The sequence below is a fragment of the Callithrix jacchus genome, chromosome 3 (assembly GCF_049354715.1).
Source record: "Callithrix jacchus isolate 240 chromosome 3, calJac240_pri, whole genome shotgun sequence".
Taxonomy (NCBI): Eukaryota; Metazoa; Chordata; class Mammalia; order Primates; family Cebidae; genus Callithrix; species Callithrix jacchus.
In genome coordinates this window covers 123,073,323-123,329,753 of record NC_133504.1, presented here as the reverse complement: position 1 = coordinate 123,329,753, position 256,431 = coordinate 123,073,323, and the positions used below count along the sequence as shown (strand labels likewise).

Genomic DNA, 256,431 nt, shown 5'->3' with positions numbered 1-256,431 from the left:
TATTAATGAAAAATCACTGCTTAAAAGCTGCATTCAAGTAATTTTATTTTACAATCTAATTATTCTGAGGGAGACAGTTTTTTTTTTTTTTTTTTCCTGCCTACTTTCTTGCATCTTCCTCTTCAGTCTAGGGGATCCACTTTTTATATGTATACCTCAATATGTTTGACTCAATCTCTTATAAATGGCAGCTTAACATATGTTAATAAACCTCAAAAGTAATTGTCTCTGTGACATTATACCTGTTAGTTTCTGTTCACCATGATGATCTTTTTCTTTGATCATACTGAAACATACTTCAAAGATAAACTTCTGATTTAAAAAAAATTCTGGGCCTTTGTGCCGGCTCTAGTTGTAGGCTAAGTGAGCAAGCACCTATATGTTCCTAGACATCTCTTTTTAATGTGCTTGCCGCAGTGGCTTCATCTCTTCCTACCTGGCCCCAGATTCTTATCACGGTAGACATTCCTCTAGGTGGGACAACAGAGCTGGAATATTATGTACAATTGGTTATGGAATCTGTTCAGTCTGTTTAGTTTGGATCTGTGTCACTCAATGGCTGAACCCCAAACTACTTAGCTCTCTGAACCTTAGTTTCCTCATTGATAAAATGTGATGGTAATGATTTTCACAGGTTTTTATGATTCCCAATAATATATATCGCCAAAGAGGGGAAACAAAGCTGGCATATTAGAAACTGTTCAGTGAATTGTAGTTGGTAGTAGCAGCAGCAGTAGCAGTAGTATTGGCAGATCTGGGTGTCTCACAACGTGGCTGGTCTCAACCACCCGGCCTCAAGTAATCCTTCCTCCTCAGCCTCCCAATATGCTGGTATTACAGGCATGAGCCACCACTTTCCACTGATAGTTGTTATGTCATTATAAAATTTTACATGGTACATAGCGAGAACCAGTAGGAACAAACATCCTTACTAACTCTGTCTTACTAATAGCTGAGATAGAGAGAAAGAAATGCACAGAGCAACACTCTGCTGGGAAAGTAACACTGAGCTAAAATTCCATGGATTTGCGTACAATTTTTGCCTCTTCATATACCCTTAGACCTCTCTAACCACCTTCTCCATCCTTATTATTTCTCCTTCTCTTTCAATTCTCTTTAGAGACCACAATAGTATCTAACCCAGGATAAAAAAAAAAATGTGTTGAATATAAACAAAGTACTGTGATTTGAAGGCCTAAATAAATGAGCTACCTAGTTTCCCAAAATGCAAAGAAATAAATTCATCTATTAAGTCAAAAAATGAATGTGGTAGTGGTAGTGTTGTTGTTGTTGTTGTTGTTGTTGTTGAGACGAAGTCTCTTTCTGTGCCCGGGCTGAAGTACAGTGGTACAATCTCTGCTCACTGCAACCTCCACCTCCTGGGTTCAAGCGATTGTCCTGCTTCAGCCTCCCAAGTAGCTGGGATTTACAGATGTGCATCACCACCCCCAGCTATTTTTGTATTTTTAGTAAAGACGGGTTTTCACCATGTTGGCCAGGCTGATCTTGAACTCCAGACCTCAGGTGATCGATTCAACTAGGTCTCCCAAAGTGCTGGGATTACAGGTGTAATCCCATGCCTGGCCAAAAAACAAATGTTTCATGAGTTTACAACAAAGTAACAAGGCTTTACATGATCATTCTCCCTCCTTCCCCCAACTTCTTGGTTAGGAGAAATGGTGACAGGAGGGAGTAAGAAATGAGGAGCAGCAAAGCTGGAGAAGAGAAGGGGCTTAAACTTAAAATAATTCTTCTTCAAAAAAGTCTTTCACAGGTGTAGAATGATATCTTAAAGGAGTAAAAAAGAAAAAGGTAAAATCTACCTTTTATATCATCTTAGTTTCTCATCCTCCCTTTGTCTTAAGGTGACATCAATATACCTGTTATTAACCTCAAAATAATTTAATGGTCCTTATGATTCCCCCAAACAATTCAATTATATCTTTAGTCTAACAGTCCTTGGAATTTAAGCTTTTTTCAGAGATAACTAGATGTTTTCCTTTAATGATACATTTAAATTGCTTTCATATTTCTCATAGTGTAATTTTTTTTGAAATATTTACTTAGCCCTGTAATATATACCTGCCATCTGTCTATAAATACAGCATTCTTAAAATGCTAAAACTGATGTAAGCTCTTCAGAAATGACTTAGCAGAAAATAAGATAACATGTTTACAGAATATTCTGAAATTATGGTCCTTTGCCTTTAAAGTATATTGAAAGTTCTTATTATTGTCCCTGTTAATCTCTATAAGATACTTTAAATAATTTTGTCCCCAGCACTACCACCTACTAATAGTCCACATAACTAGTTAGTTTTGAGTTCCAAGGGGTATAATCCACAAATGCAAAGAAGTTTAAGCCATAACAAATAAAACCAGCATTACTCTCTAAATTTACTATGTTTAGGCTTTCAAGAGATAAGAAAAAGTAGTATCTATTTAATTTAATAAGAATTAATCATCTACATTTGTACAATACTTTCCCATATATTAACCATTTGAATTTAAAGTAACTGCTGAGATAGGCAGACAGTATTGTATTCCCATCTTAATGCAAGGAAATAGATGTCCATATAGTCAAGTAATTGGTCCAACTTTCAAAGTAACTCCTAGAACCAAGGTCTAAAGCCAGCAAGGCTTAATAATGAGAGTGTCTTAGTTGGCTCAAGCTACCATAACAAAATACTATAGACTGGGTGGCATAAACAACAAAAATTTATTTTCTCACAGTTCTGGAAGCTGGGCAGTAAAAGATCAGGTGATTCAGTCCTGGTGAGGGCTCTTTTCCTGGCTTGCAGATGGCCACCTTCTCACTGTACGCTCAAATGGCCTTTTTTCACCATGTTAAGAGAGATAGGGAGGTCTCACTCTTTCTCTTTCTATTCTTATAAGGCCACCAATCCTAACAGATTAGGATTTCATTATTATGACCCCATTTAACCTTAATTACCTCCTAAAAGTCCTATCTCCAAGTCACACTAGGGGTTAGGATGTCAGTGTATGAATTTTGAGGGAATACAAACACTCAGTTCATAACATAGAGTTTGGGTTTGGGAATTAGACAGGTCTAGCTCAGCTGCTTTTTTCTTTCTAATAAGGCTTTTTATGTTTAAAATATTTAGATTTAAAGAAAAATTCCTAAAATATTACAGAGAGTTTTAGTACATCTTGCATCTAGTCTCTCCTATTGTTAACAGCTTACCTTACTATGGTTCATCTGCTACAACTAAACAGCAAACATTAGGGCATTGCTGTTAACTAAAGTCCATATTTTATTTACATTTTTTAGACTTCGTCTAATTTCTTTTTCTGTTCCAGTGTGTCACTCTGGATGCCACGTTATCTTTAGTTGACTTTGGCTCTGACAGTTTTTCCAGACTTTGTTTTTGCTGACCTTGCAAGTTTTGAAGAGTACTCATCAGGTATATTAGAGCATGTTCTTCAATTGTTGCTTTTTTGATGTCTTTCTCACGGTTAGGGTTTTCTGGTTTGGGGAAAGAAGACCATAACGATAAAATATCATTTCTGCTGATTTTATGACGGGTGAATGATGTCAACATGACTTACCGATTCTTGATATTGACCGTGGTCACCTGGCCGAGTTCATTTTGTCAGGTTTCTCCATAGTAAGTTATTATTTACCTCCTCTCACTCCCCATACTGTATTCTGGAGGGAAATCACTATGTCCATCCCATACTTACTGGTGGAAAGTTACGCTTTACCTCTCTGAGGGAGGAGTATCGACATAAATTATTTAGCATTTTGCCAAGGAGATTTTTCTATTCTCTTATGTTTATTGATTTATTTATTCAGTCATCCCTTTATACTGGTATGAATTCACGGATTTATTTTATATTTTCTCTATAATCCAGAACAACCTGGATCTCTGTTACCAGCTGCTGAATGAATGTTTTAATAGAGTACAAGTTATTTTTCCTTTGCTCTACACTGCAGTCATTTATGGAATACAGGTTACATTGAAGGAAAACATGCAACTGGATCTATTGTATTTGTTAAAGTAAGCTAAGACAGGAAATAGGCTCTGGTAAAGATTTTATTACAACAAAACACAAATTGACAAATGGGACCTAATTAAACTAAAGTGCTTCTGTACAACAAAAGAAACTACCAACAGAGTAACAAGACAAACTACAAAATGGGAGAAAACATTTGCAACCTATGTATGTGACAATTATCTGATGTATAGAATATATAAGGAACTTAAATTAACAAGCAAAACACCAACAACCCATTATAAAGTGGGTAAAGAACATGAACAGACACTTCTCAAGAGAAGACTTACAAGCACCCAACGAGCATGTAAAAAGATACTCAATGTCACTAGTAATTAGAGAAATGCAAATCAAAACCACAATGAGATACCATCTTACACCAGCCATAATTGCTATTATTAAAAGGTCAGAAAATAACAGATGCCAGCAAGGTTTCAGAGAAAAGGAACTCTTATACACTGCTGGTGGGAATGTAAATTAGTTCAGCCATTGTGGAAAGCAGTTGGAGATTTCTCAAAGAACTCAAAAGGGAACTACCACTCAACCCAGCAATCCCATTACTGAATGTATACCCAAAAGAATATGAATCATTCTACTATAAAGACACATGCATATGTATGTTCACTGCAGCACTATTCACAATAGAAAAGACCTGGAATCAACCTAAATGCCCATCAGTGGTAGACTGGACAAAGAAAATGTGCTACATATACACCATGGAATACCACATGGCCATAAAAAAAGAATGAGATTGTGTCCTTTGCAGCAACATGATGGAGCTGGAAGTCAATAACCTAAGCAAACTAACACAGGAAGAGAAAAACAAATCCTGCAGTTTGTCACTTATAAGTGGGAGCTAAACATTTAGTACACTTGGACACAAAGAAGGGAACAACAGACATCAGGGCCTAATTGAGAGTGGAAGGTGGGACGAGGGTGAGGATCAAGCAACTACATATTGGAAACTATGATTACTACCAATCAAATAATCTGTACCCCAAATCCCCATGACACGCAGTTTACCTATATAAAAATCCTCCATATGTATTCCTGAACCTAAAATAAAAGTTTTAAAATTTTAATAAAAAATTAAGCTAAAATAGGATTACAAATAAATTTCAAAATTTAATGCCTTAAAAAACATTTATTACTTTTTTATGTAACTGTTTAAGGCAGGGATAACAGGAGCTACAGAGCCATTTAAAGACCCAGAGTGAAAAAGCCTATACCATCTTCACGTTTGTCTCCCAGTAAAATGTTTCCATTTTTTAAATGGAGGGCAGAGCACGTACTGAAAAATTGCATGAGCCAGGCTTTAAAGTAGAAGATACCTTGTACAGTCACATTCCATTGACTAAAACTCAGTCACACAGCCATAATTTCTCAGGGAGGCTGGAAAATATAGTCTAGTTGTTCTAGGAGAAAAGGGAGAATGTATTTTCATGGACACTCAGTCTGCCACAACTAGTAAATGAAATGAAAAGAACAAGTGTGTGAATACATATTTGCAGAATAATATCATTGACATGGTTTTTAAAATGTCATCTACTACCAGAGATAAGGATGCTGTTGCTAATGTTGGTTCTAGGCTGAAATTTTAGTCACATAACGTGTAGGGGAGATGCTTCGGAGACTGTAAAGTTGTAAACAAGTGTGAAGTGTTACAATTATTTCTCATTTTAGCTCCATGCATTGAAAAAAATACATATTAAAAACATGTTAGACGCAACAATCATAACTAACTAAGAATTTGTTCTTTCTATTTGATGCTTTATCGTCATTGCCATCACAATGTATATCTCTCCATGTTGTCAGGCAGCAATTGCAATAACATTATTACTGCTAGAGCATACTCTCAAATGCTTAGAAGAAAATCCTGTAGACCAAAATGGAACACCCCTTTAAGTAATGTTATATCACCAACACCTTTAAAAGGATAAAAAATATATTGTGTGAAAAAACAAAAATAGTAACAACTCAAAGTTAAAAGTGGTTAGAAAAAGTAAGACTTGGAATTTAACATTCTTAGAAAATATTTGACAATATATTTGCCTATTCGTTTCTTTTTATGCATACATATTACTAATATATAAGAATCTATGTATAAACTAAGACATTTCTTTCAATTAGGATAAAAGTAAAAATCCAAGTAATAAGAAAGTATTGGTCATTGTTTAACTTTTTAATAAAAAATTTATTTCCTTAACATACATGAAGTAATACTATATTATATAAACAATAGTTTATATGAGACAAAGTGTGACATTTGGTGCTCAAAATTATAAACTCCTTGACATTCTCTAGTCGGGGCTGCCACTCTTGGCAGAGCAGGCTGATGCCTCAGCTATGTTATTTCAAGGGCAAAACAAGCTGTGGCCCAAAATATATGCTCAAATGCCCTTTTTAGGTTGCTAAAATTCTCACTAAAATTTCTTCCTCCCTTGAGTACATTTCCTAGAGAAGCTCATAAAAAATGTAAAGTTGTTATCCAAGAGAGCTAACTCATTAAGACATTAACATCCTTTAAATAGTAGAGGAACTAATTTAGTAGAAGAGATAGGCAGTCACTTAGTGAGATATGACAGGTAATTTCTGACTGCTGCAAAACATATCATTAAAGACTACAGGCTGGGATATCAGACTCAAAGCTGGGTCAGCTTGCCATGGGCAAATGTGCTGAATAGGAAGAAGGGGAAGATGACAGCAAAAGGCAAAGGAGGGAAAGCCAAGACAATTTCTGTTTACCCTCCATTTTGTTTATGGTCCACTTTGGCCTTCGTTACAGTATTTCTTCCTGTTCCTCTATTCTTGTAGAAAGATCTGTAGAATTTCATTAGAAATACAAATCTAGATGATATAACGCTGGCCTGTGGACCTGGGTAAAAGTGAACCTCAGGAAAGCAACCCTTGCCTTTCCTTTCTGCCTCATATTTATGAATAAAATCTGATTAGCAGACAATTTTGCTTATATCTTCTACTAAATAATTTTACAAAGCACCTCTATCCAAATAATACACAAAAATCTATTTCTATATTTTCTTTTTTAATTTTCATCATAATCCTGTGAAATGTTATTTCTCCCATCTTAAAGATGAAAAACTAAGGCTAAAGTAAGTGAAATTATTTGCTTAAGGATATATAAAGAGTATGTGATATAACTTGGTCTCACTCTCAGATCCTATAATTTAGAACTGTAGAATTATCTAACACAAGACCAGCCTTCTCTCTTGGCATATTAAGCTGTGCAGGTAAAATAAAATTGTAGGGGAGGTATTACAAGTAATCACATACATTCAACGACCAGTTCTGCATTCTGGAAGGAGGTGACATACATCGTGACAAGGGACTCATTCAGGCCTATAAATGATATGCTTTTCTTGCTCAACTGAGCCTGAGTGCAGGAGGTCCACATTGGTGGTATGGCCTCCCACCACTGCAATCATGACAGAAAAATATTTAACCTCCTCAGAAATCCTAGACCAACTTTACAGACTACAGCAAAAAGGGTAGGACTCTATAAAATTGGATGCATGTGGGCTTGGGATGTTCTAAATCAAGGCAACTGAAATCTAGAGAACCTATAAGAATAATTGTGATAACTGATTCTTCTTCCATTAAGAACCAAAATTTCTGAAAAACCTATAAAAAATTAGAAAGTTTATTACACATCCCAGCTTCTAGATTCATTATCAAGAAAAAGAAGAGTACTCTGAACACATAGATGCTGAAATAAAACACTAAATGTCACCAAACTGTTTGTCTGAATTGTCAGAACAATTAGCTCATCCTTTCATTATTCCATTTGGTAAATATTTCTGGAGAACCTACAGTGAGCCAAGCAGAGTGACACTAAAGAATCTCATTCCTGCCCTTGTGCCTTTCCTCTAGGTCACATCCTGATCCTGTCCCCTGGATTTTATCAGATTTCGAGAAGAGGTAAGAAGATGAAGCCCAAGGACAAGAGAGCCATGTTCCCTAGATACAAGGCAAAGTTAGCCTGTTCTGTCTGCCTCATTTTTCCCATATCATAATCTGGTCATGTAATGCCTCGGAGCCTTCTCCAAGCAAATATGCAGTGCTATGAAGAAAACATTGCCCTATTTGCTCCTCCAGACATTGCCCTATTGGCTCCTCCTCCTAGCACAGTGGCCCAATTGTGGATCTCTGAGGATTCCATTACGTCCTTGACTGATGTTAACATTCCTCCTTTGCAATGAAATAAGAAAGAATGCACAGAGCACCCCCTAGAGAGTAATGGAAATGACCAACAATTGATTCATGAAGATTATAATAAATCCCATGAGAAAACAAAATAACCAGAAGGAACTTTTAGAAAATACTACTTTGTATGTGCTAATATCATAAGAAAAGTAAGTTAAAAAGTTAAACAAGGAGGACAGTATAAAGTAATCTTGAAATTTAAATTTTAAGTAAGGACACAATCTTGGTTCAAAACTTAGCATTGTTCTTTGGCAGCTATGTGACCTTGAACAAGTTACTTCGCTTTTTCAAACCCAAATTTTCACAGCACCAAACTGAAAATTATACCAGATCTACTCATAGCATTCTTGTAAGATTCAAATGGAAAATTAAAGCCTTGTAGCATGGTGCCTGGTACATAACAGACATTCAATATTCATTATTATAATGATACTTAAGATAGCCTCAAAGTTATCCCAAGATTTGGTACAATTGTAGCAATCATTGGAAGAGTATATTAGAAAGAAGCAGTCTTGTTAGAAGATGCAGAGAATTACAGCTGTATGAGACTAACAAGTGCTGAAAGCAGACCTATGAGGCATGATGGAAATATCAGGGTGAAGACAAAAAAACGGGCTGGTAGGGGTAAGGGGGGCTAGAAATCAAAACTAACACTGTTGTGAAAATATCTTGCAAATTACTGGCCAGATAAAAAATATATTTCTAGCCCTTATAATGGCAAAATTGTTAGAAAGAAAGTATTTTCTTCCTTTTGCCCCATTTCAGCTCATCAAGTAATATACTGAATATCTACCTTGCACCAGGCTTTATGTTAGGAAGTGCTGTTATTACTCAAATGAAAACATCATATATGATGGCCCTCTGCTATAGACACACTTATTCTGGACAAGCTGGATGCTTCTGCCTACGTAGCTATGCTATAGAAGGTCACCTTAACAGGTGGGGGAGGAATTTCTTCCGTTAAGAGTACATGAGTGCCTTATTCCTCACTAGAATAATAACAACAATGAACACTTACTCTGTACCAGGCACTGTTCTACGCACTTGAAGTACATTAATTTTTTTAAATGTTTGCCACATATATTATGAATTATGTACCATTGTTATTCTCATTTCACCATTGAGAAACTAAAACAGAAGTCGAATAATTTGCCCAAGATCACGTGGGTAAAATGTGGCAGAGCTTTGCTGTATGTGCTACATGCGTGCAAGTTCTGAACCCTGAGCATACACTTCAGATCCAATGACAAATCCAATAGTAAATCACTGACTCTGACTTTGAAGAGCTCAAATAATAGCGGGGGGGGTGTGGTGAGGTCAGTCCTCTGACCACCTGCCGGAAGTCACATTTGGGAACAACAGTGTATCTAACGATTTCTTCACTTTCCTTCCTGAAAAATCATGTCACTTCAAAATATAAAGGACGAGATGGGACAAATATTGCTTTGGTTGTAATTCTAACTCACAGGAGGAATTGCTTGTATAGTTAAGGTGAAATAAATCACAGAAGAAAAATGGCTACGCAACCCTAGAATCAGTGATGGTCACATAGCGGAAAGCTGGAGTCCACTCTGCAGCCTCAGTTGAAAGAAGGAAGGCATGTCAGGGAAAAACAGGCATGTTAAATTAATAGGGCACATGAAGATAAAAGAGGTTAAAAGTGCTCAAGAAAACATGATTCTAGTTATGTAACTATCAACAATTTCAGTTAGAGACTGTCACAGACCTCCAAAAATAGCATCGAAAGGGGTGAAGTATGTGAAAATGATTCAGGACCACAGAAAGGTTGCCCTAATTATGTTCATAATAAAAACATCGTAGAAGACCTCGCCCTACTGTTCTGTGCCAATGGCACAACATACATGAATCACATACATTTTTAAATTTTTCATGCGTACTATGATTTCACTTTTTCTACTAAGGAGAACAAAAGGGGCATGAAAAAAAAACACCTGAAGTAGTATGAAAACTCAAGATGAGTGTAGAGATTTTAAAATTGTTCTCAACTCCCTTAATTTAAGTATTTTTTATTCCTATGGATCATATTCCGAAGACACTCAGGGAGGAGGGTGCTGGTGAGAAGCTCTCAGTAATCTATGTGAAATCAGTTCCAAAAGACTAAAGATAAGAAAACGTATTTTTAGTAAACCCAAAAGGGAAGACATGTATCTTATAAATGATAGGTTGCTAAACTTAACCAGACTGGCGTGGGTTCTTTCCTCCGTTTCACAAGTAACAGCTCTTTCTGGGTTGTTCAGCCTTAAGCAGAGAGGACACGGGCAAGGACAGAGGGAAAGTGGCTTGCATGACAGATGTCCTCAAATATTTGAAGAGCTGTCTCGTGGAAAATGAATTACATTCATACTGCTGAGTCCCAGTGGTCACAACAAGGAACTAACGTTTAGAGGCAGATGAGTTTGGATGCAATATAAGAAAGTCTGTCTAAAATTTTAATAAGAGAACAGACTCCCTCGGGAAATAATAAGTTCCCTGACTCTGGAAGTGCACATGCTGTGTACTGCAAAGGAAATTCAAATAATTTCATCTTCCTCTTAAAATGGACATTTGGAGGTTCCAAGACTACAGGACCTCAAACAGTCTTTTCAGCCCTAAAATGCTAATGCATGTCAAGATTTATTCCTTCAGTGTAGTTTTAAACTGACCAAATGGTCATTAAAAAATGATATCTGCTTAAATATGCCATGAAACCAGCCACTGGAAAAATAGTTTTGGGGACTGGGGGAATGGATGATGAGAAATTACTTAGTGGCTATAATGTACATTATTCAGGTGATGGATATACTAAAATCCCAGACTTCACCAGCACACAGTATAAACATGTGACAAAATTGCACTTGAACAACTTAAACTTATACAAATTTTAAAAATAAAGCAAAATAATAATTTTTGAAATTAGTTAACATACAAACAGCTGAGAATTTCCTATTTCTAGACTATTCTCTAATTGCAACTTTATTTAACACTAGTAGTTTTGATTTATGGTTTGTAATATTCATATGCTCATCTGCTCCTAGGGAAATATAAAATAAATTATAAGGTGTTTTTATTACAAATTGTGGTGTATTGGTCTCATGAAGTTCACAATTTAACAATTTCTGCATTCTGTGCCCTATCAACAATTACAATCTAATATCAATTATTAAAGAGCTTACATGTGGATCACATTAAACTTTTATGCAGTCCATCAACATCTTTAAGCCATCTAGAATATATATTTAAATGTGTGGCTGAGGGCACAACATGGAGATCTGACACCATCATATGAACATAATACTGCATTTAAGCAGAGTAAATATTCCCATGAACAAAGATATCTAAAGGAAGGATTCTTTCTACAATAGCTTCAGTCGATGCCCTAAGATGAAGGATGGGATTTTAAATGTAGTCTATCCTGAAAAGCTGTTATTGAGAGAGACTTCCAGCTGTGAGGACAAGTGACATTTATAAATCTTAATAACTTCTATCTGCATATTCCTTTTTTCTTAATAAATTCTAACTGCTATATCCCTTGTCAAAATGGTAAATGTGGCAGGAAACATACCAGTGACTAAATAACCCTAATTCTCTCCCTTTGAATACTTGTAATTTGAGTTTTAAAGTTTTTATTCTGTACCTTTCATTCACTTCACATCTTCTTCATCCTCAATAAGACTTGGAAGCAGTCATCTCTATTGCTGTCTTTGGCCTTTGTTGTATAAATAGACAAATAGCTTTTATAACCAGAGTTATAAAAGCATTAGAACCAGAATCAAGGTCTTTTATGACTGAATCCAATATATAATCTAGTTCACTATAATCTTCTCCCACCTTGGGCTGACAAATTCATTAATAAAACTCTTCAAGTCAATCCAGACTTGCAAATTGTCATTGCCTAACATCTCAAGTATAAGAAAAAAAAAAAAAGCCTTTCTTTAGAAATTTACTTAGCAGAAGACAGTGTGATAAAGAAATTAAATCATTTATTATAAAAAAAATCTTCCCTCAACTCAACTCTCTCAATTTTTATACTTCCATCATTTCTCTCAGTTTAAGGGTATTATTTACACCACAGTTATTTTCAACTATCTCCTTGATTAACATCTAAAATACTTGCCCTTATGAATGCCAACAATAAATGTCTCTCTCACGGTTTTTCAGAGGAACTGTTTCCAAAAGCCCTTCTGTCCAGGGAAGAGATTCAAGCTGTCTGCACCATCTTAATGCTTAGAAAAATGTCCTTAATGCTTAGAAAAATCCCTGACATGTAACATGTTTAATGCACATTTATCTGATAAAACAATGAATAAGCAACTTAATGAACATGTTGCCATTCTCCTGAATACCCTTCAATATCTCCCCACTGCCAAATTAAGTCCAGACTTCTTAGCCAGGTACATCTAATGATCCAGCCCCTGCCCATCCCTTGGCCCTGATCTTTAGTGCTGACTCACACACAGCGCACTCTCAAGACACACTGAACTATTTGAGCTACTTGAAACTTCCTGGCCATGCAGTCAAACATCTCCTGCCAACCTGAATGCTTGTGCTCTCTTGTCCTCCTGGTAAACACCTCCCACCTTTCAGAATGCCACCTCACCTGCGAAGCTTTTCTTGACGTTCCCATTCCTTGTAGAAGGTATTTCTCCCTCCTCTGTGCCCCTGGTATGTCCTGAAGAGACTAGAAGTATTGATCTCATTTGTTTCCATGCCTTTCTCCCTTAACCACATTGTGGACAACATGTGAGCAGAGAATTTACTCATATACCCTGCACTATGTTCAGTGCAAAATAGGCCTTATGGATCACAGATACTCAATCTATGTTGTTGAATAGTCATAGGAATGTCTGAAAGGTGTTGATTGGATATGCTGATTCTCATACTGCCTAATAACAGCAGAAAGTTTAGAAAGTTAAAGCTCCTCCAGGTCAAAGATTCTGCCTATGTGATTCAAGTGAACCCAAGACTAGTGATGATACTCTCAAGAAAGAAAACAGAGGTGAGGCAGAAAGAGACAGGGAGAGAAAGGTCAGGGATCTGGCTAAGAATACACAGAGCCCTGAGGTCTTCCGGTCCGTTGATGGGAACATGGAAATCGAAGGAGGGTCATATCTGGACCAGTGAGATCTCTGGATATTTCCTGAATTACATTAACTTCAGGGAGTCTCTCTTGACTCATTCCAGCAGAGGTGTGGAAGCCAGGGAAGGGCGATCACGCATGAGAGGATGATTCCAAAAGCTTCCAATATTGCATGCTAGATAAAATATTGAAGCTGCAGCAAGTAGAGAAACCAAAGAGAAAATAAAAAGAAGAAGAAAAGAAAAAAAAATGATTACTGGGTTTGAGGTTGGGGGTGGAGGGAGGATTTTTATACTAGAACTGTCCTTGCAATGCTCTGGTTGTCAGTAGCCCAAATTTCAGACCACTTCCTTTCACTGGGAACAGTTGCTGAGTACAAGTCCCATAAGGCATTTTCTATCAGTCCCCTTTTAGCATGGCTTTCAAGTGTCCTCTTTTATTTTTCTGCTGATCATAAACTAAACTCTTGGCTCAGGCACTTTTCCTTGTTTTGTTATCTCTTCCTTGGGCCAGGGTCATATAACATGCTGACTAAGGTTAATTACTTCATTAATTCTCTTACTTTCCTGATGTGCAGTATTACTTTTATCACCTTCTGTTCAAAAATGAGTTGAATTCATTACTGGGATTTTGTGTGTGAAGGTCGGTTAAACTTCAAATTGTATGCCAAGGAACAAGGAATAAGAAAAGCCCATATTACTACTGCTGAGAAATTTCTCCCAAATTGATCCAGTTGTACCCTCAGTTTATCTTGCCAGACCTGTTATAACGTACCCAGCACAGCTCTGCTTCCTCTGCCCAGACTCTTGCAGCAAAATACACATCTGGAGCAAGGGGGTCCAAAAGAGGCCTCTGTCCTCTCGTCCCATGGTACCTCCTTCACACCCAAATACATTCAATTAAATTACCCAACAGTCAGAGGAAGGCACCCACTATGTGCCAGTATATTGCAAGTCTCTGGGCATCTTGTATTAAATAAGACTAACCTCTGCTCTCAGAAAGACATTGTAATTAAAGAACAGAAAAGTAAATCAAATGTTTTCATAAGGTCTGACAAATAGAATGATAGTAATAACAAGAAGTAGAGTCTCTAAAATTTTTTGGAATTTTTACTACATACTAGCCAGGCATTATGTTTTATGTATTAACTCAAGCCCTGATTTGAACCCAGATAATCTTACTCATATCCCGGGCATTTAAATTAGACTGAGTGACCCAGGGCCACATTCCTTAACTCTACCCTAGATTGGCATATCTGTCTGGCAATCTCTGCTCCTGACTTGTTGGCAATCACTTCTGTGGCACACAAAGTACTCACTGTGCCACACACAAAGCCTGCCTAAAACATTCACAGTTGAAGGGGAGTAGAGACATGTAAAGATGTAATACTAAAATGGTGCACATTGCCCATAAAGAAAAGCATAAATAAGGCACAAAAGAGGCAGAGGGCAGGGAGTAGGCATGTATCTGTGATCAGGATCATGGAGGATATCACAAGGAAGGAGTTTGCCTAACCACAAGCAGGAAGGACTTCTGGGAAGATATTCAGGGTAGATATAATCCCTTGTCACTTTTTATAAAATTCAACTTTTATTTTAGATTCAGAGGTACATGTACAGGTTTGTTATCTGGGCATATTGCATCCTAATTACTTTTCTTTAGACAATTGTCTTCTCTTTCAAAACCATCCTCAAAATTTTCCTCAAGAAGTCTCCCCTTAATCTGTACGATGGTTAATTTTACATGTCAATTTGACTGGGACACAGGGTGCCCAAATTTGGTTCAACATTACTCTGAGTGTGCCTATGAGGGTGTTTCCGGATGAGATTAATATTGGAATTAATAGACTGATTAAAGCACACTGACCTCCCCAGTGTTGGTGAGCCTCCCCAATCCCCAATCCGTTGGAAGCATGAATAGAAGAAAAAGTGGGGTGAGGAAGAAATTTCTCTTTCTCCTGTACTGTTTTTGAACTGAGACATTGCACTGGAACCTACATCATTGATTCTCCTGGTTCTCAGGCCTGCAGACTCAGACTGGACCTGCAACAGTGGCTTTCCTAGGTTTCCAGCTTGCAGAAGACAGACTGTGGTATTCCTCAGCCTTCATAATTATGTGAACAAATTCCTTGTAATAAAGCTCTCTGTCTCTCTCTCTCTCTACACACACACACACACACACACACTACTAGCCATACCTGAAATACATTGTGGTTTTTGTTCCAGACACTGCAATAAAGCTAAATCACAATAAAACAAGTCACACTTTTTTTTAGTTTCCATGTGAATATGAAAGTTATGTTTATGCCGTATTGCATACACTATTAACTATTCAGTAGAATTATGTCTTTTTTCATGTTCTTTATTTTATTTTATCTTACTTTAAGTTCTGGGATACATGTGCAAAATGTGCAGGTTTGTTACAAAGGTATATATGTGCCATGGTAGTTTGCTGCACCTGTCAACCCATCATCTAGGTTTTAAATCCTGAATGCATTAGGTATTAGTCCTAATGCTCCCTCCCCTTGCCCCTGAACCCCTGACAGGCCCCAGTGTGTGTGATGTGCTCTTCCCTGTGTCCATGTGTTCTCATTGTTCAACTCCCACTTATGAGTGAGAACATTCGGTGTTTGGTTTTCTGTTCCTGTGTTAGTTTGCTGAGAATGATGGCTTCCAGCTTCATCCATGTCCCTGCAAAGGACATGAATTTGTCCTTTTTTATGGCCACATAGTATTCAATGGTATATATGTGCCACATTTTCTTTATCCAGTCTATCATTGATGGGCATTTGGGTTGGTTCCAAGTCTTTGCTGTTGTAAATAGTGCTGCAATAAACATACATGTGCATGTGTCTTTATAGCAGAATGATTATAATCCTTTGGGTGTATTCCCAGTAATGGGATTGCTGGGTCGATTGGTATTTCTGGTTCTAGATCCTTAAGGAATTGCCACACTGCCTTCCACAGTGATTGAACTAATTTACACTCCCACCAACAGTGTAAAAGTGTTCCTATTTCTTCACAGCCTCCCCAGCATCTGTTTTCTTCCTGACTCTTACAAATGTACATACCTTCATTTAAAAATACTTCATTGCTGGCCGGGCACGGTGGCTCAAGCCTGTAATCCCAGCACTTTGGGAGGCCGAGGCGGGTGGATCACGGTCAAGAGATTGAGACCATCCAGGTCAACATGGTGAAACCCTGTCTCTACTAAAAATACAAAACATTAGCTGGGCAAAGTGGCGCGTGCCTGTAATCCCAGCTACTCAGGAGGCTGAGGCAGGAGAATTGCCTGAGCCCAGGAGGCGGAGGTTGCGGTGAGCCGAGATTGCGCCATTGCACTCCAGTCTGGGTAACAAGAGCGAAACTCTGTCTCAAAAAAAAAAAAAAAAAAAAAAAAAAACTTCATTGCTTAACAATGCTAGCCATCATTTAAGCCTGCAGGGAGATGTAAATTGTTTTGCAGGTAAAGGGCCTTGCTTTGATGTTGATCATGCGGTGGTTGCCGAAGATTGCAGTATCTGTGGCAATTCCTAAAATAACACAATGAAGTTTGTCACATCAATTGACTTTTCCTTTCATAAAAAATTTTCTATAGAGTGTGATAATGTTTAATAACATTTTACTCATAGTAGGACTTCTTTTAAAATTGGAGACAGTCCTCTCAAACCCTGCTGCTGCTGCTGCTTTATCAACTAAGTTTACATAATGTTCTAAACCCATTGTTGTCATTTCAACAATTTCCACTGCATCTTCACCAAGAGTAGATTTAATCATAAGAAATCACTTTCTCTCCTCCTCCATAAGAAGCAACTCCTCAAGTACAATCATGAGGTTGCAGAAGTTTAGTCACATCTTCAGGGTCCACTTTTAATTTCTAGTCTTTTTGCTATTTCCACCATATCCGCAGTTACTTCCTTCACAGAAGTCTTGAAGCCCTCAATGTCATCCAAAAGGATTAGAATCAACTTTATCCAAACTCCTCTTGATGTCAATAGTTTGACCTCCTCCCATGAATCACAAATGTTCTTAATGGTACATAGAGTGATGAATCCTTTCCAGAAAGTTTTCAAATTATTTTGCTCAGATCCATCAGAGGATTCACTATCTAGGGAGCCATAGTCTTACATATAATGTATATAGAGAGAGAGCTATAGAGAGAGAGAGCTATATATATTATAGATCTATATAGCTATATATATATATATATATAGCCTGTGTGTGTGTGTCTGTGTTTATCCTCCAACTTGTTCTATTTCTTTGGAGCATCCTCACTAATACAATGTTATTTTGATCACTGTTTTTTTCTCTATGTCCTCAGCATACTATGTTTTTTATTAGTAGATCACCAATGCAGATGCTAAGAAACAGATGTGTCTCCATAGCAGCATGGCAAATCTTCAGAGGGAGAAATCACATAACTCAATACTCTACCTTTGCTACTCCAGTAGCCACTCAGTAGATGTGGGTGACTTACGGACTAGACTAGGATCTTTCAGCATCAAGCAGCAACAGAAAAGAGTCTCCTTCTTGTGTGTTCATGTGCCCTTCTGGTATCATCAGTGAGATCTGGATGTTATAGGTAAGTTGCTGTCAAATTCCTGCCAGCAGATGGTTATAGAATGACCAGACTCTACCGGTTTAGGTATTAAGGACATAGACAGAAGGTTCTTCTCTCTAGAACAGCATCTTCAGGTCTGGATGACCACTGAGTCACACTCTGGTCCCAAGGGCAGCAGAGAAATTCTGAGTGCACTAGAAATGTTTGGCCTCCACCATGGTCCTGAGATGGCCCAGAGGACTTGACTGTTTGATAGGGAGAATCTATGCCCTTACAGACTATAAACTCTGTGAAAAAGCAGGCTGAGCCTCACTCAGTTTTAAATGCTTGTTGTTAGAACGCCCAAGTTCCATGCTCTGTCTACACTAACCTCTAGGCACCTCTAATTTAATCATCAACTGAGAAGAATTAAAGAAGGCTTTCATTAAAGTGATATCTATAGAGTGAACACTGCTGAATAGGAAGTCTTCTGTGTTAGTGGAAAGTTTTCATCTTAGAATGTATTTAAGACTTGTATTTGTTTATTTCACACATTTATTTGAGTGTTTGTGTGTGTGTGTGTGTGTGTGTGTGTGTACTGAAGATTCAAATCAGATGTGAATACAGCATTAAAAAAAAAGACAAGGTCACTACTTCATTGAAGGGTGAGGGAGTGTGATGGTTTATACTATCAACTTGATTGGATTGAAGGATGCAAAGGGTGATCCTGCCGTGTCTGTGAGAGCATTGCCAAAGGAGATTAACATTTGAGTCAGTAGGCTGGAAAAAGCAAACCCACCCTTAATCTGGGTGAGCACAATCTAATCAGCTGCCAGTGCAGCCAGAGTAAAAAACAGACAGAAGACTGTGAAAAGACTAGACTAGCTTAGCCTCCCAGCCTACATCTTTCTCCCGCTCTTGATACTTTCTGCCCTTGAACATCAGACTCCAAGTTCTTCAGCTTTGGGACTCACACTGGCGTCCTTGCTCCTCAGCTTGCAGACGGCCTATTGTGGGACCTTGTGATCATGTGAGTCAGTACTCCTTAATAAAATCCTCTTTAAAAAACATCTAACCTATTAGTTTTGTCCCTCTAGAAAGCACTGACTAGTACAGAGAGACACACAATGAACTTGAATTAATGCAATCTTAGACCATGTTAAGTGCCCTGAAGGTACTAAAGCAGCACTGGGGTGTAGAAACTGAAATTAGGTTATGGGGTGAGGGGGGCTAGACATTTAGGAAAAGTGCTCAGGGAAGGCCTTTCTTTTTTTTTTTTTTTAATTTTTTATTGGATTTTAGGTTTTGGGGTACATGAGCAGAGCATGCAAGACAGTTGCATAGGTACACACATGGCAGTGTGCTTTGCTTTTCTTCTCCCCTTCACCCATATTTGGCATTTCTCCCCAGGCTATCCATCCCCACCTCCCCCTCCCACTGGCCCTCCCCTTTTCCCCCCAATAGACCCCAGTGTTTAGTACTCCCCTTTCTGTGTCCATGTGTTCTCATTTTTCATCACCCACCTATGAGTGAGAATATGCGGTGTTTCATTTTCTGTTCTTGTGTCAGTTTGCTGAGGATGATGTTCTCCAGATTCATCCATGTCCCTACAAACGACACAAACTTATCATTTCTGATTGCTGCATAATATTCCATGGTGTATATGTGCCACATTTTTCCAATCCAGTCTATTATCAATGGGAATTTGGGTTGATTCCAGGTCTTTGCTATTGTAAACAGTGCTGCAATGAACATTCGTGTACATGTGTCCTTATAGTAGAACGATTTATAGTCTTTTGGATATATACCCAGTAATGGGATTGCTGCGTCAAATGGAATTTCTATTTCTAAGGCCTTGAGGAATCGCCACACTGTTTTCCACAATGGTGGAACTAATTTACACTCCCACCAACAGTGTAGAAGTGTTCCTTTTTCGCCACATCCTCTCCAGCATCTGTTGTCTCCAGATTTTTTAATGATCGCCATTCTAACTGGCGTGAGATGGTATCTCAATGTGGTTTTGATTTGCATCTCTCTGATGACCAGTGACGATGAGCATTTTTTCATATGATTGTTGGCCTCATATATGTCTTCTTTCGTAAAGTATCTGTTCATATCCTTTGCCCACTTTTGAATGGGCTTGTTTGTTTTTTTCCTGTAAATCTGCTTGAGTTCTTTGTAAATTCTGGATATCAGCCCTTTGTCAGATGGGTAGACTGCGAAAATTTTTTCCCATTCTGTTGGTTGCCGATCCACTCTAGTGACTGTTTCTTTTGCCATGCAGAAGCTGTGGAGTTTCATTAGGTCTCATTTGTCTATTTTGGCTTTTGTTGCCAGTGCTTTTGGTGTTTTGTTCATGAAGTCCTGGCCTACTCCTATGTCCTGGATAGTTTTGCCTAGATTTCCTTCTAGGGTTTTTATGGTGCCAGGTCTTATGTTTAAGTCTTTAATCCATCTGGAGTTAATTTTAGTGTAAGGTGTCAGGAAGGGGTCCAGTTTCTGCTTTCTGCACATGGCTAGCCAGTTTTCCCAACACCATTTGTTAAACAGGGAATCCTTTCCCCATTGCTTGTTTTTGTCAGGTTTATCAAAGATTGTATAGTTGTATGTATGTTGTGTTGCCTCCGGTGCCTCTGTTTTGTTCCATTGGTCTATATCTCTGTTTTGGTACCAGTACCATGCTGTTTTGATTACTGTAGCCTTGTAGTATAGTTTGAAATCTGGTAGTGTGATGCCCCCCACTGTGTTCTTTTTGCTTAGAATTGACTTGGCTATGCGGGCTCTCTTTTGGTTCCATATGAAGTTCATGGTGGTTTTTTCCAGTTCTGTGAAGAAAGTCAATGGTAGCTTGATGGGGATAGCGTTGATTCTGTAAATTACTTTGGGCAGTATAGCCATTTTCACGATATTAATTCTTCCTAACCATGAACATGGAATGTTTCTCCATCTGTTTCTGTCCTCTCTGATTTCATTGAGCAGTGGTTTGTAGTTCTCCTTGAAGAGGTCTCTTACGTTCCTTGTGAGTTGTATTCCAAGGTATTTTATTCTTTTTGTAGCAATTGCAAATGGCAGTTCGTTCTTGATTTGGCTTTCTTTAAGTCTGTTATTGGTGTAGACGAATGCTTGTGATTCTTGCACATTGATTTTATATCCTGAGACTTTGCTGAAGTTGCTTGTCAGTTTCAGGAGTTTTTGGGCTGAGGCAATGGGGTCTTCTAGGTATACTATCATGTCGTCTGCAAATAGAGACAATTTGGCTTCCACCTTTCCTATTTGAATACCCTTTATTTCTTTTTCTTGCCTGATTGCTCTGGCTAGAACTTCCAGTACTATATTGAATAGGAGTGGTGAAAGAGAGCATCCTTGTCTAGTGCCAGATTTCAAAGGGAATGCTTCCAGTTTTTGCCCATTCAGTATGATATTGGCTGTTGGTTTGTCATAAATAGCTTTTATTACTTTGAGATACGTTCCATCGATACCGAGTTTATTGAGGGTTTTTAGCATAAAGGGCTGTTGAATTTTGTCAAATGCCTTCTCTGCATCAATTGAGATAATCATGTGGTTTTAGTTTTTGGTTCTGTTTATGTGGTGAATTACATTTATAGACTTGCGTATGTTGAACCAGCCTTGCATCCCCGGGATGAATCCTACTTGATCATGATGGATAAGTTTTTTGATTTGCTGTTGCAATCGGCTTGCCAATATTTTATTGAAGATTTTTGCATCTATGTTCATCATGGATATTGGCCTGAAGTTTTCTTTTCTCGTTGGGTCTCTGCCGGGTTTTGGTATCAGGATGATGTTGGTCTCATAAAATGATTTGGGAAGGATTCCCTCTTTTTGGATTGTTTGAAATAGTTTTAGAAGGAATGGTACCAGCTCCTCCTTGTGTGTCTGGTAGAATTCGGCTGTGACCCCGTCTGGAGCTGGGCTTTTTTTGTGTGGTAGGCTCTTAATTGCTGCCTCAACTTCAGACCTTGTTATTGGTCTATTCATAGTTTCAGCTTCCTCCTGGTTTAGGCTTGGGAGGACACAGGAGTCCAGGAATTTATCCATTTCTTCCAGGTATACTAGTTTATGCGCATAGAGTTGTTTGTAATATTCTCTGATGATGGTCTGAATTTCTGTGGAATCTGTGGTGATTTCCCCTTTATCATTTTTTATTGCATCTATTTGGTTGTTCTCTCTTTTATTTTTAATCAATCAGGCTAGTGGTCTATTTTGTTGATCTTTTCAAAAAACCAGCGCTTGGATTTATTGATTTTTTTGAAGGGTTTTTCGTGTCTCAATCTCCTTCAGTTCAGCTCTGATCTTAGATATTTCTTGTCTTCTGCTGGGTTTTGAGTTTTTTTGATCTTGCTCCTCTAGCTCTTTCAATTTTGATGATAGGGTGTCAATTTTGGATCTCTCCATTCTCCTCATATGGGCACTTATTGCTATATACTTTCCTCTAGAGACTGCTTTAAATGTGTCCCAGAGGTTCTGGCACGTTGTGTCTTCTTTCTCATTGGTTTTGAAGAACTTCTTTATTTCTGCCTTCATTTCGTTGTTTACCCAGTCAACATTCACGAGCCAGTTGTTCAGTTTCCATGAAGCTGTGCGGTTCTGGGTTGGTTTCTGAATTCTGAGTTCTAACTTGATTGCACTATGGTCTGAGAGGCTGTTTGTTATGATTTCAGTTGTTTTGCATTTGTTGAGCAGTGCTTTACTTCCAATTATGTGGTCAATTTTAGAGTAGGTGTGATGTGGTGCTGAGAAGAATGTGTATTCTGTGGATTTGGGGTGGAGAGTTCTGTAAATGTCTATCAGGTTTGCTTGCTCCAGGTCTGAGTTCAAGCCCTGGATATCCTTGTTGATTTTCTGTCTGGTTGATCTGTCTAGTATTGACAGTGGAGTGTTAAAGTCTCCCACTATTATTGTGTGGGAGTCTAAGTCCTTTTGTAAGTCGTTAAGAACTTGCCTTATGTATCTGGGTGCTCCTGCATTGGGTCCATATATGTTTAGGATCGTTAGCTCTTCTTGTTGTATCAATCCTTTTACCATTATGTAATGGCCTTCTTTGTCTCTTTTGATCTTTGTTGCTTTAAAGTCTATTTTATCAGAGATGAGAATTGCAACTCCTGCCTTTTTTTGCTTTCCGTTTGCTTGGTAAATCTTCCTCCATCCCTTTATTTTGAGCCTTTGTGTATCCTTGCATGTGAGATGGGTTTCCTGGATACAGCACACTGATGGGTTTTGGATTTTTATCCAATTTGCCAGTCTGTGTCTTTTGATTGGTGCATTTAGTCCATTTACATTTAGGGTTAATATTGTTATGTGTGAATTTGATACTGCCATTTTGATGCTAAGTGGCTGTTTTGCCTGTTAGTTGTTGTAGATTCTTCATTATGTTGATGCTCTTTAGCATTCAGTGTGATTTTGGAATGGCTGGTACTGGTTGATCCTTTCTATGTCTAGTGCCTCCATTAGGAGCTCTTGTAAAGCAGCCTGGTGGTGACAAAATCTCTGAGTACTTGCTTGTTCGCAAAGGATTTTATTTTTCCTTCACTTCTGAAGCTCAGTTTGGCTGGATATGAAATTCTGGGTTGAAAGTTCTTTTCTTTAAGAATGTTGAATATTGGCCCCCACTCTCTTCTGGCTTGTAGTGTTTCTGCCGAGAGATCTGCTGTGAGTCTGATGGGCTTCCCTTTGTGGGTGACCCGACCTTTCTCTCTGGCTGCCCTTAGTATTCTCTCCTTTATTTCAACCCTGTTGAATCTGACGATTATGTGCCTTGGGGTTGCTCTTCTTGTGGAATATCTTTGTGGTGTTCTCTGTATTTCCTGCAATTGAGTGTTGGCCTGTCTTGCTAGGTGGGGGAAGTTTTCCTGGATGATGTCCTGAAGAGTATTTTCCAGCTTGGATTCATTCTCTTCGTCCTCTTCTGGTACTCCTATCAAACGTAGGTTAGGTCTTTTCACATAGTCCCACATTTCTTGGAGACTTTGTTCATTCCTTTTTGCGCTTTTTTCTCTAATCTTGGTTTCTCGTTTTATTTCATTGAGTTGGTCTTCGACTTCAGATATTCTTTCTTCTGCTTGGTCGATTCGGCTATTGAAACTTGTGCATGCTTCGCGAAGTTCTCGTATTGTGTTTTTCAGCTCCTTTAAGTCATTCATATTCCTCTCTAAGTTATCCATTCTTGTTATCATTTCCTCGAATCTTTTTTCAAATCTTTTTTCAAGGTTCTTAGTTTCTTTGCATTGATTTAATACATGATCTTTTAGCTCACAAAAGTTTCTCATTATCCATCTTCTGAAGTCTAATTCCGTCATTTCGTCACAGTCATTCTCCGTCCAGCTTTGTTCCCTTGTTGGGGAGGAGTTTTGGTCCTTTCTAGGAGGCGAGGTGTTCTGATTTCGGGTGTTTTCCTCCTTTCTGCGCTGGTTTCTTCCCATCTTTGTGGATTTGTCCGCTGGTTGTCTGCGTAGTTGCTGGCTTTTCGATTGGGTCTCTGAGTGGACACCCAGAATGTTGATGATGAAGTATTTCTGTTGCTTGGTTTTCCTTCTACCAGTCTAGCCCCTTCGCTGTACGACTGCTGAGGTTCGCTCCAGACCCTGCTTGTCTGGGGTGCACCTCTAGCTGCTGTGGCACAGCGAGGGATGCTACCAGTTTCTTTTTCTGCTATCTTTGTCCCAGGATGATGCCTGCCTAATGTCAGTCTTTTGGATATAGAGGGGTCAGGGAGCTGCTTGAGGAGACAGTTTGTACTTTATAGGGGCTTAATTGCTGAGCTGTGAGCTCTGTTGTTCATTCAGGGCTTTTAGGCTGCTATGTTTGATTCTTCTGCAACAGAGCTCATTAAAAAAAACCCTTTTTTTTCCTCAAATGCTCTGTGTTGAGGGGTTTGGGCTTTATTTTTGGATGTCCGTTGAGGTCCTGCCCAGCTAGGACGCAGACTAGCCACTGTTTGCCTGCCGAGGCTCCGCCCTGCTGTCGTGAGGCTTGCCCTGGCTCCGCCGTTCTGCTGTGTTCTCCGCAACGCCCTGCTGCGGAGTCTCTCTGTTGTAGCGGGTTGCCTCGGCGACGGCAGGCTGCGTCAGCAGTGGGCGTGTATCTCAGTAGGGATGGGTTGCCTCGGCAACGGCTGGCTGCGTCAGCAATGGGCATGTATCTCAGCTGGGGCGGGTTGCCTCGGTAATGGTGGACGCCCCTCCCCCACAGAGCGTCTCGGGCCATCTGCACGGGGCTTGTTTGAAATCGCGGTTTTGTTCGTCCCACTAGGCCACCCCTAACACTCTGTCCCTGGGCTGGCCCACTGTCCACGTCTAGCTCAGTCTCAAGTCCAGCCCTCTCACGTCTCCGATTGCTGGTTCAACAGGGCACCCAGACAAGCACCACCCCGGCTGCCGGTTTCGCCAGGCGGAGGTTCTGCCTGGCGTCCCGTGTCTTCACTTGGGAATTTCCCTGTTCCATGGGCAACAAAGATCAGTCTGGAAATGCAGCTCAGACTCACCTCTCCGCGGACACAATGCGAGCTCCAATCCTGGGTTGTTCACACAGCGCCATCTTGAGTCCGACCTCCCCAGGGAAGGACTTTCTGAGAAGCTGAAATTGTCACCAATAAACTGAGTTCTTTCTCTACTTTGTATCAGTTGCAAAGAAAGAACACCCTATTGGGAAAAAAGACAAGCAGTTCACTCCTGGCCAGTGGTGGAGAAGGAGAAAGCACCTGCTCTCACCTCCTTCCCAGCTGTGGGAAGCTAGAGAATTTTAAGGAGCTTGATGTGTGGTGAGGAGGCATGTAAACACAGGCAGTGAGAAACTCCAGAAGCACAGGTGCAGATCACAAGCCTTCCCCTTCATACAATGTATGTTCAGAAAGGTGACGATTTTCTTTACGGGTGTGTATTTTAACATTATGATGATATGTTAATGATCTAAAGGTAACAAGGGGTCCCCAGTTCTGGTTTGCACCTGTTTCACACTGGCATTGTCTTCTTCTGGTAATAGCTGAAGTGTGCTGAAGCTCCTGTGGCCTCTTGGGCCATCTAGAGTTAAGCAAGCATACCTATAGATAAGGGACTAGAAAAAAAAATGCTTAAGAAAAAATAATGAGCTTTCTCAGCTACTTACTGTTTAAGAAAATAATGAAATTTCTTAGGTATATCTCCAGGGCTGCCCTGGTAACCAAATCTGGAATATAAACTATGAGACAATCTAAGAGAAGGCTATCTCTGGCAGAGGAAACAGCAATTGCAAAGGCCATGGGATGAACATGGGCTTGGTGAGTTTTAGGAACAATAAGAATGCCAGCGTGGCAGGAGCACAGTGAGTAAGGGGGAGAATGACAGGAGATGGGGTCAGAAAATAACCAGGGGTCAAGTCACATAAAACCGCTTAAGACATAGGAAGGACTCTGGGTTTTCTTCAAAGTTTGATAGGAATCCGTTGGAGGAGAGAAATCATGTGAGCATCTAATTTATGTTTTTACAAGATGGCTCTGACTTTTGAATGTGCCAGAAAGGGCAAAGGTGGACTGAGGAGGCAAGTCAGAGGTGGCCACACAGTCCAGGTGAGACGTGAGGGTGGGTCTTGCCTACAGTTAGTGAGACATTATTATGTAATGAGATTTTGATATATTTTGAAAGTAAAGCTCACAAGCCTTGTTGATGGTTTAGTGATGGGGTGCAGCAGAGAGAAGCTGACTTCTAGAAAGGGGTGGATATACTGTGCAGTGAAACTAAAGAAGCTCAAACTTCAGGCCACTCACTTGAAAGGACACTTTTCAAGCATTCAGAGGGATGCTGGCAATTTTGTACTTTTAATTTCATAACTTTTATTTTTTTAAAAAAAAGGACCTCTAAGTCTTCAAGCCCTACAAAACCTAAATCCTCCTTAGTTCCATTTTTTCAGCCTGACTAATCAAATTAAAAGGATAGCACTAACAGTGAAAAAGTTGCTCAAACTAGATCTGCAGCATACAACTTCCAGAGCCACACTCACCAAATATAGCCACTGCACCAATCCGGAGCATCTCATGAAATGCAGTTATAAAGCTACTTTATTTTTGATTTGTCCCTCACAGTCCTTGCTTTTGTTTGTTTTCTCTTGTTCTTGTTGTTCCTGGATGATAATTCAAAAACTGTTTTATATTCCTATAAATCTCTTAAAATAATTTTAAATCTGATAATTACTTAAAGTTACAAAGCAGAAGTTCAGTTCAACCAGGATATCTGATCCTCATTCAAAGGTGCAGCTTCTCCCTTCTGTAGCCAGGTCTTCCTGCCAGAGGCAAGGTTGAAGCTAGGGAGGGAGAGTGTTGCTGGCTCCTCCCTTCCTCTCACATTCTCCTTCCACAGCCAGCTAGCTGCTCTTACTGATGCCTCTAGCTTTGCAAATAGAGGTGTGTGGGGGGTTGGGGGGAGTGAAAGGGAGAAAATAGAAGGAAAACATCAAAGTTCTTAGCTGACTGGCCTGATCATAAGCTGAACTAAAGCATTCAGAGCCTGGCATATCATTGGAGCTGGCTTTTCCTCTGTTGGGCACATTCACTGATTGTTCAGAAAACTTCCAACACTAGGATGGTCTCCATGAAGTTTTCTTAATTTTAGGGGGTGCATCTCTATTTCACCTAGTCACCAAGATCTTGGAATTTGACCCTATCCTCAGCATTTTTTTTTTAATTCTGAGGCCTGTTTGGTCATCCAGGGGGTCTTCCAGACCTAAACCGCTAGTCCAGCAATTTTACTGCATGTGGTGCACATCTGGAGCAAAGGAAACGTGGGCATCTTTTAAAGCAACCCTGTTTTTGCAGGCCAATTCTAGAACACTGATCCATCAGCTCATCCATCAGCAGCTAGACTTTTGCTCACTATATTTTCAGGCAGAGTCCCCAAATAGTTAACTGTGAACCACTGAAACTACCAGTGACTCATAATAATCTCCATAAACTCTCAGTGATCTCTTTAGAGCAACTATGTTCATCTGTCCAGGCTGCTATAACAAAATACCATAAACTGGGTGACACAAAACAGGGTGAGGGCCTGTTTCCGCACAGAGGGACCTCTCACTCTAACTTCATATGGCAGAAAGGCAAGAGGTCTCTCTTGGGTCTCTTTGATAAGGGCACTGATCCTATCATAAGGGTGACTTTAATCACCTCCCCAAAGCCCCACTTCCCATACCATCATCTTGGGGGCTAGAACTTTAACGTATGAATTTGGGAGAACATAAACATTCATTCCAGTGCAGTACCTCTATCATTGAGATGAAAGGAAAAACTCAATCTACCCTTCTTCTTTAGAGAAAGCTAGGACTCACAACACATAAACAATTCTCTCCGAAAGTGCTTTCTTCCCTCAAATCCTCTTTTCCCTGGCCATAGATCAACTAGTTCTCAGCCACCTACATTTTTCAAATTCAATCAGTGTTCTCTTTCACAAGTCATTTAATTATCTGATACTTCTATTTCAATATCCTGTTATGCAGTCATTACATAGCTGGATCCAGCTTTAATGAAAGCTGAGTTTGGCCTTAATAAACAGATAAGAGTGACTGTAGTTACCTTATCCAAACATCACAGATTCAGAACTTATATTGGTATTTTTGCTAAATACTTCATTATATCTTACTTACATTCATTGCTCTCCCATGCTCATGAGCTTAATAAATTTCTGCAACTTGTAATTCTTCAAACTCAAAATTAGATAAGATCATGTCAATGAGGATATTCAACCAGACCCCCAGATGGCAAGCTGGCTCCTCCTGTGAAGACACAGTGGGAGAGTAAACTTCTGTTTCACCGAGATTATCTGAGCTTACTGTGGAATACTTTAGTGCTACTTGATTTCTCATCAGTCAAAACACAAGGAGATAAACACAAGAAAATATATTAGGAGGCAGGTAAAAGAATATCTGTGTTCTTATTTATCCTCTAAGCAACTCATTCTCAAAGTTCATTGTGCATATGAACCTCCTGGGGAATTTGCTTAAGATGCATATCCCTAGACCCTGATCTCAGAGCCTCTGCTTCAGTAGGTCTCAGATGGGGCCTAAGAATAATGGTGAGAAGAACCCAAGTGAGGCTAATGCAGGTGTTTGATTCTCAGATTACACTAGGAGAGACTCCCATGCACTCTCATATCTACTTTCCTAGGTAGTAATTGTAAACATACAATCACATTGTGCAGCAGAATCATCCTGTTACATTTGCTCTGGTCCAGGAATGCTGTTCCTTGCATTCTAACTGTCGCCACGCTGGAGTCACACCACTAGGGTGACAACGTAAGTATGCTTCCGCAACTCCCTGCTTTGTTTTTTTCCTCTTGTTTCTGTTGTTTTCCTAAACTTTTTCCTCACATTATTTTATCTCATTTTTCCCCATTTCAGTTTCTGAAGCAGAATGCTGACTTTGGGACTACAGCTGTTAAGAAGACAGTATAGGGATTTCCTTTCATCTTTAACTGCCTTTGGTGCCTACTGATGTTCTAAAGACCCAAGCCATTGCCCAGACCTCTGATTTTTAGTATTAAAGGCCTTTTAAAAAAACATCTGGACTGATAAAACCATACTTCTCTTGACCAATTGACTGAGAGGATTTCACATCCTTAGGAATCTTAACCTGAAGTAAGGCAGGGGAAAAAGTCAAGAGGGGTCAAAGTTTTAAAAAGCAGCGGTTATACCCTCTTAATGAATCTGACCGGGTTTAGCTAAAAAATAACTTACATTCTGATTTGTCCATTAAAGTAAATTGGCTGACATTTGCCCTGTGAGTTAAAGAAATTTTGAGTCTGAATATCTGCAGTTCCAAAAGTGAGCTTCCCATGACTGCTGATGTAGAGCTAGCTCTCACTGCCACCTTTGTTATTATGCTCCAAATCCTACTCTCACATCTGCCTTTTTTTTAACTTTGAAATTCTAAGACAAATGTTCATCCATCATTTTGTATATAGGTACATTTCATTTTTACTCATTCCTTCAAGGTATCTCCTCTTCACCATTTTCTTTCCATTATTTCTACCTTTGTTTCATACCCACCCTTTTTGAATTCACACACACACACACACACACACTGGTGCCCCTAACAGAATCCTCTTCAGCCTCTGCCCTCCAGAGATTAAGCCTGATGTCTCTGCACAGGCAGCAGTAATCACAGGAGCCAGCATGACCTCACAGAGTCATGTGGGAAGCCACCAGAAGCAGCAGGAGTGGACCAATTGTTAACATTTGTGAAAAACCAGGAAGTGCTAACGGGAATCCAGGGAGATGAAAAGGAAGAACTGCAGGAACATTAAGGATTGAATTTAAGGGTTCTGTAGTGATAGAACAGGTTCCAGCCAGCTGGACTTAACAATTCATAGGCCCAGGACAAAAGTAAAACTGGAGGCCAATACGTCATATGTCTAAATTATAGACCTCAAGCCAAAATGTTGTCAAATAAAACATGTTCTATCTTCTTATCTCAGTAAATATGCATTCATAACAACAAAATAAAAAATTTGTGTGAAGCTATGTATTGTATCTTACTGAGGATGACTGAATTTAATTGTTTTTGCACAAATGTGGGTGTTCTGTAGATGGTGGCTCAGTCTTAGTGGGTCAGTGATACATGATTGGGTAATAAAAACATAATTTACATATTATTAATATGTGCTCTCTAAAATTATTTGTACTTATTTGCCTTGTTTCAGCAAAATCATTATGTTGTTATAGTCAAGATTATCTACACAATTTGGGTTCCGTTGATTGCAACCATCTGAAAGTGTTATGGAGTAAAAGGTGCTCTAACGCTAATGCATTAGAAGTCAATACTATCACATCAGGTTTTTGAGAAAATAAAAGCTTTATATTGAAAGTCAGCTCTCAAAGAGACAGGAGTCAAGCTCAAATCTGTCTCCCTCTGCTGGCTTCAAGGCAGTATTTTTATTAGAAAAGGTTAGGGTTGGATTCTGACATTAGTAGGTAATTGGTGGATAAAAAGAAGTATGGAAAGCCCTTGAGCATGCACAGTTATCACTTGATGTTACTTCATGGGTTTCATGTGCAAATATGAGGGTAGTTAGTATAAAACATGTGGTGGAAATTCAGGCTGTGACGTCGGCAAGCTCCTTCTGCCCAAACTCCAGGTGGCCACCTTGGTTCAATTGCAGCAGGTTCTTTTATTTCACAAGTGGAGGGAGTTTTCGGCATTTCAGCAAGTTGTTTCTTTTCTTATTTACCATCCTGCAAACTCAATAATTTCTGTTAGTCATTGATTTCTTTGATTCTTTGAGGCATGTTTTCAAAAGTTTAAAAAATAAAGCATAATTGTCTTTTCAGTGGAAACAATGTGCCTCTCTAATAGTTCTGGCAAAAGGCCAGGGTGTGAGGCTTACTGACCTGACATGGGCCAGATGGTTACCCTTGAACCTACTACCTTTATGGCTGAAGGATGGAACACTCTGATTTAATGGTCCTGTATCATCTCACAAGCACAGAGTCAAGAAGAAGGTGTGCTCCCTCCCTATCTCCTTCCCTCTCCCTCTCCCGCTTTCATCCTCCCTCCACCCCCACGCCCTGCAACACACACCCCACAGACTTGTGGGTAGATACTTAGAATGAAAAATTGCTTTTTTTTCTTCCAATTTACACCTAATGGTAGCAGAGGAAAAGCACATTTTCTGAAATGAGATGTCTTTGAAGTTTTTCTTTTTAATTATATTTGTGGTAACACTTTGAAATGGGACATGTAATCATAGTAAATAGCTAAAGAAAACCTTGTTTTCTATTTATATATAGTTCAAAAACATGTAAAAGTAAAAGTATAAGATTTTAGTAAACATACTTAAATGGTAAAACCGATAAAGCAAAGCAAGGGGAATTTTTTAAAACACAAAAGAGAGAACAAAGGAGGGACTGGATCAGAAAGCGCACAGAGGAAGTGTCAAAAATGGTGTCGATATTCCATTTTCTAAACCAGGTTTATGGGTACTCATTTTATTTTTATTCTTTCTGTTTTATATATGTTATTATACAAATATCATTGCATGTACATTTAATTTTAATTTTTTTAATTTAAGGAAAAGAAAATTTAACAAGTTTAATTTGAGAATTTTGTAACTAGGAGTTACAGAGTTTAAAAGCAGTGTGGTTTGGCTAGAATATCATATAATTTGCAGGAGCTATTTGAGAGGCCCAGTACTCTGCCTTTTCTTTACCTTTTCCCTTCTATTTAGCTGCTAGAACCTGCCCAATTCCACTAATAAAGCCGTAACTGAGTTAGACAGTCACACCTTCACCTTCTATCCAGTGTTCTCCTCACCACCCATGGCAACAGGACTGCTTATGAAATATTCATCAAAAGCCCACACTAAATACAGCACAACTCCAGAATCTATGGCACTGTGCAGTTGCTTTGGATTTAGAAAGAAGAAACAAGAAAGTTTGAAGTGCATTCTCTTCTGTCAGCATTTTTCCACCCCCTGTGAGCTTTGGGTGTGATGTGTAAAACAGATGCTCTAAAATCTCAGGTGCTTCATCTGAGATGAGACCCTGTGTTACGGACGAAATATTTGTAACACCCAAAATTCACATGTTGAAGCACTGTCCCCCAGTGTGATGACAGTTGGAGATAGGGCCTTTGCAATATAATTAGGTTCGGATGAGGCCGTGACAGTGGGTCCTCCATGATGGCATTAGTGCCCCCATAAGAAGAATCATCAGAGAGCTTGCTTGTGCATTCTCTCTCTCTCTCTATTTCTCTCTCCACATGCACCAAGAAACGGCCATGTGAGCACATGGAAAAAAAAGATGAAAGGCGACTGACTATAGGTTAAGAAGAGTACCCTCACCGGAAACTGAATTCTGGTGGAGCTTGATCTTAAACTTTCCTGCCTCCAGAACCATAAGAAAATAAACTTCTGTTGTTAAAGCCACCCAATCTATGGTATTTTGTTATGGCAGCTTGAGCTGACCTGACTAATATAATGATTAGTCATATACTAATATGCTAAAATATTAATATAATGACAAACTTTGTGCTAGTATAATGACTAATGATAATGAAGTCATTTTCATTAGTTACACAGAAAGGGGATGTGTCTCCACAGATTTGATAGTCATGAACATACACAGATCCCTCCTAAAAAAAGAAAAAGTTGGGTTTTTTGGCTAGGTGCAGTGATTCACATCTGTAATCCCAGCACTTTGGGAGGCTGAGGTGGGTAGATCACCTGAGGTCAGGAGTTCGAGACCAGCCTGGCCAATGTGGTCAAATTCCATCTCTACTAAAAATACAAAAGTTAGCCAGGCATGGTGGCCTGTGCCTGAAGTCCCAGCTATTCTGGAAGCTGAGGCAAGAGAATCTCTTGAACCCGGGAGGTTGCAGTGAGCTGAGATTGTGCCACTGCACTCCAACCTGGGTGACAGAGTGAGACTCCATTTCAGAAAAAAAGCTGGTTTTAAATGATACATTTTGGCTATCATTTTTGTTTCATTCCACATATGGCCAATCTTACTTGGAGTAAAATGAGGCAGTTTTGTGCACAGCCAGATTTCAGTGAGTTCGACCTCCCCGTAAGAACTCATGGAGGACTCTGAAGCTGTGCAAATCCTGCTTCTGCCACTTTCCAGCTGTGTTGATTTATCTTCTCTGAGACAGAGATTTCTCATCTGTAGAAATGAAATACAATTCTCACCTTGGAGGCTAAGGGAAGGCACCCTTACATAGGTAATCTGTGTAAAGCATTGAGAACAGTGCCAGACATACAATCAGCATGTAAAACATGGAAGCTCTTATCTCTGCAGGGCTTTTCTAGCCAGCAGTATACAGTTCATCTCAAATCACCAGTGTCTAGCCATCTTCAGCACAAAGGAAGTACTCAAAAAATGTTTGTGGGTTGGATAAATGAATGAATGGAAACAGGAGACATAGTAATTTCTTAGGCAAATTATACCGTTTTCAATGTCCTCTAGGCAAAGACCACCAAGAACACACCTGTAACTGAACAAATTGGATTTCTTATCTCCGTGACCAGGAGGGATGTACACCATGGGGAACAGTGGGGCATCTCAGTAAGAATGCCAGAAATAACTTATTATAGAATTCAAGTTTTGGGTTAGGAGACTTTGGAGAAAAGACTTAAGAAAGTGGGGATTTTATCTGGATTGGGTGTTTTCAGAAAGTGGGTATAAATCTATGATTTTCTTTCTCAATAAACCTTTATCTATAGAGAGGGAAGAATAGTGAGGCTAATACTGTAATTAGTGAAAAAGCAACCATTGCTTGTATTAGGAAGGATAGAGGGACATGAAACTCAGTAGACATACTGTTTAGTCACTAGAAAGGAATATCAGTTTGGGTTCTCCAGGCAGCAGACACCGAGACAGATTTAGAACTGCAAGAGGTTCATTGGGAAGCCAGCAAAGGGAAAGAATACCCTTGAAACACACAGCTCAAAGAAGCAGGAATGATGCTTACCAATCCTCTGTGATAAGAAAGGGAGGAAAAAGCAGGACTGGACTGGGGCAGCCTTAGGCTGTGATGCAGGTCTGACAGGGCTCTGCCAACCCAGTGAGTCACTCAGAACCATTGGGCAGAAGCAACCTGGCCCTATGGACCTCATTCTGCCAATGCTTTCACGATTGACTGGAAAAACCTTGGCCTGAGCTGAAAAGCTTTGGTGGATCCTCAGGGTGCTGCAACTGGAGGCTGTCAACTAACTGCCCTCGCTGCAGTTGGAAGCAAAATATTTCATGAAAGGAGATCCAAGTGGGCCAGCCCTCAGCTGCCTCAGAAGGTGTATTCGGCAAGGAGTAGGAGCTCTTCCTTAGGATCTGCTGCAGCGAAGGGGAAGTGTCTCCAGGTAATTCCCTTTAGTCCTGGGTTCGTGTGCATCAAGCAGCATTCAGATGGCTCTCTTTGTTTAGTAGGTGCCCCTAATAGAAAAGAAGTAATCATGAAAGTCAATTCAAAGAATAAAGTCTCTAGGGAAAGAGATTGCTCATTGAAATGAACAAACAGATCATCCTGGCAGTAGGCTACTGGGTCACTTCCTGATTATATGGCTGATGACACCCATTCACAGTGAGGTTAACTCACTTGCCTAAAATCACAGAATCATGGAACTAGGAAGGAACTAAGATTCATGCTACCTACTCAAGAAACGTTGGCACACAATAGCTCTATCACCTCTACATAACCAAATAAAAATTGTTTCTAACCATGAAAAGCTAAATGTTTGTTTTGGATGCTGTTAATCATATCACAGCTTACCAACCTATGAAATCCCTACAGAAACAGTCTGTTAAGTACTACACACCCATAACACACCTTGCATTATACCAGGCATTTTTAATGACTTTGGATTTTCCGTCCTTTAGTGTTGCTGCAACTGAAACAGATTCACGGATGTTAAGATAAAATTCTGTGCTCCTAAGTGGAATATTGGCATCTTACACATTTTAGTGTTTGCCTCTACTTTGAGATTATGACCACAGGTCATGTATATTTTATAGAAAAATTCCATAAAGTATACAGTGAACAGATAGAAAAACATTGAACTTTTAAATCAGTTATTATTACCTTAAATGAGTCTCCTTAAGAATTTGTAAACAGTTCACTGTGAGTCTATATTTATCAAACTCCGTAGTCAGACAAGAGAGAGACAATCTCCATTTAAAGGAGATGGTACCTCTACTGTTACCTTGAGTCCTCCTTGCTCACTCCCAACCTCACATTAAAATCAAATCATTTTGCCATATTGACAAAATCAATAGACAGTTATCTAAATGTTGTCTAAAAAAGGTGCATAGAAATCCCATTTGGCAAGAGATGTCCCAAGTTTTAATACACTGTAGTTAGAGTCATTCAGCCTCGTAAGCTCATTCCTATATTTCTGGCCATTTTCCAGATCACCTACTTTATTCTTTTATTCTGTAGACCTATGTATTCCAGGTCTACTGAAGAAGGGGGAACAGTTTGGCATTTTCTCTCCTCCACTCTTCTTCAATTGCAACCTGTGTCTTTTTGCTATCTCATCAGAATAATGCATTATTACTTGGGCACTTATTTGTGAAATATCTGTCTCTCCACAAGACTATTACTTCTTTGAGGGCAGGGGCTGCCTCTTCCTTGTTTTCTATTGTATTTCAGAGCCTGGTGCTCATAGGGTTTTGATAAATACAGTTTTCTTCCTTCAGACTCAGGTACACACAATTGTATCAGTCATTTCTCTCAGCTTATCATACACAATCAATACTGGCCCATGCAGGTCTTTCTTTAGTGTATCTCCCTCAGATTTCCCACTAGATTAGTTTATTCCCACTCACATTTCCCCCATATCCACTTGCATTCTTCTCACTACTGGCAAGACATCAACTTTGGTTTCTTTTGAATGTAATCTGCTACTTGACATCATTGGAAATTATCAGTATTTTATTTTATTTTTTGAGATGAAGTCTCGCTCTGTCACCCAGGCTGGAGTGCAATGGTGCATTCTTGGCTCACTGCAACCTCTGCTTCCCAGGTTCAAGCGATTCTCTTGCCTCAGCCTCCTGAGTAGCTGGGATTATAGGCACACACCACCATACCCAGCTAATTTTTGTATTTTTAGTAGAGATGGTATTTCACCACGTTGGTAAGACTGTTCTCAATCTCTTGACCTCATGATCTGCCAGCCTCATCCTCCCAAATTGTTGGGATTACAGGCATGAGCCACCATGCCCAGCCAGATATTATCAATATTTTCTCATTCTCTAACTAAGCAATGGTTACTTAGACTGATATGTATACTTGAAGATTATGTGTTGTTGTTTTATATGTGTAATCATTTTTAATATAATTTTATTCACATGCAACATACATACTGAAAAGCATGCAAATCACAGATATACAGCTCAGTGAAATCTCCAAAAATGAGCACAGGCATATCAGTATCTGTGGGAGGAGCACCACCAGCTCCTCCCAGAGGCCCTCTGTGCCTCCTTCCAGACACCTACTTCTCAAACAAGAGTAACCACAATCCTGATCGTTAACACCATCGATTCAGCTAACCTGGTTTTGGACCTTTTTTATTGACTCATGTAGTGCATACTCTCTTAGGTCTGGCTTCTTTCTTTCACATGATATTTGTGAGATTCCTCTCACTATTGTCTGTACTGATATTTTATTTATTCTCATAGCTTTATTATATTCTATTATATAAATATAAATAATTTATTTTTATATGCTATAATTGAAAATATATATTGTCTTCAGCTATCATGTATAGTGTCTATATGAACATTCTTGAATAAAGCTTTTGGTGACCCTGGGTACACATTTTTGCCATTTACTTACCTATGAGTGGAATTATAGATCTGTCTGATGTGGTTTCTTTTTGGAATATACACCCCGATGTGGGATTGCTTGCTTAGAGAGTATTTTCACAGACCTGTACTAGATTGGTATCCAGAGTGAATGTACCAGTTGTCACTCCCAGCACTGTGCATGGGGCCTGCACATCCTACACACCTGTGCTAGTACTTTTTGTTTACTAACCTTCTAATTCTTGACAAAATGGTGAGTGGCAAGTGATATCTCTTTGTCATTTAGTTAGCATTTTCTTGGTTAATAGTTAGGTGAAGCTTTTTTGGCGGGGAAGGAGAACTTAAGTATTTACCAGCCATTTGGTTTTCGACTTCATGAACTGCCTCTTCATGTCTTCTGCCATTTTTCTTTTGATTGTCTTTCCCTCATGTTGATTTGTGTAAGTGTATTACATATACTAACTATTAATCATTTGTTAGTATTGGAAACATTCCCTTCCAAATATAAACTGTCTATGGGGGCCCTGCATTATACACACAAAAATATTTAATTTGGCTTTAATTTAGGTCTTATTTAAGAATACTTAACCAGTCATTAGATTAATAAAAGCTTTGCAGTTTTATGTTTCATAATTAAATCTTAAATCCATTTTTTAGTGTTGTGTAAGGAATCCAACTTTATTTCTCTCCATATAGTGAACTAATTTTTCCTGATATGTAGTACTGTCTCTGACATGTAATAAATATCCAAATAAATGTAAATCTGTTCCTGGACTCTCTATTCCTGCACTAGTACCACAGTGATTATAAAATATAACTAGAAGTGTGAATTTCTACTCTTTGATTTTTCTTAACTATTTGTAAACTTTTACTCACCCATATAAATTTTAGAAATCGGTCAGCTTTCTTTCAAACAGATCCTACTAGTACTGTTATCATAATTGTATGGAATTTATAGATTAATGTTGGGCAAATTGACATATTTATAGTATAAATTATCTAATGCATTAATATGGTCCTTCTCTACATTATATTTTCTAAGGTCTATCTAAAGACATTTTAAAATAGTTTGTTAAACTGTTATAGTACCTACTGTTATACACAGGAGTAAATAAAATGTTTTATAGGAAAGATACAAACATAAATTTATTACATTGTCAACCTTTATCTTGTAAACAGTACACAGGGATTGTGCTTGTTTATGGTTTAGAGAACATAAAAATAGTGGGGAAAAAACATGGACTAGAAAGTTATGAAGTCAGGCAGACAAGGAGTCGAATTCCAGACTCTTTACTCACAGGCTGTGAAATGTTGAGCAAATTATTTAATCTCTTGTGCCTGAATTTGCTAACCTCCCAAATAGAAACAATATCCATGCATAAGTGACATGATGTATAAAATGCCTGCTGCAAGGTAAGTGTACAGTAAATGTAGTTTTCCTTCCCTTTTCTTGAATTTTCTCCTAGGAATCAGTCCTATGCAAATGCTTTAACTCTGTCATTCCCCAGTACCTTTGATAAAGGTAGACTTAGTTTCAACACCCCGACACCCATCTCCACAGTCAGCTCTCTCACTCCCAGGATGACAAAACAACATTCATTTCATCTCACAAGAAACGGAAGATAGAATTCTCCCCTTCCTTATGTATTTATTTCATTCAACTACTAAATCATCAGACCCTGAACACAGATGACTATGATTTTAGCCAGGAATGTATCACTGAAGTACAGATACAAAGTGCCCTTCTTCTCCATCCTATACATAAATCTCTGTGTATGCCCTATTTTTAGTCGTTCATGTAATTGCATTTGATATTTCACATACATTTGAGTAGCCTTCTAGCTATCTTTACTACTTTGCCCTGTTTAATTCCAGCATGTATTTTTCCAGTTGCCAATTGTATATTCACGTTAGTTTACACATTGTTTTCTTTCTCCTTCTCTAGACCATAAGCTCATGAAAACAGGAAGTCTAATTGTTTCATTCATCAATGCATGCCCAGGACCTGAACCCTGCACAAAGCATATGCTCAATAAATACATGTTGAATGAATGAATGAGTTTTTTGATTAATTGAATGTCTAGTCTGAGAGGCAATTTATTATCAACTAAAGAATTTTCCTTATTTGAAGATTTTAAATATTGATATACATTGTTTCTGCATATCTGCATTACTAAGTCAGACCCTTTGATTTTTTAAGGTAGTTAGAGATTTTCAATGATGAAACTACACAAGAAAACACTAGCTATCACAGCTTCAATAGAAACTAATTCTTCTCTTTCCATACCATTTTTTTCATAAAGGAGCTATAACTGTAAAGTATAATTTTATACACAGAGTACATACTTTGTAATTTTTATAAAACACACCAATTAAATTATTATTAAAATTTAGACGCTAAAGCTGAGATTGTTGCAAGGCAGTAACAGCAGAGTGTAAAGAGAAGAAAACCAGACTTTTAGTGATTAATGAGATACCAAGGAAACTTATAATTCTATGAAAAGTAACTGAGATGGGGTACATGGGTCATGTTCAGCCTTGCACAACATTAGTACAAATACTAGAAAATTCCCACCACATTTTTATAACACATATACACACACAAGCTCCTTCATTAGAGTTCACATGGTTGTTACATATAAATAGCAAGGGACCAGATTTTTAGGGATCTGAATTGGTACAGCTTGTATTTGAAGGCTTGTAAATGCCAGGTTACAGGGTCTGCTGTGAGGAAATACAGTGTTCCCCCTGGGAATCCCTAAATTCTCACACCCTCTGAGTTATGGAGGTCACCATAGCAACATCTGTGTACCTCACTGCTGCAGTGCGGATAGGCCACAGCTGCTAGGCTTTACCAGGGATCCATCACACCCTGTCTGGCTCCAACTAAGTCACAGTCTTTTTCCAAACTTTCTGAGAATCTATGAGCCCTTGAACTCATCCCAGGAGAAATAATTAAAGTCACGCTCACTTGTGTAGCATATGGGACAGCAGTATGTCATTAGCTATTTTATGGTTCTAGAGTGATAGTCATTGCAGAAGGCAGCTGACTGCACCTGAGAGGTGTGGTCCCTGAGTGACCACAGAGTGGCCAAGAGGGAAATGCACTCATCAGTGAATTAACTTGGACTGAATTATCTCGGCCAAGGAGACTGGACAATGCTTCATGATTCCAGGTCACTAACCACACTTTTAGTTTGGGTGATAGGCCTTTTCTGATCGCTGTGCCTTAAATTAAGAAATTCAGGCTATTACTAATCTACCTGGGAAATTCCTCTGGGATTGTCAAGTTATGAAAATGTCTGAACACTATAAATATATCCAAGTGGAGAAAATGAGTCCATGTATGCTTCTTACAGTCTGCCAGATCTAATCTGTCACATGATCTGTCATCACTGAAAAGATGGATATTAGAATAATTTTTATTTCACAGGTACTAGAAGTGATATGCTAAGTATCAGACCTAATATACCCCAAAGCCTAATTTTTTAGGACCCCCTACTTGGATATGTTGAAAATCCACTCTCCCTTTCAGTACATATGTTCTGGTTGTGTACTGTTCAGGTGTTATGTTCAGGCATGCCACATCTATGCACTGTTCAGGCATTATGTTCAGGTATGCCATGTCTATTCACATCATGGACACATAATAACATTTGAGAGCATGTGGGCCAAGATAGAGATTTAACATAATAACCAAATCCTGTATCAGCAGGTATATTAGTCAGGGTTCTCTAGAGGGACAGAACTAATAAGCTAGATAGCTATATAAAGGGGAGTTTATTAAGGAGTGTTAAACTCACATCATCACAAGGTCCCACAATAGGCTGTCTGCAAGCTGAGGAGCAAGGAAGACAGTCCAAGCCCCAAAGCTCAAGAACTTGAAGTCTGATGTTCAAGGGCAGGAAGCATCCAGCATGGGAGAAAGATGTAGGCTGGTAGGATAAGCCAGTCTAGGCTTGTCACGTTCTTCTGCCTGCTTTTATCCTAGCCATGCTGACAGCTGATTAGGTTGTGTCATATAGACATACCCATGATCAATACTTTGTATCCTTCAATCCAATCAAGTTGACACTCAGTATTAACCAACACAGCAGGCAAGTAATTCTTATACATAAAACCACACTCACACATGTGATCATGGACATATCTGGGGAATGTGCATGCATACACTCTGTAGCACACACATATGTGTATGACTGTGCCTTATTATGAGCTCACTCTGGGTGTTCCCTGAAGTTACATTTCTTGCTCACTACTATTAGCGTCCTCATTCCTACCCAACACCATGCTAACCTGCCCCAGTCATCTCACTGGTGCTACAGAAAAAGTGTGCAAGTTTCTGGTGTCCAGGATGTGGCAGGCTGTTTTAATACTGCTCCTCATGTTCAATCCATCAGTGAGTACTGCTGGTGTTACCTCTGGCCTTGTTCAGTTTCTCATCTAGATAACCACAATTTCTCCAGATCACATTTTGGTAATTCTTACAATATTTCTAACTTCATCCCCTATATCTGCTATAGTGATCTATACAATCAGTGATCTTTGATATTACAATTATAATTGTTTTGGGGAGCCATGAATCATGCTCATATAAGACAGCAAACTTAACAGTAAATGTTGTAGATGTTCTGACTGCTCTATCAGCCAGCTCTCTCTCCATCTTCAGAGGTCCCTATTGCCTGGCACACAATAACACTGAAATTAGGTCAATTAATAACTCTAGAGTGTCTTTTAAGTGTTCGAGTGAAAGGAGGAGTCACATGTTTTGCTATAAATCAATGACTAGAAATGATTAAACTTAGTGAGAAAAACATATCGAAGTCAAGGTAAGCTGAAAACTATGCCACTTGCAACAAATAGGTAAGTTATGAATGCAAAGGAAAAGTTTTTGATAAAAGTAAAAGGCCATTTCAGTGAAGACGTGAATGATAAGAAAGTAAAAATGCCTTATTGCTGATGAAGAGAAAGTTTGAGTGGTCTGAATAGAATATCAAACCAGCCACAACATCGCCTTAAGCAAAAGCCTAATCCAGACCAAAGATAACTCTTAAATTCTGTGAAGACTGAGACGGAGGAAGATGAAGAAAAGTTGTAAGCTGGCAGAGATTGGCTCATAAGGTTTAAGAAAAGAAGCCATCTCCATAACATAATAGTGCAAGGTAAAGCAGAAAGTGCTCATGTAGAAGCTGTTGCAAGTTGCCCAGAAAATCCAGCTAAAATAACAGATGAAGATGACTACACTAAAAGATTTTCTTTTTTCCTTTTTCTTTTTTAAACTTTCCTTTTAGGTTGAGGCATACATTGGCAGGTTTGTTATATAGGGAAACTCCTGTCATTGGGGCTGGTTGTACAGATTATTTTGTCACTGAAGCATTAAGCCTAGTACCCAGGTGCTATTTTTTCTGATTATTTTCCTCTTCCCACACTCCACCCTCAAGTAGGTCCCACTGTTTCTTGTTCCCCTCTTTGTGTCCCCGTGTTCTCCTCATTTGGCTCTCAGTTATAAGTGAGAACATGTGGTATTTGGTTTTCTATTTCTGTGTTAGGTTGCTAGGGATAATGGCCTCCAACTCCATCCATGCTCCCTCAAAGGATGTGATATTATTCTTTTTTTATGGCTGCATAATATTTCATGTTGTATATATACCATATCTTCTTTATCCAATCTGGCACTGATTGACACTTAGGTTGATTTTGTGTGTTTGCAATTGTAAATAGTGCTTCAGTAAACATATATGTGAATGTATATGGTAAAATGATTTATATTCCTTTGGGTATATACCCAGTAATAAGATCACTGGGTCAGATAATAATTCTGTTTTTAGCTCTTTGAAGAATTGCCACACTGCTTTTCACAATTTTGAACTAATTTACACTCCCACCAACAGTGTATAAGCATTCCATTTCTCCACAATCTTGCCAGTATCTGTTACTTTTTGACCTTTTAATAATATCCACTCTAATTGGTGTGAGATGGTATCTCATTATGGTTTTGATTTGCATTTCTCTAATGATCAGTGATATTGAGCTTTTTTTCATATGCTTGTTTCATACATGTATGTATTCTTTTGAAAAACGTCTGTTTATGTCCTTTGCCCACTTTTTAATGGGCTTGTTTGTTTTTTTCTTATAAATTTCTTTAAGGTCCTTATAGACTCCGGATATTAGACCTTTGTCATATGGATAGATTGCAAAAATTTCTCCCATTCTGTAGGTTGTCTGCTCACTCTGATGATAGCTTTTTTTTTATATGCAGAAGCTCTTTAGTTTAATTAGATCCCATTTGTCAATATTTGCTTTTGTTGAGATTGCTATTCATGTTTTCATCATGAAATATTTGCCCATGCCTATGTCCTGAATGGTACTGCCTATACTACCTTTGTCAGACACATAGTTTGCAAATATCTTTTTCCATTCTGTAGGCTGTCTGTTTACTCTGTTGATAGTTTCTTTTGCTGTGCAGAAACTCTTAAGTTTATTTAGATCTGATTTGTTGATTTTTTCTCTTGTTGAAATTGCTTTTGGCATCTTTGACATGAAATCTTTGCCAGTTCCTATATCCAGAATGGTACTCCCTAGGTGTTTTTCCAGGATTTTAATAGTTTTTGGGTTTTACACTTAAGTCTTTAATCTAACTTGAACTTATTTTTATATATGGTGTAAAGAAGGGGTCCAGTTTTAATTTTTTGCATATGGCTAGCCAGTTATCCTAGCACCATTTATTGAATAGAGACTTATTTCCCTATTGCTTGTATTTGTCAGCTTTGTCGAAGATCAAATGGTTGTGGGTGAGCAGCTTTACTTCTGGACTCTCTATTCTGTTCCATTGGTCTATGTGTCCATTTTTGTACCTGTACCATGCAAAACAAAAGATTTTCAGTGTAGACAAAACAACCTTGTATTGGAAGAAGATGTCATCTAGGACTTTCATAGTTAAAGAGAACAAGTCAAGGCTGACTCTCTTAGGGGATAATGCAACTAGTGACTTTAAAGTTAAAGCCAATACTCATTTACTATTATGAAAATTTTAGGGCCCTTAAGAATTATGCTAAATCTATTGTGTCTGTGCTTGATAAATGGAACGAAAAAGCCTGGATGACTGCTTGTCTGTTTACAACATGTTTACTGAATATTTTAAGCCTACTATTGAGACCTATTACTCAGAAAAAGAATCATTTAAAAATATTAAAAGCTCTGACAGAGACGTACAATAAGATTCATGTTGTTTTTTCACCTGTGAACATGGCATTCATTCTGCACCCCATGGATCCAGGAGTGATTTTGACTTTTAAGTCTTGTTATTTAAGAAACACGTTTTGGAAGGCCATAGCTGCCATAAATAGTGATTCCTGTGATGGATATTAGTGAAGTAAATTGAAAATCTTCTGGAAAGGATTCACAATTCAGGATCCATTCAGAACATTTGTGATTCATGGAACTAAGTCAAAATATCAATATTAACAAGAGTTTGTAAGAAGTTGATTTCAATCCTCACAGATGACTTGGAGGAGTTCAAGACTTCAGTAGAGGAAATAACTATAGATGTGGTGGAATAGCAAGAGAATCGAGTTAGAAGTGGAGCCTAAATATGTGAGTGAATTGCTACAATGCCATAATCAAACTCGAGTGAGGAGTTGCTTCTTATGGATGAACAAATAAAGTGATTTCTTGATACGAAATTTACTCCTAGTGAAGACACTGTGAACATTGTTGAAATAACAACAAATAACTTAGAATATTACCTAAACTTAGTTGATAAAGCAGTGGCAGAGTTTGAAAAGATTGACTCCAGTTTTGAAAGAAGTCCTAGTACAGATAAAATGTTAGGAAACAGCATTTCATGCTAAGAGAGAAATCTTTCATTTAAAAGGTCAATTGATGTAGTAAACGTTAGTGTTGTGATATTTTAAGAAATTGCATAATTAATGCAGTAAACTTTAGTGTTGTGTTATTTTAAGAAATTTCCATCCCAGCCTTCAACAACTACCGCCCTGATCAGTCAGCAGCCATGAACTTTGACCTAAGGCACTCTACCAGCAAAAAAATTACAACTTTCTGAAGGCTCATATAATCATTAGCATGTTTTAGCAATAAAGTGTTTTTAAATTAAGGTATGTACATTGTTTTCTAAGGCAAAATGCTCTTGCACACTTAACAGACTACACTATAGTTCTCCTTGGAGAACTACAAACCACTGCTCAAGGAAATAAGAGAGGATACAAAAAGATGGAAAAGCATTCCAAGCTCATGGTTAGGAAGAATTAATATTGTGAAAATGGCCATAATGCCCAAAGTAATTTATAGATTCAATACTATCCCCATCAAGCTACCACTGACTGTCTTCACAGAACTGGAAAAAAGCCACTTTAAACTTTATATGGAACCAAAAGAGAGCCCACATAGCCAAGACAATCCTAAGCAAAAAGAACAAAGCAGGAGGCATCACACGATCTGACTTCAAATTATACTACAAGGCTACACTAATCAAAACAGCATGGTACCAGTACCAAAAAAGAGATCTAGACCAGTGGAACAGAACAGACACCTCGGAAGCAACACCACACATGTACAACCATCTGATCTTTGACAAACCTGACAAAAACAAGCAATGGGGAAAGGATTCCTTGTTTAATAAATGGTGTTGGGAAAACTGGCTAGCCATGTGCAGAAAGCTAAAACTGGACTCCTTCCTTACACTTTACACTAAAATTATCTCCAAATGAATTAAAGATGTAAACATAAGACCTAACACCATAAAAATCCTAGAAGAAAACCTAGGCAATACCATTCAGGACATAGGCATAGGCAAGGACTTCATGACTAAAACACCAAAAGCTTCAGCAACAAAAGCCAAAACAGACAAATGGGATCTAATTAAACTTGAGTTTCTTCACAGCAAAAGAAATGATCATTAGAGTGAACTGGCAATCAACAGAATGGGGAAAAATTTTTGCAATCTACCCATCTGACAAAGGGCTAACATCCAGAATCATCAAGAACTAAAGCAGACTTACAAGAAAAACAAACAAACAAACCCATTCAAATGTGGGTGAAGGATATGAGCAGACACTTTTCAAAAGAAGACATATATGAGGTCAACAAACATATTAAAAAATGTTCATCATCACTGGTCATTAGAGAAAGAAATGCAGATCAAAACCACGTTAAGATATCATCTCACACCAGTTAGAATGGTGATCACTAAAAAATCTGGAGACAACAGATGTTGGAGAGAATGTGGAGAAATAGGAACACTTTTAGGCTGTTGGTGGGTGAGTAAATTAATTCAACCATTGTGGAAGACAGTGTGGTGATTCCTCAAGGACCTAGAAATAGAAATTCCATTTGACTCAGCAATCCCATTACTGGGTATATACCCAAAGGATTATAAGTTGTTCTATTATAAAGATACATGCACACATATGATCAATGTGGCATTGTTTACAATAGCAAAGACCCAGAACCAACCCAAATGCCCATCAATTGATAGACTGGACAAAGAAAATGTGGCACATATACACCATGGAATATTATGCAGCCATAAAAAACTATGAGTTTGTGTCCTTTGTAGGGACATGGATGAATCTAGAAACCATCATTCTTAGCAAACTGACACAAGAACAGAAAACCAAACACCACCTGTTCTCACTCATAGGCGAGTATTGAACAATTAGAGAGGGGAATATCACACACTGGTGCCTGTTGGGATATGGGGGGCTAGGGGAGGGACAGTGGGAGGTGGGGAGGTTGGGGAGGGATAACACTGGGAGAATGCCTGATGTAGGTGACAGGGGAATGGAGACAGCAAACCACCTTGCCATGTGTGTACCTATGCAACAATTGTACAAGATCTGTACATGTACCCCAAAACTTAAAGAACAATTTAAAAAATAGACTACACTATAATGTAAACACAAATTTTATTTGCATTGGGGACAAACAATTCATGTGACTTGCTTTTTACCATATTTGCTTGATTGTGATGGTCAGGAACCTAACCCTCTATGTCTGCCAGGAAAACCTGTAATCACAAAGTACCTAGTGATAACTCTATGTAATTACTGTGTGTACCTAACAGTGTCCAGTGCACAGAAGTGTTCAAAAACTAGGTGACAGTATTACAGCACCTGAAAAATATTAGTTGTACTTCAATGACCATAGTGTTAAATACTATGTCAGAACAATTTTCTCAGTTACTCCTCATTGACAAATTAAAAAGTTGGACATCTTCCATCAAGGCACTGAAGTTGCATCACTAGGGAGGGGAGCATCACACACTGGGGTCTGTTGTGGGGGGCCAAGAGAGGGACAGCAGGGGGGTGGGGAGGTCCGGGAGGGATAACATGGGGAGAAATGTCAGATATAGGTGACTGAGGGGATAGAGGCAGCAAACCACATTGCCATGTGTGTACCTATGCAACAATCCTGCATGATCTGCACATGTACCCCAGAACGTAAAGTACAATAATATATGTATACATAGACACACACAGATATATATATATATATGGGGGGGAGTTACATCAGCTTCAAAAAAATTAGTATTCATCACTGAATTGCATTCCCTAAAAAAATAATACAGGCCTTTATTCAAGTGACCTTTTGACTATATTACTCTCATTTAGAATTCAATTCTCTCCTCTGTAAAAAGGAGGAAATTACTACCTCACAGCATTTTATGAGGATCAAATGAGATGTTTGTTGGCAACATGCAAATGTAAGATTTACTGTTGTGATTGCTGATTCACTTCAGAGTGCACACTCACTGTGTGCTTTTGAAAAGGTACTCTTTGCACAAGCTATGAAGTGATGTGTTTGGAAACCTCCAAAAAATAGATTAAGCCAGAATTCTGGGCTCCCCTTCTGACTTCCTGGCATCTGTAAAATGGGGACAATTTATTCGAATGTCCCATTTATAAAGTTCTGGGATGGTTTAATAAAAGGACACTGTGTGGTGGTATAAAGACAACTTTACTTTGATCCTAGGGACAACTTGGAATTGGAGACATTACTAAATCTGAATTGGTTGCATAGTGCAAAAAACTATGCTAATGGTGGAATCCCCAACATTTCTTCCGTGTGTTACTTACTCAGGTGTACATTCATAAAAATTTGCTACATATATAATTTAATAGGATAAATAGTAAGGTCATTATGAATAATTCAGAAGTCAAATAATCATAAATTCTTTGGGATTGGAATTTTATAATATGTTTTTGTATTTTTTTATTTTTTATTTTGTTTTTGAAAGAAATTGGAAGCATTTCTTGCTTTTAGCACATCTTATGAATGAAAATACAGCCAATAAAATTTGAGTTTCAAATAAACAACAAATAATTATTTGGCTTTTATAGCGAGTTGATCACTGATTTTTGCTTTAATCCAAAGAAATAGTTCTCTAATAGTTGTATTTGGGAAATACAAATGACTCATATTTTAAGGGAACAACAAACTTACACTTTCTACATAGACTTTTTATTAATATAGCCTGCAACTGGAAGAAACTGAATGTTTTAAATATGGGAGTCATATAATCAGAACTTCACTTTAGGACACCAGTCCTGGCACAAAGTGCATACAACAGATAAGGATAAGCAAATCCATTTAAGATTTTCTTGTTCAGAGAAAGAGAGGTCTGAAACCCAAGCAATAGAAATAGAAATAGAAAATAAAGAAAACAGCGTGTGAGAGATGTTGTGGGTGATACGTCTACATGGCCAAGTATTAATTAAATGAGAAGAAAGAGAAAATTAAATGTGAAATGTAACTCAAGAGTTCTAAGAAGAATATGTCTCACTTGAGAAAAATAGGGAAAATCAGAGGAAAGGCTGATTTTGATGAAAAAAATCATATCTTCAGATCTTGCAAAATTTAAAATGTCTTACTAATTGAGCATATCTAAAGCTAAAGGCATCTAAGTCTAGATGTGAATTTAGATGCATGAAAGTGACCTTCCAGTAAAAGTAGAAAACGGACGCACTTGAGCACATGTGCATGTACGCACACACAGAGCTTTAAACATAAAAAAAATTACATACTCTTCCTGGCATAACAAGTTTTGACTGTAATTTTATCAATTCAATTAATCTTCTTTCCAAGAAAAGCAATCATAGTATTGCTTCATTTGTTTAATCCAACCAATATTTATTAAAAGCATTGACTTGAGTCCTGCAATGTCCCACATGCTGAAAATACAAAGGTTGACACAGACAGCCCTCTGCCCTCTAAAAGGCACACTAAAGACAAGAGCAATACCTAAATATACTATATCCTATCAAGGGGAGATAAGTTTCAGAAAGAAAGATATTACTGGGTTTCTGGGAATCTATCTCAGAGGGAAGTCAAGGAAGGGCTTTCTGATTAGATAATATTTGAACAAGAACCTAGACATAATGAGAGAGAGAGAGAGAGAGAGAGATCTGGGAGAAAGAGGACCAGGAAGAATAAATAGCAGCAGCAAAGTCCCTGAGGCCAATGGGGTAGAAAGTACTATTTATTCACTACTCTCCCCTCTGTCCCTGTTCATGGCTCACTCTGGGCAGAGTTATATCCCCACCAGCTTTAGGCTCAGGTGTGTGTCTTGCTTTGAGCTCAGTGGTATGGGAGTGAATATGATAAAATCACATATGTCTAGAAGACTTGAATATTCTTGTGTGGTTTAGCCTTCCCTCCAGTGCTCCTGCCCTGCTATCAGAAGAGCATGCCCTGGGAGGTTGCTGTTCCCAGAAACACATGGACCCATCTGACTCTGACATAAACCAGAGATATCTCAACCAACATAAAAGCCATGAGCAAGAAAAAGGTTTTTGTTTTAAGCCCCTGAGAATTGGGGTGGTGAGGTGGTGTTACATGCAGAAACATGACAGATACAATGGAAATGAGCTCGAATATTTATGGAATGAAAAAAGACCTGCATGGCTAGAGCGGAGAACATAGCAGGAAGAATGCATGGATAAAAAGTTGGCAAAAAATAACAATGGACTTTAGAGGCCACTAGAAAGGGTTCAAGTTTGAAATGTCCTCTAAGTGTGATAGAGGAGACTGCAAATCTTATGCTTTAAAAAGAACTTCTGGATGCTGCAAGAATAGAGTTAGAAGGAACAAGAAAGGGAGGTGTTTCAAATTGTCTAGGCAAGAGATGATGAGAATTAGACCCAGAATGTAGCAGTGGAGAAAAGAAGTGATTGTATCTGACAAATATTTGAAGATTGAGATGGCAGGACTGGCTAGGTTTTGGAGGTGGGATTGCAAGTCAAGAGGCATCAAGATGTCCAGAGATCCCTACAGTCTGGGCCTGAGTAATTTCCTGGTATTTTTCCAACACTGCTACATGCTCTATAGGAGACAAGCGAAACATAAGACATGGTTCCCATGAACTGAAACCTTGTAAAATAACCCATGAATTTTAAATTAAAATAGTCTTTGGTTTGAACAAAATAAAATTCAAATCCTATATTAAATGCTGAAGATGTCAAACATGTCATGTAATCAATTTCATTATTTACATGTATACGTAGATTTGTGCACCTATATTCACACACACACACAATTGTAACTGCAATTTATATCTACCTTAAGGATTACATACACTGAGTCCTATGTGATCTGCTGGCAACTCTAATTTGAATTACAATGTTAATATCAGACACTAATGAAAAGGGATAAGAGAGAAAGACATTACATGGAATTCTTACGTAGGAGAAAAAAAGTACATATTTTAGGTTTTAAGTATGAATGTCTTAGAGAGACATCAGTTCAGAAGTAGCAGAGCTGGGTGAATGGAGCCAATCTGACTCTAGAGCAGTGCTACAGAAGCCAGGGATTGGGGGAGTGTGCACAGAGCTTTATGAAGTAAATGAGTCTTCGGCTTCTCCTTTAGTCACACTTAAACTGGTTTTCATTGGTACTGCTGCAGGTTATCTGCTTCTGGTTTTTTTTATCTTTCCATCCTTGTTTTAAACTCCTAGAGAAATTCCATATTCAAATTAACCTTTCTGAATGCTTAGCAAAATGTTAGACATGATTCATTCATTCATGCATGCATGTATGCAACAAATATTTATTGGGCTCCAGTGATGGATCAGACCCTATGCTAGGAGAAGAAGATACAAAGGATAACCTAAGGTCTTCACTTGTGAAAGGACAGGCTCTAGTAGAAAAGCCAGGCCAGGTGCAGTGGCTCACACCTGTAATCCCAGCACTTTGGGAGGCCAAGGCGGGTGGATCATGAGATAAAGAGATCGAGACCATCCAGGTCAACATGGTGAAACCCCATCTCTACTAAAAACACAAAAAATTAGCTGGGCATGGTGGCACGTGCCTGTAATCCCAGCTACTCAGGAGGCTGAGGCAGGAGAATTACCTGAACCCAGGAGATGGAGGTTGTGGTAAGCCGAGATCATGCTATTGCACTCCAGCCTGGGTAACAAGAGCAAAACTCCATCTCAAAAAAAAAAGGGGGCAGAAATACAAGTTCACCATTACAATGTGCTGGGATGACAGCTGTATACAAGTGAAGTGCTGTGTCTCACAGCAGGTGCTCAGAAAGATAAGGAGCGCTTTTGCTCTCTTTGACCAGGTACTAGAAGAGTGTATGGACATCCAAGGACTAACATTATAAAATTGCCATGCACTCTGTAGCTTAAAACAACAGAAATGTATCCTGTCAACACTTCAGGGCCAGAAGTATAGAATCAACATCTTGACAAGGCCACTTGCCCTCTGAATGCTCTAAAGGAGAATCCTTCCTTGCTTCTTCCAGCTTCTGGTGGCTCCTGGTGTTCTTTGGCTATGGAAGCATGACACCAATCTCTGCCTCTGTCTTCACAAGGCCCTCTTCTCTGTGTGTGTCTCTCTGTCCTCTTATTTTCTTATCAGTTGCTGGATGACCAGGCCCACCCTAAGTCCAGGATGATTTCTTCTTGAAATCCTAAACTAATTATACCTGCAAATAACCTATTTCGAAATAAAATCACGTTCCAGGTTCTGAAGTTCTTATTCTGAGAAAAATGAATGGTCTTCTTAGGAACAACTTGGGTAACAAGTGAGAAAAATTGAACACAAGCTAACCAAAGCCAAGAGGAAATATGGAACTCACATAAGCAAAAATGGCTGTTGCATATAGCAGGGGCTCAATACTGCCAAATCATTTCTTCTTATTTGTTGCTTATCTCTATGTCAGCTTTATTCTCTCTCCCCATAGACAACCTCTCCATAAGGCTGGAGACAAACTGATGATATGGTTTGACTGTGTCTCCACCCAAATCTCACCTTGAATTGTAATAATCCCCATGTGTCAAGGATAGGGCCAGGTGGAGATAACTGAGTCATGGGAATGGTTTCCCCATACTGTTCTTGCGTTAGTAAATAAGTCTCACAAGAGCTGTTGGTTTTATAAACAGGAGGAGCTCCCCTGCACAAGTTCTCTTGCCTGCCACCATGTAAGACATGACTTTGCAGCTCATTCACCTTCCACCATGATTGTGAGGCCTCCCCAGCCATGTAAAACTGAGTCAATTAAAATTCTTTCCATTATAAATTACCCCATCTTGAGTATGTCTTTATTAACAGTGTAAGAACAGACTAATACAGCCACTCAGCATCAGCACTCATGCCTTTCATCTACATGCTCAGAAGAGAAAGGGGCATGCTGCCCAGCTCCAGCACAAAAAAATCTCAGGGACAAACTGGCTGTGTTGGCTTTTCCTCCTAATAAACAGCTGTGCTATATCAATCTTTAAAAAGACAAAAAAAAAATGTTCTCCTTAGATGGCCAGAAAGGAATAGAAAGGGCTGTGCCTATTGCCAGTCTAAAGAGTCAAACAGAAATTTCATTACTTAGAATTCTTGATAAGTATTTGTAAGTTTTTAACTGTCATTCATCTAAAATAACAATTTAGAAATTTTTAAAGCATTGGGAAGAAAATAAAAGAAACAGTTAATTTAACTGATGGAAAAATATGACAGTCATCCATCTTAGAGAGAAGGGTAGAAGAGAACCTCTCTTTGGTAACTAAAGGTCACCGTGGGATTTTTATTTTGAACCTTTATGTAGGATGTGAATAGTATGAGAGTGAACAAACTTTTTCCTATAGAAAGTCAGATGTAAATAGATTAGGATTTGCAGCCGAAAAGAAGCAAAATTGGAGACACTATGCAGGTATTTATATAACCACCGTTTATATAGTTATTTAAAACCATAAAGAGGGAAAAAAAATCCTTAGCTCGCAGATTCTACAAAAGCAGGTGCCAGGTTGGGTTTGCTTTACAAGGCTACGGCTTGCCAACCCCCAGGTATAGGACATCAAGCAGCAAATCTTCAAAGTCTCCCATTCAGGCATAGTCTTAGTTTTCTTTAAACTCATATCCAAGTAGCATTAAAGATGATTAAGACTCTAGTAGCAGCCTTTTTTTTTTGAAGATGGAGTCTCTTTCTGTCACCCAGGCTGGAGTGCAGTGACACAATCTCAGCTCACTGTAACATTTGCCTCCTGGGTTCAAGAAATTCTCCTGACTCAACCTCCTGAGTAGCTGAGATTGCAAGTATCTGCCACCGAACCTGGCTAATTTTTATATTTTTACTAGAGACAGGGTTCCATCATTTTGGCCAGGCTGGTCTCAAACTCCTGACCTCAGGTGATCCACCCACCTCAGCCTCCCAAAGTGCTGAGATTACAAGTGTGAGCCACCACACCCAGCGTCTAGCTGTCATCTTAGTTCATTTTTTTTTTTATTTTACCTATAAGGAATCTAAGACTCAGGGATGTGAAGCAACCTGCCTGTGATCCTTGGACTCATCTAGAACAGAATCCATACAAGAACCCAGGTTCTAGCCTCTGGGTTCCAGGACTTTGTATTCTATACAAAGATGCCTCTTACAAGTTTATTTCTCTCAAATAACCCAAACCAATGTTCTCAAGTTTAAATACTCGATTGTCCCTGCCTCGGCTCAACTTGCTCACATGGTTGGTCTCAACTCAAAGATAATGAGAATAACAAGGCAAATGAACTAAACAACGTGACAGCTGTAGGAAGGGAGATGTCTCATTTGTGAAGTGTACTTTTTCAAGTCTGCAAGGTATTTAGTGTTACAGCTCAGGCTGTAACCAACCTCCCTACACCTTCATGCACGGTAGTGACAATACCATCAACAATGATGAATGACATTTTTGAACACTTACTCTGTGCCAAGCACTTTTGTTACATTTTATAAGCATTGATTTATTGTTTTAAGATTCCAAATAGAAAAAAATCATCTTAGACTTTCTTTTAAATACTTTCAGGAGACATATACAGCCTGAACATATTAATAATGCACATGGTATGACTCAATTTATTTGTCATTATTAAGGCTGGTTTTTAAAGCTTGTAATTTATGGCTCTGACATTACACTATAAATTAAAATAGGGTGGATGTCTAATATATCTCACAGGAATGACGTTCCACCCATGAAGCACAAATGCTCAAAGATGGAAAGCAGCCAGCATGACATGTAAAACCTTATGTATGATAACTTCTTGTATTCCTTGGCATGCAGCAAGTTTATTTCACAATAGACACCTCTGGCACCCTCTTCAGTAGGTGAATTGCTCTCATCTGTTGTGGATTTTCAAGGCATTTCATCAAATCCCACACGTGGCACCAGAGATACTTACACTGAAACCACCATGGGAACAGAAAATATTGCTAAATACATTTTGAAAATTCAACCTTGTTTGACAAGGTTGAATAAAAAGTTTATTTTGCACAATAAATACAGAGAAGTTCAGTTTAAAGTGTCTACATAAACAAAATTATTCTAATAACAGTAAAGTAAGCATTCATGGTTCTAACGTCAGATGCCTAACTGCCTTTTCTCCTGCCCTTCAGTCAATCCAGACTACTGGCAGGATCTGGCAAGATGGCTGAATAGGAACAGCTCCAGTCTGCAACTCCCAGCAAGACCAATACAGAAGGCCGGTGATTTCTGCATTTCCAACTGAGGTACCCAGTTCATCTCATTGGGACTGGTTAGGCAGTGGGTGTGGCCCATGGAAGGTGAGCAGAAGCAGGGTGGGGCATCCCCTCACCTGGGAAGTGCAAGGAGCAGGGAGCCTCCCTCTCCTAGCCATGGGAAGCTGTGACGGACTGTGCTGTCTGGCCCAGATTCTACACTTTTCCCACCAGTTTGGCAATCTGCAGACCAGGAGATTCCCTCGTGGGGCGGCTATTTGGGCAGACACCAAGCTAGCTGCAGGAGGTTTTCTTTGTTTGTTTTTTGTTGTTGTTGTTGTTTTTTCATATCCCAGTGGTACCTGGAACCCCAGCAAAATAAAACCTTCCATTCCCTTGGAAGGGGACTGAAGCCAGGTAGCCAAGTGATCTCACTCAGGAGGTCCCAGTCCCAAGGAGCCCAGAAAGCTAAGAAGCACTGGCTTGAAACTTTCACTGCCAGCACTGCAGTCTGAAGTCAACCTGGAATGATTGAGCTTGGTGGAGGAAGGGGCATCTGCCATTACTGAGGTTTGAGTTGGTGATTTTCGCCAACAGTGCTAAGGACCTGACAGAACTCAATACAGCGCAGCAAAGCAGCTGGGGCCAGACTGCCTCTCTAGATTCCTCTTCACTGGGCAGGCCATCTCTGAAAGAAAGGCAGCAGCCCCAGTCAGCAGTTTATAGATAAAATTCCCATCTCCCTGGGACAGAGTACCTGAGGAAAGGGTGGCTGTGACCACAGCTTCAGCAGATTTAAACATTCCTGCCTGCTGACTTTGAAGAGAGCAGTGGATCCTGACAAGGACTCCCAGCACTGTGTTCGAGTTCTCCTAAGGGACAGACTGCCTCCTCAAGTGGGTCCCTGACCCCTGTGCCTCCTGACTGGAAGAGACCTCACAACAGGGGTTGACAGACACCTCATACAGGAGAGCTCCAGCTGGCATCAGGTCAGCACCCTCTGGGACAAAGCTTCCAGAGGAAGGAGCAGGCAGTGATATTTGCTCTTCTGCAGCCTTTGTTGGTGATAGACAGACAAATAGGGTCTGGAGGGGACCTCCAGCAAACTGCAGCAGACCTACAGAAGAGTGGACTCACTGTTAGAAGAAAAATTAACAAACAGGAAGTAATAACATCACCAATAACAAAAAGGAACCCCATACAAAATCCCCATCCATAGGTCATCAGCTCCAAAGATCAAAGGTAGAGAAATCCAGGAAGATAAGGGGGAAAAAAGTGCAAAAATGGCTGAAAATTCCAAAACCAGAGTGCCTCTTCTCTTCCAAAAATTGCAACTCCTCTCTAGCAAAGGCACAAAACTGGATGGAGAATGAGATTAATGAATTGACAAAAGTAGGCTTCAGAAGGTGAGTAATAATAAACTCCTCTGAGCTAAAGGAGTACGTTCTAACTGAATGTAAGGAAGCTAAGAACCCTGACAAAAGATTACAGGAACTGCTAACTAGGATAACCAGTTTAGAGAAGAACATAAATGACCTGATGGATTTGAAAAACAAAGCATGAGAACTTTATGAAGCATACACAAGTATCAATAGCCAAATCGATCAAGCAGAAGAAAACATGTCAGACATTGTAGATTAACTTAATAAAATAAAGTGTGTAGATAAGATTAGAGAAAAAAGAATGAAAAGGAACAAACAAAGTATCCAAGAAATATGGGACTATGTGAAAAGACCAAACCTACGATTGACTGGGGACACTAAAAGGAACAGGGAGAATGGAACCAAGTTGGAAAATACTCTTCAGGATATTGTCCAGAAGGATTTCCCCAACCTAGCAAGATAAGCCAACATTCAAATTCAGGAAATACAGAGAACACCACTAAGATAATCCTTGAGAAGAGCAACCCAAGACACATAATCATCAGATTCTCCAAGGTTGAAATGAAGGAAGAAAATGTTAAGGGCAGCCAGAGAAAAAGGTCAGTTAATCTACAAAGGGAAGCCCATCAGACTAACAGTGGATCTCTCTGCAGAAACCCTATAAGCCAGAATAGAGTGGGGGCCAGTATTCAACATTCTTAAAGAAAAGAATTTTCAACCAAGAATTTCATATCCAGCCAAACTAAGTTTCATAAGTGAAGAAGAAATAAAATCCTTTACAGACATGCAAATGCTGAGGAATTTTGTCACCACCAGGCCTACCTTATAAGAGCTCTTGAAGGAAGCACTAAATATGGAAAGGAAAAACCAGTACCAGCCACTGCAAAAACATACCAAAATACAAAGACCAATGACACTATGAAGAAACTGCCTAATCAACTAATGTACAAAATAACCAGCTAGCATCACAATGACAGGATCAAATTCACACATAATAATATTAGCCTTAAATGTAAATGAGCTAAATGCCCTAATTAAAAGACACAGATTGGCAAATTGAATAAAGAGTCAGTGGTGTTGTGCTGTATTCAGGAGACCCACCTCACATGCACATAGGCTCAAAATAAACAGATGGAGAATATTTGCCAAGCAAATGGGAAGCCAAAAAAAGCAGGAGTTGCAATACTAGTCTCTAGTAAAACACACTTTAAACCAACAAAGATCAAAAGAGACAAAGAAGGGTGTTACATAATGGTAAAGAGATCAATGCAACACAAAGAGATAACTATCCTAAATATAAATGCACCCAATACAGGAGCACCCATATTCATAAAACAAGATCACTGAGACCTACAAAGAAACTTATATGCTCTCACACAATAGTAGTGGGAGACTTTAACATCTCATTGTCAATATTAGATCAATGAGACAGAAAATTAACAAAAATATTCAGGACTTGAACTCAGCTCTGAATCAGGTGGACCTAGCAGATATCTGCAGAACTCTCTATCCCAAATCAACAGAATATAGAATATACATTTTTCTCAGAACCACATAGCATTTATTCTAAAATTGACCACAAAATTGGAAGTAAAACATTCCTCAGCAAATGCAAAGAATGGAAATAATAATAAACAGCCTCTCAGACCACAATGCAATCAAATTAGAACTCAGGATTAGGAAACTCACTCAAAACAGCACAACTACATGAAACCTTAACAGTCTTCTTCTCAGTGACTCCTGGGTAAATAATGAAATTCAGGCAGAAATAACAGAGTTCTTTGAAACTAATGAGAACAAAGAGACAACATACCAGAAGCTCTGGGACAGAGCTAACACAGTGTTTAGAGGGAAATTTACAGCACTAAATGCCCACATCATAAAGTGGGTAAGATCTAAAATAGACACCATAACATCACAATTAAAAGAACTAGAAAAGCAAGACTAAACAAATTCCAAAGCTAGCAGAAGACAAGAAATAACTAAGATCAGAGCAGAATTGAAGGAGATAGAGACACAAAAAACCCTTCAAAAAATCAAAGAATCCAGGAGTTGGTTTTTTGAAAAGATTAACAAAATAGATAGGCTGCTAGCCAGACTAATAAAGAAGAAAAAGAATCAAATCAACACAATAAAAAATGATGAAATGAAGGGGATGTCACCACTGATCTCACGGAAATACAAACTACCATCAGAGAATAGTATAAACACCTCTATGCAAATAAACTAGAAAATCTAGAATAAATAAATAAATTCCAGGATACATACACTCTCCCAAGACTAAACAAGGTAGAAGTCAAATCCCTGATTAGACCAATCATAAGTTCTAAAATTGAGGCAGTAAGTAATATCCCACCAACCAAAAAAAGCCCAGGACAAGAGGGATTTAAAGCCGAAGTCTACCAAAGGTCCAAAGAAAAGCTAGTACCATTCCTCCTGAAATTATTTCAAGCAATAGAAAAGGAAGACCTCCACTCTAACTCTTTTTATGAGGCCAGCATCATCCTGATTCCAAAACCTGGCAGAGACACAACGAAAAAGAATATTTCAGGCCTATATCCCTGAGGAACACCTATGCAAAAAATCCTCAATAAAATACTGGCAAAGTGAATCCAGCAGCACATCAGAAAGCTTATCAACCACAATCGAGTTGGCTTTATCCCTGGGATGAAAGGCTGGTTCAACATACACAAATCAATAAACATAATCCATCACATAAAAAGAACCAATGACAAAAAACACATGATTATCTCAATAGATTCAGAAAAGGCCTTCAATAAAATTCAACACCCCTTCATGCTAAAACTCTCAATAAACTAGATATCAGTAGAACATATCTCAAAAAATAAGAGCTATGTATGACAAACCCACAGCCAACATCATTCTGAATGGGCAAAAGCTGGAAGCATTCCCTTGAATATCAATACAAGACAAGAATGCCCTCTCTCAGCACTCCTATTCAATATATTATTGAAAGTTTTGGCCAGACCAATCAGGCAAGAGAAAGAAATATAAGGTATTAAAATAAAAAGCAAGGAGGTCAGATTTCTCTGTTTGCAGACAACATATTGTATTTAGAAAACCCATTGTCTCGGCCCAAAAACTCCATAAGCTGATAAACAACTTCAGCAAAGTCTCAAGATACAAAATCAATGTGCAAAAATCACAAGGATTCCTATATACCAATAATAGACAAACAGAGAGCCAAATCATGATAGAACTCCCACTCACAATTGCTACAAAGAAAATAAAGTACCTAGGAATACAACTTACAAGAGATGTGAAGGACCTCTTCAAGGAGAACCATGGCTCAAAGAAATGAGAGGACACAAACAAATGGAAAAGTCCACGTTCTTGAATGGGAAAAACCAATATCATGAAAATGGCCATAATGCCCTAAGTAATATACAGATTAAATGCTATTCTCATCAAGCTACCATTGCTTTCTTCACAGAACTAGAAAAAACTACTTTAAATTTTATTTTTTAAAAGCCTGTATAGCCAAGACAATCCTAAGCAAAAACAAAACAAACAAAGAAACCAAAAAACAAAGCTGGAGGCCTCACAAAACCTGACTTCAAACTATACTACAAGGCTACAATAATCAAAACAGCATGGTACTGATACCAAAACAGATATATAGACCAATGGAACAGAACAGAGACGTCAGAAATAACACCAAACACCTACAACTATCTGTTCTTTGACAAACCTGACATAAATAAGGAATGGGGAAAGATTCCCTATTTTAAAAATGGTCCTAGAAAAACTGGCTAGCCATATGCAGAAAATTGAAACTGGACCCCTTCCTTACACATTATTCAAAAATTAACTCAAGATGGATTAAAGACTTAAATGTAAAACTTAAAGCCACAGAAACCCTAGAAGAAAACCTAGGCAATACCATTCAGGACATAGGCATGGGCAAAGACTTCATAACTAAAACACAAAAAGCAATGGCGATAAAAACCAAACTTGACAAATGGGATCTAATTAAACTAAAGAGCTTCAGTTCAGCAAAAGTAACTATTATCAGAGTGAATTAGCAGCCTTAAGAATGGTAGAAAATTTGTGCAATCTATCCATCTGACAAAGGTCTAATATCCAGAATCTACAAGTAACTTAAACAAATGTTCAAGAAAAAAACAAACAACCAGCCTGGTGTGGTGGCTCACACCTATAAGCTAAGCACTTTGAGGCCAAAGCAGGTGGGTCATGAGGTCAGGAGATTGATACCAGCCTGGCCAACATAGTGAAACACTGTCTCTACTAAAAATAGAAAACAAAATTAGCCGGGTGTGGTGGTGGGCACCTGTAATCCTAGCTACTTGGGAGGCTTAGGCAAGGAGAATTGCCTGAACCTGGGAAGTGAAGGTTATATTGAGCTGAGATCATGCCACTGCACTCCGGCCTGGTTGACTATAAAACTCTCCATCTCAAAAACAAAAATAAATAAATAAATAACAAATTAAAAACCCCCATCAAAAAGTAGGCAAAGAATATGAACAGACACTTCTCAAAAGAAGATACTTATGCAGACAACAAACATATGAAAAAATGCTCATCATCACTGGTCATTAGAGAAATGCAAATCAAAACCACAATGAGATACCATCTTATACCAGTTAGAATTGTGAGCATGGAAAAGTCTGGAAGCAACAGATGCTAGCAATGTTGCAGAGAAATAGGAACACTTTTACACAGTTGGTGGGAATGTAAATTAGTTCAGCCATGTGGAATACAGTGTGGCGATTCCTCAAGGATCTAGAACCAGAAATAACGTTTGACCCAGCAATCCCATTACCAGGTATATACCCAAAGAATTATTAATCATTCTACTATTCTACTATAAAGTCACATGCACACATGTTTATTGCAGCACTATTTACAATAGCAAAGACTTGAATCCAATACAAATGCCCATCAATGACAGACTAGATAATGAAAATGTGGCACATATACACCATGGAATACTATGCAGTCATAAAAACGTATGAGTTAATGTCCTTTGCAGGGACATGGATGAAGCTGGAGACCATCACCTTCAGCAAACTAACACAGGAACAAAAAACCTAACACCACATGTTCTCACTCATAAGTAGAAGCTGAACAATGAGAATACATGGACAGAGGGAGGGAAACATCACACACCAGGACCTGTTGGGGGTGGATGTAAAAGTAGGGAGAGCATAAGGACAAATACCTAATGCATACAGCGCTTAAAACCTGAATGATGAGTTGATAGGTGCAGCAAACCACCATGGCACATGTTACCTATGCGACAAAACTGCATGTTCAACACATGTATCCCAGAACTTAAAGTAAAATAAAAAATAAATAAAAATAAAAAATCCAAGCTATTTTCTCTTCTCCTTATGTCTTTATGTTTTCTAGTCTTTGTCTCTTCCCTCAAGGGCTTCAACACACTCCTCTCAGATGATGCTGGCTCACATTAGCAGTGTGAGTGATGGAAGCATATCTCCAAAGGATCATATGTCATTAGAAAAAGTTCCCCAGACTCGGAGAAGGGGAAGAATCATCTCAGAATCATCAGTCCACATCATTGATTCTCAACTCCGCCTGCAGAAGAGGATAATCTGGAGGACTGAAAAAAAATTAGTACCCAGTCCCAAATCCAGATCTATTGAATCGGAATCTTAAAGGTGATACAAGGGCATTGCTAGATTTTAAGAGCTTTGCCGGTGATTCAATCAGGTTTGAGAACCACTGACCTAAATTCTAAATTCTAACTTATCCCCTAAGACCTCAGCTCTCTTAAACCCCCATTAATAAATACTGCTCTACAGTATCTCCTCGGAAGTTCTGGGATCAGATGTGTTTCAGAATTTAGATTTTTATTTGTTATTTTTGGTGAGAGAGAGACAGAGAGAGAGAGAGAGAGTGAGAGAGAGAGAGAGAGAGAGAGTGTGTGTGTGTGTGTGTGTGTGTGTGTGTGTGTGTGTGTATTAAAATATGTAATACCCTCAGGAGAGTCTAGGGCACCAGGCTATAATCAAACATTAACATTCTGCAGTGAAACAAACATCTGTGCTAAATGCAATCAATTAAGACTATAAATAGCCTTATCTTAGTTGAGGTCAGTTTTTATTTCCAAATGAGTTAAGAAACATTTTTCCATTTCAGAGCTTTGGGATTTTGGAATTGTAGGTAATAAATTGCAGACGTGGACTAACAAAGTAGCTCCCTTACCCAAAATACATTTGTTTATCACAAAGGTGAAAAGGACTTACATCTGTTCCTTGACAAGCTTACAATCTAACTGAGGGGATAGGGTAACAGGTATGTAAACAGTCAATTATAATCAGGGAAATTTTTCTTAAAGCATGCTTGCTTAATATAATGGTTTTCCATCCTTGCTGAATGTACAAATCACCCAGGAACTTGCAAAAATATTAATGCCACAGCCACACCCCAGAGATAATTAAGTCAAATTTGGGAGCATAGGCACATTTAAGCATGAGTGGTAAATTGTAAAATAATCATGAAAAAAACACCATTAGAAGAAAGCAAGTAGATTCATGCTCTATTGCTTAATATAAGTCAATGTGGTTTTGAAATTTGAACTCTTTGGAGTTTGAACAGTTGGAAAAGAAACTCAAGATAGAGGAGAAGGCTATTGAGAGATATGGAACAAAGGCAAGACATAATAAAAAAAAGAGATATTTAGTTTTGCTTAAAAAAATAATAATGTGCTTTTCTTTTAAGCAGTGCTTTTCAGTCAGTTGGGAGATAGAAGATGGCGATGAAGAGCTTGAAGAAATTTCTTGGCTTATTCTCCTATATCACCCTCTATTTTCATGCCCCTATTGCCAACACCAACTGAAAACAACATTTCTATACCTTCTGCTATAATGTGGCAACTCATCATATGCCATTGTGTAACATCTCATTAATTTTTTATAGCTGTAATTTAGGTATTTAGCTATAAATTAGATTGTTGCATGTTTTCCTAACTAGATTGCTAGAGAGTAGTTTTTAAAATAATTTCCTGTATTTCTGCATAGTACTTACTACTATATCTTACATAACTTAGATGTTTAATAATATGATTTTATTTTATACCCAAACCATGGACCTCCACTGATGCTGACAAGACTGGAAACCAGATAAATCAAAGAAAGTAAGAAATACATGAATGGTTATTTTTTCATATCTCAAATTATGAATACTCACCCTTGACCTAAGCAATGGAGTGGGAAATATAACCCAAACGTGAACAGAAGTAGTATAAATCACTTAGCAATAAGAGAAAGCTAATTAATAGGTAGATGCATTTTTGAATGTTCATTCTGAATCCAGATGACCTAACTATTCAGTGGTTTCAAAGGTAATTGAATAAACAATCCCTAAAAAATGGAGAAGAAACTTTAAGTAACTAAGAGGACATCTTAATTAAACTAACTGCTAGCAAAAAGAAAACAGTCAGTATCAGTTCAGCAAACAAAACTGAGAACTAGGAGTACAGATTGATAGCAATGAAATGATACTTCAAAAGGATAATATAAGCAATACTGGCCTTTATCCTCTTTTCTAAATCACATGAAAGCACTTAGCATAGTGAGAAACATATTGGGCAACATTTAGGTGTGTGCACAGAAAGAAAAATCTATATGGTTGCACCACACTAGTAGCTGTAGGTCTCTCTGGAGAAAAGCCTAGAACTGGTCAAGGAGGACTATCTCAAGATTTAGTCAGACAAGTAGACTACTAGAGAAGGATTAAAGTATATATAGAAAATTTCTGCATGTATGTACATAAACAAACACATAAATGAATTTTTTTTCCAAGAATGTTACCTGGCAGTTGGGAATAAAAGATGGTGTAAGATGGGGAAACAGCAAAAACATGCTGGAGTCTACAGACACAACCAGAAGGAGAAACATAAAGGAAAGCAAATTCTGGGAAATGTAATTTAGCTTAATCCACATTATGAAGACAATACATTACAAAGCCACCACAGGGGCTTTAATTTATATTATTAAATAATCTTTGGAGGGAAAAGGCATTTTAAAAACTCAAAATGACTTTTTTTAGAGCTTTAAGAAATAAATCAAATCTAAATCATTAAACTATGTCATCTAAACAAAAAATCAATAATTTACTTTAAAGGCTATAATGACACTGATAACATTCATGCTAATGATTTATATAAATAATCAAAAACAAACAAAATATATACAATCTGGATGCTTTGAGAATATCTTAAGAATCAAATGAGTCTTCTCAGCTGAGGGATGGTGTAATAGTGGCATGCCCTTTACAGTGTCCAATATTCTTACACAGTCAAGGATGAGGTTCTGTGCATCTTGCACAGATGCAAAAGTTCTGAAATGTAACATCAAACATAATATATTTTTCCCCTTAATTCACCACAGAGAATTCTCAACATTCAGCAAACTGCTCATCACATTTCTGCAGGATTCCTTTTCTACTAATTCTATTCTTTTAAGTCTTAAACTTCTTAAAGTAAATAAAAGTGAAAAAATAGCAATTGTCCAAAAAGGAGAGACCCGATATTTCCCCCAGCCATTTTCTATTAAAAAATCAGCTTTTTGTGAAACTTGAAATAAAACATTGGCATATGTAAGAACCTTACTTAATTGTGACTTTGATAATATGATGTTGCTGTTGTTTTTATGCAACTCAAATAAATATTCAGACTACATTATGGTGGGGCAGCAGGAAACACAGCTCCAATAATGAAATGTTACTGTAGCCCTAGCAATCATAAGTTTCTTGTACATTGTCTAGCACTGACATACCAGCCCCAAGAACTTTGTAAATGAGGTTTTCTAAGCCATGGATCAACACACGTTGGCTCTTGCCAAGTTGCAAAATGTCAATCTAATTTTTTACGTTGAAGCCCATCTACCCTATGGCTGACAGCCAGTGAAGTCAGGCCATGGGCTCTCCATTCATGGAGCTTTAGCCTTGTAACAGGCAGTAAAGTGCTAAGCATTTTGTATACATTATTTAGCTTCACCTTCATAGCAGAGCAGTGAGGTAATTATTATCTCTGTTTTGCTAATGAAAAGAAGAGTTGAGTAACTTTTCCAAGATATGTCTGATTCCAAGCACAAGTGTAACTATTATATCATCCTAGATCCATCTGGCTCTGTTTATGATAACAGCCCAGAATCTTCCTTGCCTTAATAATAGCAGCCAATATTTATGGAGCACCAACCTGTAACAGATGCTGGGCTAAATGATTTATGCCATTTTAATCATTTAATCTTCTCAGTCTCCCTATGAGATGGAGACTACTATTATCAGCAAAAGGAAAAGGGAGTCTCAACAAGGTTCCTATAGTGAGAAATGGAGGAGGGATTTGAATCTTACAGTGAGAAGAGGAGGAAGGGTTTGAATTATGAGATTGGTTCAAATCTCAATACTGCCAACTGCTACATCTTTATTTCAATTAAAATAAAAGACCCCCCAGCTCATGCATTAACCTACTAGCTTCAATCTACTTTGGTTCTAGACTTGCTCTCATTATGTCAAATTGCTACTTTCAGCTCTCTCCAATTTTTGAGACTACTCTGACCTTTGATGTTATCAAATTTGGTTCTCTTGCTTGACTCTTTGCGCACTCGAAGCATTTTGGCTGACACTCAGCCTCCAAACTGAAAAGCCCTCCTGATGACCATGTGCAAGATATTCCACTTTAGCAACCAGTGACTCCAACTCCGGATCTGGTTCTTGCCCCCCTCATTAGAAGGATTAGGACTTGAGCCAGGCCAAACCTTCCTAGTGCCCTTAGCATCCCAGACCCCCACCAGGAAATGTCAAAGACAATATATGTCAAGTCAAAGCATCAATAATTTTATATTTGTGTTATTTTTTAAATGAAAATACCATTTTATGTCAGATAAATATATACTGCTTAGTATTAGAGATGCTGTTGCCATGTCAGAGCATCTGTCAGATCTAGATCTAGCCTTATGCCTATCCTGTATTTTGCTTCCAATACAACATTCCATGAAAACCTTATTTTGCACAGGTATATTACAGCAAAGATAACATAAAGTTTTCCCAATATTTAGGTGGTACTACATCTTGCAATTGATAAGGCCTATTTCATATTGAAAAGCACACACCTTTTAAGAAAGTACAGGCTACAATTGTTCACTTTCTAAAGATTTGATTTGTTTATTTAAATCAACTCGAAAGCTCTTTATTTAAAGCTTCTGAAAGAGTTTACATCTCATAAGGAATGCATTTGTATAGGATGAGTTTTTAACTCATTACATTGTGATAATATCACAAATTTGTTACAAGTTTACCACTCCAGACAACACACAGAAGCAATCTTAATGGGACTGCCTACACTAACCTAAAGAGGTATTTGTAAGTCTTCACTCTGCATCAGTGCACAAATCAAACCTGGGGGTTTCTACATGTAGCATTCTAAAACTTTTGGCTCACTTTTTTTTTTTTAAGCAGATTATCTCAATATAACAAGAACAGCCTAGAAAATGTATGTAATTTGATTTTACATACACATTGTAAATACATTTTAGGGAAACATTTTCAGAACTTCTCTCTTTCTAGAAGAGCAATTCATTACATTTTAAGGAGCATTAAAATTATTTTTTTTAAATAGATACAGAGTCTCTGTCTCCCAGGCTAGAGTGCAGTGGCATAATCATAGCTCCTGTAACCTTGAACTCCTGGGCTCAAGCAATCCTCCCACCTCAGCCGCCCAGGTAGCTGGGACTACAGGTGTGTGCCACCATGCCTGAAAGAGCACTAGAATTCTTAAGTATTGTGAACAATCTGGAAAATTCTGGGTTAAATTATTATTCCTTGACAGTAATATATGTAATTCAAACTTCTGGGAGAATGCCTTAACTCAATTGCTTGAAAGATTCCTGCCCAGAATCCTAGCAACCAACGTGGATCAGGGACCTCCTAGTCAGCTTTATTAACCCCACCAAAACAGTTTCCATTCTTGGGGCTTGGCTATCAAGAGTCTGAAGGGTAGTCGTGGGTGTAGTTATGGCCAACTAGTAGAATGGAAGGACTTGGAGCTTGAGTCAAATAATCTTGGGTTCAAATCCCTGTCACCTTTTAAACTTTGTTCCCTCTTTGTTCCTCACCATCTATAGCATGTACATAATAATAACACACACGCACATTTTAAATAAATGCATCTATTATACATCAAGCTCTTTCATAGATTATAATAATATAGCTGTGAAAAAGACCAGGTCCTGCGAGTTTACAGCCTAGCAAGGAGAAGACAGAAAATTAAAAAGGAAACTGAAAAGTTAATCCCAGTTTGTGCCTAGTACTCTGAAGATAATAAAGCCAGTTAATGCCTTAAAGCTGTGCTATCAGATATAGTTGCAGTAGTCACATTTTAAGTCCTCAATGGACACATGTGCCTAGATATAAAATTTTTCTATCATCACAGAAAGTTCTATTGGATAGCACTGTGAACTAGATAAGGAGAGGTTGGGGCAAGGGAATACTTTAAATGATATTTATGTATATAAACAGCTGTTCAATGCAGAAAACAATCTGTAGTCGGATCCAATATACTGGAACTATTATTATGTTATTATTATTATCTTATGAGTCTATGTACTTTTGCCTACTTTGTTCCTCAACTTACAAAGCCTGAGAATAAATCCATTTCATGTAACGTACTTGTTATTTCCAATTTATGGACTACTAATATCTAAAGTTCTAGATTAATAATTTAGGCTCAAACACTTATGGAAAGTTTTTGTTTCTGCATAGGTTTCTTGATCCAAAATAAAAGGAAATTATTTTCTTAAAATTTTGATGAATGGTAAATCTCAGAAAGCAGCCAAGTGCATTAGCCAGAAAGGATAGTGGGAGCAATTTCTTAAAGGTTGAAACTGTATTTGAAGTTAAAATAGGTAAAGCTTAACAAGGGTCTAAATTCAAAAAGCAAATTATTCTGTCCCTAATTTTCTGTAACTCTGACATTGATATACACCACATACTACATCTTAAAGATCTTTATGACAACCGCAGAACTGGTCGTATAGTCGCCCTAAGCTGTGTGTAAAGCAGTATTTCTGCGTTGAATCATATCTCCAAGTGCATGTTATTTTGAGAGTATGTTTTACTTAGATAAAATAAAGTAGCACCAATACAGAAAACAGTCTTTGAGGACTCACTGAATTCCTGAAACATGCCCAGTGAAGCATGCCAAAGAGAAAGAACTTCTCTATAAAGTTTGTAATACTCACTTTAATATAGTGTGCTATGTAAATTTATTTTTTCAAACAGGCTAATAGTCTGATTAATGTTTGAGTCCATTTCTATTTACACATTTGTTTAAGAAGCACACACAGGTTATGTATACCAGTCAGATTTCATTTTTATTTCTTTGAAAATGACTAAGCAGAAACATTAACAATGTTTGACCTAAGAATTTAGCAGAATTAATTCAGTGAAAGATCTCTATGGAGATATATTTCCAGATAAAGCTGGAGGATTAGTTGAATCTCTGTTTGTCAATCTAATAGTAATGCTGTTAATGCCTGTAAGTGTGAAAATCCTAAACTACTCTATAACAGACATTACAGTTTTGTTGACCAAATGGCTGAATGAAAAAAAAAAGCCAAACAGGTTAACCATCTAATTAGGAGAACTAAGAAGTGTTGACTGAGCCAGCAGGGAGCTCCAAAAATGATTTCCTCTTCTTGGAGCTACCACCTGGTACCCTTAGGGTAGACAGAAATGACATGCTAACCACGTATATGGAAATCGTGTCCAAATGTATTAAGTCAACAAATGTGAAACAGAAAGCTCTGTAGGAGGAACACCTTCTAGCTAGGTTTGGCTAGCCACACAGCTGCTCTTGGGACCCAAGGGCAGCTGCTCCTAGCTCCATTTAAAGAAACCTTTGAGATAGCCTTCAGTCTTCTCTTCGTGGGCTAATTACCCAGTGAAGCAAGCAAAGCAGTCTTTGTATACCTTTTCATTGTAGAAAGGAAAATCTCAAAGCTATGTCTTGAAAATACTTTAAGAAATGGACTGTGTCCAATTATAAAATAGAGCTCTGGTTACTGCACATCCTGCACAGTGATTTGAATTGCATCCTCTTTCACATCCCCACCAACAACTCTTGGAAGCAAAACATAAGACTTAGGACAAATTAATGACTCTAGGGTCATGCAACAAATAACATGCTTTTTGTCTCAGCCACAGCACTCATTAGCAAACCTGAAGTGGCAGCTGCATGATCCAGCTTCCCGGATTATTCCTGACCTAAGAACACTGAAGCAATTGTTCATGATATTTTGCACCAATATTCTGTAGGAGTTTTTTTTAAATAAAGTTCTAGGATAGATATCTTAAAAGATGTGTTACTTTGAAAAAAAGTTGGTACTAATATTCTACCATACAGGTAACCACATATATATAAAATATTTATGGTGGCGTTTCTTTCTGGTTCCAAAAATATCATATGTTCATGCCTCTGAAAGGAGGAAATACACAGAAAGCCAAAATGGAGATTGTGAAGTTTTACTTGCTTTTTAACTGTTTTTGTCACTTCATAATATATTATAAACATTTTCCCATGTCATTAAGTGTTTTTCTGAAGCGTAAGTGAAGAGTGGTACAGAACACTCCAATTTTAACAATTACTATTTTTGAATATTTGTGGTAGTTCCAAATTTGCTGTTATAAATAACACTTTGAGAAACATGCTTATACATAAATCTGTCTGCATATGTTTCTTTGAGATTATAAAAGTGGAAGCACTGGGTGAAAGTATTTTAAATATTTTTAAAGATTTTGGTAAGGGTGGTTAAGTTCGGACAGCCACTCTGTTTTATGAATATGAGAAAAGGAAAAATAAATAATCATGCCGTAGAGTATTTACTGGAAAGAGCTGAACACAAAATGGCCAAGCGTTTGCTTTCAGAGTGCTTCATTGCAAGGACAGTGATTGATCCTTCTTGACCAGCAGATGGCAGTCTAGAACACAGCAAACTGAACAGGACCTAGAGGGGAAGAGGAGTAATCCACTCTTACTTGGCCTTATATACTTAGCCATTGGTTTTCCCTTAGGCAACTAGGAAGATCGGGCCCATCATATAAACAAAAAAATATGTTATCAATCAGATCAAGCAAAGACAAAGACAATGGAGGAACAGATACCATTTATTGGACCTGGGGTTTAGAGCCACTAATCTGTTTTGCTTTATGTTTTCCTAAAATTCTCTTCACACATTAGTCTCACTGCTGATCTTTTTCTGAAGTAGGTTTTGGCTTCTCTGGAAGCAGCCAAACACTTTATGTGAGTCCCTGTACTGGCTCACTAGCTCACAATACGGCAAAGTCTGAGGTAAAATGAGATACTTTCATTAATGTCTTTGGGTTTTCCCGTTCAGCAGCTCAATAGGAAGTCACCAAGCAAAGAAGATTGGTTGCTTTGAGATACCCTCCCACACTGACCTTAGACAGTCATTATTATTTATTCTCACTTAAGTGGAAAGAATACTTCCTTGCCTCCTTTTCCCATCTCCAAAGAAAGGATACTCCAGACTCTAATGCATTTGAAGTTTCCAAAAATGTGGTACACCTGTTCTCAAAATGCTTGATATATGCCGAAAGCTTCACAATAACTAGCACAGTGGTGCCACAGCTGCACCAGCCAAATGCAGTTGGAGTCTCTATTCAGTTTACTGGTGCAACTACCTGAGCAAAGGATAGATAAAAAAGAAGTAACCACACAAGGGTGCTTAAACTTCTGTCACCAGCATGAAATTGAACTGAGACTTCAGTCTAGAATATGCAACTGTCAATTAAAAGGGCTGTTAAAAATATTAGTGTTCTTATCATAAAAACATCTATATGTATATGAAAAATATAAACAAAGAATGAGTAGTCTACTGAAGATAAGGATACTAAGATCTGTTGTTGAGTAATAACCCAGAAGGGGAGAGAACAGGTCACAGAGTATCCAAATCATGTCCTTTCAACAAGGAGTGAAGGTTTCCCCTGAAGAGAAGACCTAGGTAGCAATATGAGAGCTCTCTTTGAACACTGAATAACTAAAATGGAATTTGTCCCTCCCTCTGTAGTTCACAGAACTAGAATTAATGAGTGAAAGTCATATTGCATATACCCCCAGGGAGTACCTGTTTCCAATTCCCACAAAGGCATACTGTGGGCTAGTCAAGGCCATGTTCAAAAATTACCATGAGATCCAGTCAACAAGGGAAGGGTTGCCTGGAATGCAATGAGCTCATGAAAGTTTTTGAGCAGCCTGAATAATCATTTTGGCAAGAATATTCTAAAAAGGGCTCTTAACCTTTGGGGCTTAAGACTTTCATGGAGAAATATGATCCACGAAAGTTCTTACACCTCTAAGATTCTGTAATTCCCTAAAAACCATAAATAAATCAGGAATTGCAAAAATAAGCTAACACATTCAAAGAAAGGTTTTTTTTAAGTTTTATTTTAGAATCAAGGGATATATGTACAGGCTTGTCACCTCAGTATATTGCATGATGCTGAGGTTTGGATTACAAATAATCTCGCCACTCAGATACTGAGCATAGTATCCAACAGTTAGATTTTAATCCTTGTCCCCCTTCTTACCTTCCTCCTCTAGTAGTCCTTAGTTTCTATTGTCTGTGAGTAGCCAGTGGAATAGTTCCCACCTATAAGTGAGAACATGTGATATTTGGTATTCTGTTCCTGCATTAATTCTCTTAGGATAATGGCCTCCAGCTGCATCCATGTTGCTGCAAAGAACATGGTTTCATTTTTTTCATGACTGCACACATTTTCTTTATCCAATTCACTATTGACGGGCATGTACGTTGATTCTATGTCTTTGCTATTGTGAATAGTGCTGCAATGAACATGAAAGTAAATGTACCTTTTTGGTAGGAAAATTTGTTTTCTTTTGGATACATATCCAGTAATGAGATTACTGGGTAGTTCTGTTTTAAGTGTCTCTGAGAAGTTTCCAAACTACTTTCCACAGCAGCTGAACTAATTTAGATTTCCATCGACAGTATATACACATTTCCTTTTCTCCGCAGCCCCACTAGTGTCTAATGCTTTCTGACTTTGTCATAATAGCCATTCTGACTGATGTGAGATGATATCTCATTGTGGTTTTATTTGCATTTCTCTGATGATTAGTAATGTAAAACATTTCTTCATCTGTTTCTTGGCCACTTGTATGTCTACAGGGAAGATTTTTTTAAATAAAGTTTTAAAATGTCACTTGGGAGTCAGTAAGGAGAACATTATCATTACATTGGCTTAGGTTAAGATACCAGATTCTTGAATTCCTAATGTAAGACCAAATCTTAAGCCAATAGAGTTTCAGGAGTAAAGATGTTAGAGACCTGTGCAGCTTGAAGAAAAGAGTATCGATTGACTTTCTCAGAGGCTGGAATAGCCATGCTGAGGTCAAGTAGAATCAGGTTTTGGGGGTTGTTTTGTTTTGTTTTGTATTGAGACAGAGTTTTGCTCTTGTCACCCAGGCTGGAGTGCAATGGCATGATCTCGGCTCACTTCAACCTCCACCTCTCAAGTTCAAGTGATTCTCCTGCCTCAGCCTCCTGAATAGCTGGGACTACAGATATGCATCACCACACCTGGCTAATTTTTGTATTTTTAGTAGAAACAGAGTTTCACCATGTTGGCCAGCCTGGTCTCGTGCTCCTGACCTCAGGTAATCCACCCGCCTTGGCCTCTCAAACTGCTGGGATTACAGGCATGAGCCACCATGTCTGGCCAGAATCAGGTTTTAAGAGCCAAGAATGAAGAAGGATATCAAGCCACCTCTACAATGTGACTTGGGAACACTGGGAAATGCCATATACATTTTAACGACTTCTTTACATAACTGTTGATAACTGAATGTCAATAATTGAAGCTTTTAAAAAGATCTGCACTCTCTCCATTTTGAAACTTCCTTTGTCCACTTGCTTTTCATGATTGTCTGCTTTCCTAGATCTCTTACACTTGTGCTCTGTCTCTTTCCTAGGCTCCTATTTTGCTGGTCATTCCCTAAATGCTGGTATCCCACTAAGTTTCATCTTCTGCATGTGGTTCTTTCTTCTCACAAGCAACCCCTGGGTGAAAAACCAACAAACAAAAACTGCTCTTAGGTGTTACTAGCCTTTGAATGGTGGCAATTTCCCAACTCGAAATCTCCAGGCCAGACTGATGTAAACAAGCACCTGAAGGACAGCTCCACCATGGTGTCCCATGGGCCCTGCAAAAGTCAACATGTCCCTAAACAAAGGCAGAATATCTTTCCTTGCACTTCACTATCGCACCTGCTCATCTTTCTGTAGTGACCATTTCCATTAAGGACATTAGAATGCAACGAACCACTCAAGCCAAAAATCTAAACACCCTAATTTTCCTTCATCTTTCTCATATCCAATATCCAAGGACCAAGTTTCACGAATTCTAGTTTCTCTAAATTTTTCAGATTCATTTCTTCTGAATTTCATCTGCTGTATCCTCACAAGGTCTTTTCTCTGTGTGCTCACATCCTTTGTGTCTGTTTTTGTGTGCAAATTTCCTCTTCTTATAAGGACACTTGTCAGAGTGAATTTGGGTCCACCCTAACAGCCTTATTTTAACTTAGCCACCTCTTTAAATATAGTCACATTCCAAGGTACTGGGAGTTAGGGCTACTACAAATGAATTTTGCGACAACACAATTCAGCTCTTAACAACAAACTGCACACTTTCTCTCCAGTGGATAAAGGCTTTGCCAAAGAGGGCAGAGAGTAAGGATACAGAGGGCTTGGTCGGGGGAAGAGGGTGTCGTGGGGAAGAGTAGGAGAGGAACATCAACATAAAAAGGAATGAAAATTACCACACCTCAGTAAACACTACCTATCCCACAACCTTGCTAAAAAGAATATTCAAGAATACTTTCTGCTTTCAATTGTCAAAAAGAATATGAAGAGAAAATATCACAATCTCATGAGCAAATGAAACTGCAGAACATGAAACAGGCAGGAAAGCAGCTTCTCGCACACAGGCCAGAATGTTAACAGGGTGGCCCTAAGCCTGAGACACGAACAAAACACCATTAAAAAATACAAAAATATATACACTCTTAGCCAGTATCAACGTAACCCCAAGTTGCTTTGATAAAGTATGTCTGTTCAAATGAGTTAAGAGACACAAGAAATAATTTTTGCATACATTCAAAAAGAGAACCTAAATGTAATTTAGCATTTCAAGGGTATTCTTAATGCTTTTAAACTATTGGTATTCCAGACAGTAAACTAACCAAATATGCCAAGCCACTCAGGGGTTAACAAAAAACAAGACCTTTTTATTTATTAATCTTGAGTTACAAACACTACTCAGCTAATGGACAAATGCATGTCATTATTCCCAGTAACAGCAAATGCACATTGTTGCCTGACAGTGACTTATCAGTGCGCTTGTTTTCATCAATGTTTGCTAATAACTAAGCATTGACCATAGTGATAATACCAGCCAATATTTGAATATATTTTAACAGCTTACGGAGTATTGAACCTCCAGAGTGAGGCTCACCACAGATGAGTAGGACAGGTAGATCCTCTGGTTAAATGCACAGGCTAGCACATGATAAGAGTTTTAAAATACTCATATAATATTAAGATTCAGAAAGATCAAATGATTTTCCCAGAGTCACACAGCTGATAAATGGTGGAGTCGACACTTGAGCCTCATCTTTCAAATTTTAATTCAGTGCTTTTGCACTCCATTAAACAGGAATTCACATAGACACCCCTACAACTGTATACTAAGCTTTAAGATGCTGTGGACTCACAGATGTATGAGGTTCAGTCCCTACTCTAAATCCCTCAATCACATTAGAGTCTAAAGGAAGAGACAGACATATAAATAAGAAACTATAATAAAGTGTGAAGAAGCTTTGACATAAGCATAAGGAACACAAAAGAGGGTAGACATTTTTCTCCAAAGAATGGTGAAGGGGTGAGGAATGTCTCTATAAAAGAAGCACTTCAGATAATCATCAAATGATGGCAGAAGATATTTCTGCCCAAGGGGGCTATATTACCAAAGGCATAGATAAGTGAAAACGACTGTATATATTGAAAACACTGCAAATATTTTGATACAGCAAAAGCATGGCGTTATTGAAGATGGGAGAGACAACAAGAGATAAGGCCTAAGAGACAGGGGCTTGACTATGTGGAGCCTTTTTTGCAAACCAAAAGTTGGAAGCTATGTCCTGTTAATAGGAATTTTTTGAAGCATGGATATATATATGAATTGTTGGGCCTTGTGACATTAGTAATGTGAAAGATTGGAAGATGGATTTTATGGGTGTCAGAAAAGAGGTAGGGACATCAGTTTGGCCTATTTCTCTAGACCAGGGAAAAAAATCATATGAACCACAAGGAGCAAAGAAAATGCAGAAAATTCAACTATAAGAATTCTTCAAAACATGGTGATCATTCAGTGCAGTAATAAATGAACAGCATCTGAGATGATGTAGGATTCATTTTTACTAGTGTAGGGGAGAAGAAAAAAGAAGAAAGAAAGAAAAGAAAGGAAGGAAGGAAAGAAAGAAGAAAAGAAGGAAGGAGAAGAAAGGAAAGAAAAGGAAAAGAAAGAAAGAAAGGAGGGAGGGAGGGAGAAAGGAAGGAAAGAAGGAAAGAAGGAAGGAGAAGAAAGGAAAGAAAAGGAAAAGAAAGAAAGGAGGGAGGGAGGGAGAAAGGAAGGAAAGAAGGAAGGAGAAGAAAGGAAAGAAAAGGAAAAGAAAGAAAGAAAAGAGGGAGGGAGGGAGAAAGGAAGGAAAGAAGGAAGGAGAAGAAAGGAAAGAAAAGGAAAAGAAAGAAAGAAAGGGAGGGAGGGAGAAAGGAAGGAAAGAAGGAAGGAGAAGGGGAGGAAAAGAAAAAAAAGAGAGAGAAGGGGAGGGAGGGAGGGCAGAGAGATAAAGGAAAGGAGATAATAAATTTTGTTTTGAGTAAGCTGAATTTAAGATCCCTGTGGAATACCAGGAACCAGCATCCAGTGGGTAGTTTTGACATAGTAATCAGAACTCAGGGGAAAGAGTTGCATAGAGATTTGAGTTATGGTGAAAATAGGGAAGTAAATGTCCAGAGAGAATATGGAGAACAAACGGAGAAGGAAGCTAAAAACAACCCTCCAAGGAGAACACAACAGTCAAGTTACATGTAAAAGAACAGAAGCCAGTAAAGGAGAGAAAGAAGGAAAAATCAGAGAGAAGAAGAGCCAGGAGAGATACCTCTCAGGAGCCACAGTATTAGACATTTCCAGTGCCCCAATGAAGTCAAATAAGGTGGCAAGTGGGAAATAAAGAAGTTGGCTGAACTTGATGCTTTGGAAGTCACTGGAAATTACCACCACAGCAATTTATTTATTTATTTATTTCTCTTTATTTTTGCCCTAAAGCAATGAAATGCAGATCAACATCATGATTTTGTACATCTAGTCTCTAGAACTCTGGACAATAGACTTCTGTTGATTATATCACTCAGTCTGTGGTACTTTGTTCCAGCAGCTCTAGCAAAACACTCCAGAGCATCTAAAACCCCTAAAGTAAACTGCAACCTTTAAATGTTCTATTACATGAGAAAAATAAGCAACTATTTATTTAAACTAAACTACTGGTTGAATTTTCTTTCTTATAGTGGAATGCAATCTCAGCTAGATCTAAATAGGCACAAGAGATCTAAATAGGGGGAAAACTTGAGTTATTAAGGGGATGAAAACTGGGATGAAATGGTTGGGTCAAGAATTTCAATGAGGTCAAAGGCAAATATAGATTATGTTTAGAGGTTAGAGTAAAATAGAATTTAGAATTCCAGAGGTGGAGCAGTTGTATGCAATAACAAGGTAATAGGTGTGCCCATAGATATAGATTGCTGTCGTCAGATGATCAATACTGAAGTTAAGGATATCAGAAAACTCTAAAGCCAGGTTGGTAGATTAATAAAAGCCATGGGCCCTGACATCACACATGATGATGATAATGTGAAGAGATTATATGGAAAGACTGAGACTATAAAAAAAATCCAGGAGTGAGCTAACTTGAATGATACCAAAGAAGGGGATATAATCTGAAGGTAGAAGTATTATGAGAGAGAAGAATTTTGCTTGAAGGATGAAAATAATAGTGTAGAAGGAATCATAATGTCTGATGATTGATAGTGTTCCAACACCACTGCCATACTCCGTGTTAGATGAAATATGGGAAATAAAGGTCATTCATCTCAAGAAAGCTACCAGTAAAAGAATGGCCTTGAACTTGGATAATGCATACACCTTATCACCTGAATTATTCAAATAATTAATGCCAAAGAAAATTTAAGAGCATAAATTATATAAGTGAGTTTCAAATTTGAAAGGGATTTCGTGGGTATTCAGTTCAATCTCATACCACTGCAAGGGTACTTGTCCTCAAGTTTTCATCTCAAGTTGTAGGTATATCCCTGGCCCCAGAGTTTCTCTTGATTATGTAACTATGTTAAGTATGTTAGAGAATAGAATGAGAGAAAGAATGGTTGATGACACATTGTTCCAAGTATGTTAGTTCAGCAGATTATTTTTAAATACACCCAATTTATACTCCCATTTTTTTCCTTCAGACTCCAGTACAAAGGGACCTCTTTCTAAAGAAAGAGCTCTTGTAACTATAAATATCAACTGACAAATTGCTTACCGAATGCTTCAACAAATAGGTCACAATTCCAGAGCTAGTACTCCACAATTTTCAAAAGATAGTAATAAATGTCTGTTTACTATACATCATTTTACTCCTTAAACTTTAGAAATATTATCATCGGCATCCAGGAGATAAAGAAAAAAATTGCACCCTTAAAATGAGGCATGATTCCTTAATGTGCTGGATGTACTCCCTGACCTTTCAGAAATCTAACCAGACCTGGAGCTATAAACGGAATAACATCCCTTTGCATTGGGGAAAATTATTGACTTAGAACTAAGTGACTGAACAAAGTGCATTACTATCGTCCCCCCTTCCCCCTTCTCTCTCTTCCATTAGAAACAAGGAGAAAAAAACCTTAAAAGCAAAATGATCTGAAAAGTGCTCACTGCTGGGAGGAGAAGCTGCCCTGGATTTGGCAATTTGTCACCCTGACATTTACTGCCTGATGAATAGCAGCTCGCTAAATTTTGCAGAGAGCTAGACCGAGTGAGACAGACCTCTGGCTATTAGATGGAGAGCTCATAAACACTGATAATCATAGGGATTGGATTTTTTCAATAATAAAAATAAGATCCTGATTAAGTACATGCAAATTATGTGGTAGAGAGGCATACCTGAGGCTACAAACGCTTTTTGATAATTATTAAGTGAGAAAGGTTAAGTAAAAAAATTTCCAGAAACAACAAAATTTGAGTAGCCCTCTTGACTCTCCTTGAAGCACAGAGGGTTAATGTGATAAGGTAAATACATCTGTTCATATACATTATTCATTTTCTGCAAAAGGTACATTTTATTTTTCTGGAGTTAAAAAAATTAAATTACCCTAGAGGTGACTTTTTTTTAGAAATACATGGTTCTTAAATGAAGTAAAGTAGCTGAGACATACAAAGACATACAACTTTACTTTTCTAAATCTGGACTTATCAGCCCCAACTTTTACTGTAAATGGAAATGCTTAATTGTACCATTTCAAGATAACTTAGTTCTTGTGGTTACTTCTCTGGCTCTTTTGGTTAATTTCTCATCAGTTCAGGGTTTTGTTTCTCCCTTATTTTCAGACAGCATCTGGATTTGGGGGAAGCTACATAACATCCCAGCCCCAGTTGGTGGGTAAAGAGGGTGCATGGGGTCTGGCTGCCCTCCTCTGTCCTGCTAAAAAAAAAAAAAAAATTATTCTCACACTTGTTAAAATAGTAAGAAAGACTTTATTCAAGACTATTGCAATAGATGTTTGCAATAAAGGAGAAAGATGGGGCTCAACTCTGAATGTAGCAAAGACAAGTGGATACTGATAGCAAAGGGGCAGAGTGAAGGAGTCATTAGATAGAAAATTACTAAAAGGAGACATCAAGGGTAGGGCGATTCTTGCTAAGCTAACATAACAGGATTCTTACTGAAGTCGGTCCGAGGACTTACACAACATGGTGGGGGATAAAGAATTTGATCGGCTATCAAGGGTGGGGAGATGACTTAGCAGGATTCCTTGCTTACACTGAGCTAGGCAGACCAAAAACAGGATGGTACTACAGTCAAGGCCTAATCAAAAAGAGGGTTCAGAGGAGCTTGGCTACATTTGGTCAAGGAGGGAGTCTTCCTCTGTTTTTGCCAGTCTTCACGAGTCACAGTTCATCCAGATTAGCCTTGGGCCTCAGTCATTTTCCTCTTAGCACATGCCACTGAGGCCTTCAGCCCACCTGGTCCTCCCCTTCTCAGTCTACTCATTCTCCTTCGCTGTCTTTCTAATTCCATTGTTGAGGTCTTTCCTGACCAGCCACTTGTGCACTTCCCTTAGGGACTCAGGAACTCTAGTCTGCATTTCCATATAATATTGGGATGCCTTGAACATAACCCACCTAGGCAACTCTCACAGCTTCTGTGACTCTACCATGGGAAAGTCTTTGGGTTTATTTTCAAGACTAGCATTCTTTCTGAGTAATTTTGGAAAGCTAAAAGTTGTCCATTTTATTCAAAAATCCCCATAATTTACCAGGAGCTTCCACTCATCTAGACTAACAACAAAGAAAACAATCAATCCTAGTCTGCCAAGCTTTACCTCAGATTTGAAGAAACTACTGGGAAAACCCACACTGTAATTGAAGTAGAAAAAAAAAAGAACGAGGGAAAAAACCGTGAATGTTCTCTTCTGTAATTTTTTTTTCAATTGACAACATTGCCATCTAGAACTGGCAGACATTGCATTTATATAGAATTGTCCTGAATTAAACTTTGCTGCCTCTTTTTAACACATGGGGTAAGTAATGTTACTTGATTCTAAAACCAGAAAGTAGTTTTCTGAATATGATATTCTCTATGTATAATTTCGGTATATCCTCATCTGGTAAAGACAGACAAAACTCTCAAGTGGAAAGAGCACTTGTCAGGATATCAGGAGATGAGGGCTTTGTCTCAGTTCGGTCACTAACCAGGGTATGATCTTGACCAAATAATTTTACCTCTGTCAACCTTAGTTGCTCCATCCACCAAATGATAGAGATCTGAATACGTAAGCTTCTTTTCTGTTATGACACTTGACTACTTCATTGCCAGAAGCTGAGCTCCCAGCTTGAATATGCAACATGTCTGGACGTGTTTGGCTAACTACTGTGGCAGCCAGCCTGCTGGCCATTGCAGAATGACCCAGATGCTTCCTGAGAGAACTCATGCTTAAGGAAGAAGAAAACAGACTCCAGGAGCCTGACAGCAACAAAGCCTTAGTTGACAGAAAGATAGTTATTTTGAATGCATCACAGTGTTGATTATTTTTATTTGCCTCCTAACTCCTCCATGTCTAAGTTCAAGAAAGATCAAATTAATTAATAAAAACTGAAAGACTGGGTTCGCTAAACAATTTTTAAAAATATAGGGTCAAAATTGTTTTGTACACTAATGAAATAAGTTACAGATGACACAAACAGAAAAACATTCCAGGCTTATGAATCAGAACTAATATTGTAAAAATGACTGTTGTGCCTAAAGCAATCTAAAGTTCAATGCATTATCATTATCAAAATGTCAATGTTGTTTTTCACAGAATTAGAAAAAACAATCCTAAAATTCATATGGAACCAAAGAAGAGCCCAAATAGCCAAAGCAATTCCATGCAAAAAGAATAAAGCTGGAAGCATCACATTACCTGACTTAAAATTGTATTACAAGACTGTAGTAACCAAAACAGCATGGTACTGTTATAAAAATAGAAATAAATAAATAGCACAGAGTAGAGAACACAAAAATAAAGCCACATATTTATAGTCAACTGATCTTTGATAAAGTCAACAAAAAGATACATTAGGGAAAGGACACTCTTTTCAATAATTGGATAGCCACATGCAAAAGATTTAAATTGGACTCCTATCTCTCACAATATACACAAATCAACTCAAGATGAATTAACAACTTAAAACCCAAAACTATAAAAATACTACAAGAAAACCTAGTGAAAACTCTCCTGGACATTGATCTAGTCAAAGAACTTGTAACTAAGAGCTCAAAAGCATATACAACAACAGCAAAAATAGACAAATTAGACAAAACAAAAAGCTTATTCACAGCAAAATAATAATAATAATTAATGGAGTGAACCTATAACCTTCAGAATGAGAGAAAATATTTACAAGCTATTTATCTGATGAAGGACTAATATCCAGAATATACAAGGAATTCAAACAACTCCCCCCAAAAAGGAACCCACAAATAATTCTATTAAAAAATAGGCAAAGAGGCCGAGCATAGTGGCTCATGCCTGTAATCCCAGCACTTCAAAAGGCTGAGGTGGCAGGATTGCTCGAGCCCAGGAGAGTGAGTTGCTCGAGCCTGGGCAACATAGTGAGACCACCCTCCTCCCCACTGTCTCGGTAAAAAATAAAAAACCAGCTGGGCATGGTGGTGCACACTATAGTCCTAGCTTTCCAGGAGGCTATGGTGGGAGGATTATTTGAGCCTGGGAAGTCAAGGCTGCAATGAGCCATGATTGTGTCACTGTACTCCTATACTCCAGCCTGGGCAACAGAATGAGACTGTCTCAAAAAAAAAAAATGGGCAAAGAATGTGAATAGAAATTTTTTAAAAGAAGACATATAAATAGCCAACAGGTATATGAAAAAAATGCTCAACATCACTAATCATCACATAAATGCAAATTAAGTCACAATGGCTATTAATAAAAAGTCAAGAAACAAGAATCACTGATGAGAATGCAAAGAAAAGGGAACTCCTATATACTGTTGTTAGGGATGTAAATTAGTACAACCTCTACGGGAAACAGTATGGAGGCTTCTCAAAGAGCTAAAAATAGAACTACTATTTGATCTAGCAATCTCACAACTGGTTGTCTACCCAAAGGGAAAGAAATCAATATAATAAATGATTCTTGTACTCACATTTATCAAAGCACTATTAACAATAGCAAAGTCATGGATTCAACCTAAGTATTCATCAACAGATGACTGGATAAAGAAAATATGGTATGTATACACAATGGAATACTATTTGGCCATATAAAGAGTTAAATTATGTCTTTTGTAGCAACATAAATGGAACTGAAAGTCATTATTTTAAGTAAAACAAATTGTACAGAGAAAGTCAAATATCACATGTTCTCATAAGTGGGAGATAAAAAATGTATACACATAGACATAGAGAGTAGAAAGATAGGCAACAGAGACTTGAAAAGATGAGGGGATACCAAAAGGATGGATGATGAGAAACTATCTAATGGGTACAATGTACATTATTCAGGTGATAGATCCCCAAAAAGCCCTGACTTAACCATTATACAATCTATGCATATAACACGATTTAATTTGTACCCATAAATCTAGAATTTTTTTAAACAGTGTTTTGTGATACTTCTAACAAACTATGACACAAAAGGAGGGTGGGCATTTCTTCACTTTGCCTGGTCAGAGCAGAATCCTGGCATCAAAAGGCTCCTGTGTTTTTGCATTGGTAGTTGATGGAGGCCCACCGTTACACCCAGAGAAGTTGGAATGCCCAAAGAGCAACAGTTATACCAAGTAAGACAAGGCAATATCCAGTTAATGGCCACCAGAATTTGGCAGTATCTGGCCTGAGCACAGTAGTTTTATGAGATATTTCTGATAAAGAAATGAGAGTATGGTAGCTCCAATGGGATTGTCCTGTGTTCCAAGGGTTTTAGGGTGAAAAAGCATGAATATTTCCTGTGGATTATGCATGAGAAAGCTGGTATGAAGTTTCTAAGATTCTAAGAAAAACCTGAAGGTCCAAGGAGACCTCAGCAGAAAGAACCTAGGAACGTTCCACTGGGTACTTGAGGATAAAGGAAAGAGTCATAACAATCAGATTGAATCATTGCCATCCCTTGTGCCAAATGGACTTCAGGCAAAAGATCCTAGTACAAGAATCATTTAATTCTTCAACCTCTTCACTTGGTTTGGACATATTAAGTGTTGAATTGAAACTGCATTTTGGAACCATACAGGGTAACCAGAAATTTTATAGGCCTTGGTTTAAATGGATGGAGAAAAGCTACCCCATACAAATGTCAAAGCAGGCTTGATGAGGTGTACAGGAGGTAAAGTTGTTTTCTCCTCACACTCCATGAGTCCTGCCTGGCCAACATAATCATTACATATTCATGAAATCTTATATTTTCTTGATCATTTAATGAAGGTGTTTCCTGTGAGTTAAATGTTTCTGAAATCAGGACACACACCTCGCAATCAATACATACATTTAACGTTATGAAAGCAGTGTGAATTTTTTGTCTCTAAAAATTAGTTATTAAATTGATAGTGAGCCTTGGAATAAAAGAAATATGGTAATACAGAGAAGACACCAGTGTCCGTTAATACTCCATCCCCACCAATAAGTCAGAAATGCCATGGGCCACATTTGTATAATAAAACACAACAGCCTGATCAGGAAGCAGTGGTCTTTCAGCCCCTATGTGGCTACCACCACTTTTCTAAAATTCTAACAGCTGCATTAGCTGGCACACAGTCATGAGGCAAAATGACAAACTTGTGATTGGCCAAACTGTCCAGCAGAACAGACTTGAGAGCCTGGCAGATTCCCTAATCTGCATCCCTTATTTTGGAAGCATCGCTGTCAGGGAACCCAAATGTCAGCACCAGCCTCATGTCCCCAGACTCAGGGAACAGGGCAGGATGGAGTAGCAGAGAATGTCTGGGCCATGGAGGTTTCTTCAAACCAGAGGAATAGATTGTCAGTGACAGATGGCCAGAAAGCTAACTGAACAGATCAGCTTTATTAAATTGAGAGCAAAAAAAAAAAAATTAAAAATCATTTTATAGCTATTTAAACTCCTAAAGAAATTCTTTTTCTGGGTGAGGTAAACAGTGATGGCAAAGCATGATGTTTCATGCCCTTTTCCCCTGGGTGTGTGTGTCTCTCTCCAGTTTGACCAAGTATCTCTTTCCTCCTGGATTGAGCCTCTCTGAGAAATTGATGTGCTAGAAGCCAAGGCTTCATCCTCTCCATCTGCTGCACCCGGCCTATGTGCCTTTCTCTGACACTAGGCCTCAGAGACTTCCTTCCACCTTGACAAATTATGATATCTGTAACTTTGAATTCAGGCTGAAAGGATTGGGTCTCAGTCCTTTCTCTGCTGTAATTCCATCAGAACCCTTTGCAAATTTGCCAGTACCTTGCCCATAAAACTTCTATGTATCAGTGAATTTTGTGATAGCAGAGAAAATACTTTAAATGAGTTAAATTCATTTGGACTTTGCTTTACCCAGAAAGCATGTTTCTGGTAACCATTCTACTATTATACTTTTGGGGAAGGGTAGGGGGTGCATGCCACTAGGAAAATGAATCCAATATGATGTGAAGGAAATCCATCTAAGAATATGAATGAGGATGAGAAGCAGTGTAAGAGAAAGCCTCTTCAGACCTACCCCAGGAATTTCTGTGAAGAAGAATGAACAGAGGGGAAGAGAAGCAGGAGTCAGCCCAGCATGTCTTATGGAGCCCCTGTACTGTCCCAGCCAGAAAACCTAACTGCTAGAGAATATAAATTAGTAGGGGTGAAGGTTAAAGAATTTTTGTGCCATGTACTGTTTGAAATTCTGAAGGAGACCAAAGTGCAGTTTAGCCCCATGGTGATGGTAACATGACACCAACAAAGCACAGTGAAAATGATAGCACAGCATCTCATCATTAAAAAGATAAACTGACTAACCCAGCATGCCAAAGTGTTTGACTCTCATGTAGAAGAGAGGACCAAGACAAAACTCAGCAGCCCTGCTGCACAAAACCTGAGGGCCATGGCTGAATGGAGGTGCAACTCCACTGGCCGCAACCTCTCCATCCAAGAACCAGTCACCATAAATTTCTAACCTGAGTGCCCTGCACTGGCTAATTTATTTCATCCACCAAAGCTGCCATTTACAATGGAAGACTAATAAATCACACAAGACTAATTTCTTAATTTTTCCAACAGGAGACAGGGTAGTTAGTCTTCCTGGGCAGGGTTATCACAATATTAGTCTTCTGTGACTCTTTCTGCTCCCCATCAATGAGAAGAGTGAGGAAGGGAATGTGCAGGAAGAAGACTTATAGAAATCTGCAATTTGGGGGTTTGGGGAAAAGAAGCAAGTCAGGTTTTAAAGATCATTATGTGTTGAGGAACATATATTTAAGTCTTTTTTTTCTTTTTATTGCATTTTAGGTTTTGGGGTACATGTGCAGAACATGCAAGATAGTTGCATAGGTACACACATGGCAGTGTGTTTTGCTGCCTTCCTCCCCTTCACCCACATTTGGCATTTCTCCCCATGCTATCCCTCCCCAGCTCCCCCCACCTGGCTGCCCCTCCCCTGTTCCCCCCAATAGACCCAGTGTGTAGTACTCCCCTCCCTGTGTCCATGTGTTCTCATTTTTCATCACCCTCCTATGAGTGAGAATATGTGGTGTTTCATTTTCTGTTCTTGTGTCAGTTTGCTGAGAATGATGTTCTCCAGATTCATCCGTGTCCCTACAAACGACACGAACTCATCATTTGATTGCTGCATAATATTCCATGGTGTATATGTGCCACATTTTCCCAATCCAGTCTATCATCAATGGGCATTTGGGTTGGTTCCAGGTCTTTGCTATTGTAAACAGTGCTGCAATGAACATTCGTTTACATGTGTCCTTATAGTAGAATGATTTATAGTCCTTTGGATATATACCCAGTAATGGGATTGCTGGGTCAAATGGAATTTCTATTTCTAGGTCCTTGAGGAAGCGCCACACTGTCTTCCACAATGGTTGAACTAATTTACACTCCCACCAACAGTGTAGAAGTGTTCCTATTGCTCCACATCCTCTCCAGCATCTGTTGTCTCCAGATTTTTTAATGATCGCCATTCTAACTGGCGTGAGATGGTATCTCAATGTGGTTTTGATTTGCATCTCTCTAATGACCAGTGATGATGAGCATTTTTTCATATGTTTGTTGGCCTCATGTATGTCTTCTTTTGTAAAGTGTCTGTTCATATCCTTTGCCCATTTTTGAATGTGCTTGTTTGCTTTTTTCTTGTAAATCTGTTTGAGTTCTTTGTAAATTCTGGATATCAGCCCTTTGTCAGATGGGTAAACTGCAAAAATTTTTTCCCATTCTGTTGGTTGCCAATTCACTCTAGTGACTGTTTCTTTTGCCACGCAGAAGCTGTGGAGCTTGATTAGGTTCCATTTCTCTATTTTGGCTTTTGTTGCTAATGTTTCTGGTGTTTTGTTCATGAAGTCCTTGTCTACTACTATGTCCTGAATGGTTTTGCCTAGATTTTCTTCTAGGGTTTTTATGGTTCCAGGTCTTATGTTTAAGTCTTTAATCCATCTGGAGTTAATTTTAGTGTAAGGTGTCAGGAAGGGGTCCAGTTTCTGGTTTCTGCACATGGCTAGCCAGTTTTCCCAACACCATTTATTAAACAGGGATTCCTTTCCCCATTGCGTGTTTTTGTCATGTTTATCAAAAATTATATGGTTGTAGATATGCTATGTTGCCTCCAATGCCTCTGTTCTGTTCCATTGGTCTATATCTCTGTTTTGGTACCAGTACCATGCTGTTTTGATTACTGTACCCTTGTAGTATAGTTTGAAGTCCGGTAGTGTTATGCCTCCCGCTGTGTTCTTTTTGCTTAGAATTGACTTGGCTATGCGGACTCTCTTTTGGTTCCATATGAAGTTCAAGGTGTTTTTTTCCAGTTCTGTGAAGAAAGTCAATGGTGGCTTGATGAGGATAGCATTAATTCTATAAATTACTTTGGGCAGTATAGCCATTTTCATGATAATTGATTCTTCCTAACCATGAACATGGAGTGCTTCTCCATCTGTTTGTGTCCTCTCTTATTTAGTTGAGCTTTCATTGAGGTTTGTAGTTTTCCTTGAAGAGGTCCCTTATGTTTCTTTTAAGTTGTATTCCTAGGTATTTTATTCTCTTTGTAGCAATTGTGAATGGCAGTTTGTTCTTGATTTGGCTCTCTTTAAGTCTGTTATTAGTGTACAGGAATGCTTGTGATTTTTACACATTGATTTTATATCCTGGGACTTTGCTGAAGTTGCTTATCAGTTTCAGGAGTTTTGGGGCTGAGGCGATGGGGTCTTCTAGATATACTATCATGTCATCTGCAAATAGAGACAATTTGGATTTCTCCTTTCCTATTTGAATACCCTTTATTTCTTTTTCTTGCCTGATTGCTCTGGCTAGAACTTCCAGTACTATATTGAATAGGAGTAGTGAGAGAGGGCATCCTTGTCTAGTGCCAGATTTCAAAGGGAATGCTTCCAGTTTTTGCCCATTCAGTATGATATTGGCTGTTGGTTTGTCATAAATAGCTTTTATTATTTTGAGATACATTCAATCAATACCGAGTTTATTGAGGGTTTTTAGCATAAAGGGCTGTTGAATTTTGTCAAAGGCCTTCTCTGCATCAATTGAGATAATCATGTGGTTTTTGTTTTTGGTTCTGTTTATGTGGTGAATTAATTTTAAGACTTGCGTATGTTGAACCAGCCTTGCATCCTGGAATGAATCCTACTTGATCATGAAGGATAAGCTTTTTGATGTGCTGTTGCAATCAGCTTGCCAGTATTTTATTAAAGATTTTTGCATCTATGTTCATCATGGATATTGGCCTGAAGTTTTCTTTTCTTGTTGAGTCTCTGCCGGGTTTTGGTATCAGAATGATGTTGGTCTCATAAAATGAATTAGGAAGGATTCCCTCCTTTTTGATTATTTGGAATAGTTTCAGAAGGAATGGTACCAGCTCCTCTTTGTGTGTCTGGTAGAATTCGGCTGTGAACCCATCTGGACCCGGGCTTTTTTTGTGTGGTAGGCTCTTAATTGCTGCCTCAACTTCAGACCTTGTTATTGGTCTATTCATAGTTTCAGCTTCCTCCTGGTTTAGGCTTGGGAGGACACAAGTGTCCAGGAATTTATCCATTTCTTCCATGTTTACTAGTTTATGTGCATAGAGTTGTTTGTAATATTCTCTGATGATGGTTTGAATTTCTGTGGAATCTGTGATGATTTCCCCTTTATCGTTTTTTATTGCATCTATTTGGTTGTTCTCTCTTTTCTTTTTTATCAGTCTGGTGAGTGGTCTATTTTGTTGATCTTTTCAAAAAACCAGTTCTTGGATTTATTGATTTTTTGAAGGGTTTTTTGTGTCTCTATCTCCTTCAGTTCAGCTCTGATCTTAGTTATTTCTCGTCTTCTGCTAGGTTTTGAGTTTTTTTGATCTTCCTCCTCTAGCCCTTTCATTGACAATAGGGTGTCAATTTTAGATCTCTCCATTCTTCTCATATGAGCACTTATTGCTATATATTTTCCTCTAGAGACTGCTTTAAATGTGTCCCAGAGATTCTGGTATGTTCTGTCTTCATTCTCGTTGGTTTCAAAGAACTTCTTCATTTCTGCCTTCATTTCATTGTTTATCAAGTCAACCTTCAAGAGCCAGTTGTTCAGTTTCCATGAAGCTGTGCAGTTCTGAGTTAGTTTCTGAATTCTGAGTTCTAACTTGATTGCACTATGGTCTGAGAGACTGTTTGTTATTATGTCAGTTGTTTTGCATTTGCTGAGGAGTGCTTTACTTCCAATTATGTGGTCAATTTTAGAGTAGGTGTGATGTGGTGCCGAGAAGAATGTATATTCTGTGGATTTGGGGTGGAGAGTTCTGTAAATATCTGTCAGATTTGCTTGATCCATGTCTGAGTTCAAGCCCTGGATATCCCTGTTAATTTTCTGTCTGGTTGATCTGTCCAATATTGACAGTGGAGTGTTAAGGTCTCCCACCATTATTGTGTGGGAGTCTAAGTCTCTTTGTAAGTCATTAAGAACTTGCCTTATATATCTGGGTGCTTCTGTATTAGGTCCATATATATTTAGGATCGTTAGCTCTTCTTGTTGTATTGATCCTTTTACCATTATGTAATGTCCTTCTTTTTCTTTTGATCTTTGTTGCTTTAAAGTCTATTTTATCAGAGATGAGAATTGCAGCTCCTGTTTTTTTTGCTCTCCATTTTCAGGGTAGATCTTTCTCCATCCCTTTATTTTGAGCCGTTGTGTATCCTTGCCTGTGAGATGGGTTTCCTGGATACAGCACACCGATGGGTTTTGGCTTTTTATCCAATTTGCCAGTCTGTGTCTTTTGATTGGGGCATTTAGCCCATTTACATTTAGGGTTAATATTGTTATGTGTGAATTTGATACTGCCATTTTGATGCTAGCTGGCTGTTTTGCCCATTAGTTGATGCAGATTCTTCATTTTGTTGATGCTCTTTAGCATTTGGTATGTTTTTGGAATGGCTGAGACTGCTTGTTCCTTTCTATGTGTAGTGCCTCTTTCAGGAGCTCTTGTAAAGCAGGCCTGGTGGTGACAAAATCTCTGAGTACTTGTTTGTTTGCAAAGGATTTTATTTTTCCTTCACTTATGAAGCTCCGTTTGGCTGGATATAAAATTCTGGGTTGAAAGTCCTTTTTTTTAAGGATGTTGAATATTGGCCCCCACTCTCTTCTGGCTTGTAGAGTTTCTGCCGAGAGATCTGCTGTGAGTCTGATGGGCTTTCCTTTGTGGGTGACCTGACCTTTCTCTCTGGCTGCCCTTAGCATTTTCTCCTTCATTTCAACCCTAGTGAATCTGACGATTATGTGCCTTGGGGTTGCTCTTCTTCCAGAATATCTTTGTGATGTTCTCTGTATTTCCTGGACTTGAATATTGGCCTGCCTTGCTAGGTTGGGGAAAATTTCCTGGATAATATTCTGAAGAGCATTTTCCAGCTTGGATTCATTCTCTTCATCACACTGTGGTACACGTATCAAACGTAGATTAGGTCTCTTCACATATCCCATGTTTCTTGGAGACTTTGTTCATTCTTTTTTGCTCTATTTTCTCTAATTTTGGCTCTTGTTTTATTTCATTGAGTTGATCTTCGACTTCTGATATCCTTTCTTCTGCTTGGTCAATTCGGCTGTTGAAACTTGTGCATGCTTCGCGAAGTTCTCATGTTGTGTTTTTAAACTCCTTCAATTCATTCATATTCCTCTCCCACTTGTCCATTCTTGTTATCATTTTCTCAAATCTATTTTCAAGGTTCTTAGTTTCTTTGCATTGATTTAGAACATGTTCTTTTAGCTCACGGAAGTTTCTCATTACCCACCTTCTGATGTCTGATTCCGTCATTTCATCACACTCATTCTCCGTCCAGCTTTGTTCCCTTGCTGGTGAGGAGTTTTGGTCCTTTGTAGGAGGCGAGGTGTTCTGGTTTCAGGTGTTTTCCTCCTTTTTGTGCTGGTTTCTTCCCATCTTTGTGGATTTATCCACCTGTCATCTGAGTAGTTGCTGACTTTTCGATTGGGTCTCTGAGTGAACACCCAGATTGTTGATGATGAAGTATTTCTGTTTCTTTGTTTTCCTTCTAACAGTCTAGCCCCTCTGCTGTAAGACTGCTGAGGTCCACTCCAGGCCCTGCTTTTCTGGGGTATACCTGTAGCAGCTGCGGAACAGTGAGGGATGCTACCAGTTTCTTCTTCTGCTGTCTTTGTCCCAGACTGATGCCCGCCAAATTTCAGTCTGATCAGTCCTTTTTGAGGTGACTCTTTGGATATACGGAGGTCAGGGAGCTGCTTGAGGATACGGTCTGTACTTTATAGGAGCTCAAGTGCTGAGCTGTGAGCTCCATTGTTCAGTCTGGGCTGCTAGGCAGGTACATTTAAGTCTGCTGCAGCAGAACTCATAAAACCTCTTTTTCCCCTCAGATGCTCTGTCTTGGGGAGTTAGGGCTTTATTTATGAGTATCTGTTGCACTGTCCTGGCCAGCTAGGAGGCAGTCTTGTCACTATTTGCCTGCTGAGGCTCTGCCCTGCTGCCGTGGAGTCCGCCCTGTTGCCGTGGGCTCTGCCCTGCTGCTGTGGGCTCCGCCCTGTTGCCGTGGGCTCCGCCCTGCTGTCATGGGCTCTGCCTTGTTGCCGTGGGCTCTGCCTTCCTGCCGAGTGTAATTCCCTGTAGTCCTGTTTATATGGGTGTGGTTAGAACTGCTGTGGTGATGGTGGCCAGCCTCTGTATTGGCAGAATCTCTCTGTTATGGTGGGTTGCCTCCGCAAAAGCAGGCTGTGTCAGCAACGGGAGGGTACCTCAGTAGGGGTGGAATGCCTTGGTAATGGTGGACGCCCCTCCCCTGCTGAGCTGCACCATCACAGATTCAGCTGTGCCCACCGTGAAACTCTCAACCTCAAGCATTTTGAATTGCCGTTTTGTTTGTCCCTCGAGCTGGATCTGGGTCGCAGCCAAGTTGCCTCTGCACCGCATGGGATGCTATCTCCAAGGCCCGCAGGGAGAGAGCAGGTGAGTGCAAGCCCCCTCGTCGACTCCGAGTGCAATCTGGCATATTTAAGTCTTATCTCTCATTCCTTTTGATGCAAAATAGAAAAAATATAAAAGCTCTATTTTTATTTTGCACACCTGAATGGTAGAACAGAAAAAAAACCTTTAGAATTCCATTTTACATCTGTGGAGAAAAACAAAATGAGCTCTGCTTAACCAAAAATCTTATCACAACTAGATTGGTTATTATTATTATTATTAATTTGTTATTCATTTTCCCTGTCAAGGAATGGTCATTAGAATTTTAATTAACTGAGATGAAAAGTATAAGAGAAAGATCAGATCTGGGAAGAGAAAGAAAGATCATGAGAAAGATCAAGGTATTGAGTCCAGGGTTCACTCTTGTCACAATTTTATGCCTGCAATTCGTATGATGTTAGAACTGGAAACACTAATTAGTAAAATTATCTGCATAAAGACCATTGGTGAAACTATAGAACTGAATGAGATTGATCTCAAAGGAAAGGTAAAAAGACGATCTTGTGGTATACTTTGATTTCAAGGGCAAAAGGCTGAAGATTAATAAGAATGAGATTAGTCAGTGAGGTGACCACCCCAGGAGCTGTGGACACCAACAGAGAGCATAAAGATAACTCTACACTGAAACTTTTTATAGCTCATTTCCCATCTTTTTAGGATATAGAAGAGAGAATAAAGTTAGAGCATTTGCTGAAATTGAAGGATATAGTGTTGCTATTGACATTTGGAAGAGAAAAGTTTTACAAATACTATTATTTAATGGATGAGAATGAAAGAAATGCAAATCAGTGGGGAGGATGAAACTGAAGTTATAGCTGGAGCTATAGGATATTAAATGAGAATGATTCTTGCAGACTCCCCTAAAAAATACCAGGAAAATGTATTGGGCATAAATTAAGTTTATTAGACTTTCTTCAGTGACAAAGAAGAGCCCCTTGACTGAGTCTTAGTAGCATCCTGGAAGAAAGAAGTCAGAAGAGGATATGTAAAGGCTTTAAGATCCGACTGGGTTTAGGCAGGTCTTGCAAGGTTTTTAGGCAGGTCTTGCAAGGCAGGTCACTGGTTGGGACTATGGAGCATTATGATTCAGCAGCTTTAAAATAATGTGCACAGTAAGGCAGGGATCTCAAAGCAAATCTTGATAATTTAGCTGTCAGTTTAGTTGATTCAGAGTGTTATTTTGAGGAGTATTTCATGTGACAAGAAGCTAAGTTATTCTGTTCTTGTTCTCAGCACTATTTAACATGAGACAGGAAAACATACACTTATTGCTTAGCATAGGAATAGGAGATTGTTTTGGTTTCAGTTCTCATTTTAAATTTTCTCTGGGGATAGAAAGAAAGGAGCCAGAGGAAAAGGGAAATGGGGGGATTATCCAGCATTAATAATTGACAAGCTGTATAAGATAATGGTGAAAATGGGAACAGCCAAGCCAGATCCAGAGGACATAGCTGAAATAGTGGATCACAGGGGGGAAAGCAGGATGATAACAGGTTGTAGTTTCAGTGAAAGAAAAAATTTGAAAATATTAAATAATCAAAGATTAGGCTGAGAAAGGATAACAACATCTTAATATATAAAGTGAAAAATGATTTATTAAACTTTTTGCTAATTACAAATAATAGTTTCCCTTAATTATAACAATATTTATACAGTAAGCTAAAATAAAACATTCATCCTTTCTCCCAATTTTTTGACAGGTAAATTCATCCTCATACTTTAAATCCAGTTCAGATCTCATCTTGGGAAATTTTCCTGACTTTCTGAAGTACGTTCTTGGACTCCCACAGCACATAGCATGCTCTAAGATCTCCACAGTGATTCCCAGCACTGTATATAGTTCACACATGTTAGTGAGGGGAAAACTACATCACTATTTAAAACCAACACTGACTGCAGCCACTTCAGCCCCTAAGGAAGTATAAAATTTTCTCCATAGAGTAGAAAGCCATCTACTTAACAAAATTGGTTCCCAGTCCACTGTGGCTGTAAAAAGAGAGACCTCCAGAGTATGATTTGGAATGGTCTAGTGAAACAAAGAATAAAATTGTCTTGCATTCAAAATGAGCAAGAATTTAAGGGATTGGAAGCAGATCAAAGGGCAAATGTTAGGATACTTATAGAGGAAGCAAAGGATCAGACAACCTCCATGTATGGGAGCTCATTGGAGCAAAATTGGCCAGCTCCTGATAGTGGAATTGACCTCAGAAATTCTAAAAAGAGTAACACTCACACTTAACTGTTTTCCTTTTTTGCATCCTTTGTCATCATATCACCTGAAACCTTTAATAATGCATACTACAGGCTGGGAACAGTGGCTCATACCTATAATCCTAGCACTTTGGAAGGCCACGGTGGGTGGATCACGAGGTCAGGAGATTGAAACCATCCTAACCACTGTGGTGAAACCCCGTCTCTACTAAAATACAAAAAATTATCTGGGCATTGTAGTGTGCACCTGTAGTTCCAGCTACTCAGGAGGCTGAGGCAGGGGAATTGCTTGAACCCAAAGAGTGGAGGTTGCAGTGAGCTGAGATCAGCCACTGCATTCCAGCCTGGAGACAGAGCAAGACTCTGACTCAAAATAAAATAAAATAAAATAAAGTAAAAATAATGCACGCTACATGTACTAATGCCTTATGTTGTACATGAAATCAAGAAAAGGGTGCTGAATTCCACATATGGGCTGTGCATGGCATAGAAAACAGGATAGACATGGAAGGTGAAAAACAAGTAAAATCAATTGTAGAATGAGGTGACCATGGGACGATAAGCCCATAGAACCTGAAACAACAAAACCTTGCCAAGGCCCATGGGCTGTCTCTGGGATAAGCAATAAGTATTTGAACAATGTTTCTTAAATGTCCAAGGAAAGGAGATGTCAGGTGCCATCTGGTGTCCACCAGCTGACCTTGTGTTCTCCATTACTAGAGTGAGTCCTTGAGGGTAAGGAAATGTATCTTAAACATCATTGCACCCTCAGTGCATAGCAGAGTATATGACATATAGTAAATGGTCAATAAGAACTTGTTAAATAAATGATACAAATATTTAAAAATATATTTTTTATTAGGACAAGATGAGATACTATCTTGGTGGTATGAGAAAAGTATCAAAATGAAAAAGAAATGTGGAAGCAGGAGAGCAGTAAATTTCATATTCAAAGACCTATAATAGGAAAAGGGCTCATATATTTACATGTGATGTTCTGCTCTTGGAGAGTATGAATAATAAAACTGGAAGTGTAGCACTGCAGTTATTAAAGAGAGAAGGTAAAATATAGGGGAACATGAAGCCCTCATGAAAGATTATAGAGGTGTGCAAAGACTATTGAAAAAATAATGATCAGGCTGACAAGCTTAGCCTCAACATTACAGTGTTACTTAGGTGATAATTTCCTTTATAATCTCTGTGAGTAGACAGCAGCAACACTTATACAAAAAAGAAACCAGTGAATTAATCTATGACATTCTCAAAGCCCAGTTTCCTATTCCATGTTGGCAGTGAAAAAACCAAGACCTGAAAGGAAAGACCACTCCCCAGAATAAGGAGATTCTCTGCCAACATCCTTGAAATTATAAAGCCCTGTCAAAATTTTATTTTGTTACCAATCTCTCTGCTGAAAGAACCACACCTTCCCTACCCTTCCTATTTTTCTGAATAATAACCTTTTGGAATTTTTAGATGGCACTGGAGGCACTTTAGAAAGTTAAGAATCACTATATTTGCGGTAAATTGTGATTTTAAAATAATGTATAGCAACTTCAATTTCATACACCTAAGTCATTTTTCCAAAATGAGTGGAAAAAGTACCATTCTGATAGATCTAAAGCAATAAACTTGGCTTCAAAGAATTAGATTTACAGTCCACATTTATAATATTAAGGCACTCTTCCATACTGAAGCAGAAAAATGAAGATTATGGCAAGGTTTTTCTTTTTATAAAATCAAGGTAAGGGGACTAAATTCAATATGACAGAAAGTGTTGCCACAGGATTGGGGGGAGTGGCATGAAGATTACTTCAAGCCATAAAATTACTCCACATCAATATGTAACTTTGGTGCTATCATTCTTTCCATTATAGGGAGAAAAAGGCTAAATTTAAAATTCAGCAACTATTTATTGGGATTTTGTTTTTATTGCTAGGAGTTGACATAGCATACACAATACATAAAAGCCTGTCATACAGACTAGCTTATGATTAGGCCAGAATAATTATCATAATATTTAATGGGAAAATACAAATCTTTATTCTATTCTCCTAGAAAAATCAACAGTACTCCCACTTCTTTTTTTGAAAATAATTTATAATATTTGACACCAAATAAGTTTTGCAAAGTGCTTTTAAAACCTAGGTAAGAAGATTGTTCTCACATAGAAAGCACTGAATCTAAAAATAAAGACTCCATCTAGCCCATCAAGTCATTTTACAAAGCCAAAAAATTACTTATTTTCTTCTTCTTTATACTTTTCAGAAGATTTCTAAACAATTTTGGAAAAACAATTTTCCAAAATTGTTTTTCCTTTATTTTAAACAAAAAAACTTTTCCTCAGTATCCCCTCATAGTTATCTTTCATATCTGAAGCTGACTTTATATTTTACTACCTTTATAAGCACTGTTATATTCTAAGACAAAGCTAAGTAATAATGATTAGAAACAGTGGAAATAAACCACAACTACTGAAATGAGAACAAACAGAGGCAATTTATTTAGAGTTTGCTCTAGCAAGGAAGCCAGCCATCAATTGCATTTAGCAGAAATTCAAAACCGGACAAGGAAGTGGAAAAGTGAATAAATAAGAAGGCTTTTAATGGTGAATAAAAAAGAAGGCTTCAGGTATGATCTTATTGGAGACTCTTGCACTGGGAAGCTGGCAGAGGGATAACTAAAATAAGGACATTATATGTATGATATGCATCATATGGCTTAAAGAATATACAGTGTTTGGCTTTCTCTGGTTGCTCCTGAGTTGGAATTAGAAGCAAATATAGGTAAGTTAGAAATGATCAACTACATCCTGATCATTGCAGGACAGTTGCTGCAGAGCTGTGGCTTATCTTCCCAGGCTGTTTGCTGCAGAGATTGTGGGTCAGAGTTGTATTGTGATATATGGTCTGGCCACCATCTAATTGTATTGTAAGTTTCTCAGTCTTCATTTTTGGTCAGTATCTCACTTGTAAAAAATTGACTACTTCATAAAAGGCTAGATATTCAACCTTCATTTTCAGGGATTGTTCACCCACCTCCACAATCAACTGCATAGCAAGACTGTCTTGCCCGTTTTCTTCTACAACCAAGGCAATCATGTAAGGAGAGAACAGTTTTTATGGGCAGAATGAAATTGACTAATATAATAACTACTATGGCAGAATCAAAAATAATAGTCCCTGTAAGATGCACAGAGCCAGAAACTCAATCCAATTACCTAACCAAGGCCAAGAACAAATTTCACAGACCTGAGAACCAACCTTAGAGAAACAAGTAGCTTTTTTATTATGGTAATGTATGTATGGCTTGTATTACCCTGTGTGTTTCACTGATATAAGTAGGGTAAGGATTAACAATGGCACAGATGCTACCACTAGTAGCCAATAAGAAATCTAGAGCAATGTGATTGTCCATCACTACTCATGCCAATGAGTTGAGACTGGTCTGTATTTCATCTAAAGCAAAGGTGATATCATTAATAACTTCTGCCAGTGTTGATGATCAGTTTCTTACAGTCTTTTATGTCTGCATGATTCCCATGGGTGGGAACACTACTCTGATTGTTTGCATAAACAATGAGTCAATAATTTCCCTAGTTAGAAAACCTGAAATCAAAGGTGGCATTGTTTTGGAGCTTGTGTCTCAATCAGAATTTACAGTCTTGTTGATTTATAGAATCAGAGTCTCTGTACAAACAAGTCTCCAAATACTGTTCCTGAAGTTTATGATAGTCTGAGGCAAACAGGATCAAGCATCCTAAGCACAAAGCAAGTGGTATTCAGTTAGGGGCACAAGAAAAACCAGGAAAAAGGAGTCCTTTTGACATGAGGCCTTATGTTAATTGTATCACTCATTTGGGTCCCTTTTAGTCTCATAAAATGGCAAATATTTGGACAACTACCCTATGGCCCACAACCTATGAAGGTTGTTAATTTAATTTAAAATAGCCTAGACTTTATCAGGTTGTAATTAGTCATTTTTCTTGGAGGAAGGGATGCAGAAAAGTCATAGGTTGATATGTTTAGTTATCTGTCCATGGAGGTGTAGGTGGAAACACCATCAGCTAAAATTCTCTGATTTAACTGATGAAGCCAGAAATTATCCCAGAGGTTTTAATGTGGGGGTTCAGTGATTAATGGAATGCCTAGCAATCACTAACGATTGGGGGGGAGTGACAACTCTTTGGGATAAACCTAATAAATTAATTAAAATGATTAGATTCTGATCTGACAATTATCACTAAAAAAAGAAGAAAAAGTGAAAAGAGGCTATTATGAGTAGAAGATAATCAGAGATCTATAGAAAATGAGAAGAATGATTGTAAACAAGCGATGACAAAACAAGTTATTCTAGGGTTCTAGTTCAAGGTCTTGTTTGGAATCTGTCCACTATTGAGGTCATCGGCTTCTTCTGAAATTCTTAAGTCAACAGTCTTCTTCTGAAGATCAGCAGCTTCTAGAGGATCTCTGAAAATCCTCATTATTGAGATCCTCTGTTGGAGTAGACTTCTAATTGTGTGAAATTCTGGTTGCTGATTTAATTATGAAATATAAACCTGAAGATTGGCTCCCTGTAGTTTCACTGTTGTGGTTGTTGCTAACAATACCTGATAAAGTTCAGTACGTTCTGAGACCAGTATTTCTCTACTGCCTCTTCCAATAGAAACACACCTATTGATTGAAGGTCACAGAGAAACTTCAGGAAGTTGTAGGAAGGTGACCTTAACCTATTAACAATGGGATTAAATAGAGTGTATGAATTCCTTTCAATATTTTGCCATGTCTATGGGCCTTCTACTTACCAATTCACAAGGGGATAACATACGTGTCCCTAGGGGAGTCAGTCATATGCCCATAAGGGTCACTGAAAGTATTTTAGCCATGGGAGCTCCAGGATTTTTCTGAAAGGTTTGGTAATTTTAATTTACAGATGATATTGATTTTTTTGAGCCTTTCTAGAAGATCGTGGGTAGTAAAAGCAGTGTAGTTTCTGAGTAAGGGGTAAAGCCTTACTAATTATTTTATGACAGTTCTCATAAAATGTGTAGGTTGGTCATTTGACATAAACTTGGTATCTCCAAATTGAAAGCACTAGCAGTTTTTTAAAAACTGTAAGTGCTGTAACTTTTTGGCAATGAAATGCTGTTTCCCTTTATATTGAAAATAAACTTACAATGACAATATCGTATTGAATCCTAGAAAGCAGGAGAGCTGGATAAAATCCATCTGATGGTGTTCAAAGGGTCATTAACATTCTATTCCTGACCATGTCTCACCTTTAGAGCTTTCCCAGGGTTATGTTATTGACAGATGACAAATGACCTTCAGCTATCTTCTGAAAGTTTCCCAATTAATGTTGATTTCAGATGATAGTAACCAACTTGTTCATTTCAGGATGAGTAGTTTCATGGAGAAATTTACAGTATCTATTTGAATTTGTCTAATGCTACCAAACAGCTAATTCAAGAGCATCAGAGATCTGGTGAAAGGTATAACCATGTATTTTCCAGTCTTTCTTTTCCAAATCAGAAACTAAACACTGATATTTTATGATGATCTCTGTTTCCTCCAGAATATTCCTTTGATGGTTTATTTAATATTATAACCTTGGTTGAGATTGCCTGTTTGGCATAATAATCTTCTTGAGCATTTCCTTTAGCTTCTTTGTCACAGATCTCAACCTTTATGATAGCTACCTCTCTAGGAAACAGGAGTGCATTTCCAGTTCCTTAATTTGGTGTTCATTTTTGATGGAGGTTCTAGCAGTGGTGAGAAATCCTTTTTGTTTCCAAAGCATCCCAAAGTCATATACCACTTCAAAGATATACCTGTTCTCTGTATACATATTTACATACATGTTTACTCTCTAGTTTTTGACTAATTGACAGTTTCTAGAAAGTACAATAATGTCTGACGTCCAGTCAGATTTTACTTCAGGAGACTATATTTTAAAGGATAACTTAAATTAATAATAACATACCCTGTTCTATAACCTCCAGTTTTACTTTCAATTTTGAGGTAGAATCCATCAACAAATAATATTAGATCGGGGTTCTCAATGAAAGTGTCCAATAAGTATTAGTGAAGCACAGAAAGTTTCCTAACTGAGGTAACTGAGTTTCCTAACTTCTTCTGGTAGAGATAGTAGAGAAGCACAATTCAGGGTAATATAATAGTGAATTGTAATAGAGTGACAGTAACAAAATCTCAGTAAGTAAGAACGTCTGTATTGTCTGAGGAACCAAGTAGAAAACAAAGAACTAGTTCACCAGAAGCATCAACAAATTTGGCAGTTTGCAGCTATCGTCCTGAGATAAGAGGGCCTTTGCAACAAGGTCAGAACTGAGGCTGTTAAGTAATGGTTTTCATAGTTGACATGAAATTTAATTAAAGCCACAAGGGCTCATCTATTTTGTTTATGCACAAATAGACAAAGGAGTTTGTTGTTGTTGTTGTTTTTAAAAACAGGATCTTTTTCTGTCATCCAGGCTGGAATGGAGTGGCACAATCAAAGCTCACTGCAGCCTCAACCTCCCAGGCTCATGTGATCCTCCCACCTCATTCTCCCCAGTACCTGAGACTACAGATGTGCCACCATCACATCTCGCTAATTTCTTGTATTTTTAGTAGAGACAGGGTTTTGCCATGTTGCCTGGGCTGGTCTCAAACTTTCAGACTCAAGCAATCTACCTGCCTCAGCCTCACAAAGTGCCAGCATTACAGGTCTGAGCCACCACGCTCAGCAGACAAAGGAGATTTCTGTAGTTAGGAATGCTAATATGGGTTAATTTGCTCCCACCATCACCAAAAGATATGTTGAAACCTTAACCTCCGTACCTCAGAACATGACCTTACTTTGAAATACAGTGGTTACAGATGTAATTAATTAAATTAAAATTAGGTCATACTGGGAGACAGTGGGCCTTTGATACAAACTGACTAAAGCATATAACAAGACACAGAGATTTGAGTGATGCATCTACAAGCCTATGACTGCTGGGGGTTGTTAGAAAATACCAGAAATTAGGAATAAGCAAAGAAGGAGTCTCTTCTACAGGTTTCAGAGAGCACATAGTCTTGACGCCTGGATTTCACACTTCAAGCCTGCAGACAACAGGCTAAAACAGTAAGTTTCTGTTGTTTTAAGCCATCCAAAGTATTTCGTGGTACTTTTGTTATGGAAGTTTTAGGAAACTAATAAAAATGCCTAGGAAAGGAGGCTATTGAAGAGAGTTCTCAAGTTACAGAAGATCTGTTCCCATTTGGACTCCCAGAGAGAGCATCTCTTACCAAGGACTCAGTCACTTCACAAAGAAGTGTCAACATTTTAGAAAACCTTGGCACCCATTGTCTGCAATATCCAGTTGAACCTAGTAATCCTCCAATTTTCATTTTGTGAGAAATCTAAGATAAATTTGGATAGTCTTATCAGGAGAGGATGTTTTTCCATCCTCAGAGACAGCATGTCCTATGTGTTGTTACATAATAAAAGATACTGCACATTGTGCCTGAAGAATCTCATTTCCTTTCTTTTCTAAGTTACACGTTAAATACACAATTTTGTTCAAATCAAATATTCCCCTGAGTGGTCACTGAAGACTCAAAGGATCCTTGGTGAAGTTATACAATTTAGATATATGGTAGCATAAATAACAAGAGTACATGTAAGACACAGAAGTTTTCCTAAAAGAGCAAAGGATTTAACCTTAGACAACTCAGTAACAGCTAGCAACAGTCAGGCAAAAATGATGCTTAAGCACTTTGTGTCTCAGGTCTCCAACCGGATGTTGGTCCACATGTATTTTTAAGGTTCTTCGGAGAAACAGAACCAAAAGGATATACTATGTATAAATATGTATGTGGGGATTAGTATAGAAATTGGCTCACACAATTATGGAGGCTGAGAAGTCCTGTGATCTGCTATGTTTATGCTAGAGAACAGGAAAAGCGGTGGTGTAATTCAGACTGAGGCCAAAGGCCTGAGACCTGATGGGTGGAGGAAAGGAGCTGCTGGTATAAGCTGTGGAGTACAGGCCTGAGAACCACAAACTCCAATGTCTAGCAGCAGGAGAAGATGGATGGCCCAACTCAAGAAAGGAAAATTAATTCATCCTTCCTCCACCTTTTTGTTCTATTCAGTTCCCCAACGGATGGGACACTACCCAGCCTCATTGGTGAGTGAAATCTTTACTCAGTCTACCATTCAAATGCTAAATTATTCTAGCAACACCTTCACAGACACACTTAGAAATATTTTACCAGCTATCTGAACATCCCTTAGTCCATTTGACACATAAAATAAACCATCATACTACCTTTCAATGATGATCCAACAACTTACTTTCCCTCTTCTTCTCACTGGTAGGTGGAAAGCTAGAGAGAGAATGCTTTCTCTGAATCAAAGCCAAGTTCTCCAGACAGAAATCATGACAAAAGAAAGACTTTATCCAGCTTTATTGGAGACTTGCAGCATAGTGAATCCAAACAGAGGACAGTAAGGCTAACTGGAACAGTCAGCCTGGAGCACCTATGCCTATATTCTACTGTTTGATTCTCCCTCTTATGACAGACAACACTATTAGATAGCACAATACAAACAGGAAGCATAAAAAGAGCAAAAAGAGATAAAAAGAAACGACTTGGTTCTACCAAAGATGTCAAAGAGAAAACAGTAAAACAACTTGGCATAAAACTGAATAAATATGCAAGGAACACAATGCACAGGAATCAGAGTTCAGGTCTGTGCAGACATATAGTATCAGAATGGATTTGATAAGCCACGAGCAGCAAAGCACAGGGGTCTCTGTGGGTGCTGCACCTGGTCAGAGCCTTGGATCCACAGCATTAAGCAGTGCATACTGAATCTTAGCAGGATTTCAAGGAAAACACAAATAAACAGAGACTGGCCAGATGAGAACAAGCACAGAGTGTTTTTCAAAGCTTGCAATAGCAAACACGTGATGATCAGCATCATCACGTGTTTGGGACACACTCAGAGACAGAGGGGGAAATATGGGAGTTTTAAAAATAAAGAAATGGCTTCAGGTCTGATTTTTTTGGAGGTTGTTTGGATGGGGAAACTGTAGAAAGGATAACTAGACATGAGGCATTTTATGTGATTGGTTTTGGGGGCATATTGGCTTTCCTTGGTTGGTCCTGACTTGGAAACAGGGATGAAAAATAAGAGAAGCTGGCAGTGACTGATCAAGTCCTGACTGTTCTGGACTGGTTGCTGCAGAGGTTGTGGGTCAGGGTTCCCTTGTCATATATGATTTGGTCTTTGTTCCTTTATATATTCAGTGTCTCAAAGCTAAAGTATCTATTTTCTTGTATCATTCCCTGTCATTTCATCAAAACTATTGTAAAGTACCACAGATAAAAAAAATTCAAGCAATGAAGATGTCTTATTAAAATAGTTTAAGAGGGAATAAGATAGGATTTTTTTAAATTTAAAAAAAAACCTTCATCTTTGAGAGGTTCATTTCTAGTCGTTCCAATTAAAACTAGGTTGGTTGCCCTTTCAGACTATAAGATATCATGTTCATGTAACATGATATTTATTAAATCAAGTTCTTGATTGTTAAATTTCTTATTATGCTTGCCAAAATTCAGAGTAGCCACAGCACAAAGAAATTTAAGTATATATAATAAAACTTTATTTAACTTTGGAATATGTGATAATTTGAATAAGAAAAATACTGAAGTTTTTAAATCCACAAATAAATGTGTTGCTAAATAATTCATAATTTATACCAGTAAGTCAAAGTTCAAAATAAAATCATCATTTCTTTTCAAGTGAGCCATTAACCAGAATTTTTACTAATGCTGATCAGATCCCAACCTCACTAGTCTAAATAAAGAGGACTTATACATATGACATATTGTGCTTTAAGTAAAATACTGTGCCAATGTGAAAATCCATGTGATTTTTAATAATGGTGTAAGTACAGAAGTAGTTTCTATTGAGGTAGCTGAATCTTACTGCATTTAGTGTAAATCTAAGTCTCACAACTTGGTATGGCATTTTCCCTATAAAACTCTACACTATTCAACAATACAGATATTTCTTACTATAATTACTAACTAAAAACAGGGAAGTTAAGGGTTGTAGTTAGATTTGCATAAAAAATAGTTCCCAATATAATAAAATAAGAGTTGGACCCGGTTACCTCAAAGATCTCTTTGAAGCCCTGGGGTTTGATTGATCACTCACATTTAGGTAAATTTTATGTGCCAAGATCAGTGTTAATCGCTTTTAAAATGTAAACTCCTTTAATGTGATTCTAACAATAACAGTTATTTATTGAGAGCCTGCTATATGCTGAATCCACATAAACTTATTGCCTATTTAGTCCTCAAAATAATCTAGTAAATCGGGCATTATTATTTTCTTTTTATAAATAAGAAGTGGAATTCTAGAAATATTAAATACTTTGACTATAAGTTCATTCTCTTTCCATTTTACCGGTCTGTTCTTGCTCCCTCCTCTGGCAAGTCCAGGAAAGGAAGGAAGGGGACCATGGGGTTTTGGATGGTGGGCAGAACGCAGTGACCTGGGGCTGGGAGTCTTGTCTCCATGTTCTGGGATGAGACAAACCTTCCCAAGCCACAAGTGGGGAATCCAAAATCAAATCCAAAGCAATTACACCATGCGTTCGAGAGCCAAGAAGCTCAGGAGGAAGCTACATTGTCAAATCCCAGCAAAAGAAACTTAAGGTAGCCAAGCTAAAAACGTTATTTGACTTAAAAGCCCAGATTGTAAGGTCATGGAGTGCAGCAAAGGGACCCAGAGAAAACAAAAGTAACTCCAGAGCTGGCAAGTGAGCAGCTGCCCTGGTTCATATCAGCTCTTTCCGTTCCAGATAAGGAGGAATTAAATCAGACTGCATATGTATGGAGCACATAACAGAGGGGCAAGAGTACCAGTGGAACTTGATAAATAGTGGCCCTTGAAAATGGCAGGGTCAGGAAGCAGAACTGCTGAAAGAAAGAGCAAGGGCTTAGGAACTATATTATTTGTTCTCATGTTACTATAAAGAACTACCTGATACTGGGTAATAAATAAAGAAAAGAGGTTTGGTTGGCTCACAGTTCTGCAGGAAGCATGGCTGGGAAGGCCTCAGGAAACTTATAATCATGGGAGAAAGCAAAGTAGGTACATCCTATATGGCTAGATCAGGAGGAAGACAAAGAAGGGGGAGGTGCTACATACAATTAAACAACCAGGTCTCATGAGAACTCACTATCACAAGAACAGCAAGGGCGACGTCTGCCCCCACAATCCAATCACTTCTCACCAGGCCCCTCATCCAATACTGGGGATTACAATTCAACATGAGATTTGGGTGGGGACACATAGCCAAATCATATCAGGAACTTTCTGGGCTCTGTTACTCACTAGGTGAATGACTTTGGAAAAAGCCATTTAACTTTTCAAAGCCTTAGTTTCTTCATCTGTAAAATGGAAATAATAAAACCAAAAAAGCATTTTTAAGGCAAACAAAAATAGTAATATTGACTGAAAGTAGCTAGAGCAGAAGATGTCATCCTGTTACTGAGCCTCAGCCTATTCTTGATTCAAGCTGCATCAAAACAATGCTGTCTAAACAATCTTCTTTGCCAATTCTTTGGCAATTCAATGCAATGGGACCTGGAACATAATAGGAATATAATTTCTGGTAGCTGTTACAACTATTGTTTTTGTTGTAACAGAAGGGTCAGAAGGAAACAGAGGAGACCCCTCTGGTAAGTAGTTCTTACTCAGGCTGGTAGGAGGTATTCAACTGTTTTCTCCTCATTATCTAAACCTAATCCATATCTAATAACATTCATCTTGACTATCTTCTTAGAGACAAATCTTTCAGCTATTTTGTGCTTCCCTAGGTTGCAAAACTATAGTATAGTATTCAGCACAGATATTTACCAAATGGACTTGCTTCCCCTTTGGCTTCTATGCCTGTTTTGTGCATGAGGAAACCAATGCCCAAAAAGATAACAAGTCAATGAAGAGAGAGAAACAGAAGTCTCAAGAAGGAGTGTTTACGATTACTATATCTAATATACAGTCATATGAGGCTTCCAGATACTAGGTGAAATAAGGACTTCTGTGGTTTATTGTTTACTATTGTGTGTGTGTGTGTGTGTGTGTGTTTCTTCATGAGTTCCTATTAATGTACAATATGGTATTACAACATATTTTTGGCCCATAGTAATTTTTTTCTCAAAGAAATCTTTCCAGAAGAAGGAGGAAGAGAAAGGAGAGAAGGGGGAAGGGAAAATGATGGGAAGGGGGAAGAAAAAAGTAAGATTAACATAACCATTTGGCTTCTGATTTGGAGGTGCTTTTAGATGAAAAAATAATAGGAAAAAATACTTAAAACAGATACTGCAAGGGAATCAGAAATGCAACATTGCCACACCAATAAAAGACAGCTGCTAAAAGTCTGTTCATAATTAGCTGGCTTATTCCTAGCCTGACACAGCAATAGCATGGCTTACAGAAGAAAGACGCAGCTAATCAGGCCGAATCAGCTTGTCTCATTACCTTCACATTTCAGATAGTACTGAAACCAGCATCTGACTGGAAAGAGCCATTATGCCAAACAACTTTGAAACTGTTGGTGCTTTAATTTACTTGTTTACTAAAGAATGCTGTAAATGATTTTTAGCCACTATCTTCTTTTGGTTGCTGACTCACACATTTTCCCTAGTCGGAGGGCTTTTACACATGCTGCTCTTTCTGCTTAGACTTATCTGGCTCCCCGCATGTACTCCTACCCACTCAATTCTCAGCTCCTGTCTGGCTCATTCCTACTCAAAAGCCTAATTCACAGAAAGGCCTTTCTGAATCTCTGGGTTAAATGAGGTTCCTGTACTTCTCTTTTTACTCATATTTATAAAGGATATTTTGGGGTATCTATCATCTCATGACCCTTCCCCCATTCATTCCAATTAATCCATCCCCTACTCTATAAACAAAAGAGGATCCTGATCATTTTTCATTGCTGATAGTGCCCAGCACATAATAAACACTCAAATTTTTGTTCAATGAATAGATGGATAGACAAATAGATGGATATAGAGACAGACTGAAGGATCACACATGCATCTTGCTAAACATGCTCTATTAATCAGAGTAACACTAGCTTTGAAAACAAACTCCAAAATTTCAGTGGCTTAACACAACAGATGTTTGTTACTTGCTCATATAATTTACTGCAGGTTTTCTTAATTGGGGAGAGATGCTTTCTTCTACTTCTTACAAGCCTCAGCCTGGAAAGGACACAGATAGGCAACTTCTGTTCACATTCCCTTTAAAAGCACTAATCATTTGCTATATCTGGAGGCAAAGAGGAGGTGCTGAAAAACGGAGGCCTTTCCTGGACACCCTCCTTCCAGTGACAATACCATATGCGAAAATTAGAGTTCAAATTTTTACTGGGCAGCTAACATAAAACTGGCCACAAATATGTATGAGCCAATCCAGAACCCCCAGTTCCCTGATCTGTACATCACTTGTTAACTATGCAAACATCTACTTCATTTTGACTGTGAAATTACGGCCCTAATAAGACTTTTCTTGCACTGATTTCAATTACTAGAAGTCTACAAAGCTCTTCTTAAATTTCTTGAAGCTTTTATAGCTTTCTTACATTATTATATAGCTTTATTAAATAGTAGGTCAAAATTTTACATATAACAAAATGATCTAAGTATTTTTAATGTGGCCTTGACTGCCACAACTCTCTTCTAATCACCAAGCCCACCCTCATTTAATTATAAGCATTATAATCTAAGGTGGCATGACTGCATACTCAGAAATAGCTTTGAAACAGTATTTTTAAATATAAATAATTTAAAATAGAACAGTGCTGGGATTTAAACGATAGCTTCGTGGTTTTCTAAAATTAGCATCAAAGGGAAGAAATAATACAGGATCTCTAATTGATTTTAAGGAATTCTTGCCACATCTAAAGACAATAATTACTAGTTAATCTCTTTGGATGTTTTATAAGCACAGAATATTGTCTAAATAATTGCAAGCATATACCCAAATGACAGATGAAATAATAAGAAAAACATTTGCATGTAATAGTTAAAACAAATTTATTGAAGATCATGATCTTTACTTGGAAGTACTATAGAGAAAAGGATTCCTATTTTAATGTGAATGCCAGTAGAATCATATTTTGACAAGATAATACTCTTATGAGGGCACACTGGTTTAAGAAGTTGAACTTGTATTGGGGATGCTGATTCTGAGATGGTGACTACTATGTTGACTATTTCTGCTCTCGAGAATAATCAATATGCTCTGCTCCCATCTAACGGCTGTTGATGCAATGAAGAAACATTTATTTGTTTCACCACAGTGACCTCTTGCACCCTGATTACTTCAAGGGATAGATTTATTGTGCTCATCAGCACAGACGGGTTGACCTAATAATTTACGTGGCCTTATTTTCCTTCCAGACAAGTGACCTGTTACTAATTTAAGGATTAAGTGACGTGAGACTCAATTTTAGTAGAAAAGTTACACCGCTATAAGTTGGATTTCTACCATAAGCCCTGTCTAGGATGATAATAATATTAAAATTGGTTGCATATTGAGATTGAGTTTACAACACTACTAGCATCCAGTGATTACCCAAAGGATCTATCTTCATTAGCTTGAAGGCAACAGAGATATGCAAACAATTTCTATCCCAGGAAGCCTCTTTAGCTTTATCAGTTTCTTATTCGTCTAGTATTGGCATATGTTTTCTTTTGGGGAACTTTTTGGCCAAGGGGTGGCACTTAACACAAATTAGGCTAATCAGACTCATTTGCTCAAGACTTTTAATCTTATATGGATAACTGAAATGGATGAAGATAATTATTGAATATTCTGACAGGACTCATTAAAGAAAAAGTCCTTTCATTCCTGCTGTCCTTTTTCTGAAGAGTTGTGGTTCCTGAGGCTTTCCATTCTGAACTGTCAAATGAACTCTTTTTTTTTTTCTTAAATTAACTGGAGTCAGTTACTGTGGCTTGAAACTCAGGAATCTGGCAATATTCAAAGACAACATTTTCAGGATTAAACTGGATGTCATTTTTTCCAATTGAACAATTTTACCACATGGACAAATATGAAAGAAGGCCTGTCAAGTGTAAAGGATTTACAGACATTTTAAGTGCCAAAGAAGAGCCAAATTCAGGAGTCCTCCTCAGTGAGAATAAAGACATCCATGAGCAAAGCAGGGAAGTAAACTGCATGGATTAGGAGACTAAATCTTTACATTACGAAGTCCTTCAGATCATTGGAGTTCCATCAGTTTTGCAGATGAGAATCCAGTCATCACCTCAGTTAATATCGTTTAGTCATTACATATTTGAGGAAGTATCTCCAAAATGTCTTGGGATTTGGTATATGTGTTTGTGGTGGGTAAACATGTTTTCAAATCAGGAAGATTTAGAATTAAGTATAAAAGTATTTCAGAGAACCAAATCTATAAAAATGCAAAATAAAAATATTTTTTGTGATTGAGTCATCTCTTCAGATTTTGTAATTTATGTACTTCTATCGCTTCAAAAAATTTGACCTATTAATGGTTACTTATAATTCTATTTTAAAATACAAAAATCTATAATTTATATTGATGATTTTAAATAGAAAGATTTTAGTTTATACATTATATATTCTTAAAAACAAAAACTTCTCTGAATTCTTGAATAATTCAAATTTATTACATTTAAAGAAATTATTCAAGAATTCAGAGTTGTTTTGTTTTCAGTAAGGCTGACAACAGAAATAACTATAAAAAAGAAAAATATTAAACTTATAATATTACAGTTTTAGATGTCTTAAAATTTTGACTTGCTCTGTCTATGGGACTAAATATTATCTAAAAACTTTAAAAATTACTAAAATTTGACTAATAAATAGAATAAAATTTGTAAATAAACTGTAAAAATTTTAGCATTTATAACTCTAATAAATAGATTTCTTTTTTCCTCAAAAACAACCAAGAAAAAGGTCACATTGACAGAATTCAGAGTTTCTAAGCCTATTGTGTTAGCCATGTTAACAGTAGGTGTTTTCCTACAATGAAAATATATTATTAGATCTACTGGTTTTGTTTTGTTTTTCTCAGCCTCAAAGCTAAACTTTCCCTATGCTTTTCAAATACATACTTTGTCCTGAAAACACACACATAAAGGTATTAGAGCTTAAATTTATTTTTCTGAAGTAACTTGTCTTCATGGATTATTTAAACTCACAAAGGCAAGGAGAAGAAATAACATTAAATTAAAGAGTGTAATGTAAAGAATACTGAACTAGACATTGTTTGAGCTAAGTATAAGTTTCAATCCGAACATGGTTAACTACAATGTTGAACATATCACTTAACCCCTCTGTGAAATGAGAAATTAAACAATAAAATCTCTACAATTGATGTCACCCCAATATAAGGTGGCATCTAAGGTGCTTTAAAATGAATTTAGACTGAAGATATTAATATCTTAAATTGTGGTTAATCTGCCAAAAAAATTTTTTAAAAGAAAAAAACCATTATTCAGAAATGTAATTCACTTCAGAGGGCAGGGCTGGCTGGCCTTTTTACCTTTGTCAAGGACCTGACTTTAGATCTTTTCTTTTTTTATTATTACTATACTTTAAGTTCTGGGGTACATGTGCAGAATGTGCAGGTTTGTTACACAGGTACACACGCACTATGGTGGTTTGCTGCATCCATCCCCCCATCTCCTACATTAGGTATTTCTCTTAATGCTGTCACTCCTCTATCTCCCCACCCCCTGCTATACCTCGCCTATTCCTCCACCCAACAACAGGCCCTGGTATGTGATGTTCCCCTCCTGGTGTCCATGTGTTCTCATTTTTCAACACCCACTTATGAGTGAGAACATGTGGTGTTTGGTTTTCTGTTCTTGTGTAAGTTTGTTGAGAATGATGGTTTCCAGCTTTATCCTGTAAAGGACATGAACTCATCCTTTTTTATGGCTGCATAGTGTAAAAGCATTTCTATTTCTCCACATTCTCTCCAGCATCTGTTGTCTCCAGATTTTTTAATGATTGCCATTCTAACTGATGTGAGATGGCATCTCAATGTGGTTTTGATTTGCATTTCTCTAATGAGAAGCTTTTTAAAATATGTTTGTTGGCTGCATAAATGTCTTCTTTTGAGAAGTGTCTGTTCATATCCTTCACCCACTTTTTGATGGGGTTGTCTTTTTTTTGTAAATTTGTTTAAGTTCTTTGTAGATTCTGGATATTAGCCCTTTGTCAGATGGGTAGATTACAAAAATTTTTTCCCATTCTGTTGATTGCTGGTTCACTATAATGATAGTTATTTTTGCTGTGCAGAGGCTCGTTAGTTTAATTAGATCCCATTTGTCTATTTTGGCTTTTGTTGCCATTGCTTGTGGGGTTTTAGTCATAAAGTACTCGCGGATGCCTATGTCTTGAATGCTATTGCCTATGTTTTCTTCTAAGGTTTATATGGGGTTAGACCTTATGCTTAAATCTTTAATCTATCTTTCTTACACCTTAATTTTTGTATAAGGTGTAAGAAAGGGATCCAGTTTCAGCTTTCTGTATATGGCTAGCCAGTTTTCCCAACACCATTTATTAACTAGAGAATCCTTTCCCCATTGCTTTTTTTGTTAGGTTTGTCAAAGATCAGATGGTTGTAGATGTGTGGCATTATTTCTTAGGCTTCTGTTCAGTTCTATTGATCTATATCTCTGTTTTGGTACCAGTACCATGCTGTTTTGATTACTGTAGCCTTGTAGTACAGTTTGAAGTCAGGTAGCATGCCTCTAGCTTTTGTTTTGTTTCATTTTGTTTAGGATTGTCTTGACTATGCAAACTATTTTTGGTTCCATATGAAGTTTAAGATGTTGTTTTCTAATTCTGTGAAGAAAGTCAGTGGTAGCTTGAAGGGGATCGCATTGAATCTGTAAATTACTTTGGGAAGTATGGCCATTTTCATGATATTGATTCTTCCTAACCATGGGCATGGAATGTTTTTGCATCTATTTGTGTCCTCTCTAATTTCCTTGAGCAGTGATTTGTAGTTCTCCTTGAAGTGGTCCTTTACATCCCTTGTTAGTCGTATTCCTAGGTATTTATTATCTTTGTATTGGAAGTAAAAAAACTCTTTAGCAAATGCAAAAGAACAGAAATCATAACAAATAGTCTCTCAGACCACAGTGCAATCAAATTAGAACTCAAGATTAAGAAACTCACTTAGAACCACATAACTACATGGAAACTGAACAATCTGCTCCTGAATGACTACTAGATAAATCATGAAATGAAGACAGAAACAAAGATGTTCTTTGAAACCAATGAGAACAAAGACAGACACAACATACCAGAATCTCTGGGACACATTTAAAGCAATGTGTAGAGGGAAATTTATAGCACTAAATGCCCACAAGAGAAATGAGAAAAGATCTAAAATCGACACACTAACATTACAACTTAAAGAACTAGAGGAGCAAGATGAAACAAATTCAAAAGCTAGCAGAAGACAAGAAATAACTAAGATCAGAGAAGAACTGAAAGAGATAGAGACACAAAAAACCCTTCAAAGAATCAGTGAATCCAGGAGCTGGCTTTCTGAAAAGATCAACAAAATAGATAAATTTCTAGCCAGACTAATAAAGAAGAAAAGAGAGATAAATCAAATAGATGCAATGAAAAATGATAAAGGGGTTATCACCACTAATCCCACAGAAATACAAACTACCATCAGAGAATATTATAAACACTTCTATACAAATAAACCAGAAAATCTAGAAGAAATGGATAAATTATTGGACACTTACACCCTCCCAAGACTAAACCAAGAAGAAGTTAAATCCCTGAATAGACCAATAACAAGGTCTGAAATGGAGGCAGCAATTAATAACATACCAACCAAAAAAAGTTCAGGACGAGACAGGTTCACAGCTGAATTCTACCAGAGGTAAAAAGAGGAGCTGGTAACATTCCTTCTGAAACTATTCCAAACAATACAAAAAGAGAGAATCCTCCCTAACTCATTTTATGAGACCAGCATCACCCTGATTCCAAAACCTGGCACAGACAAAAAAAGCAACAGAAAAGAAAACTTCAGGCCAATATCCTTGATGAGCATGAAGGCGAAAATCCTCAATAAAATACTGGCAATCCAAATACAACAGCACATCAAAAGGCTTATCTACCATGGTCAAGTCAACTTCATCCCCAGGATGCAAGGCTGGTTAAACATACACAAATCAATAAAAGTAAGTCATCGCATAAACAGAACTAAAGACAAAAACTACATGATTATCTCAATAGATGAAGAAATCGCTATTGATAAAATTCAGCATTCCTTCATGTTAAAAACTCTCAATAAACTAGGTATTGAAAGAACATACCTCAAAATAATAAGAACCATTTATGAAAAACCCACAACCAGTATCATACTGAATGGGCAAAAGCTGGAAGCATTCCCCTTGAAAATCGGCACAAGACAAGGATGCCTTCTCTCACCACTCCTATTCAACATGGTATTGGAAGTTCTGGCCAGGGCAGTCAGGCAAGAAAAATAAATAAAGGTTATTTAATTAGGAAAAGAGGATGTCACATTGTCTCTATTTGCAGATGACGTGATTATATATTTAGAAGACCCCACTGTCTCAGCCCAAAATCTCTTTAATCTGATAAGCAACTTCAGCAAAGTCTCAGGATATGAAATCAATGTGCAAACATCACAAGCATTCCTATACACTGATAACACAAACAGAGAGCTAGATCATGAGTGAACTCCCATTCACAATTGCTACAAAGAGATTTTGGATCTTTTCTTGCAGCCACAATAGTAATGCAGAGTGAGAGCTTTGGTACAGGAGTCTTGGCAGAACAAACATTTAGAAAGTTTCTTTCTCTACTCGACCGAGTATTGGTTGAAAGAACTGCAGCTGAAACTGCAGCCAAGGGAAGCATGATGCTTCCAGAAAAAAAAGTCAAGGAAAAGTATTAAATACCACAGTAGTAGATTACATTGGTCTCTACAAGAAAGGGTGAAGAAATTCAAACAGCTACCATCTAAGTTAAAGACAAAGTTCTTTTCCCAGAATATGGAAGCACCAAAGTAGCTTTAGACAAGGATTATTTCTTATTTAGAGATGGTTTAGAGTTGGTAACATTCTTGGAAAGTATGCAAAATGAAACAAATCTATTGAAATAAATCTATTGAAGTGGCATCATCATGAAGCTGCCCATTCCACTAAAGTTCTGAAATGTTTCATTAGGCAAATAATTTCTATGTCTCTCTTTTATAATAAACTAATAATAGCTAAACTAAAAGAAACATGAATATAGTCCAGGAGGCTCACTTGAGCTTGAGATTAAACTCAGCCTGGGAAACATGGTAAGACCTCATCTTTACAAAAAAAATTGTTTTTAATTAGACAGTGTGGTGGCCCACATCTGTAGTCCCTACTACTTGAGAGGCTGAGAAAGGAGAATCTCTTGAGCCTGGAAGGTCACAATTGTAGTGAGCCATAATCATACCACTGCATTCCAGCCTGGGCAACAGAGTGAGACCCTGCCTCAAAATAATAATAATAATAATACATGTCAAGGGTTTTATTTACATCCTTGGTTAAATGAGGCAACCAGTGAGATATTACAAGTGCTTCAAAGAACACAAAATATCATACATTTATAGGCAGAGAAGAAATGCTGAAATAAACTTATAAATGGATGCAAAATTGGCAAAACTGGTCAATATCCACAGGGTGATAATTAATTGTACTCCACTGCGCAAAATTTGCATTACTATAGACTAAAGTAATTTGTATGACTCTGAATCTTCTACAGGTTTACAACTCCACAAAGTTGTAAAATAGTTTGGTCCAAAGGAAAAGTGTACACTGGCATGCCTTCAATTAAAGGACATTTAATGATTTCTTTCAATCATTCCAAAATCTTCCAGAGTTGAAATATAAATTGAATGCTCAGGAGAACTTTGTGGAGGATCAACAATGGTAGAAGGTAGAAATAAGGGTTAGTTATTTACATCTTTAACTATTATTCATTCTATTATTGAATCATTTAGAATATGATTCTCATTTAAGCAAGAAGATGGATATAAAAAGCTCTTCAAATACTTTATTTCTACAGAATTCCATAGCTCAGTAAATAATGCTCCAGAATTGATCCATCATGAATCTGGAAGTCATACTTGATTCTTGCCTCTCCCTCAACTGCACACGATGTCATTAATTAGTAGTCCTGTTGCTTTTATCCTTAAAATGTATCTCAAATCTGTTTTAGTCTCTCCATCTTGACTGCCACTGTCCTATTCCAACAAGCTTCAGCTTTTGTCGTAATGATTATCATTACCTTTCAAACGTATGGCAGAAAAATATCGTAAGCTAAAATATTTTTTAAGATATTGCTGTATTACTTTCTTATCCATTCAAACAAATTGATTCAGTTCTCACTGCTAGCTTGAAGGAGATGGGAAGGGAAGGAGGAGTTGTGGAAGAGCAAAATATCAGAAATTGCCTAGAAATCTTCCAGGCCTTTGTCTTTAAAGAGCTAATTCCTAAAGCTGGGAGAAGATTAGGGTATAAACAGCATATTTAGGCCAGAATCATGAAAGGAATATGATTTCCCCAAAACAAGAAATCTCTGATGTTAGAAGGATAGGTTGAATAGTGAGAACAGAGTTCTGGAGGTCTAAATGCAAAGGACCTACTTTCTAAGCATAGCCCCTATAGGAGTCAGAATACTTCAGTAATAAAATGACTATTTGGTGGGAATCTAGGCGACTTCACAAAGAATTCTATACTTGAATGCTAGCAGAGAGCCCCCGGATCTGAAAAGCCATGTTACAGAGAATAACTGATTCTCAGAAGTAACCTGGGTTTCAGAATGAACAGATGACTTGATAACCAAATGCTCTCACAGTCCAAATTTTAGCATTGCATCAGATTCTGCAGCTACGGCTTTTAAAAAATCCAGAAAGATAGCATTAACTTATAATGACGAAGGTTAAAGTTTTCCACCAGTGTAATGAGATGGGAAGCTTAAATTAGAAACTGAGTTAGAGAAAGTAAGTGAAAAAATAAAAGAAGGAAAAAATAAGACTAAAAAAATACAAGGGAATTTCACTTCTGTAAATATAGAGGCTTAGTTACTCTGAAAAACCATACCTACTCCTACAAAATATCTTTAAAGTGTAGGCTAAACTATTAGTTTTTATAAATATATAGCAACACTTGAAAACAAGGGAAATGTTTGGGGCTACCAAAAAGTGGGGAATAAAACTGTAATTAGAGTGCCCAGCAGTTGTTGAAGCGGTAGATGCCCTAGGTTTAATGGCCACATGAGATACAAAAGTTAAGGACTTACTTGGCTTCCATAAGTCAGAATAATGAAATTGAACTCCTTGCATAAAGTCGGAGCCTTTGAAAAGTAGCTACAGCTTAAATGAAAAGCTATGTTAGGAAAAAAATGTGACTGATGGTAAAGGAGACATAAAAGGTAATTTGTAAAAACCTCAGCTCAGCTCCAGAGTGAAAAGGAAATAAAACAAATCAGGAAAATAGTCTGCCTCATAAATCAAAATCATAGCTCTAATCTCACATGGATTAAGAGTTTGAATATACACTAACTAGCTCAAGAAACCCCAAACTAATAATTTGAAATTGTTACAGGATTGAACTAATCCAGTATATGTAGCAAAATCGAATGCAAATCTTTAAAGCATGGGTTGATAAACTGTGGCCAGCAGGCCAAATCTGTTTTTGTACAATCTGTTACTTCAGAATGGTTGGAAAAACTCAAGAGAATATTTAATGGCACCTGAGAATAATATGAAATTCAAATTTCAGATTCTATGACAAACATTTTACTGAAACAGAGCTACAGTCATTTCTTTGTTGCTTGTGGCTAATTTCGTACCACAACAGCAGTGTTAGTGTTGAATTGTTGTGATAGAGACTGTGGCATTTTCATGGCTTCACACTGATATTGGTGCACTACAAATCACAGTGAAGAATGCATAGGTTGGAAGCATTTTGAGTGTCACACATGTCGCCTGTTTTGTTTTGTGCTATTATAACAAAATACCAGACACTGCATAACTTATAATAAACATGAATTTATTGGCACATGTTTCTGGAGACAGGCCAAGATCAAGGGGCTGGCATCATGTGAAAGCCTTTTACTTGTGCCGTCTCATGGCTAAGGGCAAAGGAGGGCATGAGAGAGGGAAAGGGGTTGATCTTTCATATCAAACCCACTTTCATAATAATATTAATTTATTCACTTTACCTCCATGGCCTAATCATCTCTCATTAGACCCCACCTCCCAACACATTGTATTGTATGTGCTGAATGTGTCCTCCAAAGACCATGGAAACTACAAACCAAACTACTTGGAAACTCACTTTGGTTGAAGATTCATTTCAAACTTTTGGGAGAAAAATCTACTGAGCTTTTTTTTAAACTTTCAAGTTTTTCTGACTCAGGGAGTATTGTACATGAAAGATAGTGTGGCAATTATTTAGTCTGGTACCGTAGAGCAATGTTATATTCTTTTAACGTAGCAATGACAAATAAAATGTATAAAACACAATGCTTACTATTTATTTAGATAACAATAATCTACTTTCCATTCTATTTTAAAAATTGATCTGCAAAATCTACTTTTCTCTTTATTTTCTTGTTTGTTTTATTTGAGAGGATGGGTGTGTAATGACAATTAAAAAATAAGATAAAAATGCAGTGGTATGTGCTGACTGTGTCCTCCAAAGACCATGGTCTGAGGAAAATTTTGAAAATTCTGTAAAAGTCAGAAAAATTGAAAGTTTAAAAGAAATTATCTCAATAGATTTTTCTCACAAAAGTTTGAAATGAATCTTCAACCAAAGTAAGTTTCTAAGTAGTTTGGGTTGTAGTCAATCAAGAAGTCATTCACCAGGTGCAAATTCATTAAATTTTATTCAATTGCAGCAACAACAACAAAAATATCCAAAGAAAACAAATGTGTTTAGATCATTAATCTTTCTGTGAGAACAGTTGCTTAACGAGTCAAGGGTATTAGAAGTAAATTTAGGATAAATTAAGAAACAAGGAAAATAAATGTGAATGTTTTTCTTTGGTGCTTGATGAGTTGACAGTTGTTACCAAATACTATTCAGCTGTTGATATTTATTTGCTAATTTAATACTGACTTTGAAGTAAACAACTTGAATTCATAGCCTCTGTGAATGGTCTGAGTAAAACTTCAGGCAAGAATATTTTCAAAGTCAAGAAAACTCAAATTCAGTGTAATCTTAAGCGGAATCTACTGAAATGTGTAAAACTGATGGTAGTAAAAACGTTCAGAAAAAAAGACAGTTGGATAAATTCATAAACATTGTGAAACTATAAAGTGTTCAGAGGCAAGGGAAATTTATCAAAATGCTCACAGAGTAGCAGGAAGGGCAACAGTGTGGTTGGGCCTCAGGGACAACTGTAACCAGGGATTGGAATGCTACCAAGACTTCTCTCATTTCTTCTTCTCTCTGAGAGTTGGGTTTCTCTATCCTATTTTAGACTAGCTTTTTCTACATGCTTGATTCACCAAAATGCCAGAACCTCATAACTTTGTTCCCAGTGAGTGACTGTTAGTGACATTTTCTCATTCCAAGTTTAAAAATTCTAAGAAAGTATACTGAATATAGAATCAGGTGTCTACCCTATATCAATCACCATAGGGTAGGAGGCAGCTTCCTTAGGAAAATAGCTACCACCGTTGAAACTATTTGCTTAAAGCAGGGAAAAGAACACTTATCTGAAGGAAGGGATGCTCTAGACAGATAAAACAGTTAATGTCCTCTGCAATTTTCTAAGATATTTCTCTAAACCAGCAGTTTTCAAAGTGTGGTTCATAAACTCCTAGGAGTCTCCATGATCCTTTTAGATCTCTAAGGTCAAAATTATTTTCATAATATTACTAAGATGTTATTTATCTCTTTTTTTTTGCATTTTGATTTTTGCATTGATGCTACAAAGGCAATTGTGGGTAAAACTTCTAGTGCTTTAGTACAAATGTAGGCAGTGGCACCAAATTATATTAGTAGTCATTGTATTAGTCACTGCCATGCATGTCCTTATGAAGGTCCTTAATGAAGCAGCAAAAATTCTTAATTTTATGAAGTCTTGATGTTGAACATACATCTCTTTCATATAAATGAATGAAAAGTATGCATAAAACATTTTTGCTTAATACCAAAGTGGTTATTCCCAGGAAATGTACATGTGTGGTGACTTGAGTTGAAAGCTAAACTACCCACTTTTTTATGAAACACTACTTTCACCTGAAAACATTACTAACAGACAAATTATGGTTATTTCTACTTCAGTATTTGTGAGACATTTTCTCTATGAAGTTAGCAAGTCATGTCAAACAAAACAAGTATGAACAGGTGCAGTGACTCACACCTGTAACCCCAGCACTTTGGGAGGATGAGTCTAAAGGATTGCTTGAGCCAAGAATTCAAGACCAGCTTGGGTAGCACAGGAAGACACCGTCCCTACTAAAAATATATATAAATATTAGCTGTGCATGATGATGCACACCTGTAGTTCCAGCTACTCATGAGCTGTGATCATGCCACTGTACTCCATCCTGGATCCTGAGAGACAGAGCAAGACCTTGTCAAAAGAAAGAAAGAGAGAGAGAGAGAGAGAGGAAGAAAGGAAGGAAGGAAGGAAGGAAGGAAGGAAGGAAGGAAGGAAGGAAGGAAGGAAGGAAGGAAGGGAAGGAAAGAGAAAGGAAGAAAAGAAAGAAGAAAGGAAGGAAGGGAAGAAGAAAGGAAGGAAGAAAAAGAAGGGAAGGAGGGAGTAGGGAGGAAAGAAGGAAGAAAGAAAGGAAGGGAGGGAGGGAGGGAAATATTTGACATTATTTGGAACCAATAAGATTCAGGCTTTCAAGGGAATTTATTAGAATTCTGGGAAACTTGTATTTTTTACAAGTTTGACAGTTTCCAATAATTAAAGACTTTTCTGGTGATATAGGTGAAGATGTTAACAAATGTGACTTTTTGATACTGTATAATGAAATGTGTTAAAATTTGAATCATCTAACTTGGTGAATCAATAATTTCTATGTAACCAATGCATTTTGATATAAAATCATGCAGGGATAAAAGATACATTCAAGATATAAGATAGATCAATGGACTTTAACAGAATATGAAAATTACATTCAAATGCTTTTGGATTCTGTATTGCAACAAACTTTTACAAAACTACTGCTTGTTGAGTATTGATGTAGTATAAAAGAGGTCAGATCACAATTATCTGAAGAGGATCTTAAAATTCCTTCAACCTAAATAAACAGTTTGGTCAGGAGTCGGGTGGGGGGCAGGTTCTTAATAAGTGTTAAGAGTATAAAGGGGTCCTAAGACTAAAAAGGTTGAGAAATGCTACTCTAATTATGCATATTTAAATTTCTAGGGATAAGGAATATTGTCAGTGTCTTTGAGTAGTAAGGAATACAATTCTTCAAAATATTACAGTAATACTTGGCATAATTTTACTATTTTTATTTTTTATTTACTTTATTTGTTTTGAGACCGGTTCTCACTCTGTTGTCAAGGCTGGAGTACAGTAGTACTATCACAGGTCACTGCAGCCTCACCCTCCTGGGCTCAAGTGATTCTCTCATCTCAGCCTTCCTAGTAACTAGGACCACAGCATATATCACCACACCTTACTAATTTTTTTATGTTTTGTAGAGACACAGTCTCCTTATGTTGCCCAGGCTGATCTTGAACTCCTAGGCTCAAGTGATCCTCTCACCTTGGCCTCCCAAAGGGCTAAGATTACAGACATGAGCCACCATGCCCAGCCTGATTTTACTATTAATAACAATTTTTCAATATCATCATAATTATTTCTAACAAAAATAACTCTTAATATTTGTTAAGAGTCTACTCTGTCTAGGCTCAATTCCAAATAATTTCCATGCAGTTAACACAACAATGCTTTGATGTAATGTATTATTATCATCTCCATTTCACAAATGGTGAAACAGGGTTAGTGAGGGTAAGAAACTTGCCTCAGGTCATGCAATCAGTAAGTTTCAAGTTTTCAACTACTATACAGTACTGTCAGTCAAGAAAACCTCAGTATCACTGTTTCTTACATTTATAGAACATATTCAGAGCCACGGCAAAAGGTGGGTCCATGTTCCATAACTGCACTGTTCATTATGATAGCGAGTAGCCATGTTTGGCTTTTGAACACTCAAAACTGAGATGAATTCATGTCTGAGCTGCAATTTCCTGTAAGAGCAAAATATACACCAGAATTTGAAGGTTTGAAATTTTTTAAATGTAAAATACCTCAATATTTTTAACTTATTACCTGTCAAAATAATATTTTAGATATATTGAATTAAAGCATATTATTCAAATTAATATAAATTATTTTTACTTTTTAAAAGTGTGTCTAATACAAATTTTTTAATTTCTATGTGGCATGTAATCTATTTCTGTTGGATAGTACTGTATCAATTCAAGTTTTACACTAGTTTAAACGAAGGTTTCATTATGTGCATCACATCCAAGAAGCAGTTTCTTCTTTCCTGAAGTATTGTAAGGGCTGTAAACCAAAAGGCATTTGGGACAAGTTTTCATCAGTTTAGAAGTTTATTTTGCCAAGGTTAAGGACATGTCCATGATATAGCCTCAGGAGAGCCTGAGAACATGTGCCCAAAGCGGTTCAGGCCATGACTTTGTTTTGTAAGTTTTAGGGAGACATAAAACATCAATCGATACATGTAAGATGTACATTGGTTTGTTTCAGAAAAGCAGGACAACTCGAACTGGGAGCTTCCAGGTCATAGGTGAATTCAAAAATTTTCTAATTGGCAATTAGTTGAAAGAATTGATCAAAGACCTGGAATCAACAGAAGAGAGTGTCTGGGTTAAGATAAGGGGTTGTGGAGACCAAGATTCTTATTATGCAGATGAAGCCTCCAGGTAGCAGGCTTCAGAGAGAATAGATTATAAACGTCTCTTATCAGACTTAAAGAATCTGTTCTGTCAGTCTTGAGGTCTCCGTTTTAATGTTAATGATGATCAGCTGTGCCTGAATTCCAAAGAAAGGATTAATGAGGCATATGTAACCTCCACTTCCCATCATGGCCTGAACTAGATTTTCTGGTTAACTTTGGAATGCCCTTGGCCAAGAGGAAGGGTCCATTAGGTTGGTTGGGGAGTCTTAGAATTTTATTTCTTATTTAGAATACTTTATACTTAATTAAAATAAAAATTACTGACACATGGTTTATTGTCCTCAAGTACCTCATTCAGCCTCAAACAATGTTATTTAAATCAGGAAAATGATCATGTGTCATCATGCTCTTTTAATACTGTCTCATTCAACCAGATATTTCTTAACTGAGTTTCAAATTTACCCTTTTGCACATGTTGCACTACTTCAATATTTTTTGCTATTAAAATTAAAAATTGGAATTAAGAAGAGAAAAGCAAAGTAATGGAGAGAAGTGTGGCAGACCCAAAGAAAATATTTTGCAATGCAGCTTTAAGAAGTGAAATAAAGCCAAGACAAAATATATCCGAGTCTTGGGGCTGCTGCATTTTTGCCTTTGGGGAAAGAGGGTGAGGTGGGGAAGGGGCCGACAGAGATAGTATAGCGCTTTCCACTGCAGCTCAGTTGTAGCAAGAGAGTGATGACTAAAGGTAGAGCCCAAGACACATAGTTCTGTGTGTTGAGAAATAGCCACAGCAGGTATTGTTTTCTTCTTGTATTTTATTTACTTTTTATTTTTTATTTTTTTTGAGACAGAGTTTCGCACTTGTCACCCAGGCTGGAGTGCAATGGCATGATCTCAGCTCACTGCAACCTCCACCTCCAGGATTCAAGCGATTCTCCCACCTCAGTCTCCTGAGTACCTGAGATTACAGGCATGCGCCACAACACCCAGCTAATTTTTGTATTTTTAATAGAAATGGGGGTTTCACCATGATTGCCAGGCTGGTCTTGAACTCCTGACTTCAGGTGATCTGCCCCGCCTCGGCCTTCCAAAGTGCTGGGATTATAGGCATAAGCTACTGTGCCTGGCCATTTTCTCCTTGCATTTTAGACTCCCTAAGTTTTTTTGAATATACTCCAAAGCTTCTCCTCTAATAATGGCCGACATTTATTGGTACTTAGAACACACCAAGCCTCTCACATATATAATCCATTCAATCCTTCCAATAACGTCTGGAGGAAACTATCCTGTGCCTGCACCATTATTATATTTTGAAAGCACATAACTTGTCTGATTTCATAGGTTCACAGCTAGAGAGGAATTTTGCCTCATAATGAATTATACCTGAAGTCATACCCATATCTGATTTTATGATATTTCAATGAGAATTTGGATTTTAGATGCTGGAATGGGTAAAGCCTTTTGGGGCTGTTAGGGTGGATGGAGTTAATGTATTTTGCATGTGAGAGGACATGAAGTTTGAGGGGAGCAAAGGGTGAAATGTTATGAACTGACGGTATCCCTGAAAATTTATATGTTGAAGCCCTAACCCCCAATAGACTGTATTTGAACACAGGGCATTAAGTAAGTAAGTAATGAGGTTACATAGATGAGACTCTAATCCAACAGGACTGGCATCCTTATAAGAGGAAGAGATATCAGGAGTGTGCACATACAGAGAAAAGGTCATATGAAAATGTAGTGAGAAGACAGCCATCTGCAAGACAAGGAGAGAGGCCTTACCAGAAACCAGTACTACCAGCACCTTTGAGGCAGGAATAATATAGGGTGGCACAGGAGAATAGAAAATTCCAGGCAGCAGTTTCGTATGACTACCAAAAGGTTACTGTTGAAATAGCTGCAGAAGCTAGGAACTGATAAGACCCTGAAAACCCAGGGTATGGACCTAGCTGGCTAAGAGCAACCGGACCCAACATGGACTGGATTCGATCTAGATTTCTTTATTGTTCTCAATCACATGCCCACCAGTGCCATGACAGTCCAGAGAACACCCACACTTGGTGTAAAAAATAGGTGGCACCACAGTTCTGAGAAATCTTTACCTTTATCCAGGAATTTTAATGAATATTCCACCCCTTGGTTAAAGGAACGCATAAAGGTAGAAATTCCAAACTCCACTGAACAACACTGTCTTAAGTACATGCACCATCCCCTTTCTTGAGTATATGCTTTTCACTTTGTAATAAATCTCCTACTGTCACTATTTTCTAACTCATCCTTGAATTCCTTCTCATGATGATAACAAGAGCCTGCACAATGGTATCACCTTGGCCTTAGATATCCAGTTTAAAACATACATTGATGTTCTTTAAGTCACCTAGTTGGTGATGTTCTGTTATGGCAGCCCTAGCAGCTGATACAGAAACAAAGGCATAGAGGTGTCAAGTAATTAATTAGTCACTCAGTTAGTAGATGACAGAGGGGATTAGGACCCAACCTCTAACCACTGCAGCTCTCTCAGCCAAGTTATTCTTTCTCTTAAGCCAAGAGTCCAGATGAAACCATCTCATGATATCAAGAATCCAGAAATAATACTTCTATATTATCTAAAATATATTATCTAAGATTATAAAGTATAATATATTCAGAATGCAAAAGTTTAAGTCAGCCAAGGGCAATTTTTTTGGTAAAATATTAAGTCCGCAACACTAGAAATTCATTTTAACAATGATCAAAACAGAGTCGCAGTCAGTAAAAGGTAGATTTATCTGAGATTTTATCCCAGTGGAGTATTATAAAAGAACTAAGAATTCTACTAAAAAAAAAAAAAAAGGCTTTTGCTATAAGTCATAACTAAGGATTACATGCAAATTTCACCCCTGACCCCACTGAGGAGTACTAGTTCCCCTGCTGTTATATCTCATAGCATCCCTTAGTTTCCTTCAAAGTTTCATTCTGTGTAAGTTTTTCTGTTTCTTACTTTGTAAAAGTTGGATAATCATAATTTTGCGGGGGAGGAGAGATAACTTCCTTTTCACTCTTTATGAGTTCTAAGCTGTAGTACCCTATAACAAAAGACAGATTAACAACGACAACAAAAACCCCACAAGTTTATCAACATCTATATTTCATATACATATATATGAGCTAGTCAGGGAATTAGTAATTTTCAAAGAGGTGCCTTTGAATTCATACTTAAATACCATCTTCAACTGAAGCAAAGAAAGAAGACTATGGCAGTAGGGGTGCAGTTAAGAGGAAGTGACCAGGTAAAGCATGGTAAACAAGGGTAAAGTTTGTTTTGCATATTTAAGTCAGCGCCCTCTCCATTGATAAGAATTTCTAGTAATTTAGTGCCATTCTTTCTTCCTAGTACTCAGAGGGGGACATTCTTACAAATGGAAATTTCCTCTAGAGATTTAAATTTACCCTATCAAAAGATACTTCCACTCTGTTCTCAGAGCTGCTCCTATAGCGGCTGTTTCCTCAAAGGAATACTTATACTGAAAAAGCACACTTTGAAGTGGCATATTCTGGTCTTCTGCAGTATCTATCTCACAAAGTGAGAGGGTAGAAATTTAAACACATGACTGTACATAAAATGCTTGGAACAATTAATAAATGTTCATCATTATTATTATTATTTGTAGCATTTAATGTTACTGCATATGTCTTTGTGATTATTCATTCAAGGTTTGACACCCTACTACCAGAAAATAAGTTTCCTGGTGCAGAGACAATCAACCACTGTGGCACACATCACAATGCTCCCTGCTATACAGTTCTTATCTCTGTCTGAGCAAATGAAAAGAACATGCTTCCTTGCTTTCTTGAAGTTGGACATAGCCATTAACTTGCCATAGCCCATAAATTATAAACAGAAGTGTCACTTTTAGGTGGAGGATTTAAACACTTAATTCCCCAGTTCTCTCTTCCCCTAACTCAGTGGATGTGAAACCGTTAGTGGTGGAAGTTATCCGAGTCACCGGCAGGGAATCAGTACAGGTCTGCAGCAACCTCAATTCTTGCCTCAGAAGAAAGAATACAACTGAGGGGCATAAGGCAGAAAAAAAGACTGAGGCAAGTTTCAAAGCAGGGAGAAAGGAAAGTATAGTTGGAAGAGACCCAAGCAGGCATCTTGGCGGTCAAGTGCCCCATTTGACTTTGGACTTAGGGTTTTACATGCTGGCCTACTTCCAGCTTCTTGCATTCCTTTTCCAGTGGCATGCCCTGAAAGGGTCATATACCAGTTAAACTCCACCATTTTGAATCATAATATACATGCCTGAGCTCAGTGGCCAGACACCTGAGATCTTATTGGAAGCTGCTGATTACCAGTTTCAGGTGTTCCCTATCTATAGGAAGCTGTCGTTTCCTCATGCCAGCTGTAATCAATTATTATTTTAGAGAGGCCATCTGGCCATATTTTAGATGGCCCTCTGGCCAACACTTGATTGTTACCTACCTTTCCTAGTGTGGGTGTGGGTGGAGCCCTCTCCTGCCAGACTCACGCTTGGCTAGCTACCTACTGTAACAAAAATAAGTTTCAATATGTCAGTACAACCCTGAATCCTGAGGACAGCTACTCTGAGGAGTAACCCGAATCCACAGCACACTTTGATGAGCAAAAAATAAACCATTATTGGTTAGGCTTGGGAGACTTTGGGCTGGTTTATTACAGCAGCATAAACTACACTACCCTGGCTATTACAACTATAATAGTCCCATTGCCTAGCATAAGGGCTGGTATAAGTGATTAAATATGCTCTGACTAAATTAATAAATTAAAATTTTAAAGCAGCAATTAAAACGAACTATTTTAATCAAAGAAACTATTTCAACTCTATTCTACATACAGGAGAAAAGTTTTGGAAATTTTCACTGATTAGTGTGTAGGGGTCATGATTCTTTGAATACCAAATCATTATCTTAGGTATCAAGGTTAGAGATGCACATGCTTTGCACCCCAGAAAGACTCCTTTAGGTTTTGTTGAATTTTAATTGAATAAATTTTTCTGTGAAGTGGTCTTCAAAAACCTTTATTTCTGCCATAGAGTCACTTACTTAAGTTGCCCTACTTAAAGGGGCCAGTGCCTGATAGAATGTCACTGTATAACTCCATCTGTGTGTGTGGTCCCTGCCTCCATGACAACCAAAACCCAGATGCAGAAATTCTTCATAATCACATAGCTTACCCTAGAAACCAGAAGGACCTTGAAGCCCAAAGCATTCAGATAACATGTTGAACAAATTGAATTTGCAGTGATCTGGCCAGGGAGGATGCAGAGGGGATGGGCACTTGGTTTGAGTATTTTTGTTTCTCATTCCAACAGAAATTAATAGATTTGTCAACACAAAGAGAAAAAAATCTCATTCCCATTTAATCTGGTTGTGGAAGTGTGAGCAAAATCTCCAAGTGGTAGTGGTAGAGCCAGGCAGAGGAACTGACTATAGATAAGGTGCTCAGGCCTCATAGAGTCAGCTTCTGGTATGTGAGAAAGAAGTGAGAGAAGAGCTTTTCATAGTATATGAAAAAGATATCAGAAAAAGGTTGTCCTCCAAGCAAATCATTTCTTTACAAAGGCTTGTTAACTCCTGCAGTGCCCTAGCTCTAGTGACTAGGGGGCCACCAAGCTCATTAATATCAGAACTGGGAGAGAACCTGGCATCTGCTTTGATTCAAGTGTGAGAACTAGCAAGTCTAAAGCGTAGCAGGAGCAAGGAGGGAATTGAGTGAAAGGTCACTTCTAATCTGCAGGCTTTGAAGAAGCTTTGGACCCTGGAGAGGGAGTACAAAGGCTGAGCGGGGTGCCTAAGCAGTCATCTTGTCACTTGTGAGTTGTGTCAACTTGAGCAAGTTAAACTTCTCTGTGCTTCCACATCCTCCCCTCAAAACGAGGATATAGTCTCCAAGGACTGTTGTGAAGCCTAAATGACTTGGTTGATTCCTGAACAGCACATTGTCCAGTGCCTAGCACATAGCAATCACTCAGGAAATGTCAGCCTTTGTTATTAAGGGCCTAGTGCACAAACTATTCTTACCAGTTATGCAACCTTGAGGACATTGTCTTCTCTGTGCCTTCGTTTACTCACCTGTAAAACAGAACAATAATAACTCTTAGAAGGATTCATGAAACAACGCCTAGTAGGGCGTCTGGCTCAGTTATCCCACCATCAGTTTCCTGACATTACTATTTTCTTCTAATAAGAAACAATACAGCGGCAGACATCCTGGTTCAGGCCCCAGGAAGCACAGTAGGGGTGACCAGGGATGAGGGTTTAATGTACACGCAGAAGTGTTTGAACAAATGAAGAAGGTCCTCATTCTTAGAAAATGCTCTGGTTCTCCGAGGGAACACCTGAAATGGTATAAGGCGACTCTTTAAAGGCTGTAAGCTCATGTAAGAAAAGCTGAGCTCGATTCCTCAGGGCAGAGATATGCTCACACTTCTTGGTATCCCAGTTTCCAGCACAGTGCGAGGCGCTGCAAACGTTTGCTGAACCCAGTGGAAGCCCGGGTCTGGCGTCCTTACTGTCCAGCAGAGGCCGCTCTGGGCCGGGGCTCTCGGGACCTGAGGGCTGGGAGAAAGAAGGCAAGGGGGTGGCCCTGTGTTCGCCGCGGGGCTCGGGTGGGAGGGGTTTGGCAGCGGCGGGCGCGGCGGCGGCGGCGGAGGCGGCCCAGGGCTCGCGCGGCTGGGATGGAGCAGAAGCGCGCCGAGTACCGGAGGGCACGCAGCTGACGGAGCTGCGCGGCGTTCGCCTCATCTGCCTCGCGCCTGCCACTGGAGCTGTCCGCGTCTCCGGGCTCCCACCACAGTCCACCCGGCAGAGGATTCGCTACCGGCGCCCCGTGCGCTGTCAGTCCGCAAACTCCTTGCCGCCCGCTCTGGGTTAGGCACCAAACACCAGGCTACCATGGTCTGCAAGACTCTCTTCGCTCTTTGCATCTTAACAGCAGGTACTTGGCGCCGTCCTCCCGGAAGGGCAGGTTGCGGGTGGGCCCCAGTGGCGAGCGCTGGGTCGGGGCTGAAGCTGGGAGACCCGGCAGTGAGTTGTCGCGCGCCGGCGCCTCGAGTGGTGCGAGCCTCCGGGTGCGTGCGCAGGTATGTGCGCACTTAGATTTGGGGTGCTGTGCGCCTTTTACGGTTCCGAACCGTGCCGAGGGAGGGGACGATGGGGTCCTTCCTGCCGCAGCCCGCGCCAGTACAAACTACGGCTTTGTGAAACTGGTGTCTTGCTGAGCTGCGCGTTCGAATCCAGGGTACGCTACACGGACTGAGCCTCAAGGCTTCTCTTTGGTCACCAGGTTTTCGGAGAGCACTCTGCTCGAGTCCGGGACCAGACTTCTTGTGGCGGTTCGACCCTGGAAGGGATGAAAAAGCTGGGGAAGTGGGGGTGGGAGGTTCGCGTCTAGGAAGGCTTCAGCAGCGGCTGCGCGCCTGGCGGGGCTGGATTACCTTCTCGAGTCTTGGCTGTCTCTGATCTCCGGCGTCCCCTCCTAGTAACGCTTAGAATGATGTGGCACTCACAGCAGTGGCCCGGCCTCGGTCAGGCTCGCGATCATCACTGGGGGGTTGCGAAGCTACCTTCTGCCCCAGATCTCCCCAAAAACGTGTCCCCTGGAAAAAACTATTAACTCGGCTAAACTAGCATCCTCCCTCCTCACCCCCAGCCACTCATCACCTCTGAGAGGCCTCCTACCAGCCGTGCTCGGGTTTCGGGACCACAGACGGCGGCGGCCTCTGGCAGCGGGGATGGGGAAGAGGGGAGCCGGACGACTGAGCTCGGCTTGGAGGGGACCGGGGAGAGATTAAGAAAGACGCTTATGAATCTGGAGTTTGGGTACCCATTTTTTCCAGAAAATGTCGCCCGAAAAGGGACAACTGGCTGTGGATAAGGCGCTGGTGGAAAAAAGTAGCCAGACTGCGCGGCCACTGGCATTTTCAGTTAAGTGTGACCCAAAGTCACATAGCGCAAAATTCTACTCAGGCCGTAGTCTGTATTTCCTCCCTCTGAGTTCGTCGCGGTCCTGCAACTGTGGACACGAGTCGTCGCAATCCCTTGAAAAGAAGCTAGCTGTTTCCTGGCAGCTCACAATGGGTAATGCAGTTATAAAGAAAAGTTTCCCAACTTGAAACTATAGCGTAGTATTTTCTCTACTTGCTGAACGTCCGTCTGAGAAAACCTCTTACGCGGTGGTATCTCCGCACGACTTGGAGACGCGTCCGCGGATGGTTCCCGAATACTCGCAGGCAGCTTTGGCTGTGGAACCTCGGGCCAGGCTGAGAGAGCAGGGTCCGGCAGGTGTAATAGGCAGCGGAGCTCCCAGCTGGCCGCGCGTGGTAATTCCCGTAATCCTCAAAGCAGGAGATGCTTACGTAATGACATGGAAGGTACCTTTACTTTCTCCTCACTCAAAAATATTTTCTTGAGGTCCCGAAACCCTTGAGTGAGTCAGTAGAGGGTTCGTTTGCTAATTTGATATAGTGGCTTATTTATTTAATCATTTCCTTTTTTGAACAGCTCTGGCAGTTGTCAAAACCGGGATTAACCCTAACAAGCAGTGTATTGTAGCTTTTCATTCCGCCCCCTCCCCACCAACCCAAGAAGCTTTTTTTTTTTTTTTTTTTTTTTCAGTGTTACAGTTTACCTTTGCTATTCCAGGAGGAATATCACCCTTGACCCACCGCCAGAGTGAGGAGACTGGTGGGCCAGGGACAGGCTGAGCACCACCCCTACCCCCACGCACTAATTGAGATAAGAGCCCAGATGGTCACAGCCTTCCAGCTCTGAGGCTGGAGACTCAGGAAGACATACTGCCTCATTTCCCTAGTTACATTTCCATGTGCATATCCCAAGCTGACAGTGATGAAGCTAATGGATGCTGCAATCCCGCTGAAGTTTGTGCCTCCGAAGAAATCCCTTTAAAGTGTCAGTTTGTTGTTAGAGCTACTTTGCAATATATTGTTCGAAAAAAATATGAAAATTGGCATAAATACCTCATGAGATTCTTTGTACCTTAATTTTAAGGTGTTTTCAGAATGTAAAATATCGTTTTTAAAGAAAAAAATAGACGTGTTGGCAAACAAGAAAGGGATGTGGGCCCTTAAAGTGAAAGTGGCACACCTGTTTTGGGGGCTTAACCCAGAACTCCTCCAGCAAATCTCTAGTTAGTTTCACCAGGCCTTGTTTCTTTCTCTTTTTCCCCTTTTAGTCTTAGAGGCTTCAAAAATATTTCTGTAAAATTCTTAAGGTGATAATTTCTTCAGCCAGGAACAGTATTAGGTAGGGGCCCAGTTTTTGGCTCAACAAATTCTCTCAAAATATACATAGAATTTCCTCCAGCAATTTTGATGAACACTTGCAAATGTGCGTGCATTGTCAACAAGCCAGCAAGGGTAGATCTCTACATTTATTCACTCGGGTATATATAAACATATTTATGTATTTTTAGAGAAAGGGTCTAACTCTGTCGCCCAGACTGGAATACAAAGGAGCGATTCTGTCTCTACTGCAACTTTGGCCTCCCCATCCTCTTATCTCAAGCTTCTGAGTAGCTGGGACTACAGGCTCATACCACCATACAGCTAATTTTTTTTTTTGAGATATGGGGGAGGGTCTCCCTGTGTTGCCCAGGTTGGTCTTGAACTCCTGAACTTAAGTGATCCTTACACTCCACCATGGCCTCTGGAAGTGCTAGAATTACAGATGTGAGCCACTATGCCCAGCCTCAGTTTTATTTCTAAAAGGAGAGAGAAACCTTAGATGGTCTTCAGTTCTCTCAAGGTTGATTATGGTTGAAAACTAGCATGTCTATTCTGCAAATCATTTTCAAACACTTCTTATGTCAGTATAAGGCATATTGGGGTACTGAGTCCACATTAAAATACAAACCAGAACCTCCAACGTTTGTCACCAAAACCGAAAGGGAAAGAGAATGGTAGCTTCCTCCTTTATCCCTCTCCTGCTCCACTCTGGATTCTCTTTCTTGTTCTTGCCACCATGGATGTTGCACTCAGGTTTTTTTACAGCCCCATTTATTTAAAAACTCCTTCAGTGAAGTATGAGATATATTAGAACTTTCAAAGGCATTTTTTGAATACTGAAGAAGAACAAAAGGGAAGACTAGGTAAGAGAGGCACTAACTTCATGGTCCTATTTCTCCTGTCCTAGGCCTGCTCTGTCTGCCCCTGTCTTCTCTCAGGAAAAGTACCTTCCACCCCTTACCATGCACTCTGTGCAGACATATTGATCCCTTGGTGATTAAGACCTAGATCACCAGAGAGCTAGATTCCTAGTCTTCCAGCCAGCTAGGGATCCTCTTTTTGTTCTTAATCTGGTAGACACCTCTTCTATAGGTAACTAACATCTAGAATGTCCTTATCCTTGAAGGAAGACTTACTTCAACCTGCACATTTATGGCTCTGTAATTGATATATGTCAGCTCAGTAGCCTTATTACACATATATTAAAATAAACAAAATTGTGCACACATTTAAAGGAACAGGAAGGCTGATTATGATTTGTTGGGGGTGGTTGTGAAGAGTAACTGACATTTCTTAGCCTGAGAAACTTATTCCCCTGAAATCTGTGGTCACAGTCGAAGATGTGACATTTTCTTCACATGAAAAGTGACCTGAGAAGGTGAATGGACACTCTTTTGTTATCAGAGGCATTCACAGAGGCAATGTTTCAAATGCTAACTGTGTAGATTTTGCAGCTAGATTGCCTAGGTACAAATCTAAGCTTTAGTACTTACTAATTGTGTGATTGAGGGCAAGTACTTTAACCCTCTGCATTTTCTTATCTACAAAATTTAGAGAATAAAAAATTGGAGTGATTGAAAGTGTTCAATAACTGAATATACCTAAAGGTATACAGTCCTGGAAACATAGCAAATGCTCAGTAAGTGTTAGCTGTTGTTACTGCTATTATTTTTATTAATGAAGTGTACTGTATTCTGCACTATTTAGGTCATCCTCTCCAAAAGCAGAGTTTATATGTTTGCACTTAGACTATGTAAATCAAAGATCTCAACTAACATTCCAGTGCAGTGCCAGCTGTCCCAGCAAACCAATGTGCAAATTAAGAAAATATTCAGCTGAGCCTACTAAATGCCTAATTTGAAAAGGTTAATAACATGCCAACTCAGATTTAATACAAGAGTCCAAAAAATGCTCAGTCACAAATAGATGTAAAGTCTCACCAAGGACTTTATTTCTTCCATAGAAACTTTTGCAAACTGGTGTGTTTCAAAAACCCAACTCAGCTAAATCTTAAAGGTCAGGTCCCCAGAGCTACAAACTTGAGATAATTCAGATGAACAACTTAAGAAAAAACACGTAATTTTGTCTGAATGCTCCAAAACAATGGCAATCGTAAAGTAATTGCCAGTCTCTAATTTAACTTCAGCATTTGACCCCAGTCTAATTGTGCTTGTGTTTTTATGAGAAAAATATTGGCCAAATATTGTACTGTTTAAGTAGACTTTCTTAAGTGATAACTTACCTGAGGGGATTATAGCACCCCACCGGAAACAAAGGACAGTAACATTTTTTAAGTGTTTTCAAAAGGTAGTTGATTGTCTTAAACCTAAATGAAGATATCCTACAATAGCAGTTACAACAGTTTGCTTCCCTTTGAAGTATCTATCACTGAAATTGGGCATATTAGTTTAGAAATTAAACTTGTCTTGTTCATGACATGTCTTGTTCAAACATGCTTCAAATGAAGCAGTTTCTTGGAAAAATTGATGTTTTATGTAGAAGACAGTGGTAATTCTAAGAAGAGGTGGGCAGATAGTGAGTGTCTGCTTTATTCGAGATTTTCTTTTTACTTAGAAATACAGAGCTAACACGTTATCATCTAGTTAATGTGCAAGCCGGGCACCTATTCAGTAAGACTGGTTTGTGTATGTAGTCCATGACATTTCTTTTTTTAGTTACAGCTCAAAATTATTTAAATGACAGGGTTGATGTAACATTGTATTTTCTGATGTGTGGATCTTTAAATGTTCCTCATAACCCTTTACTCCAGCATAGGCATTTTTTTTTCACCTGTTTTAACATGGTTTATAAATGTTGGGAACTTTGCCATTTTGTAAGTAATAGAGATCATTAAAATGTTATAGAGAATTATATAATACTTCTCATCTGTGTTTTTCATTGTTACAGGATGGTACAATGTCAACTGAAAATAGTCTTATTTTTCCTTTGGCTAGTATTGCCGAATTGGCAAATAAAAACACAGGTTGTCCAGTCAAAATTGAATGTCAAATAGTGAATTCTAACTATATTCCATATAATATTTGGGACATACTTAGACCAAGTCTTTCTTCGTTGTTTATCTTAAATTCAAATTCAACTGTCTTGTTCTTGAACTGCCAACCATACTTTCATCTGCAGTTCACTTATGCAATGATTTGGATACAGGATTAGCTTTATTTTAAAGCCTTCTTCATGGGGCTTTAGTTACCCTGCACCATTTCATTAGAAATAATCTGTTCATGGGAAGACATGGAGATTTAAAAGCAACTCTCTGGGTTAGCAACTATATGGATTAGGATTTAGAGGTAGCACTCACACCCATGAGATATTTTGATTCTAATTATATATCCATTACCTGTGTATTTCTGAACAATTGATGGGATTTCTATACTCTCCCTAAATAATTTTAACCCCTTTTGACTCTTCCTTTACATATATTTTTAAAAGTATATTTTCAGTGGTAGCAATGATCTTGCTATAGGGGCTGGGACTCAAAGCCTTTCAGACTCTAGCTGACATCTAATTTAAAAAGAACGTTATGATTCAAACTGAAAGCTTTGAATTTCAGTGCTGTCTTTTGTGCCAGGATCTTAAGAAATCTCACAAATATTAATTATGTAAGGTTTACATAATCCCTGTTGGATAAGTCTATTGGTATCACTTGGAAGCTGTGGCTATATAGAGCCTGAAGCAACATATTAGATAGAATCTTAAGACAGATGTTTTAAAAAAATTCCTCTAATCAATTGAACTGTGGTAGATATTTGTACCTTTTATACCTAAAGTAAAAATCTATGAATACTTAACTCTTAAGTAAAAAAATATATTATGAGAAATAACCAGGTGTGATATTTAGAAAAATGTCTATTCAATACAAAATAAAGTGGGTGATGCAACACACCTTTGATGATAATATCTTCCACTTACATTCCAAATTTCAACATTTGATTATCTTTTCAATGAACAAGGAAATAAGGACATGGGAACTTTACTGTAGGTGTTGAACATGAAATTACTTAGATGAGAGAGGGTTTTGTTTATTTGTTTTGTTGTTGTTTTGGACATGGTTATAAACTTGGAGCTACCATTCAGATTTCCCAGAGGTTAGAACATTTAATATTGCCTGATATGGAGTTAACAAAATACACGTTATCTTTTACATTGTGATATATCTACCAGCTTTGAAAGTATACAAGCATAACTTCATTATAAACAGAGTTTAGTCACCCACTGTTGCATCCATAATAGATAGTTATTGGTACTGTCTATCCTTTATGACGTGGTTTTAGTTTTGTTGGAAAAGCTTTTTTGATCTTAGTTCCTCCAGGCTGCTATAACAACACCATCGGTGGCTTATAAACAACATTTGTTTCTCACAGTTCTAGAGACTGGGAAGTCCAAGATCAGGGCATCTACAGGTTCTATGTCTGGAGAGGGCTGTCTTTCTGGTTCACGACAGCCTTCTAGCTGTGTCCTCATGTGGTAGAAGGGGCAAGGCAGCCCTCTGGGACCTCTTTTATAAGGCAGTATCCTATGATCTAATCACTTCCTCAAGGCCTCACCTCCTAATACCGACTTTACCTTGGAGATTAGGATTTCAACATATGAATTTTTTTGGAAGGCAAATAATTGAAACCATAGCATGATCCCACAGATAGATAGCAAATAGATACAATAACCAACTGGTGTGGAACATTATTTGATTGTTAAACACTCCATACTAGAGGACTCTTGCTTTGTATTGTAATTGGATTCTTCAGGAAGAACAGTAAAAAATTATTGTAAAGATTAAAGGGTTCTCTATTTAGTATGTTAGTTACAGTGCACTGTCTATATGCTTTTAGGGAGATGTTTGAGATCCCAGAAATTCTACTGAGTTAATGTAATGTGTCATATTAGGAGAGGATTTCAGTATATCTCAGAATTACAACATGAGGTGACCTTGCTGCCACTTGTTCATCAGAGGATCCTAAAGAAAATATGGTGGATTGAAGATGTCTTTCTTGGCCTTGAAAGGGCCCAAGTTATTGGTAGATCACACTCTCTACTGATTATGGGAACTCTTGCTGTTAATGAACATTGCTGCCTGATAGGGAACATCAAAATGTATACTTATATCACATTCAACTAGTGGGGAACCCTGGATGTTTTCTTTTAAAAATTACAATGTTGATGGAAATGACGTTCAGGAGGAGAGCCCAGATAGTCAAAGGAGAACTGTTCAGATATGTCAGAGCAGAAGAAAAAATACTCATCACTTACACGTTAGGAAATGTTGGTGGGGGCAGGAAGTATAATATCAAATTACATGCAGAAATGTGGTAAGAAATGGACAGTAGGAAGGGGCAGTGGCTGTTTCAGAATTTCTACACAGATTACGTAGGAGAAGCTGAGGGCATAATGTTTCCTCAAATGTCAAATGGCTGAATCAGAGGAGGAAGATGATGAAAATTATTTTGGAGTACTAAGGCTCAAATCAACATTAGATGCTGCTGCTAGAAATGAAAAATTCATTAGATTTTATTTTTAGAGATAAGGTATACTTCCTCAAATTTATATGAATATATTTGTTTTAGTATGCCTCTTTAGTTCTGTGAAAAGTTACAAAGTGAGCCTTTCAGATGAAATGATATGGTAGACTTCATGGTGCGTAATTAAGGTAACCTCAGCATCGTGAAAGGGGGTGAAAAGTAAGAAAATGCCCTGTTATATAAAGACGAAAGCAGCTACGTGGTTTGGCTTCGTTAAGGAGGGCAAAGTGGTCTGGGGTTGCTTACTTTCAGGCAGCCTTCCTAGAACTGCTCTTCAAAAACAATCTGATTATGAGAAGACTCTTTTTAGATACTCATAAAAAGAGAAACATAGCCCTGATATTTATCAAGTGATGAAGGGATTTGTGTTATTTTACATGAGAAGCAACATGGTGTGGTAACAGGCTTTGGAGTAAGACAGGCCAGCAAGGAATGCCAACTATGAGCTCTCGGTCTTCTTTCTTGTAGGGTTATGACCATATACATAGAGTGCCATGTGAGCAGATATGCAACCAGTCTCTATCAAGTATGTATACCAACAGGCAAAGGATTTATTTTATTATATTTCATTTGCTTTCTCTGTCTCCCACTACTAGATTGTAAGGTACATGAGAACAGAAATGTTGGTGTCTTTTTTTTCCACTGTTGTATCCCCAGCATGTAGAACAGAGCAAGAAACATAGTGTGTGCTTTATAAATTTTCATTCAGTTTTTTAATTGAGAATCTACATGTGCTAAACACTGTCTAAGGCTCTGGATATACAATAATAAACAAAGACAAAACTCTACCATCAGGGAATTTACATTCTTTGAGGATAATAAATTTTGACTTAGTCAAAAGAAAATCAGTAGTTGAATATCTAATAATCATCTCAAACTCAGCATGTCCAAACTGAGCTCCTAGACTGTCTTCCCCTAAGGGGCTTCACTTGAAGCCTTCCCCAGATCAATGTATGGAAATGCCAACTTCCTAGTTGCTCATACTGCAAATCATGAGTCATCCTAGAGTCCTCTTTTTCTCCCAACTCTCCTCATCTCAACCTTCAGGAACATCTGTTGGCTCTGCTTTTAAAATATGTACAGAATCCAACCACTTTTTGCCACCTCAGTTGCTTCCACTCTGGTCCAAACCACTACTGTCTTTCTCTGAGAGCACTGCAGTGGCCTCCTCTCAGATCTACTTGCTTTCACCCCTCCCCTCCTCAGGTCGTTTTCTGCATAGCATAGCAACAGTGAATTCATTGGAACTGTATCAGTCAGTGCTTTGTTCAGAGCCCTGTAATGGCTCCCCATTGTTCTTAGAGTAAAATCCAAAATCCTTGGGGTGACCATCAAGACTTCCATGAGCTGGGGTCTCATTGGTTCTTGATTGTAATCTTCTGCACTCTCCTTTGCTTACTCCGCACCAGCTACAGGGCTACTTTGCAGAACATAGTGGCTCAGTCCTCTGTCTGGCATGTAGTTTCTCCAGATATCCACATGACTAATTCCCTCACTTCTTAAAACTCTTGTCAACTGTCACCTTCTTAAAGAGACTTACCCTGACCGACCTCTTAAAATTGTCGTCTGTTCCACTTGCCAACACCATATTCCCAGTTCCCCTTATCTGACTCTTGCCTCTACCTTTTCTTTAAAGTCTATCTCCCTCTATCTGTTCTTACCCCTCACTGAAACATAGCTCTAGGAGGAGAGAGATTTTTGTCCCTCCTGTTTGCACTGGTATCCCACTGTGTTAGAATACTGTGTGTCACATGAGGGTACTAAAAATCTATTTGTTGAATTGGATGATTAAAATACATTTCTGAGGACTGGCAAAATGAAGACTTAATTCAAATTTTGCCTTAAATAACCCAAAAATGAGACATTGGCAAACTTGCTTACTATCAGGTGCTTATGTCTAGTGCTTCCAAAAAGCTTAAAAAAAAATGAGTCAGGCTTTTAGTCTTCATTGAAGATTACAGAAGCTAAACTTTGAAAATCAGCTATTTTTTGAGCTATACACACACACAAATTCTTCTTCTTAAAATGTAAGCTTTATTTGGTGCCATAGGCATCATTAAAATAGCTGAAACTTTATAAACTCCCTGGACAATTAAGAAAATATTACCTTTAAGCTCAGCTAGGAAGGATAAAGATACCACCACTATTTAAGCATTGTTGAGAATTCCAATTAATTAAAAATAGCCTGGTTATGAAAAGTTATTTGAGTCTAAGGGAAGCACGATTGGCAGCTACCCACTTAAGTCTGAGAAATTTAAGTAAATTAAGATGATGAATGCTAAAAGTAAAAGTTAGTCAGACCGGGCACGGTGGCTCAAGCCTGTAATCCCAGCACTTTGGGAGGCTGAGGCAGGTGGATCACGAGGTGAAGAGATCAAGACCATCCTGGCCAACATGGTGAAAACCCGTCTCTACTAAAAATACAAAAATTAGCTGGGCGTGGTGGCATGCGCCTGTAGTCCCAGCTACTCGGGAGGCTGAGGCAGGAGAATTGCTTGAACCCGGGAGGCGGAGGTTGCAGTGAGCCGAGATTGTGCCACTGCACTCCAGCCTGGCGCCTGGTGACAAAGTGAGACTCTGTCTCAAAAAAAAAAAAAAAAAAAGGATATAAGTTAGTCACTAATAAGCTCAAGAATAGAATGGGAGTTTTCTTGAGCTAAGAGACCCTGTGCTACCTTCTTTGGTTATTCTGAAATATAAATTGTGTTTTAGACTAATCAATGGATAGAAGGGATGCAGAAATCTTGCCTCAAATAAAATCTGTGCCTTAGGTGAGGTGGGAGAAGGAGGCACTTGTCAGCTACCCGGCACTGCTGACACTCCTTGATGTGGCTGGTGTTAAAGTCCCTAAGGTTGGCATATCCCCCAGCTTCATCATGAAACAGATCCTCATGGTACATACTGGCTTACTCAAAATAAGAATGTTTAATTATTTATTGGCTGGCAAATAGAATATGAGCTTCAAAAATAAGACACATGCCTTAGAGCCTTAGGAATAATGGTAAAATTTAAGATTATATCAACTTGAAGAGCAACCTATCAACAAACCAGAGGATGACACTTTGTGTTTATTTAAAATATTTGCTTTGCTTGTTCCATGATGTCCATTTGTCCATTCTTGAGCAGGGCAGACTCTCAGCCCTCTTGACATCAGCAGCCTTGACTGTAAACAGAGGTGCGGCCACAGAGAGTAGCTCTGACGTGTCCTAGAGGCCCAACAGGGAGCTGTGTCTGGTCTTGTGCTTGTAGCACTGGAGGACAGGTAACCATTGACCCACCTCTCCTCTCATGGGAGTCACCATGTTCTCCAAGTGAAATGAAAAGCAGGGCCTAATTTCTCACTGGAAGGAAAAGAATTGCACATCAGCAAGAGCAGGCAGGCTTTAAATGCCTCCAATCTCAAAGACAAGTGTGGCTGCTCAGGAAGTGAAAATGGCTCCATTACTGAGAATAGAGTTTCAGATTGGAGGGGTAACAGAAAAGAGAGAAGTGTAGTTTTGAGATTCAGAAATTTACAGCCAAGATTTTGGTTAAAAAAAAAACAACTATTTTAATGTCAAAAAAACAGCTGTCTGTTGTTTTATAATGGTTTTTCAAAGCTGCATTACACAGAAATAGATAAGAATGTGTCTATCACTTGTCCAGACCTGATTCAAAGTCCTGTTTGTTTGCTTGTTTGGGTTAGGAACTGTTTTTAATAAAAATAAGTTTGAAATAATGTAAATGTGTAACAATAATGCGCTGGTCAGATAAACCAGCATAAATTCAACATTCATACTGGGCAGTATTAGGCAACTGCTTAAAAGAATGAAGTGGTCCATGAGGTACTGACATGCAAAAATGAATACAATATATTAACACAATATATTGTAACTTTATATTTCACAGTACATTGAAAAAGCAAGCTACAAAATCAAATGTGCATTGTGTGTGCCTGGGGAGAAAGGGTTTAAAAGGATACAATGCTATCTGATGAATGAACTTTGGGTCTGTTTTATCCTCGCGCGGGCTCTCTCTCTCTCTCTCTCTCTCTCTCTCTCTCTTTCTCTCTCTCTCTCTCTCTCTCTCTCTCTCTCTCTCTCTCACATTGCCTGAACTTTTAATAAACAGTGTGTATTGCCTTTACAATTTTAAAAGTTGAGATATTAGGAATATTGTTAATCCCTCCTTAGCAACCGTTAATGAGGCTATAGTGACTGCTAGATGGCTATTTTGATCTTTGAAATCTTGATTCAAAAAATCATTCTGCTGGAACCCTCAAAAATAAGATTTTAGGGCCGGGCGCGGTGGCTCACGCCTGTAATCCCAGCACTTTGGGAGGCTGAGGCGGGTGGATCACGAGGTCAAGAAATCGAGACCATCCTGGTCAACATGGTGAAACCCCGTCTCTACTAAAAATACAAAAAATTAGGGGCGTGGTGGCGCGTTCCTGTAATCTCAGCTACTCAGGAGGCTGAGGCAGGAGAATTGCCTGAACCTAGGAGGCGGAGGTTGCGGTGAGCCAACATCGCGCCATTGCACTCCAGCCTGGGTAACAAGAGCGAAACTCCGTCTCAAAAAAAATAAATAAATAAGATTTTAGAGAAGCAAATAACCTCAAAAACATTTACAGGCCATCACTGATGTAATGGTCAGAGAAGATTCTGGGAAGGAATTGACTTAAAGAAATGTTACATTTTCTAAAACCAGATGCTGCATAAATCATTGATCAGGATAACTGTCTTGCATAGTATTTTAAGGGACTCTGTCCTAACTGATCAGTATTTAATATACTTTGTTAGTTTTTTAGATCTCCTGTCTTTGTCATGTATGGGAGCAATGTCTTAAATCATTATTCTAAGCTCTTCTAAAATGATAGTTGCCAACATAGTTATCAAAAAACAAAAACAGTCCTCAGAAGAATATACAATTTATTTTTCTTTTGGCAACATTAAATATGTTATAAAATATTTTCAATAAAATAATTAATAAAATGTGTAGGTAAATGCTGGAGAATACATTATTAATACTCTAATGACATTAGAGAGCAGCACTGGTGTGACTGGGGAGAGGGCTGGAGTAGAGCCGACTGGAAGTTTTAGGGGTCATGTAGGCCAACCCCTCACATTATGGATAAAACTAGATATTTAGGAGTGTCACATTTTTAAATTTTTGGTTTTACTAGATATCACACATTGTGCTATGTTCATTTCATCTGCTACTTCATCTAATCCTCTCAGCACCCTGTAAAGTAAGCAGTACTATTTCCATTTTGTAGTTCATGTCACTGAGGTTCAGAAGTCAAGTAATGAGCCACAGATCACACAGTAGATAAGTAATAGAACTGGACTGGACTTTGAACCCAGGTCTCTAATTTTTTACCCACCTCTGCCCCCATTGCCTTGAACTATCAAATCAGTTGCTAAATCCTCTTGCATAAATGTAGTCTCTAGAATTTTTCCCAACTCTAATTCTCTTCTCCACCACCCCCCTGCAGCCTTGGTTGAGAGCCTTATCATCTCTTATTGGTAACTCCTAAATGGTCACCCTTTTTCCTCCCACAGTCTCTTGCCAGTCTTGGGACTCATTTAGGCCATGCCAGGTTGCCTGCTCTCTTCCAAAAGAAGAGGGTAGTCTTATAGGTGCTCACATTATGATTTGTAAATTTTATTTCTGCTAAAAAGAATGAAAGCTCCTTGGAGAAGTGGCTAATTCCAGGTCTTGGTTAGGAAATAGATAAGATGAATCTGGTATATCTTGTTCGACCAGATAGAAAACATATTCTCAAAGAATACTAGGACCCTGTCAGAAGGACTCAAAACCACTTAATGAGGCACCCACTGGCTAAAGGTGGGACAATCTGAGCATTGATGATTATTATAATTATAATGATTGAAACATATTAAATACATTTAAACTTACAAGTTCACAGTAATACCAAAAGCAAAACAATAATAAACTCCATTGACCTTCATTGGAGAATGCTAACAAGCAACATATTATTTTGAAAAAATAATAGATGATTAGGAAAAAATTAAGTTTTTTAATGATTTATCAAAGTCTGCCTTTTATGTCATGAAGTGTACCATTGGGTGACCAAATATTAGATGATGGGATAATTGTCTCTATAGGATTATTCCAGATAACAAATGAAGAAGGCATGGAAGAAATAGAATACGATCTACAAGTGGGCTTGGATACTAATCATCAGTGGTTGCCAACACCATCGAGTGTGATGCATTCAGGTACTACATCTCCTAATGGAGGAATGCACCATCACCTACGAAGCAGTCTTGACAAACTGAAAGAAACCTACATCTGACCAAGCCTCTGCTTCCAACAATCCAGTCACAGGAAATACAGAAACTGGGGAAGATGTTAACTAACACTGTGGGGATGAAATCAGCAAACTCCAGACTATAGAAGACTCTATGGGAAAACTAACTAGGTTTCTTCAATAAATAAATTGCAGGGGGAAAAAAGAGATCTAGAGAAAGATTGACAGGGCTAGGAGGAATTTATAGACAAAAAAGAGACTGAAGAGACATAGCAGCCTATCACAATTATGAAACTTATTTGGATCCTGAATCAAACCAAAACTGTAAAAACAAATGATGACATTTATGAGACAATCGTGAATTTGAACACTGACTAGATATATGATGATATTAAGGTATTGTTAATATTTTCAATATGATAATATAACCCTTATGTTTCAACAGCCCTTATCTTTTAGAGATATATACTATTTTATTGATAGAAGAAATACTGTGATGCTTAGGATTTACTTCTAAGTAAATTATAGGAAAAATGGATGTGAGTTAATAATTCCTGAAACTGAGTGAAAGGAACATGGCGATTTATTATACTCTTCTCTCGTACTTTACAGATAATTAAATGTTTTGATTATAAGAAGTTTTAAAACAAGTTCTCTAGATCTCCCACTTGCTGGCAAAAACAAGTCCAAAGTGTGTAGTAAGTGGCTTAGGATCTGAATCAGAGGTGGAACAAAAAAAAAAAAGGAGGTGCCTCTAATCATGATGTGAAAGGCCAGAGAAGCAGATAGGTCATTCTTGTTTGGAAAGTCTTCCCCAAGAAGATAACACCTGCTGCACACTTTCAGGCCTCTCTGCCTTTGCTCATGCCATTTCCTCATTCTAGAATGCTACACTCCTCCATTCTCTGCCAACCAAAAGTCTCTTCATTTTGCAGGCTCAAATTTCTCCCTATGTTCCGCACATGTCAGCCCTACCAGTCTTTCAGCCTATTGAGAACAGAGATCATGTTTTAGCTTAATATCCCTTCCTCCCAAGTATAAGCACGTGCATGGCAGGTGCTCCATGCCTGTCAAATTGAACTGCAGAAACTGAGACTCAAAATGTGGACTCCAAGGTCTCACAGCTAGTTAGTAAATGAACCTAACTAAAAATCTCATGTAAACTTTAGTGCCCTGACTTCAGGAGCTCCAAAGCCTTTTCAAGCTCATTCACCAGCATTCCTCTCCTTGCGAGTTAAGATTTAAAAGCTGTATGATCTCGAAGAGAAGTAACACATTAACTTGGAGTAGCTGAAAGTTATTATCTAACATGCACTCGCGTGTAGAAAAGCACAGGCCCTGGGTGAGTGGCCTATAAGACAAATATGTCTTACAGGGCAGCGGGAAGTGGCCTGGGACTGCAGTTCCAGTTCACTTGGAACAGGAGTTGCACAGCGAGAGGCATGGTGAATGCACTGGACACTGAAAGGCCACAGAGGAGGCACGGGCGAGATGCCAGGATCCAGAAGATCCAGTTAGCTAGCTTCCTGTGATTACATATCAGCAAATGAAATTTAAAAGGGAATTGTAGGCCAAGCGCCGTGGCTCATGCCTGTAATCCCAGCACTTTGGGAGGCCAAGGTGGACAGATCACGAGGTCAGGAGTTCGAGACCAAACCAGCCAACACAGCGAAACCTTGTCTCTTCCAAAACTTCAAAAAAAATTAGCCAGGCATGGTGGCAGGCATGTATAATCCCAGCTACTCATGAGGCTGAGGCAGGAGAATCACTTGAACCCAGGAAGTGGAGGTTGCAGTGACCCAAGATCATGCCACTGCACTCTGGCCTGGGCAACGGAGCAAGACTCCATCTCTGAAACAAACAAAACAAACAAACAAACAAACAAAAGCCATTATAAATACTTTATAGACAAGTTTGTTATATTTGGGCAATCACCTTTACCTGAACATCCTTATGAAATAAAATTTCACTCTAGACAAGTGAATGCAGTAGGGACTGTCTTTTAAAAGATCCATGATTATCCAGTACTAACCAAGGAGAGCCTTTCATAGGAAGAAGAAAACCCACGTTTTCTCAAAAAAAAAAAATTCATCTATTTGGTTTTATACTTAGTAAGAAATGGACATGAGTTATATCTTTGTATAGGTCAGTTTTCTTATTTTAATATTGCAGTTCACTGTTTATTGTCAGAATAGAGCCTAGGCGAGGCAATAAACATGAGTTGGCATGTTTGAAGTATGTTATCAGAACACAGCCTAGCAAGGCAATAAACATGAGATGGCAAGCATGTCCTATGGAAATGAAGGGTGGCATCAAACAGAGCCACTTCCCCGTGGCTGGCCTCTTTCTTTCTTTTTTTCAACATAATCTGCATCTGCAACAGAAAAAGAGTGACAAAGAAAGGAGTTTTGTTTTGCTCTTTTGGTTTTTATGTTACCAAAAAGACACTTTTCTTCTTTTGATCTTGGAATTCTAGAAATCTTTCCTGGTGTTATCAACCAAAAGTAGAGGAATTTTGAAGGAAATGTGCCCTCCTGGGTAGAAAGGGAAATGTGTCTTCTCAGTTACCCAGAAACAGAGGTTATCAGTAAGTAAGTGTCCTATCCCCAAACTGCTGTGAGCCATCTACCCCCTTGAACTATGCCAATTTGCCAAGCTTTGGATAAATATAGACTGGCTATTGTCTGGGTTTCCTAAGGCTGCCATAACAAATTACCATAAACTTGCGTAGCTTAAAACAACAGAAACGTATTCTCTGACAGTTCTGGAAACTGGAAGCCTGAAATCAAAGTTTTGGCAAAGCCATTCCTCCTCTGAAGCTTCAAGGGAGGATTCTTCCTTGCTTCTTCTAGGTTCCCATGGCCCCTGGCATTCCTTGGCTTGTGGCTGCATCACTTCTATCTCTGCCTCTGTCTCACATGGCCCCCTTTCCTCTGAGTCACTCTGTGTCCAAACTTCCCTCTTAAAAGGACACCAGTCATCCAGTCATATTGGATTAGGGCCCACTCTCATCTTATCTGCAAATAGCTTATTTCTAAACAAGGACACATTCACAGATCCTAGGGGTTATGGCTTCAGCTTGTCTTTTTGGAGGACATGGTTCAATCCATAGCAGTTATATTAATTTCACATCTCAACCATATTCATGAAAGACCCCTCCCCACAGATAAACTAAGTTATGAACTTAATTGATTATAAATGGCTTTTATTTACTATCACATCAAGTATTTTTTTAATTGTTTTCTTATTTATCTATGTATCTATTTCTCTTGACGACACTGTTTAAATCAGGTGTTTCCCAATCTGTATTGTAGGCATTTGGAGGGGGATATTTTTTCAATACATGGAGATGGATTTCTGGTTCCTGACCACTAAATACCAGTAGCACCCTACAGGCATTGTGACAAGCAGGAACAAAGAAAATCAGGAAAAAGGAAAAGAAATAGAGGGAAGGATCGAGGTAGGAAATGCCATCACACATTTCTAAACCATCAGACTCTTTGAAACCAACAGTCTAAATTGATGAGATTTTTAATGTCCCTCCTCAGAGCCCCACAGAGAATGGGCTGTGCAGAACGACAGCAGCCGTTCTGGTAACTCAGCCAGCCTGCCGGCTGTCAGAGTCCTCTGGGTGATTCCAGAGCATTCTGACTTGGATAAGGCTAGTAGCAGGTAAATTATGTTAGAGACAGATTTCAGAGGCACCATTTCACTTTTCCTCTGCCACGTTCAAAACCCTATCATTTACAACACTGTATCATTTACAACATTATGCCTACATGAAGTCAGGAAAAGTATAGAAAGACAGCAAAAAGTTGCAGGAGATGAAGTAGCCTCCTGCTCTTTTTTAGCATTGCTCATTGCAATGTAGAAATGATACTTTTCCTTTGTTTGCTTGCAAGGGAGGATATGATCCACTTTCTAAGAAGTATCTTCTTCTCAGTTCTGTGTAAGCATTACTGCATGTGGGAACATAAGAAGTTATAAGAATCTTTCACTGAAAAATGTAGACAATGTGATCTTCTAGGACAGTGGTTTTCTGTTCACCAGTATGAAAAGTGTGTATGTGTGTGCATATGTAAAATGTTTATATACATGTATTTGTGAGCGAGATGTATGTTTTCCTCTTTCATTACCTGCTTCCTTCCTTACTAAAATAATAAAAATTTTTAACAGGAGATCAAATAGCATTTGAAATAATTTTTTAAAAGAAAATTAACATTTAATACATTAATACATTTTCTGGAGCATTTAAAATTCACTTTCTCTCCCCACAAAAAGTAAGATATTCTACATATCGAAGAGATTATTCTACATAATCATATACATCCATTTCTTCTGATTAGTAGCTACAATATTTATTAGGTAAACATGGACATTTATTTGGCAACTACCTATTCCATGTTCTTTTGGAATCATAGCTTTCCTTATTAGTCAGAGTGAAAATCAATATTTGAGACTTCTTCCTCTGGGAAAAAATGTAATTTCCTTTATAGGAGATTTAATTACTTGAATAGTTCTGCTTATACAGGTAAGAGAAATAGTCTAAGAAAAATGTGAGATCTGCTGTCTAAAGCCTTATTTATTTGAGTTATTCTTTAGGGAATAAAAAAATTAAAGCTCTGATGCTGCAAACAAAGCTCCTTGATGAGAACTGAGTTCACGCTGAGATAAAAAGTTACAGAGCAAGAGAACAGCCTCATTATATTTTTAAAATCCCAGAGAAAGTCATTGTTTTGCCAAAGCAATGTGGCAAGACAGCCTGGGACCCAACATCGGTGCCCAGGAGACTAGGAGTAAAGAGCTTTAGAAGCTTTGAATCTTTTTCTAAAACAATTAAGATTAAAGGAGTTAATCAGGAAATCTGAGGTTATATAAGGGGTGAACAGGTCAACCAGCTCATATATCTGGTTTGGGGCACATGTTGGGATGACCAAACTTTTCCATGGAAGATTGTACTTTATGATAATTCTTCCAGAATGAAAGAACTGACAAGAAACATTAAAGTTTGAAAAGCGAGCCCCACTGCCACTGACATCTGAGAACATCCTGGCCTCTCCAGAGACATCTGACTGAGGGAAGCAGGTGAGCCAGCTTGGGCTCTAACCCCAGGAAGAGAAGAGAAGTGGGTCATGCCTGGTGAAGTGGCTTGTCTCTCTTGGCAAGTCAAGACTCTGCCTTGGCTGGCCTGGCCACCTCACAACCTCCTCTCCAAAGGTGACATGGGCTACAGCTTAAGAGAGAGCCACAGGAAATTTTTCTTGAGTTAGTTAGAAGAGAATATTCACTATTTAAGCAAGAAATACCCAGGAAGAACCAAAAGCTTTCTGAGATGGTTTGTGAAGGTATGGGAGCTTAAGGAATAGACTCAATTTTTCTTTGACCTAATCAGAGTTGGGTTTGGGGGTTTCTAGGAGTGCACAGAAAACTTGAACTAGAGAGGCAAGGTTCATTGGCATGTGCCAGTTGATACTTCACTAAGTCTTTACTAGTAAAAATGATGTCATTTATCTTCTTTCTTAAGCCATGTCTATTCTTTCCAACTTTATCAAGAATGGCAGCCAGGATTTGAAAGGGTGCCTGTGTTCTTTGCTGAGCACTTACTGCAAGATTTCTAACAACGTAAACTTGACCTGTGTTTGACTCATAATGCCCAACAACAACAAAAGCAACAAAGTCTGCTGTTTTGAAATTATACAGATAGCAGTATGTAGACTGAATCTTGCTGTACACTCAGTGATTCTACCCGATCGTCTTCTTTTCACTTATGATGCTAATGGCCCATTCTAGCATTGTGCTGCATCATGTTTGGGAAACACCAATCAATCCTGCACCTGTGGGAGAGTAATATTTGCTCATTTCAATGACAGTGGAAAAGTAATAGGTCTCAAATCCCATCTGTAGTGGGAATGTTGGCCCTCTTCACCAAGGTCCTAAATGTGCAAATTATATTGTTTATGCATTTTCTTGATCTTACTTTTATAAAAATGCATTTTTCTTAGTATCAGACTTCAGCAACACTTGATTTTCTTTTTGATCAGGAATTTGGCAGAACCTAGGCAATTAGCTGGGAGCTGGGTAAATTCAGGAAACCTGATTAACAGATCATAATTCACCTAAGAATTTAGGCTTAAACCATAGTGGATAAAGTTTCCTTCTAAAAGTGTTTGGCGATTTGGCTTTAAAAGGAGCACTAGATTAATTCAGTCTGTGCTTTCTTGCCATAAGACATCATTTCAAGATATAAATTCCATTTCTATTATTGAAAATGTGTACATACACTTATTTTGATTTAACAGGGATGATAAATGAAATGGTCTGCTAATGAATATATTCCAAATAACTAAGCTTGCTCTATATAATGTAGGCTGTAGATTTTGAAAAATGAAAAAAAAAAACATTAAAGCTATATTTAGCAGTTGTGCTAAGGTCACTGATAAGCACCATACCTCCAGTTGTCATCTGTTAAATAAGAGAATGAAATGAGATGATCATTAGTGTCTACTCTTCTTTATGATCTGAAATGAATTCTTAACCTGGGGTCTATCTAAACATAAATGATCCACAAATGAGCATCGGGAAGCCCACAAAACACCTGATATTGTATCAAACATTATGTGTATGTACTTATTTGCATTTTTTTCATATATGATCCAAAGATTTCATCCAAGACCTGAATGCGTGTTCCTAGTAAGGTTAAGAATATCTAACATTCATGCTGTGATTAATTTTACTGTTAAATGATGTAGTCTTTCTTTGAAAATTCATAGGGCTCCTCGGATATTCTAATACTGGCTTGAGTGTTTTTGTAGCCATGGCTTCCATGATGTAGATCACTCTTTCATGAATTCGTCTCACCCTCAGATCACTCTGAAAGGTAAACGTTGTCCTCTCAAGTTACAGAGGAATAAATGGAGGGGCAGAATGCTCAGATATGTCACTGAACATACGAGTCACTTATAGATGTTTTTGCTTCCTGGCCTGGTGGTTTTTCCATTGCAGTCCATTATGTAGAGTATCATAAAACTTAAATTTTAATCCACAAAGCTCAGTATTTTGGAACCTACTTATGTATGCAAAGATCTCCAAAGTTTAGACCTCCAAAAAAAACGAATCCAAAAGAAATCAGACTAGTAGCAAGTATGAATTTTAATTTTAAAATGGAAAATACTACCCTGAACATACAGTTATTCAGTTTGGGCTCTCTAAATTCTAATTCTAAAAATTTGTATAACATGATGTGATTTCTTTACTGAGTCAGGTAGAACACTCGAGCTCTTGGCAGTCAGCTAGTGACCCCATTACAGAGATGACAGAAGTCAAGATTCATAGAATTGAGGTAACATGTACAAAGTCAGAGAGAAAAGTGCAGAGCTAGAACTCAATGCTGATCTCATTACTCCAAGTTTGCAATTTTTCATTGCACCCATTGCTGTCTCTGCAGTATCCTTAGGGCATCAGGGATGGGGGGGGAATGCATGGTCTGGGAAATATGTTGCCAGGTGAGACCATTTGTATAGACTCATGTGTTGGAGATGGAATTGTCTGCAAAATAAATGCCATAGTGAGATAAACTGCATTCTCTGGAGTCAAGATTTGAAAGTTTTTTCTAAAAGTTCAGAATCTTTTTCCATACCAAGCAAAGCACAACTATATCTATGACCAACAAGAAAACTACTCAGACTGAAATCTTCGCCAGTTGTAAATGCAGCTTGCGACTTTTTACAATAACATTTTTGTTGGCGTTAGCTTTTATTTCTTTTCTTTCCAGGAGAACACGTGGCCTGATTCAAAACAGGGGGACTATGAGAGAGATTTAGGACAAGAAAGGCTATTGGTGTTCCCTATGTCTTATTGGCCTTTTGCAAATTCCCTAGAACCTGAAGCCCAGTAATTAGAATCTTTTGCCAATCTTAAACCTTTTTTCTGAGTAGCTCTGTGACTTTAAGTGGCTGACAGAGATATTTTTATGATCAGGCTGAACTGCAGGTACATTAGAATGTACTGGGAGATGCATGATTTATATATTTTGATTTTGACTTCTACAAGATTTACATCTGAGCTAGTTACATAAAATGATAGTGGTTTGCCGGTATAAAGGAAAAAAATCATTCAAGTTCAGCCAATCTGATTGTATCACCACAGTGGTGGAGGAGCAGCTCATACAAGTTCTCATTACAGATGTGCCAAGAACTTGGGTTTGGGGGCCCACCTACTTGCTTTTGAATTACATCTCTCCCATATAGTGAGCAAGGGGAGAGGGAACTGACATTATTAAATGTAACAAGGTGCCAGCCATTGTGTTAGGCACTTTACAGACTGTTTCACTTTCAAATGTATACCAGCCCTGGAAGGTTGGTTCTACTGGTCTCTATCTCCAGATGAGAAAACAGAGATTTAATGAAGTTTAATAAGTTGGCCAAAGCTACAGAGTTATTGACACCCAAATTTGAACTCAGATCTTTCTGCCAATGAATTCATGTTCTTTCTATTATTCAGCACTTCTTATCTGGGCTTTAATGTTTGCATCTGTGAAATGAGATCAGTAAGCATACATTTTAGGACTGCTGGATTATAAGAGATTAATGTATCCAGAACAATGCTAATATATAGAAGGTCTTAGATGAATAGTATTTCTCTCCCTACACTTTGTTCTGGTAATAACTCTGATTTTGTTGTTTGATTTGTTTGTTTGCTAGGTTGATTGCTTGGGGGGTTTTGTTCTTTTTTAAGATTTGGGCCTACCTCAGCTTTTTCTAAGATGCAGAAGCAAAAAGGTGATTCAATATAGAGGTGACTATGTGACATTAGAAGACAAGGAGAACCAGAATAACATTTTGTTCTTCTGTCATTTGTCTAGGGTAAAGAGCTACAGGCAGAGAATGGGGTGGTGCTGTTCTGCACCCTGGGAGAATATGTGGGATTGCCAGGTGTCTTCTTAACTGTACACCAAGGCCTTTGTGAACAACTTTAATATTCCTTCCTTAAGCAGCTGCAGTCTGTCACTTCAGGAAGGAGTTGAAGCTAGAAAACAGCCAAGCTGCACCCTAATCGGCCTGCATGCAGCATTTCAAATAGCCTTTCATTGTGGGCAGGTAGCCCAGAATGCTGCCCAGGCCTGGTGCATAATAGATAATATGGACAGAACTTCACGAGAATTGGTAGGGAATGGTAATAATTTCTTGCCTGTAAATGACGGACTGCTCAAAGAGAGGCTTGGGAAGAACTACTTATCTCAGAAATAATGATTATTTATTTACTTATTTGTTTGTACCTTGCTCCCTGCCTGAAGGTGCTGGAGCTCTCTGCTTACAGATAATAAATAGCATCTAAAACTTCATGTTACAAGAATAATGGAAAGCATCTATATAAGCTAGAGTGGTTGGAAAGGATGGTGACTTAATCTTAGGAAGATGTTTTGATATTTTTATTCAGCAAACCTTGACTTAGCACTTTCCTTGGACTAGGGATATACAAAAATAATTAAGGCATAGCCTTCATCTTTAATATACTAACAGTCTGGTGGGAGACTAGACATGTGTATGGAGACTATAAGGCAGACTGGTGTGCTCTGTGCTGGAGGTATGGATGGAGTACAGTAGAAACCCAAAGCAGATAGAGTAACTATTTTACCTGCTGAAGAAGTCATATTTGAGTCACTTTTCAAAGGGTAAATAGGAATTTGCCAAGAAAATGAAAGGCAGGGGATAGGAGAGTTTTCTGACAAAGCATATACAAAGGTCCAGTGTCCAGAAAAAAGACTGTGAGGAGTTCATGAGGCTCGGCCATAAGACAGTAAGACCAGAGACCAAGCTTGGGGCCAAAGTGAAATATCTGGTACTCTGAGAAATGACGGTTAATGGGCTTAATCCCTGACAGTTAATGGGCAAAGCCCCGGCTTTGACGAACTTACTAAGTCACTCTGAATCTTGTTTTTCTCATTTTTAAAATGGACATAATAACAGTTCCTATCTCAGAGAGTTATGAGGATTAAGTCAAAATAGCTCATAGCTCACTCTAGCACATGGTCATGCTCAATAAATGTCAACTCTTTGTAGTATTTGTAGTAGCAATAGTCAATTCTATAATAAAATCAATAGCACTATATAAGACCATGAATAATGTTCACATTAGGCTTCTCAAGAGTCTTTTTAAAGAGAAAGATCTAGAATGGGGCTATCCAACATAAAACTCTCTGTAATGATGAAAATGTTCTCTATCAGTGTTGTCCAGCTCATTAGTCATTATCTGACTACTGTACCTGACTACTGAGCATTTGGAATATAGCTAGTGTAATTGAGAAACTGAAATTTTCATTTTATTTAATTTAAATAGCCACACATCTTAGTCGCTATTATATGAGACACTAGAGATCTAGACTTATAAAATCATACATGTTTTATTTATAAAAGACCTTACAAATTAACATAAAGCTCTCATCCTCCCCATCACTATTTTACAAATATTTCTCAGAGGGAAATTGATTTGCACAGGGTCACATAATTAGTGACAGACATGGTGCTAGAACCCAGCAGCTCTTCTGGCATCCTAGGCAAAGTTCTCATTATCCTGAAGCCTGGTTGGATTATTCTTTCTACCTTAGATAGTGTCTGTTGCAAATGCATCATGGGTTCCGATATTTCTCTCAGCCACTTCTTCTTCCTTCACTATGCTCATTTCTACTTCTTTTTTAAATAATAAAGTATGCATGCTACACCCAGCAAATCCCAAGTAATCCATAACTCAATAATAAATATTTTAGTTCCTGCTTATGGGAACATGTTGTATCAACAGCAGCTCATTTAGTACAAAATTCTCAGCACCATTATTTTCATAACTAATATTATACTATTATTTTTTTGTTACTTCACCTAAGTATTAAACTTGTGTCAGCAAAAATATTGATCTTCTTATAGCATTCCCAAAACATAAGTTCAGATTTTTCACCATTAAAAAATTAAGGCGATCAAACCATTTAGCAGAGTCATTAGTTAAGAAGGACTGATCAGAGGACTGTGTGAATATGGCAGAATAGGAAACACCAGTTTCCCCAACTAAACAGCAATTGCAGTTGCAGAATCTATCTGATCTATTTTGAAATTCTGGAATCTATTAGAATGATTGTAACTTCCAGGTGAGGGATTGGTAATAGTCAATTTTGGTCAGCTTCAGCTTGCAATATGACAGCAGCTACCCATTCCCCAGCCCCATGGCAGGCAGCTTTGCACATGTTTCATATGTAACTTGCAGGAAGTTTGTAGGAGCCAAGGTGAGCAAAAAGGATCCTACAAAAACTGGAGATATAGATTCTGATTACTGATTGCTGTGTCTAATCTTTGAGATGCACACATATAGGGGGAAGCCATTGTCACGCCCCTTTCTTAACTGTTGCAAGCCCTTTTCTCTTTGGCTACAGCAAGTTCCATAAGATCTAAAAGACCAGAGCATTTTTATTTTACTTTTTTTCTTCTCCACCTCCTTCCATTTTATTTTTCTCTTCTTCCCCTTTTGGGAGATAAACATCTGAAGTCTAATACTTCTAAAAACAACCACATATGAGGGGGCATTTAGAAAGTCACAACATATGCCCAGGGAAAGGTACAGGCTTAAACACTAACCAAAAAGACCTTACATTTACATTTTGGACTGATCACCAGCACTGACACAGCCTATAACAATAAAAAAACAAAAACAACCACTGGCAAATCCTGGGGAAGGGAAATAATCTGATTTCCAAGATCACTATATATTATATTAAAAAATCGAGTATTCAACAACAATGAAAACAAAATCACAAGACCCAAAAAAAATAGGAAAGTGTGGCCCATTCAAAATGAAAAATAACCTAATAAGAACATAACTAAAAAATAACCAATGAAAGATCTACTGTACAAAGAATTGAAAACAGCTGCCTTAAAGATGCTCAAAGAACTAAAAATAATGTGGAGAAAGTCAAGGAAACAATGTATGAACAATATGGAAATATTAATAAAGAGATAAAAAACCTAAAACAAAACCAAAAGGCAATTCTGGAGCTGAAAAGTACAATAACTGAAATAAAAAATTCACCTAGTTAGATTCAAGGACAGATTTGAGCAGACTGAAGAAAGAATCTGTGAACTTGAAGATAGCACAGTGGAAATTGTCAATTCTGGAGGAAACAGAAAAAAAATATCAATGAAAAGTGAGCGGAGTGTAAAGAATTTGTGAAACATCATTAAGCAGACAAATACATACATAATGAAAGTCTCAGAAGAAGAAGAGGGAAAGAGAAAAGGGAATCTAGATTATTTAAAGAGACAATAACTGAAAACTTTCCAAATTTGATATAAGCATTCAAGAAGCTCAACAAACCTTAACTAGAATGGACTCAAAGAGATACACAACAAAGCACATTATAATCTGGCTGTTGAAAGCCAAAGACAGAGAATCTTGAAAGCAACAAGGGAGAAGCCACTTGTCACATATAAGGGATCCTCAGTAAGATTATCAGCATGTTTCTGATTCTAAACTTTAGAGGCCAGAAAGCAGAGAGCTGATATATACAAAGTGCTGAAAGAAAACAAACAAACCTGTCAACCAAGAATCCAATCTCTCTCAAAAATGTCTTTCAAAAGAGAAGGAGAAATTAAGACATTTTCTGAAAAACAAAATCTGAGAAAGTATAATTACCACCCTACATTTCTGCCCTACAAGAAATGTAAAAAGAAGTACTTCAGGTTAAAATGAAAAATACTAGGCAGTGATTTAAAGACATTTGAATAAATAATAAAGTTCTCAATAAAGTTAAATACATGAATAATTCTAAATTCTAGTAACTTTTATACTTTGGTTTGTAACTCCACTTTATGTATTTTATAGGATTTAAGAGACTAATGCATATTTTTAAAACTATTATCAGTTTTAAAATCTAGTCTTATTTTAACTTTGGTTTTTAATTCTACATTTTGTTTTCTACATTATTTAAGAGATTAATGCATAAAATTTTTTAGTTTATGCCTTTGGACACACAATGTATAAAGATATGGTTTTGTAATATCAATGACAAAGAGGTGGGGGTGGAGCTGTATTAGAGCAGCGTTTTTATATGTTATTGGATTTAATCTGTATAAATTCAAATAAGAATGTGGCAACATTAAGATGTTAAATGTAATACCATAAAACCCACAAAGAAAATAGCTAAATAATATAGAGATACACAGAAAACGGAGAAATGAATTAATATGTTTAACTGCAAAAAAAACCAACTAAACAAAAAGGAATACAGCAATGCAGGAAATAGGGAACAAAAAAGCTATAAGGAATACAGAAAAGAAATAAAATGACAGAAATCTCTTCGTATCTGTAATTATTTTAAATCAAAGAGGATTAAACTGCCCAACCAAAAAAAGAATGAGAGAATGGATTTTTTAAAAATATGATCCAACTGTATACTATCTACCAGAGACATTTGAAGTCTAAAGACACAAATAGGTTAAAAGTGAAAATATAGACAAAGGTATTCCATGCAAATAAGACAGCAGGAGTGATTATAGATAGGCCAGTCACAAAAAGACAAATACTGTTTTATTCCATTTATCTGAGGTACCTAAAGTAGTCAAATTCATAGAAACAGAAAGTAGAGTGGTAGTTGCTAGGGTTGGGAAGAGAAAGAATGAAGAGTTGTGGTTTAATGAGTATAGGGTTTCAGTTTTACAAAATGAAAAGAGTTCTGGAAATGGAGGGTGGTGATGCTTGCTCAGAAATGTGGATATACTTTATGCCATAGAACTGTACACTTAAAAACGGTTAAGATACTGTAATCCCCAAATGTCAAAGGTGGGGTCAGGTGGAGGTAATCAGGTCTTGAGGGCAGTTTCTTTCACACTGTTCTCATAAAAATAAGTGAGTCTCATGATTTTATAAGTGTCTGGCATTTCCCCTGCTTGCACTCACGCCATCCCTCCACCCTGTGAAGAAGGTGCCTGTTTTACCTTTGCCTTCTGCCATGATTATAAGTTTTCTGAGGCTTCCCCAGCAATGTGGATCTGTGAGTCAATCAAACCTCTTTCATTTATAAATTATCCAGTCTCAGATATTTCTTCATAGCAGCATGAGAACCGACTAATACTGATGGTAAATTTTATCTTCTGTTGCATTTTACTTCAATTTTTAAAAATGTGTTATTTCTTAAAAATGATTATTAAACTGAAAAGAATTGAACATATGACTCAAACAGTTACTTATACCTTTTAGCAGCAGCATTCACAATAGCCAAAAGATGGAAATAACTCATGTTCATCAGCAGATAAGTAGATAACCAAATATGGTATGTACATGCAGTTAAATATTATTTAATCATGGGAGGGAATAAAGTTCTGATCCATGCTACAATACAGGTGAACTTAGAAACATTTTGCTGAGTGAATGAAGTCAGACATAAAAGGTTGCATATTATAGGATTTCATTTATATGACATATTGAGAATAGGCAAGTCAAAGAAACAGAAAGTAGATTAGAGGTTGCCAGGGGCTAGCGAGAGGAAAGAAATGGGAGTGATTGCTTAATGGTACGGAGTTTCTGTTTGGGATGATTAAAAAGTTTTGGAAATAGATAGTGTCAATGGTTGAACACCATTGTCAATATAATTAATGCCACCAAATTAAGCACTTAAAAATGGTTAAAATGGCAAATTTTTTAATATGTATTTTAGCCCCCAAATCTTCTATATGTCAAAAAATAAAAAATAAAAAAAGGTGCAAAGACAAGATCTTTGTAGCAATCATTATAGTGAGTTATCATTGAACTAAGAGGCAAATGTGCTAATGGGACTGTTATAACTGATCTACATAAATATATCTCTTCCCTTCTGCAGAGAAAAATATCAGTCTTCAAGCTGCAAAAGACCCTCATTAGGGAATGGCGCATGGTGTTAGGGAGTTTGAGTGGACACTGAAAATTTGCTGCCTCATTCTTCTTAAAACATGGCCACAGTTGTGTAGGAGCAGGGATGGATAGCTAAGGGAGAGAGAGACAAGTCAATTAGCATTTTATTCACAGTTCAAATAATATTCTTCTTTGATGTGAAGGATCAAATAATTAACTCTTGCCCTCCTGAGCACTTCCCAGTGAGCTCTGCCTGGGGAACAGCATTCACAATCTTGAACTTGGTTTTAGTCTGTCCCATGTGATCGATGAGGCCACATTAGTCTCCCCACTTCAAACAGACTGTCATCTTCAGTTCCTAGAACATTCCCACAGGCCCTGCTTTCAGTATTGGTCTGTGCTTTTCCTCTTAGCCAGTTTAGCTAATGCTTACTCAAGTCTTCAGATCATTTGCAAATATTGCTCCCTCCGATAAGCTTTTCCTGACCTCTACTCTTAAAAAGTAAATCAACTCCTTCCACACCTGGCAAAACACACACACACACACTCATTGCATCCTTCCTTGATCTTTTGTTTATGATTCTCTTCACAGCTTTTAATGGCACTTCCTTTTTATTATTATTTGTTTAATATCTATCTCCTCCTTAGACTATAGATTCTACAAGGGTGGAGACCCTATCTCAGGGGTCTCCTGAGATAGGGTCTCTACCCTTTAGTAGGAGCTTAATAAATATCTCTTGAATTAAAACATAAGTAAATAAAAGAAAAACTCTATTAATGGGTAGTGACTAGCAAATATACACAATGAATAATTTTTTGTTGAGTGAGTAAATGTATAAATTACCTGTCCTTGTGAGAAACCTAGGTTAGTTTCTATATCTCACTTGCCTAAAGAACAAGAACTAGAAAGAGACTGAGATTCAAACAACTAAAGCAAAATAATTAGTGAATTTGTGATACTCTGTGAACATGACGGTTAAGAAAGTCCAATGTTTAACACTTGAGCAAAGTAAGCTCCTGTTCACCCATTCCACCCCCGCCAGCCCAAATTCCAGGAGCAAGACAATTTGCTTCAACCTTCCAATTCATCATGGATGATGAACATTGTTCTGACGTCAGTTCTCACTGATGAATCATGGAGTAAAGCTGTTTTTAATAAACTTTATTTTGTATAAAGGAAAAAAGTTATTTGAGATTGAAAAACTATTACTTAGTAATTAATACCATCTTCAGGTGACTTCTGTGCAGACACTCTTCAGAAGGTCTTTTGCTGCACTAGATGATGGTATGCAGATGCATAGCAAGAAGAAGTGGAGATCTGGGGTACAAATGGATTAGAGCAGGTGGATTCCAGAAACTTCCTGAGCAAGTGGAGGATACAGGTGCTTACTTACCTTTGTAAAAGGGCAAAACTGATAGTACAGGGGATCTTTGTTGTGCTGTTACATGTGATTTAACTTTCTCCTCTTTTCCCTTCCCCATCTTCCACCATGAAATCTTTAGTAAAATTCTTTGCTAATGCCTTGAGAAGTGGGTTTCACTTTGGGTAGCAATGAGGTATGAAGAATCCTACTGTAAGGTTAATGAGCAAAATTTGCTACATCAAAAAGTCATCACAAAAACATGATTGTGTGATGAAAAGAATACTTTGCTTCTATGGTATTCTTTCCAAAAAGACATGGGCCATCTAATCATGGGAAAAGCATAGACCAACCCAGACTAAGGGACTTTCTCCCCAATACCTGACCAGTGATTCTCAAGAGTGTCAAGGTGATAAAAACAAGGAAAGGCTAAGACATCATAGACCAGAGTAGACTGGGGAAACATCCCAAATTAATGCAGTGGAGTACCTGGATGGAATCCTGGAGCAGAATGAGGACATTCATTTTAAAAACTGATGAAATTCAAATAAACTCTAGATTTTAGTTAATAGCAATGTACCAATGTTGGTTTCTTAGTTTTGATAAGAGTAAGATGTAATGGGAGTAAGTGGGTGAGAGGTATATAGCAACTTTTATATAAATCTAAAATCATTCCAAAATAAACAGTTTATTTAAAGGTAAAGCCTCAAAACTAAAATAGTCAATTTAAGCTCCTTGCTAAGTGGACAGTGACATTTGTTGAAGGACAGTGACATTTATTGAATGACAGTGACATTTATTAATGAATCCACATGCTGTAATCCATTTGTATCCCAGATCTCTACTTCTTCTTGCTATGCATCATCTAGTTCAGCAAAAGCCCTTCTGAAGACTGTCTGCACAGAAATAACCTGAAGATAGTATTAATTACTAAGAAATAGTTTTTCAATCTTAAATAACTTTTTTCCTTTATACAAAGTGCCTTGACCTTTGGCTCCTATTAAACATCGCTATCTTTGTTAAAGAAAAAACTGTTTTGACACTTCTTAAAATGGCAAGGAAGACTTTATTCAGGACTATTACAATAGGTGTCAGGACTATTGTAAGAGGGGAGAGAGATCAGGTTCAACTCTAAATACAATAAGGACAAATGGGGATTTATAACCAATGAGTAGAGTGAGGGGGAGAGTCGATGGCAAATCACTGAGAGGAGACATCCAGGGTAAGGGGATTCTTGCTAAACCAACTGAAGAGGATTTTTGAAGTCAGGCCAAGGACTTATACATCACAAGTGTGGGGTGAGAAACTTGATCAGATATCAAGGGTAGGGGAATTCTCACTAAAATGACTTGGCAGAATGCTTGCTGAGAGTGGGCCAGGCAGGCCACAAACAGTACAGAGGCCCAGTCAGGAAGAGAGCCCAACTGAAGTTTGGTCAAGGAGAGGGTGTTTGTCATCATCAGTCACACTGATACCATCGGGTTCAAATCTGAATGGTGACTCTACTACCCACATTCACCTCATAGCTTGACTTGTGTCCAGACAATTTGGTTGCATTGATTGTCTTGGCCTGGGAGCAGATTCCGCTTATGATTTCACATTCACCATCTAGAGTCTGGCCGTTGGCATTACCAATGTTGATATTATTTGAGCCAATTTCCTCCCAGATTGATTAGTTTGTGGTCCTGGAGACAGTAAGCTTTTGGGATTTGGCATGTGATTTTACAGATGATTTGGTACCTGGAATCCACCAAGGCATTCTTTCTCAGAGCCAAAGCCCTTGAAATATGTTGACCTTTCCAGTCAAAAGATGCTTATGCAGGTGTAAGAACTGTAAGAACTTTACATGTAATGCAAACATGAATTCCATAAATCTACCAATTTAGGTATAGAAACTAAACTACAGAAGGACTCTATTTTCCTCTGGGCCTGTCCAGCACATTAATTTAATTAACATATTAAGGTATGGAAGGCTTTGAAAAAATCGATAAGCTCAATCTCCACTTTTCATTGTTTATTCTTGGTGTAAAATGTTAGAATATATGGGTTGTTTTGTTTTGCTTTTGTCATTTGGGTAATTCCTGAGCAGTGTCTCTCCATGAAAAGCCAAGTGACAAAATGAGGGCAGTGAGGCAATTTCAAACAAACAGTTTTTTTTCCCTTTGGCCTGTGTTCTGACCTAAAATCATCCCCACAATAACGCCATTTTCACCTGACTTTGGCTCTGGAGACACCTTGGAGTTCTGTCTGCAGAGACTGATTGCATCATGGGAGCACCAAAGCACAGGCCTTGCTGGGGTAAGGCCAATGGAGGCTGATAGTGGCACATGGGCTGGGCTAGTGAAAACAAGTTCAAAGTTGGTTGGGGTTTTTTTTTGGATTTTTTTTTTTTTTTGGTTCCAATTCCAAAAAAAAATTTCATAGGCAAACACATTCTGATTCTCCCAACTCCATAAATAAATTCTGAAGAGACACGAAAGAAGGTCACAAAATCCAACCAAATACATGTCTACCTAAAAAGTCTTATTCTGCTGTTATTTAACCTGTGGTTTTTCCTTTTTAAAATAGGGAGAAGGTGAAACCATGGTTAAAATATTGGGCAAAATGTAACCATTATTAACAAGCAGCACCTAGACACATTGTCAGCCAATACCTCAATGCTTTGGTGGATTACGTAAGTATCCCACTACCACAGTGGTAAAGAGGCAAACACAGAATCTTGTTGTCTTAGAAGAAGCTGACAAAAACATAAGTTTTCATTATTTCTGAAGTGTTTGCAGTTCCTCCCCTTTTCATTTGCCTACTTGCAAAACTTTTAAATTTTAACACCATCTCTTAGCAAGCTTTTAATATAAAATTAATTTATGTTTATGACTTCATTTCTTTTCAACAGTTTATGATATTTAAGGACAGGCCAACCATAATTTATTTATAGAACTTGATCCTATTTCTGTTTCTCTACTTTGTCTCCTGGAAAGCAGAGGAAAAGAGCTCTAAATTTATCAGAGAAATTAGACATTGAACCTTACTTTCCCCCAACTGCTACAAATAAACTTGAACATTTGTTTCAAGATAAAATTAAGAGAAAAGGACATTATATCATTTGAAAATAAGATTACTAAAACATTAGGTCTAGATAATTAAATCTGTACAGGTCAGGAAATACTAAAGTTGATTATTCTGATTTTGAACATTATTGTTTATACGCATGCTGTAATCTCTAATAAGACTTCAGCACTTCCTGGATTCTATACCATTTCAACTTCAAATGAGATTTAAAATTTTTGCATGTCACACCCTAATTATTTGTCAATGTGCATAGAATAAGAAAGAGGAAGGGAAAATAATTCTGGAACTTAATTAATTAATTGTGAAACCAGCCTCAGCCCCTGGACATGGTCTTGTTGACTGCAGAGATAAGGCAATTTGGGGTCAGCTGTCTATTGTACTTTCTTTTGCCAGTGATCATTCTATTCATTTACTCATTCATTCCATTTGTCATTCATTCATTCAGAACAAATGAAAGAATTTTCCTTTTGCTCATTTACTTCTGTTCCCCTTTGCTCAAAGGTAGCAAAATACATGAAACTTCCTTGAATAGAATTAAAACAAGTCTTAGTTTTGGAAGGTGTCAAAATTAAATCCTAGGAATACAGGTAAATCTATAGGATTTTTGGGTTCCAGTCATTCTGAGAAGAGTGGTGATTTCCCATACTTAAGAAATGTTTTGAAAGACAATAGTAGGTTATGAGCTGGTTTGCCAAAGCAGTTTATGTTCAAAAATGGAAATAACCTTCTGACAGAACCAGAGTGGACTAAATACAAGTACGTGGTAAACCAAGTTTTGGCTGCTTCTCTCTCCTTGCAGGTGTAGGGAGGTAATGGTGTGTACATAGGGCTTCTCCTGATGATGAGAGAGAGGGTGTGGAAGGGCAGCTGACATCCCCTGCTGCTCCTTCTCACTTAAAGAAGTACCCAGAGGGAGCCAAGCTCATGGGCCCTTTGTCATTGTATTGGGGAATAGGTGTCCAAAGCCCCTTTATGGCTGTGTTAAGCAGTTTAGAGAGGGTTTGTAGGTACTTAGAGGGAAAGCATGAAACCAAATTTCTATGTAACATGTAAGAAGGGACTTAAGTATAGTACAGCACTCAGAATGTTGTATCACTTCAGTTGCAGACAACAAAATCTGAATGTAGTTGCCACTCCATCGTATCCAGTGCTGAGACATGTGTCATGCCTTCCAGATGCACCAGTTGTCCTCTGTAGTCAGAGGAAGACAGAGAGGGCACACGGCCTCACGTTTCATGAGGAGAGCTAAAGTGCCCATCTTGCTGTGAAAATGGTCAGTGTTTCAAGAGGAATATGCATTTCTCAAGCACCTGGTCTGGAGGCATAGCTTTGAGGTTGTCTCCCTTTTTCATCAAGCAGGGAAGGCAAAGAAAATAAAAGTTAAAAGACTGAGTAGTGTTGTGATGAAAGTAAATACCTCCTGAGAAGGCAGATGTCTTTGTTCCCCTCCCAGCATGGGCACCTGGGCTGTTCCTTCTCTTCTGGGTGCCCTCAATACGTTACTATCAGCTGTCACTCAGCAGACAAGAATCAAGTAGCCAGGGAGCAGCAGAGGTTTTGTTTTCCACTGTTTTTGAGATTGTAGAAATCGATAGTGCACTGCACTCTCATCTTGAGATCCACAGGCTGAGCTCCCAGGGTTCTTAACAGGTGCCAAGTCAGTCTGGATGCAACATTTTGTTATTGTCTAAGTCACTGGCAGACTTAAAAATCACAGCAGTTCACAGCCAGATGACCAGCGTAGGGATGGAGGTGGGGCAGGGGACACTCAATATCTCCACTCATGTGCCATTTAGTCACGATGCAAAGGTTGAAACACTGAGTTAAAAGAAGCTTATCTTCATATGAAGAATTAGAGGCCACACCTCCCTAAGCTAAATTTAGAAGTGTTAGTATATGAACAGGAGGTATACAGTATCTCAGGTTTCCTGGAGCAACCAGCCAGATAAGACATTCCAGATAATTCTCTCCCAAGCCTAACTTGTCCCTTGCCAGGCAGGTCAGAGGAGGCACTGCAGAAGCAGCTGTCCTCTTGTGTGGCTCTGTCCTTCTTTTCAAGTTTGAGGGGGTTGTGGGCCACATGAGGCTGGACAGTTTACATGTCAGCCACCGGGCTCTTAGTTACAGACATGGAAAACTTCAATCATTTAAGCAGTGGCACAGGTGGTGTGGAAAAATCTCAGTGCTCCAGCTGTGTGACAGAGGGACGGGCCAGGTATATGAGAAAATAAAATTATTCTCAGCCTCTCTCCCACACTCTAGTAAGTCTAGATCTAGTAAAACATCTCATCTAACTGTGATAAATAGCTATTCAGTTGTCTGGCACATGGATTTACCTGCTTTATAGATTTTATTGAGCACGTTTCAAATCCAGAGACACTGCCTTACCCTGGCAAATGTCTACCCAGGCTGCTTCCAGCCTGCCGGCATGTATTCAGGGCAGCAATTTAATTTTTATGTTATCATAAGCTAAACCTAATCAGGAGGCAAATGTTCTGCTGACTAATTTAGCTCTGTTTTCCAGAGCAAGAGATAAATACCTTAGTGTGAGAGGCAATATGGAGATGTGGGAGCCAGCACAAAAGAATCAGGGGCCTACTATGAGTCCTGGCCCTCCTCCTTCTTCACTCAGTGACTTTGAGATAGTTTCCCAACTCCTGGATTTTAGGTTTCTCATGGGAAATGAAGCTGCATGAGCATAGTGGGGAACAACAGGAGACATAAAGACTGAGAAGTGAGCATTTGGATGCACTTTGCTTACTATGTCTCATCAACATACTCCTTCTAAGACATTGTATTAGTCTGTTCTCACATGGCTAATCAAGACATACCCAAGACTGGGTAATTTATAAAGAAGAAGAAGTTAGGCCGGGCGCAGTGGCTCAAGCCTGTAATCCCAGCACTTTGGGAGGCCGAGGCGGGTGGATCACGAGGTCAAAAGATCAAGACCATCCTGGTCAGCATGGTGAAACCCCATCTCTACTAAAAATACAAAAATTAGCTGGGCATGGTGGCATGTGCCTGTAATCCCAGCTACTCAGGAGGCAGAGGCAGGAGAATTGCCTGAACCCAGGAGGCAGAGGTTGCGGTGAGCCGAGATCACGCCATTGCACCCCAGCCTGGGTAACGAGCAAAACTCCGTCTCAAAAAAAAAAAAAAGAAGTTTAATGGACTCCCAGTTCCACATGAGTGGAAGGAGCAAAGGCTTGCCTCACATGATGGCAAGCAAGAGAGTGTGTGCAGGGGAGCTGCCCTTTATTAAACCATCAGACCTTGTGAGATTTGTTCACTATCACAAAAACAGCACAGAATAAACCCGACCCCATGATTCAATTACCTCTCACCTGACCCCTCTCAGGACACCTGAGCATTATGGGAGTTACAATCCAAGATGAGTTTTCGGTGGGGATACAGCCAAACCATATCAGATGTCTTTTTTTATTTTATTTTTGTTTTTACTTTTACCATTTTAAAAATGAGATGTTTCACAACCAGTGACCTGCCTTATTTTATTAACAGTATTTTGTGTCACTCTTAACACTACATAAAATAACAATGTGTCTGATAATTTGCACTTTTTAAATCTGATGAAATACAGTCATATTTATGTTTCTGGGTGGAGTTTGCTTATCTGAAAATAAAGCATGTGGGTGAGGCAAGTCCTCAGATCTCCTTCCTCTCTGAGATTCAGAGTTCCACTTTGATGAATTGTATACCCCATCACCTACTTGCACTAGTGGGGTTAATGAGGAGCTGGTTTAACCTTTTAATACTTTACCTCTGAGCCTAATCTCCCAGCCTCGTCTAGACTCTTCTTTCTAGAAGAAGGTTTTCAAGGTTTCTGAGAAGTTCAAGGTATTGGAACACATTCTTCCCACACCACTGATTAGCTGGATGGTGTCTGCTCCTACTAGGACAAGAGGACATCTTTCACAGCCACACGCATAATAATTTCCTATCACATATATTTTATTATTCATTTGTAGCTCCTTGAGGTTACTGGTAGTGAGGGTGCGGCTAGAAATCTACAAGGATGAGCAAGGATACTGACAACATGCAGGCCCTGTCTCTGAGCAGGGAAGGGGTTAAAAACATGGAAATTCTGAGAATGCTCAGTGGAGTAGTGCTGCCCATATCACCTTCCCATGAAACTACAGGGATAGAGGGAGCATGAGCTGAAAACAGGATCACATAGCTCTGGAATGGCCTGAGTATCTGCAAGATTATGGTCTACTGTTGCGGAGCCCTGATTTTTGCCCTAACCATTGGGTTTGTTTTGGTTTTTACAATACAAAAAGAAAATACCTGTGACAATACTTCCCTTTCCTTTACATTCATTTACTTAGTTTTGAAACCTCTCTCTATTTCTTTCAGAATTCCTTTACTTGGCAGTGAGTTACATATTTGTATGTTTTGTAAAAATAAAGTAACTTCAGAAAGAAGTACAAATCTAAGTCAACATGTTTCTGAAATCTTTACCTTTTTGAACATCTGCAGATGCATCTGAGTGTTCTCAAAATTGTGTCTTTTAGTGCAGCTCTTCAGTAGTATGTGAGTTTTGACATTCTGCTGTAAATAGCTTCTTGGAATCAAGAGTTGTATTTGGCACACTGTTTCTTACTTAGCACGCTTATGAAAATTCCTCTGGTAAACACACAAAGTAGTATTTCATTTTTTTTCCTCATCAGCAGAATCAACATAAGCTCAATCTGAGCCTAGTAACAGGTAAGCCTCTAAATTATTTGGGTTATTTTGTTTTAAATGTTAAGTCCTTGATGGTATCATCTTGTTGATGTTCCAATGTGTCCAGGCAGTAAAGGGAAATGAAGATTTACAATGTGGGGACAGGAGGCTTGAGGACGTCTGCAAGCTGGTGCAGTATAGTGGAGAAGGCAAGGCTTTGATTTTGAGTAGATGACAGTTGAAAGCACTGGCTCTGCCCCTTATCTACCATGTGACATTTGGTTCTCTGAGACTCATTGTCCTCACTTGCACATAATGAGTCAGTCACACCTCCCAGTGTTATTCTGATTAACCAAAATAATATAAGAATGCATCTTCCTCAACCCCATCACATGGGAAGTATTTAAATTTACTCCTCTTTCTCATGTCCACACTGCCTTTAGGAGCCTTAATATTTTTGTTGGTTTGTATTTCAATTTTTGTTTTTGTTTTTCAGTCAATGAAATATAAAATCTGAATATTTTTGCAATGGTACACATTATATGTAACATAAACTTAAAATAGAAAAATTAGTGAAACCTGTCATCTAAAGATACTGGACAGTACATATGCATATATTTTAAAAATTTCCAATAAATATGAACAGACTTTCAAAGTGCTCAAAAGAATAAATGATCTCAGCATATAAAATGCTTTTATTTCCCCTATAAATATCTCAGCATCTTGAAAACAAGGAACTCTCCCTCCCAACACCCCCCTCCCCAGTTATATATCACAGTCCAGGGGTAGAGCTGGGGACATTTGTCTTCTGGAGGCCACTGGAGGGTCAGGTCTCCCATATATATCTGAGTCCTAGAAGGCAGTACAAACTGAATCCAATTCCTGTCCTGAGGAATCCTCCCTGGGACCCTCTTGCAGTGGCACAAGCCTCAAGATGGCCATAAAGTTAAATAGACAAGTTTTTTAGGTAGATAGAACTCATACTATTCACATTCTGCAGATTCTGGCTGTCTCCTCTCTCAACACAAGTTCGTGCAGAGGAACTCAGTCCACCACCCTCAGATTTTAGACACTGGGATCCTATATTGGTCAAGAATAAAGAATCAAATAATCAAATATGTTACGTGCGTGTGCGTGTGTGTGTGTGTGTGTGTGTGTGTGTGTGTAGAGAGAGAGAGAGACACAGAAAGAAATGGAGAGAGAGAAAGAGAAAGAGAAAGATTTATTATAAAGAACTAGCTCAGGTGATTACAGAGGCTGGGAAGTTCCACCATCTGTTGTCTGCAGGCTGAAGACTCAAGAAAGCCAGTGGTGTAATTCAGTTCAAATATGAAGGGTTGTTGATGGTATAATTTAGTTTAAGGACAAGATAAGATGAGGTGAGATGTCCCACATTAAGTCATGAGGCAGTAAAAGAAGAGGCAAATCCCTCTTTCCTCTGTGTGTGCTCTGTTTAGGCTTGCCACTGATTGGATAATGCCCACCCACTATGGGGAGGGCAATTTACTTTACTGAGTCCATGGATTCAAATGCTGGTCTCACCCAGAAACACCCTGACAGAACTTACCCAGAAATAATGTTTAATCTAGGCATCCTTTGGCCCAGTCAAGTTGACACATAGAATTAACCATCATGGGTTCCCAGGTTTCCACTCTCATAGCAATACCCGGGGAGGATGGGCCACTGGAAGATGTTAAATAGCTTTCAAGAGAAGACTTGTCCAGTTTTTCAGGCTCCTGTATCTATGTCAATATAACTCGGCTCATTCAATCTCAAGAGGCATGGAAACATATAAGGCTTTTATTCCTAGTACTAACCTGTCAGAAGTTTTTCATTCTCTATTATGGTTTGTTACCATAGAATGTGGAAGTGATTGCAGTCATAGTAGAGAAAGGTAAATGTGAATGGAAATGTTATTGTGACCTCCCAGAATTTGGCCTGAGGGGGTGACTTTCAGGGACAGTGCCGTAGATTCAATTGTGTTCCTCCAAAATTCAGATATCGAAGCCCTTAACCTTCAATGTGATGGTATTTGGAGATAGGGCTTTCAGAAGTAATTAGGTTTAGAAAAGGTCATGAGGATGGGGCCCTCATGATGGGAGTAGTGCCCTTCTAAGAAGAAACACCAGAGAGCCTGCTCTCTGTCTCTCTCTATGATGAGAGGACATAGGCAAAAGGTAGTCATTTGTAACCCGGGAGGAGGGCTCTCCCCAGAACCTGAACATTTGAGACCCTGATCTCAGACTTCCAGCCTCCAGAAGTGTGGGAAAATAAATTTTTGTTGTTTAAGCCACGTAGTCTGTGGCATTTTGTTATGACAGACAAAGCAAGTAATACGGGCAGCATCAGTCACTGCCTCAGATATTTGCACATTCCCCCTTTCACGTAACCTTTGAGTGTCAGTGCAGTCTCTGCAAACCTAAAACAAGTGGACTTTGGCATCCAGTTTTTGAAAGATTGCATCCCCTGTTTAGATGTATTATATATTCTGATGTATCACTCTAAAAAAAAAAACACAAAAGAAGCAACTTTAGCCTGGCTTCAGAGTTAAATGAACTCTAGTTAGTCATAACCAGACACTGCAGTTAATGAGTTTGCTTTTTCCAGTCATGTTAGATCGTGGCATTATTTTTCTGTAAAACAAAACAAAAACATAGGATGTGAAGCTCCACCTAGAAGTAGTTCAGTGATTAAAATTTTTTTAACTGACTTTGTGTGAATTTTTGAGTACTCGAAATACGTAACTATGGCTGTGAATATAAGGGAAGGCATATTCCTTACTACGTTTTGGCATTTCCCCAAATTTTTACCAAAATGTGCATACCAGAGAAGTTTATAAAATGCATATATTTCATGAACATGAAGTCAAAGGTATATTTTATAAATATGTAGTTGCCTTTGTTGTATTAATTATATTCACGGGGCTAGGAGAGACAAGTAAATTGGTAGTTAAACAACTTCTAAATAATTATATAATCAACCTCACAATGGCTTGGGTATAATTTTTAATCGAGCTTTGCATTATTATAGTTGCAATATATGGATATTGTAGAAAATTAAAGCAAAAGGAGGAGGGGTCAAGATGGCTGACTAGAAGCAGCTGCTGTCAGTGGCTCTCTTAGAGAAGAATGAAAATGGCAAGTAAATCATGCACCTTGAGCTGAGGAATCCATGTTTTCTCATTGGGACTGACTAAACAGTTGGTACAACACCCAGAGAGTGAGAAAAAGCAAGGCGGAGCCACTGCCCACCCAGGAGGCACATAGAGTAAGGGAAATTCCCACCCCCAGCCAAGGGAGTTGGTGAGTGATTATGCTACCCCACCAGGGAAACCAAGCTTTTTCCGTGGATCAGGAGATTCCCTTGTGAGCCCATACCACCAGGGCCTTGGGTCCCAAGCACAGAATTCCGTAAATTGGTGGTGGCTTGAGTTGTGGCCAGCAGCAGCAGGCTGGAGACTGCCTAAGATGACCGAGTTCCAGAGAGAGGGGTGACAGCCATCACTGGCTCCAGCCTGCCATTTTCCCCTGCTAGTACCAGGAAGGCTGGGTGGTTTGGACTGGGAGGAATTCCCACAGTGCAGCACAGTGGCTGTGGCAGATTGCGGCCAGACTGCTTCTTTAGGTGGGACCCAGATCCATTCCCCCTCACAGGGTGAGGCCTCCCTGGGAATTTCAGCAATTCCAGCCAGGCGTTTACAGACAGAAGTCTGAAGTCTCTGGGATGGAGACCCTATGGGGAGGGGGGGCCACAGTCTCTGCAGTTTAGTGGACTTTGACTTTCCTGCCTGCTGGCTCTGAAGAGGCTGGGCAGTCCAGATGAGGAGGCTCTGCCAAGGGGGAGCCAGAGTACATTATTAAGTGGGTCCCTGATCTGGTGCCTCCTGACTGGGTGAGACACACAAACAGGGTTGCCAGATACCTTATACAGGAGTGTTCCTGCTGGCAGTGTTGGTGCCCTTCTGGGACAGGGCACCAACCTGATGCCAGCAGGAACACTGCTCTGCAGCCTCCACTGGTGACACCTCCAGGTACAAGAGGGACCCAGGTGACTAGGGTCTGGAGTGGACCCCCAACAAACCATAGCAGCCTATGGAAGAGGGCCCTGACTGTTAAAAGGAAAACAAACAAATATAAAGCAAGAACAATAACATCAACAAAAAGACCCCACAAAAACCCTATCCAAAAGTCCTCAGGCTCAAAGATCAAAGGAAGATAAACCCACAAAAATGAGAATAAATCAATGCAAGAATGCTGAAAATTAAAAACTCAGAGTGCCTCTTCTCCTCTAAATTATTGCAGTACCTCTCCAGTAAGGGAACAGAACTGGGCTGAGGCTGAAATGGATGAATTGACGGAAGTAGGTTTCAGAAGGTGGGTGATAACAAACTTTACTGAGCCACCAGAGCATGTTATAACCCAATGCAAAGAAGCTAAGAACCATGAGAAACATTGCATGAGCTGTTAACCAGAATAACCAGTTAAGAGAGGAGCATAAATGACCTGATGGAGCTAAAAAAACACCATATGAGAACTTCGCAATGCAACTACAGGTATCAAAAGCTGAACAGACCAAGGATAGGAAAGAATCTCAGAGCTTGAAGACTATCTTCTGGAATAAGACAGGCAGACAAGATTAGAGAAAAGGAGAATGAAAAGGAATGAACAAAACCTCTGAGAACTATGGGGTTATGTAAATAAACAGAACCTATGACTGATGGGGGTATATGAAAGAGACAAGGAGAATGGACCCAAGTTGGAAAACATTCATCATGATGTCATGCAGGAGAACTTCCCTAACCTAGCAAGACAGGCCAAGATTCAAATTCAGAAAATCCAGAGAACCCCAGTAAAATACTTTATAAGAAAATCAACTCCAAAACACAAAATCATCAGATTCTCCAAAGTTAAAATGAAGAAAAGAATGTTAGGGGCAGCCGGAGATAAGGCCAGGTCACCTACAAAGAGAAGCCCATCAGACTAACAGCAGACCTCTCAACAGACTCCCTATCGGCAAAAAGAGATTGGGGCCAATATTCAACATTCTTAAAGGAGAGAATTTCCAACCCAGAATTTCATATCAGGCCAAACTAAGCTTCATAAGGGAAGGAGAAATAAAATCCTCTTCAGACAAACAAATGTTGAGAGAATTAGTCAACACCAGGCCTGCCTTGCAAGAGCTCCTGAAGGAAGCACAAAATATAGAAAGGAAAAACCATTATCAGCCACTACAAAAACACAGTGAAATACACAGACCAATGTTACTGTGAAGCAATGGGTGCCAAATGTTGGGTTCCAGCCCCAACTCCATTCGTGGGTGCCCTTGGTCCCAGTGGTGGTGAGGGAGTGAGAAAAGACATAAAGACGAGAGTATAGTTTCATGTCATGGGTCCAAGGGACCAGTGCAAGCTCGCCGGGACAGTGTTGGCTCTGATTTATGAGCTCCACAACCTTTTATTAGGTGGACAATCTCATTAACCTTGTGGACGGAAGCAGGGGATTTTCTGGGGAGGACTAGAAACTATTATGAAGTAAGATAGCCAGGGGGAAGAGCGTGTGTCTGCAGCATTCAATGGCACATGTGATTCTTCTAAGAGATACAAACCTAGGACACTGAATTTTACCACCAGTTGTTATCAAGGTATATTTGCATAGAAGAACAGCATAAGGTACCACCAGTTCTGACCACACAGAATGCATCAAGGGGCTTTTATCTCCCAACCATTGTTACATGGAGCAATCAGAATTACTCCATATTCTGAGAACCTAGGCAGAGCCTGTGGTGTTCCAGTTATCTCTGCCCTGCAAGGCTTTCTTGCCTTGCAAGCTCCCATCTGCAAAGACCCTCCCAAACCTTGTGAGCGGAGGTCACCTTCCTTCTCAGAGATCTTGCACTAGCCCTCCTTATGAGACCTTCATGCAGCCTCTATATTGAGAAGGCATTCATGGGACCAAAGCAGTTATTTCCTGCTTTGCAGCCACCCTGCAGCATTCCACGGTTTTACAAGCACTTTCAGATGGTCTTTACCATAGGCCTCCTGTTGCTGCTTGATTTCTATTTTACTGCACCAATATTTGATATTGTTTAGTTTGGGGTATAAACTTCAGTGTACAATAAGGAAAGCAAGCTTATAATTATTTAACTAGAAATAACATAGGTCTGCCTCTGGCCATCTTGACCCGCATTTACATTAACAAGTCTGCAAAGTAACCAGCTAGATCATTATGACAGGATCAAATTTGCACATAACATTATTAACCTTAAATGTAAATGGAATAAATGCCACCAATTAAAAGACTCAGAATGGCAAGCTGGATAGATTCAAGACCTATCAGTGTGCTGTATTCAAGAGACCTATCTCATGGGCAAAGGCACACATAGGCTCAAAATAAAGGGATGGAGGGAAATTTACCAAGCACATGGAAAACAGAAAAAACTAACAAGCTTAGTTTCAGACAAAATGATCAAAATGCAAAGAAGGGCATTACATAATGCTAAAGGGTTCAATTCAACATGAAGAGCTAACTATTCTAAATATATATGCACCCAATACAGGAGAACCCAGATTTAAAAAAAAAAAAAGCTTAGAAACTTATAAAAGAGAATTATACTCCCACACAATAATAGTGGAAGTGTTTAACACCCTACTGTGAATATTAAACAGATCATCAAGAGAGAAAATTAACAGATGTTCAGGACTTGAACTCAGCTCTGGATCAAGTGGACCTAATAGATATCTACAAAACTTTCCATCCCAAAACAATGAAACATACGTTGATCTCAGAATTGCATGACACTCTAAAATTGATCACATAAGTGGTAGTAAGACACTCCTCAGCAGATTCAAAAGAACTAACATTGTAACAGTCTCTCAGAACACAACACGGTAAAATTATAACTCAAGATTAAGAAATTCCTCTCAAGACCACACAGTTTCATGGAAATTGAACAACTGCTCCTGAAGGACTACCGGGTAAATAATTAAGGCAGAAATCAAGAAATTATTTGAAACTAATGAGAATGAAGAGGCAATGTACCAGAATCTTTGGGACACAACTAAAGCAGTGTTAGGAGAGAAATTTATGGTGCTGAATACTCACATCAAAAAGCGAGAAAGATCTCAAATAGACACCCTAACAGCACAACTAAAAGAAGTAGTGAACTAAGAGCAAACAAACCCCCAAACTAAGAGAGGCAAGAAACAACCAAGATCAGAGAGGAACAGAGGAGATAAACACACACACACACACACACACACACACACACACACACACACACCCTTTGAAAAATCAATGAATCCAGGAGCCATTTTCTTAAATAAATAGACAAACTACTAGCTAATAAAGAAGAAAAGAGAGAAGAATCAAATAAGCACAATAAAAAATGATAAAGGGGATATCAACACTGACCCCACAGAAATACAAACAACCATCAGAATACTATAAATACCTCTATTCAAACAAACTAGAAAATCTAGAAGAAAAGGATAAATATCCTGGACACTTACACCCTCCCAAGACTGAAACAGAAAGAAGTTGAATCCCAGAATAGACCAATAGCCAGCTCTGAAATGAGGCAGAAATAAGTAGCCTACCAACCAAAAAACAACCAGGATCAGACAGATTCATGGCTAAATTCTATCAGAGGTACAAAGAAGAGCTGGTACTATTTCTACTAAAACTATACCAAAAAATTTAAAAGGAGGGACTTCTCCCTAATTCATTTTATGAGGCCAGCATTATCTTGATACCAAAACCTGGGAGAGACACAACAACAACAAAAAAGTAAACTTCAGGCTAATATTCCTGATGAATGGTCCAACATATGCAAATCAATAAATGTAAGTCAGCACATAAACACAACTAAATACAAAAAACAACATGATTTCTCAATAGATGTAGAAAAAGCCACTGATAAAATTCAACATCACTTCATGTTAAAAACTCTCAAGAAAATAGGAATCGAAAGAACATACCTCGAAATCCTAAGAACCATTTATGACAAACCCACAACAAATATCATACTGAATGGGCAAAAGCTGGAAACATTCCCCTTGAAAATTGACACAAGACAAGTATGCCCTCTCTCACCACATCTATTCAACATAGTATTGGATTTTCCAGCGAGGGCAATCAGGCAAGAGAAAGAAAGTGTTTCAAATTGGAAGAGAAAAAGTCAAACTGTCTCTGTTTGCAAATAACATGATCCTATATCTAGAAAACCTCAGCATCTCAGCCCTAAAGCTTCTTAAGCTGATAAGCAACTTCAGCAAAGTCTCAGGATACAAAATTGATTTGCAAACATCACAAGCATTCCTATGCACCACCAGCAGACAAGAAGAGAGCCAAATCATGAACCAACTTCCATTCACAATTGCTACAAAGATAATGAAATACCTAGGAATATAGTTAATAAGGTAAGTGAAGGACCTCTTCAAGGAGAACCACAAACCACTGCTAAGGAAATTAGAGAAGACAAACAAATGGAAAAACATCCTATACTCATGGATAGGAAGAATCAGTGTTGTGAAAATGGCCATACTGCCCAAAGTAATTTATAGGATCAGTGCTATTCCCATTAAACTACCATTGACATTTTTTCACAGAATTATAAAAAACTATTTTAAAATTCATATGAAATAAAAAAAGAGCCCGTATAGCTAAGACAATCCTAAGCAGAGAGAACAAAGCTGGAGGTATCACACTACCTGACTTCAAACTATGGTACGAGGTAACATAACCAAAATGACTGGTACCAAAGCAGTACTGGTACGAAGACACATTAACCCATGGAACAAAATAGAGAACTCAGAAATAAGACCACACATCTACAACCATCTTATCTTCAACAAAACTGACAAAAACAAGCAACGAAGAAAAGATTCCCTGTTTAATAAATGGTGCTGGGAGAACTAGCTAGCCATATGCAGAAAATTGATACTTCCTTACACCTTATATAAAAATTAACTCAAGATTGGTTAAATAGAAACCCAAAACTATAAATACACTAGAAGAAAATCTAGGCAATACCATTCAGGGCATAGGCATAGGCAAAGATTTCATGATGAGAATGTCAAAAGCAATTGCAACTAAAGCAAAAATTGAAAAATGGGATCTAATTAAACTAAAGAGCTTCTGCACAGCAAAAGAAATGATCATCAGAATGAACAGACAACCTACAGAATGGGAGAAAATTTTTGCAATCTATCCATCTGACAAAGGGCTAATATCTAGAATCTACAAGAAACTTAAACACATTTACAAGAAGAAAACAAACAAAATTATTAAAAAGTGGACATGAGCAGACACTTTTTTAAGACATTTATGTGGCCAAAAACATGAAAAAAAGCTCAGTATCACTGATCATTAGAGAAATGCAAATAAAAACCACATTGAGATACCATCTCATGCCATTCAGAATGGCAATTATTAAAAGTTCAAGAAACAACAGATACTGGTGAGACTGTGAAGAAACAGGAATGCTTTTACACTGTTGGTGGGAATGTAAACTAGTTCAACTATTGTGGAAGATAATGTAGCTATTCCTCAAATGCCTAGAACCAGAAATATCATTTGACCCAGCAATCCCATTACTGGGTATACATTCAAAGGAATATAAAGCATTCTATTATAAGATACATGCACTCATGTGTTCATTGCAGTACTATTCACAATAGCAAAAGCATGGAATCAACCCAAATGCTTGTCAATAATAGACTGGATAATGAAAATGTGATACATATACTCAATGGAATACTATACAGCAATAAAAAGGAATTCGATCATGTCCTTTGCCAGGACATGAATGGAGCTGGAAGCCATTATTTTCTGCAAATTAATGCAGGAACAGAAAAGCAAACACCACATAGTCTCACTTATAAGTGGGAGCTGAACAATGCGAACACATAGACACAGAGAGGGGAACAATACACACTGGGGCCTCTTGGGGTCGGGGGTACAGAGGGAGGGAGATCATCAGGAAAAATAACTAATATATGCTGCACTTAATACCTAAGTGATGGGTTGATAGGTGCAGGAAATCACCATGGCACATGTTTACCTATGTAACTAACCTGCACATGTACCCCAGAACTTAAATAAAATAAAAACAATAAACACATTCACATATCTTTTTTAAAAAAGAAAATTCAAGCAACAAACTTTTTTTTAGTAGCAACTTCCTCTTCTCACCACTCAAAGGTCACTTCTGTATAACTTTAGTTCTTGAGTATCTTTAAAATGAAGTCAGTGACTCCTAGGATTAGGGTTTGAAACTGTGCCACCATTGGTGAATATTAGTGTACTCCAGAGGCAGGGCTCAGGGTATCTTTTAGAAACAGTTCCCTCTGCAAACATATTCAGATAAGTTCTTTAAAAGAAAACATTCTAAAGCAATCTCCTGGGTGATATGCTTGAATTAAGTTGTTACTATTCCATGACATGTACAGTTTAGTTCTAATTCTTTTTATATACAACATCATTATCACCCCTGAGTCCATCAGCACACTATTCAGAGGACAGTTCTCTGACCCTGTGAAGTACACTTGCTTGTTTCAGGCATCTTTTCCTACTTTTCTGTTAACACTGGAACAGGAAAAAAAATTGAATCTCTACTGCCTTACCTCACCACTGACATCATTTTAAAAAATGGTTCCAGGGACCAGATATTGCCATGTATCTATAGTAACACCTCAAAATCTTATACTAGGTTACAGGGAAAATTAGAGGAACTGATTACCACTCAAGTCCAGGACAAGTCTTACAAGGAGATCTGTAAGAGCATTCATCTGACCTACCCTTCATGTACTATGAGTCATTGTATATCTCAGTATATAGTAGATTGTTGTGGCTTTGGTCACTGAATATGATCTGGGAATAGGTTTTTCAGAAAACTGAAATATCTATCCTTTTATGGAGATAATTTCTGAAATCTTAACTCATAACTATTTTGGGGGGGAGATCTTTTAAATGTATGCTTTTCTGACTCAGGAAAAAAAACAGACTGTGCATCATTCTTGCATCTGTGGGTGATTCAAGGTCATTATCACAGAACATCAGTGATGCAGTGATATCATATGATGCTGGTATAGTAGATAGCACTACCAGCTATCAGACTGCAATAGGAGTTTATCCTCCCATCTGGAAAGCTGGTTCGGCTGATCACCATGACTGGACCTGATTTATATCATCCCTGTCAATGCTTCTCTCTTCTGTAGCTTCTGCAGCCCATGGCTCTATTCCTTCAACTTCCCCTCTTGCCCCCTGGTACTTTATTCCATTGCTTTTCCTCTCTTCTTAGACTTGGCCCTGGAGAATTTACCTTTTTAACCAAAACCAGTGGTTGGACAGTTTTGGACACACAGTTATTACTGTAGTTCCCTCTGGCTTTCCTTTCCACCTCACCCCTTCACCTTCCAGTTCAGCAATCCTTCAACACTTCTTGTTGTCTTTATTCTTTGTGTCATTGATGTCTTCTTGGCTATTTTTTTAAGTTGAAATTTTTTAATTTCAAGAATAACATTTATTTTCTTTTTTTAAAATATTATACTTTAAGTTCTGGGGTACATATGCGGAACGTGCAGGTTTGTTACATAGGCATACACGTGCCATGGTCATATGCTGTACCCATCAACCCATCACCTACATTAGGTATTTCTCCTAATGTTATCCCTCCCCTAGACCCCCACCCCTGACATACCCTGGTGTGTGATGTTCCCCTCCCTGTGTCCATGTGTTCTCACTGTTTAACTCACACTTACAAGTAACATGCAGTGTTTGGTTTTCTGTTCTTCTGTTAGTTTGCTGAGAATGATGGTTTCCAGCTTCATCCATGTCTAGGGATGGGGGTCTTGCTATGTTGCCAGCCTGGACTTAAGCAATCAATCGCTTGAAATATTTCAGGAGTTCAAGTCTAGCCTGGCAACATAGCAAGACCCCATCTCTAAAAATTGCCTCAGCCTCCCAAGTAGCTGGAACTACAGGTGTGTGCCACCATGCTTGGCTTTCTTGGCTATCTTTTGTTGTCTTTTTCCTTAGAGAGTGTCTGGACCATTAAGAGTTAACCAACTGGTGTGACTTATTATCTTCTGTTCTGTAAGGAGAAACCATTCTGCAGTCACCTGAGATCAGTAAAGAGAACTGCATGCTCCTCTGAGTTCCACACCAACCACACTCTTGTTGAAAATAGTGGTCTAAAAATTGAAAACTGTTCTATTATACACCAAACCTGTACTTTACTAAACAGTAGCTTAATGACCTGAAGCAGCGTTTAACAACCTTTTTCATGCCTTGACCCACATAGACAATAATATTTGCACAGTGCTCTGGTGTAAACAGATGAAGGTGACCATCTGCCCTGCAGGCAGAGGAGTTCAATATGTACACACATACCTGTAACCTATTCTTGGCACCTTGGAAGCCTGACATAAGGAGCTGTCCTGTTTCCAAAGAAACAGAATTGACTTAAAGGAGTGGGAATAACTAGTCACTGTGCACTATATGTTTTCCAAAAAGTTATTTATTATTTGGGACCATTATTTGGAGTACCAGCAGGGTTTCCTTAGGCTTGGGGACTAATAATAATAAAAACATTAAGTATAAGGATAGCTAATGGTTTTTCTGAAATGTCATTAACATAGCATAGACTGTTTTAAGTGTTTTACATGGATTTTGGGGAAGATGCCAGCCTTCTAAGAGTTGAGGTCAAATCCAGCCCTCAGCCTATTTTTGTTCAACCTGTGAATTAAATGTTTTTTTTAAAAAAAGTTGTTAAAGAAAACATACACTAAGAATAATATGCAGTAGAGACTATGTGTGGTCCCAAAGCTTAAAATATTTACCATCTGGCTAGAGAAAAATTTTGCCAACCCGTGTCACAGAGGATGGCAAGGAGTGACAAAACTCCAAAAAAGATCCAAAGGACATGAGTAAGCAATCAGGAAGGGTGGCTTTCCATAGCCCCATAGATTCCAAAAGTAGACAATGAGTTTCAGTGGATATGAGCAAGATCACTTTTATTTACAGCAAAGAAAACAGCAGGAGCATCACATGATACGGCCAGTTCCTCTGCCATTACATCCCACATAACACAAATGGCCCAGGTGGCACCTATGTTGACAGTTGTGTTGCAGCTGAAGAATCTAGAACCAAGCTCTCAGTACCTTTTACAACAAGTAATGAACAAGCCAGAATCCTTCCCCTGAGGAGTTAGGAGTCATGTGGTTATTCCTCTGTGTCACCATGACCTACTTAATTGGCTACATGACTACAGAAATGGCTCAGCATCATAGGACAGCTAGACCTTGCATTGTGGCATACTCATCAAGGATAGGTGCAGATGCTGGGGCCCATGGCAGACTACCTTTTTCAAAAATGAGTTGTCCATTTCATCCTTACCACAATCCTGAGAAGAAGATATTACTGTTATCCCATTTCACAATGGAAGAAACTGAGGTTCGGTGAAAGGGAAGTAACAAAGCAACTTGCTTAAGGTCATAAACAACTTGCCCAAGGTCAAAAGTAACTTTCCCAAGGTTGCAAAGCTAGTAGACATAAGCAGTGATTTAACCCTGCTCTGTCTGAATTCAGGGCCCAAACATCGTACAACTGCCCCATTCCATTAGGCAGGATATTGAGAACCACAAGGAATAGACTTAAATTATGTATCTGAGAGAATAATTCATTGTTTTGTTTTCCTCTTTTAATGACAATAATGCTGAGCGATGGCATTTTGACAAAGCATAGAGCCTTTGGTGCATAATAATTTTAAATTTTATGTATGTTCAGATGGTAGCAAAAGCTTGCTAAAATCATTCCTGATTTAAAAAAAAAATGGATTTGGCTAGATTTTACCTTTGCCAGTTGTTTGGAAAACTTTTCTTTGCAGCATGAAAGGCAAAACACAGACTTAATTATCTCTATCTAGCCAATATTTGAACTGCCTAATTATGCTCAAAGTGCTAATAACAGATATTACAAATTGCAACTCACAATAAAATATTTCTTCATGACTTAACCTGGCCCATCAACTAAATGAAGTCCCAGACATCTTTCTCCACATCTTCTGTGTTACTCTCTCTACATTTCCACAAACCAATAACTGCTTTGTATGGATGGTATAGAAACAGGTGCATAGAGGCGCTGTGCATGTGTCTATGTGTGGGAAACTAACACAAACAGCAAAAGAGGTTGCTGAAAACAGAAATGTGAGCCCTGCCTCCTTCAATTCCACCCCCTTGTGTTGGCAATGCTAGGTCCAACACAAGGGGGTGGAAATGAAGGGGTCAGGGCTGTTGCAGGGGACTTGGGGTTGTCAGTAACTGAAACCTCTGAAGTTGTTCAAGCAAAGGAGAAAAAATTCAATGGAATAAATGGTCTTCCTCATAATATCCATGGGAAGAAAGTTCAGACAAGTCTTAGACAAGATCAGGAAGTCTCTTGCTAAAGAAACCCACCAGCTCTCTGTGAAGACGTGGTCCCTCACACCTGCCTTACTGCTCTAGGGTAGTAGAATATCAGTCAAAAACTGGGCTCTGGAGTCAGACTGCTAGATTCACATCCCTGCTGTGCACTTCCATTAATCTTTCCTTGTATCACTGTTTTTGGCTGCAAGCACTTGAGTTTAATTGAGTTCTATGAGAATTAATTGAGGTAGGCCCTAACACATACTAAATGTTTAATACTATTAGTGTTTCTCTTTCGTATGTGCCTTATTCTTTTCCATCATCAGATTGGCTTCCCCTTCTTTTTATGCATGTGATAAGATGTCTTCCCAATTTAATCATTAATTTCTAACAGACTACCTAGTGCCTCAGTCACAAATGCAATTTCCTAGAGGAAAGAATCTGATTGATCCAGCACTGGTAAGGTTCTATTCCTGGTCCAGTAAGCTGTGATTAGAGAACAGGATCACAATGTTCAGGTGTGACCACAGGGGCCTATTCCTTTGTTAGCTAGGGGAAATGAGAAAAGAGACACAGAACTTCCATAGTACTTTTGAATTCAATATAGATATTAATAGTTCTACTATTTATAAATGGTAGAATATCTTAATATATGAGGAAAGATGTGTGTACATCAAAACCTATTCTAAATGGTATCTAAGAAGATCATGAAGTAAAATTATTTGTAAAGACTTCTTTTAAATTTGAAATAACATATACTGAATATTTATTTTGTATATTAAAAATTAAAATATTCAAGGTGTCTGTTGACAGGTTATGTCAATGTCAAGAGATGAAATGGTGAAGTTTTAAAGTTTGCCATGCAATTTGCTTGATCACCTTTTAAAGAAACTAAACTTGACAGATTCTGTGTTGTTCATTACAGTTTCTTATGGTTGATCAAGAGGGACAAAATTCTGTTCTTTTTTTGAAAGAGATTAAAATCAAATATAAAGAAGCAAGTCAGTGTCTACTTCCTTTGGGGATACTACATGATCTTTGTTCTCCTTTTAGTTATTCAAGACACAAGCAGATAGATCATCAGAATCTATCTGATACTTCTTGAAACTTCTGATTCTTTTTTTTTTTTAAACCAGAGTATTTATTGTGTGACTGATCGCTGTAATTCTTAAGATGAACTGGGGCCAGGCGCGGTGGCTCATGCCTGTAATCCCAGCACTTTGGGAGGCCAAGGTGGGTGGATCACGAGGTCAAGAGATTGAGACCATCCTGGTCAACATGGTGAAACCCCATCTCTACTAAAAATACAAAAAATTAGCTGGCCACAGTGGTGCATTCCTGTAATCCCAGCTACTCAGGAGTCTGAGGCAGGAGAATTGCCTGAACCCAGGAGGTAGACGTTATGGTGAGCCAAGATCGTGCCATTGCACTCCAGCATGGGTAACAAGAGCGAAACTCCATCTCAATTAAAAAAAAAAAAAAAGATGAACTGGATGCTGCAACAGCTGCCCTCTTGGGTTTAGGTGTTGTCCCTTAACAGAATCCATGCCTGAATCTGTGGTATACAATTTTTAGATGCTTCATTCAACCAGATTCAGTGGTATTTCACCTTTTAGCCTTGGCACTCCAGTTACACTTTCCCTGTTATGCTTGGCGGGGTAGCCACATTTGCCACAGATCAACTTCTGAAGGTGGTAGGCCTTAGAGCCACAGCAGCGGCACAACGTATACGTCTTATTGCAACGCTTCCCAAACGATGACATTCCCTTCATCATCCTGCTTCTATGACTGGGACCAGAAAGCGAAACTTCTTATTCTTAATTGTGTTATTTCACTAATTCAGAAAAATTCATTTCTGTTCCATTTCACATTTACTGAGTGTCATGTGAGGCCCTGGGCTAGTAGGCTTGTGAGTGAGGCCAGGAGGAATGAAACGAGCTCTTTTCCCTTGGGGACTTCATTATGGGAGAGATGGCTATGTGTTCGGGGGATACAGTTACACAGCTATGGTAGGCATGGCTATATATACAATGAGCACCTTTATGCAACTGTTGGAGAGATGGCCGTGCATACAGTGGACACATTTACACAACTGTAGAAGAGATGGCTACATACACAGTGGACAATTTACACAACTGTGGGAGATGGCCATGTGCATGGTGTTCATATTTATCCAGTGGGGGAAGAGATGGTTGTGTATACAGTAGACCTTTTCACAACTATAGGAAAGATGGTTGTTTATACAATGGACACATTTACACAACTGTAGGAGAGATGGGCATATATAGAGTAGACATATTTACATAATGATGGGAGAGATGGCAGGTATGCAGTGTACATATTTTTGCTACTGTGTAAATACAGGAGAGAGGACGATTAGTGGGAGAGATAAGAGAGACGTGGGAAAGATGACCATAATTCAGTGAACTGTGTAGCGTGGAACCTTCCACATCATTGGTGCTCAGTTCTTCTTGAATGAATAAACTAACTGGTGCATCAGGCAGGATGAAAAGTGTTATTGGACAAGCACAAAATGTTATAAAAGGGTAAAAGAGAGTCATTAACTTATTAAATAAACACTTCTTGTATACCTACTATGTATCAGGCACTGTTTTCAGCATACGTATATGGCTGTTGCTTCTGGTTAGAAACTTTTAGAAAATGACATAAAGGAGTTGGCATGCTGGAGTTGGTATACTAGACCTTAAAGTTTCAGTTCACAGATTTAAACAGGCAAAAATGAGCCTGAGAGAATTCTAAGATAAAAGTTAAGTTTGACTGAAGATGGCAGACGTAAGGTGAGGCACAATGGTTAAGATTACAAAAGTAGTATAAGCCAAAACCACTGAGGAAAGGTCCTTTGGTGCTAGAGGGTTAGTTTGGAGTCAGTTTGATGCACAGGGAAGAGTTGTTGAAACTTTAGAAGTTCTATAAGCAGGTTGTCTTTGAGGGCACCCAAGGATAGGGAGGAATAAACCAAAGTGTTTTTTCCTATTCTTTCTGACTTCTCAATACAACACAGCACTTCTGGTCACCAAAATGTGTGGGAATTTCTCCCCATTAGCAATCAAGTTTCCAGCAGATACTCCAGCAGATACCAGCTGGGTCTCCTCTAATTCAATTTAATTCATGTACTGTCTACCTGAAGATAGTGTCAGATCCAACAGATTAAGGGCTCAGTCCCACAAGACTGCCCCTACTTCAGATAGCAATCCCAGGAAGTAGGTTGTTATCTATACTTCTGACCCACTGGCTATAAATCAGGATTACCATGACCCCTTCCTTGTGTTCAATTAATTTGCTAAAGCTGCCCAGAGAATACAGGAAAATACTTACATTTACCAGCTTATGTTCAAGGATGTTACAAAGTACACAGATGAATAGCCAAAAAAAAGAGATGAATAGGGCAAGGTATGTAGGAAGGAATGTGGAGCTTCCATGCCCCCTCTGGCAGCCACTCTCCAGGAATCTCCATGTGTTCAGCTATTCTCAGACCTGTTCCTTATGGGTTTTTACGGCAACTTCATTTGGTAGGCATAATTGATTAAATCGTATGTCTATATCCATGTCTATATCACAATATCACAGAGGAATTCACCTAGCAATGCTGTGTGGATTGCATTGGTGGCATCATCAGGAATGAGGCCTTGCAGCAAGGGAGTGATCAAGGGAATGTAGAGAAAAACATGAATATGAGAAACATTGGAGGGTTAGAATCTGTAACATTCAAGAGACATTTCTATGTAAAACTTAAGGAACTAGAGGACATATCAAGTGATAGTAACAGACCAAGGCATCATAGATGATTCCTGAGCTTCAAGCTTACCTGTTTAGAAGATTGAAGGTACCACTAATGAAAATAAGGATCACAGGGGAAGGATCAGATTGGCAAAGAAGATGAATTTTGGATATACTAGGCTTGAAATGAGAGCAGAGTATGCACAAGGAATTGTGTAGTACATCCATTGCACCAGGCTATTAATTCAAGCAAGCAAGGCCTGGGAGCAACCGTAGTAGGTCCTTGAAGGAGTGACTTTCACCTCCTAGATTGTAATTTCATTGATATCTTCTTCTACAAAATCAGTGTTTCCAGCTGGAAGGAAGAAGAGTTTTGCAGCTGCAATGTAAATAGGGATTAGTGAGCTCCTCCAAAATACTGTTGGCTTCAGCACAACACAGAGCTGGCCAGAGATGAAACTTAGACATGCAGGCACAGTACCAGAAACAGCAAATGGACTTCAGGCTCTGTCTGTGATCCAAGAGACAAGAACTTAGGACCATCCAGGGAAAGTCTTGGAAAGTCACAATTGCTACTGGCTGAGTTGGGAAGACACCAAAAAATCCCAGCAGAGAGTGAGATGTGAGGATCAGAAAATAGGGAGTTGGCCAAAATAATGGGTGTCAACCAAGCATAGTAAATTAGGATAATCAGACTAATTTTGCCAGATGGCAAAATTTTTCACTTGAGTTCACCTTTAAAACACTGTATCTGGCACATAAATGCCAGCTGGAGGCCCTCTGGTGTTGTAAAGTTGCCAGTCAGTATTTGACAAAGATAATAGCTGAAGCCATCAGATGGGATGACATTGCAAAGGTGTTCTCTTGTATTTATGGAGTGGTAAGAGGAGTTAGATGTGAAGAAGACAGAGATAAAAGAAGAACCAAAAGGATGCAGTATTTTTGAAGCAAGGGAAACAGAGTTCACAGCCAACTCTTCTAAGAGACCAAGTAAAGAGTAATATATATTATCAACATGTTCGTAGCACTGTGCTGGGTGTAAAAAAAAGTCAGATAACATGGGTTCTGCTCTGCCGAAGCACTTTTTCTTGAGCATAAAGGATATATTGGAGGGTAAGTTGTGTTACAGGTTATTAAAGTAAATGGGAAAGATTTCCACTTCTGAACATGATGGAGTACTACTGGAGACCAGATTCAACTTTCTACTTTAAAGAACTAAACAGAAAATAGATCACAGGCAAAATATATGAATCAATGGTTTTCTAATATTGGTCAATAGGCAGTAATTCCTAACAAGAAAAACAAAGTAAGCCCTACAATTGCCTCAACTTGATACCTAAACAGAGTTTCCAGGCTAATGTTTAGGGAAAAAGAACCTTGGCAGAGCCAGGCAAGTTTCCTGAGTTGAGAGGCACAGTTGAGAATTTTAAGGTAGGCAAAAGCAGCTAGGATTCTCAAAGAATACCAGAGATGCAGGGCCTGGGGCAGGTGGTGGGGGGGTTTGGGGGCGGGGAGAGAGAGAGAGCTCCAGAAACTGAAGAGGATTCCTTTCAAGTCCAAAGCTGAGTACTGATTAGCACATGCTTATGTAAAAACATCAGCAGAAAGAAATTAACAGGACAATTCCTACAGTAATTTAGGACTGAAAATAATTCATGTTTCCAGCAAACAAAGGAGAGAATCCTTGTAATACATGAGGCATTAGGTTGAGCACTCAAAAGGTATTGCATAAATAGAGGGACCAAATTAATAAAAGTTGCTGTCGTCCTCACCAAACAAAACTTACCTACAAGCTGAGAGTCAAAATGTTTCCAAGTAACTCAAGCGTGTCCCAGAACAAAGTTCAAAAACAGAAGCAATCAAAACAAACACAAAAAACAACCCCACCATATTAACACCCAACATCATCATCACAATGTCTCTCACCTAATAAAACATTAGTAAATTTGAAGCAAAGTAATAGAATGTTTTCAAAATAAAACAAAGAAAATAAAACAAAAAAATAAAATAACAGAGCAGCAATGAGTTGTTGGACAACTTCAAGATGCCTAGGATACATGTCCTCAAAGAAATGGGCAGTGCAGAAAAAATATTTGAAGACATAATGGCTTATATTTTTCTAAATCTGATGAAAACTATAGAAGTTCAAGAAACAACAAATTCAAATAAAAGAAATATGAAGAAAACTGCATCAAGACACATCTTAATGAAATTGTTTAAGGCCAGTGGGGTGTAGGAAGTCTTTACATCAGCCAGAGAGGAAATAAAACCAAAATTAGTATAGAGCAGCAAAGTTAAAAGTAACAGCAGAGTTCTCAATGGAGACAATGCAAGTGGGAAGAAAGTGAAGCAACAGCTTTAAAGTACTAAAAGAAAACAGATATTCAGTTTAGGATTCTATATAATAGAATTCTATTCCATTCTTCTGGGTATAGAATATATATACACACATATACATATATAGAATATATATATACATATGCATATTCAGATACATATTATACATATATATATATATATATATATATATATATATATATATGTATGTATTTGAGACAGGGTCTTGCTCTGTCACTCAGGCTGGAGTACAATGGCGCCGTCTCGACTCATTGCAACCTCCACCTCCCAGGTTCAAGTGATTCCCCTGCCGCAGCCTCCCAAGTAGCTGGAACTACAGGTGTGTACCACACCCAGCTAATTTTTTGTATTTTTAGTAAAGACAAGGTTTCACTATGTTGGTCAGGCTAGTCTCAAACTCCTGACCTCCTGATCCACTCGCCTCAGCCTCCCAAAGTGCTGGGATTACAGGCATGGGCAACCACACCTGGCCACAGGAATATATTTTTAAAAACAAAGGTAAAGTCTCTTTCCAACATCACAATCTGAAAGAATGCACTGTCAGCAGATAAGCAATGCAAGAAATTCTTCAGGTAGAAAGAAAGTGAAACCAGATGAAAATCTGGATCTAAACAAAGGAATGAAGTGCTCCAGAACTTTTTTTTTAATAAAAATATCAATAGTGTGTTATGAGCTTTTTAACATATATACAAATAAACCATAGTAGCAGACAGCTTCTAATTATTCCCACCTTCTGATGTAATCCCCTTCCCTGGTGTCTAAGATAGACTAGAGACTTATTTCTAATGAATAGAATATACCAAGAATGGTAAGATGTCAGTTCTGAGATTAGGTTATAAAAGACTGTGACTTTCATTTTGCTCAAACTCTTTCCCTGTTTCTTCCTGCTTGCTCACTTGTATGAAGCAATCTGTCATTTTCTGTACTGCCCTATATGGAAGCCCATGTGGCAAAGAACTGAGGGTAGCCTCTGGCCAATAGCCATGAAGAAACTGAGGTCTTCCATCCAAAGGTCACTAGAGCTGAATTCTGCCAACCACCATATGAATGAGATTAGTAGCAGTTTCTTCCCCACTTGAGTCTAAAGATGTCTGAAGCCCTAGTTACACCTTGTTTGCAGCTTTGTGAGCAACCCCAAGAGAGGATCCTCCTGAACTGCTCCCAAATTCCTGACCCACAGAAACGGTGAAATAATAAATGTTGTTTTAAGCTACTAAGATTTGGGATAAATTGTTATGCAACCATATAGAACCAGTACACCAGGAGAGATGAAATGAAAGTATATATGAAGATAAAAATGTTTTTCCCTTATTTTTTACATGTCTTCAAAAAGATAATTAGGTGTTTAAGGTAAAAATAATAACAATGGATTATGATTCCCAAATGAAGAAGTGAAATATATGACAATTTTTTTATTTTTGATAAAAAGAAGATAATTGGTTCTATGAGACAAGGCTAGGTATGAAGAGTGGAATTGCAAAGGGGTATGAGAAAACGTTTGTAGGTGATGGGTCTGTTCATTATTGATTGTGGTGATGTTTTCATAGGTAGGTACATATGTGAAATCTCATTCATTTTGTACACTTTAAATACATGCTTTATTACACATCAATTATAATTCAAAAAATATAAATAAAAGTCAAAGATACAGACAATAGAAATTTATAAAAGAGAAAGGTTGATGTAGGTGTAATTATTACAAAAGACTTCACAGATGACCCAGCAATAGAGTCAGGCTTTGGTAAAATGGCAGAAGAAATATAGGGAAGGAATTAAAGTGGAAATTCCTATAAATCAAAGACATAATCACTATTATTTTCAAGAGATGTTGACACATCCTGAGCCCCCAAATTAAGCCACTCATACTAGAACAATATCAAATTGCCTTAAAATGGACACTGTTGCTTCAGCAGATGACATTCATCTTTATGGCATGGCCTTCCCAGGCAATTTCCCTTTATTAATTATGTTGTAATAAGGCTGCATGTCTTTGCTCAGCTCGTTTACGGCTACTGCATACCATGAACTTAAACTTTTACTGTTCTTTTCTAGGCCACAAAAGGCTAAATAAATCTATTAAAAAACAATGCTGGCCAGGCATGGTGACTCACACCTGTAATCCCAGCACTTTGGGAGGCCAAGGTAGGTGAATTACCTGAGGTCAGGATTTCAAGACCAGCCTGAACAACATGATGAAAGCCCATCTCTACTGAAAATACAAAAATTACCCAGGCATGGTGGCACATGCCTTTAGTCCTGAGGCAGGAGAGTCACTTGAACCCAGGAAGCAGAGGTGTCAGTGAGCCGAGATCGCATCACTGCACTCCAGCCTGGATGATAGATGGATAGCAATACAAGCCATGCATAAGATTGTCACTGTAATAAACTTGAAAACCAAAAGTACTGGGAATGCTTCAAAACTGGGCAGATGACCTCATAAGGAATGTTGTTTCCTGAGCGCTCAGCTACTTGGGAGGTACACACAATCTAAAACAGCTCTCATAAATGTGAGTGCATGCATCATAGGCCAAAGCAGGTATTACATAAATCTCCTCTCAAATTTAAATTTTTGGAAACTAAGGGCATACCCTGGGGTATAACTGTAAAGTGAAATACGCTTAGAGAAGATTAAATATGACCAGGCTGGGGAAGTGTTTATAATGTTGGATTAAGGATTTGGGGCTTAATTGGGAGCCTTATAAGATCTGAAAAAAGAGAGTGACATTGTGAACGATGTCTTAAAGATTGGTCTAGAAGTCATGTGCAGAGGAGAATTAGGCAGAGTACTAATAGGCTGAAAGGTGATTTAAGAGCCCATCATCATCATGGGGTAGATTGAGTGAGATGTAATGAGACTGAGGAAGAAGGAAATTATGGTAAAATCCTGAACACATTTACTACTAATTAACATTTATTGAGTATTTTTATGTGCCTGGCACTGTTTTAAGTGTTTACATGTATTAACTAACTATTAGTTAATAACTTAGTAAATGTCAATTTACTAATTATTTACTATAGAATGTATACCATTATTATCCCTACTTTACATTTGAGAAAACTGAGACACACGAGAGAGCTAGTGAGGATCCCTGTCAATGTTTGAATGGGGCATTCTGGCTGGCTCCAGAGTTTCACACATGCTCTGCACCGTCTCAAGCATTCATTCATTCTGTGCGAGTCCTATGAGAAGTACTCAGAGTGCCATTAAAGAAGGAGCCCCGGCCAAGAGAGACCCTGAGTGCATTCACTTTTCTCCATGGCTACTACCTTAGGCCAGGACAGTCTCTTCTCTCAGCAACAGCCCCTAACAGCTTGTCCTGTCTCCAGATGTATTTTCCTCCATCAATCAGTTTTCTGCCTTCACCAGAGTGATCTTCCAAAAAGCATGCTGATCACATCACCCGTTGGTTCAAAATCATTGGGATTTAAAGTTCAAAGCTCATATGTGTCTTACAGGGCCCTATGTGATTTGGTCCTGGATGATTTTTTTAGCCTTGCCTCTCATCCTTCTCCGTTTTGCATCCTAAGTCCCAGACATAGGCTTCATGTGTTCTCATGTCTGGGATATTTGACATAATGCTTTTAAAGTTGGAAATCTTATTCCCCCTTCCATCCACACCACTGTTCTTCCTGGACTGACTCTTACTCATCCTTCCCATCCAATCTGAAAGGTCACTTCCCTCAGAAAGTCTACTCTGACACCCCGACCCACATCTGCTGTAGGCCTGCCCCTGCCCCCACCACAGATGTGCTTGGACAGGCCCCTGTGTTGTCACAATATACCACATTCTAACTTCATGCTCTGTAGTGGCTCACTCTGCTGAGTATTGGTGCTATGAGGGCAGTGACTGTTGATTAGTTTATTTCCAACACTTAGCATGATACATGGTACCTAGTGGGCTCTAAATAATTTTTTTAATTGAAGAATAAGTGAGGATTGGGTTTGACAGGACATAGAAAAGAAAAGCGAGAAAGAAATCAAACTTTTTTCAAATACATTAAATCTGACTGGTGCTATTGGCAGAATCAGGAAACACTTAGGAAAATTGTTTTGGAGGTGGGCAGTGGGGAGTTGTTTGTGTAGATTGACCTGTTGGATTTGGTGATAAAATGCCATCCAAGAAGAAATGCATGCCCTGTGTGCAGCTGGAGTGATGGGATCTGGGACTCATTTGAGAATGAGCCTGGAAATTCAGACTTGCTAATTCCTGGAGATTTTACTACTTTTCTATTAGAGAATTTTGCTCTTCTCCCTTTGCTCTGTAGTTTTTTTGTAGACTGATTGATTGTTTTGTTACAGTGAAACAGAAATCAAAATTATTACCAGACCCACTCCTTTCCAGATTGTGGGTATAGTCATACATAGAAAGCACAATTAATTTTCTCTGCATCTTTCAGAAAGTTTGCTTATAGTTTTTTGGCTTCTTCTTGTTGTTGTTTTCTGAGATAAAGTTTCACTCTTGTTGCCCAGGCTGGAGTGCACTGGTGCAATCTTGGCTCACCACAACCTGCCTCCCGGGTTCAAGCGATTCTCCTGCTTCAGCTTCCTGAGTGGTTGGATTACAGGAATGCACCACCAGGCCCAGCTAATTTTGTATTTTTATTAGAGGTGGGGTTTCTCCGTGTTGGTCAAGCTGGTCTCAAACTCCAGACCTCAGGTGATCTGCCTCCCTCGGCCTCCCAAAGTGCTGGGATCAAAGGTGTGAGCCACCGCACCCAGCCCTGCTTATAGTTTTTCTATGATGCTTGCACTTGCTTAGCTAGTGAACAAAAGAGTAGGTTTCAGAGAGAAGAGCCAAAGCTGAAATGCTTTTAATTCAATTATATAGCAAATATAAATGCTATTTCTGATTTTTCAAAAAATAATTTTGGCTTTTCTATATATGACTATTTGATAAGGACTTAATAAAAGGTAGATTTTCTGGATGAAGACTTGTGAATACAATTATAGCTCCCTAGCTACACCTGGCCGACATGCTTGTGCTTCAGCCTGCAGAGACCTGATTCACAGCTGATAAGTGCCTCTAGGGTGAGGTGGGAACCTGTCATGTTAAAAGCAGCCTCTGAGCTACAGAGAAGGAATATCCATAATCTGGCTGGCAGATAGTCCCTATCAAAGGACATGTTGCCATCTAGCCTATGGCCTGAAGAACGACACACCCATTTCCTTCTGGGGAACTATATGAAGAATGTGTACATTTGGCTGGACAGAAAAAGTTCTCTCTCTCTGATGAATCATTTAGAAGGGTATATGTGTGACAATATTTCACCTCACTAAAAATGAAGTGTTTTCCTTAGTAGGCATCATGTTTATAGGAGTAGGATCCTCCTTCAAAAAGACCTTAGGGATTACTGGAATCGTCAGACATATCCAAGCCCAAACCCCAGCTCTGCCTCTTGTGAGCTGTTTGACTTTGAATTAAAACTTGGATACAGTGCAGGGTAATGACAGAAATAAGGGAGCCGGTGTGATGTCGGAAAGATAAGCCAGGTATGTCAGACTTACTGACTTTGAGTGTAAAGCCCAAAGGACAGAGGATTGGAATGCAGGAGAGAACACAAAGCTGGATATTCAGATTTGAGACTCATCTTTAAAATAAAGCTATGCAGCAGAGGTGACTCTGCCTCAGATGAAGCATGTGTATATTTAGGGTGTCACTGTAGAATCCCCACATTGCCAGAGGGAACATAGGAATATATTAAAAAGTGGTTTATAAGGTTTAAAATGGGCAGAGTTATTTTTGAATATTTTTTCTAAGCAGTGACACTTACAGATTTATTCTAAATAAGTGTACCAAACGTAAAATTATTCTTTGGGTTGAGCTCAACAGAGCCAATCTTTATACAGCTTCCGCAATTTACCCTAGTTAGCTCATGTCGCCAGATTCTGTCCTTCCAGATTGATGTGTTTAATAGCATCTGTCAGCAATGGTTGCAGAGTAGCATTTTAATAGTTCCCACAGATTTTCATCAGAATATGCTGTACTCCAATCACAGCGCCAGTGACGACTCCCCAGTTGGTGTTGCAAACACCTTCTTTAGCAGAGGTAGCCATGCTGCAGGTGTTTGAGAGATACTGACAGTTGCAGCAGTCAGAGATTGGTTAACAAATGAAACACCAAAGATGGTGTTTATGTGGCTGCGTGTACCCAAGTAGTGATTTATGTTATTTTCAGCACAGATGCAAACTCTGTGCATAAGAGCAAGCTGCCTCTTTCTGGAATAGTGAATGTGTTAGGTAACAAACGCATATGAGAGTCTGGACTTTTAGGCAAATTAAAAATCTAAAAGCTTCTTGCACAAGAGACAAATTGGAAGGTAATTAATTAAGTGAAATGAGGATTTGCCATGAAATTTCTTCAAGCATCCAGTTGCCCTTGTCACTTAAAGTATTTGATTAAAATTCATTACCCACAACATCTCTTACATAAAGCATGGCTCCCCACATTGATTTCAACTGATTTCGTTCATTACGAGGAACATTTTTGCAGAGGGTATTCATTCCTACAAAATTAATAGGCTACCTTAAAAACACCTGAACTGGAAATAAGATATGTCCCAGCTTAGCTTTATGCTGTTCATATTTTGGTGTGAGCTACAAGCATACATGTGTTACAGTAATCTCCCAATAATTGAGTTCCATTCTCTAGCCCCCTTTCTTTACTCAGGGAAAGAATGAATACATGGTTCCTATTCCCCTAGAATTGCCTGCCTATCTTTAACAATATATCAGGACTTAGAAAACATTCCATTAGAAAATAAAACCCAAAGGCTCTCCTGGAGTCTCTGGTGATGAGTTAGGTCCTGCTCTACACTGTGGCTCCATCAACTGCCTCCTTCCTCCACCTAATCCTAGTTTAAAAAATGACCACACAGCAAAGAGTGTCCCTGATGGGAAAAACCATAAATAATCAGGGGCGCTGGATCTCATAGATGAGAAGCAGCTTACCTAAAGACCCACAAAGCCAGATGGAGACTTCAGAGCTCCAAACTATGCCTCAGTACATCCAGCCTGGTACACTCACGGGAGCAACCAACGTCATTCTCATTTAGATGTCTGTAGAGGACAATGACCCTCAGATTCTAAGAACTACATCCCAACACTAAGTTTTAAAAGCTGCTGTTTAGAAGACGGTTTAGGAGGCAGAAAAAGAGCTGAAGGGCAGACATCGTAATTAGTGAAAACCTTACATTGGTGCATTACTTAATTACTTCCCAATCCCTTCCTTTCAGCATGCTTGACAAAACAGACCATCTGTCCTCAAAATACATGAGGGGTAAATAGGGCCAAATTGCAACATTCAGTGGAAAGGTTATGTGAAATATATTAACAAAACAAATGTATATGTATTCCAGTATTCTTTCCTCCATGTAATTTACATACCTGGGTTCCCTGCACAAAGCAGGCACTCTACATATAGTTGCCGAATTGAACTTCAACAAATAGAAGTCTAATAGAATATTTAAAAAGTAAACAAAGCAATGCATAAAATAAATAGCATAATAGGATACCATTCTAGTAAGTGTGTGCTCTCTTATGCCTCACAGCACTGATAAAGGCAGGCCAACTTTTCTTAAAGCAAGGTATGGGTCCCCAATTGTTGTTGAATGCTGTTTCTTCTGCTTCTTTGGCCTCCTGGAGCCATGCAGCCTGATGCATGTCATATCATGACTCATTTTTAAAACTGCCCCAGAAATTTCTGAACTTTTTTTTTAATAAGGTGGAAAAATACAAACAACACTTATCTGGGATTGTGTCTTTTTTTCCCGGGTGCATCTGTGGGTGTGTGTGGCAGCTTGGCTTTCCTGGGCATCAGCTTGGAGAGTACCTCTGGGACACTGATGGTTCCAGCTGCCTCTTGCTTTGTTGAAGGATGTGGGAAGCACTCCATTCCTGAGGCTCACAGCTGATGCCATGAGGAGTAATCATCTCCCTCTGATAGTGGCTGCAAAGCACTTTTAGAAAATCATTATCAGATTACAAGAGGTGAGAGCCTTTGGGCCCAGCTTCCAATTAGACAGAGGTTAACATAACAGCCTCATATTTATGGAGCTGTTTGTGTCAGGCATTGTGATTAGCTCTTTACATGGCCTATCATTTATTTATATTGCAAGTAACTTAATGCCTTAGCTCACAAGGTATATAGTGTTTATTTAACAGGACGTCAGGAGATAGGCATCCTAGGCCTGGCTTGGTGGATCAGCAATATCATCAAGGAGAAAGGCTCTTTCTGCCTTTCACTCTCATCATTCTTAGTGGGTTTACTGGCATCCTTGGCTTCACAAGATGGCTGCCACTGTGCTAGACACAGTTGCATTAAAGACAGGAAGGAGGAGGAAAGAATAGTCCCCAAAAGAGTTCCCTGTTCTTATATATTGCTTTTGTAAAGAGGCAAACACTTTTCCAGATATCTCACAGCATATGTTCCATCAATCTCATTTCACAGAACTGGGGCACATAGACACCCTTAGTTACAAAGAATGCAACAAAGAGAGCATGTAGCTTGGAAATGGATCAGGAGTGACTATTGGATTAGCCAAGCAATAGTGTCTGCCTTAGGTGGATTATTTATTTAATTCTTAAAATATCCCTTTGAGTGGAGATATTGTTATTTCATGTTGGTAGATGAGGAAGCAGAATAATTAATGAACTTGTCCACAATCACAAAGCTAATAAGTGGTTTTAACCATTGCAGGTATCTGTATGGCTTGGTGGTTAAGAGGGCAAGAGATAATTGAAGGTGTATGACTGCTCAATCCAACATATACTCCTTTCTAGTTGTGTAGCTTGGGATGTTATCTAACTTCTTTGTGCCTCAGCCTGCTCTTATAAGATGGAGATACACTACTTCCAATAGGTTTACTGTTAAGATTCAGTGACTTATTACTTGTAAAATACCCAGAATATTGCACGTAATAAGCATTAGAAAAGAGTTACTAAGAAGCCATGACACAAGCAGCTTTGTTTGTAATAATCCTGAGCTGAAAACAGCCTAAATGCTCATCATTAATAGAATGGGAAAAAATTGAGGTATATTCATATGATCAAGTACAATTTATCAATGATAAAAGATGAGTTAGTAATACACATAGCAACACAGGTGAGTCTCACAGTGAGTGAAAGAATTGAGACAAAAGAGAATACATTGTACAATTCCATTTATGTGAAGTTCAGAGACAGACAAAACTAATCTATTGTGTTAAAAGTCACAATGTTTCATCAGAATAAGAGTTATCTTTGGAGAATTAAGTGTTGAGAGGACATGAAGGGGGTGTTCTGGGGTGCCGAAAAAGTTATGTGTCTTGATGATAATGGTGGTAGCACAGGTATATGCATGTAAAAATTCATTGTTTTATACAATTAAGATGTGTGCATTTTACTGCATGCAAGTTATATCTCATTTTTAATAGTAAATAAAAATAAAGAAAAGAAACCATGAAGTATACCCATTCATGCTAACTGGCATCTTCAGTGAAAACTCTTAGAAGAAAATGGTGGCAAGGAGAAAAGAAAGGGTCACATCAATATTATAGATTATCTGCCTTCTCTCAGAAAGCCTCTGGTGCCCTCTCCCCCATCAGAGGAAACACCCTCTAAGTTTGAGCCATTTTCCCAGTTATGGAGATATGTTTACACTGGAGCCATCTTTCCTCCCTTCCCTGCTCCCCAGATATCAGCAATGAACCTTGGCAGTAAAGCCAACGTGAATACAAAGCCTGATACATTTCATGAACATTATCCTGTAATCAGTCAAATTGCCTACTGATTCACCAAAAATAAGGCCAGGATACATTAGCCTGGGATGCCCCTAGAACTGTCCCTTCAAAGGCAGAGTACAATGGAGCTGTCCACTTAAAGGGCTCCAGCTCTCTGGGGAACAAGGAGTCATGGATAGTGCTATTAGCTGATGATGGCACATCTTAATTTGTAAGTTACATAGTTAGGAATGCTCTGTGTGGGCCTCTATGTATACTCTTGCCCTGGGTCCCACAAATGTTGGGACCGGACCTATGGAAGGAAAGAACCAGAGAACCTGATGTTGTCCTTCAGAAAATCCCCTTCCTATTCCCCACCACCCATGCCCATATCCACCTTCAACCACAAAGTGATGTAAGAGTATCACTGCCCTCCTACATTGTCTCTCTTTCTTTCCATGGCCCTACCCTGAGAAACTCCAATACGGGGCATTTGGGATTTCAGACATTCGTTGGCATCCTTGCTCAACTTGGCCTCCTCCTGGTGTGCCCACCACAGTCCCTCCCAACCTAGAAGCAGTAAGTTTAAGGGGATCATTGGACTGACAAAGACAGATGTTGCTTCTAAGGAAAAAAAGAAAGAAAAATGGTATTTTTCTACCAGGAAGTACAGCATTCTTCACAAATGTTATTCTTTCATTAGAATTCACAGCACCCGCTGGGAGCCTGCTGATATCATTAGTACTGATTTTATGGATGGAGAAATTGAGTCATTCACCAGGTCTGCAGGTTGTGATTTGGTGGCTGGAAAAGAGAAGCTCTTTCCTCTTTTTGGATTGAATTATATCTCTTTTCCATAAGCATAATACTCAGGAGAATATGGCTTTTCTACTTCAAACAAGTATCTTCTTAGACACAGTTTGATGGCTTTGGGGCATACACATTCTGTCTTGACATATGATAGCTTTCAAATTCCATATGGTTGGACCACACTCTAATTAGAAATGATTTTGCAGATGTTAGATGAGCCTTCTGGAGCATTGGGTGCCCTCAGCAGACCCCACCAAAGAAACATAGGAAACTTGGTAGGTATGAAACTTATTCCAAGTCCCAAAGAATGTGGCTCAACCTAAAACACACTAAAGCCTAGCTTTGAAATGTAAATAAATAGTTATCATTTTCTTTTCTATTTCTTTTTTTTTTTTTTTTTTTTTGAGACGGAGTTTTGCTGTTGTTACCCAGGCTGGAGTGCAATGGCACAATCTCGGCTCACTGCAACCTCCGCCTCCTGGGTTCAGGCAATTCTTCTGCCTCAGCCTCCTGAGTAGCTGGGATTACAGGCACGTGCCACCATGCCCAGCTAATTTTTCTTATTTTTAGTAGAGACGGGGTTTCACCATGTTGACCAGGATGGTCTCGATCTCTTGACCTCATGATCCACCTGCCTTGGCCTCCCAAAGTGCTGGGATTACAGGCTTGAGCCACCATGCCCGACCAATAGTTATCGTTTTAACATTCTCTCTCTCTCCTAAATACCTGCTGAAATTCAATCCATTCAATGTAAAGACGTTAAAATTAGCCTCTGTTTGGCCCAACTGATAGGTGGTCACCAAGAGCTGATGACATACTTCTAGATGATGCATAAAAAAGGAAATCCCTGCAGTCTCCAAAGTAGAAACAAGCAAACAAAACCCACAAAAGTCAGTCTGGAGGCCCATCCACAATTTCATGTTAATTGGTCATTTTCATGGAGCTTACAGACAAATCAAAGGGAGGGTACATTTCTGCTAGCATGAGTCAGCATATAAGCCAGGGAACATTTCTGTTTTCAAAGGGTAGAAAATCCATGTTTTTACTCAATGAACATTTATTGAGCACTTTCTCTGTGCCAGGCACTAAGACACAAAGAACAAGTTTAGTTTTTATTATTAGGGCTCCCAGCCTGAATGCATACAAGCGTGGAGAAAGACTGTGGCTCAATATAATATGTGCTGTCATTAGAGTCTCTGAAGTGAGATGGCTGCACACAGGCGGAAGGATCTATCAAGTTGGAGAATATTTCATAGAGAAGGTAAGGCTCTGGATTTCTCAGAGCTTGGATGGCAAGACATGAGACATGGAGAGCAGAGTCAGAGTAGAAAGGGCTGCGGTGCAAAGGCAGGGTGAGAGATGGCCATGGGATACTTTGGGAGATCACTGTGATTCAGACTGACAAGACCGCAGTGCTCATGAGAGGTAAACTAGAGTGACTATGAAAGGTGGCATGTCTTGTGCCAAGGAGTTCAGGTTTTATCCCAAGGACAGGAGGAAGTCTGTGATCAGATTAAAGGGAAGGGGAAGGATTCATACAGTCTGATAACTTTCAAGAAGTCATTCTAGTTGCCAACACTAGGGAATTTACTAGGGATAATAGAAGCAAACTAGTTATTGATTGCCTCGCAAACATGGAGCCCAGACTTCAAACACACCCTTACATTTCCCAATTCAATACCATAGAATCATTAAAAAGCTGTTGGTTAAAAGTTAAATGGTTTTGCATTCAAGCTTCAGCTGTACCATGTACTAGCAGGGTGACCTTAGGGAAGTCAGTGAGCTTTTCTGAGCCTCTGTTTTATCATCTGTGAAACCAAGATAACACTGATGCCTACGTCGCAGAGGTTTTATTTCAATTAAATGAGATGTTGCATGTGAAGTGCTCAGTACACTTGTTAATATATATGTTAAACAGCCCCTCTGGCCTTTTCAGGAGCTCACTATGGTGGCTGAAACAGGTGGAGAAACTGGTAGTAATTCTCAGCCCAAAGACCTTCAGCAGCTGTGGGGCCTCTGCCAGGTGACCACAGGCATAGCTCCCAGCTGACTTGGCAGCAGCAGTAAAGGGCTTGACTGCATTTTGATCAAGTTTCACCAAATTTGCCAAAGCTTTGTCACATGTTTTCTCACGTGCTTGACAAGCTGAGAGCAGGGAAAGACATGGCCAGGGGCAGAAAAAAGGAATAGGTGAGCAACACAGAAAATCAGACTGTCTGAGACTCTGCCACTGGCCCAGGTTACTGCTCATGGAATCCAGGGAAAGCTGACAGAGTTCACAGCACTCACTGCCCATACTCCCAACACCCAGTCAGGTCAGGAGGCACAGAGGGCAGATTCTCTACCCTATAATGCCTTTAACTCCTCTCAGAACTGTAAGAACTCACCAGCATGTCCCAGCAATCAGCCCCATATTCCTTCTAGCAGGTCTAGAAACTGAGGACCAAGCCAAACACTAGCTCTTTTAAATATCAAAGAGATGTAAAGTATAATAGTGGCCTCCCCATAGAGGACAGTACACATGGAAACAAATAATTTTCTATCCAACCAAGAATCTGTTTTTCTTCAGAGCAACAATCTGTCAGCTATTCTTGCAACAAAATAGCTTGAACCCGACCAAACTTCAGGTACCACTGCTATTTGTAAACTTACAAGTAGGAATAGAATGAATTGGCCATCAGGCTTTTAGACTGCACATGAAGGCTAAGTCTAAGAGATGGCCTTCCCTGAATCTGTCCCTCTCAGGTCTGTGGGCCTATTACTGCCCAAGCAGGGCACACCATCTCTGGCAATGTCACTGTGTTTTGAAACAATGCTTATTCACCTCTACTGAGAAATTAATGGATTCGGGTTCTTCATTCTATTTTCTCAAGGAAATACTAATTATTTTCTTCAAAGGAAAGTGGCTGTGCTTTGGGTGGGAAGGTATATGAAGGCATGACTTTTTTTTTTTAACTTCTTTAGCTGCCCAGCCTCACATGGGCTCATCGCATTCTCTATAATAGTGGTTGCTAAAGTAAGTCCCACCAGCCTTTTTGAGGCTGGGAAACAGGGTATTAGTTGGGGTCACAGTGCAGGAGTTCTAGTTCTGATTCCGTCCCTGCACAGTTCTTTCCAGGAAGACACTATCCAATTTGTCCTCTTAGTATAAAGTCAGCTACACCACTTCCCCTGTCTGTGTCTGCTCCCTCATTTATCAAATGAAGGGTTATACTCACCTGTTATTTAGGCCCTTTCTAGCTCCAAAATTTCCTTGAAATCCTGAGAAAGTGTACATTCATACTGTTTTGACTTAAGCAGTTTGGTATTCCTGCAGAGACACAAGTTCTACAGTGATTCTGAATGTTGAAACTTTAGCCCCCAATGTGATGGCATTTGAGGATGGAGTCTCTATGTGGTAATTAGAGTTAGATGAGATCATGTGGCTGGGGCCCTTATGATGGGATTAGTGCCTTTATAAGAAGGGACATGAAGGAACTTGCTCTCTGTCTTCACTCAGGTGCCATGTGAGGAAAGGTCATGTGAGGACACAGATAGAAGGTGATCATCTGCAAGCCAGAAGGCAGGCCCTCACCAGAAACTGAATCAGACAGCACTTTGATCTTGAGCTTCCCAGCCTTTACAACTGTCAAAAATAAATTTCTGTTGTTATGGCAACCTGAGCAGACTAAGACAGCAAGCATTCTCTAGGATACTCATGGTGCCTTAGCCTTGGCTATCTTTGTGTTGGAAAAAGACCCACCCTCAGGAGTCAGGGTATTATGGAATGTACCATCAAATAAGGCAAAGTGGAGGCTTCCAAAGCCTCGTTCAAATGAAGATAACCAAGATTGTCACACAATTTCATGCATTGTTAGTTTGATAGGAGCAGAAATTGCCGAACTTGACTATAAAAGTTCTTTAAATAAGTACACAGTAGATAGCTATGGGAAATGAATGACCACTTCCAATCCTCTTTAGAGTCAGGGAGGGTAGGAATTATAAAAGTGTATTAGTAAGCTTAAACAGGAAAATAGATATTTCCAGCAACAAATCCAATTCCCAGAGCTTGTCATTTTCAGCACTATAATGATTTCCATGGTATAGCTTTTAGCTCCACTGGAAATGACAATGCAAGTGTCACTCTGAACATCAAATATCGTAAGTGGCATCTTGTGCATTCTTATTCTTTCAGGAGCAATTCAAATGTCATCTCTTCTATGACTTTTCTAAATGTCATCCGAAAATGACATTTGTATATTTTTACATTCCATGGTATCGGTACAGAATTTATTAATCTTTCCTCAGGGTTCTCATTACAACTTGGTTTTACTTTTATATAGCACTTAGCCATCATATTACTGGAAGCTGAGTATGAGCTCTCTGAGGGAATAGCTCAATAAATGCTTGAATGAATGAATGAGTTGGTTCTCTTTGTAGATGACTGATTCCTCATTTATCGCAGGCTTCCAAAGACTCTTTGACTCAAATAACAGACTGAGGCTCTCTACCTCCATATGCCCATCTATTATATCATCTATTATATGATGCTATGAATGGTAAATGGTCTCATTTATTTGTCCTTAGAATCTTCAATCAGCCATGACAGCTGCCAGGATGCAAAGCAGTAAGCTCCAAAGGTCATAGATAAGATTCCATGTTTTAAAATTTGTCCCAACTGTTGTTTTGTCCGTATTTCAAAGATTTCTTGATCTGTATTCATCCGAAAACTGTTGACAGTTCACAGCTGCCAAAAGACCACCATAACAGCATAGAATAGCATGTGGCCTAAGTTGGGATGTCTGTCCTCTTCTCTATCAGGAAATCAACTCTCCTGAAATTTATTGTCTTGATGAACTTCTTTTAAACAAAATAAGGCCAGTTATTTTGAAGATAATCCAAATGTTAAATTCAGAATAAACTCTAGCACAGCCTTCCATCAGCTCCTGAATCTGCTGAGTGGCAAATGACAATGTAAGCAGATTTTATCTTAGTACCTGAATGTTTCCCTTTTGATCTTTTCTCCCTTCCTCTGACTGGCATCTAGGCCATGTTCTATTCCTTTTGAATATTGATTATGGTTGGCTTTTACCTATGTGATGCTGTCAAGGAAATATCCTTAGGGCACATAGAGTTAAATAGTTGAAGACTTCCCTAGACGTCAGTCATAGGCATATGTCATGTTGGAATGAAAATGAGTAAATCTGATCTTTAAGCAAGAATCTTGCCCTCAAATAATACCAGGTAGGCAGCTCTCCCTGGGGAAGCCATAGATGTGGCCATAACTAAAGTGACATGTGGAAAAGAGTAGAGAGATGTTGGAGTGCTGTTGAATAAGGTTCTTGGGTTAATTCATTTTTCCACTCTACCTTCACTTCTCCCACAAGTCCATATTGAGCATTTACTGTGACTTAATGCTGTCCTAAACTCAGGGTAAACAGCAATGAGTAAAACCAGGTCACTGTGCCCTCACTGAGCTTCTGGTGGAAGAGAGAGACAATAAGTAAGTGAATAACTAAATATGTAATTTCAGGAAAACACTCTGGAATTGTAAAAAACAAAAATGAACAAAGAGTATGGCATTTACTCAAAAAATTAAGAAAAAAATTACCATATGATTCAGTAATTCCACTTCTGGTAATATGCCCAAAAGAACTGACAGCAAGGACTCAAACAGGTATTTGTGCACCCACGTCCATGGCAGCAATTTTCACAGTAACCCAAAGATGGAAACAGCCCAAGTATCTATCAATGGATGAATAGATAAACAAAATGTGATACATACATACAGTGGAATATTATCCAGCCCTAAAAAGGAAGTAAATTCTGCCAGATGCTATCACATGGATGAAACTCAAAGTCACTATTCTAAGTGAAATAAGCCAGTTATAAAAGGACAAATATTGTATCATTCCACTAATGTGAGGTACTTAGAGCAGTCTAATTCATAGAGACAGCAGAGTATAGAATGGTTGGTTGTTTTTTCACTATTCCCATGGGGAAATGGGAATTGTTTAATAGGCACAGAGTTTGAGTTTGGGAAAATGAAAAAGTCCTGGAGATAAGTAATGATGGTTGCACAACAATGTGCATATACTTACTGCCCCTGAACTGTACACTTCAAAGTGGTTGTAATAGTAAAGTGTTAGGCATGCTTTACCATAATAAATTCAAAAAAATTTTATATAAAATGGAAAAGGGGCTAGAGTAGAAGCGATTTAGTTAGACTTGTCTGAGAAGACTCCTTTGATAAGAGGTGACATTTCATTAGAGACCAAAGTGGTGACGAGAACATGAGACGACATAGAGAAGCAATTCTGGATTTTGTTCTAAGTACAACAGAACACCTTTGAAGGGTTTTGATCTGCAAAAGGACAGAGCTGATTTGCTTTTATAAAAGATCATGCTGGCTGCTAAGTGGAAAGCAGACTAAAAGGAAGGAAACCTGGGGACCAGAAGACCAATTAAGAGACTACTGCAGTTGTGTCAGGCAATCCTTCACATTGCTATGAAGGAATACCTGAGGCAGGGTAATTTATAATGAAAACAGATTTAATTGGCTTGTGGTTCTGCAGGCTGTACAAGCATAGAACCAACATCTATCTACTCAGCTTCTGATGATGCCCTCAGGGAGCTTTACTCATGGTAGAAGGGGAAGTGGGAGCAGGCATATCTCATGGTGAGAGTGGGAGCAAGACAAAGTATAGGCCGGAGGTGTCACATGCTTTCAAACTGCCAGATCCTGAGAGAACTCACTCACTACCATGAGGATAGCACCAAACCATGAGGGATCAGCCCCACGACCAAAACAGCACCCACCAGGCCCCACCTCCAACACTGCAGTTTACATCTCAACCTGAGATTTGGAGGGCACAACAAACAAATTAGCCGTCATCTAGGCTAATGACTATGATGGCTCAGGGGATGTTGAGATAATAGAGAGAGAGTGAAAAGTGGTTGAATAAGGATTACATTTGCAATGTAAACTCACCCTGACTCACTGATGGATTTGATGTGGATGTGAAGGAAAGAAATGCACGAAGGGTGACATATTGGTTTTAAACTGAGCAATTCAGTGAATGGGGCTCCCATCTCCTAAGATGCAAATGACTAGGGGAAATACTAGTCAAGGAATGACAAGGGGATATGGGGAGGCAATCAAGAGATGTCTTACCTAAAAAGTGAAACCATAAACCCCGTGTCCAGGAGAGTACTGGCACATAAAAGCCCTTTATTAAATAATCATCGAATGAGTCAGTGAATGAAACCAAATGTCCTCAGGGTAGTGCATAAATATAGGGAGGAAGAAAGGAAGAATGGAAACTAGCTCTAAATTTGACAACATCTGAAGGAGTGCATTTGGCAAATGATATGATGGTAAGGACCCAAGGCTAGAATTTCAGACAATTGGGTTCGAGTCTCAGAAAATATTTCCAAACCTCAGATTTCTCTTTCTAGGTTTTATTCCGGGACCTCTCCCTTTTTCTTCCTCCACAGGAAACGTGTTCACATATTTATTTGTCCCTGCCAGCAGACCCATAACCCTTATATCCCTGTGCATAAGTGCAAATGGATAGCCCTCAAGACAGGGAACATCCAATCAGTGAGCTCCTCAGCTGTGGGATGGAACGAGACTGAAGCCCCTCCTGCCAGTGACCACACTCACCACCAACCACTCTTTCTCCACCCGCCATGTCCACAAGCCCAGTGTTCCTACAGGAGCTGCTTGGCAGTCCAGACAAACTCCCATAAATCAGTTCCCCCAGAGGGTCTCACTCTCTGAGGACATGATTTTAACCAAGTTGGGGATAAGATTAGTTCATACCATACATTGGCTCATCTTGAACTGACCTACTAATTGCTCTTACTGAGTTTCAGGCAGGTTTCTACAGAGACTTGCAGAGCAATTGATAGGAAGAAAATCTGTTAAAAGTTGCCTTCACAACTGGGGAGGGCACAATGCAAAATAAGAAATACCTGTGAAAATGCTGTAAAATAGCTGTGGGGTAAGAGCCTTGCCTCTATTTCACATATTACTGTGTTTTCACATATTAACCACTTTTGTATTGGCTCTTCCACAGGATGGAGGGTACAGAGTCTGCCCACATCAGCTCTCTTGCCCATTTCTCTTCCGGCAAAAATTACACCACCGACCACCATCTGGACTAGCTCTCCAGAAAACACTGATGCAGACACTGCCTCCCCAACCAACGGCATTCACAGCAACTCGGAGTTCTCAGTTACAGCATCAACCCTGACATCTCTGCTTCCTAAGAACACTTCCACAGAGTCCACAGAAGAGATCACCAGCCCAGGTTCGAATTGGGAAGGCACAAACACAGACCCTTCACCTCCTGGGTTCTCATCAACAAGCAGTGAAGTCCACTTAACACCCACACCGGAAGAACACAGCTCGGGAACTCCTGAAGCAGGCATGGCGGCTACAGTGTCTCAGTCCCCTGCTGAGCCTCCCACACTCATCTCCCCTCAAGCTCCAGCCTCATCACCACCCTCATCCCCATCAACCTCACCACCTGAGGTTTTTTCTGCCTCCATCACTACCAACCACAGCTCCACTGTGACCAGCACCCAGCCCACCAGAGCTCCAACTGCACCAGAGTCCACGACAGAGGAGTCCAACTCTGACCACACACCCACTTCACATGCCACGCCTGAGCAAGTGCCCCAGGAGAAAACACCCCCAACAACTGTGTCGGGCCACGTGATGTGTGAGCTCATAGACTCAGAGACCACCACCACCTTTCCCAGGGTGATCATGCAGGAAGTAGAACATGCATTAAGTTCAGGTGAGACTCTATCCAGTCACTAGTTTTCTTTCTTCATGCACCTGTTAAGAATGCAGTTCAGTGAACCAAACACAATGAAATAAGTTCGAATTTTGGAGTGTAACACCTAAGTTTAATTATAATTCACAAGAATTTCCACAAGAGTGCAAACTTTATTTTTAGTCACTTAATTTCCACAAGTCACTGTGGCCAATTGTACTTTTAAGATTTGTTTTCACAAGTCATAGTGATGCTACAGGGAATGAAACTGCATGAGACCAGATAAAGGGATTAACAGCATGGCTTTGGTCAAGCCTCCTAGGTTTCAATTCTGGCTCCTGACCTTGGACAAGTTACTTAACCTCTCTGTGCCTTTATTTTTCCGCATCTGTAAAATGGAATAAAACAGGTTCTACTGTATACAGTTCTTGTGGAGATTAACTGAAATGACATAAAGCAATTAGAACAGTTCCTGGCAGGGAGTAAATGCTCAGAAAATGTCAGTTGTTATTATTATTCTGCTCATGTTTTAAAGTGGTGTTTCCCTTTTGGAAACCAGTCAAAGTAGAGTAGGAGTAGAGAAAACTTGATAAATTTTTATAGTCACTGATGTATTTCAAGGGAAAACAATAAATTTTATAAGATGTCACATTTGTTTATATTTTCCCAGTAATTCTATGAAGTTAGTATTATTTTTACCTTGGTTTATAATCTTGGAAATTATGGTGGAGAGAAATTGAGGGTTCTTTCTGAGGTCACCTGCATCTGACATTGATGTGAAGACAGTACAGTTTTAGAGTATTGAGCAGGAAGAGGCTTTCATGGGAGCATTTGGCCACTTAGCTGAGAAAGAGTGAGATGAGAACAGCCAGAAGTCAGAGGGGAAAATGGAGCTGCAGCCCTTCCCCTGGGTGGTCCTGTGAGAGATTTGGACTAAGAAGGTTATTTCCAGACAGAACCCTGCATGGCCAGTTGGGGTCCATGGAATGGCCATCACCAATGAGAGAATTATGTCTTTTAACAAACAATTGATATACATCCACCATGAATGGAAACTGTTTGACAGCAGAGGTGGGAAGAGATAGCACTAAGATTAATGAAGATGTGATTCCTCATGGAAGAGCTCACAATTTAGTAAGGGAAGAAGTCCCAAAGAATTGCATACTTGTATTTCAAAGGTCCAGTATATCATTTAGGAGCTCAACAAGAAAAAGAAAGACCTTAGACTGGAATAAAGGAACTATTGACAAAGGTCTGGCTGGGGAAGGGGAGAACCACAGGGAATCATGATAAGGGCTGATACAGGTCAGGCCTGGGAGGGAAGGAGGCAGTAGTAACCAGAAACCCACAGGAGAGGCCCAGCAGAGTTTACCACATCAACAGGAGCAGTGACTCTTGGCTGAGGGACAAAACAATCTCAAGGTTAACCTCTCTAGAGTGAAATGAATGAGTACTCTACCCTCCCTCTCACTGCTCCTCTGATATACGGTCAGAAACCAAGAACAAGGGGACCTGCTGGTGTGTTCCATGCAGGTTGGCCTCTTGGAGGGCTGGTCAGAAAGCCACAGGGAGAAGGGTGGAGAAGGATCTGCAAGGTGAAGGGAGAAAATCTGTGAACTCCTCTGTGTGGTCCGTCATCCCATTAGCTTCCTGTTGATACCTCCAGGCCAGCACTTCAACACTGAGCTTGGATGTGTATCTTCAGTCTGTCTCTAGCCCAACCCCTACACCCTAGGTTCCCAGCGTGAAGATAACATGTCTCGCATTGGTACCTGGAGCAGAGTGGGAGTTGACTTAAGACATGTGATATCTTAAGAACCATCTTCAACAAACCATCAAAATACAGTGACCCCACCTTTTTTCTTTCCTAGTTCACATCCTCACCACCACCTGTGTGTACAACTTTTTCAGTTTTTAACTGGCTTCCCTCTCTTCACTTTTTCTCCCCTTCAGGATACCTTAGACATAGCAGCTTGATTTTCCTGAGGACAAAATCTGAGCTTACCATGCATGAATCTCTTAAGTGACACATCTCCTTCTAGAAGTACCCTACTTTTTTGGGTTGGATTATGCAGGACAGTTCTGTTCTAATATCTTGGCTTGTGTTTTAGTCTCTCTGTCTTGATTTCCTCAACTCTAGGCCAGCACGGTCAGGGGCCCCAAATTGATGGCAGTTGGCTCATAAACCTTGAAGTTCATGGGAATATTGCACACAGCAGAAACTCAGAATAAATAAGGAAAGTAAGGGAAGAAGTCCCAAAGAATTGTACATTTTTACTTCAAAGGTCCAGTATATCATTGAGGAGCTCAACAAGAAAAAGAGAGACACTCAGACTGGGATAAAGTAACAGAATGCTTAAATGACTAGAGAAGAGACGTGTGGCAGGTTAGAGGGACATCACTGACCAGTGCACACTTCACAGAGCAAAGAGTATTTATCCTTATGATCTACTAAATCAAAAAATATTTAGAAGACCCTCTTCTTCCTGCAAAGAAGTACGAGACCTATCCTTTGAGATTTTATGTTTCAAGTAGAAAGAAAGGATACTGGACAAGTAACTCTTAACATCAGTACTTAGTTTCTAATATGAGAATGGACCCTGATAAGCAGAAGGATCTTTGGGACAATGTGATAGAAACTGCTCACTTCAAAGGTGAAGAAACTGTGTTCCAGAAGTTTGAAGTGCCTCACCCAAGGTCACACGGCTCAGTGACAGCACTGGGCCCTGTGCCCAGGGCCCAGATCCCTAAGCCACAGTCAAGTCCTCTCTCACCACTCTGAATTGCTGCACTGCTCCTCTATTAGGAGTGGACCTAGCAGCATTCTGTAGGTCTGTGCTTCAGGTTACTGTTTTGAAATGCTCTTGTTTAGAGATTCTTTATGCTGCCTTTAGTAGTGGCAGGAATAACACCACATTTTGCATAGCATTTTGTCTTATTCTATGTGGGCTCACGTAGGATGTTTCTATTAATCCAAGGATTCATCCACTCAACAAATGTCTAAACATAGTCACCAATGAAGAATTCTGAAACAAGGTGAACATTATGGGAGTTAAATTTGACTAGAGACGTTAAGGAAGGGCTCCATGATAGAGAGAGCAGGGAGCTGAGTTGCAGGAAATAAAGGAAATTTGGGCCAAAAGAGAGATGAAGGGGATATGGGCAAAGGGAGTTTCAGGTGCTCATTTACAAAGGCAAGAAACCAAGAGCACAATAATTAATGCTGGACACACTTGCAGTCAGAATCTACCCAGAAATTGTAAGCACTTAAACTGCTCTTGAATAATCCAGTGCTCTCCACAGTGCCATGTCTAATGGTAAATTCTTAGACCTTTTTTTCTCTTTATCATTTCAACTTTTATTTTAGATCAGTGGGTACATGTGCAGGTTTGTTACGTGGGTATATTATGTAACATTGAGGTTTGGGGTGCAATTGACCCCATCACCCAGGTAGTGAGCACAGTACCCAATTAGTAGTTTTTCAGCCCTTCCTCCATTCTGCCTCCTGCTCTTGTATGCTCTGGTGCTTAGACCTGGTTTGACCTGACCTGCATGCCAGCAGCCTCTGACTCAGATGATCACTGCCCTCACTTATTCTATGTGGGTTAAAGCACTGTCTCCGCTCGACATTCAGGATGTGCTTCTTCACTACCTTCTGTCTCTGCTGCCTCGCTTCACTTCCTCATTTTCCTTCACTATCCAGGTCAAGCACCCCAGGTGTTGTCTGCCCTCCTCTCTCCCTGAATCTCTCCACTCTCACTCCTGAGTGGACGTCTCATGACTTTCAGCATGCTGATAACATGGAGATGTAACATTCTCCTCCTGTTTTGCTTCACTGAACTATAGACGTGTATAGCCAGCTGTCAGCCAACTAATCATTTCCACTGGGTGGCTCATAGGCATCTCACACTTAATAGGTCTAAGGTGAATTACTGATTTCCTCAACTCTCAGCCTGTGCTCCTTGATCATTTCCTGTCTTCTTTCAATTCTTCAGGCCAAAACCCTTAAAGCAATCCTAGACTCCTTTCTTTCTCACTTACTCTATAGTCCATGAGATCCGGGCTGATCACCTCTCACCCCTCTGTCATCTTTCACATGTGTCACTTTCATATTTCTGAACTGACCTCACTACTCACCACAGCCTTGTCAGGCAGAACTTTTCAAAACTTGGAACAGACTCTGCTGTTCATTTGCATTCACATTCCAATCACTCCCCACTCTGAATCAGAGTAAAAGCCAAAGTCTCTACCACGCCTACAAAGCTCAGCAGGATCTGAACCTCAGGGCCTTTACCCTCACCTTTTCCACTGTCACCCTCAGACACACTGGCACTGTTACTGCTACTTGAACATACTGAAAAACACTCCTGTCTTGGGGCTTTTACACTTAACGTCCCCCCTGCCTAAAACATTATCCCTCCACATCTTTAATGCCTCCATCCTTTTCATCAGTCAGGATTCTGTTTACCTGTCACCTCAGCAAAGCCTTTACCCACTCATCCATCTGAAATAGTAACCCCCATCACTACTGATCCCTTTCCCTACTTTATTTTTCTTTTTATCACTTAACCATTTTCTGACATCATCTGATTTATGTGATAAGTTAGTGTCTGTTTTCTGCTACTAGACAGAGTCAGTATCTGTTTTCATGCCACCATGAAAGCAAGGACCTTGTTTGCCAAGAGGAAGGTGTGGGCTGTGCCCCCAACCCCTAGAACAGAGCCCAACACATGACAGACCTTCAATAACATTTGTTGAATACATGAATAAAAGAGCCAATCAACCAATATTAGAGAGGTTATGAGATCTCCCTGAACTTTGATCTTATCAGTAAAATGGGATGGGGTAGTATTCACATGATGGGGTTATTGGAAGTTTCAGATAAGATAATAAATTTACAGCATACCGCTATTGACCAATAGCTCAATCAATGGCTATACTTACTACTTTACTATTATTTACTATTATTACTAGTCTGCTGGTGTTATCATTGTTATTATATTTATCATATTGAAGAATGCCCACCTTCTTCAACAAATGTTTATTGAGCTTCTACTACAAGCCAGGAATCTGGCTAAATAGTAGGGATGTAGCCATAAGTAATACAGTCATTTCACTCATGGACGGCACAACGTAGCGTGCACATGGCGCATGGCATAGCTAGTAACGTTGGGTGGGTCCCAGTCTACATGGAGGAGACATTGCAGAGGTAGGAAGGAAGACTTCAGGACAAGCATTAGAGAACCCTAGTGAGCAGCCTAAGACAATTGGTTATACTTTCCAGACCATTTATAGGCACTAAAGGCTTTTGATCCGGGGCAAAACATATTGAGAATTATACTTTAAAAGTATTTAACTGGTGGGAATATGTATGGCAAGTTGCAAGGAGTTCAGAATTGGAACAATGCATGCCAGTTTATAACTGTTTTCTGATTTGTCATTATCATGCACTCATAGGAGGCATGTCACTTACCAACTTCAACTGAAAAGGCTCTTTGTTGTAAACTGAATATAAAAGAAGCAGTCGCTCAGGTTCCTTTGGCTTTTCATACTATGATAATTGTTTATTACAATTATCATTTACAGAAGACATGAGGTTCATGTTCGTATGAGGCATACTGAGAATACGTATGTTCCAAGAATTGGGCTAGTGACTGACACAGGTGGCCCTTATCTGATCCTCAGAATGTTCCAGTGATGTAAGCTCAGCAGTATCTGTTTTACAGGTGACAAAACAAGTCCAGATAGACTGAGTGACTGACTCAAGTTGCCACTTGAGTGACTAGAGCAGGATTCAAATCCAGTTCTCCTGACTGACCCTAAGCCAAATGTTCCTTTCACCATCCCCATCCTACCTGAATTAGTAGAAACACAGCGTCCGGGGAGAACTGATAGGCTTCAGCGTTACCATAGAAATGAGCTAGATAGGCTAGTTGCCAGATGTTGCCAACTGGGTCCCAGGGGTGGAGCTGCTCAGTGGGAGGAGAAGCAGATGGTCATAGCAGCCATCTGAAATTGGCTCTGCAGAAGAAGAGTTTGGATTGATTTATATTTTTTAGCTTTTGTTTGGCTTTTAAAGGAAGAGAGAAAGATGCGATGTGTTAAATTTGGGTTATTTTGTTTTATTAAATCAGAGCTCTTCAAGGATGAAAACTATGACTATAGTGTGTTTTTGACTCCCTGAACAAAACTGAATGGTGCTGTGAACAATTTGGTGCTCAGTACATGCTTGAGGGATTAACTAACATCGCAAAACAAGTGATATTCAAAACATCATCAGTTCTTGCACATGCAAACTTTAAAATTATAGTCAGTATGCTTGTTGCAAAGTGGATATTCTCTTTTGTCTGCAAAATCCACATGTCTGCTGGTCTTACACTATCCTATTCTTTTCATTATAAAGAGAAGCTCACACAACAGTGAAAATTGGTAAAGTCCATTTAACTTTAAATTGCTGATCCAAACCCCAGTATTTATTCAATATGAACTATGCCAATAAATACATTTAAATAAAGGGCACTAAGGAGGCACAGAAATCCAGGCATCTCTGCAAGGGACTTTCAGCTCTGTGAGACACCCATAAACCTTATATTTGAAAAAAGAATTAACTTATAGAAAAGATGAAACAATAATTTTAAAAGTACACCTAGAAAATTTCAGAAGTGAAAAAAAATGTATATTGTAGTAAGTTAATGACTATCATCTTTAAATAACATATTAAAAATAGGTTAAAGGGGAAAATAATTATTTAATTAAAAAAAACCACAGGTGTGAGAAGACCTTGTTAAAGAATGGTAAACACTTCCTGGTCAAATTCCTTTGGAATGCCCAGAATGTATCAGAAAGCAATAATCCTAACAAGCATGGCACCTTAGGCTTAGCTTTACAAATATTAGATCATTGTACATGCCCAGGCCTGGTCCTCTTGCAGTGAGTGCCACCACCATCTTTTCACTTCTCTCTCTCCCACTCCCTGGCTCCATTCTGTCACTGAGTACTATTGATTTTGAACTCTTGGTAGCTCTTAAATGCATCCACTTCTCTTTATTCTTAACTCAGAGTTCCCATAATCCCCCTGCAATAGCATCCCAACTGCCCCTCATTTCCTCTCCTGCACCCCTCCTTCCTACTCCCTGTTGTCCACACAGCAGCCAGAGCAACAATTAAACACAAATCTGATCAAGTCTCACATAACCTTAGTACCACCACCATATCAGCCCCTAGGGGCACTCCACTGCTTTTAAGGTAAAGTCCACACACCTGCACCTTATGTGGGCCCCACTTGTCACCCCAGTGTCATCCCACACCCCTCCCCTCACTCTTTGTACCACCCACACTGGCTGCCTCTGAGTTCTATGAACTTCTTTGTCTCCCTCTTGACTTAAGGCTTTAACTCACTCAGATGCTACCTGGGACTTTCTCACAACCCATCACTTCACCTGGTTAATTCCAGCTCATTCCTCAGGTCTCAGCTCAGGCATTGCCTGGACACAAGGTCTCTTATGGAGCACCCTGTCCAGTGTTGACCTCCTAGTCACAAAGTGTCACAAGTCAATTGCATCTCCAGAGCATGTGATTATAAATTTTTCAGTTTGGCTCTTTGTTCATTTCCTTCGCTGCTTTTAAAGTACCTGAGGGCAAGTCCTTGTCTATTTTGGCTCTTAAATATATTCCCAGCACCTAACAGTGTCTGGCTCAGTGTAGGTGTTCAATAAATGTGCAATAAATGAATCAATCAATGAATTTTGGTGACAATGTCAAACTTTAGATAGTAAATTCGCATATTGTATTGGCCTCATTAATCCTGAGCTTTGAAATGAGAATGAAGAAAAATTGAACATCCTCACTGTGCCTGCAGAGACATCCCCTCGGATGCCTTTAAGCAGGGTAGACGTCTAAAGGACTTTCTGCTGCCCACCCCACCTCTCTTCTCACCATTCTGACTCCCTTCTTTGGCTTTTCATGGACTCCAGGGCTGCCATCGCTATGGGTTGTTATAAACTCTAACTCACATTTTTTTATTTTGAGCCAAATTCTTTTTTTTTTCTTCTTTCCAACTTTTATTTCAGGTTTGGAGGGTACATGTGCAGGTCTGTTACATGGGTAAATTGTGTGTCATGCGGGTTTGTCACTCAGATTATTTTGTTACTGAGGTAATAAGCATAGTACCCTATAGTAAATTTTTTTATCCTCACCCTTCAACCTCAAGTAGGTCCCTGTGTCTGTTGTTTCCTTCTTTGTGTCTATGTAAACACAAGTTTTTCCTTCCATTCCTAAGTCAGAACATTCCAAGTCAGAACATGCAGTATTTTGTTTTCTTTTCCGGCATTAATTTGCTTAGGCTAATGGTCTCCAGCTCCATCCATGCTGCCACAAAGGACAGCATTTCATTCTTTTCATGGCAGAATAGTAAGCCATGGTGTACGTACACCACATTTTCTTTGTCTAATCCACCACTGATGGGCATTAAGTTGATTCCATGTCTTTGCTATTGCGAATAGTGCTGTGATGAATATATATGTGCAGGTGTTTTCGTGGTAGAACTATTTATATTCCTTTGGGTATATACTCAATAATAAGATTACTGGGTCAAATGGTAATTCTGTTTCAAGCTCTTTGAGAAATCTCCAAACTGCTTTCCATGGTGGCTAAACTAATTTGAATTCCCACCAGCAATGTATAAACATTCCCTTTTCTCTGCAACCTTGCCAGCATCTATCTTTAACTCTTTAATAATAGCCATTCTGACTGGTGTGAGATGGTATCCCATTGTGTGATTTGCATTTCTCTAATGATTAGTGGTGTTGAGCCCTTTTTCATATGCTGGTTGTTTGCCTATTCTTTAAACTTAGTTTAAATCTCAAAGTTTGCTAAAGCCAGGTAAACTCCCCTAACAGGCTCCAACTGTCAGATTTTATTTTAAGGAAAAATTATTCTGAATTACTGTTTCTACTTCTTATATTTCTCCTTTAGCTCACTTTTACTACCTAAATCTTAATATAGTTTTGAAATATTTCCAAAATGTTTTTTGAGATATATATGTCAATGTAATAAAATCAGCTATTTACTATCTATTTAGGTTGCCATGTAGTAGCAATAGAACTGTATCACATATTTTAATTGTTCCATTGTCACCTTTTATTACATTTGGAGAGTTTTTGTCTTTATGGAGTAATCTTCTTTTTCTGTTTAAAATGCTTTCACTAATCGCATATGATGAAAGTGGCTGTGGAAGTGCTTCACTGAGAAAGTGGCATTTAACTTATAAACACAGTTGATATCATTAATATGCCAGGGTATGGATATGCTTGATTCCATATCCCGACTGAACCTTCACTCTAATATTCCAACTCAGAAAAGCATGTCTTTTTAGTTACAAAATAATTTGGCAGGGAAATGAGAATGGATTAACACCCTCCCACCATGTTTATCAGAAAAGGTTCTAAAAATCCCATTTCAGAGCCTCAAGTCAGGAATATTGCATTAGACAAGCATATAATGGATGTTAAATTAGTATAGCCCTCAGCATGCTATTTTCCCCCTCAGGTCCTAGGAGAGAAAAATATTGGCCAAAAAGAGATGATATTTTATTTAACAGTTTAATGCTTTTATTGTTAGACTCATGGCCTTCAAGGGGTAGACCAGAGGCTCAAAGATGAAAGCAAATTTATGTTAAAATTATAAAATCTGGGCCATCAAAAACACTTTGCCATATTTCCATGTGAAGAAATCATGGAGCCATTTCAAAGACAGGCTCTAGGAAGGCAAGAATGTTAGTAACAGCACAAGCTTTGGCATCAGACTGCCTGGTTCAAATCCCACCGGTGCTATTTGCTAAATGGGAGAATTAAGCAAGTTTATTTATCACAGGTGTTTCATTTTCCTCATCTACATGATGAGGGTATTATAGTACTGTACCTGTTTTACAGGATTCTTAGGGTGAAATGAGACAAGCATATAAAGTCTCTTACATAGTTAGCACTACATAAATGTTAGCTATTATTATTACAGTTGGGTCCTTAATTCTCAGCGTGGATACCAACCAGCAGGAGTTTTGACTCTTCTAGACTTTGATTTTCTTAACTTGAAGAATTAGAATGTTTGTAAAAACACTTTAAGATTCCAAAAGGGATTATTACTGTGAATATTAGGTAATAAACGTTCACTTAAGTGCCTGCCTACAGCATAATACAGAAAAGCACAATCCAAAAAGTGTGAAGGAGAAAAATAGCTAGGTTCACATTTGAAACAATAACAGTTTCAGAAAACTTGGAAAATTCAAAGTGGTAAAGAGTTCAAAACAACCGAAGATTTCTAGCTGGGAGAAAAGCAGTCTTAAGGTGTTGGGGGAAACAAAAGCTGAACTGCAGGATTTAGCCTGGGTCCCATCTGCCCCAAAGGATGGACAATTGAGACCTAGAAGTTGTACTCTTCCCTTGACTTGCATCCAAGTTTGGAAATTAATTTTCTTTCCAATGTTTTTTAACTCCAACACTTTGTGGGAGAAATTAACACTTGGTAAATACAGTATTCAAAAGCAGGTTCCTGCATGGCCTTACTGATTAATGACATGGGGCAAAGCTAAATTTAGCTAGTGGTTCTTAGGAGATCCCTGAGTCCCTGGGACTATAGTGATTACACTGATGTCACTGCCCTTGGCCAAGGTGTCAGGATAGGTAACCTGAAACTATGACTCTCTGTTCCCTGCCCATATTCTGTGATTAAAAAAAGATAAACTTGCACACTGCTTGGCGAAGGACATATGCCAACTTTTCTCATTTATTTTTCTCTTTATTTGTTTTTGTTGTTGTTGAGTTTTTGTTGTTGTTGTTTCTTTTTTTTTTTTGAGACTGAGTTTCGCTCTCATCACCCAGGCTGGGGTGCAATGGCACGATCTTGGCTGACTGCAAACTCCGCCTCCCGAGTTCAAGTGATTCTCCTGCCTCAGCCTCCTGAATAGCTGGACTCACAGGCACCTGCCACCACGCCCAGCTAATTACTGTATTTTTAGTACAGACAGGGTTTCACCATGTTGGCCAGGCTGGTCTCAAACTCCTGACCTCAGGTGATCCATCTGTCTCAGCTTCCAAAAGTGCTGGAATTACAGGCATGAGTCACTGCTCCCAGCCCCTTTAGTATTATTTTATCCATGGTCATGCCTCATTTTCATCAATGAAATACTGAAGAGATAGATGAGAGGGTAACGACAACAGCAACAACAAAAAAGCCTTTCTCTCTCTCACTGTTCATGGAGATGCTGGCACCTCCTGAGCAAGACAGTGGCCTGCTTTTGCAGTCCACATTCACCCCTCTAAGCATCATTCACAGAGATGACTTAGGAGATGAGATTCCCCAGCCTGGCCTCTGATGTTCCTCATTCCCAGCACACTCCTTTTGATCTGGGGAGCACCATTAGGCCAACTGAATGAGGGGATTGATCCCAAACACTGAGCTGGAGTTGCTGTGTGTTAATCAGTTGTTCTAAGATGGAAGATGCCGCTTTGCTATGAGAAAAGTCAATGAAGAATATCTTTCATTAGTCTTAGAAAACCAGGATAGTTCACATCGCAGGTGTCAAAAGGAAGCTGAGACTGAACAACCTAAACATGTAGTTAAAATAAATTCCAAGTGGAAAAGAGGCTACATTCATGTGGGAAAAGACTTTAATTCTAAGTGAAATGGAGAAACTTGAAAACCATGGTAACCAAGAACTGTGCCGACATGTGTGGCTGGTTTGCATTAATTGCAAACTTGTGCTCCCCAGGTACAAGTACAGCTGAGTGCCCCCATGAGAGAAAAATGAAGGGAGAGGAAACAAGCACTGGGCTTGTGCAAGTGTTTCATTATCTCAACCAAGATTAATATTTCTAGCATACATTTTTAACTACAAGCTTTAGGTAGGTAACATCCTTTTAGATAAAAGTGAAGCCAGTCTCTAAGCCAGGTCTTCTGATTCCATGAAGTGGAATCATAGAGATGTGGAGATCCTGCCCCATAATTTGAATCCCAATTCTGCCCACTAAGTACTTTTTAGATAAGAATATAAACATGAGGTTAAACATTCCTGCTATGATAATGCTTGGCTAATTTTGATAAGTTAATCTCTGCTACTCTGTGTAAACAAATGACTAGTAACTTAGTTATTTAGAAATTTTGAGAGAGGAGTAATGGGGAAAAGGACTAATATTTATTTTACAAAGACAAGCTTAGGTTGTGTTAATAAGAACGCTTCTGTATACTTTCATGCAAGCTATTTTCCTTATAAAGAAGCTTTCTTTTTGCATCATAACTACTAATAAAGTTCAGTGTTTTTTTTAATAGCTATACTTTAGAAGAAATCAGAGGTATTCTGTGAATCAACTTACTTTTGGCCTAGACAAAGAATGAAGTATAATGTGGTATACATACCTGACTTTAAGAGGCTTTCAGTCTAGAGGGTAGACGGAACATGTTCTCGTAGTTGGTATTATAGTGTATTTCATACAGTATGTATAATATGCGTGACCACCCACAGCTACACATGGCAGTATCACTTATATACTAAAGTAAATTTACTAAATTGTGCCATACAAAATAAAAGAGCAAATGTCTAGAAAAAGAGGACTCAAGATAGTGACTGTCACTGGGGATGAGTTCCAAGAGAAGGTTGGACTTGAGAAGGTTTTTGTGTAAAAGGTACATCCTCCTTCCCAAAGAAGGGACTTCCATGGTCCCTGCACCCCAAACTATCAAGCCCAAACACCATGATCTCCGGCTTTCAGAGTTCTTATGATTTGGTCCTGAGTACTCAACCATTTATATGATCTCTATTATTTTCCATTACACCCTCTTATATAGCCTGTGGTCCTCGTTTTGTCACTTGGTCAGTCCTGCAGGATGTTTGGATTCATCCCATCATGTCCTAATATTTACATTTTGGATACAATTTGAGTCTTCTAGTCCAGAAAGTGAAGGCACTGGCTGCTACAAAGATCTCAACAGTCACCTTTGTTCATGCTGATTTACAAAGCATTTCATCTCATTTGATCCTCCCAGTAGCCTTATGAAGTGGAAAGGACAGGGATTAGCCCATTTTATAGATAAGAACATCAGTCAAGGTGCTGTATGTTCAAGCCCAGTGCCAACCCTTCAAGCCCATAAATGTTGGGTGTCTGCTGTCCTCCAAGGTGGTTCCCACCTTGATCCTCCATTGCTGTCTGTCCAAGTCCTGCTCATCCATCAGAGAACAGCTTCATTCCCACCTCTTCCGAAGACTGCTCCAGACTCTAGAGGCCCACCCACCTCAGTTACACGCAGAAATACAGAGGCCAGCACTCCTCACCTCTCTTACCTCCCTGCCTGTCTATCCATCCAATCCTGTACACCCCAGTGTGCTTCCCAAGGTCTGACACCTGTCTCCCACGTGAAACCTCAGGGCCCTGGCCTATTGAGTCTCTACACCCCACACTCTCCTGGCTTAAGGTAAGCCCAAGGAGTTCATTCAGGAGAGGCTTGTGGGGCAGATTTGGGGTAAGAGGGAGGAGACAAGATGTGCTTCCCCTGGCATGGGGTAGAATGGAAAGAATGGGTGTGAAATCCAAACAGACAAGGCAAAAGAGACTCTCAATAATGGTAAAATTAGGATCTGCCTAGGTTTCAGTGTCTAAGAACTAAGTTTTCTTTTTTCACTTTCTCTCCTTCATCTCACAGCCTTTACCCCACTCCCACTACCACCCCCCAGAAGCAAACTGCAGTTCCACGTACCCTGGGTTATTTAACACACTGAAATGAATAGCATTTGGCAGCATTCTGAGCGGTTATTTTGCACCACAACATACACTAGAAACCAGTGACCTGAACTATCTAAGGTTGCTGTTCTATAACTGTTGTCTGATTCTAACTAGCCCTCTTCCCAGTTAATGTGAATTATTGAGCTTCGATCTTCCTTCACCAGTATGTACAAGAGGACCCAAGCTGTCACACAGCCTGAGTTAGGCCCTGATTCCTGGACAGCTAACAGAAAGCAGACAGAGGATGTACCAGAGCCATAGGTTTTATTTAAAAACAGTCAAGGATTTAGTACTACAGCCCAGGGTGGCAGGAGAGCATAGTGGGTAACACATGGAATCTGGAACCTGTGCTTGTATCCCAGTTCTTCTACTTATCAGTGCTGTGGCTTTGGGTCCTTAGCATCTCTGTGACTCTGTTTCCCCATCCGTAAAATGGAGATAAGAATACTTTATGGAGTTCTCATGAGGATTAAATGAATTGAAATAAGTGAAGTTCATAGGACAGTCCCTGGCACAGAGTAAGTAACAGGAAAATGTTAGTTGCTATTATTTTTGTTGTTGTTTATTCCTCTTGCTATCACTGTTGTTCTTTGGAGGAAGGAGACATGATCTGATACTCTTGCTGTGAAGATGAAGAGCCTAGCATAATAAATAGAGATTCAGTACACACAGAGTTCTAACTAACTGTCAAGCCCTCGCCAGTCGCCCACTTCCCTCCTCCAGCACATCCGCAGATGCATGCTTTTAAAGAGAAAGAATTCCTCTGAGACAAAATGTTTCTTTCCTCTTGGTGACCTTGACTGAAGGAGCCACTGCACACTCTGAAGTGGCCACCTGCTCCTCTTCTTTGATTCTTACCTAATCTCTGGACCAGGAAGTGGAAAGAAAAGAGCAAGAATATTGAAAAACAGTCAAGAGGTTTTTTAAAGACTCTTCTCAAAATAGATCAGAGGCCTGCACACATACTCAGGAACTTGGTCAAGTATTTACATGCACCTTCTAAATAAGCTGACTGGTGAATTTTCAAGGAGAATGTAGCTCAGGAGTTATCTGTGGAGAGCAGTGAGACACTCACCTCTTTTTCACCCCTGGAAACTTTCCACCATCTCCTCCTCCACCCCCAGGTCTCTCAGTGCAAGAACGACTTCTTTAAAGAGCTCAGCAAAGTTCTTTCTTCAGAGGTTGTTTGGATTCATCCCATCATGTCCTAATATTTATATTTTGGATACAATTAGCAAGTACTAATATTTCTTCCAATGATTCAAATAAAATGTTTATTTCATGTTTAATGTGAAATAAAAATAAAAACCCTCAATGAGAAGAGTCCCTAGAGGAACATTTGATGTTTGAGAATATTGCTAAGCCCAGGAACATAGAAGGACCCTTTTGGTCAAGTGAGAGGCAGGATGCTTAGACAGGAACAGAACCCCTAATGAGTGTATGATAAAGAAAAGGGGCCCATGTGTGTGGTGTGAGGGCCCATGGGGATGTGTGAGTGTGGGGAAGAGAGACTTAAATGATGCCACAGTTGATTCCAGGACTGCCTCAGGGTACAGAACAGAGCCAAAGCAGGGAAAGGAATAACCCCACGGGCAGCCTCCTTCCTCAAGGTTGCAGGGGAATGGAGTAGTGGTCAACTGGGCTAACCAAAAGTTTACTCTGGGCTGCTTCAAGGATGTTATCTGACTCTAGACAGATATTCCTTAATATGGTTTGGCTGTGTGTCCCCACCCAAATCTCACCTTGAATTAAAATAATCCCCATGCTTCATGGGAGGAAACCAGTGGGAAGTAATTGAGTCACAAGGATGAGTTTTTCCTGTGCTGTTCTTGTGATAGTGAAGATATGATGGTTTTATAACAGGGAGTTACCCTGCCCATGCTCTCTTGACTGCTGCCATGTAAGCTGTGCCTTTCACCTTCCACCATTATTGTGAGGCCTCCCCAGCCATGTGGAACTGTGAGTCCATTAAACCTCCTTTTCTTTATAAATTACCCAGTCTTGGATTCGTCTTTATTAGTAGTATGACAGACTAATACATTCCTAAATGAACTCTCCTCCAACTAACTTTGGTTACAGATGGGGACTTGCAAGTGCACAGTGAGAAGGCCAGGGGGCTGGATAAGTGGGACTATAGATGTAGTCATAGCAGTAGGTACTCAGGTAAAAACTGGAGCAGGTGATTCCAAGGTGAAGAGGTGGTGCGTCTGCTGGGTGGAAACTTTCTTAGCACAGTGATTAGGGTAAAAAAACTTGGGGTAATCTTTTTAAGCTAGTATTAAATGTGTTTATTCAACATGAAAATACATGAGTTAAGTACCCACTGTGGGCCAAAGATGGTGTCTTAAGCTAAGAGTGCACAAAGAAATGGGAAGAGATACAAGATGGCCATGAATACAATTAACCTAGGTAAGTACATAAACATAACACAGAATGCTTCAGAGAAGTTGATGCTGAGATCTGACAACACACAACACTGTAATTTACTCGGAGGTGTCAAGGAAAATGGCTCAGAAGTGTTGACATTTAGTTAGGTAATGAGGAAGAGTAGGAGCCAGCTAAGTTGAGAAAAGTTAATGATTAAACATTTAAAACCTGGATGAAATAGTACTGGGTTCAAATGCTAGTTCAATCATTTACCACATGTAAAACCTTAATCTCTCTGAGCCTTCACTTCCTCATCTATAAAATGGAATAATCCTGTCCACCTTGTAAAGAGAATTAAATAAGATGATAGCTGTACAGTTTTAGGCAGTCTTGGCCCAAAGTAATTACCTGCAAATGGTAGCTATGGTTATTGGTTAGCCCAATTACTCTGATTCTGGGCCATTAAAAATGTAGAAAATGCAACCCTGAGAAATTCCAAACTTCAGGGAAGCCCAAAATTCAGAGGCTTTGGCTCACAGGTCTTCAACAGCCCAGAACACGTTGGTAGAGTGGAATGTGCTAGTACAGTGGAAAATTCTTGTAACTTGGATTATAAAATATATAGGTAAGTTTCCTCCAGTTCTTAATTTCTGCCCATTCCAGGGCTTTATAACATGAGTCACACCCAGTCTGTAACTCACAAATCCCAATAAGGAAGAAATGAAATGCCAGCCACCTTCCCTAACTCTCTGCTCCCAGTGTACTGCCAGTCAGTGTCCCGTACCTTCCTCACAGGGCAGAGCCTTCCCTGCCCCCAGCCACACCTTCCTCATTTTTCTTCTCCCTACCCCGTATTGAAAAATGTCAGAGGAGGAGGAGAGGAATTCCAGTTTAGTTTAAACAGAACTCAGGAGGAAATGGCATTTGTTTTCACAAGGAGGAAATAAAGCCTTTTCAGTCACCTTGTAAAGTTGTGCTAACATGGGCTCAGCAACCCCTTCATCTTCTCAAACTATGATGCCCTCAGGTGTGGAACTTCCCAGGGCTGAGGCTACCAGCTAAAAGCAGCCACTGCTGTGGAGGTAACAGCAAGCTCAGGACACAAGATCTCCTAGCCTCAGGCCCAGATAAAGGTTTTCTGCTTTTGGAGGACTCTTCTTCCCATGGCTGGCATCTACTGAGAAGAGCCAGTGGGTGGCAGAATAGTAAATAACGTGGTTCAAATATTTAAGTACTATTTTATCTTATACCTTTTGGCCATATATTGGGCTGTACAAACTTTCAGAAGTGCCTCTTTGCCCAGCTGTCCTCAAGGACCCATCAGGTGGAAAATAACTTGCTAATTCCAGCTTTGGTCTTACAGATTGTCTTCTGTGGACATGGAAGGGTGGCATGGAAGAGCCCCATTAGAAGATTGGGGGTACACTTAAAGATAGACAGCCACCCATCACATGGAGAAGTGGTCACTCTATCACTTACAATCTAAAAATAATGCACTTTAGTTGGGGACATTCCTGATTTATCTTTAGAAACAGGTGGTATATAAATAAAATCAATAAATCATAAAGTTGGGGACCCAACTGCTTAAAGTTAGAGAATAATCTGGAAAAGATCAAAACTGTGATTTCCTATATAAAAATATCCCTGTGGCAAGAAAGAAGAGTCTTGCAGAAAAATCAGCAATATTCCTTCTTTTCTTCCATTTCTTAAAAAGAGAAATTAAATTAAAAGGTCAGTTTTTTAAACTGCTCCTAATTGCAGTGACTATATCTTTTTGAATCTTAAAATACTCCCATCACGTTACCTTGGGGTTATAACCCTCCTTTCACAAGCTTTTAAAAGAGCTATTATGAGCCTTCGGTGAACTTTGAATTGTTCTAATTTCAACACAGTTTAGAGGTCAAGAAGCCAAGAGGAGCCTTTCAAAGTAGGAGTGAAGGTTTTCCATAAGGGAAACTGAACTTGGGCTTTCTCTGCTTGACCCAGTCTGCACATTTGAACATTCAATGACATAATTCTATCTTTACAGTAGTAAAAAGAATATTCTGATAGTTACATTAATCTGGCTCAAAGTGATTCCAGGAGCAAAGAAATGGATGTGTGAGTGTTCAGAAGCATGTAAGCTCTGAAATGGTCAAATATGATCAGCCTTCATAGACACGACAAGCTCTGGTCTTAGTCTTAATGTTAGCAATGATTTATGATTTTTTAACTCTCTTTTAGAAATTATAACCAGCAGGAGCATGGATGTCTGATGTAGTGTTCTTTCATCCAAAACTTCTGAGATGTTACTAAAGATATAACAAGTAAACTGATTTGCTTCTTAACTGTGCTCTAATTATTTTGTTGGAAAGGCTAATAAAATGAACAGCAACAAAAGCCATTCATACCAGCAGACAAAAAATAATAAATAAAAGAAGAGATACTGAAATAATCTATGGTGATAAATCTCCAAAAATATGGAGAAGATTCATCATTTTTGAGACCTAGTACAAAAGAGATGAGAATTGGTCCAGGATCATATATTTGCATAGTGCTTTAGATTGGTATACCTGACATCTTATTTAATCCTCTTAAAATCATGCAAGATTGGTGGAACACTCTTATTCCTCTGTCTCAGCAGGTAAGTAGTATAAGAGTCGTCAGGGTTAAATAAATAGTGCATGGTTACACAGCTACTAATGGTTGAACCACAGTTGAATTCACATATTCAGACTCCAAATCTCTTGTGCTCTTTGTAGTGTGTTTAAAAGAGGCCCGTTCATTTGTTGAAATACTAGTAAATAATTTCCCAGTGGCCTAAAAGAGTAAATGGGGTCTGTAACACCAGCTTTAGTGCCAAAAAATCACTTGAAGTATTAGGGGACAAGAGTCCAATTGATTCTTGCCATTTTTAAGGTGAAATAAAACTAAGGTATATTCATTATTACTGCAAAATTCACATAAAAAGTATGTTGTGCTTCAAAGTAGTATTTGGAGGAGGTATCGTTATTCTTACAAGTGTACATGCTCAAAGAATTTTTTAACTGCATATTAATAGTTGTTTTTGGAACCAGATTTTAAACTACAGAATAAAACATTCATGTTACCTTATATTGCACCAGGATATTTCTACAAACAAAAAATAGGGTTACCTATCAGATGTAACCTTATTATATATATCAAACTTGACTTTATTCTCTATAAAACCAAGTTTACTATTCAAGAATGAAAACTGAACATATTTCCCACAGAGGAGTTTTTTTTAAATGCTTTGACTTGATTGCCTCATTAAAATTAGGGCATCTCCTACCAAGGTAACTCTTTTGAAGTGGATACTATTGATATTTTTATGAAAAACACAACCAAATTGCTTTGTAGTGACCCTTGAATAAAATATTTTAAGTCTCCCAATATTTCACAACTGGTAAAAAGATGAGACAGAGCCCATAAAAGAAGAAAGTAGGACATGAAGAAATGTAAAACCCACTACCCTTGAGAACAGCAGCAGCAGCAACAACAGATTGATGTCATTCTTAAAAAGATAATCAAAATATGACTAAGTACTTCTCTCTGAATTCCAGGCCACCAAAAAGTCTTGATAAATATTGATCATTTACCCAATGTCACCTGCATAAAAAGTGTTTTGGTAACAGGGTTAAGACCCTGGGTTTTATTCTAGCTATGAATGTCATGCAAAACGATCTGAAGCAGCTTTTTCTTCTTGCAGAGAAAAGATGGGATCAGGGAGAAGGTGGACACTATACATGCCAAAGTCACATGATGCCCCACATCCTCATGTATCTTCTTTTCTGTGCCCTTCCTCCTCACAGGCAGCATCGCCGCCATTACCGTGACAGTCATTGCTGTGGTGCTGCTGGTGTTTGGAGTTGCAGCCTACCTAAAGATCAGGTGAGACACAGCTTACTCTTCTTTTTTTTAATATATATTTTTTATTGCGTTTTGGGTTCTGGGGTGCATGTGAAGAACATGCAGGATAGTTGCATAGGTACATATGTGGCAATGCGGTTTGCTGCCTTCATCCCCATCACCTATATCTGGCATTTCTCCCCATGTTATCCATCCCCAATTCCCCATCCCCTGCTGTCCCTCCCCTAGTTCCCTCCACCACAGACCTCAGTGTGTGATGCTCCCCTGTCCATGTGTTCTCATTGTTCAACACCCGCCTATGAGTGAGAACATGCAGTGTTTGATTTTCTGTTCTTGGTGTCAATTTGCTGAGAATGATGGTTTCCAGGTTCATCCGTGCTTACTCTTCCTTATAAAGAAAAGGATTCCGTTTTGTTGGGCACTGGGCTGAGAGCTGTTTTGCTGGTTACTTGTTCCTTAATAGGTATCTTAGCCCTAAGAAATATTGGCTGAGAAGTGAAAATGGTGGGTGTACTCGGCACCACACAGTTATAGATGTACAGTATCTGAACATTGGCAAGGTAGAATTAAGCTGAAGATATACAGCATGATGATGCAATGGAACAAGAATTAATGTGGAGTCGGGAGACTGAAGCCCAGGCTCCCTGCCCTCAATGTACCTCATTACCCTGGGAAAACCACATGCCTCCTAAAGCTCACCCATTCTCATCTGTGAAAAGGGGAAGAAGGGTGGGATCGATGGTCCCAAAATTCTGATGTTCTGAATAGTGAACTGTGGATTTGTTTTCACTGCTTCTAAGGTAAAATGTACAAAATATAAGGAAGGTGTGGCATTTCCTATAAAACTGTTTTCTAAGATTATGTCCTTATACTTTTGGTTCTAAAATATTTTTTCTCCTATGAAATGAAGTGACAGTAGCTGTGATTTTACTTTCTTTAGCCTAATAGGAAGTTGCAATACTCTGTGAGTCCTCCATTTTTATATTGTATTGCTCTGTGAAATCAAGTCTCAACACCACATTACTCACAGTCTCTGAGTGTCCTTCCAGCTGTAAAATGCCAGATGGCAAGTGACAGTCTTATTTGCCAGTCTGTGTGGTGCCCATAACAAAGGACAGAAAGACACAGGCTGCATGGTGAGCACACCCACCCTTGACCTCCAATTTGTTCTCCTCCCAGCAGCCAGAACCATTTCTATGCAAGCTCCTCTGTCCTGACACGCCCTTCCTGAAAAACCCCAGTGGCTCCCCTTGCACTGAGAATTAACTTGTAACTCCTCAGCATAGCCCTCAGTCATCCTGGACTGTGCCTGCTTCCCTCTTTCCCATCATCTCATCCCTCTCTCCCCCCTGAAGCCATGAGCTCCAGTCACTCCAGCTCCCTCTGATTCTAAGGACACACCAGGTTCTGTCCTTCCTTCCCCAGGCCCTGGGCTCTTGCTAGTCCTTCCCTGAGATGCTTTTCTTCTAGCTCCTTCTCATGTGGCGTACCTTGACTTTCATCTCACTTCAAGAGATGTCCTCTCCAGTTTAGTGCCCCTGTTATTTACTCTCAGTGCCTTGTTAAGTCCATCCTGGCTGTGATCACTGTCTATTATTCTATTTTATTATTGTCATTTTGTTTTTGCGTGTGTGTTGCTTGTTTATTGTCTATTTCCCCACCAAAAAGTGTAAGCTCCTTAAGGACCTGGATTTGTCTGTGAGGATGGTGCTGGGCACCAAGATGGTGCTTGACATACTGAATAAATGAACAATGAAACATAAGGACATACAATCTTATGGACACTGTGGTACACACACACACAGACAGCCCTGACTTGTCCCCCAGCAGCCATGCTTCTTTCTCAAGAGGCTGTGCCACCCTGTCCTTCCCTCCTGCCCTTGTTCCCATGTGGAGCTCGTGGATATGATTCCTCATCTCTCAGCACCCAACTATTTGCTGCTGCCTCCTCTCATCCCCACTCACCACCCAGCCCCACCCAGTGCCCACTGGGAGCACTTCCCTCCTCCTTCCCTTTTATCTCCCTCCATCTTGTGTTCTAAATGTGCACCAAATCAATCTTGATAATGTCAAGTATGAGAGTGCCTTGTAAGATCACCTGAATCTAAGATACAAAGAACAGGAAAGCCAGGTTTTGAAGAGAAATTGGAATTAAAGGTCCCGAATGACCTGTTTCTAATAAAAGATTTTATAAAAAGCATCCAGAAGTTTCTTCCAGATTAAAAAAAATATTTTTCTTCATTAAGTCTGCATTTCCTTGAGCACTAAACTTAATGTTATCAATTAGATCTTACTGAATGTACCTTTTCCCATCTGGTTTAATTACTAGTTTATTGCTGCAGACACACCATATTTTAATTATGAGTTAAATTGGCTTTTATGAGCTATGCTGGGAACCTCGTTTCCATTTTGTAATAAAGTATCTGTTTAAAAATATATTCTGCCCCTCCCTGCCCCAAAAAGGAGCTTACACATACATTTTAGAGTCATTTTAGAATCACCAATGGTGATTCTAAATCACCCCTGAAGGGCTACCTTACCAAAAATACGACCTTCTCTAAAGTGTGGAGTGAAATAGAAACACTTCCTGCTTGCTATACACTTCCCCAAACCAGTGTTGAAATAACTGGAAGGACTCTTCCTCTTCACTTTAGACAAGAATTCAAGTTTACCACTTCTAAACCCACACTGGCTATAGGCAGACAGTCTAGAACAGTAATTAACAATTCAGACTCCAGAAGCAAGGAGACCTCAGTTCTAATCCTAGCTCTACTACTTCCAGCACTGTGACCTGGGCATGTCACAGAGCATCACTAACCCTCATTTCCCTGACTTGTGAAATAAGGGTGGTAGTTTCTACCTTGTAACATTGTTTAGAAGCAAGTACACAGTACTGCCAACATCATCATCATTGAAGTGGTAGACTGGAAGGAGCCCTGGGAAGACAGTCCTTGATAGATAGCTGTAGCGCATTAGCCATGTGCCAGGCCACATCCATGATGTGACACAGGTCTGCCACCACAGAACTTACCAGGCTTGGGAAATTTTGTTAGCAGGCCATTACAATTTGCTCTGATGAGTGCTGATTAAAATGTTATTTTAAGCTATATTTTCCCCAGGCCTTCAGAGCACCAGATAAATTAAGTAAATGATTAAATTGAATAAATCATTATTCTTCTTCCCCATACAGGTTCTGCCTCCTAAATGTAGTAAGATCCACAGTGGCACAAATATAACGTTGCTATTTATCTATTATGCTACTTAAGTTTAAGCACTATAAACTTAAGGCTGGATACAGTTATTATACCCTTAAGAGGTTTCAGAAACCCCCTAAGAAAAACCCCTTTCTTCTCCTCTGTTAATTATTTTGGTAAAATGAAAACTTAGAAGATTAATTGCTGTTATGAATCTTAAGGCTATGCTAAACCCCCTTCAAGTGTTATTTTGCCAGGTTCTTGGAAAGCCCCACTAATCATTCATCAAAAATACAGTTGGTTCAACTGACATGTGTGTGTGCATGTATGTTCCTAAGGACAGGCTTTCCTTTGATCAGAAACTTATTCTGCTTTCATCATCCCAGATTTCTAAAAGCAGTAACATAACAAACGATCTGTCTTCTGTGATCTTTTAGCTGGTTTGGCTGGAGCAGCAAGCGACTAAAATCACAACCCATAGGGAGCCATTAGCTTCTGACCTGCAACCATGGGATATGACCCTGGCCCAGCCAAGGTCTCTGCAAATGCAAGGGGAGAATCTGCTTGAAAAGGCAGCCTCACGACCAGAAAAATAGCATGCTTAGCAAGGCTCTGCTAACAGTGGCTTGGGACTTTTCAGCTTTCTTCCCAATCAATCCTTATTTTCTCTAAAGGCATTGTAGACTTAAGAGCCATCTGTTTTTCACACTCCCTTTCTCCAGGGACCCATCACCCCTAGTTTTGTCAGTGTCCCTCCCCTGCCTGGAGAACCACATCTTTTTGTAACCTGAGTCACTTTCAGATTATAAAATGAACTGCGCTGAACCCAGGGCTCTTCTTGGATTATAACCCCAGCTTTTAACCAGCAGCAGTGTGGTGTGGAGGAAAGAATGTGAGCTTTGCAGTCAAGTTTAATGCTGACTCTTCTGCTTACTATTTAGGCGGCCTTGGGCAAATTATGAACTCCTTGAACCTCAGGTTTTCCAATCTGCAAAAAATGGAGCTAATAATATATTTCTTTCAAGGTTGTTTTAAAGATGAAATGAAGTAATGAATGCAGAGTACCTGGAGAGACTGTAGCATGGTGACTAAGAACATGTACTCTGGGGCAAGTTTCTGGGTTTTTTTTTTTTTTTTAGAGACAGAGTCTTGCTCTGTCACCCAGCTGGAGTGCAGGGGTGTGATCTTGGCTCACTGCAACCTCTACCTCCTGGGTTCAAGCGGTTCTCCTGCCTCAGCCTCCTGAGTAGCTGGGACTACAGCCACACACCACCATGCCTGGCTAATTTTTGTATTTTTAGTAGAGACGGGGTTTTGCCATGTTGACCAGGCTGGTCTCGGTCTTCTGACCTCATTATCCACCTGTCTCAGCCTCCCAAAGTGCTGGGATTACAGGCGTGAGCCACTGTGCCAGGCCTGAGCAAGTTTCTTAATCCCTCTGTGCTCAGCTTCTTCATGTAAAATGAGAATATAATAACAATAATAATACCTAACTCAGGACTGTTACAAAGATTAAATTATACATATAAACATTCAGCGCCTGATATGACGTGAGAATGATGGAAGGGCAACTACTGTTACTGCTGTAGTTGTTGTTAGGACAGTGCTTAGCAAGTAGGGACTCAGTAAAGTGGTGACCACCAACACATAGGCTGTGAGGTTGGGAGCACAGTCTCCATCCTACCATTTTCATTCAGTAGGCATGAGGGATTCAAAGGAGAGGGGAGAGGAGGAGGAGGAAGACGGCACAGCAGCTTATTTTCTAATTGTATATTGATGTGGCAGGCTTCCATGTTCCAGTTTGACAGTTTCGTTGGTGCTGTTCTCAAATGCATGCAAAGTTGCATCCATGTTACACATTTATAAATGGAAACTATCTCTGAACGGTCTTTATGCCAGGGCTTGTTTGCAACTTTAAAATAAAGCAAAGGCCCTGTCTGCCTTTTCCAGAACAGTGTCTTTAATTAGTGATGATTGAAGAATGAGGTAAGCTGGTTTTGATTTATTTAAGTGGGCTCAAAACTGTTCAGCCAAGAGATAATCTCCCTGCACAGGAGACTGTATCTGCTAAGACCAGTGATGTGGATATTGCTATAATTAGGTGTGCTAGTGACCCAGACAGACTACATGGGCTGTTCTCCTCACAAAAATAAACACAATCTTAACTTATAGACACAACAGGGTCTGTCTTTTAAGGCATCTTGTTAGAAGTCCCTATTTTTATGTCTTCTAGTGACTGTATTTTGTACAATTGGATTCCTTCTGGCTGTTAGAGTAGGCCCAGCCAGCCATAAAGGCCAAGATCTCCTAGAATTTGTTATACACAGTTGACTTTTTCAGATCACCTTTTGGAGTTCTATAGGTCTTATTTATTCAATTTTCTCCCTCAGTGGTTCTTAAACTTTAATGTATGTAAGAATCAATGGAAGAGCTTATTAAAAACACAATTTCCTGGGCATCATCCCCATAGATTTTGATTCAGTAAGTCCTGGTGGGGCCCTTGCATTTACATTTCTAACTAGCTCACAGGTGATGCCAGTGCTACTGGTCCAAGGACCACCCTTTGAACGGCCCTGCTTTACCCCTTCTAACACTCCAAACACACTTTTTGCTGTAGAGTTTCCCAAATAGATTTCCCTGTTGTTTCATACATATTTCAGACATGTTGCCCTGTTTCAAATATATTGCCTTTGTAATTTAGAACATGCTGATCCCTCTGTTAGAGGTGTTTGGTTCACCCCTTTCTTATCTGGCTAATTTCAAGTTGTCCAGCCCAAGAGAGACCCTCCTCTGGGAAGCCTTCTCTCACCTCTCCATCCTGAGTTCCTTGCTGTGCATGCTTCCCCTTGTACCATGTGCTTCCCTGTACTGGAATCAGTGCATTCTCTGCCAGTTTCCTCTATCAGAACAATATAAAGTCCCTGGCAGTACCTGATGTATAGTAGTTGCTTAATGAACATTTACGGGATGAGTGTTAATGAGTGAGTCTATGTAGGAAAGTTTGGGGGTGCAGCAATAACATTTGTTTACTCCTAATTAGAAAGAATGAGAGTTTGGGGAAGGGGAAGCTATGGGAATCTGTTAAACCACACAAAATTTTACTAGCTACCTCGTGACACTGAGCTAGTTTACAAATAAGCAGATATGCCAATGTGTAGATCTTCTGTGTGATGAATGTCTGCCAATAGTATGGCATCTGGCAGATAATTTTTTAAATAAACAAATTTGACCTGCCCCTTCAAAGCAGAGGTAATCATTTCAAGATATGTTTGAAAGTAATAGCTTTTTAAAAGAAACCCAGAGTCTGGAAATAAAAGATAGGGGGTGATTTTGAAAATAAATGTTTGGAAATGTTCCCATCAGTGAGATTTTTTGTTGGAAAGATGGAACTGATAGGATTCCTGAGTTGTAATACTCACTCTTTCACTAACTTGCTATTGTAACTTTGAGTGAATAAAATAAATTGTAATGATTGCAATTTTCTTAGCCTCAAAATTGTGGCTCACAATATTAGTTTCTTAGTTTTGACAAATATACAATAATTATATATCATTAGTGGAAGCTGGGTGAAGGGTATATGTGAAATCTTTGTCCTGTCTTTACAACTTCTCTCTAAATCTAAAATCATTCCGACATACAAAGTTTATTTTTTTTTTATTATGGCTCAGTAGCTACCAGAAGGATATATTGTTTGCTCTTGCCTCAGGGCCGCTGTACTTGCTGCTCCCTCTGTCTACATGGTATCCCTCAGTCATCCACATGGCTCATCCCTCATCTCCTCTATGTGTCTGCTCAAATGATGTCTTAGTGAGACCTTCCCTGATCATCGTATTCAAAATTACAGTCCCTACCTCCTACTGGGAACTCCTCACCACCCCACTTCTTTTTATTTTCTCCATGGACTCAGTAACATGCACCATATTATTATTTGTATATAATTTACTGTGTCTCCCCACCTAGAATGTAAGGTCCCTAAGGACAGGGATTTTGATCTTTTCAGTTTGTTAAGGTGCTGCAATAGGGCCTGATAGATGGTAAGTTTTCATTGAATACTTAAAGAAGCCAGGCAGGAAATGATAATCACAAAGAAAGAGGAAACGATAAAAATAATAAAAAGGAGACAGTGAAGCTGCATCAAACAGTTTTGCTAATGGATGATAAGAGTCTAAGGCTTAACTACTAATGGCTAATGAACTGCAAGTTCGGCTACATTTTTCCAGCACTAAGCCATGTCTTAATCATCTTTGTATCCCTCTGTATTTCTTCATGTCCTTAGCACATGGTAAGCACTAATGATTGAATGGCAAGACTTGCTTGACTAAAGAGGAGAGGGCTTCGTGGGGCATAGTCATAAATAAAGGTGGAGACTTGAGGAGAACTGGGGCTGACCCTTACAAAGGATAGGGTGTTTTCTAAAATATGTGTTGTTTCAACACAAGAAAAGGGACACTTCACTCATTTTCCATTAAGTATTGATGCTACAGTTATCTTTAAATAGGTACCATTTTGCAGTATTGGAGAATGCCTCAAACCACAAATGTCACCACATCATTTACCATTTGTCACCAACAAGGGGTCACCAAGTAAGGATAGGGGGTGGGGAGTGCTGCTTTCTATTAGAGCAAAGCCACTAAAGAAAGAGAGCAATGAGGGAAGAGTTTAAAAGAAATCATTCCTCATTTTACCCCCTGGGATTTTAGTTTGCTTACTACAGCATACAATACAGTAGAATCACATTGACAGTAAGCACAGTGCCATTGATTAACAGGGGCTGTGAGCACTGTGCTAAGGGCTTTAAAGCCACATCATTGCCTGCTAGTCCAGCCGTAATTCTCCTCCCTTCCTATGTTTAAAGTCAAAAGAGTAGCTGTAACCATTGGCCTTCCTTATGGGATATTTTCATTTTTTCAGTTATACTACACAATGAATTTCCATGGGCCTTATGAATCTCAGCTGGTTATAGCCAAACCCCACAGACACTCTGTATACACTATTTATGCTGCTAGATATAAACAGTTATCACCAAATATTTATAAAATAACCATTATATCAAGAGCAACCTATTAGGTGTTCAGGAAGTTAGAAAGAAAGTAGGACATAGTCTGCCCTCCAGAAGTTTACCATCTAAGAAGAGCCAAGAAACAGCAAAGAGAAAACATGGCTCTGTTTGGATCGGTGCCAGTCTTTATTAAGACATTTAGTAAATAAAACTGCTTTGACCTGACAATGACATCATTCATACAGATTGCTGTTCAGATTGAAATTAGATGAAGCAATGTTGCCTTATAAAGCAAACAAAGAGACTTGGTTTCCATAGCAGCTCTGCCATTAAATAGCGTTGACAAAGTCATCTAAATTCCTTGAATCTCACTTTCCTAATCTTGGGAATGGGAGTTGCTTTGTTTTTTGGTCTTTGGTTTTTTTTTTGTTTTTTTTTTTAACCTCATACTCTATATAAATGCCAATCTGAAAACCTCCCATTTCCATCCAAATTGTGCCAGGATTAAGAAGTTCTAACCTAGAGAGAAACTGTAACATGCTCACTAATTATTATCCTCTTATCACACACACACAAAAAAAATGTGTTTGCCTTACTCTTCCAACAATAGTATCCGATATATCCAAACCTGGCTGGAATCCCAGCACACCCAGTTTTTCCTATCGAAGCTCGTTAATATGGTAAATAAGCCCCATGGGTTCAGTACATTCCCAGTTTTGGTTGATCCATATCTCTCGCATCTCTCTCCTCACTTATCAGCATTTTATTCAACTCACTATTTCTTCAATGGGAAGGCAAACAAATAATAATAAAATAAAGACCAGTCTTTTTCCCTTATTTTACTAATGTTTGTATAAGAGATGTGTCTTATAATATAGGAAATTCAGATACAGCATTAACCAAATAGTCTTGACTAAAATAACCATAGCCAATAAAACCTGACAGCCAGAGATTTTTAATCTTCTAACCCCCATTCCAACATAATAATAATGTTTTTTTTTTGAGACGGAGTTTCGCTCTTGTTACCCAGGCTGGAGTGCAATGGCACGATCTCGGCTCACCACAACCTCCGCCTCCTGGGTTCAGGCAATTCTCCTGCCTCAGCCTCCTGAGTAACTGGGATTACAGGCATGCACCACCATGCCCAGCTAATTTTTTGTATTTTTAGTAGAGACGGGGTTTCACTAAGAAACTGGCTTTATAACTATACCTGGTATATAGTTTCAAGAGTTCCTAGTGGAGGGAGGTTCACTTTTCGTTCAATGACATTTTTTACTATTTGGCTAATTTACCATGTGCTTGTATAAGATTTATTATATTAAAAATTAAAAAACATATTGGCCAACATTCATTGCACATTTACTATGTGGCAGGTCTTTTATATGTATTACCTTATTTAATCCTCCTAACAACCCTAAAGCAATTTTTTTTTAAGTTTCTCCATTTCATAGATGAAGAAACAGTGGGTTAAAAATTTACTCAAGGACATACATTTATTGACCAAACTCACATTTTATGGGAATAAAATTACATGATAAGGATAAAAATTCCATGAGAAGTTCAATTACCATACAAATGTGAAGAAGGAATACCCCATCAATAAAAGAGCATGTTTATAAGTAGATGTTTGCCAGGCTTGCAGCAATAAGTCATGCTGAAATTTAGGCAGGACCCCAGTGCTGTAGTTACCAGGTTTTAACTTCCTAATTCTACAGCTTCCATTTCTCAACCATCCTGTTAAAGAATTTGACTAGAACTGGAGGTTTCAAATTTGGGGAGAGTGTTGGCCATAGACAGCCCAGGACCTTTGTTTACCAAAACTACCTCCCTTATTTCTATAGATCAAAAAAGCAGTGGTGTTTCTGGGTTGCTATTGGTAGTCTTTTTCCTTCCCATACCCACAGAAATGAATGTGAACCTTTAGGGAAAGCAAAGTAAATTGTGAAACATCTTCAGGTTTCCAGGTATATAGATTAGGTCAGCTGAGTCAGCCTTCAGGACATAAATCATAATTTTGAAGGCTAAGAGTTTGAAATGAGCACAGCAAAGGCCTAGTTTTTTGCACACACGAAAAAATCATCTTTTTGGAAATACCTGGCAGATATAAATAAGCTTCAAATGAGCAATAGCAATTATTTTAGCAACAGATATAAATACAGCAAATGCTTTTTGCACCTCTCAGATTGTTTTCATTTTGTTTAATTTTCACATCTAGCTGAGATAAAAATTAGTGGAAGTGGGCATTTTTTGAACTGTATAGCATACATGACTTCCAGTTGCAAGGCATAATAATTCATATGCTAGCACCAGCCTTAGAGGTATCAAATCTCATTTTGTGATATTCTTCTAATCCTGCCATTAGTTTTAGTCTTAAAATGATCATATTCCTTTCCAGGAATCTCCCATCTTATGAACAGATCAGTCTTGGGGGGAACTCTGGATTTATTTTTTTTCAATCACTGTTTCTTTCATAAACGCGTATTGAGGACATACTATCTGTCGTATATTCTTCTAGGTACTGGAGTTAGAGCCAAGAATAAACACAACAGGCAAATAATCCATACCTACATGGAGGTTTTAGTCCAGTTATGGAAGAGAGGAAAGTAAATTATATAACATGTTAGAAGGTGATGAGTACTGTGAGAAATATTAAGCCAGGAGTCTGGGGGTGGGGGTTAAAGATTTGGATTGTGTATTAGTCCATTTTCATGCTTCTGATAAATATGCCCAAGACTGAGCAATTTATAAAAGAAAGAAGTTTAATTGGACTTACAGTGCCATGTGGCTGGGAAGCATCACAATCATGGTGGAAGGCAAGGAGGAGCAAGTCACATCTTATGTGGATGGTGGCAGCAAAAAAAAAAAAAAAAATGAAAGCTTGTTCAGGGAAACCTCCCTTTATAGAACCCTCAGATCTCAGGAGACTCATTCACTATCACAAGAACAGCACAGGAAAAACCTGCCCCCATAATTCAACCACCTCCCACAAAGTTCCTCCTACAACATGTAGGAATTGTGGGAGTTATGATTCAAGACAAGATTTGAGTGGGGACACAGCCAAACCATGTCAAGTTGTTAAGGAAGGCCTCATTGAGAAGGTGACATTTAAGCAAAGACTTGAAGAAAATGAAAGAATGAGCTGTGTGGAGACCTGGAGGACAATTGTTCCAAGCCAAGGGAACAGTCACTGCAAAGTGAGGCAAAGCTGTGTCAGGCATGAGAGTGAAGAGAAGGAGACCAGTATGGCTGTAGCAGAGGGAGCAAGGGTCCTATAATAGGGGCTGATATACTCAGGAAAGTAGCTGGGGCCAGACCCATAGGGCTTTGCAAGGCATTTTAATAACTTGGCTTTTACTTTGAGGTGAGGAGCCATTCAAAGCTTTTGAACAGAGGAATGATGACAATCTGATTTCAGTTTCTTATAGATATATTATTAATCATGAGAGGGTCTTACAATTAATTATCCACCAAATTATGCTTAACCCATAGTGCCATTCAACTAGAGTGCTAATAAGACTTCGGGAACTTGAGCTCTGAGCGCTGGATTTAGATACAGGAGAAGGGGATTTGGCTGACAGCTCAGTTGTATGACTTTGGGGACTTCAATTAACATCTCTGAGCCCCATTTTCCTTTTCAGAGAAATAAGTATAAACTATACCTGCCCATGGCTTCATTTTGAGGATCAAGTAAAAACTAAATAGAGAAGCATTTGGTAACTTATAAGATGATATAAATGTCAGGAGAGGTGGTGATAGCAACAGTGGTTGTGGATGTGTCATCATTATTTCAGGAAGAATTAAGCCCAGAACCTAAGTCAGGATGTTAGGAATGCAAGCTTCCCTTTCCCATCCCTTCTTGTTAAATTACCATGGAAATGGGGCCTCCACTTCCTTCACTGGAATTGCAGGAAACGACAAGGACTCAGATGACCCCAACCAAAGGTACCAGTTGGGATCCTAGCAGGAAGAGTTGTAACTGACAGGCTGTTTGGTAGACCAGGGCCTCCACAGTGGCTGGATCTGTTGTCCTAGTGAGAGCATCACACTTTTCCCTCTCCTTGGCCCTAAATGTCCCCAGTTCCATGCAGGGCATTAGGCTGTCCTCAGATGGGTAACTTTTCCAGGTAATCACAGCCCTCTTCTGTTTCTCCACCAGGCATTCCTCCTATGGAAGGCTTTTGGATGACCACGACTACGGGTCCTGGGGAAACTACAACAACCCCCTGTACGATGACTCCTAACAACGGAATATGGCCGAGGATGAGGATTGACTATTCTTTATTTATAAGCGCTTATCCAGTAGAATTAATAAGTACCTGATGCGCATTGAACGACAATCTTAAGCCCTGTTTTGTTGGTATGGTTGTTTTTGTTTTCCTCCCTCTCCTCTGGCTGCTACAACTTCCCCTTTCTGGTATAAAAAGAACCATTATTTAAAGGTGAGTGGAGGCCGATTTGCAGCTGAAATGGGCCGGCCTTGCACCAGCCAAGCCAGACCACCTTGGTGGAGGCTTCTTCTCCCACTTCAGGACCCACTTTGAGAATCTGGATTGTTTTGTCAGGGATTACTTTCAGAACATTTTGTTTTGTGTTATTTCTTAAACTTCTATTTAGGAAATTACATTAAATATCAATGAGGGGAAAGGAAATGAGCTTTATGAGGATTTCACCCTGCATGGGAGAGAGCAGGGTTTTCTCAGATTCCTTTTTAATCTCTATGTATCTGGTTGTTTCTGACAGGATGCTGCCTGATTGACTCTACAAGCTAGAAAGCAGCTTCTTAGCTGCCTAATTAATGAAAGATGAAAATGGGAAGTGCTGTGGAGGAGGCCAGCAGGTTGAGGGGCAGAATAGCAGTTTGTCATGGGATCTCAGTGTGCCCCTACCTGTTCTCCCCTCCAGGCTACCTGTCTCTGTAAAGGATGTCTGCTCTGTTCACAAGGCAGCTGGGATCCCAGCCCACAAGCGATCAGCTGAGTTGTATTCCCAAAGAAAAGGGCTATGACATGAGTTGAGTTGTATAAAGAAAGGGAGAGGCATGTACAGTGTGGGGAAGTGGAAAAGAAGTGGTAGGGGGAAAGGAGGCCAACCTGCACTGAGTATCTCATTAGGGCAAGTGGGAATCAGCTATCAATAATGGCCAGAGGCATTCACAGCTTGGAGGAGGCCAGAGACTCTTGGCTTTATACCCACACAGCAACTGGTCCACTGCTTTACTGTCTGTTGGATAATAGCTGTAAACTTGTTTAAAAACAAAACAAAAAAGAGGCACTAGTCTATCGTCAGTTACCCAAAGAGGCATTTTCATAGGAAACAGACTATAACTAATTCATTTATTCTTCCCATACACTTACCTTACTAATTCTTCCCTTTAATGAATGAGCGCCCTGGGTATATAGGCTTAAAATCCTGCACAACAACTTTTGAGAAAGAATTGTTCCTCTTCATAGGCATCCACTTACTGCAATCATTCTCAACCAGGAGGTGATTTTGCCCCCTGCCTCCACCCTAGGGGCATTCAAAAATGTCTGGTGACATTTTTTGTTGTCATGACTTGGGGGTGCTACCAGAGGCCAGAAATGCTGCCAAATGTTCTACCATGTACAGCACAACCTGCAACAGCATAGAATTACCCACCCCAAAATATCAATAGTGCTGAGATTGAGAAACCCTGGTTTATCACAATGCCCTGTGATATGCACTGTGACAGAACAAGACACTCACAGATTAGCAATGTTTTATTTTTAACAAAATGAAATGATGTGTTAAGTTTTTATCTCCAAAGTGTTTAGTTTATTGGCTGAAGGGTTCTTGGTATGCAAGGTGACCTTTTTATTTCTGTGTGCTTCCTAGAGAGCTTTATTTCATGGCTACAACTCTTGTCTTCCTGTAACAGCTGATATTAGCAAGCAGCATCTTATGTCCTGATGTCATGTAGTAGAAAACGAACATGGGGTCTGACTTCAAAATGTGTTATATTGTCCTACAGTGTCATAAAGAACTTGAAAATGGACTGTTGTTTGTAAAGTTGGACCTTGCTGCCATGACTGTTTGGCTTGCAGGAACTTGATTCCGGCTCGTCCTGTCTCTGGCTGTGGCCCGGCAAAGCACCGACATGCAAACCACCCTTGCTTTTCTAAACGCCTCTGGTCTCAGAGACAGTAGGGGCCGTGCCACTTTTTACAACCTGCTAACCCACACACTGGAGTAATTCTGAAAAAAGTTATTCCGAAACTCTTTAAGTGTGGACGGAGAATAAGCAAGCCCCAGAGATATTTTACAACCAGAGTGGGTAATGAGGAAGGGACTTACTGAAATTGTGATATCTCTGAATATTGAGTAAAACATCATCAACCAAAAAAGTGGACCTTCTCAGATTAAAAAAAAAAAAAGGGAGGGCAGCAAATGACCAAGGGTGCCCCTCTGGCCATGCTTGGCTTGAGTAACTATCTCTCTTTCCCCATCCGCTTCATAGGGCTTTCAGTTTGGCAAAGGACAAGCAGATAAAAACAGGATATTCCATATGTTTTTTTCTCCATCGGCCAAAAATGTTTTGACACAATGTTTGTGAAACACCTTTGGAGAAGTGCACTTCTGAATGCTGCCTCTGCCATAAACACCGGGGTAAGGGACCTGCCTCTTCCCAGGAACCATGGCCTTCTATAAACCATGGACTTAAGCAGGCATTTTTTTTTTTAACTGAAGGCTGCTGTTGTGCAAGGGCACATAATGGGTCTGTTGCTGTTATTAGCTTCCAAATGTGCGTGGCAAAGAGAGGGATGTGGGCCTAGACCAGATGTATTCAGCAAGGCAACAGCTTCCCATAACACTCCTTATGTTATGTAGGTATAAAATATTTAAGGGTTGAAACTTATTTTGCCAGATGTATCTTTTCTGCTTTTGAATTGGCCAAAGGATTTTAGCAACCATATTCTACAAATGTTACTGAAAACACACACACACACACACACCTGAAATATATGCTGATAATTGACATCCTTGACCTCAGGGAGAGCACCTATTCAGTTCTACCTAAGAGAAATGGATCCAGTAGGTCTAAACAATTACGTCCCACTCATGGATAGGTCTAGTCATAACACTTCAGAGAGAATGTCAGAGCAGGAGGGAGGCAAGCCAGCTCTTCTTGACCATCAATGGCAGATGATGGAAAAGCGGAATTCAACTTTATTTTCTTTTCCTGTGGCCCCAGTGAAATCACCTGCCCTCCCTGCACGTCTGCGTCTTCATTTCGAAAATGGGAGTGATGCTTTCATATTGACCTCACCCCATACTACCTCACAGATGTGAGGATTAATAAAATAATGTCTATGGTATTTTCAGTTTCTGGAGAAAAATACTTATAGACAGTTTAACTATAGATATATAAGTGATCCCAGTTTCTTGTTTGCTATGATACTTCTGTGTTATTTTTACTTATTCCATCAAATGACAGTTGTGTCCTAGCCACATCAGACAGCTGTCTAAGCTCTGGACTACTCCTTCATGCAGCTGAATCACTGCAGGGTTGACCATGCCTGGGGTCACAGTGATGGTTTCCATTTCTAGGTGAAAGGTTGGCCTAGGACACAGGTCTCAAAGACTCTTGAATCAGAATCAGGAGATTAGGGAAAACAGGATAGATATCTGAGCATGAATAGTAGTAGACCTCCAGCCTTTCCCATCGGAGGTCTTCTGGATTCTTTGTGAGTTGATTTTGATTTGATATCTGTTTTCCCTTCATCTTGCTTGCAAGTATACATGGTTCAATCTCTTGCATCCAGGAAATGAATTTTGCAGTTGGGCCAGATGCTAATTTGCACGTTGATTCACCTTCTTTGCCTTTAACTTTTTTTTTTTTTTTTTGGCAAATGAATGTACCATTTCAACTTTGATTTTAAAAGTGCTAGTTGATATTGTAATAATGCTAACCAAGAGATCAGTGCCAGATTTCTCTCTTGGGGCGAGTTAGCTGGTATCATTTAAAGATGGAAAGATGGGAAAACTTCCTTGATATTTGATGTCATTGTATTCACATTGGTTGTAAGACATATTGCATACCAATTATAATTATATCAATTAAAGTTGATAAAAGCTTCCATCTGGCTGTGTGTGATTCACATTTTGTTATATGTTGTTATTCAAACCACATGATTGATATGCTCAACATAGCTCATAGTAAGCAGCTCTGACTTGTTCTTTAAGAAAATGTATCCTACACCAGTAAATACTTTCTCCTTAGCAGAAAGGTCTCTCTGACCTTGAAGCAGTATTGAAGAATGTCAGAATTGAAGAAACTTTTCAAGCATTGATTTTACTATCAAACATACTCTGGGCCTTATAAAATAGATGTAAAAACAAACACTTTGATTCAATGAGTTGATAGCAATATATAATCAAGTCATATTAAGGCATATTGATATTAGCATAACATTTGGCACTTGATTCACTCCTCTTCAAAAAATTAAATTCAGCATCCTCATCTTTATCTGACAATTAAATAGCAGGCAATTTCAGTCATTCAAAATATAATTTCAACCCCCACAAGCTAACTAGAGATTATTCTGATTCCAAAGAAAAGGGCAACAGCAAAACCCATTCATTTTGTTCCATAGGAGAGGAATGGATCACCTGCAAATTAGAACTTGTTGATTAGATTACAGGTATAAACTTGATGTCAGGCTTAATAGGTTTAGTTACTTGTCAGATTTAACAAGTTAGTTACTCAGCTTCCAGTGGCATAGCATGGAGGATTGACTGGAAAAGTCAAGATAGGAAATGAGGACCAAGCGTGAAATAAGCCCTTTCCATTATTTGGTCACTTCTTGAGGACCATTTTGTGGGCACAAAAGCAACTAAAAACCCTGTTCCAAGCTTGCCTGAATGAGATTGGTCAGAAAGTTACCTTAAGTGGGCATAGAAAGAAAACGCTTCATAAGGATGTATAGTGTTTACATATTATGATTTTTTTGTGTACAAGTCAAATTTTTCCTGTAGTACAGCTTTTCTAGGTCAGACTATAATCTGTTTAGATTATTTAGTAACATAACTGTGATCTTTTACTCCCCCCAAATTCAATAGCACTCTCCAATAGCTGACTACATTTTGACTTTTGTCAGAAAGCACTGAATTATAAATGACTCTTAAAAGCACTGATCGTTTTGGGAAAAACTTATAAGAGGCATGATCACTTCCTTTAAAGGATCTAGTCTTTGGCAGATGTAAACTACATTTACTGTACCAAAACAGCATTAATCAATTTAAGTCAACAAATGCATTGACTTTTTATCCTAAGCAAGATATTCAATATTTACTACAAAAAAAAGTCTACTATTCTTTAGGGAACTTGGATGTGTGTGTGTATTGTCTGGTATAATCCTTGCATCTTCTTTAGAGGTCATTACATTACCTCCATTTTACAGACAGGAAAACTGAAGTTCCATAATATTAAATTCATTCATGCATATATTGAATCCTTCTATGTACTCCGTAATGAATAAGATGGTCCCTGCCTTCCAAATATTTGCAGTTTAGTAAGTGGCAGAGGCGGGGTTCAAACCACATCCATCTGGCACCAGGGCCCTTGGTCTTTTATCACCCAAGGGACTGGTGTCCCATATAAATTTAACCTGGGTCTTAAGACCCTCATACCTCCTACTCACATTAGACCTTCCCCCTTGCAATTTCCCTCTCAGCTATTTCAGGAAGTCTCAAGGGTGTCTAGCATGCAGTTCAGAGCAAGCCCAGTCAGCTCTTAAAGCACATATTCCCTGCTAGACACTGTTGCTTTCTGCTGAATCCCACATCTTTGGCTCTGTTCTCTGCCAAGGAAGAGACCTCCCTTCATTCCTGTCCTGTCAGGACACCAGCACCAAGCCCCATTGTCTCACAGAATTTTGGTGAAAACCTCTCTGAATTTCGACTTGCAGCCTCTCTGCTCTTCCCAGGAATCAGATGTGAATTCATGGCAGCCTAGACTAGAGATGCTGCCCTTGGAGTCCTTCCCTAATCTTACCCTGAGATTCCATCATTGGGCCAACTTGTTTTCCTCACGGTAGTAATAATAATGACAGCTTATTCTCACATGGCACTTACTATGAACTAGATACTGTTCTAAGAACTTGACTGGGTGCAGTGGCTCACACCTGTAATCCCAGCACTCTGGGAGGCTGAGGCAGGAGGACCGCAAGGTCAGGAGTTCAAGACAAGCCTGACCAACATGGTGAAACCCTGTCTCTACTAAAAATACAAAAATTAGCCAGACATGGTGGCACGTACCTGTAATTTCAGCTACTCAGGAGGCTGAGGCAGGAGAATCGCCTGAACCCATGAGGCTGAGGTTGCAGTGAGCCGAGATCGTGTCACTGCACTCCAGCCTGGGTGACAGAGTGAGACTCCATCTCAAAAAAAAAAAAAGAACTTTACATGGGTTAACAACCTTATGAGGTAGATATTATTCATATCTCCATCATACAGAAGAGAAAACTAAGGGCGAAAGAGGTGAAGAAACTTGCCCAAGATCACACAGTGGTGTGTCAGAACTGAAATGGGACTGTGGGTCTCCAGGGTTCATGCTCTGGACCACTCCCAAGCCAAATCCTCACTCCGTGCCAGAGATTGTTGACATGTACATGCTGCTGCCCATCCAACATGCCCAGTTATATGAGATAACCTGAGGCCAATGTTGGGCACCCAATGCAGAAGCAGCTTTCTCCCTGAAGAAGGGTTTCTAGCGTGGCACAAAGGGCCTATTTTAAGGGTACCCACAAATGGGCAGCTCTGTGAGCCCTTACATAGTCATGTTTGTCAGGACAGTGGCTTGGGAGCTTTTGAAAACAGTGGGGCCCTCAGAACTGATGACCTGGCAGACTCTGACTTGTCTCTGTCTACACTCTGGCACTTTCAGTCAAGGTCACTCACCCAGTAACCACCAACTCAACAGCAGGGCACTCCAGGCTGACCCTCTCCTTGTCACCAGATCCACGCAGCAGCTGTAATGAGGCAGTCCAGACTACTGTCTTGTTCTCTCACTAGCCATTTCTCCTTCAGCATTTGGACAGAATTTGCTGCAACAAACACCACCGAGAAGAGTGTTGAAAAGTTTGTGTTAGTCACAAGCCAAGTGCTGTCAGGTGGTGTGAGAGACAAATGCTTACTGCCGGCCCCTGTGCCAGGACATTCAGAGGTTCAATTTGAGAAACAAAAACACTGCTCCATGTATTTCTGCACAGGTGATAAAGCTTTAATGCAAAGTTGCAGATTTCACATATAACTTAGTTTCTTATACAGACTTGGAGAGAGCAGGAGCAAAGGTTAGGGAAACCATGAGCAGATAAAAGCTAAAATGCTAAGGTTTTTGGAAAACTGCCACCATGTCAGGCTACAACAGTAAAGTGAATAGTTCTCAAGAGCTCACTGGAAAGTCACACCTGCCCACACATCTGATGGCAACTGTTTCTGAAGAAGGCTTTGCCTTTTTTCCATCTTCCATATCTTGTCTGAGAACCTCTCATAGACAAACTCTAGGCAGAGCCATAAGGGAAAGAGCATTACGAGAAATGTAATTTCTGGCTTCTCCTCTGTATTACAAAGATCTTAGAAAAGGTGATAATGCTGAGCTAAAAATATGTGAATGATCACTGGCCACCTCTCTTACCCAAATGAGAACTTGGCAAAAAGTCAATAACAACAAGATGTTATCCATAACATTATGCAACTGTTCCTTACACACTGAGGATGCACACACCTTCTCCCTAAAAAGAAAGACACAATTCCATATGTTGCTTTGTCTCTGGGAATAGTAATGCCTTTCCTAGTTCAGATGCAATCTTCCTTTGATACCAGATTATAGGGTTAGCCACTTTAATTCATTTTATATTAGACAGAGGGGGATAAGAAAGGACAGAAGAAGAGCCAATTTATATATATACATACATATGCATATCAAAGCAAGCAAGAGAATATGCATAGTTACTAAAAACTCCCTTTTACCCCAGTCCTATGATCATATTGGTATTTATAACTTTATTCTTCCACCAAACATTGCATGTTCCTCTTGTCCTCAGTTGACATTTCATTTGGTCCTGGTTTTTACATGGCAGGGTGACTCAAACCTGCCATTAAAATATGGCCAGCACTTGGGTACCAGAAAACAAAAAGGGAGCTACTAAACTGAATAATGTTTCTACCACTGAAAAGAAAGACCAGCTCACTTTTCATATAATGTTCCAAATACACTCCCCTTCCTATTTTCACTGTTTTTTTTCTCTCTCCTCCCACATCCTTCCAGCCCACCTCACCCACCTTTACCAAAAAAGTAAAGAAAACGTCAGGGAGAAAATAGGGAAGACATTCAGAACCATGGTCATCACTTGGCTTGCTCCCTGCAGAGCCATGCACCATTCCACACCGCCATCTGCCTACCAACTCCCCCTAGCTCTCCTATCTCTGCTTGATCTCTTCTGAAAAGACCTATGCATCCTTCAGACAGCCAGAAGTTGAGAAAAGACATGCCAGGAAGTATGGGGAGAGGAAAAGCAAGGTTCACTCTCAACTTAGAAGTGCCATGAGCCATTTCATACACACACTCCTTTGCCCCATCTCACCAATCCGCCTATCATTGCCCTCCCATGAGTAAATTTTAGGCTGCAGATGCTTTTACTGAGCCACTGATAACAAGCTCTGGAGCTGATAAGCAATGAAATGAAAAACACTTAACTTTTATAAGATGAGTAATCCTCAATGACAATTAATCTCATGTCCTGAGGCCCAGAGACTATTTGAGGGGTTGTCCCATCCCCTTTCTGAACATCCATTTCTGGAAAGAAACCAAGTTCATCAAGCAGCCCTACTCAAGGGAGCACAACCTGAGGCCTTTACCTGTCCCCTTCTAAGGGTTTCCAGTGTAACCTGGCTGCTGGCTTCTCATCCAAAGGGTGAAGAGGTTGGATTTCATGTCTGTCTCCTATAGGCCAGTTTCAGTGCTTCATCTATCAGAGTTCAGGTAAATCCCTGAAGAAGAATTTGAGGCACTGACCATCTGAGCAATCCCAGGGGGCTGGCAGGTGGCTTTTCAGTAAAGAAAGGCACAATCATTCTTTCCTAGCCATCTTGATCTCCTAGAAACTTAAGCAGCTGGTCCTTGAAAAGTAACAGACTCTCAATGTAACCATAGCCAAAACCATGAGCAAAGAAAAACTGGTAGACTGAAAATTCTGACAAATCTATATCCTTTTTCCCTTGCTTCCACTATAGAGAAGCATAGGCCTGAAACACTAGATGCAAGAAGACAAAGGGTGGTGGGAAATCCAGGCTGCTACCTGATTACAGGCAAAAACAAGGATGCATTTGCTCACAGAGAGTCTCAATGTTTGCTCTCCTTAAAGCCCCATGAATTTCCCTAAGGAATGGCCTGTGGTGGAAATTACAGCATTGGAAGCAAAACATTCATTCACTCATCATTCATTCATTTAACAAACAATATTCTTTTATACATTCTAGACACTTTCTTAGACACTGCATACAATATCTAGGTGAAACAATAAAACAAGACATGACCTCTCAAAAACCCATCCTCAAAATGCTTTCAATCTGTAATGAAACAGTACAGTCTATGATTCTGTAGAGTATAATGGGCGCCCTGGTAGAGCAATAGAGTACACCAGGAGCAAGAAGAGGATAGGGTCAAAGGATCTGAGAGTGTCCTGATAAGCGTATTCCTCTCTTCCTTATTTCCAGATGTCTCTCTGCTGCTCATGCCCCACCATCTGCCTAACTGACTTCCTCAGCCTAAACCGGTTCTCTGAGCTCTCCCTTTGCACATCTATCCTTTTCCATCAGTCCCAGATTTCATTTGGGAAATTAGATTTGTTCCTCCTAACTGACCGTGGTTTGAACCACGGGTACTGGACTTTTCCAACCCCAGCCACACCCAGATCAGCCCCTCTTCCAGTGTTTCTCATGCCCAGAAATGCCACAACTGGAAGTTGATATATAGCATGTCTTTAACTGTGGAAAAAGAGAGAGAGTAGTCATCTTTCTTCATCTTGATACACTATCTTATGGTAATAATTCCTCAATGATATCCAAAGAGCTAAAGTGGTTTTCTTGACTATGTTCTCTGAAGGAAGGCTGAAGAAAAGAGAAATGACATTTGTTGAATGCCTGTTATATGCCTACACATGAAGAATTAAGATCTTTTCAGAGAGCAGGAAACTGAGGCTTGAAAGGTCAAGTGACATTCCCATGGTTACACAGCCAGTAAGAGTCAGAGTCTCAGTTTTAACCCGGGCCTTCTTACTCCAAAATCCATGTTCTACCTAGTATGGAAATGCTTCTCAAACTTTAATGCACATGAAAATTACTGGAGATCTTGTTAAAATGCAGATTCTAAGTCATAGTTCTGAGGTGGAGTCTGAGATTTGCATTTGTAATAACCTCCCAGGTGGTGCTAACGCTAGGATACTGCCCCCAGTTTTGAGAAGGGAGATAATACATAAGACACAACCTTCTACACATAGGCCAAGGTAAACCCAAAAGGCCCCACAGGATGCAGTTCTCAATAGGGGTGATAACACCACATCTTCCCCCAGGGCAACGGAGTGTGGTGGCATCTCTTAATTGTGTTTTTTGGTGTCGTTACTGGCATTTAGTATCTGGGAGTCAAGGATGCTGCAAATACTACAGTGAATGAAATAATCCAGGTTGATGTGCTCAGGACAGTTCTGCATGGCACAGAACTATACCACCTACAATTCTTACAGCATCCCCGTCAAGGAACCCAGAACAATGGTGTGGGGAGCTGCGTGCCACTGTCAGACACGAGCTCTTTGGCTGCCTTATTTCCATGACTTGTTCTCAGTCATTAGAAACCCAGTTCTGCCCTCCAGCTGTTCTGTTGCAAACTGTCATCATTACAGCTGCTCTGTAGGATATCACTGCACACACATAAGTGCATGTTAATGTCTTGCTAGCTGGACATTCTAAGTATCAACAGAAAAGATGGATCCAAGGTGGGCCTAATCAGAGTAAGGTGTGTTCAAACATTTCTGTGTGCCCTCCAAGAGTACAGGCATGCCACTGCTACATAAAATTGGACATTTTAGTAAATCATGTAGGCCAGCTGAAAAATTTATATCATTTTGCATTCCATGAGAATTTCGAACAGTGTTTATTGAAAAGATAGGTGAAGAGCTGACATCTATTAAGCTTCTTCTATATGTCAGGAACCAGGCAGGTTCTTTACACATGTTATTTCATTAGCTCCATAGCACGGAGCAGTAATCATAAACATAGACTATTGTGGAGCTATTGTGTCTGAGTTTGAATCTCAGCTGAGCTAGTTCCCAGTTGTGTGGCTGCAAACATTGTTTAACCTCTTGTTTCCTCAGTTTCTTCATATATAAAATGGGAATCAGAATGGCATGTCTTATTAGACTGTTTTGAAAGTTAAATGAATCAATGCTTACAGCATGCTTAGAATAGCACCTGGCACAGAGCAAATTTACAAATGTTACTTCATTAGATCCATAGCATAATAAAATATTTTATTTAGCAATAATGAAAGCATATTACTGCCAAATAAAATAGCCATGTAAGGTAAATTATTTTCCTCATTTTACAGATGAGGAAACTGAGACTTATTCAAGTCGAACACAGCCACAGTGTAATAGAATCTGATTAATCATAATGATAAAAGCTAACATTCACTGAGCACTTATTATGTGCCATCCTGTTCTACCAGGATCAACACAATCCTCACAACTACCCTAAAAGATAGGTATTTTATCCCCATTTTACTGATGGCGGCAGGTGGCCTGTCTGGAGCAGCTGCTGTAGGTGCTAGCTGCAGTGGGGGAGACATGACTGGGGCTGCGCTCTCTACAGAGCTGGCAGGGCTGGGAACAGGCGGGAGCCCCACTCCTTATCTACTTGGTGGGACAGGAGCCCCGCATTTCCCAGCCACCCAGCCACAGTTCTAGACTCAGGCATCACTGTGCTTTCCAGGGTCCAGGAAGTTCCCCCTCCCCACAGGCTTGAAAGTGCCTTCTCCCATTCCTGGTGCCCATTCTGGGCTGGAGCAAAGTTATGGCCAATCCCAGGCACTGTCGCAACCTGGCTGGATATGCACAGTCTCAGAGCAGGCCCCTGCCACCTTGGCCCTCTTTGGACTTTGGGCACCAACCAGCATGGGAGGGAGGCTGAGGGGCTGCTTGGGGCAGGCCTACACCCTTCAGCAGGAACAGCCTGGGCACCATGGATGGCATGTTGATGGCAGGAGGCAGACAGTTTCCTGGGCTGAAAGGGGTGGGTCCCGGTGAAATACCACCTTCAACCCAGGGATGGCCTTGAAGCCTGGGGGCCAGCAGCCACTTCCAGGTGAAGTCACTGGCCAGGAGTGAGAATTTATGATACTTTCTCCAGGCCCACCCATGACCATCCATGAACCAATCAGCACGTACTTCCTCCCTTCTGAGCCCATAAAAACCCTGGATTCAGCCAGTGTCCAGCAGATATCGAGACAACCTGCCTATGGAAAAGAGCTACCCACTGCAGGTCTCCTCTTCACTGAGAGCTGGATACTCAATGGGACCACCAGTCTGTGGAAAGGGAGTTACTCACTGTGGGTCTCCTGAGAGCTGTTCTGCCTCTCAGTGAAGTTCCTGTCTGTCTTGCTCATCCTCCAGTTGTCTACATACCTCTTTCTTCCTGGATGCAGGACAAGAACACGGGACCTGTCAAATGGCAAGGCTGAATGAGCATAATACAAACAGAGCTGAAATACCCTGCCACCTCCCCACATTGTGGGCAATAAGAAGGAGAGAAGAGCTAGGCCCTTCAGGGATCCCAGACCTAGGGGCTCCCTGAGCCAGGACTATGACACCTTCTTTGGGGCCCTGCAATTCCTGGCATCTCCTAGCTTCTGGGCACCATCACATTCCCCTTGTCCAGATGCAGATATCCATAGAAGAAGTTGCATGCAGTTCATCTAGTCCAGCCACAGCCTTGCACGGGGCTGGCACCTGTGTTGGTGCCTGGAGCTGCCTGCCCTGCTGCAACAGTCTGTGCACAGTGACCAGACCCTGCACTCACTCATCCGCACACTCTTTGCAGCTCCATGCCTGGCTTGCCCTTGGCAGGTGTGGGATCTGGGACAGTAGCATGAGCTAAGCACAGACTGCTAGGCAGTGTGGGTGGAACAAGCCCAGCAGGCATGAGCAATACTCAGGCAGAAGGTGTCACCAGCCACAGAGGTTTCCAGCTGGCAAAACAACACCCAAGGAATCCACATTACCAGGTGAGGAAACTGAGGCACAACCAGGAAGTAAAAGTTACTCACCCAAGGTAATCTATTTGGTTAGTGGTGAGTCAAAGATTTCAGCCCATGGATTTGACTCTGGAGCCTGAGTGCTACAGTTCCCAAGTCCATTCTTTATCTATCTCCTCACCTTCCCATCAGTTATCTACTATGTACCCAGCCCTGAGCTAGGCATATTGTAGGATAAAACAAAGTCAAACAATGTGTTTGTTTGTTTGTCTGTCACCCAGGCTGGAGTGCAGTGACACAATCTCAACTCACTGCAACCTTCGCCCCTCAAGTTAAAGTGATTCTCCTGCCTCAGCTGCCCAAGTAGCTGGGATTACAGGCAACTACCACCACACCTGGCTAATTTTTTTGTATTTTAGTAGAGACAGGGTTTCATTATGTTGGTCAGGCTGGTCGCAAACTCCTGACCTCAGGTGATCCGCCCACCTCGGTCTCCCAAACTGCTGGGATTACGGGCATGAACCACCATACCTAGCCTAAACTAACAATGTTTACTTTCAACATTGTTGTTTGTTTCAACATATTAATAACTTCATGCCATGCCTTTATCTTCTTGTTGGAAAGATAATTAGCATGTGAACATAAACCTGCCATTAAGTCTCAGTTCTGCCAGTTACTAGCTTTACTGACCTTAGGCACACAACTCAATCTCCCATAGCCTCTAATTCCTCACCTAAAAAAATACAGATGATATGTCTTACCTGGCAGTGTTATTTATAAGTACTAAATAAGATTCTTTGTGCATAGTGTTCAACATTCATTAACCCTCATTTCTTCTTTTCCTTTCTCTGTGCCTCAGAAGGAATGATAAACTGAAATTAGAAATATAGATCTTGTTGACAAATAATTTATAATCAAGTTTCCAAATGACAGCTAAGGGAGTTGAAGTTTTGTAAATTTGAATTTTGTTCCTAAAAATCCATTTTGCTTCATTAAAATGCCAAATAATCATGAAAAGAAAAACCCCCACACTTCGTACACACACTTTGATAAACACATATTTAGAATGTAAAACCAAACACATGATATAAATCTACATTTGAAAATGTTTGTGATGAGGAAGGATGTAGGCTAATTGTTTAATTCCTGAAAATGTGAGTCCAGTGGACTAAAGAGGCCTTCTTTTTCTGGTAGGTTTCTAAGTAGTCAGAATCAGCAATTCTGTTTGCTCCAGGGACCTAGAAATGTTCAATATTTGGATTGCCTGGGCAAAATTTTCCACTGATAAGCTAGTGAAGATGAATGGTGAATTCTAAGGGAGGAGTTTTCCAGGTTACTTCTCTTACAGAGATCTCCTGCTTCCTTTTCAAAAACTAAATACCCATCTTGAACAGTAGCTTTCCTTTTCAAAGACTCCAGCTAACTTCTCCAGACATGGCTTCTGTATCTCTGTATCAACCCTTTCAGCTTGCCCTGAAATCTGGTGATTTGACAATCAGTTCTCTTTTGGAATGTTCAAACCATCCTTTTCTACAATACCACATTTTTGTGATGCTTTCACAAGCTCTGTTTGTAAGAGTTTTAAAAAGAGATAATTCCTGCCCTTGCCAAAATTTATAGCTTAGTTCAAGGGCATGTTCTTTAGCCGATCATGAATCCATATCATCACAATTTTTCCACCTCTCAAATTAGCACATCACATTGTCTTATCACTATTTACTTTTATTGACTTTATTCTGAGAGCACATCAGTTTCAGCTGTAAGGTAATCATAAATAAAAAATTTGTTCGTTTTGATGAAAGCCCTACTTATGATACGCCTATAAAGATTAAAGTTCTCAAGTTAAACCATCCTAAGTCAGGCGGTGCCTGCTTCCAAATATACAATTAATCACATACGATGTCTTTGCTCAAAATGGGTATATTCTGGCCTGTTAACTAATCCTACTAACATCACTTCTCTCAGAGCTAGAAAAGGGTTCTAGGTCTCAATTGAGTTATTTTTGGCAGTTGGTAATTCCATGTCCTAGAGATGAAGTTCTTTGCATAATCAAGTTTTTAAATGTCAGTAGTAGTTTGGAGTGATATAAAAGTGTTTCCGACTTTTGAAAAGACTTCCAAACATCCATAAGCCTGTGTAATCTTTTCTAAGAAGTCAGATGAAAGCTGAAGTTTCTTGTCAGTCCAAAGAGGGTCCCAATACAGGGTCATAAATACTGAGTATTTTGTCTGTACATTTAGTCCTGAAATATGTAGTTCTACATCCAGAGTAAATATCCCAGCCTTGGAAAAGTTGAAGTCACAAGCTTGAAAAGCTTAAACAAGCAAGAAGAGTAATGAAGTACGTTTATTGCTCTTTAATAAAAAACCTATTTACATTTAGCATGTTTTCAACCCCGTATTCTACCCAATTTCATTAATGGGCCCTTCTAGGAATTTGGGAGATTGAAGAATGGAAAAGTGTCTTAAACCCTGACGGTAAACAAGATCAGCATGCTTCAAAATCCTCTGCTGTGCACCATGTAAAAGAAGTAGGAAAGGTAGAAAAGAAACATTCGTTGGTCTGGATGATGTTAAAAGGCAAGGTCCAGAAATATTCATGCCTACAGACATTTTGTGGAAGAAAAAATGTAACTAATAAATGAATATGTAAGAATATTTTCAACCTTGGTAGTAATTTTTAAAATTCTAAATAAAGCTGGCATACCATTTCTACATAGTAAAGCTAGACAACACAAAATAAATTTCCAACTTTGAAAATCAAGGTATCCAATGCCAGACACGCTTTCATAAAGTGATTACTTCGTTTGTTTCCAGTGGAATTGGCAAAAACCTCTCACAGATCAGAAACCTGAGGATCATTCTCCAAAATGGAGATTTGTATGCAGGAGGCCTATTGGAAAGTGCATTTGGGATCAGCACCTGAAAGGGACAGAACAAAGCAGGACTGGCAGAGGGCAAGTTGCAACTGCAGAGTACAGTTGCAGCAAAGGTCTCAGCCAATCCTGTGAGGAGTTCTGGGTCTGAGGTGCACCTTCAGCTTTGTCTCAGGTTGGTGAGTATCACAGGTTCACCTCTCTCCTCACCCCACTAGGGACATAAATTCAGGCAAGCCAGCTCTCTCCACTCCATGGCAAGTACCAGAAAGGAAGTTGAACTGAGACTATCTGCCACCAACACTCCTGCAAGCTGGGGGTGTTAACAAACAGACCTAGAAGGGGAGCTCTGGGTGGTACATCATGACCTCTACTGTAGACAAATTTTGGCACCACTTAGGTCCACTTATTTCATGTAATAAATTCTGAGAAAACTCCAGTATTCTTGAGGACTCTTATAAGAGGAAGTTAATGAGAGAAACTACTATTCCTGTCATTGCAGCTGATTCCAAGGCAGTAAGAGACAATCATCTTCCTTGTCCTCCACCATCAATTCTAGAGTCTCTTGGCCCTCAGCTAGCATCTCTGCTGATCTAGGTAGCCAGGCTTCTGAAGTGACAGACTCCTAGGGTGGCCACTGGCAACTCACTGGTCATGATGACCTTCTCAGGCCATGATATTTGTTCATTTACCATCAAAACTGGGAAAAGGGTTGCCAAGAGCAAACCAAGTGGATCACCTGGATGCCAAATATCTCATTCTCTGCTCCTGTTTTGTTCAACAGCAGCTGATGGTCAGGGTCAATTATCACTGCAAGTATGGCGATTACTTTCTTTGCCTACTGGTCTCCTGGGACGAGCTCTTTGAAGTAACTGAGCAGCAGTTCTTACCTTAAAAATCTTTTTGTGTTCCTTGGTGAAATGATTTACCCTCTAAAAACTAAGGCCACTAAAATATCAGAACCCAGAGCTGCAGAGAAGGGAAGCACACAGTTTCCCTAAAGGGGCCACTAAAGCTGACTGTAAGTAGGGTCACTGCCACTTTCACCTCATGTTTTCCAGATTTATATATTTCACATTTTGAAAACATGT

General features: G+C 39.2%; 1 protein-coding gene and 1 long non-coding RNA gene across 2 annotated transcripts; one reads left to right on the top strand and one right to left on the bottom strand.

Moving 5' to 3' along the window:
* Positions 1–31,803: 31,803 nt before the first annotated feature.
* Positions 31,804–129,798, bottom strand: LOC144581810 (uncharacterized). The gene is made up of 3 exons (XR_013533081.1): positions 129,662–129,798; positions 128,247–128,297; positions 31,804–34,753 (listed from the first exon to the last, which is right to left on the bottom strand). It is a non-coding gene; the product is annotated as an uncharacterized LOC144581810 (long non-coding RNA).
* On the top strand, positions 128,885–243,298 carry PARM1 (prostate androgen-regulated mucin-like protein 1). The gene is made up of 4 exons (XM_008993176.5): positions 128,885–129,162; positions 206,299–207,024; positions 226,952–227,030; positions 239,359–243,298. The coding sequence occupies exons 1-4, from the start codon at positions 129,120–129,122 to the stop codon at positions 239,441–239,443; spliced, it is 933 nt and encodes a 310-aa protein (XP_008991424.1). The 5' UTR covers positions 128,885–129,119; the 3' UTR covers positions 239,444–243,298.
* Positions 243,299–256,431: the final 13,133 nt, after the last annotated feature.

Coding starts and splice junctions, on each gene's coding strand:
- PARM1 (XM_008993176.5), top strand. CDS start 129,120: ATGGTCTGCAAGACTCTCTTCGCTCTTTGCATCTTAACAGCAG. Junction 129,163..206,298: donor TCTTTGCATCTTAACAGCAG/GTACTTGGCGCC, acceptor GCTCTTCCACAG/GATGGAGGGTACAGAGTCTG. Junction 227,031..239,358: donor GCAGCCTACCTAAAGATCAG/GTGAGACACAGC, acceptor TTTCTCCACCAG/GCATTCCTCCTATGGAAGGC.